This window comes from Chlorocebus sabaeus, chromosome 1 (assembly GCF_047675955.1).
Source record: "Chlorocebus sabaeus isolate Y175 chromosome 1, mChlSab1.0.hap1, whole genome shotgun sequence".
NCBI classification, from domain to species: Eukaryota; Metazoa; Chordata; class Mammalia; order Primates; family Cercopithecidae; genus Chlorocebus; species Chlorocebus sabaeus.
Window position 1 is genome coordinate 57,224,110 of NC_132904.1, and position 244,548 is coordinate 57,468,657.

Genomic DNA, 244,548 nt, shown 5'->3' on the forward strand with positions numbered 1-244,548 from the left:
ATAAAAAAATTACTCATCATACTCAAGATTACTTCAAGATGAGGAAAATATCAACTTGAATGAGAAATAACAACCAGTGGGCACAAACACCAAGATGACAGTGATGCTGGGATTATCTGACCAGGATTTTAAAGCAGGCAACCTGAAAATGCTTCAACAAGCAATCACAAATATGACTGAAATAATTTTTAATAGGAAGTCTCAGCAAAGAGTCAAAACATATAAAAAAGAAGCAAATGGAAATTTAGAACTGAAAAACATATATTCAAAATTTAAAAAATACTCAGTGAATGGGCACAACTGTAGAATAGAGGAGACATAAGAAAGAATCATTAATCTTGTAGATATAACAAACAAAATAAACCATTCTAAGAGTGAGAGAAAACAAATTTAAAAAAGATGAACAGAGGCTCAGGGAACTATGGAACTGCAGATTGAGTATTCCGTATTCAAAATGCTTGCGACCACAAGTGTTTCAGCATTTGGATTTTTTCAGATTTTTAAATATTTGCATCATACTTACCAATGGAGCATCCCTAATCTGAAAATCTGAAATCCAAAATGCTTCAGTGAGCATTTCTTCTGAGTATCATGTCAGCACTGAAAAAGTTTCAGATTTTGTAGTATTTTGGATTTTAGGTTTTTGGATTAGGGATACTCAACCTGTATAATACAGGATCTAACATTTATGTCATCAAAGCAGCAGAAAAAGAGGAGAAAAATGATGAAAGCTGAAGGAATAATGACTTGCAATTTTTCAAATTTGGCAAAGACCCATACATTTAATAAATTTTCAGCAAATTTCCTAAGGAAATCCATGCTTAAATACATCATAATCAAATTTCTAAAAATTAGAAACAAAGAAAAACAATTGAAAGCAGTGAAAAAAAAAATGGCACCTTACCTACAGCAGAAAACCAATTCAAATGACAGCAGATTCCTCACTAGGAACCACGGAGGTCAATATAAAAGTTTTTTATTTGTAAAGGAAAGAAACAGTCAAGTGTGAATTCTCTATCTAGCTAGTATGTTTCAGGAATTACGGGGAAATAAGACATTCTCAGATGAAAGAAAACTAACAGAATTTATCACCAGCTGACCTACCCTAAAAGAATAGCTAAAGAAAGTTCTCAAAACAGAAAACAACTAATCAAAGAAGGAATCTTTACACAGCAGGAAGGAAGAAAATAAAACAAGAGATGTAAACATATAGATAAATACATTTCTCTGCTCCTCTTAAGTTTTCTAAATTGTTTTTTATTGTCATAACAAAAATTATAACACTGTCTGATGTGGTTCTCAATATATGTAGAGATAATTTTTTAAGACAATTCTATTATAAATGGGAAAGGGTAAAGAGACAAAGAAAACATAAAGAGAGAAAAGGCTTCTACTCTCCACACACATTCATATGGTCATGGAACAGATTTTGTCATTGTCAGTAAGTTTAGCAACTTCATCACATCAATTTCAAACACCTCACTCTGAGTATCACCTCCAGGTCCATTCAAAATTTACTTGGTTTCACTGGAAGCACTAATCATTGAAGTAACTACGTTTTCACAGTCCAGTCTCCACCCTCTACTGTGTCTCAACATCCCTTTGAACTTTTTAAAAGAGAGGGAGCTCATCTGCAACTACCTATAGTTTTGAGGTATTTCCAGTATCAAAAGAAGGAGCTCAGTTAATCTGCAACTACTTATAGTGTTTAAGTATATATTTGGATACATACTCAGTAATGAGAATATAAATCATTGTATTATAAAGATACATGCACACATATGTTCATTGCAACACTATTGACAACTGCAGAGACATGGAATCAATATAAATGCCCATCAATGATAGACTGGATAAATAAAATGTGGTATATATACACCATGGAATACTATGCAGCCATAAAAAAGAATGCAGTCTTGTTCTTTGCAGAGACATGGATGGAGCTGGAGGCCATTATTCTTAGTAAACTAACACAGGGACAGAAAACCAAATACTGCATGTTCTCATTAATAAGTAGGAGCTAAATGATAACAACACAAGGACACATAGAGGGGAACAACACACACTGGGGCCTATTAGAGGGTGGAGGATGGATGGTGAGAGGAGGGAGAGGAGCAGGAAAAATAACTAATGGATACTAGGCTTAATACCCGGGTGATGAAATAATCTGTATAACAAACTCCCATAACACAGGTTTACCTATACAACAAACCTGCACATATAGCCCTGAACTTAAAGTAAAAGTAAAAAAAAAAAAAAAACTTTAAAAAAAGAAAATATTCAAAAAGAAAAGAAAAGAAGATTTCAGCCAAAATTTATATAAATAAATTTCAGTTCTGTCACTTACTAAGTGATCTTGGGAAAGTTACATAACCCTCTGAGTCTCATTTTTTCTTATTTTTAAAATTGAGATGCAGTAATAATAATATTTATCTCACATGACCACTATTTTAAATAAAATGATTTATGTTGAAACACCTAGCAATGGATAGCAATGAATGAGTAATCCATAAATAAGAATCTACTTAAAACTGCAACTATTAGCTTCTACTAGTAATGCAAAGGACATTTATATATCAATAATAATGAATGTTGTCTGCCAAAGATAATGACAAACTCCAGGAATCATCTCTGTGCAGCAGGGCTTATCTATGCAGGATTTGGGACCATTTGGAATAAAAGACCAAAAGTACCTCAACACCAGACCTGCACAGGTTTGTCAACATCTTATTGAAAATCCAGTGGGAGAAAATCCAGTAAGATTGAGACAATTAGGTGTGTTTATGTATTCATACAAAATTATGCTGGCCAAGATAATTCATTAAGATTCCAGGGGTTTCATTAATTCTCTTCATTATTTGTATACAGTTATTTTAACTGCATAGATCTAATTAGTTTTGAAACTTGATTTGGGTCAACATAATTATTGTAGGCTATGCTGTACTCATCTGTGCCATCTCTGAGAAGCAGCTATGACTAGGTTCCAGGAACTATTTTTGTTTTTTAGCATTTTCATGTTTTTTTAAATAATTAGTTGCATCTTAGAGAGCTGCATGAAGAGCCTTAATGCTTTTCTCCACATGAAGGTGACCTATGTTTCAATTTAACTTTGGCATACCCCACTTATGTAGATTTTTTTTTCCCGAAATCTTGGACTCTCGAGGTAGAGATCTGGTTATTAAAGATACTTCATCCTTTTTCCACCTTATATTTATCTCTAATCCAGTGCTCTCTTTCCAGATAACCCAAGACTCTCTTCCTTGTTCCTAACTTCCATGTGTTTTTTAATAAGTGATTTTTACCATTTATATTGTTCTAAAATTGCTTTTATAATTCAAGAATATTTCTTAGATAATTCCATGTATGTATTAATATCCTTCAGGCTTTTAATGAAAGCATTTCATTAGTATTTACTTAACTGTACTCCTACCAATGCTTCATTGTACCAGCATTTCTCTCGGATGTGTTCCTGGGTCAAAAGGTTTGCACAAGTTAAGTTCTAATAGATTCTGCCAAATTGTCCTCCAAGAAAATTAGCACAACTTAACTCATAGTGCTTTATGTTAACAATCTATTAGATCAAACGTTTTTCATTACTTATTTGATCTATCTATTTCTGAAACTCTTGCACTATGATTGTACATTTTTCAGTTTCACATACTCCTATCAGATTTTTCTTTAAATATTTCAACACTGTGTTATTACGTATTTAAATGTTTAAGACTGCTATGACTTCCTTGTGAATGACACTTTTTATTTTAATAAAACCTTTAAAAGTAACGTTGCCAATTTACTTCCCACCAGCAATAATCTGAAAGCAATTTATTCATTCCTTAAACTGTTAATAGTATTGAACTTTTTTACAATGAATAACATGATCTATTATAATGTAACTAATTTTGTTCTTTTAAAAAAAGTTTAATGGTTGTCATTGTGCATAATTTAGTTTTCTATTTACCATGCTTTCTTTGTCACTGTTATTTTTGTTGTTTGTTTTGCTATCATTATTTCCTTTAAATTGAATCAATCTTCTTTTTACTACTTTAACCATATGGAATTTATGCATCATATTTCTATTCTTCTAGTAGTCATAATTCTTAAGGTTCTAACACTTTGTTTACATTTTCTACTAGTGTCTATAATTAGTTTATCAATCCTGACTTTAAATTAGTTAAGAATCTTAGCATATCTTTACCTCTCATCCTGTTCTTACCATTGCCCATCTTGCTTGTGAAATCCTCAGGAAATTACTGGCCGGGCGCAGTGGCTCATTCCTGTAATCCCAGCACTTTGGGAGGCCCAGGCGGGTGGATCACCTGAGGTCAGGAGCTTGAGACCAGCCTGGCCAACATGGCAAAACCCCATCTCTAGTGAAAATACAAAAATTAGCCAGGTGTGGTGGCGCATGCCTGTAATCCTAGCTACTCGGGAGGCTGAGGCAGGAGAATCCCTTGAACCTGGGAGGTGGAGGTTGCGGTGAGCCAAGATAGCATCATTAAACTCTAGCCTGGGCAACAACAGTGAAACGCTGTCTCAAAAAAAAAAAAAAAAAAAAAAAAAAAAAAAAAAAAAAAAAAAAAGAAGAAAAAGAAAAAAAAGAAAAGTTGTGATAAATGCTGGATTCATTTTCTTTTTTCTTTTCTTCTATTTATTTATTTGTTTGTTTGTTTGAGACAGGATCTCTGTCACCCAGGCTGGAGTGCAATGGTGGCAGTCTTGAACTCTTGGGCTGAAGTATTCCTCCTGCCTCGGCCTCCTAAAGTGCTGGGATTATAGACATGAGCCACCATACCCAGTGATTATTTTTCTTTATTAATCGTTTCAAAGACTGCTGAATAGTCATTAGTGTTGGTCCCATGCATCTTCCGAAGATGATTAATTTTTCTAGTGTTATTGTGAAGTCATGTAACACATCACAGTCTAAACAGTCCCCATGGGTATCATTCCACTAACTACCAAAGAATTACCCCATATGCTGTTATCTATATTTTACATATGAGGAATACAAGGATCTGATGGCTTGATGGACTTGCCCAAGGCTACACTATTAGTAAGTGTTGCAGTCTTGATTTCAATTTATGGTTTTTAAAAAATTATTGATGCCCTACCCTTTCTATGATGCTATCATGTCATCTAAGCCCTTGTCACTTTTTCTGCGTGCTTTTTATTTTTCTCTGGCAGGTCAGAGGATTTGGTTCAATTTTGTCTTTTTCTTTTTGGCTTCCACCAATCACTAGCTTCAAAATTGACACAAAAGAAAGAAAGAAAGATGCATTTGCTAAATTTATCTTCTCAACTGGCCTCCTTCACCACTTCATAATTGTAAGAGTTACCTTTTTTATTGTCCTAAACTACCTCTTTTTTTCTGGCTGTTCTCACTCATCTACATCTCCTGCTAACTTCCTTTCTCCATCATACCATGAAAATTTTGTCTTCATAAAAACTAGTATCTTGGAGACAAGCTACAGAGGCTGAAGCATAACACATCAAGTTCTCACCAAGAATTTGGGAGCTAATTATAACTCTTCCAAACAGACTCCTGTACAGCTTCCTTTCCCCTATTTTCTACATGCCTGTGTGTGAATGTTTTGCTTTTGCAGACACTGACTCAGACAAATCCCTACACGATTTTCCTTCTATTCCCTCTCATTCCTGGCCAGCTCACTTTTGCCTAAGTTTGTTTCTTTGCTATCTATCTCCTGTGCTTAGTATGTATAGGAACTTCCCCACTCTTCCTTACCCCAGTATTCCTGAAATTCCTGGGTATAACTAAACTTCTTTCTGGAGTACTCTCATTTCTATTCTAAGACTCAAATGGTGAGAAGGGGCAAGTTGCTCCTTCCTTTGCACAATTCACAACATCCCTCAGTTCCAAATCATCTGTTCCCTTTTAAAATTTATTTTAAAAAAATATCCTTATTATGTTTGATTATCCTTGAGGCATTCTCATAATGTTCTTAATTATTTTACACTTCAACTTACCTTGCATTTGCCTTTAGTGTCATCTATTAGTTGCAACAGAGAATATGCAGGTTTTTATAAAGGAGGATTCAGTGATTCCCACTTAGGGATTGGATTAAGTGGGCAGCCTGAGAACATACGGTGTGTCCTGCTCCTGCTCCAAATTTATGATAAGAAGAATGTATTAAATAAATGAACTCATAGCAGTGCTGGAAAGCCTGAAAAAGGAAAGCACTTTTAGTGGTCCCAAATTATGAATATTCCTAGAAAGATGAAAAAGTAGATGGAATTCAATTAAGGAAAGAACCACAACCTCACATCCCCGTTAGGAGAAAACTGCTGAAAAAGTTCTGGAGTAGACCCACTCCAATTTATTCCAAGTAAGAACCAGTTAGTGTTTTCCCCTGGGAGGGAGATGTGAGGGGACATTAGGGCCCATGGAGCAGGGTAATTCCAGGTGGCTGGAAACTTCAGGGAGAATGAGAAGCAGACAGGTCGAGAAACCCAGTTCCTGGGACTGTCTACCAGACAGTATATTCTGTTACTTTCTCTGGGCCCCTGGGGGTGGCTGAGAATATTCCTGGTGGTGAGTGTTTATGGCACTGTTGATCAAAATTGAGGCTGTCAACACAGAAAAAAAATTATGAAGGTTTTTTGAAACTCCAATGTGAAGATTGATCCAGGAAGACACAGCAACAAAGTTGGAGGTGTTCTGAGGTCTGTCAGAAGGTGAAAGGTTTTGATGGAAAAATCTGAAAAAAGAGAGAGGGAATTCCTCATACTGTAGTCATTCTCTTTTCATTGGAGGGTACAATATAGAAGTTATAATCATTAGCTATGGATTATATCACAGGGTTATAGGAACGCATTAAAGTCACAGCTCTGCAATCAGTAAAATACAGAATGTAGAAAATGCTAAAGGACGGAATAACCAATTCTTTCAACAAAAATAATTGCACAAACAAAAAGAGAGAAGAAAGTTATGGCTTTAAGAAAAACAGAAGATATAACAACTAAATGAAACAGGTAGACCTGGGATTTTCTAGGTATAGAATCATATCATCTGTGAAGACAGAGAGTTTTGCTTTCAGGATAAATTTTGATACTAATTTCTCAACTTGGGGATATACAGACAGAGAAAACAATATATTTGAATCCCAAATCCATGTTTGGTGCAGACTTTGGTCCAAAATTCCCAAGAGAGATTTCTTTCCCCTTTAAAAGATGTAATAGTTTCATGTATAAAAAATTGATTTTATACTACCATGCCAAGCAACACTTTAATATAGTCCTCTCTGTTAAGTAACTACAATGTACAGTTATTATAGTTCCTATCCAAACTCTGGGAGGGTTGAATAGCTGGCCTTACAAAAACGTAGTGTCTTAGAACCTGCTGCACCACCTATGAAGAGCAAATATTTTAACAGCAAGGGGGCCACATTTTAGCCCCTTAAGAGATGAAAGTAACAAACTCTTAATGACCAGCTTCATGTGGTGAAGAGTGTGTTGATGTGTATTGACAGTTGTGGTGATGCAAGAGCTTGAAGCAAATATCCTCTCCTGAAATTAAGGAGTAAGCAAGAGCTCATCATATTTCTGTGTGACAATCAATAAAAATGCTCCACTCCCACATTACAGAGGAAAACTCATCATTTTTTCAGTATAGAGTCAAATTTTATTGTCCTATGCTATGTGCCTACTTTAGGCTTGTCAAGTTTGGTGCATCCTAGGCCCACGCTAGGTCTTTCTGCACTTTTGACATTAGCAGTACCAACTTTTAGACAGAATATAGTGAATTTGGGATCAGAAAGGTCATATTCCTAGTCAAGTTGCTCTTAAAAGTGATTGATAAAACACAATAGCAATCTAAAGAGAGCTTGCTGTCAAAGGAAGATTGAGACTTTGTTTAGGGCTTAGACATTGATTGATTACCTCTTGGGGCTATCACCCCATACCAATAGCCAAAATTGCTTGGCATCAGGATAACAGTAGTTGTAGACAAAGCCTCAATAGAGGTTTGAGTTTCGTTTCTTTCCATAAGGCTACAGTCTAGATTAGTGTACCTAAACATGTAGTGCTTACAAATGTTAGGTTTTACAACTTCTCTGTTTTGCATTTATATTATCTGTATGTGTTGTATTTTCATGCTTTTTTTTGTACAAAGACAAAAGTTGCCAAAAGGAAATTAAGAGTTTTTGGGTTGACATTTGTTATTTTTAGTGAGTAACTTATAAAAGTTGACAGAAAAATGTTATATTTCTATGTGGTCATAGATGGCATTGACAATCCTACAAATATTTCTCATACACTGACCATGTGCTCAAAACTCATTGAGGAAAGAGGAGGATGTACAGGTTATCATAGCCACTTTACTCCCTCAAACATCTACCAAGCATAGAAGTAAAGGAGATTTAGTGTTTCCCTTCTATAAATACAAAAATGATAGGGGAATGCAGAGTCGCAAATGCCCCAATGGACAGTATCCTAGATGACTTTCTAATAGCAGGGCTTCCTGAGTGTGACACCCAAGTATCTTTCCACTTCTCTCCTTCACCAACATATGTTTATAATAATCGCATAGTTACATTTGCAAGATAAGATAAATAAAAATATTTTAGAATATTGGCAGGGCATGGTGGCTCACACTTGTAATCCCAGCCCTTTGGGAGGATGAGGCAGGCAGATCCCTTGAGCCCAGGAATTTGAGATCAGCCTGGGCAACATGATGAAACTCCGACTCTAACCAAAAAAAATTATATACATTTGGATGAGTTGTTTGCAAAAAAGTAGGGACGTGTACCCTTGTAAACAAGGACAACTTTGATAGTCAATCCTTTTATAGAAAGTAGTAAGCTCTACAAAGGAGCAAGTAATGTTTGCAAATGCAAACCTTACATGCTAACCACTTTGCTAGCCAGATACACTCTGGAGGAATCAACTAATTGATGTAGGTGTAATAGGATATGTAATATTGTTTGATCAAGACTTTGCTTCTGTGGTTGTTTCTCCACGTCTTGCAAAAGATCTTTGCGAAACACTACATTCAGAAACATCAGATAGACATGCTTGATATACCAAGTCTTGGTTAATGAATAAACTTGTTTTAAATTGGCTTATTGCTGGTCTCCCAAGGCTTCCTATTTTTCTTTGCTGTCATCTCTCTAAAATTTCAGGGGAAAACTGTGAGTCTCAAAATGCTTATAAGCAGGAACAAGCTGATTTTACTACTAGGAATAGTCTTTTTCAAACAAGGTAAATCTGCCACTCTTTTGCTCCCCAAAGGTAAGTTTCAAATGAACTCTATAATTACCTTTGTCTGAACCTTTGATGGCAATGGACATCACAACTCCACTCCATGTTTCTTTGGGAAAATAGGAGAAGCAAATATATTTTGGTTATCTAATTGTTTTTAAACAATTATTTCGGACTTATCTCCTGCAATCAGCATAGGACACAGGGTGAAACATTTATAGAATGCAACTAATGTATCCAATTAAGTGAACAATCCCTGTTTTCTTCACTTAGTTTCCCTAAGTGAACTGAGATTGTTCACTTACTTGGACCCATTACACAATCCCATCTTCATTCATAGAGCAAAGTCTGGAAATCAGCATGGATTTGGAAGCATTTTTAATCTTTTGCAAAATCATCTTGCTGAGAAATATGAAGTATGTTCACTGTAGTATATTGTAAATGGTCTTTTTTTCCCTTTCAACTAACTTAAGCTGAAAACAGTTCTTGGCAGACTTCTCCTTGGTCAGACTTGTGCCAGCCCTGAGAATCAACATGTTTTCTGACTTTAGTGAATTCGGGAAATTGTAAATTTTGTATTTAAAGTATTTATGACTCATTCGACTGAAGCAGTTAGAAAATAAGCTTTTGATCCAATGTCATCCTGGCATTGGGTTCAGGATCAAAACACTTATTGTTACATTCATGCTCTGCCATTATTCAGCTGTGCATCTCCTTGATTCTTAGTTTTCTCATCTGCAATGTGGGGATAACAGTGTTTCATTTATAGGCATAGAGTGGCATTAAACGGGAGAAGCTGTATGAAAGAGCTTTGAATACTTTAACATGTTGATCTAAATAGCTATGCTCTTAAGGATGTGTTCTCAAGAAAAATCATTTGTTTGTCCATCCAGTGTTTCTAAGTGCTTACTTATGCCAAGAATTAAGCTAAACCTTAGAAATGCAGAGGTGAATAAGGCAATTTTTTTTTTTCCCTCGAGTAGTTCATCGTCCGATGATGGAGGCAAATAATTCATTATCACAATTCTGCATGACAAGAACTATAAAAGGGGTGAAGAAAGCGTGCTACAGAACACAGGGGAGAGGCAACCCCACTTTGAGGAAATCAAGGAAGACTTCCTAGTTGAGGTGATCTGCAAGCTTAGGAATAAGAATTACAGAACTTAGGTAGGCAGTGAAGCATGGTGATTATGAGGCAAGGCTAGTTCTAATCCTCCTTCGAAATAGGGAAAAGGATGACCTCCAGGAGGGACAGAAGATGTGCCATCCTTGAGTTACCAGGTGGTGGTAAACATCCTTAATCTAGCCTATCCCTTGGCTGAGGAGTCAGAAAACCCATTGAGGGCAAAGAAATAAAAACAACTTTTTCAGGGATAAAATATTTTACATAAAGAGCAAAGAGGTTTTTCTTCTATTACTTAGCAAACCTCTATCCAAGTACCGACTTGTGAATCAGGACACTTCACTCCACTCTCCTTAAATAACCTGTCGCTTTCCATCCCTCAAAAGAATTAAATCCAATAAAGATTTATTGATATCTGACTGTGTGCTGGGCACCATACACTATAGTCTCAGACTCAGTTTCATGGGTGAAATAGTGAAGATATTACCTCAATCCTAGAAGCTATCTAATCATTTAATGTTTGTTTCATTTTTTTCTCAGCTCCCAGTTGTGGGCGGAGTCTGGTTAAGGTACAGCCTTGGAATTATTTTAACATTTTCAGTCGCATTCTTGGAGGAAGCCAAGTGGAGAAGGGTTCCTATCCCTGGCAAGTGAGTCTCAAGGACTTCTATGCATCAGGAACTGTGCTAGATTTTACGGTTATAGATATTTCTAAGGTTAAGTTTATATCTTTGAGGAGCCTACAGCCTAGTTGGGTTGAAAGACACAGAATAGTCATCATGGCATGTGATGAATGTCATAAGAAAAAGTATTTACTTGAACATAGTAAATCATTTTAGAATCAAGTCAAATATCGCAAATAGGATAAGCAAAAATTAGAATGTATATTGGAGCGGTAGGATAAAGAAGAGGCTTGAAGAAGCTATAGGAGTCAAAGAGTTAGGAGTATGAGAAAAGTGGTAGATCCAAACAATTTTCCTAAGAGGCTTAGAGAAATTGGAGCATGTGTTGAAAGGCTCCCCAGCCCTCACCTTGCCTTTCTTCCAAACCTCTTCAGCTAGACTCTGCTATATCTTATACTCTTTTGTCTTCATTCACAGACACTGTTCATATTGTTAGAGCAACAGGTCTGCATCAACAGTGTTATAAAAATAAGTAAATACATCCCAACACTTCTAACTACTACCTCTGTTGACACAAACTTACAGCCAATCATCTCAAATTAACTACCTCTCATCTAGACCAGGGTTGCCAGCACCACTCTTCTTTCTGAGCAGTAGTGTGTGAACTTTATCTTCTCACAGTTCATGATTCTTGATATTTACAAGTGAGATATCTGAGTCTGGTTTTGAGAATAGGCTTCATCACCATGTTTAGGGGGATCTCAGAGCATGAACTTGCTTTCATTTAAGGTATTTGCATTTTAGGTGTCTCTGAAACAAAGACAGAAGCATATTTGTGGAGGAAGCATAGTCTCGCCACAGTGGGTGATCACGGCGGCTCACTGCGTTGCAAACAGGTAAGAAAGGCCTAGCCCATGGGTGAAGATCAGACCACCATTTCCTCTCCTTTGGAATTATCAGCAATAGCTCTATTAAGACACGGACCTGTGTGATGGGTGACTATTGCTTTAATAGAGGAACATCCTAATTGCATGACACAAATGGGGCTGGGTGACACTGTCAGGTGGCACTTGGTCGATGACACATATTCTTTTCAGAGGCAAAATTCGTTTTTACTTAAAATAACTGGAAGTTAATAATAGTATCCAAATCAGAAAAAAAGAGCATTATAAAGAAGGATTTGCGAGAGTTCTCTTCTAGTTTTCTTAAATTTCAGTGAAAAAATATCTAGTTCATTATGCATCTGAAGAAATGGATAAAAGAAAACAAAGGGGGTCCAGTAAAATAGAAAGTAGGCTCTCTGTCTTCTTTCCCATTGATCCTGCCTCTCTGGGATTCAACCCAACAACTTCCCTTTACCCACTTTCTTGTGTTATCCAAATATCCTATTATTGGCTATGTTCTGGGCATGTACTAGGCTGTAATCAAGATCATGTTCCCATATAGTCATTCTTTCATTTCAAGTCTGCAAACATTTCCTGGATGTTTACTTTGTGCTAGATACCAAAGATACCAAAATGACTAAGACATGATTTCTGCCCCCGGAGACTTGACTTTTCTTTTAAAAAGAGTCAACCAATCATCTCACAGCGATGTGGCAAGTGGTAGGTAAGAGAGACATTATGTGTTAAGTTAGGTACCTAATTTGGTCAAGAGTCAGGGAAGTATACCAAGAGAAAACATGCCTTTTTCAATTTTGTATAGAAGCATCACTTCTGGGAATGAAGGGTCTCAAACGATGGCAGGCTGAAGTCTCTATCTATCTTAATGCATCCCACCAAGTTCCTTTCAGATAACATTAGTTAGTTATAGCACAGTCTGTGCTTTATAATATACACTAAGCATAGGATCTCTGACATTGAAGTAGCATGCTTACTGGGAATCACAAATCATTCTGAAAGGATCTCACTGATATTAGGTCAGGTCAACCTCCCAGGGTACCTGAATAAACTCCCCTATAGCTGTAGAGATCTGAACTACAATGTATGTGCCTCTCTAGATATTTTCAAATAACATTGCAAAGTATTAAATTCATCATATCCTTGGCTCTATATGAACCCACTCTTCACTAGTCCTCTACTGGAAGTTGGAATCTCTGAATTTTTTTCTAACAGTGCTGGAATTATTCTCACTTTCTCTGCTCAGCAGCCTCACACCCCATATTATTTATCCATATCATTTTAAAGAAGCCAGTGTGTCAACCATTGCAACTGTATTCAGAAGCACAATGAAATTCATTCATTTTACTGTTTGCTTTCCACAGAAACATTGTGTCAACTTTGAATGTTACTGCTGGAGAATATGACTTAAGCCAGACAGAGCCGGAAGAGCAAACTCTCACTATTGAAACTGTCATCATACATCCACATTTCTCCACCAAGAAACCAATGGACTATGATATTGCCCTTTTAAAGATGGCTGGAGCCTTCCAATTTGGTAAACATTTGAGGATCGTGTTGAATTGTCTACCCCAAATTCTCTATAACCTCTGTGCCATAGCACATTTTCTGTGGTATATGTTCTGGGTCATGCACTTTGAGACAGGGATTTGGGCTTGGGGGTCCTACCTGAAACTCTTTTTGCTTGTGGTTCTGGAGATAGCATTACATGGAGTCAGGAGAGGGTTTTCTTGATCTGACAAGTAACCCCTGGAGGTGCCAGGCAAAGCTATCACAACTCTTATGAGGTCTTTAGGGGACCACCTGGATACCAACTGGTAAGTGGCTTTATAGTGTCCTCTCCTCCATGAATAAGACAAGCCCTACCTTGCTCTTTTCTTCAGACCATTTTGTGGGACCCATATGTCTTCCAGAGCTGCGGGAGCAATTTGAGGCTGGTTTTACTTGTACAACTGCAGGCTGGGGCCGCTTAACTGAAGGTAAGAACTTGTGTGCCATTCCTCTTAGGCAGAGGTCAGAACTTTCTGATGGGTAATCAGAAAATGGAATTTTTAATCAATTTTTTAAAGACAATTGTGCATACATTTTTAAAGATAGAGAATGCCACATTGTACTTAGAAATTCAAGTCTTTCCAAGTGACACAAACACAAATGATGCATCTTCAACTCAGAAAGGGTGAAAGAGTTCCTGCTGGGGCTTCCATCTCTATGTTTTTCAGATGGCGTCCTCTCACAAGTCTTGCAGGAAGTGAATCTGCCTATTTTGACCTGGGAAGAGTGTGTGGCAGCTCTGTTAACACTAAAGAGGCCCATCAGTGGGAAGACCTTTCTTTGCACAGGCTTTCCTGATGGAGGGAGAGACGCATGTCAGGTGGGTGGGAGCTGCGGGGCTGTCAGGCCCCAGGCAAGGCTTCCCTTGGTTTTGTTTTCTTCTAGTTTTCTTAAATTTCAGTGAAATTTAATTTAATTAGAAAGTATATTGGAGAGGTAGAATAAAGAATAGTCTTGAAGAAGCTATAGGGGTCAAATAGTTAAGAGTACGAGAAAAATGGTAGATCCAAACCATTTCCCTAATAAGGCTGCAGGAAGACTGATCCCACGTAAGGCAGGAATCTGGAAAGAAGGGTTAGGAGTACCAAGGGAGGTTAGGTCAAAATAAAGGGACAGTGGAAACAATCTGTTTTTAGCAGGAAGTGTGATTTAAAAGAAGTCTTCTGCTTTTTCCAAAAGACCAAATAACAGAGATAATGCCAAGAATGAACTCGGGGTTCTCCCATTCCTGAAGGATGGCTGACTCTTTTCTATTTAGAAGTTTCCAGTTTGTGGACGTTGGAAACTTTACACTTTGCCTCCATTCTTCCTACTAACCAAGGCCTGAAGTCAGTCTCATTGCTGGCCAAGACTTCTCTGAGTCTGCAGCGTGAGATAAGAGAAAGAAGAAAGTCTGCTACTTTGATGAAAGCCATCGATGAGGAAAAGGGAGGTGGGATTGTTGGGTTCCAGTGATATTTGAGGATCATATGGGAATTGTGCTGGGATCTTCAGACACAGGACCCTGAGTCTAAATTATTAGAAGTGAAGAAATGACATTGATCCTCCTCCAGCATCGTTGTGAGGAAAAAGTGAGCACTTTGGGGCATAGACACTGACAGTGGTGCTAATAGAGGCTTTTTCCGTCTGCAGGGAGATTCAGGAGGTTCACTCATGTGCCGGAATAAAAAGGGGGCCTGGACTCTGGCTGGTGTGACTTCGTGGGGTTTGGGCTGTGGTCGAGGCTGGAGAAACAATGTGAGGAAAAATGATCAAGGATCCCCTGGGATCTTCACGGACCTTAGTAAAGTGCTTCCCTGGATCCACAAACACATCCAAACTGGTAACTAAGCCATCACACAAGGTTAAGAAGCTGCCATTCTGCTAGGGTCAGAGAGAGCATCATCTGAGTCTTGGCAAATCAGAACACCTGAACAGACAGGCTCTACCTCTGTTCTCAGTGTAGTACACAAGGATTGTGAGATTTACCAAGTCTGAACAAAACAAGAGTAAAACATGGTACGTGGAGCAGCATGCAAATATTCAATGAAAAATGAATCCATCTATCCTAGACTTTCTCAAACTGGCCTTTAATTGAAACTATCTCAGTTGATCATATGCTTTCACCACTTACTTCTCAACAAAATCCAGCAAACTATAACAGATCAGTAGTTATCAACCAGGGGCAATTTTGCCCCCAGGGACAGTATCAGGAGACATTTTTATTGTCACAACTGGCAGGGCTGAGGAGTGGCTCTGGTGTCCAGTGGATAGGGGCCTTGGATGCTGCTAAACATCCTACAAAGTACAGGACAGCCTCCCACAACAAAGAATGATCCCACCCAAAAGGTTAATAGTACCCACATTGAGAATCCCTGGCATAGATCCAGGTATAGTAAGTCTGAGAAAGCCAGGATGTACATGCAGCCGGGCCTCCATATCTGCAGGTTCCACATCAGCAGATTCAACCAACTGTGGATCAAAAATATTTAGAGAAAAATAAAATGATAAAAATAACAATACAATAATAATGACAATATAAATTTTTAAAAGTACAGTATAACAACTACTTACATAGCATTTACATTGTCTTAGGTATCGCAAGTACTCCAGAGACAATTTAGAGTGCTGCATAGGGGAAGACGTGCCTAGGTTATCTGCAAATACTATGCCGTTTAAGGATTTGGGCATCCTCAGATTTTTGGTATCTGCAAGGGTTCTGAAACCAACCCCCCACAAACATTGAGGGACAAGTGTATACCCTTATGATAGACTGACTAGTGAGCTCATTGCAACTTCTTTGCTACCTCCAAATCCAACTTAATTGTTTTCTTATCTGGTGGCTTCCAACCTCAAAAAGGCCTTTATCCTTTTCTAAAGAAGTTAATTTAAATTAAGTTTAGTAAGAATTTGAGTTTGTTTTCAAGTGTATTGTACAGTGGCAGGTATCTGAGCCCTCAAAGTTTTACCTATTTAACCCAGCAACTCTTTTATAGTTATGGACAAATTATTTCCATCTCTAGCCTCTGTTCTTATGTAAAATGACCCCCTTGCTCTGGGAAATCTCCAGTTAATTACTGTTTCTTATTAGCCCACTCAATAAAGAGAATTAAATCATTTTAAAACACCAGAGCCCCTTTCCTACTTTATCCATTTATCCCTTCCCTTCCCTTTCCACAGATTAGATTTTTATTAGTTGCATATTGACTTAAAAATCTCTTCTGTGCCAAGGAGATGCTAACTTCTTGAAGTATTGTTCAGGATACCACAGGCTTTCAATTGCATCTTTCTTTTTCTTTCCCAGGTAATCAGAGAAAGAGCTCCAGAGGTGGGTATTCCTTGCAGGCTGCTCCATCGGGAGCACAAATTAACATGTAGCACTTCTGAATGTCAGTTCCTAAAGTCTTGCTCTCCAAGAGCGCTCCATGCTCAGTAGGTCTAAAACTACCACCTGGAGCACCTACAGCCATTCCCAGCCAGTCCAGGCAAGCCCATGCCCGGCAGAAGCCCCAGTTGCCCTCCCATTTCATTTCTTAGCAATCCAGAGCTCTGTCCCAATTCAGTCAACCTTTGCCAAACACTAGCTTAGAATGAGAGACTCAGGGAAACAGGGCAAGGCAGTGCAGATGTGGTCAGTAAGCTACATGCCTTGCCCTGAAAGTGTCCCTACTTATATAGGGTCTCATCCCCTTTGTTCCGTTGCGATCCTGCAATGAATTCACTCTGTGACTTTGGGTGAGTCTTTTCCTAACTCTGGCCCTTATCCATAAAGAAAATGGTATGGGCCAGATGGTCTCTAAGACATTTTAGTTCAAATCATCAGTGGTTCTTTGAACCTGTGGAAAGATCTACAAAGAGCAATATAGAAAAATAGTACCCTGAGCCGGGTGCGGTGGCTCACGGCTGTAATCCCAGCACTTTGGGAGGCCGAGGCGGGCGGATCACAAGGTCAGGAGATCGAGACCACGGTGAAACCCCGTCTCTACTAAAAATACAAAAAATTAGCCGGGCGCGGTGGCGGGCGCCTGTAGTCCCAGCTACTTGGGAGGCTGAGGCAGGAGAATGGCAGGAACCCGGGAGGCGGAGCTTGCAGTGAGCAGAGATCGCACCACTGCACTCCAGCCTGGGCGACAGAGCGAGACTCCGTTTCAAAAAAAAAAAAAAAAAAGAAAGAAAAGAAAAGAAAAAAAAAAAGAAAAGAAAAATAGTACCCTGAGAGCTCAGAGGAGTGAGAAGCTGCTTTTAGTTGAAAACAAATAAACTCACAGAGGAGCTCTGATACACAGACATCTTTGAAGCTGTACCTTGAAGGAGGAGTAGGATTTTGTCAAGTGGAAATGGAATATGGGTAAAGAAAAATATTCCAGCTCAAGGAATCATCCTTATTAAAGGAAGGATCTTAAGGATGAAGACAAAAAAATATAGAGCATAAATCAGCTAAAGCAACAAAAGCATAGGGCATGTGATGAGGATTTATAAGGGGGAAGAATAGAAACATAACTTGAGATCAAACTATGGAAACTTAAAATGCCAGCCAAAAAAGTTTGGATATGATTGAGTAATAGAAAGCTGATTAATTAGATAAGCAGATTTGAACTATAATAGCATAAGAACAGCATGTAGGGGATGGGTTGTGACAGGACTAATGCATGGACGTATGAAATTCTGCATTAGTTTGAGAGACCACAAATGAAGGCTTGAACCAAGGCAATGTCCACAGAATGAAAAGGAAGGAATAGAAACAAGAAATGAGGATTGGGAGCCAATTAGATGAAAGGTTGTAAGGAAGAAGGAGGAGGAGAAGATAGTATCAAAGTTTTGAGCACTAGAGACTTAAGAAAAGGGTGCACAACAATAATAAAATCAGAAGTGGGGGCAGTTTTGCTGACTCAAGGAATTCTATTTGTAGCATATTGAGTTCTGAGGGAGACATCTAAGAAACCGTCATAAAAAATCAGGTCTGAAGTTCAGAAATGTAGAGATGACATCTGAAATGGAGTGTATGAATGAAACAGGTCCAAGGGATCATAGAGAGAGAGCATATGAGGATGAAGGCTAGAACCTGGGAAATACCTGCACTTATAGAATAAAGCATGAGGTCAGCAAAAGAAGAGTAAAGGGCCAGAGGTGGCTCATGCCTGTAATCACAGCAATCTGGGAGGCCCAGGTGGGAGGATCGCTTGAGTCCAGGAGTTCAAGACCCAGCCTAGGCAACAAAGTGAGACTCCGTCTCACGAATAATTTCTTCAAAAAAATTAGCCGGGTGTGGTGGTGTGAGTCTGTGGTCTCAGCTGCTTGAGAGGCTGAAGCAGGAGGACTGCCTGAGCCTGGGAGGTTGAGGTTGCAGTGAGCTGTGATCGTGCCACTGCACTCCACCCTGGGTGAGAGACTGAGGCCCTGCCTCAAAAAGAAAGAAGAGTTAAGGAAAGAAAACCAATCACAGAATTTCAAGGTTAAGCAGGATCTAAAAGGAATCAAAAAGGCATCATAGAAGCAAAGACAGGAGAAGATTTCATGAAAAACAAAGAGTACATCAAGAAGAACCAGGAGGCTATGGTGTTTGCAGCTTCTAGAGGGAGGGGCTGTTGTGGTTAGCCGGCACAGCTAACCCTGACTCTCCTGGCTTTTCCTCCCAGCCTGGTGCAGTGAGCAGGATGTCACAGTTAGCGGGGCTGAGGGGGAGCTGCACTTCCCAGAAAGCCTCCACCTATATTATGAAAGCAAACAGTGAGTAACCCCCTTTGCACTCCTCCTCCTCACTCCCACCTCCAGTCTGGCTGTGCCCACTAATTGGACTGTGATAGTCATTTTCTGTCTAGAAATAACACCCTCTCCATGATCTGCCTACAGATGGTGTGTCTGGACCCTGCTGGTACCAGAGGAAATGCATGTGTTGCTCAGTTTTTCCCACCTAGATGTTGAGTCTTGTCACCACAATTACTTGTCAATGTATTCTTTAGAAGACAGACCCATCGGTGAGTGGATTTTCACAGTGTCAAATGGAAACTGGTGCCAAGTGGGCTTAATGAGGCCTCGTTATCTTATGTCTGGCACTGAGCCATCTGTAAATGCCACACTTTCTGACTTCAGCTTTGAGACTCAGAATTGGGAGTGGGAAGGAACCAAATCTGAGCCTGGATGATGGCTGCAAGGTCACAGGGCAAATCTGCTTCCCATCAAACCAGGCTTCCTAGGCTCATTTGCCAGACCTGGTGTCCATGAGGAATAAACTCTAGATATAGTCAGGGCCTCTCAGGATCTCCAGACAGGTCACTGCTTTCCTAGCTGTGAAAATGACCTTTCCCTGCCTCATCAAGCTAAGAAGGGAAATACAAATACACAACCATGAGAAGGAGACAGGTTACTTATAAGAAACAGAAATGGAATGGCGTTTCTGTGGTTTCTCAGCTGGAGGTGATGGACACATTTGGCAATGACTGAGAAGCATTTTTCAGTTGTCACAAGTGCAGGAATTGTCACTGGTAGAGGCCAGGAATGCTACCAAATATCCTACAAAAGATGCAGGATAGCAAGAATACAAAGAAGGTTCTGGCTCAAAATGTCAACTGTGACAAGACTGAGAAACTTAGGATTGGACTCCTGAAATATCACGGCAAATTCAGTTCTTCTTAAATCACTGAAGGGGGACTATTTTCTAGATTCTGAACAAAGAATCTTTTTTTCTCACCCTGCAGGAAAATTTTGTGCAGAAAGCCTCCCTTCATCCATTCTTGTTGGCTCTAATTCTCTAAGGCTGAAATTCGTCTCTGATGCCACAGATTATGCAGCTGGGTTTAACCTTACCTATAAAGCTCTTAAACCAAACTACATTCCTGGTAAAACCATTTACTTTTAATTACGTACTATCCCCACCTTCTGTAGAAGCTTAGGCCCCATAGGAATTAGGTGAGAGGCAGGGATGCCTCTCCCAAGGCTCAGCTGGCTCCACATGGGAGAGGGGCACAGGCCAACTAGGGAACAGGGGGCAGTCTCCCCCTCAACCCTGAGTTCACCCTGCTAGCTCATAGTGATTGCCGTCCAAGTGAGTCGAGAGGGCCTGAAGAGTTCTGGAGAATCATGCACTCTCTCTTTTCTTGTTGGCAATGTCTGAAAATGCAATTGGTATGCATCATTTTCAGGAGACAGGAGGGAGAGCAGTGAGAATTCTTCTTTATTTGAATGGTGCCATCTGTTTGGACTTTTTCTTATGTTTCAGATTCAGGTTGCAGTTACTTAACTGTCCTTTTTGAAGAAGGCCTCATACAGAGTCTAAACTATCCTGAAAACTACAGTGACATGGCTAACTGTGACTGGATTTTTCAAGCTCCCAAACATCACCTAATTAAGGTATTGACTTTGGCTGTACTTACTTAGCAATGGTAAATTCACAAAACAGCTAACATAAGCACCATGAGGTCAGAGGTTTTATCTGATTTATTCACTGCTGTATTTGCAGTGCCTAGAACCTGGCACCTGACACACAAAGCTGTCAATAAATACTTGCTGAATGATGGATCCGCCCAGTTTCCCCTGCAACTACACATTTTTCCACTAGATGACACTGTGCTCTTTACTTTTTATTAAAAAAAAAAAAAAAAAAGTGCTGCTTTAATCTTTGCATTGAATTAGCCGGGCACAGTGGCAGGCACCTGTAGTCCCAGCTACTCGGGAGGCTGAGGCAGGAGAATTGCTTGAACCTGGGAGACGGAGGTTGCGGTGAGCCGAGATTGTGCCACTGTACTCCAGCCTGGGCTACAAGAGCGAAACTCTTAAAAAAAAAAAAAAAAAAGAAATCTTTGTGTTGGTGACTTTCTTAGTCTATTCCAGAAACAAGCATTTCTTCCTTATTTATTAAACTGCTCACAAACACATTGTAAGTTATAGATAACAAAAGTCAAGGACAATCAGGCCAAAATCACCAAGCCTTTCAAGCAGAGAGGACAGAGCAAGCCTAGAGGAACCAGTGCAGATCAGGCTCAGGGAATCGCTGGTTTAAGAGGGTCTTAAGATGTCCTGGAGTGGGCGGTGGAAGGCAAGGCGGAAGTCAATGTATGGAGGCCTTTGAACGTCTGGAAATGGAGTTTATTCCACATTTGATTAGCAGTGTTTGTGGTTACTTGTTTGTCCATTAAACACTAATGGATCATCTGCAGAGAGATATCATCAGGGAGGTAGAAGAAAGACTACAGTCAGGGTGAGATTGGAATGAGGCATTTTCTTACAGGTCTTTCTCTTAAAATAATAATTGAAAACAAGACAGTGTAAGATGGAGAGAAAGGAGAGTAGAAAATAAAGGGGAGAGGAGAGAGGGATGATGAGACCCCAGCGTTCTCATGTACTTAAGAGATGGAAAGAGCTCTGAGATGTGGGAGAACCAAATTGGTGTGTTCTTGTGACAGCCTGGGGAATGCAGCCTTTAACTTAAAACACAAACCAAACAAAAAGATGTGATCAATCATTTGGATACCACACTAAGTTAGAACTTAAACAGATGAGAACTGAGGTGTCTAGTCCCCACTACACACCTCCATAAAAAGGGAGAATAATTAGACTGGAAATTGAACAATTGAGATGAGTTTGGATTGGTGGTATCTGAAATATCACGTTAAGTCAGATGTTAATGGCAGAAAGAAGATCACACAGGTTTTATGAATGAATGGGGAAAGATGATATGGAGGCAGTTGGTATAGATTTCTTTCTAAAAGTTCCTCAAACCTAAACAGAGTTGGGACAAAAATTTCAGCAGAATTAAGGAAAATTTGTTAGTGATGGAGGATAAAATTTAGGTTGTGAGCATGTTTCCAGGTGGAGGAAGAAGAGGAAATTTAGTTGAAAATCTGAAAATGCCAGAGCCAGAAGTGATTGAAAAATCTCTCTTCAATAAATAAAGGTTGAGTGTTGTGCATCAGTGAAGTGATGTTCTCATACCCTGCCAGTGGCAGCATCATTTTGCAGAACTCATCTAAGATAGTAATTTGGAAACTGGTGTTACAAGTCATAGCAATATGCTCATCATTTGACTTGGAGAGAAAAGGGCCCCTTCCCAGAAAGTATCCCAGTAAGGGTTTAATAAATGTTTGAATGAATCCTATTTCTGATACATGTCCCCCTCCCCAAGCCTACCTTCACCGTTAGTAATTATTTGCCTCCAGTTTTGTTTTATCCACACAGTCTTTTCTGCATCTCGCTCAGAGTCCGGGTCCCATTGAATCCCCACCAAACTATGTGTTAAAACCGGAACTCCTATTTCATCTGCCCTCTCTCCCAGCACTCTTCACTTCAAATTCAATTGGCTAGTGCTCACTAAACTGCTCCAAGATCACTCTTTATTGTTTCTTTGTTTCTCCTTTACACTGTTCCTTCTGTCTAGATAGTTCTCCCTTTTCCTGACACAAAACAAGTGTCCCATGCAGGGAATTATACAAGAGAAGAAAAAAAGTAAATGCATAAAGATATTCACTGCCAAGTTTTTAAGATAGCAAAAAATGCAGGTGTCAAGGATAGAGATAAATGAAATATTATGCTACCAATAAGCATCACGATTACAGAAACTATGAGAAAAAGTTTGTCATTATTTATTCTTGGTGAACCTAGGTTGATTCCAGGTGATCACCTTTGTTTTCTAGGTCATTACTCATCATAGCCTAATATTCTACTTGAGAATTTTGCTGAGGTTTACATTTAAGCTTAGTATCCAAAATCAACTCTCTCTAACTCATACAAGGATTTCCTTTTTCATGCACATTCATGAGGATTGCTACATTTGACTCTGAGCCCACTTATGCAAATGCTTTCAGTAGCTCAGATGATACTTCGTTTTATATCAGCAATTAGACTCACTCATATCTGTGCCTTATCAGAATTTTGCTGTGAGGCATGGAAATTTAGTGGCAACAGGACAGAGTAGGTGAGAAGAATAGCCAGATATATCCTGCTGGGTAGAAAGACATGGTCTCCAAGGGGCACAACAAATTTTAGTCTTGATTCAGGAGAGCTAGGGGTTCAAGATGAAACATCAGGAACCAGGTGAACAACACTAAGATGTCCAGAGAAGCAGTTTTGTGTATATGCAATTAGTTGAGTTGAGTGTCTAGTTGCTTCCAGGGAAAAAAATCCCCATGCGGTAGCTCTTTTAATCTCTTAGAGTCCTAGGAAGCTAAAATATTTGCATAGTTTCCTGCCCTTTGATTCAGGCCATATCTGGTAGCTATTTCAAAAAGTTAGAGAGCCTGTGATATAGAATCCTTTCGTTGGTAATCTGACCCACTCCTGAATACCCCATTAACTTTCTCATCTAAGGTCTTACTCTAGAACAAGTTGAGCAATTCAAATTTCTCTGCTGAATCAAAGTCAAGTAATTCATTCAGATTGTTTACTCTGCATGTAACTTCGCGTCTTCTCAGCTTTCATTTCAGAGTCTGGAAATAGAAGAAAGTGGAGACTGCACTTCCGACTATGTGACAGTGCACAGTGATGTAGAAAGGAAGAAGGAAATAGGTTTGTGGCCCCTGAGCCTCAGCTCGCTCTGGTTTGCGTTTGGATCCAGTCTTGAGATGGGAACGAAAAGGAGACGGATCAATCTTCCTTCATCTTCCTGCACCACCTCCACCCCTCCCTGTGGTCTCACCATCACTCCTTTGTGTTCTTCATTATGGGGGCAAGAATAGAAAGAGGGAGAATCAAAGAACCACTGAAACAGAAATGTGAAAGGCCCATGAGGAAACTAGGAGTCAGAAGGGGGAAGTTCCATTGAAACAAGTCCTGAGGCTAGAACCAGTTCCCTTAACATCATTGAGTATGGGAGTGTTCGGGAGAGAAAACCAAATTGAAATGTCTTGGTGTTAATTACCTGTTTAAGGAGTGAGCCGCCTTTATTTTGAAAATGAATTGTGAAAAGCGTATTTCTCAACAATTACCTGAAGGACGATTTTCTTTTTTCTTCTCTCCAATGCCATGGATATCTGCTGGGTGCTGGACAATGTCTTGCCTGGGCTGGCCTTCAACAAGCTCGGGTGTGTGGCTATGATGTCCCCACCCCTGTGCTGAGCCCCTCCAGCATCATGCTCATCAGCTTCCAATCGGATGAAAATGGGACCTTCAGGGGCTTTCAGGCTACAGTCTCCTTCATTCCTAAAGCAGGTAAGAAGATACAGTCACCAACTCTTTGGTTCCCAGTTCTAATCCTTGTGATATGAATTAGAGGGCAGTCTTTAGAGCCCAACACGGAGACAGTCAATTCTCACTATCTTCAATAATTACATCCTATCAAGCCACCATGGACACTGAACAAGAGAATACTCAGCCATCGCTCCTAGGAAATGTACAGGGTTAGGTGCCTGCAAGGTACATTTTCATCAGCTGATCAGTACATAAAATTGTTTTATGTGTGTTTCTGTTTAAAGACATCTTATTTAATATATATTGTTGGTTCATTACAATGAATTCATGGCCATTAAATTCATGACCAACAGCACTGTGACTCATGTCTGAACAAAGCTTATCTAACACGTGTGTTTTCTATGTGAGGCACATCACAGACTTTTGCACTTAGGAACACTAGATGGCACTTCAGCACTATGCTTGGGGCCATTTTAAACATTGAGGTCACCAATAAAAAGAACAGACTTGAAAAAAAAAAGTGCTACTAAATAGACCATGAAAAGGACACTTGTTTATAGGATGAGGGCTGAAGCAAAAAGGCAAAACATTGCCTTGTTTTACTTCATCTGGAAACGTGTGTCTAACAACGTGTATTTTTGGTCACTCTTCACAAGCCTATGAATGATCCTGAGAACAACATAAGTATCACTTCTGGAGCTGTAAATAATTTTTAGTGAGTAGGTGAATTCACATATATGGAGTTCACAAAGAATGAGTGACTGTATGTCTGAATCCTGGCCGATCATTACTAGATGTGTAATCTTAAGAAAGAGACATCTAAGACTCATTTATTTCAACCCTACTAAGGGAAAACAATGCATCCCTAATAAGAATGCAGTGAGGATTAAATCAAATAAGATACACTTGGCCACAAGCAAGTGTGCAATACATAACAGAGACAGAAATATGAAGTATCTTCACCAGTTCCAGACCCTGGACATCTGAACTACCTAACCAGCTTCCTTACACATTCTCACACCCATGATTCTTCTTTCCAAACCCCACAAAGTCAGTTTACCTGCTTTCCAAGCTTGTTCATTCTTATCAGTATTAAGCAGCTGCAGATGGCAAAGCCAAGTTATAGTTAAAATGCCCCACTCTTCATTTGAAATACCTACAGAGTCTAGCTGACTGAGGTGCCCCAGAATTCTAACAATAGCGTCATAAATCATTTTCTGATAAATCTTCAACCCTGGCCATCTTTGTGGGAGCTGAGTAATTGTATCATACTTATACCCAATATACCCAGATTTAAATATCTCCATATCAGAGGATGAATCAATGTTTCTGGAGACATGAGATGTGCCAAATGGACAAACCAACGTTTCTGGTAAGCTGTTTTGGGTACCAAGTGATACACACAGAGTATAATCCAGGGTTCAACTGGAGAAGCAAGTGATATAGATTTAATTACATCTTCCTCTAAAATATACTGGAGTCCTAACCTCCAGTACCCCAGAATGTGACCTTATTTAGAGACAGGGTTGTTACAGAGTTAATCAGTTAAAATGAGATTATTAGCCTGGGCCCTAATCCAGTATGACTAGTGTCCTTATTAAAAGGAGAAAATTGGAAGCAGAGAGACAAACACACACAGGGAGAAGATTGTGTAACGATGAAGGTAGAGGTTGGGGCAATACATCATCTACAGGCCAAGGGGCACCATTAACTGCCAGTAAACCACCAGAAGCTAGAGGAGAGGCTTGGAGCAGACTCCTCATCAGAGACCTCAGACAGAGTCAACCCTGCCGACACCTTGATCTTGGACTTCTAGCCTCCAGAATTATGAGACAATAAATTTCTGTTGTTCTAAGCCACCTAGTTTGTGATACTTTGTCATGGCAGCCCTAACAAACTGATACACCAGAATTGGCTTACGCAATTCTGGGGGCTGACTAAGCAGGTAAATCTACAGGCCAGGCGGTCAGAAAGGGAAAATCATAGAAACACTGGAATTCCACAGCATGGGCTGAAGCTGTTCTTCACAGGCAGAATTTCTTCTCTCTTTTGGGGAAGCCTCAGCCCTGCTTTTAGGGCCTTCAAACTAATCAAGTCAGGTTCACCCAGATTATTCAAGATGATCTTCTTTACCTAGAGTCAAATGATTAGGAACTTTACTTACTTCTACAAAATTTCGTTACAGCAACAATTAGATTAGTGTCTGATTTAATAACTGTGAGTTGTCACCTAGCCAAGCTGACATATCAAAAAAGCCATCACATGGAGCTTCATAGGATGTGGTCATTGTCCCTTTTGCTCAAAGCAACACTGGAATATTTCCAGTCACCAGAATACAAGTTTCCATCTCAAGTGAATAATTTAGTGGCAATGACTACTTTCTGTGCCAAATTGTGGTCTCATTCACAAGATCCCACCTCTGAAAAATAGCAAGTATATCACTATGTTCTAGTGCCAATGAGCATCGAGAAGTTCTGAGCTTTCCGTGTTCCTTGTTTGTCCATGACATCCATTGGCATATATGAGTGACATCTTGTTCCATGTGGAAAACACAGTTGTGAGGAGAGCAGGCAGAAGATGAGGTGGGGAAACTTTTATAGTTTTCCATTTTGATACTTTATCAGGAGAAAAGTCAAGCCCTTTATTTTTTATTTTTATTTTTATAAATTTTCTGACACATAGGACACAGAATAATAGAGAGAGTGGAGAATGAAAATTCCTTTTCCCGAGAAGGGATAAAAGCAGCTGGACTCTTTTTGTTCTGGCTTCTTTGACAATGACCTCATAATGGATGGAAGCCCCGGGTAGAAAAATTTTTGTGAAGTGTGGCTGCAGTGATTCCTTCTCTTGGCCACCAGGGGGTACATTCAGCAAAGTCATTGCAAAGCACAATATTTCCAAAGACCAAAAAAGAGAACTATCATAGCAGTAGTACATTTGGGGAGGGTGTGAGAGGTTGAAGATGAATTTAGTGTGTGCCTGTCAATTTACCTGTGGAATATCCAGCTGCAGATGTCCAGGAATTAAGAATCAAGCCTGGGATGGGGTGGTCTGGGAAGGAGCAGATAAAGGTGAGAGTTGCAACCCAAAAGAACCTATTTTTAGAGGAAAAAGAGAAAAGGGAAGACAGAAGAACCAAAGAAAGAGGCTGAAAGGAGCCTGGCATAAGGGGAGGAGGAGAACCAGGACAGACATGGCAGCTGTGGGGAAAGAGATTAGGTTTTGCTGTGGACTGAATGTTTGTACCCCTACCAAATTCATGTGTTGAAGCTTGATCTCCAAAGTGATGATATTTGGAGTGGGTCCTTAGGGAGATAATTAGGTTCTGAGGGTGGAGCCCTCATGGATGGGATTAGTTCTTTTATAAGAAGAGATGCACGAGAGCGTGCTTCCTCTCTTTCTGCTCTCCCCCATGTGAGGATAAAACAAGAAGACAGACATCTTCAAACCAGGAAGGAGGCCCTCGCCAGACATTGGATCTGCCAATACCTTGATCTTGGACTTGGCAGTCTCCAGAACTTTGCGAAATAAATTTCTTGTTTAAACCAACAAGTCAATGGTATATTTGTTACAGCAGCCCAAGCAAAGACAAGGGAGAGAGTCATCAATAATGAAAAATGCTGGACAGAATCTAGTAATATAACAGTGGGAAAAGAGGCCTTTGGATTTGGCCATTGGGATGTTTTAGGTAACCTCAGTGAGTCGGAATTCCACGGTCTGATTGCTAAAGATGGAGAGTGAATAGGAGGTGAGAAAGAGGCTCCCTGGAAGTAGATTTCACTTTCATAAAGAGAGGTCCCCAAGTGTTGTTCTGAGTCTCTGGCCTCTGTTGCCTGAAGCTCTCAGGTTTCAGGAGTCATAGGGTCATAGAGGCAGTTCCGATACACTAGCATAATCCCAGTAACAATTTATTTCTCAGCCTTAGCCTTCAATTTTCTCAAAATTATGTCTTAGGCTTTATTATTATTATTCTTCCCACAGCCATCGCTTCTTACAAATAATGTTTTGGGTAACATCATATTTTTTGACAATTTGCACAGAAATATCACATACCTTTTAAGCCACATGGTGGAATCACCTTTCTTTTCATCTATATGAATAAAATGCCCTAAAATATATCCCCTGAAAATACATTCTTTTTTTTTCGGGGGCGGAGGGGGGATCTTTATGACCTTAACAGAGATTCCTTGCCTTTAAGGTAGAAAGAAGTCTAACAAGCTACAGCAGCTTAAAATCCCCACCTTTGCATCAGAAGCATGCCAGGAGTATGCTTTGTTTCTCTCCAGAAATTCTAAACAGCGTAGCAGATGCGGGCATCGATTCCCGCTGGGTGAGCGCTCGAGCTGCCATCTTTCTGCTCTCCACAGGACACTTGGGGGCTGGGAGTGTCACTTTGTGGTTTGATGAAACAGCCTCTGGGTGGAGCTGCTGTGACAACTTATTTAAAATCTTCAGGATGCTCAGGGACACACTACAGACAATTTTAAGAACCTTCTTCTCAGAATTGAATGGTCTGTTCTAAAAAAAGCTTTCTGTGAATTTTCGGAAATGTTCCACTCTCTGATATGAAGTAAGGGAAAGGGTCCTTCTTTCATAGTTTCAGGATTTTGATTTCCTTTCTTCCTGCAGATACTTTATAGATTGGGATCAGGCTCAGTATAGACAAATTCATTTGTGAGAATGATGGTGCTTCTTTTTCTCTGTTGTTTTTAATAATTTTAAAAATCTATTAAACAACAAATGTCTGTCATTTTTAATAATTTAAAGTATGTAGTACTTGCTTGTTCATCATGAAAGAATGGCAACTAACATACATTAAGTGATAATTACTGTTATGGGTACTCTACAACTCATTTTTAAATCAAAACTTATGTAAAATTAATAATAGCATTAATATATAATTCATTATATGCTAGGCTTCATTCTAAATGTTTCATATGAATTAACTAATAAAATCATCGTATGACCCTAAGAAGAAAGAATCATCGTCATCATCATACCCATTTTAAAGATGGAGAAACCAAGACCTGGAAATGTTCAGTAATAGTCCCCAGCCAGATCATTTGTAAACTGGTGGAGCAGGACTTCATACCTCAGCAACCTTCTACCAGAGTTTGGCACAGTGCTACGCTACCTCTCAGGTGGGCATATTTGGGTAGAAATAGAATTGCCTTAATAACACCCAAGTTCCACTTATTCCTGTGCCAACCTGTCATGAAGGGTCTCAGCTCTTGCAAAATGCCCTTCCAATGTCCTGTAGCCCTCAAGGGGTATCTCACTAGCTGGGTACAAGTATGCTCTCATAGGGCGGTGTGGTTCTTCTCCCTCCCACTCTGTGTCTACCAGGAACAGCATGTCCCTGCTCAGCCTCCAGCCCTCCTGGGGGACCCTGCCACCTGACTTCTCTGTGTGCCCCCACTCTCCTACCAGCTCCTCCACCAAGTCACTGGAAACCCAGCAGTGTCAAGACTCTCATGTTTCTTGTAAAGTGAGAAAGAATGTTTCTCCTCCATGAGAATTTCTTCAGTCCCAGTGTTTAAAGCAGACTTTAATGAAACTATTTTTTCAGTTTTGACTTAAAGACCTCAGTCTGGCTTTCCTTGAGATAAGTCTGGCAAGCTCAAGAGAGGGAGACAAATGCAAGAGGGAGACAAACACAAGAGACAGACACCACGATGTTCTCAGAATTTCCCCCTTAAGATGCTAAGATTTCATTGTCTCCCCAGACTCTCTGTGCCTGGATCACTGTTCCCTCAACCTAAGTTCCTCCTCAGGAAGCTCCTCAGCACTAAACAAATAAACTTTTTGCTGATTCCATCCCACCAGTTCATACATCACTGGATATGTCTGAAATCTGCTTAGACTAAAACCGAGACTGCCCATCACACAAGAGAATCAAATATGTCTTATAAATAGACCATACGCCTCATTTGTTGGGGCTAATTTGTAGTTACACTTAAGAAGCTAGGGACAAGATGAAAAAGAAATGTGCTCTAATATACCTTACCGAAACTGGATTTAAGAACCATTTTATATATATATATATACACACACACACACACACATATATGTGTATATATATTTGAGGGCAGGCAGCTGGCTTCCCAGGCAGAGTGTCCCAAGGTGCTCTTCAGGGTCCAGGTCCTCAGCAATGTTGGCCCAGAAACTCAACCATGTCAAGATGCTCACAAGGACGAGGCTCACAAGAAATGAGTTCCCGACTCAACAAGAGGCTATGCAAACACGAAGTCCGGTATGTGAATGTGTGAGAAGGGCTATTTCTTTCCAGTAAATAGAATATATGTAGCATGAGATCCATACCTCCACTTCTCCTAACTTCTGCTGACAAAGTGTTTTGATGGTCAAGAAAGGTCAGGCATTATCCTCAAGGGCATCTCATCCAGGCATCCAGGTATAGAACAGGTCTGCTGACAAAGGATTCTGCAGTGAGAAAAACAGACAACAGTTTAGTGGGGATGGGGAAGCAGATAATAAGCAAAGAAGTAATATATATATTTTTAAATATTTTGTATATATAAATATACATATATAAGAATGCCAGATGGTAATAAATGATACTGAGAAAAATAAATCAGGAATAGGGGATAGTGAATGCAGGTGGGCAGGGTATTGCAATTGTAAAAAAAATATGGTCAGAGAAGAGCTGATAAAGAGACATCTGAGAAAAGGCCTGAAGGAGTTGAAGGCAAAGGCTATGCAGATAATAGGGGTTAGAGAATTCCAGGCACAAGGAATGAAAGGCAAGTGCGAAAGACCTGAGGTAAGAGCATGCCTGATATATATGAAAGCCAGCCAGGAGGTCAGTTATGTCTGGAGAGTCATGAGCATGGGGATATTAGAGAAGGTAGGTGGGAGGGCAGCTTGTGTAGGATGTTATGGGCTAAGGTAAAATTATTGGCTTTTACTCTAAGTGGAATGGGATGACATCAAATGGAGTAACAGGACCTAAAATCATTTTAACAAGATCACTGTTTCTATTGTATTGAAGTTAGACTGCAGGAGAGGGAAAGGGAGGAAGCAGAGAGATCAGTTAGGAGACTATTGCAATAATCAACGTAAGATACTGAGATCTGAATGCTAATGGTGGAAGTGGTAAGTCAGATTCTGGACATATTTTCAAGAAAAAACCAACAGGATCCCCTGATATATTGGATGTGAGGTGTGAAAGAGAGACATCAAAAGTGACCCTGGGGCTTTTGACCTGATCAACTGGAAGTATGACATAGACCAAGGTATCAGAATTCGGGGTCGGGGCGGGCGGGGGCGATAGAGACCAGGAGTTAGTATTTGATCATGCCAAGTTTGATTCACCTGTTCATTGAAAAGGATATACCAAGTGGGCAGTTGGATATATGAATGTGGAGTTCAGAGGACTGACCCATCCTGGATACGAAAACTTCAAAACTATGAGCATATTGTTGATATTTAAACCCAGGATGCAGGACAAGATCACCAAAGGAGCTGTCTGTGATTTGAGCCCTGGGACACTCCAACATTTCCAGGGGTTGGAAATGAGGAGAATTGACTGAGAATTGACTATTACATTAAATTTAGCAATGTGAGGATATTGGTGATTGCAACATGGGTGGTTTCAAAGGAGTGGTGAGAGTAAAAGCTTTTTTGGAGTAGACTTTAGAGAGAATGTGATGGGAAAAAATAGAGATCACAAGTGTAGACAATTCTTTCAAGGAATCTTGTCATAACTAGGAACGTGGAAGTGTGTTAGCACCTGGATGGGGATACGGAAGTAAAGAGAAGATATTTTGTCATTTAAAACATGGTAGAAATTACAGCACATATGTCTATTAATAAGAATTATCAAATGGAGAGAAGGAACTGATCATAAGGGGCAAAGAGAAAAGAACTGCCGGGGCAATGTTCTTGAGCACTGAGAGGAAAAGAGTGCTAGGACACAAAAGGAGCATGTAGTCAGATGGGAACAGTAACTGGAGGAAATGCAGAGGAAAAATGTATGTTTTCTACATCTCTGTACTTTCTCAATTTTCTTCCACTGGCTCTTAATCAAACTGCAGGCTGTGCAAAGCTGACACCTCAATACCAATGACCCATTCATAGCCCTTCCTCCAAAAGCATCACTTAACATCTCCGGGCCTCAACTTTACCAGCTGAAAATGGGGAGCTTCTTTCAATTTGAAATCAGAAATTTAAATTTGCATGACATTAAAATAAAAATGTTATTTATGCATTTGCTGGCCCACAGGTTGCTGTGGTGTAGGGGAAGAACACTAGGCTGGATTTAGGAACATGGGCTTACGTCCCAGCTTCGCTACTGTCGAGCGATGTGATCTTTGAGAAGGCAGAGAATCTTTCTGAGATTTTTTTTCCTCCAAACTAAATTGTTTGTAAAAAGATTATAACAATTTCAGAAAGATGTTTCATTGTTATGCTTTATAAACTATACAGCTCTATGAAAACGAAGGCTTTAGAACGCCCAGAATGGAGACTTTAGCCCAATTTGTTCTATTTTCACTTGTTTCGCTTTTTAAAACAGAAATTGTCATCACAAACAAAACTCTTCTCTGAAAAGCTCCTGCTTTTGTCCCCATAAAAGAAAAGGAAGCAGAGGCTGGGGCAAATTTGTGAAAAACCAAAGTCCTGGTCATGTTTAAGTAGGAGTCTGGAATGCGTCCCTTCATTTCTCTTTTTTTTTTTTTTGACATTTTCCCCTTCTCCCCGTCATGGAAGCCAGCTTTTCTCCTATTACAAATCTGAAGCTCCCAGGCCCAGTCTTGCTCATGCAGGGGGAATTCTCCACTGGAAACTGCCTCACTTACTCCTGGTTGTCTCCAAGCTGTGAACTCACAAGCAATTCATTCTAGAGGCTCTAAACCAGCCCCTGCCACAATAGATGCTGTTTATAAAGAGTTGAAACAACTGCTGTAAATATTGGTGAAGTAATTGACTAGCATCATTAGCACAGCTCTGTACACATAGCTAGGTATGGAAGGTTCTACAGGAATAGGACCCTGAAAGTGGTTCTGTTGACTCTTCACAACCACACCATTTCTAGCAAATTCTGACCACTCCTGATTCTCAAGACTCTTGCTTGTATGCAGTCTTACCCTATCATGCCCACGTTAGCCCCACAGTGCCAGGAGTGCACAAGGTTTTCCATGGGCACATTTATATTGCATAAGTAATGGTTGAAGATATTCCGGAAAGCAAAATATTGCCATTGCTTTATGCCCGTCTATAGTGCTCCTTAGAGAATTCTGAACAGGTAGCATTAACATGCTTGGCATGTTAAAATCCTTGAAAAGGGAAGCTAATGAAACTCTGATTTAAGAAATATTCTGCATTGGTCAGCATTGAGTGTCTGAGTGGGCTGGGTGCTCCATCAGTGGTCCCTCATGAAGCTCAGCCCAGTCAACTGTACTAGTCTGCTGAGCCTCTTTGTTCAGGATGACATTTTAGCAAAATGCACAAAGGATGGGCCAGCGCCAGGGTGAAGAGGAAGAGATGGAGTGGGTGGGCTGCTTACAAGCTCTGGCAAAGACAATGAGCTGAAGATGTGACTGGGTAGCAGGGGGCACATTGGAAAAGAGGCCCACAATCAAAGCAAACAGAACATCAGAACAGGGGGCTCCTCCCTTGGGGGACTTCTGATCCAAGCCTTAGGAGATTTTTTAATACAGTAAATTCAAGTATAAATAAATAAGCCCTATGAGACAAAAGCAATCATTCATTTATTGTATTAGTTTCCTATTGCTACTGCAACAAATTACTACAAATTTGGTGGCTTAAAGCAACACAAATCTGGTCTATTACAGTTCTGGAAGCAAGAAGTATGAAATAGTTTCACAGGGCTAAAGTCAATGCATCAACAGGGCTGATTCTTTCCAGAGTCTCTGAGGGCAAAATCCATTTCTTTGCCTTTCAGCCTCTAGTGGTTGCCTGTATCCCTTGGCATGTGGCCCCTTCCCCCATCTTCAAAGTTCATTACGCCAATCAATCGCTGCTTCTGTTATGGCACTGCCTTCTCCTCTGACTCTCTTCTCCTGTGTCTCTCTTATAAAGACCCTTGTGATCACATCAGGCCCACCCGGATAATTCAGGAGAGCCTCTCTGTCTCAAGATCTTTAAATTAATCACAGTTTGAGAGTCAGAAAAAAAAAGAAGTGTTTGTCCTGTTCTTTCTCTCAATGATCAACACTTCTGTGACCCTAGATTTGTGGAAACTTTTCCCCACACACCACGTGAGCCATTCTCCAGTAGACACTGGCTGAGAGTCCTCTAATTCAATTCATTTCTGACATCGTCTACTTGGAAGTAGCCTAAGAGACCACACATTGAGTGTTCAGTCCCTAAGACTGCCACCAACCCCAGATGCCAGTCTCAAGGCTGGGCTTCCAGAATTTCTGACTGATTGGCTGTGAAGTGGGGTTCCCATGACTCCCTACTCAAAATAGATTAATTTGTTGGGGTTGCTTATAGAACTCAGGGAATCAAGCTAGTTATGTTGATCATTTTATAATAAAGGATATTCCAAAGAATACAGTTGAACAGCCAGATGGAAAAGATGCACAGGGCAAGGCATATAGGAAGGGTCATGGAGCTCCCATGCCTTCTCCTGGCACACTGTGCTCTAGGGACCTCCACATGTTCAGCTATCCAGAACCTCCCTGAACTCAGCCCTTTGAGGTATTTATGGAAACTTTGTTATGTAGGCATAATTGGTTAAATTATTGACCACGGGTGAGCGATTCATCTTTCAGTCCCTTTCCCCTCCCTGGAGGTTGGAGGGTGGGAGGCTGAAGGTTCCATCCAACCTTCTGTATTAGTCCATTTTCATATTGCTATAAAGAACTGGATAATTTATAAAGGAAAGAGGTTTAATTGACTCACAGTTTTGCATGGCTGGGGAGGCCTCAGGAAACTTACAATCATGTCAGAGGGTGAAGGGGAAGCAAGCATCTTCTTCACAAGGCAGCAGGAGAGAGAGAATGAGGGAAGAACTTCCAAACACCTATGAAACCATCAGATCTGGTGAGAACTCACTCACTATTATGAGAACAGTATGGGGAAACTGCCCCTTAATCCAATCACCTACCTCCCTCTTTCCCTCTACACATGGGGATTATAGTTCAAGATGATGAGATTTGGGTGGGGATACAGAGCCAAACCATATCACCCTCTAAACATGAGGTTGGTTTCCTTGGCAACTAGCACCCATCAGGAGGCTATTCAGGAGCCCCTAACAATCAGTCAACTCATTATCATACAAAAAGATCCATATCACTTGGGAGATTCCAAGGATTTTGGTTGTTGTCCTATGCCAGGAAACTGGGAGGAAGATCAAATATATATTTTACAATATCATGCACAGCTACAAAGTCCCTTTTGTCATAAAGGGTAGCATTCATAGGTTGTGGGCATATCTGGGGTGCCATTATTCAGTCTGCCCCAATTTAGGTTTAACAGCTAGGACCTAAGAAATGGTCATTTATATAGAGAGTAAAATGGAAATAAATTATTTTCAAGATTAAACACCTAATGAAAAGTTCACAGCTGCCTGGAAACTGTTTTGTGAGCAAACATTCATTTAAAGAAATTTTTGCCTTTTATTTTAGATTCAGAGGGTGCATGCACAGGTTTGCTACATGCATATTACTGCACAATGCTGAGGTTTGGGATACAAATGATCGTGTGACCTAGGTAATGAGAATATTAGCCAATAGGTAATTTTTCAGCCCATGCCTCCCTCCCTTCCTCCCCATTCTAGTAGTCCCCAGTGGCTACTGCTCCCATCTTTATGTCCATGTGTACTCAATGCTTAGCTCCCACTTAGAAGTGAGAACATGCGGTATTAAGTTTTCTGTTTCTGTGGTAATTCACTTAGGATAATGGCCTCCAGCTGCACCCACATTGCTGCAAAGAACATGATTTTGTTTTTTTTATGACTATGTAGTACTCCATGGTGTATCTGTACCACATTTTCTTTTTCCAATCCACTATTGATGGGCACCTAAGTTGATTCCATGTCTTTGGTATTCTGAACAGTGCTTTGATGAACATGTAAGTGCATGTGTCTTTTTGGTAGAATGATTTATTTGCCTTTGGGGATATATCCAGTAATGGGATTGCTGAGTCAAATTGTAGTTCTGTTTTTAGTTCTTTGAGAAATCTCCAAACTTTCCACAGTGGCTGAGCTAATTTACATTCCCACCAACAGTGTATAAGTTTTCTTTTTTCTCCACAGCCTCACCAACATCTGTTATTTTTTTACTTTTTAGTAATAGCCATTCTGATTGGTGCAAGATGGTATCTCATTGTGGTTTTTATTTGCCTACCTCTGATGATTAGTGATGGGGAGCACTTTTCCATATGGCAATCACTCATTGACCAATGACTTGGGCAGGACATCGGTTCCCCCAGAGGATACTCAGTAATGAAGGAGGCCTCGCTCCTGCACAGGAAGAGCTGAATCTTTGGGGGTGGAGTCTCACAGATGTTCAAACAGTGACAACAGAGATTCATCTTGTTTTGTTTTTCTTTTCCTTAGCAAATGCATGCTGAGAGCCTACCCTTGCCAGGCCCTATTATAAACCTGGGGATTTAGAGACATGAGACTTGTGCTCATGGTTTATTTCAGGGAATTAGTAGAAAATGAGCCAAAATCCAGGCAGCACATGAGCATGTGAGGGACACATTTACAGTGTTTAGGAGTTAGGAGAAGAGAGGGGAATCACTGCCCTTTCAAGATTACCGGGAGCCCATATAAACGCCTTTTATCCTGCTCCAAGAATGAATAAAGAGAATGTGCTTGCTATCTGCTTCTCTAATAACAAGAGGGAACAGGCAGAGAAAATGAGAAGGAAGAATGAAGGGTAGAAACAGACTACTAAGAAAACCACAGGAAAAGGTGAGGTGCCTCTGGATTTCAAAGCCAAAAGTAAAGGTTTTTGACAGAGTCAAAGGGAGAAAACAATGTTTGTTCATTCATTCACACATGCAATAACTATTGAGCATCTACCAATTGCCAGACACTGTTCTAGGGATATAGCAGTAGCTAAAATAGACAAAGTAACTCCCATCCTCATGAAGCTTACTGATATGGTTTGGCTGTGTCCTCATCCAAATCTCAACTCGTGGTTCCCATAATCTCCATGTATTGTGGGAGGGACCCAGTAGGAGATGGTTGAATCAGGAATCATGGGGGCAATTACCCTTAGGCTGTTCTCGTGATAGTGAGTTCTTACAAGATCTGATGGTTTTATAAGGGGCTTTTCCCCTTTTGCTCAGCACTTCTCCTTCCTGCTGCCATGTGAAGAAGGATGTGTTTGCTTCCCCTTTTGCCATGATTGTAAGTTTCCTGAGGCCGCCCCAGCAAGGCTGAACTGTGAGTCAATGGAAACCTTTTCCCTTTGTAAATTAGCCAGTCTCGGGTATGTCCTTATGGCAGCATGAGAATGGACTAATACACTTACAATCTATGTAACAAATAAGTAAAATATGTTGTATAAGTAAAAAAGTATATGATCTGGTGCTATGTCTTACGGGCATTAAGCAAGGAAGGGAACAGAGTGCGATGGAAAGGATTGTTCCTCTCCTAGGTGAAGAAGTATTTATGGAGCATCTATCATGTGTGCTAAATGCTGTAGGGCAGAGATGAATTCATTCATTTGTTCATTAAATATTCATTGAATGTTGTCTTTGTGACAGTCAGTGTGCCAAACCCTGGGAAAACAAGGTGTCTGCCATAAAGGAACTTCCAGACTATTGTGAAAGTCAGTCATTTAATAATGCACTGTTCAAATGTATAATTACAAACTAAAGTAAAAGCTATGAATAGGACCGGGTGTGGTGGCTCACACCTAAAATTTCAGGACTTTGGGAGGCCAAGGAGGAAAGATCCCTTGAGGCTAGGAGTTCCAGGCTGTACTGTGCAATGACCATGCTTGTGAATAGCCATTGCTCTCCACCCTGGGCAACAAAGCGGGACCCTTATCTCTACAAAAAATACAAAAATCACCCAGGTATATGGCGACAGTCCTTGCTACTCAGAGGCTGAGGCTGGAGGCTAGCTTGAGCTGGGGAGTTCAAGGTTGTAGTGATCTATGATCATGCCATTGTGCTCCAGCCTGGGCAACAGAGTGAGACTTTGTCTCTGAAAAAAGAAAAAGGCTATGAATAGAATAGTTAAAGTAAAAGAAAAATTAAATTTAACAGAGTTTCATTGAGCAAAAAACAAGTTATGAATCAGGCAACCCTAAGAACCAGAATAAGTTCAGAGCAACTCTGGGGCTGCCACATGGTTGCATAATACTTATGGACAGAAACAGGAAAGTGATGTACAGAAAACGTAAGTGAAGTACAGAAACAGCGGGATTGGTTACAGCTTACCATTTGCCTTATTTGAACACAGTCTGAACAGTGGGCTGCCTATAATGGGCTGAAACTCCATGATTGGTACAATAGTCGGTTACAGCTCACTATGTACGAAGAAACTTTTAGGGTGAACCTAAAATATGTAAGGAGGCAGCTTTAAGTTAAACTTAATTTGACAGACAAATTAAGTTACAAACCTTACAAGTTAAATTATGTTAAAACATTAATATGTACATGTACTTAAGTTGGGGGATCACAGAAGCATCTCCAAGGGAGTGATATCTGACCCGAGATCCAAAGAATGTATAAGAATGAAAGACATAAACACTTGTTATAAACTACTGTAACTAAAACAGTGTGGTATTGTGACATGGTTAGGCAACTAAATAACGTAAGAGAAATGGGAGGCCAGAGCTACACTCACACACTTATGAAAACTGACATAGCACAGGGGTAGCAGATCAGTTGCAGGTCAGTGGCCAGGTGTGAGCAATTCAATGAATGTTACTGAAAAAAACACATTAGCCACATGGAAAAATGAAATTGTATCCCTGCCTCACATCCTACACAGAAATCAATTCCAAGTGGTTGAAAAACTTAAATGTGAAAGGAAAATCTTTAAATCTTATTGGGGAAAATACACAATATCTTTAAGGGCTTGGGTAGAAATAGACAAGTCACAAAAATCACTAACTATAAAGGCAAAAAAATTGAAGATTGGTACATTTGGTTACACTGCAATTCAAATTTCTATTCGTTAGACTACACCACAAAAAAAATGGGACAGAAAATAAAGAAAGAAAAAAGGAAGAAGTTACAAATTACGAGAAAACATTTATAACTCATGTAACTGGCAAAGAAGGGATATCTAAAATATATATAAAATACTCCTAAAAATCAGTAAGAAAAAGACAACACAACAGAAAAATGAGCAAAAATCATGAGCAGGCATTTCTTTTTTCTGAAAAGGAAGCTCCATGGGAAATAAATATATTAAAGATGTTCAACCTTATTAGCAGTTATTAGGTAATGCAAATTGGGTTCCTGAGACATCATTTTACACTTATCGCATTGTCAAAAATTAAAATATCTGACAATAATATCCAAGCACCTACGGGTAAATCAAAAGTAAAGGCATTTGATTAAGTCAAAGAGAGAAAATTAAGTTTGTTTATTCATTCACACAGCAAGAATTTTTGAGCCTGTGGTGGTGCGTGTTTTGGAGATAAGGGTTGGTGAAGTGTTACGGGTTTTTGTTTTCACCCCGATTCTTATGTTGAAGCACTAACCCCCAGTACCTAAGGATGTGACCTTATTTGAAGATAGAGCCTTTACATAAGTAATCAAGTTAAAACAAGGTCATTAGGATGGACCCTAATTGAATATGACTGGTGTCCTCATAAAAGGGGAAATTTGGACACAGGGGACACACATAGAGGAATGAAGATGTGGAGATACAGAAGAAGATGCCCCTTCTCCTAGCCCCTCTCCTACAAACCTAGGAGAGGCATGGAACGATCCTTTCCTCCCAGCCCTCAGAAGGAACCTACTCTGCCCACACCTTGATTTTGAACTTCCAGCCCCCAGACCTGTGAGACAATAAATTTTTGTTGTTTAAGCCGCTCAGTCTGTGGCACTTTGTTACAGCAGCCCTAGCGGAGCCAAACAGGCGGGGATCTGCTTCTGGGAGTCTCTGTTTCACACAGGTCCTGAGGCAAGAATTTGCCTTTGCCTGTAATCAAGGGTGAGCGGGCAGCGAAGGCTCCAAAATGCACCGTGAAGACCCTCTAACTGTGCCTACTGTTCTGCTCCCCTCCGATCGGCGCGGGGCCCTCGTCCTCCCTCTCCAACCAGCGAATGAATGAACGCATGAATACATGAGTCTTCAACTCGGCGACGCCCCTGCTTCGGCCCCACCCGGAAAACACCCACCCCGGACCAGGCCCAGAGTAGGTGCCCAAGAGGCATATTGAAAGAATATATTCACGCGTTCTTTGCAGCTGCCTGAATTCTTCCTTCACCAGCATCCCCCTCCGCCCAGTGCCCCAGACGGCCTTCTCCAGCCTTGCCGAGTTTAAGTAAGCTGAGGGGTGCTCAGTGTGGCAGCTCGGAAGGGGCCAGGATGCAGAGAGGCAGCGCAGGAGCGAGGACGCCCCGGCTCAGCGCCCCGCCAGCCTCAGGATCGAGCGCTGCCCAGGGGGCAGGGCTGACCCAGAGCCAGCGGCTCGCGAGTGAGAGCCCCCCGACCACGGCCCTTCTCGGGGAGCGGGCCAGCAGCCAAGGTCCCAGCCTGCGGGGTCCGCCCGAGCCTCTGTCCTCCTGGGCGCGCATGTCCGCGTCTCGGCCGGTTCCCCGTCGGCCAGGCGGAGCTGCAGGGCGGCGCCACGAGTCTGCGGGCCCGCGGGGGGAGCCGCGCACCGGCCCCCGGCCAACCCCAGTTCGACGACATGTTGGGCGTCTCACTCCGGGTGGGTTCCGCGGCGGGGTGTATTTATGGAGTATTTAAGAAATATCCCTGTCGGGACGGCCGGAAGGAAAGAGGCCGGAGGCCGGCTAGAGCCGGTAACGTCAGACTTGCGGCTGGGAGCCAGAGCCGGAGGCGGGGAAGCGGTCGTGGGCGGGACCGCGAAGGGCTGGGAGTTGGGCGGGCCGGCTCGGATTCCGGAAGGCGTGGTGAGGGCTGAGACTCCAGTGCCCGGGCGGGAGGAGAGGGAACTTTCCCTGTCAGGCTTGCGCTGGGAGAGGAGCAGGCCGGCCTTGTGGGGTAGGGACAGATGCGGGGAGGCTGGCCGAGTCTCTGGTAGTTGAGTGCCCAGGCCCCCTTCGCCCTGTCCAGGAGAGTGTTGGGGAGTCCCCAGGCTCTAAGTCACGGGGCACCTCTTAAAGCTACGCACCCTAGTTCTGTCTTTAGGGACTGGGCCCCTTATTCCGGATTGTGTGTTAGGGGTAATGTCCTCCACCTTCACCTCGAGGAAGGGACTTCCAGTGTGTGAACCTTTGGCTGTAGCCAGGAGGGGCCTAGTGACCTGAGCACCCCAGGCCATGTGTGCGGCCCGGTCCAGGGGCCTGAAACATCCTTCCTGTGTGACCTGCAGCTGACCCCTCCCTACCTTCTGGTCCGCTACAGGCTGTCCCAGCCGCCTTCTGTGTCACTACCGCTCTCTTTGCCTATTTCCTTCAGGCAGAGCTCAGCTTCTGTGCCTTTGGTGAGGGGAGGGTGTACTGCGCCTGAGAGCTGCCCTGTCCAGGGCGGGCAAGACCTGAGGTGCTCTGCTTACATTGTGTCTACCAGGACCCGTCCCTGCTCCTGACCATCACCGTCATTGGGGTCACTGTGCTCGTGTTGGTCCTGAAGAGCATGAACTCCAGGAAGAGAGAGCCTATCACCTTACAAGACCCTGAAGCCAAGTACCCGCTGCCCTTGATTGAGAAAGAGGTAATGGGTCAGCCCTGCGGGTGTAAGGCAGTAAGTGGATGATGGCTGGGATGGCAGGGCAGCCAGACAGTCATGTCATGGCCTCCAGTTCACTCCCTGCCGCCCTGTGTGTGTGTGCTGGAATAGCGCCAAACGGATCTCCTTTCCCAGGCATCTCACCTGCCCAACAAGGCTTCTAGAAAGCTGACAGAACCTGCCTATGTTTTGTTTTGTTAGAAAATCAGCCACAACACCCGGAGGTTCCGCTTTGAACTGCCTTCGCCTGACCATGTCTTAGGACTTCCTGTAGGTGAGCTGGGGTTGGGTCATCACCAGGACTGGGGCCTCTGGGGGCTAAGCCCTCCTCTCCGAACAGAAACACAGGTTTCCCACGTCCTGAGGTGTGGAAGATGCCCTCATGCTCCTCCTGAGCCTGTGTGCTCAGGGAGACAGGTGGATGCATGTGGGACAGAAAATTTATTTTCTTCATTATTCCAATTGGGCTGACACAAGAATGGTACCTCAGTGAGCATTGAAAAGAACTGAACCTAGAGCCAAAAGGCCTAAGATCTCATGGAAGGCTCCTTGCTGGGGAACTTTAGGGAAGTCCTTCAATCTCTCTGAGCCCCAGTCTATGAAATGAGATTTCCCAGGCCTGCCTGTCTACCTCACTTGGGTTGTTGTGAAAGTAGAGTGACTGATGGATATGAAAATTCAGAAACTGCAAAGTATTGTGCACCTGGGAGGGATGGGAGGAACCAGTGGTCAGGGGAAAGGCCCAGAATGTGCGGGCAGGCAGGAATGAGTTAGGTGTGCCCTGCCCCCACGGTCACTTAGATTCTCTACAGGGGCCTCAGACCCACATAAGGAGGGGCCAGCCCTAGGAGTCCTAGAGTTGAGTTATCCCATTTCTAATCTGTAACACCATCAGATAGCTGAGTCAGTCTTAGTGCAGTAGAAAACTGCTAGAATCAGGGATTCAGAGAAGCTTTGTATAATCTGCTAGTGCTGCTTGCCTGCCTGGTGGATCCTACTCCATGGCCTATTTGTCTTATATGCACAGGACAAAACCTTGACCTCAACTCCATCAGGGGGTGAGATTACACTCTAGCCAGCTGGCTGGGCCCCTGAGCCTCCTTGCTGCTCCCTCACTCCCTCTCTATGCACCAGAGCTCAGTGTTGTGCGTGCGGTCTCCCAGCTCTCTGCTTGGCCTGTCAGGCCGGTCCTGTTGGCAGGAAGCCTAAAAGAATGAAAAACTTTGAGATACAGAATTTCTTAGAAACTGCCTTGACCCACTATCTCCTCAGCCTTGGCCTAGGCCGTGCAGTTAGTGGGACAAGGTAATGTAGAGGCTTCTGGGAGAGTCTAATATGAAGCCTCAGAGTTCGCTGCTTTGTCCCAGGTCAGTGGAAGTGAAGCCAGTTAGAGATGGGGCCTGAAGGACCAGCCAGGGAGCCCCATTTGCCCTGGGGACAGCCTCGGGCCAGGCCTAGGTGGCTGCATATGAAAGAGCCTTTCCAGGTTTCCAGTTTCAGGTTCTCAGAAGGAAGCTAGGTGTCTCAGGCACTTATTCCTTCTTATCCCTGGTGCCCAGAGGGACCATGACCCGAGTCATTGAGCCTGTTCTGAGCCCAGAGTGTTGGCACCTCAAAGACTTGGCTCATCCCCTTGAATCAGCTTCAGGGACCAGCCCCTCTAGTGCCTACTCTGCCTCCTTTTTTCTCCTCCTGCCACCTCCTCCTCCCTGCACCTTAGGTCTTGGTTTCTATCCATATTTCTGTTCCATCTTCCTTGTCTCTTGACTAATTTCCTGTATGAAGTCCACTCAGTTTCTGAGCGAGTAGAAACTGAGGGAGTAGAAACTGACTACATACAGGAAATTAGTCAAGGTTTAGGGTTAGGGTTAGGGTTACAAAACTTTATCTCTTGATTGCACTCCTGTCCCTGCCACTAATTGCCTTAGTAATTTGAGTCTCACATTTTGGATCCAACAGGTTGTAGCTGTCCAGTGTATCATCTGACAGTGGGATGTAGTCATGATCCATAGGTCTCCGGCCATACCTAGTTTATTGAATTCTACCCAGGAAGGGCAGAGTTACATGGTTTAAAACTTCACTGCTACTCCTCACAGGGCCATAGGCCAGGAAGACCTGATATTGTTGCTTCATTTGCTCCATGGGTACCCAAATCCTAGGACCCTATAGTATCTATTAACCCAGGCCTGCTCTGTGCCTAATACCAGGATACAGATGGAGTAGTTGTAATTTATTCACAGACCCCAGTGATACATCCAGTTTAGGAAGAAATTAGTCTGTGAAGGCCACATATTTTTCTTGAATAGACAAATACTCCTTTCTGTAATTTTTATTTTATTTTATTTTATTTTGAGACAGGGTCTCATTCTGTCGTCCAGGCTGGAATGCAGTGGCACAGTCTCAGCTCACTGCAGCCTCGACCTCCTGGGCTCAGGTGATGCTCCCACCTCAGCCTCCCAAGTAGCTGAGACTACAGGTGTGCACCACCACACCTGGCTAATTTTTTGTATTTTTTTGTAGAGATGGGGTTTCGCCATGTTGCCCAGGCTGGTCTCAAACTCCTGAGCTCAAGCAATCCACCCGCCTCTGGGCTGGGATTACAGGGATGAGCTACCATGTCTGACCCCTTTCTATAATTTTTAATACTCACCCTCCAACTTTAATGATCTTTTCCTGCTCCAAAAAGCAGTTATACTATGATCACAGGTGGGCAGACATATCATCCCTATTTTACAGATGAAGACACCAAAACCCAGAGAGGTGAAGTGACTTGCCTAGGGTAGCACAGCAAGGCAGAGCAGGCCTAGGATCCAGGCATCCCATATTGGGGCTCCTTCCCTGCTCTCTCCTTCCTGCCCCCCTTAACATTCTGCCCCAGTATTTGCTCCCTTCACTGAAGCTCAGTCCTTTATCCCTGGGCCTTATTTAAGCTAAGTATGCTTTGACTCAGTGCTTGATGCCTTTTCTATAGGTAACTATGTCCAGCTCTTGGCGAAAATTGATAATGAATTGGTGGTCAGGGCTTACACGCCTGTCTCCAGTGATGATGACAGAGGCTTTGTGGACTTAATTATAAAGGTAAATAGTGCTCACCATATCTAGCTGCCTCATGCTTTCAAGCCTATTGAAGGTGGTGGGGTGGAGGGGCAGTGCTTTTTATCTGAGGGGACATATGCCCTAGACAGGGCTGTCCAGCAGTGAAGCTACAGTTAACCTTGAGGCAGCTTCATCTTCAGGGACTGCGTACAGCAATTAAGAGAGCAAAACATTTTCTCTGCAAAGCTTCCAGCAGTAAATGCATTTTCTGGTTGTGTGTGGCTGTGGCATCGTGTCTGGGAATGTGAAAGCAGTGCTGCCTTGCTTTTCAGATCTACTTCAAAAATGTACACCCCCAATATCCTGAAGGGGGGAAGATGACTCAGTATTTGGAGAACATGAAAATCGGGGACACCATCTTTTTTCGAGGGCCAAAGGGACGCTTGTTTTACCATGGGCCAGGTACTGGAGGGGTTCATACTGGGCTCCCAGCCGGGAGGAAGATTCCTTCAATGGTTCCATTGTTCTCCTACGCCTCAGATTTGAGTCACATGGGGTTGTCCTTAGTCTTCATTCATTCACACACAATGCATAATGACCACACTTGTTATACATTCACACACCCACTTCATGAGGTTGTAGGCTTTTTTAAGGTAGGGGAATGATTTGGTGTTTCCTCGTCATTGTATCAATGTCTCCAGCACAATGCCTGATCCATAAATGGTGCCTGCTAATACTGAAAAATGGATGGAGGAGTCCATGCTCCTTTGCTTACTCACATAGCCATTATTTACTTACTGGTTCACCTCTGTGAGTGAGAATGCTCTTTGAGTCTCTGTGTTAACTTCAGCTTGCCCCTCTTCTTCCTCAGAACCAAAGGTCCGGCGATTCCCTGAGCAGGCTCAGCCTCTATTCCCACTTTGTGCACTGGGGCGCCAGAACTCGCTGAGGAGACTGCCCTGGCCTGCTTCACCAGCTTAAAATGGTGCAGACAGTCCTTTAGTTGGAGCTGCCTCCTGGGAGTCCTAAGGAATGTCAGTGATCTTTTGCAGTCTCTTAGGCAAGAACTGCAGAGGTCATAAGCATTCCCTGTGTTTCCAGGGAATCTTGGAATCAGACCAGACCAGACGAGTGAGCCTAAAAAAAAACTGGCCCATCACCTGGGAATGATTGCTGGGGGCACAGGTAAGAGGCTTCCAGGGGCTCCATCCGGAGAATGAGCCCTGAGACTATTCTGACTTGGGAGTCATTTGATCCTCGAAGGGACAACATGAGCGATTTCGCCCCCAGCTGTAGAAGGTGGGAATGATGAATCAGTGACAGGTCTTGAAACTGACCCTGTGTGCCCTGCTTCCCCTAACCAACATGGTGGTTGCTCAGGAGCCTTGTGGGGACCTCTCAGGTCAGGCTGGGGGCCAAGCTGGGCAGGCCCACCTGCTGTCCCAGGAGCGCCTGGATCCAGTTCAAGTCTGATTCTCCCCATCCCTTGAAAATGACTGCCTGAAGGAAGAGAACAGTCTTCGAAGGAGACAGACAATGTGCCAGGCACTGTAATAGGCACTCTTAAAGCTATCACATTTACCCGTCATTAATTGTTTGATGAATGAGGACACGGAAGAACTTAGAGTGTTCTTTCCATCTTGCCATATGAAAATGAGAAAGACCTTCTGACTTACTGTTGCATTAGAAAGGAAAACCAAAATGAAGGGCTGTTTCCCACTTTTGAGTTTTGGGGACAGAAGTGAGAAAAGGATAACGGGGGCTGGGGGCAGGTAAGCTTGCTGCAGGTCAGGGACTGTGGGCTTCAGAGACAGGGAGAAAGCTGGCTGCCCACTCACTATGTTCCAGGCATCACACCCATGTTGCAGCTCATTCGCCACATCACCAAGGACCCCAGTGACAGCACCAGGATGTCCCTCATCTTTGCCAACCAGGTCAGTTCCTGCTGAGCTTACAGTGGTAGGATGGAATGTTTGCTGAGCTGGGCTCTTGTTTTCATTTCTCCTCCATCGACTGAGCTCACGCTGCTTGGGTGCCTGTGACTGTGGGAGGGCTTAGTGGGATCAACAGGGCTGCTGGCAGCTGGAGAAGCTGAGTCTAGGCCTGCTTTTTGCATGTATTTAACTCTTTTGTGTCTCCTCAGCCAACCCTAAGCACTAAGCATTCCTTTTTTCCTTAATATGTATTGCCACATTTTTGCTAAGTGCAAAATCGTAGATGTCCTGAGTGGACACTTCAGAAAATACAGAATATAAATACTTATTTTTTAAATCTTTTTTCTATATATGCGATATATTTATAATTTATATATGCATTTTTTTCACTCAGCATTACCACACAGGCATTTTCTTCTCTTTAAACTGCTTTATAAATATTTTCATCATAGTTTTTATCAAGTTGCACTATAATCTAACTTCTATATTCAGGCTGTTTTCAGTTATAAATAATATGGTGATGAATAATTGTGCCTATGCTTGATTACTTTTAGATTATTTTCTAAAACAGAATCCCAGAAGTGGAATGACTGGGATAAGAATCATGAAGGTTCTGTGCAGGTCTTCTGTGCAGTATGTTTGAGCCTGTGACAGGTTATTTTTGGCTTTGGTTCCCTTTCCCCCAAATGAGGCTCCAGACTGTTTTCCTCTCCTTCACATATCCAGTACAGTGCTATCACAGGACTTTCTGAGCCCATTACATTTCTTCCAGAAGATCCTGGGCCTGCACTGAGCTTGTTCCAGTTAGGTTTGCTGTGCTAGAGCTCAGTGTAGATGTAGGAGGCAGGGCTGGAGCTCTGCGTGAAGCCATCCTGGCCAGTGCCTGGCAAAGGTCCTTCTAGCTGGAGGCAGTCACTACAGCTCCATGGGAACCTACATCCTACCACCAACTTCATCCACAAGACAAACGGTTTGATCTTCACGAGCAGCAGCAGAACTCCTGTTTGCCCTGAAAGTTGGCAGCGAGCATTCCAGCTGGAGCGGCAGCAGCTTTGGCCAAGAGTATGCTGACCAGTGTAGTCAGTCCAGGGAACAACAGGATGGCCCTGGAGGGGCTTTTCTAGTGTTGCTTCTTTTCTAGACAGAGGAGGATATATTGGTCAGAAAAGAGCTTGAAGAAATTGCCAGGACTCACCCAGACCAGTTCGACCTGTGGTACACCCTGGACAGGCCTCCTATTGGTACGATATCCAGTGCCGTCACCCACCATGGGTCAGCATCAACCCTTGACCACTTTGAGGACTGGTCTCTGTTTGTTTTGTTTTTGTTTTATAGGAACAGATGTGGGGGTGAAGCCTTGGGCTCTGGCTCCAGGTGGGAAATGAGAGAAATTGAGGGAGAGAGGATTTGGGATAGCCTGCTTTTAAGGGCAATCAAGAGCAGGTGTCTAATACATCAGCAGCACCCCACACACTGCACTGAACATCAAAAGGGACACTGCCCCTGTCCACTCTGAACACCCACCCACTCCACACACCATCACATACACATCTAATATGGGCACTGACCCCTTCACCACTCACGCCTCTGCTTACGGCCACCACACCCCTCACCACCCACCTTGCCCGGACAGCAGTCTTCACATGCTGAGCCCACAGATAGCTGCTGCAGCCCAGGCAGCATCACAGCAACCACTGTGCACAGAGTACCCCACAGGCGCACATCTCACACTGCGTCCAGCTGTACCTGCTTGTCATACAGCTTCGTGGTTGGCAGAGGCCGCTACCCAACTGAGCAATTCTGAGCAGTTCCACTAACACCAGGCCACACCCTGCCGGACAACTCCAGTCGGCTGTATTGATTCACACACCTCGATATACCTCATTGTGTTCTCCTTCCTCATTAATGCTGACAGCTGACAGCAGCAGGGCTTCAGGGTCCCCGCAGTGAGCCTGGGACCTGGGGCGACTGCTGCAGAGGGCTGTTTATTAGTTCTGAGGCTTTTTGCAGGGAGCAGTAGTACAGACTTCTAAGCCTTTGTAGAGCAGCTTGTCACCTCCTCCCTGGTTGAGGGTGGGTATATAGGTGGCCTGGGATCAGGAACTCCACCTGGCATCCCACAGCTTTCTCCTGCGTCTGCTTCATTTCAGGCTGGAAGTACAGCTCAGGCTTTGTTACTGCCGACATGATCAAGGAGCACCTTCCTCCTCCAGGGAAGTCCACGCTCATCCTGGTGTGTGGCCCACCACCCCTGATCCAGACGGCAGCTCACCCTAACCTGGAGAAGCTGGGTTATACCCAGGACATGATTTTCACCTACTAACACCTCCATGTGCTCAGGAAGTTTGCATGTCCCTTTTCATCTGTTTCAGAGTAAGTTCAATTTTACCACATTAAACTGGGATGTTTTCAAAAGTGCCTTGCCAGGTACCCTCACGCAGACACTGGTTCTCCTCTCTTTTGGGTGTGGGCCTAACAAGAAGGGCTTAAGGGGCTGGAGACTGGCTGCTGGAGCCTCCTTGCTTGGAGGCTGGAAAGAGCTCCATTTCAGTATCTTTCTCCATGGTTTTGTGAAATAAACTCAAGTACAAAGCAGATAGCCCATGAAGTGTGGCTCTGTGGGGGACCTGCTAGATAGTCAGAGGCCATGGCCTGGCCTGTGAGTTGGCTTCTGCATACCCATGGGGGTCAGAACTGTCAAGTGTAGGGGCAATTCCCAAAAAACTCCAAGTGGGGTCACATCAACTCTCAAGAATCTCTCCATGGCACTGGGGGTCATGGTAGGAGTGGTTATACACAGAAACTTCTCAACTTTCAAAGTCAGATTCCAGAAGCTGCCTTAAATCCTTTGTAGTATCATGAAACCCAAACGATACGAGTGACCACATGGCCCCTTGCGGTTCATGGCCAGGATGACACAGTGCTGCTCTGTTACCTGTGAGTGGGTAGAGCTGCTTCTGCCCTGCTTCATAGAAGTCTCATAACAAACCAGAGATTCTATAGGGATTTTGTTCTCCAAATTATAGATGAGGAAACTGAGGCCTGGAGACTGTGTTCCCAGGTCATTCAACCAGTGGGTGGCAAAGCTGGCCTTAAACCTAGGCCAGTTTTATTCTAAGTTGTTCCCCTTTTCACAAAAACTGACATAATGGCAGCCACATTGGAACTTGGTATCACTGGACTTGTCACTCAGTGTGCATGTGCGTGAGGGAGAGGGGAGGGGAGAGAGAGAACAGGGCTCTGGGGAGCTCTCTGAAGTACAGCTGTGTCTTACCCTCCAGTGGCCAAACACAGAGATGACCTCACAGAAGGTCTGTGGGGATGGGAGGGAGGGGTGGCCAACCTCACCCATCCACCTGTTCAGTGTCTCCTTGGGGATCCTTCACTGTTTTCAAGGGATACCCCACTCTGGCCACCCCTTCTCTCCAGGACGCACTCCAGGGTCTGGCTTCCAAGGCCTTTCTTGATTTGGCTCCTGCTGACTTTGTCAGATTTTCCTTTCCCTGGGCCCCCAACTCTGACCCCATTCTCTCGCCTAGTGGTTCTTCAGCTAAGGGTGATTTTGCTGCTCAGGGAACAGATAACAAAGTCCAAAGACATGTTGGTTGTCAACTAGAGAAGGGGTGCATCTACCCTTTATTGGCATCTAGAGGGTAGAGACCAAGGATGCTGCTAAACGTCTTAAAACCCACAGGAGAGCCTCCATCACAGAGTATTACGCAGCCCAAAGTGACAGCAGCACAGAGGCCAGGAAACCCTGCTTTAGCCTACCAACTTTTGGCAATTCCTAGGTTGTGCTGCGCCGTTTCAAGTCTGTCTACCTGGAATGCCCTTCCCCTCTGGCATACCTGGGAAAATATGATTCATCTTTCCAAATTCAGGTGTCACCTCTTCCATGGAACCTATTCAGACTCCTTCCCCAAACCCCCATTAAAAATGATAACATGCTCTTTTAGGCTGCAGAAACTAATATTGGAGCATCTGTATCCTTTGGCAAAGTCTTGTTTGAAACTGGTCTGTACTCCACTAGACTGTAAACACCTTCAGGCAGGGACCTTGGCATTCTTGCCTATATCTGTAGCCCTGGCATGGAAGGTACTTAACACACACATGTGAAGGAGTGGGTGGATGGGGAACTTAGGAGCATGGATCTCCTTGGCAATTGGAGGACTGTCTGTACAGGAACCAGCCCAGAGCAGGTGCTCCAACTTTGTGGTGAGGACGGGTATGGTAAGATGACAAGAAACTTCAAGGTGAGCTGTGCTCTGGCTCAAGGGCAGACACGGTACTGTGGGACAGCTGACCTGTAACTGGATCATGCGGGAAGGCTTCCTGAGAGATGGTCCCTTTGCCATGCCTTGGGAGACAGGATTTTGCCTCATGAAGGGGACTAGGAGAAAAATGCATTCCCCAGTGAGGGAAGGGCCTGAGCAGATGCCTGGAGGGAGGAAAGACTAAATATTGGAGAGGAAACGGACATGTCTGGGAAGTTGGTGAGTTGCGGTGGAAACACCGAGCTTGAGGTGCCCAAGGGCCTTCCACTTGGGGGAGCTATTTAATCAGACATTATGCCTGAGCTGCTCCAAGGGCAAGGCCTGGGAGGCTGTGTGTCAGCTTGGGCGGAGGCAAAGGGCAGGGCGTGCATGTGTTGGGGACGCCTCTGCTCCAAGCTGGGAGGTTGCACAGATACCCCTTGCAGATGACGGGAGATAGAGTCAGGCAGGGCTGTGGGAAAGGGGCCTCGTTGCTTTCCCTGCTCACACCCTAAACACCTGCCTTGCCGGGCCACAGTCCTGTGAATGGAAAAGCATGCTCCTGTGAAGCAGCGCCGGAGGGAGCTCCCGGTGATCATTTCACAAAACGCAGTCTCTACAGAACATTCAAAACAGTTTTTCGGAACTTTTTTTCCAGCAGGTTTTATTAACTAACAGCTCTCCTCCTCGGGTGTGAGAGCCTCCAGGATGTCACCAGGAATAGCATGAGCCATCTAGTCTGCGTGCTGATATCTCACTGCCCTCCCACAAAAGTGGTCCGCAGACCATGTATAAAAGTACAAAAGGTATGAAGCCTGCGGTGAAGAGCGCAGCATGGTTGAAGACACGCACGGACCCTGGGGCCACCCTTGGACACCTGTCCCACAGCTCTGCTTCGTGCCTGTCGGCACCCTGTCTGAGACACCCTGCCAGCCCAGACTGGGCTTGCAGAGAGGGCTGTGTGCCAGCTCCCCACAGAAGCAAAGGCTCTGGGCCCCCACACATGCCTCCCTACGCTCTCAGCCATGAAGAAAGTCATCTCCAGTCATCAGAGTCAGGGGCAGGCAGGCGAGAGTCATTCAGCAGCTGGTCCTGGCTCAGCATTGTCTGAAAAGGACACAGCCGAAGGGTCAGTTTAACAGAGTTTTGGTCCAGGCTGCCCTGCAGCAGCTGCATGGGAACTAGAGGGCACTGGGTGAGGGCTGCATCTGACGCAGGTGAACTGTATAGTGTTTATAGTGTCCCAAGAAACCCTGAGTATTGGATCAGAATAAACAATACTATTAAGATAAAAATAAATTGTTCATCTTAGAAATAAATTTTCTATTTTCAGGCCACCGAAGGACTAGATCATAAGGGCAAGTGTGGTCAGATTCCTTTCATGGGTGGGCCGATAAATAAAAACGTTGAATAAAACTGATCCTGTTTGGAGTCAGGGAGACTTCCCTGTTGTGTCCTTGGATACAAGGAGAGTCGTGTGTCCCTGTCCTTGCCCTGTCTTCCCAATGGGCCTTGTTAGACAAGCAAGCAAAGTGCAGTGACAGGGGCCTCGATGGGGACAGACACTACAGCCAACAGGCTGAGTGATGGGATGTCCAAGAACTAAAAGGCCTTGGGAGTTACGGGTCCTCAAAAACAAATCCTGTGCTCTGTGGCTGTGCTCTGTGGCTGGCCTTTTCGTGCCGGCTCTAGTCTGCCTGTAAGCCTGGCAAGGAGGGTATCATTAGCCCTGCTTTACAGATAACTAAGCCAAAGCTCAGGAGAGAATGACACCCCAGGTCACAGAGCTAGTGAAGTCAGAGCAGAGACTTGAGCCTCACTCCAAAACTGCTTTTCAAGGCCAAGCTCCTTCCCCATGATATAGTTTGTCCTTTCGGGCGTGCCAGATGTGCTCACAAGCCTGTCAACACTTTGTGATACCCACAAAGTCAGAGGCACGATAGGAAATGCATTTGTCTCTGGGCAGAGGGTGGAAGTGTCTGCTAGGACAGGATGCAGCTTGGGCTCTAGGCTGATGAGACAGATGATCCAGAGCTGCTGAGCATTTTGGTTTCCTCATCTTTAAGCCCGGGAAGAGGACCTGAGATCTAGTGTGCTTTAGCTGGCTTTGGCTAACAGCCCATGAGCCTCCCCAATGCCCTTAAGGGCTCAAGGTCCAGTAACAGGCCAACAGAGAAGGCCCCTGGGCTGCTTTCTGCCTCGGGGCTGGCTCAGGCTCAGGCTGTGACCCCAGCACTGAGCACCATTCTTTGCTGTTCTCCAGGCCTTGTGCAATACCACACCAAACTCACTGGGCCTCCCTAGCACCAGTCTGACTATGGGGAGAGGGTCAGAGTCCTACCGTAAGGCGGTGAATGTCTTGGGAGAGGAGCCCTATTTGCGTCACGGTACCTTCCGAAGGTGCCATCTGTAAAATGGGCAGCAGCCTGGTCAGCACACATGGAGGCAGCTCGTGATTCACAGAAATGGCATGCAAGTCCTGTCATACTCAAGCCTGGCTTCTCCAGGGCATGCTTCCCTGGAGGGATGGGCAAGGAGGGGGCCGGGCCCTGAGGAGTGACAGGTGGGTGGAGCACAGGCTGCTTCTGTTTCCCGGGGAAAAGCATCAATGTCCCACACTGCATGCATACCTCTCCTGGGGCCCCACTGGGAACTGGCATTCAGGGTACATAGAGGCAGGACACAGGCTTGTCAGAAGCAGCCCTTCTGCACGTATTCAATGTTCCAGCTATTTCCAGGAGCAGAGAGCAGTAGCAATGAAGGCCTTCACGATGCTAAACAGACTCACACTAACCAGGCAACAGAAGCTCAGACACCAATGCCCTGACATAGGTGGGCATCCTTCCTCACTACTCAAGAGCCTCCCTCCTGCCCCTCCTTCTCAGGTAATACTAGTCTCTTCCTTCTTCCCTAAACCTACTTAGACACTGTAGATTTGGAAACATCCTCTGTAAATTTGGAGGGCACCAAGTGTAACCCCTCCCTTGTTTTATAGGTAGGAAAACTGAAGCCCACAAAGGGAACAGGACTTACTTGAGGGTGCAGAGAATCAGTGGCAAAACAGTTCCATGCAGGTTTTGAAAACAGGCACATGCAGAGATCCCTGTACTGTGACATAAGAAGCAAGGGACAAAGCCTGCCCTGACTGGCTCTACAACTCCAATGGCCAGGCGTCAGCCTGAATGAGCACTTCTCATCCAGCGGACCTGGGTACCAGGATCTAACAGCAGCATTGCCAGCCGGCAAGCTTGTCCCGACATCTCTCACCTCCTGGAAGGCAGTGGCCTGTGGCAACAGACCATGCCTGAGGCTGCTGGTAGTTTAAGAAGCGAATCTTAGCATAGCCTCCATCTGGGACAGAATCAGAGTGCCACAATGGAATGGGGTCATCAGGCCGTGCCCAGGCCATCAGATGGCGGTGATGTAGTGTTACTTTTCTGTGATGAGGCCCAGGGGATTGAGGGGAGCCAAACGCTGCCTGGGGGCAAACTAAAGTCTCTTGACCAGGAGCCCAGACTGGCAAGGCACGTCTCTCCCTCAGTCCCAGCCAGACAAGACCCATCTGGAGGAGCCATTATCAGTCAGTCAGTCTCTAAATCAAGGGGACAGATCTCTTTCAGTTCTGCCAGCAGACAGACCAGCCCCCACCATGGTTATGAGCCTGGCTAAGTCAGTAATAGAGAAGCCAGCAAAACACATGAAAGAACAGAGAGTCTTTCCAGCAAGGTGCCCTTCTTATCTCCCCACCATCCCCTTCACTGAGGGGGCTCATGCCACTAAAACCAATCAGCTTTGAGGTCTGCACGACAGATGTGCCGTATGGTCAGGACATGCATGAGACACGAAGCCCCCTCTGCTTCACAGAGGGAAGCAAATTCTGGAGCACTGAGGCCACAGACCTCCTCTGAAGGCTATGGGAGGGGGTTCTGCCTTGTTCTACCCCCTAGTGAATCCTGAGTCTGCACCTGGCTGAGGACCAGGCTCAGTGCCATCGGCTCTTCAGCTCTGCAATTGGTAGGACTCTATTTCCAGCTACCCTCAGCTCTCTTTCCCCAACAAAGTTAAAGATATGTTGCACTGCTTGCTTTCCACATAAATATTGCTTTTATTACAAGAAAGAAGAGACCACCTCTGAAGTAAGGCACAACACAATTCCACTGTCACTGTGGCAGAAGTCCCTGTGGCTCATCCCTTTGATCTCAGCCAAGACTGTGGCCCACGGGCCTAAGGCACTTGAGCTTTTCCCTCAACTGAAGCATAGAGGGTGCCTGAGAGCTGAGCCTCGTGGGAGTCTCCATGGTCTCTGGACCTGCATCGCAGTTCATGTGTTTCCACTGGTGCTGAAGATGAACATCAAGACTTACTAGAAACGTAAAGGTGTCTTTAAGTGTCTTTCCTCCTGAGTCCACCTTTGACAATGGTCCCCAAAGCCTGGCCCCTTAGAGATGCAGCTCCAGATCCTGGCCACCCTCAGAGTTCAAAGAGAGACTGGCCCAGGGGTACACAATTGCTGGAATGTTCTCTGCGAGTCATGCACATGTGCAGGGGTGAGGTGCAGTTATATGGTGACACAGTGTTACTGTGAGCTCTCAGGGTGCACAGAGGGCAGGTGACAAGGGCATCAGCTAATCTGTCCCACCTGGTCCAGCCCATCCAGTTCAGGGGCATCAAGGGGGCTGAGGTCCCGGTAGCCACTGTAGACCCTGTGACTGTCACTGACACCGTCACTAGGCTCCATTGGGCAAATGTAGTCCGTCGATTCATCAAACTTCTTTTTTCTTATGTTTCCAAAGTGTGAAAATCCTAGTTTCCTTGGCTAAAACACAGCAAATGTAAGATTATGAGAAGGCAATCAGGGCAGTGTGCAGGTATGACTGACAATATAATTAAAATTTAAGAGCAGGCCCACAAGGAGAGGAATGACGTAAACTGCTCCTAGAAAGATTCTGAACAAAACAGAGCTCTTGTAAGCAATTTATATGCTGCAGAAAGGCCAACAGGTAAATAATCTTGAACAATAAGAGCTGCCCCTCCAATACTATGCCAGAAACTCATGCCTGGCTGCCCCACCAAAGTGACTTTCTCATTTCCATAGATGAACTGGGAGTTTCTTTAGAATGTACTTGAGGTCTGCACTTGAGGCGAAGCACAGAGAACTTGCCTCAGCACAGCTACTGGCACCCCAACCCTTTCCCATCTGAGCACCTGGCACCATCTAAAGGCATGTAGGATAGCCCCAGGTTGCTCCCTGCCCTAGCGTCACACAGCACTGTTTCTGCTTGACTCCCCCAGACATACTTCCTGTCCTGCTCCCTTGGGGAACGAGGTCTGTGCCTGAGTTATAGCTGGGCATGAAGCCTCAACACTACCAGGGATAGGACCAGCCTGGCCTCGAGAGGTTGCCTGTGGGTCTTTAGTCTGGGAAGAATATGGTTTGAGGATGCTGTGGCTCAGGCAGGTCTAAAGGGCTTTGTGGGATTCTGGGAGCCCCAGTGAGTAGTGTTGGTGCTTGGAAGACCTTGGGACCTCTGGGTATCTGTGTGCTGGCCACATCACAAAACAAGACAAAGGGAACCAGCTTCCAATGGGAACACTTCCTATGTCAGCAGGACAGCTTTGGCCAAGATCCCATGGCATTGCGGCACGCAGGCAGGCCTGACCGAACGAAAGCCAAACTCGGAGCACTTCTGCTCCGCAAGATGAGTCACGGCAGCAATGGGGTAGAGGGTGAGCTCTAAGTCACCTGAGGATAGGTGCTTCCTGAACATATTTTCTAGGTAAAGAAACCTGCACTGTCTTCCTTGGACTCAAAACTGGTGGAGAACTGGCTTAACAAAGACTGGCCTAACAGATCACAAGACCACGGCAGAAGCTGCAAGATCCTCTTGTCCAGGCTGCGCATGCTGCTCTGGCTGCGGGCATCGAGCCAGGTGCTGTGCTGCCTGAGGGCCAGGAGGCAGCCCAGGGCCCACTCAGAAAGGGTCTGCAACTCACCCGGACTTTGGCTGTGGTGGTCAGTGGTGTGTAAGCTGGTGAGGCCATCTTCTCTCGCTTTTCCTGTTCAGCCTCTGGACCAATCAGGGCATTGAACTTGGTGGTCAGGTGGCGCCTGAGGAGCGTCTTTTGTGGGGGGATATTGAGAAGCATAGCCAGGGTGTCCCCAGTGAAGCGCGGCTCCAGGATCTAAGAAGGAACCAGAAACAAACCTGGCCAGGAGCAAATACAAATGGCTCGAGGGGAGGATGCTGAGAGATTGGCCTGTTGGGCTGGGGGCACCTCCAGAGCAGGGGCAGGAGCTCAGTCACTTGTTCTGAGTCCCACTCCTCTCACTGGCTGGCACAGGACCTGACTCTGAGCACACACTAGCACATTTGCTGACTGACCACCTTGTTTTCACAGAGCAGCAGAGAACTGGGACCTCTTTGGTAAGGCTGTCTCTCAGGATCTCCTCTGGATGACATCCGAGTCACCACACTTCCTCATTTCCCCTCTGACTTTGTCACTGACAGATCTGAGTAGTGATAAGGATCATATTGCAGCAAGTGGGAAGCTGCATTTTTATGGCTTTCCCGTCCCTTCCCCAGCCCCACTCAGGGACAGGCAGATCTGCCTTGTAAGCGTTGGTCTTCATGCAGCCCATTGACCTAGAATCCTCAGGTCTCATGCCAAGGAGGTGCTGCCAGAAGGCATCTTGCTTCCATGAGGTATATTAATTCTCAAGGACAAGTTATCAAAATACTTTGTGATGTCAAATTATGCAAGAGCTTCAGATGAAGTACCTATTTTTTTTTGTTAGATTTTATGTCTTGTCCTTAATAAATAAGTTTCTGAATATCCCATTTGCACCAAGGCAAGTGGGCTAGGCCAGAGAGCCACTCACAATGAGGCCTCCATGGACTCCACTCCCTCGAAGATTGGGTGCATACTCTGCCAGGTCCACAGATCGCAACCACTCCATCACTCTGTGGTTGGACCACTGTACAACTTCTGAAGGAGAAAGGTTACTCTGTCAGAGGGAGGAAAGTGAGGAAGTTAGGCTTAATAGGTCCCACCGTGGTCCTCTGTGGAGTCAGCCCCTGTAAGTAGCCCTGCCCCAGATGCATCACAACAATAGAAGACCCTCAAGCTTAGTGACCCACCCCATCTGCCAGACCACCAGCCCCCCCAATTTCCAGGAAACAGAGCTCCCACTGAATCTTGCAAGATCTTCCACACTGAGATATCTGAATCCAGAATTCTGTTGCTCCCTCATTTTCTGGCTAACTTTGAGACAAATAAATGAGGACATTATAGTTATTCTTTCAGTGATTCAATAGAACTTTAAAGATGACTGTCAATTACAATCCAAGTGGTTTATAGATGAAAGATCTCCCTGGCATGGCCAACAATTTTAGGGGAGCGCACCTTAAGATACTTATTCCTAAGTGCTCTCACCTAGCACTGTGGTCTTAAAAATGCACAGCGCTGTGCTTGACATTTACAAGACATTCAAAACATGTTGGTTGAATAAGGAGAAAATAGGAGATAGATGGCAAAGGTAGCAGTCTAGGAAGCTGAGTTAATTTTATATCAAGGTTAGACCTAGTTCCCAGGAACAGAGGAGATAGGATGTGATTGACAATCTTCAGTTTGAGGGTCCACCAAGAACTCCAAAGTTCATGGAACATAATCAGTTATTTCTTCATGACTTGGGGTGCTGTTATTTTCCTATACTGTGTAGCAAGACTGCTCATGGATCCCTTGTACCTGGGCCTGGAAGTCAGTTAATTTTGGATCTACAAGTAGGGATACCTATTCTGAAATGTCTAGCTTCTATGGGCTCCTCTTCCCTCTCCTCTGTCTCTTCTCTTCTACTGTGACACCCATCTTTCCATTTTTTCTTTCTGTCTCCCTCTCCTTTGCACCATATACTCATCTCCATTAATCACTATGATGACTTTACAGCACGTGTCTCCCCAGTGGAGGGTGGGAGCTTAGAGGTCTATGGCTACTGTGAGACACAAAGTACAGGTAACGGGTGTTTGGGGCACCAGGAAGCACAAGCAAACAAAAGAATCCCAGGAACCATGATCCGAAAAACAGTGCTTTTATGATGTCATTCTTGTTTGCTCATGGTCGATGTTTCAGAGGTCCTGGTTCAGGGCTACCTGGAGAGATACTATTGTGGTCTCACCTCATCAGCTGGCCGCCGGTGCAGGCAGTGGGGGTTGAACTTGTTGACATGCAGCACGTGAATGGCACATTTGATGCTGAGATGATGTAGTTGGCTGGTGACTTTTAAGAAGAGTAAATCATTCTGAAAGAGGAAAGTTTGTTTGATAAACCAGAGTTTCCAAAGTGACAAAAGACCTCTGATGTCCCTTACGAGACCAAACATAGACAAGTCAACCACATCTCAGGAAGGTGCACGCGGAGACACCAATAGCTTATCACAGTGGTTTGTAGTCTGCTACTTGGGACCTCTTTTGTGACAAATGATACTATTTCAAGGCCTTAAGAATATATGGAATCAGGTTTAAAATGACCACTATGGGTACATGTGAGCTGAGTGCTCACAGGGACAACTGAAATTGAAAGAAAAAGTCCTCACCACAGTTAGGTATTGCAGCATTCGTCCGTCAACTCTAGATTCATGAAACTGGTCTTTGTACTGGGGTAAGCCAATATCATCAAGCCACCCTACAAATACAAAAACCCCAGATGTGTCAGGATTCATGAGAATCAGAGAATGTAGATGCAAAAAAAAGGGGAGCAAATTATATTTTGAGGTTTGTGTTATTCCCCCAAAAGTTTAGTAATTCCTCTGCCTTTTACAAGGAGACAGCTGTCCTTGAGGTACCCATTTAATAGGGAATTTCTTTCTACCCTTAGTGGCTGCCAGAGACATACTTAATATATATATGCCTGTCCTTACGTGTCACCCAAATGTGGTCTAGCAGTGCAGACTTCTCCTCCTGTTTGGTGTTGATGGCTTTCACTGCTAAAACAAGCTTCTTCCTGTGGAGAGGGTGCTTAATTCCTAGCTCCTGAAATTAAAAGATGAAGACCACATGTGAAATTTTGGCAGGCAATTTGGTCCTCAAAGAAAGCTGTGTGTGGGTGGAGATGCTCTGAGAGTATGGCAGTGGATCTCTGCACCGTGCCCTGGGATGCCAACCTGCAGCTACAGAGGGACTATCACCCTCCTTCATCCATCCTCCTGTGTGTGTGACAGGAGTGGCGGACCCTGCCCTCCCCATGCATTGGTTTGGGAAGAAATGGGCGCCTCCTGTCCCCAAGCTCAGCCCTTACCTTTTCCATGTCCTGAGGGGTGGCTGTCAGTAAAGTGTGGCCAGAAGATACCCACTGCCTGGCAAAGATCACATACTGAGCCAGGCCAAAGTCCTCCAGCCAGGCACACACACGCTCTGTGCTCCACTGGGCAAAGGGGGCATTGGCGTCACTGGGAAGCAGGAAAACAGCATATTCCTGTTAGTGGGAGAGCCTGAGGTTCTGAATCTAATCATGTCTCACAAAACAAAACCAAAAACCTGTTTTTTAACAAACAACTTCCATCATGAGATTCTGTTGAACAAAATTCCACTACAACACACTCATAGGAGGAAGACCCTAGAGTTTTCTTAATAACATAAGATCTGAATTTCAAATCTCAGGCTACTTAGAGAATGGGGCAGCCTGTATGACCCTCCTGAGATCATGTTCACATGTCCTGGGTGCACATACACACATATACATGACACAAGCCCAGAGCTGTGGCCTCATTAGGCGGAATCATCTTTTTAGGAAAATGCTTAGAAAACAAGTTTTCTTAGCATTTAAGAGGGTCAGTTCTCCTAACATAAAAAACAAACAAACAAACAAACAAAACACACACACACACCAAAAACTAAAATCAAAAACTTTCCAATCAACAACAGCTAACACGTTACTTATTAACAAAATGAGGAACATTCACATTAAAGTCAATAAAAGGACAATATGTTTTTTATCAGTGCTAATAACACTGGTCTGAGAGTCGTAGGCAGTATTAGAGATAAATAAGAACAAGAAGTATAGCTATTAGGCAGAAATAAAGCCATTCTTTACAGATGACAGGACTGCCCATTTAGAAAACCCTAGAAAGCTCAGTAAGATGGCCAGTTATGAAATGCACATATAAACATATGTAACATCTATGTTACAATACAAATATCAACAATTTTCTAATACCATCAATGCACAGATACTAATGCTGTTAAAACAATTTAAAAATCCCACTCATAGCAACTAACATTATAAAACGTCTAGGAATTGCCTTAACCAGAGATGTTTGGCCTTGTGTGATTATGTGTGGGGACTGCGGGGGTGGGGAGAGGTATTGACTACAACAGTCAACTGAGCAACATAAAAAAGGACATGAATAAATGAAAAGCTAGATTATGTTCCTAGACAGGATGACTGGGTTTTATAAAGCCATCAGTTCTTAAAGACATCCATTTTTCATTTAAAGTGTGAATATAACAGCACACTAAAAATACCAATAGAGTCATTTTTTTTTAGGGGGGGATTTGACAGAGCAACTTTATGTTCATAAATGAGGATTTATAGAATATTGAAGATTAGATATTCCTTCAAAGACCAGAAAGAGTCCTTCAAAGTAGCCCTAACATACTAGATTAAAACATATTTTTTTAAATGCCTGGTTGAGCTGTTCTTAAAGTGAGGGAATTCCTTAAAGGATAAGCATGACAAGAATGCCCCATTTTAGAACAAATGCTAGAGATGATGTATACCCTGTGGCAGGGACTGATCAATCATAATCTGGAACCTGGGCTTTCATGGGTCCTGAAAATGTTTTACGAGGCCTGGAACTTACAAACTTTCTCTTCAAAAAAAGTATAAAATTTGAATATGTAATTAGAAACAAAGGGAATATTTAGAATTAGAAAACAAGCCACAAAAATTGCAAGTTTTGCAAAACTGAAAAAAATCACAAAATGTAGAAATATTTTATTATATAAAAGCTTGAGATACCTCTGTAGTTTGATTCTTTTTTGAGACAGGGTATTTGTTATTTCAGTGATGGGGTATTTATTTTAGAGACAGGGTTTTAGTAATTAATTATTTTTAGAGATGGGGTCTGGCTCTGCTGCCCAGGCTGGAGTGTATAGTGATGTAATCATAGCTTATTACAGCCTTGAACTCCTGGGCTCAAGCAATCCTCCTGCCTCCTCCCAAGTAGCTGGGACTACAGGTCTGAGCCACTGTATCCAGCTATAGTACTTTTTTACTCTCATATTTTGGGTGGATACTCTTTGACTGCTTCTTTATATGTCCACAACTTTATAATATTTTCTATGACAACAGATGGTTGATTTAGTCTTCTAACATGATCAATATTTATCTTTTATGATAATAGTTAAAAAGTTTTGTCTTCACAATTTATAACTGGTATGGTCATGTACATTTTTAGAATCATTTAAATTTAGAAAGGCCTCTATCAAATGTCTTTTATATGTAAGTTGTAAAACTATAATGCATTCAAGTTTTCTAATGCTATGGCTAATCTTAAACATTCTTTGAATTGACAGTATTCATTTAACTCATGTGTTGTCTATGTCCTTGTGGCAGTACATGAGTTTTATGTTATCTTTGTCACTGTCAGTATATCATGTAAACTCAGCAAGAAATTTCAACCTTTTCCCAGTGGGTTCATATCATTCATCTTATATGAATAACAATCTAGAAGGCTATTCACTTTTTTTGTTTAAAACTTACCTCTTGCTCTTAGCAAATTATGCTTTTGGTATGATCTGGATTTTTTGTTTATAATTTTTTAATGTAAGAAAGTAATTTCTCTCAAATTTCAATGATCATTTTATCACTTTTGTTTTATATTCTATTTGGTTTTTATTTTATTTGTTTCCTTGTTTCTTGGAAGTGGGAAAAACAAACATATCTAAGGGACCTTTCAGTTCTTTTTTAAATTTTTTAACTTTTATTTTTTGCCTAGTCTTTGTGAACCTAACATTTCAGCTCTAAAGGGGAAATAAGTGTTTTTGAGATCATAATTGGAAAACCTCTGTCCTATTGACCTTTTCAAAACCACCTAGAGCTGGGCCTCATCTCCAGTAGTCTTCCCATTTTTTGTTTTGTGAATCCTCTCCTCCCTCCTAAGCCTTGAAGTGTTCACACAGAATCAGACCCAGCTTCTGCACCTCCTCCTCAGCTCCTCTCAGTGCCAGCATCTCCCACCTCAGCCAGGGCACCACTGAACACGCTGGGAAATAATTTGGAGATGACAGAGAAGATGCCCTTCATATATAGCCAAACCATTTGTTTTGTTGACACATTCCAAAACATCTTTTCAAATTGCACTTCAAATGATGTAGCTGAGATTTCTCAAATATGCTCTTCTCATGGTAGGGGGAGAGCACGTGGCACATTTATAATTGTACAGTTCATAAGTGAGTACAGAGCACTGAGCGAATCGGCACAATGGGAAGTAGAAGAAATCCTGGAAGCCATTTGTGCAGTAGGAAAGCTAGTGAATTAAACCCAACTAAACTAAACATGCAGTGACTGCAAACCACAAACACACACATCCCACCCTAAACCCAAACTACATGTATCCTCAGGCTAACTTCCCCTTAACAAGTCCCCCAAAATCCCCACAGCTGCCCTAACACCATCTGTTATAAGGAAAAGCATAGATCAAGGGAAAGTTGCAGTAAAAAGAGTCAGCAGTCTTAAAACTGGTTGTATTTAAAATACCTCTTTTATGCAAAATTGTCAAAACACCTGGCCCTGTTAACACTATGATCAGACTCTCTCCGGACCCTGGAAGGGCTCCATACAAAGGAGGGTCCCTGAAGCTTAAGCATCTTTACATTCATGATGAATCTGACTCACTATGCGTGTAGGAAAAGGAAACAAAAAGGGGTCCAAGGTAGGGGAGCAGTAGGATTGGGGACTTCTCCTAAAGCTGGAATCCTGAAGGGCAATACACTCAGTAGATCAACTCAGGAAAAAAACACTCTGCAAAGATGGGATCCAGCCATGTGGCTCTAGGGCCTGTTTGCCTTAAACATTATACTTTACTGCCTTTTTCTCAAAAACAGTAACTCATAATAAACTCACAAACTAAAATAATTCCTAAATGGATTATTCAAAGTTTTTAAAAATCACAGAAAAAAATTTAAAACAAAATGAAAGAATTCACAAAGTGGATAAACCTAATTCTATATCAACATAAAAATTCCATGTATCAAAAATCAGAAACAAAAGTAAAATTCTGCCACAAACCTAAAAATACTATGTCACAATTATTAGACATGACTTAATATCTTAATAGAGAACAGTTAGAAATCTATAAGAAATACATTAATAATGAACAAAAATGCAGATAATTCACAAAAGAATTAAAATGACAAACATGAAAACTAAATTACCAATAAAAAGGAAATTTGGAGTTTCATAAAAGTAGAAAACTTTGAAAAACAAAAATGTAAATACTTAATGCTGACAAGGATGTGGGTGTAATAGGTGCACTCTGTCCAGCAGTGCTGACTGGAATGTAATTCTGTAAAACTTTACCTAGGAGAAGAAAGCAAATAAAATGTGTTCGTCCATAATCTGAAAGAGAGTGCCTACGCAATGTTATCAATTCTCATATTTTTTAAAAAATCAATGGTTTTATTGAACAAAAAAAGTTTGGGGCTGGAGGCTTTCAGTAACAAAGTACTTTTCCTAAAGAATACTAACAACAACAGTTTTAAAGCTACACCTAAATATTAATATCTAGAAATTATAAATATTACCAGGGGACATTAACATATATCAAATTTCTACTTGAGAGTTATAAAGGCCTTTCTTTTCCACCAGCAAATTCATTTTGCACCGTTACGATAAACAAAGCAATCTCATCAGGACCTCTTCACACTTCTTCCCTTTCTCATCCACTGTTATGGTTAATAAAGCAGAAAGACATTCGAACAAAGCAGCCTTGTGGCTGGAACTGCAGTTTTTTCCTTTGGCAAAGAAAGCTACTGACCCTGGTCATCCCATACCCTAAAGTGACTGTCAGAATACAGAGAGCTCCCTAACCATGCTCTCCTACTCTAGGGACAATGCTGAGGGATCTTAGGAAAGTTTTTATACCCTGACCCAATGATTCCCCTTCTAGAATCAATCCTTCAAGAACTAGCCAGAATTCAAACAAGGATGAATCATTCAAGCTTACTATAGCTTGATTTTTTTTCAGCTCACATAAATCAGAAACAACAGTAATATCTACATTGAGAAAATTGCTAAGTAAATTAGATCATCTAATTACTGAATATACAGGTAAGCTTTCTCTGGCTCACTTTCTAAGGGCTCTAAATTGGTCTCTGACTTACTTAGACTGTGTCCTTAGATTCTCTAGCCTATAAAAGCTAGTGGTCTACACATTCTCATGTTTCTTTTCAAGGTACCTGGAGTCTGGGGATACTCATTCAAAGAATAAATGGATCTGGAAAGGTCCCGTGTCTCATGCACCAGGAGGACCTGGTAAGACTAGAAACCTGTTTGGCAAGCTGGGGAAGTGGAGTATCATATCCATGTGCAAAATAAGCTAAGGCTCCCTTCCACAGGGGATGCAGGTCTGCAAACAATATGATGCATTTAGGGAAATGGCTTTTCTTCCTTAATTGGAATCTAGACTGTATTATTTCTGAGAACGGATATTTGAATTATACGCATCTTAACCAGCAACTACCTGTACTTTCCATTGGTATACGGCAGTCTTGAGGGGACTAAACTGAAGAGAGTTACAGCTTACTTTTTGCCTTTTGGTTGGATATAAAATGTCACATTCAAATCCTGTGGAAGGCCCTCAGGAGTACTGATCTTGGCTGAGTGACTCAGAACTTAGGAGATATTGTGCTGGAGATGATGTTATTGTAGGGACTGCTTGACTGGGGAAGAGAATATGGAAAGGGGTTTCCCCGAAACACAGTAGTAAAGATTCACCTGTGCAGGTTTGAGGGGAGATACTCTTTTTCAGAGCAGAGAGATTAAAGGAAAGTGGGTAAAGCTAGTAACTGGAGGGTTTCCACCAGGGACACCTCTGGAGAAGTTTAACATTTTCTATGCTTTTGTATTAAGGTATGATGGGAAAAGTGACATGAAACTTCCCACTTTGACTCCAGTGCCATCCCTTTGTAACCCCCTTTAGTTAACATCCTACAGTAAAGTTTGGCACAGGATTATGAAAAATAGTGGCAGGTGTGGCCAGCTCCACCAACATCTTTCTGCAGAGTCTTTGTGGAAGGATGGAGCTGACCCAGAGGCAGGTAAGAGACAAGGAAGGCTCACTTTCCCGAATATACTAGAGGCTGTTGACTCTTGAATGGCAGACAGCTCATGTAGTAGCTCACGTAATCCTCACGATAACTTTAATAAAACAATTGTTTTTGACATCTACTTTACAAGTGAGGAAATGGAGGCATAGAGAGAGATACTGTATAAAGCCCACAGCTAGGAAGTGGTTGAGCAGCGATTCCTAGGAATTCCCTGGGATTCTAGAATCTGTGCTCTTCCTGGCTACACCAAGGCTATCCATCTAGTGTGTAAACCCACTGCTGAGAATGGGTTATACGTGTGTAGCACTGTTGAGGTGCTCAGGGAGGCCCAAGGGCCCACCCTTCTACCCTAGCTCCCTACCTCCAGCTGTAGGGAGCTTCTTATCTTTACCTCAGCATACTTGTAAGCATGAGCAACGTCCATGCATGTTGAATGAGCAAGTTGAGAAGCTCTGCACTAAGGATTCCTGGCTTCTATTTCTGGAGGCTTTGGGACAACAAGCACCCTCTCCCCACTCCACCCTGGCTGGGATTTTACACAACTCTTTGTAGATGGACTGGAGGGAACCTTACCTTTTCTGTCCCTTGGAGTCCCTGGTCCTAGAGAGTCTTGGCCCTGCGGTCGCCCGGAGCCCACCTCGTCGAAACTCTGCCATCCCCAGCGTGTCAGTGTTGAAATTTCCTGACTGAGTTCTTCGGATTCTGCATGGAGAAGAATCCATGGAGACTGTCATGGAATAGTTGGAAAGCCTACAGTCACTGTGCCTCCTCTTTTGCAAGGCCATGCAGGCCAGCACAGGGACTCTGGGCAGCATTGTTTCTCAGTACCTTCCCAGAGATCAAGGATCACAACCTATTGCAGCTCCTCCGCCAGACTCAAGCCTCAATTCTAATCCTGCCTCTGGGATTTGGTCACTTGCCATAAAGGTCAAAGCAAAGTTTGATGCCTTGTAGGAGGCCCCAGTTTCTGCCTCATGTCACAAAGTGGATCAGTTGGGTCAGCAAGTACTTGGCTTTCAAAGATTTTTCAAGGATTTCTTAAAACAGATTGACTCCTAAGAAGGGAGAATACAGTCTCATCTGTGTCTGTCCCAAAGCCCATGTAGCTGCAGAGACTATGTTCAGGGTGTGTGGAATGGGTGGGTGCCTAGGATACATGACACGAAAGGCAACTGGATATATTTAATGGGTGCCTTTCATATGTCTCCTTCTCTTGGCCCTGAAAAATATCTAAGATTCTTCTCTTTAAACATGAACACTCTGTTCTGACTGCTGTTTCAATGTCTAATGGACCAGGGGCTTACAGACTCTTTGCCCAACCAAAAAGAAAAATTCAAAGCAATATAATTAGGATCAATAGCACCAACTTACTTTCCCCAGAACTTCTTAATGCCTTTGGGATTCCGTTTACCATCTGGTGTCAGAGGAGACTGAGGACCTGATTCAGTGCCCGATGATGTGGATGAGAGGTCATTGACCACAGCAGTGTCATCCCAGCCACTTTCTGTGTCTCCTGAGATTGGAAGAAGGCAATGAACGTGAATGTAGCCTCTGGAACCCTTCTTCCTCAAGCCTGGGCCCTCCCCTTCAGTGGGAGTCCAGAGAATCTGCCCAATTCTGCCTTCAGGGCAGAAGTCCATACCAAGATCCCAGAGACTAGTGGGGACTCCAGGCTTCCTTGCTGAGAAATTAGTGTGCTCAATATTTCAAATGTAGGTGAGCTAATGTCTTTAATGTTAAGGATTTGGGGTCCAAAGTACTTGTGGATTATTTCAACAAGGAGCTTGTTCTTTTTCCTCAGAGGGAGATGCAGGAATGCAGGCAGTAGTGGAGCCCTGGCTGAGTGTTGGTGAGGGGGAGGGTTAGGGTAGGGAAACAAAGGCATTCTCACTCTCCATCTCACCTGGAATGGGTACAGTACCTAATACGGGGGCACTGACACTCCGGCCACGATCTCCAGCGAACCAAGAAGCAGAGAAGCCACATGAAGAAACAAGAGAGGCCAAAGTCCAGCCCAACAGAGTTACGGGGAAGCAAAGAAATAAACAAAAGAGTGTCATCGAGCAAGAGAGAAAAACTCAAACAGAAAGAGAAATAATCCCATGGAGAAGGATGGGGTGAGTGGTGACTGACATTGAGAGGAGGTTTCATGTGAGGGGACCAAGTGCTCCTAGTGCCCCTTTGTGACAGGCTGAGGTGTCCACACCCAGGGAAAGGAAGGAACAGCAGCAGGGGCTGAATACTCCAGGTCACGGGCAGCTCTTGTGCAGGTGCCTGGGCTCACTCAGCTCACACTAGAACAATCTGAAGCCATAGTGAGTCCAGTTTGAGTGTCACTAGAACTCATTCAAGGGCTTATCTGAAGTTCCTGCAGCCAACGGCAGAGCTGGCCTTCACGAGGCCAATGCATAGGCCAGCTCAGAGAAGAGCTGAGGCTGAGGAGCCTCAGGAAGAACTCTGCCAGGACCAGAATGTTCCCTCCTGGGCCCATTGAATCTTCTGCTGCTGGTGGGGAAAGATGGCTTGTTTTGAATGAAAAGCAGCAAAAGCCTCTGTGGTTTCAGGTCTTACCCACCGAAAGGATACCTGTAGACCGACACCCTTGCCCACTGGCCACTGACTCCATTTGCCTAAGGAAATGCTCCCACTTGGAGTGCATGATACCCTCCTACTGGGAATAGGGAAGCTGCAGAGAAGAAGGTGGAGACAGGAGAGAGAAGATCAGAATGACAGAGGAAGGAAGCGCGAGGGGCAGGAAGGGTAGAAGGGCGTATCTGAGAGGAGGGAAAACAATGCTAGGAAGGACAGGAAGGGGTTCGAGAGGAGGAAGAGAAGAAGAGAGGAAATGAGGGTGAAAAGCTGCAGCTGAAAAGAAGTAGGGGATACACACACCCTGGTTTGCTGAGACTGTAGAATGCTTACCTTAGAAAACAGCTCACCCAGGGGGAGCCTCTAGAGGTGGGACCACCCCAAGGTACAACTTGTTCCAGCCACCCACCCCACCATTCTCCAACTGTGGATTGTGGTGGTAGGTGCAGGGATCTTATACAATCACTGAAAGTTCCAAGGATGCTGCTCAGAGGCCACCAGCACCAGGACTGGACACTCACTCAGCCTCAGCAGGCTGCTCCCCGTGGCGTCAGGCTGGCAGACAGTGGGAGGAGATTTGGCAGCCTCTCCATTGGGCGTGGGTCCTGAAAGCTTCCCAGGTAAAGTGGGATATTTGTGCTCCGCCAAGAAAGGGCTGTCCTATTGCAAGGTGAGAGAAAAAGAGAGATATCGACTTAGCTGTCAGCCTCAGTTAGGAAATCCTTGGATACAGAACAACTCCCTGTTTTCTAAGAGACATTTTTCACATATGGTGACTTGAAGACCCCTCAAAGATTATTTAGCTAGTCTGAGAAAAGGGACCAGAGTTCCAAGGAAGGAAGAAACTTTTCCAAGGCCACACAGTAAGACAGGGACAGAGTCAAGTGCAAATCTGGGGCTGACTGCAACTGCCTCTAATAGGAAGTGGTCTTGCAAAGGGGCCTTTGCTGTCTGGCCTAGTGCTCAGAGACCCAGTGAATTAACAGCCATGAATTACTCTGCAAGCTCTTTGGATATGAAAATTGCCATTCTAATAAAAGCTGCCTAGTGCTTTATCATACATACATACAAATATATGTAAAATAACAATCCTGCAAGAGAGGAAACTGAGCTCAGTCTAGTCTGTTTCTCCCAGATTTGCTTTTCTGTGGTGAGGAGAGAGGTGTTTCTGCTAATTGGGACCCTTACTCAGACCAGGCAAGGGCAGATCTCTGTGAGGGCCTGACCAACTGCACAAATGATATGGATCTTGCCTGAGAGCAGCTATGGTACAGAAGAGGAATTATAGTTTAAATTTGGAGCAAAAGAAGAAAAAGAACATATATTGTGATCATGGCTTCTTTAAAAACATCATGTTAAGGCAAGCATAAAGATACACACACTCTTGGGGGAGGTGACAACAAGAAATGGGCCAGAGGACTACATGTCAACAGAGCTCTTTTGGGAACTTAGGATCATAGTCTGCATGAGGTAGAGCCTCAGTGCAGCCAGCTCCATGCTTGGACCCTGGCCATGGAAAGGTCTGAAAGAAATAAGTTGATTAAATGAGGAAGGAGATAGCACTTATTTGGTAAAGAGGCATATAATGGCCTCTAAATCTGCAAACCCAAGAGAAACACAGTGGAATGTACTGTGAAAGTGAGAATAAAAGAAAAGAGAAATTGAAGCAATGTCACTAAAGGAATCAGCTGTGGATCACCTGATTAGATCCAGAAGAAAAGTAATATGAAAAACAAACAGATTTCAAACTGACAAGTCAGAACAGTAAGGGAAGGCTGCTGTGACTGAGACATCTTCTGAAGTTCCATTTAGCTAAAAGCCAAATATCCAATATATTTCCAATTCAATTTGCTTATAAATGTATGTCCTAGAAATTGTTTGAGATTCAGTTCATTCATTGAACATTGACTATAACTCCCTAAAAATAATTCAGAAAGGAGAGATACAGGAAGAGGAAACTGAATTCTGAAAGAATTCTGGAAGAACTGGCTGGTAGAGGAGAAGTAACTAGAACCTTAAGAGAGGAAGGCCATGAGATTTTCAAGTTTGTGATGACCCATGACATAAAGATTAGACATGATCAGACATGTGGTCAAGACCCACAGTTTCCAAATGGTAGTTCATGTGCTGGCTGCTCTTCATAATTACCTGCAGCACTTGTAAAACAACATGAATTCCCAGATCCCTCCTGTGCCCAGTCCCTGATTCAGTCCCTCTGGAAGCACACCCCAGATGTCTATATTTTTAACAAGCATCTCAGATTAGCTCAGATTATACGAATGCAGTCAAACCCAGGAACCACTGACTGTGAGAAGGTAGTGTTCAAAAATTTTAGAGACCTGAAGGACATGACTCCAAGCTCCCTATTATATAGGACATATGGGAGGGGGGAAGAGCTCTCAAAAACAGGTTTCTGGTTGCATCATCACGTATGCTCCCTCAGGCGGGGCAGAGACAGCCAAGGAGCCAAGTGGGCCACCCGGGGAACTCCCTGAGGAGCTGAGATGCAAAGAGAACACATACCTAACCCAAGGATGGGGTTTAAAAGGCAGCCCAGACCTATAAGAAAGATAGCAAAAAGGAATCAAGGACAATGGAAAGGACTCTCTGAGCTCTGCTCAGGCCAAGAATAAGAGCTGGGGAGAAATGACTCACTGATGTGGAAGGCAGTGCAATGTCAGGACATGACGCAGATGCTCAACTCCAGTTCTGTTTCTCCAGTCTCCAAAAAGAACAATCCTCCTGGCTGTGGGGGAACAGAAGCCCCAGCCAAGGGAGTAGTATAGAACTGATTATCCAGCTGCTTTAAATTAGAACACAAAAGCAGCACTCCAGAATGGAAAGGGCCTAGGCTTAGAGTCAGACCAACTCAGACAAAGCTCTTTCTCTTCCACCTCTCAGGACCTCTGTTTGATCATTTCTAAATGGAGAATAACAATTCCTGCCTCAAGTTTGCCAGGAAATAACATATCCACAGGGCCTAGCACACAGTGGACAGTGGATAAGAAGAAAAACACAGGAAATATCACATACCCAGGGCCTAAAGAAACAGCAATCTAGAAGAGCAGTCCTTAGACCAAGGCAGGCGCTGGTGAGACTACATCTAGAATATCACACTCCAAGTCTGGTCCAGGGCACAACTTGAAGAATACATTGAGAAACTAATGCTGATCCTAAGAAGACTAGGTAGCAGCTTGAAAGGCTTGTGATCCATGCACATGAGAAGGTGATGTTCAGCACAGAGAACAGAGAACTCAGAGAGGGCAAGAGGGACTTAAATTCCAGAGCTGTCAGAAGTAAAGGAGATTGACTTTTTCCATGGGCTAGACACGGAGAGAGAGGATCAGCAGATGCACATTTTAGAGAAGCTCACAGAGGTAGAAAAGAATACAAAGGATGTCTTACAATGAAATGAGCTCTCAGTCACAGAAAGCAAGAGCCAGTTTAAGCAAGGGCCAGATACCAAAGTTAGGAATGCTGCAGAAAGATGGCTGTGGAACGGTTCTGCACCTGTGGAGCAGTTCTGGGGAGGACAGTGGTGTATGTGGGTGAGGGGAGAGGGGTGACCATGTTGAATAACTGAGGTTGTATAAGATTGTGATTATGGTCAAAACCATATAAGAATTAATCTTTTAATCTGGAGCATTTTTTTCCTGTATAAATAGTCCCACATCACTCATATTTCTTGGTAATCAAATTGGCATCTTAAACCTTGAGCCTGTGAGCTGGGCATGTTTCCAAAGGTGGAGGTGGTCACTTACAGGTGTGCTTTAGAAACACCTGCGAATGATCTCTGTGAAGCTGAGGTGGGAGGGGGGACTGCTGAGTGGTTTAACAGCTGTCTCCACAGGAAGCCTTTCAATTCACAAAGGGACCACACCAACCCCAGGTTCAAGGGCCTGTGTTCCAGAGCACCTGGGCAGGGGAGCAGGCAGAAGACTTTTGCTGTACAGTTCAGATGGCCCAAGGAATGGCTGCCCACTTGAAGCACCAACTGCTACAAATATGGAAGTGTAGAGAAGCCCCTTACATAGATGCAAATGTGCAGAAAAGATCTTTCTCTTACACAGATGTGGAGGGGCAGAGATGCCTCATATGACTCACCATATGGATGTGAAAACATAAAATGACCCTCTCAGGCAGAAGTCAGAAAGCAATGAGAAGCTCCATGTTTCATATGGACATGGAGGCAGGGGACAGAGAAGGGAAATGCCACCAGCCTCACAATACATTTTCCATATAATGTTATAAATGGTCGTTGGGTGTGGCTGAAATAATGCTAATGATATGAATCTTCATTTCTTTATGGGCTCAACATTTGTGCACTGGCCTAAAAACTTAATCCTCTTCCACGACAGGCTTCCCTGGAGAAAATCAGTCCTAATGGAATTTTTATAACATGACTTGTTCATCAAAGCGGGACTGAGTGTACACTCGTGTTTTTTTAACCATGACATATCACTCCAGAAAGGATGAGAGCTATCACATTCTTCAGTGTGCTGAGATCGTAGCAATCCCCTTCCCAGTGATTAAATCTAGATTACTTTGTTAAAGATTAATTTCTCTGAGCCTACAAAATGGAGGTGATAATAATAAATCCTGTCCCACAGATAATGGTAGTGAAAGCATATTAAATAGCTGAGTGCACATAAAAATAAAATGGGAGAGAAAAGTTGCTTCTTTCCTCTTGCCCTCTTACTCCTTACAGTTAGCACATTTTAAGGTTATGAAAACTATGACGTGCTAAGTTACAATACTAGCAAACAGTGTAAGCACAAATAGGCGATGGGGCATGAAGTCAATGTACCTTGGGTTCTACCACCGGGAAGGGCTGGTTCCCATCCATACACTATGGAGTAACAAGAGGATTTCGTTTATGTGGAGAAAAAGAGACTTGTGTTATTCACAAACAGCAACAACTCAGGACTACCTGTTTGCTTAAATCTGAAAGGCTTATCCCCTCCCTCCACATCTTCATGTCAAGTAATCATCATCCACGGCAGGAAAGATCCCCGTCCCACTCCATGGACAGATGTCCTGGGCAGCTGCCAGCAACATGACCATGGCAACCAAGAGACACGTGACCACAGGAGCAGAGACATTGAATAAGCCCAGGGCTCCTGCCAACTTCAGCGTTTATGGTTCTCCACTGTATCAACAAGGAGGCTGATGAACATTATTGGAGACCAAGGGATGGTATGCAGCACAGGCTCACTGAAGGGTTTCTATCAGGGCAGGTTCCCTTGGTCTCTAATGACCAAGCTCAAGAGCCTGCTACTATCCCTTGCAGGATGAGGTCCACCCACATGATCAAGGGCTACTCCCATATAAGGAGCCACAAAACCCTCCTCCATAGACTCTTACAACAGCTTACTCTCCAACATCCTGAAGATCCCACATCTTCCCTTGGGATCATCTCCTTTATTCACATTAATTCATCATTAAAAAATCTGTATGATGTCCCCAAGTGCCCCAGGGATATAGGACTAGTAGTCAAGATCTTCCCTGGCTTGATCTGTCTCATGGCTCTGACCTTACCTCGTCCTACTCCCCACCATTTCCCAAAACCTGCTGGTGCCTGGCAGACTCTAACCAAGCTTTGCCAACCTCAACATCTTCTCTCATCAATTCCAGGCAGCATTTCCTGAATTGTCCTTCCTATAAGATGCTTTGGGCCATACCCAGTTGGTTAATTTTCTCAAAATGTTCATGTAATTCCTGGTTCTCCCACAACTTTATAAAATCCTCTACAAGGTAGGGACCAGGACCTGCCTGTATATATCCCAGTACTATGCTAGGCCCAAAAAAGTAACTCAGTCATCTTTAAGGATAGGTTGATGAGCTGACCTTATCCATAGATTCACTTCTCAAGTCTTCTAGACTACAAGAGAGCTTTTTCTGAGCCCTGAAAAAAAACACAAAAGAAAGAAATAGTTATGAGAAGGAGGTACACGTTATCACTCATGCAGACGCCATTTCAAATGCTTAACCAGTGGTCTTGGGCTTAGGTTCAAGGTCATTGAAAAAAAAAATACCCTCTCATAATAGCCTTTACATACAAAATGAGACTGGCCCACCTTGGGGGATAGACTGGATCAATAATGTGTTAGCAAGGGCATGAGGGGGTCACTTAAATCCAAATGAAATGTTCTTGACATTGCACAAAAAGCCAGAATACACTCAATTCTGCTGCACTGAGGTGACAATTGTGTGGTCATAAAAGACCAAGGTCTACAGTGTCAAAAGAGCGGAAAGGCACTGATGCTGGGCTTGTCTGAGTCTAAGAGTAATCCAGGGACCAGGGACCTGGGCCTCCTCAGAGTGCAGATGAACACATTAGCCAGCCATGGCTCTAGAACATCACCTGCTAGGACCCTTCCACACTCTGCTCTGGATCTGCATGACCGTCTAGTCTGCTTAGACTCATTTGGTTCTCTCAGGGTCTATTTTGCAGAGAAGGGCACCAAATGTGTCAAGAGGCAATGCCAACAGTGGTCACAAGAGTAACCTGTGCCAGGTCTCCTTGGCAGTCATATTTCTCAGTTTATACGAATGTCATAATTTAAACAAATATTAGTCTCTTGTAAATCTGGTCAGTCTGAGTTCCTTGGTATTGACCTTCTCTCAGTGAACTCATAAACCACAATTCTTATTCTCCAAAACTAAGAATTGCCTGATCAACTTCTTTAACATTACCATTTTCCTCTGGGCTAAAGGCTCAAGGGAACAACTGCTTTCTGGAAAGTGGACTCAGAGTGCAGGCTCTGGAGACTCAGCACCATTCTGGGGAGTTTCTGTGATGCTTGTGGTCATCTGCCCCAACACCTTAGCTGAAAGGCAGCCTGCTCTTTGTAGTGAAGCCTCCATGTTACCCTTACATGGGGCTCAATTTCAAAATGTTTGCTAAAGTGCAGGCCTAGGGAACTAGATTTAGGTTTATTTTAGAGGGAACAAGAGAGATGGCAGTCAAATGACCTCAGAGGTGAGCCCATTATTAGTTCATTGTTGTGAAGCATCCCTAAAGCAATTAGACCAATTGCTATGAGAAGACATGGCCATCCCTAGAGAGCTTTGATTGCCAAAGGGCTAAATTCGCTCTAAGAGCAGGAAGCAGAGGCTGACAAAAGCAACACACATCACACGATGCTCTCAGCTGAGGAGCTGTTGTAAGACACAGATGAGTTGCAGCCACCTCTCCTCTGACGCTCCAATCCCTGGCCAGCTCCTTTCTCAGTGACAATGATCCACACCCTCAACCTGAAGGATGAGAAGCCCTTCTGTGGCCAAAAGAGGTAGGTTTGGTTTGTAACTGCCCTAACAACAGATGGGCAGGTGCACCTAGGATGCAGTGGCCATGCTTACCATTCATGGCCCTCACCATCCACTTCGGCAGCCCCAAGGCAAGCCTGAGAGCACAGTGGCTGTGGGGAAATGCCCAGGTCTCTTACCTGGCTTCCAGTGATTTCTGTGGCAGTGGAGGTGGCCCCACTGTAGGAGAGCTACATCTCGGAGGCATCTGCATCAGAGACAGAAGAGTCATGGTAGAGGACAGTCTGTTTGGGGACCACCCACCATCTTTCCCCCTTCTTTACATGATTCCTTTTAGGGAGATATTTCCTCCCTGGGTACAGCCATAGTGGATACATCATTATAGATGCCTTGCTCTTTCAAGATGCCAAGGGGGCATGGTAGGCCTATCAGTCCATCTGGGCCAGCTTGCCTCTCCTTCCTGGGCCCTAGAGCTTAGATTATGTTCATATCCCAGCAGTAGAGTCCTGAGACCTGGGTTCTTGGGCTTTTTCTGCTCCTTCCCTTCCTGAGCTTGGTTCTTCAGCTTTTCCTTTCATTCAGCAAGCCACTGCACACTCTTTTAAAAACAATTATTTTTGGCTTAGGTTAGCCAGAGCCAAATTTTGTTGCTTTCAATGAGAGAATCCCATTTGATATGGTCACCCAATAAACATCAGCAACATCTACTCCCTGCCAGGCCCTGTGCCAGGTCTGGAGCTAGCACTCCCCACATCTGGGAGACAGACAAGTAAATTAGGAGAACAGAACAATGTGCAATGCTCTTTTGGCTCCAACACCTGTAACATAATATGGGAATAGTGGGAGAGAGGGGCTCCCTCTCACTGATGGGACGGCTGAGAAAGCTTTGGAGAGGAGAACAGCTGAGCTGAATTTTGAGAAATGAAAACTGGTTAAGGCAAGAAAGGAAAGAACATTATAGGTGGAACGACCACGAGCTAATGATGGTATGAAAGAATACAGTCCCGTGTCTTGGATTGCACCTAGCACAACACTGTGCCTTCAGTAGTGCACCTAGCATCACAGGCGGAGCCACCTTGAGCTAATGGTGGTTATGAAAGAACACAGTCTCCAGTACTGCCTCTTTTCTCTAGATCCTAGCATCCTCTTGGTCTACTATAAGAACAACCCTGGCATTACAGTATAGTTTTAAAAGCCTAGGCTTTGTGGTCAGACCTGGGTTCAAGTCCAGATTCTGCCAGATAGAGTGTTCATCACAGTGACCACACAGAGGTATACAGTAAGACTTGGACACCGCTATTCTGTAATTGCCAGCAATCTGGTGTGCTTGTTCTGAGTCAATAACTGGCTCACTGGATGATGCTTTTGCTCCTTAATTTAAAAGGTTGAACTGAAGCACTAAGATTCTTTTCAGTTTGATAGTCTGAAGTTTCAGGAATCTCTTGGACCCTAGGCTGAAGCCCCTCCTTCACCTGAGGTTTTGTTTATTTGCATCTAGCTTAAGTCTAGAGAGAGTCATACAATAGGACCAGATTTTAAACAAACGAAATAGATGAGAAGGAAAATCTGTGTCCTGGCTATAGGGGCTGAAGGGCATATCTGTCAGGAAGGAATGCAGCATTTCAGAGGCTGCAGTTAATTCCTCTAAATGAGCAAGACATGTTCGTTCATTCAACAAATATTTGTTGAATTCTACTGGGTATCAGGCATTACTGCAGACTTTGGAGAAAGGGCGGTAGATAAATCAAACACTACCTTTGGTCTATGCTTACATTCCAGAGGAAAAAAAAAAGATAAAAATAAGCTAGCAGCCTGATTAAAAGAACTCCTATCCTTGAAAGTTCCAGTATCCACCACGCTGCCTCCAACCAGAGCACAGGCCAGAGCCTCAGCCTCTTGCTCCCCTATCCCCACCACAGCCTGAGGGGCACTTTAGTAAATTTAAGTATTCATCTGCCAAGATATGTACCTGACACCTGTCTGACTAGATCCTCCCTCAAGCTCAGGGCAAGCTTGGAGGAGCTGCTGAAGCCCTACATCATGGATGGAAACACAGTACCTCTTGTTTAAATAATTCTTCAGGGCCCTTATTTGTAGTGTTCCACTTTCTGAAACCTCCCTCCAGTTCTTCTTCATTGATTGAGAGAGTTCTCTCTGAAGGCCCTGCAAGCATTAATGCAGTAAGAGTGAATTGTTGAATTCATACTACGTGAATTGTTTAGAAACTTATAATCGTACCGCAAAATTTTAACATTGTTTCTCCTTCATTAAGAAGGACTAAGAAATATATAAAGGGACAATAAGAGTGTGATTCTGAAGAATCTTCAGGGCATCTGAGCAAGGGCTGGCATCAGGATCATTTCAAGGTCAAAGTTTATTTGCAGAACAGAGGTAAGGTACCCCCTGCCTCCAAACTTCTCACTCCTTAGCTACAGGCAATCAAAGCCCTGAGAGTGGCTTGATCCATGATCTTAAAAAGAGGGCTGTGAGGCCAGGTGCAGTGGCTCACGCCTATTATCTCAGCACTTTGGGAGGCTGAGGCAGGCGGATCACTTGAGGTCAGGAGTTCCAGACTAGCCTGGTCAACATGTTGAAACCCCATCTCCACTAAAAATACAAAAATTACAGGCAGGTGCCTGTAATCCCAGCTACTCAGGAGGCTGAGGCATAAGAATTGCTTAAAGTTGGGAGGCAGAGGTTACAGTGAGCTGAGATTGTGCCACTGCACTCCAACCTGGGTGACAGAGTGACACTCCATCTCAAAAAAAAAAAAAAAAAAGAGGGCTGTGTGTGAGGGCTGGCAGAGACCCTGGTCAGTGACCAGTCAGCCACATCCTGGCAGAGGCTTGGCTTCTTCCCAAGAAGAGGCAGAAGCTCAGCCAGAATCAGAGGTTCCTGAATATCCTTCAAAGCAGCCCTGTGTGTGAAACAGCTGCTTCCTCAGGATCTATGATGGGAGCCCAGGTCAATGGCATGAACAGTGAAGGCAGCCTGGCACATGCACCACTATGCCCATAAGAACCCTGATGCTGCTTGCATGTTGCATTCAGTCTGGGCAGCAAATATAAAACACAGCAGCTCTCTCTGTCCTGTGACTTCCTATAGCAACTCAGGCCCAGCAACTCGAAGAAGGCTCCCAGAAGGCCCTCTGAGTCTGCTGCAGAGCTTTAGATTTTCTAGGAGGTGGATGAGCTCTAATCCTCAATGACAGCACTGAGTTGATTTTTGATCCAGGTTTAATTGCACTTGCTGCCTCTAAGGTGTGTCCTGGGAAGGTGCATAAGAGACCCTCCAAGGATGGGGAATTCACAGGCTTTATATTCTTGGTGATCTGGATAGTCCCTGAAGGCCCTGAGCTGACTTCCATTTGGTAGTATTTCTGGAAATCAACAACTGCTAATTTCTCATCATGCAGAAAAGTCTAAACAGCTCTGTTCTCCAGTAGGGAGTCTTCTCCGAAACAGAAGTGAAACGGCTGCTAGCAGGACTGCCCCTGGATTTAACACAGCTGATGGAATATCTTTCAGAGACAATGAAGGACTGCCCTTGCTCTTACCTTGAGTGACCACCACAATCTCCTTTACCTTCCGGTACTGGTTTAACAGCCCCGTAAGCTCCTCTATCCGACGGTCCTGCCACAGTGTGAGCAGAGATTTAGATTAATGCTACGCTGGCAGCTCAGATGATTTCATTTTGGGACCCACACTATGTTCTGGGCACAAGGAGAAGAAATCCCACGTGGAACCAAAGGAAAAGAGTGTCCAGGCCCCATTCCACAGAGCTGGGATTTCAGTGGTCTGCCTCATAGGCATCTGCAGGCATTCACGACTCTACCTGAAGACTGTGAGTCATCTGAGACACCCTTCACAGGGCTTAAACATTTTCAGAAGCATGAAACTCACTGTCTTCCTACCTTCCTGAAGTGGTCATTGAAATCTGGCTCCTGGTCCTAGTGTTGCCCACTGGAGCGACACAAAAAAAGACTAAAATAAAGCTGTCATATTTATCCCAATATACTCATTTGTTCCCTAGGAGTCTGAGATACCTCATACTGCAGAGTAAATTCCCAGAGAAGATTGTTTCATTCAAGGCAAAGGCCTTGAAAGGAACTTGGGAGACCACACAGGTCGTAGATAAACTTGGGTGTGAAAGCTGGCTGTGCTATTTACTAGTTACCTGACCTTAGGCCAAATTACTTAAGTACTCTGAGTCTGTTTCCTCATCTGTAAAATGAAGGGTTGTGATCCTCAGAGATGATGTTTATACCAGCTAGGTACTCTTTATTTATAGAGGTGGCTATTTATGACTGTGCCAAAATTAGATGCAAAGGATATAAGATGGCAGAGTAAACTGAGGCATGGCATGCTGCCAAGTGTCTCTATGATGGTTCTATTGTCAGATCATGCATATGGGAGATTGGGGGGGCTATTTTGCTAGGAATTCCAGCAAGAGCTATGATATTGGCAGTGATCACAGCAGCAGCAGTATTTTTTTCCCCCCACACCAGCAGGAACAGGCAGGGCTATAATCTGCCTTTAGGAGATTCCATTTAGACAAACTTCCCATTTCTCAAAGCCAAAAACAGGTGGCTGAGGCCAGGTCTCTAGGAGGCATAAGTCATTCTCCTGACATACCCCTGTGTCAACGGCATAATAAGCATGGCCCTGTCCAGAATATCAGAGACCAGCAGGGACCAAACAGAGCCAGGGATGTAAGCATGGAAAAGACAAGGCTACCCAATGACCATCTTACCTTATCTTCATTGGCAAGCAGCAAAGTTTCCATCCCCATTTTCAGACGTTGAATTTCTTGGTCTAAAAGAATTCAGGTATAGAAATAATTATTTATATAAATGCAAACAGCTATCCACACTTGCTATGATGCCTCCCAAGTTCAAATGAAGACTTTCCTGAACATCGCTCTTTTAGTTCTTTAAAGAGGCCAGGATGGTGTCTGCCACAGACTCGTTCTCCTTAAATATTTGCTAGACTATGAAATGAAGGAATCCAGTATGCTGTCTTCTCTTTACAGACATTTATGGGCAAAATCAAAATGCCCATGTACTTGAGGTGACACAGAGGAAGCCAAAAATCTTTCAAAACCAACATCTCCTAAGAATATAGACATTTTTATCCTTTACAACTTGAGTAGGCATGTACCTGGGCTTCTGGCTGGCTTTGAAGAAAATCATACAGTCTGACAAATTGTAGAAAGAGGAGAATTTAACATTAAAAGAATCTACAGTTGAGTGAAGACTGGGAAATAAAAATTATGTAAAAGAGTTGGTACTTGGCTTAATTTGAAATGATATAGTCAAAACTGACTAACAAATGTTTAGATGTATTGGGATATATATATATATGCAAATGCTGGGTTAAGGATAAACAATCTTATTTCATCATAAACCAGAATTTCCCTATGGGCTGAGAAATCTGTCAGTCTGCGGTGGAAAACCCACAGCCTTCTCTCAGTTTGGACCCAACAGGGACTCTGTTGATTCCTTAACTGTTTTGGAGAGCCTAAGGAAGCTGGAAGTCATTTGCCAGATACTCTAGGAACTGGCACATAGCTAGATTGTTCAAAGAAGGATCTATGCCTCTTCCTAAATGGGAATAGGGATGTCTATATCAAAAAAAAGTACAAAAGTCAAGGGAATATATAGGCCTCCCATTTTCTTTTGGGATGCTTGTTACATCTAACAAGAATAGCAACAGTAGATCTATGGACTTTGTGTAAATAGTTGTGGAGATTAATTTTCAGAATAAAGTGGATAATCGCTTGCTCATTATTTAGGCTCTGGGTAGCTAATATCAGCTCTGCAGCTCACTTTGCTGGGGAGGGCAGTAAGCTCCATATGAAGACTGGCAAACCCTGATCCACTGGTCAGAACCTAACTTCGACAGCAAATGACCCAAGGATCAGCTCTAGAAAGTACCCAGTAATGGAGTGGGGTAGGGCCTGGGAGGCTCAGACTGTGGGGAGAGGAGGGGTAGACTGGGAAGGCTGCCTGGCCTAAGTCATGACATGGGGCACTCTCTGTCCAGGCTTAGCATCAGAGATAGTCCAGGGTGTCTTGGTAGAGCCCCGCCTCTACAAGCAGGCCTTGGCAGGTAGGCAACACAGCCAATGACTTGGGCGGACACTGAGAAAAGCTAGGAGAGGGATGAGCATGTTGATAACTAATTTCCTTCTCCAGCCTAAGCCACTGTTGCATGGCTTCCACACCCCAGCTGGGGATCCAAGCTAAGCAGTGCTGAGGCCAGGATGTGACTAGGTAGTGACACCAACCCGTAGGACTATATGATCTTCAGCATTGCTCTGCAGCCTGGTAGTGAGTGGAGAAGTTGAAAGGTGTGTGATCATTTTGTATACATGGCAAGCAGCCATAAAGATTTATGTGTTCATTACAGTAGTTGAGGATTTATCCTCTATTTTTGATCAGCAAGACTTGAACTCCTCAGGGACCATTCACCATCCTTTCACTTATTCAAGAAATATTTCTTAGGGAAATATTTCTACAATGAAATATTTCCACAAGAAATATTTCTACAATGGGCCAAATATTGTGCTGGGCTTTGTGGATATGCTCTTAAACAAGAAACATATAGTCCTTGCCCCAGAGTGGGGATAACACACAATACTGGTAAGTTATAATAAGTGCTAGGCAGGAAAAAGAAAGGATATTGAGTTAGAGAATAATAGGACTGGGGCCACCTATTTGAGTTAGGATGGCCAGGAAAGGTGTTTCTGAGAGGTAAGATTTGAAACCTCAAGAATGAAAAAGAACTGACTTGTTTCTGTAATCTCAGGGCCTTATACAAGCATCAGGCAGATATCCATGAAACGACTGAATAAATTGCTAAAGCCTCCCCTTTGGTGATGATACAGAAGTAAGGCCTTTCAATCAAATGAGAGAGTTAGGTATTTCCTGCATTTTCAGTAAAAGCTCCAGAGGTGGCTGCACAGAACTTCTGTGCATCTGAAAAAAGCCTTCTAGTTAGGGGAGAGTTCCATGGGAATGATTCCACAATAGTGCTGTATTGTAGGGACACACACAAACACACAAACTGGTGCATCCATCCACTTGGCCATGTTTGCACACATATATGCATGTCTATTAGCATGGCTACACACACAAGCATATGCACACTCATTTATAGAAAAACATGCTCACTTATAAGAGTAGGCCCGGGGACCCAGACAACTGCATTTTGTCACAGTCAAGCTAGTCACCTCTCTCTGTGTGGTCACCGTGGAGAGCTGCTGTCCGGGAGAGCTGGCTGTGCAGACGCTCAATTTCTGCATCTTTCAGGGCCACCTGTTCTTGCAGCTGGGCGACTTCAGCCTGGAAAAGCAACAGAGGATCCCTACCAGGTCAGAAGGACTGCTAAATCATGATGAAGTGCCTCTCGTCAGAGTCCAGAGCCCATCAGGCACCAGGGTGCATCAGGAGTTAGAAGAAGAGGTGAGCAGTAGCAGGGGCTCACTGCCGTCTCCACAGGTGGAACTCTGCTGACTGAACTCACTCTTCTAGGCCATCTTGGCCCTCCCCCACAGCTCTGGACATCAATGTGCTTCTTCCCCTGCATCTTCCTACCTGACCAGGTTTTCTCTCCCCTGCCCTGTGAGGACTGAGATTGTGATGAGGAGTTGGGATTCTGTGCAATGGGAGGGCTGTCCTTGGTGCAGAGGAGGATATTCTGGATGTGGTCTTCCTTCTCCTAAGATACTCATGCAATAACATTTAGAGACACCACTGTAACAAGTGCATGCAGCTTTCATCTTTCCAACCCACACAGAAAATACAGCAGAAGCCAAATCACCACTGGTGGAGAAAAGGTAAGCCAAGGGCTCCCTCCTTCAACACGCTCCTACCCTTTGGGCACAGTCACTGCCTCTCTCCAACCTCCAGGCATGTGTGCATGTTCACTCATATATAGATGTACAAACATTCAGGAGTGCTTAATTTACAGACTTTGGCAAAAAAGCATGTATACACAGCTCATAAGTACACACATACATTCATATTTGCACACACACAGGCAGCTGCACTAGATGGTTCCCATGTCGCAATTAAGTAGTGCAGGTTAAATTTCATACACAACACTAGGTGTGGTTGTTCATGCTTTCCCATACTCATTAGGAGATCAGAATTGTATAGGTCCTGTCCCAAGAGGTACCTGGATTTTGGAGTCAAACAAACCTTGATTCTCTTTAGTTGGGTGACCTTGGGCAAGTAAGTTAACCTTTCTGAGTCTCAGCTCACCTATAAAATGGGAAAAACTACACCTACTTCATGGGACTGCAATGAGGCTTAAGATAATGGTTATGAACGACCTAATCCAATATTTAGTATATACTAAGTGCTCAATAAATGCTACTGCTATTTGCTCCTCTCATCCTATTCTTTTCTTTGTGGATAATTGGTTCAATTCTCTCTGCATCAAACCAGGTAAGAAAAGGGATGCACATCGAATGTGGAGTTGGTCAATAAAAGACAGCAAAGGCTTCTCCTCTGGCCACCCCTTCCCCATGTGTTGGCCCTATCATGTCCCACCTTTGGTCCTCAAGGTCATAGTATGAGCTGTTCATTTCCACAAAGGCCCAAGTTAATATTTGAACAACCCCAAGTAATTAAGTGAATACTGGCCCTGTTGGCAACTCTGTTGCTGGACAGGCCTTGTGTTCAGTTTCAGCACAAAGACTGAGCACCCACCCTGATCAGCCCCTGCGCTCACTTGCTTACATCAAATCCTCACAAGAAACCACCTGAGGAAACAGTATCTCTGTAAGTCATCAGGGAGAAAACGGGAGTAATACAAGATTCTGTGTCAGTCACAGAGCTACTCGGTGACCAGGCCAGGATGCAAACCCTGGCCTGCTTGCTCCAGTGTCAGGGCTCCACCCACCACCGCATGTCTGCTTCTGAGTTAACAGGACAGATAAAGGCCACTCTTACCAGGCTTGGGCTCCCTGAGCCCACCTCAAGGGTTTCTGAACCACCTTCCCTAATATCCCCCAAATAGGACAGGGATGACCATATAAAGAGATGACAAGGGGTAGGGTTTCCTTATTCCAAAGTTCATAATGAAGCACTGCCCCTCTACTCACAGAGGCCAAGAGCTGGGTCCTGCTGTGCAACCCGCTTGCTGAGACATGCAGCGATGGAGCAGTTTATCAGAGCTCACTCAGGGCAAAGATGCCCATGGGCTTATGACTCATGGTGGCAATGGCTTCTGAAGATATTAGCTTTGGGACTCTCAACCTCCATTTCTACAAAGGCCAGATGATTCTTGAAAGATATTCCTTTACCTTTTCTTGCACTTCTCCATACCCATTTCTCCCTTTCTTTGTGGACAGGATGGGCACTGGTCTCTGTCAGAAGTCTGGATACCTGATGCTTGTCTGCTGGCCCCACAGTTAGGAATTCAGCAGTGTGTACTGATCAAGACAGAATCTAGCACCTGGCACTATGAGGCTCTTCTTCCTGAGCCCTGCCTCTAGGGGAGGTCCTGTAGGTATATACAATGGACCCTACAGACCAAGTGACTGGGTCCAACCTGCCTTGTGCCAATTTCCACAGAAATAGGTCAGACACTATAGGGGCTCTGTTATCCTTTGAACGATCTCTGTCCCCGCAGTTGGGAAGGCCAAGAACAGTCCAGAGACCTACTTGACTGTGTATGCTACCGCCACTTGACTGTGTATGCTACTGTCTGGGTCCCTGCAGGTGCTGTGCCTCATTAAACCCAGGGACCATGCCCTACTGTCATTGCACTGGGAGATGAATCCCCTTCAGGGACTGAGAGGCCTTAAGCAGAAAAGTGAAAAACTTCCAAAAACAGTGCTGGTTTTCTCTGCAGGGAATCAGGATGATGTTGGAAACAACATGAAGGCACAGGAATGACACAGACCCAGATGTGAATCTCAGCTTGACCACGCTGAGCCTCTGTTTCCTTCCCAGTCAAGTGAGAATAAAAAAACATATACCTCACTAGGTGATTTTATGGATTATATGATCAAATGTGTGCAAATAGCTTGGTACATTCTGGCACATAGGAAGTGCTCCACACCTGGTAGTTATTAAATAACCCTTAGCATCTCAAAGGTCTACATGCCAAGGCAAAGAGCTGGGGTAATTTAAAAAGAAAAGTGTTATTTGGTTTTATGACAGAGGGTGTACAACTTCAAAGGTTTCCCCAAGACAGGGCTTGTTTGAGTGGGGCATTGTGATGGAAGGTTCTGAGCTACTGGACAGTGCCCCTAGAGCTGGTGCCTGTGAAGCATACACATACACAACTACACTCAGATACACACAGGCCAGGACACAGATGGGTCTGATTGCCTAGGCTTGGTACCAAATAGCTGTAAAATCTTGGGAAAGTTAAATCTCTCTGTGCATCCATTTCATTATCTGTAAAATGATTAATCAAATTATTTTACATTTATACACTAGATTACATATTTACATATGTTCAGTGCTTTATTTTGATAACATGAGAAGTCATAAAATTTTAAATAATAGCATGATATAAAATTGCATATAAATTATCAACAATAAAAATTAAGAGACAGAGATAGGGAGACCGTGATGTTTGAATATTTCTTCCTGCCAAATCTCATGTTGAATTGTAATCCCCAGTATTGGAGGTGGGCCCTGGTAGGAGGTGACTGGATCATGAGGGTAGATTTCTCATGAATGGTGGTGCCACCCTCTTGGTGCTGCCCTCACAATTGTGAGTGAGTTCTCACGAGATGAGGTTGTTTAAAAGTTTGTGGCACCTCCTCTCCTCTCTCTCACTTACTCCTGCTTTTGCCTTCTGCCATGACTGAAAACTCCCTAAGGCTTCACTAGAAGCTGAGCAGATGCGACCAGCATGCTTCCTGTAAAACCTGCAGTACCCTGAGCCAATTAAAGCTCTTCTTTATAAATTACCTAGTCTAAGCTATTTACTTGTAGCAATGCAAGAATGGCCTGACACAGAAGAGAATACATGGAAGGAAATATTAGCACTGGTAGTACCTAGGTGGTATGAGTGCTTTTGATTCCTTTAATTTTTTACATTTTGAACATTCTCTATAGTGTGTGTTACTGTTTTTATAATAATTAGCAATTAACTTGCACAAAAAATAAAAATACAAAGTAGAAGTTAAGAAAATTCTAATAAAAACGATCCAGTAATGCCCTTGGGTGGCACCACAGACACAGTAGGGGAAGGCAGGTGTGAGCCTCCCATCTCCCCATACTCCCCAAAGGAAACCTAACTGTAGCCTAATGTAAACTTCCTGAAATTTAAATTACAATTCACCGTTTTAAAATCCAATGTGCAGGCCAAAAAAATTTATGGGCTACAAGTAACCCACTAGTTTTGATCTCTGCACTTTAGTATAGGAAAAGAAGGAAGAAACAAAGTGGGGAGGGAAGAAATTTATTTCACAATAGAATTTATTTTTGGTGTCCTTTAAATTGCAGGCTCCCTAGTTTAAGAGAACCATGATTTGATTGAAGAAATAATTCGAAGCTTATATCATTTTTAGGATTATATTTTGTGCCAAATATATAGCATGCCTATTTTTTGAAAAACTGATTCTAGAAGGGACTACTGAATTTAAAATGATGCATCCAACATCTGCTTTAGGACTCATGACTAACTGCTTGCCACTCACTTGCTCCCCCCACTCCTAGCCGCTTCTTGGTCCAGCTTCAGCCAGGCGTTATGGGGTGCAGGGAGAGGAAGCAGACTGGGTTACTACACTTGAGCAATTCATAATCTCACAGGCTTTCTCCATGAGGATCTTTCCTGGATCAAGTCTGTCTGCTGCACAATCTGGGCACTGTTGTGTGTCCACACTGGAGGGCTGATTTGCATTTTCAAACTTAGGCTACTGGAAACCCCCAAGTTGGAACGCAGACCTTCTCCACAAGGCCCTCGTACTCTCTCAATAAGCATCAGGTGTGCCGTTTACCTTTGTGGCCTTTAGCTTCCATTCATACTGATTCCGTTCATTTTCCAATTCTTCCACTTTGATTTTGAGGTGCCTGAGCTCTTGCAGTAACTCCTAGAGGGATGAGGGAGAAAGACAAAGTTCTGATGGTTAAAAGATGTGCTCTCGATTTACCAACCTGGTTAAGCTCATGCATAGGGGATGCAGCAACCACATCAAGCTCCACATAGCAGCTTTAATCTTTAAACATGTCCCTTGTTTCAGGAAAGCTGTATGGCCGTTAAAAAACAAAGGCCAGCGCATTCCAGACATAAGAAAGTGAAAACTTTCCTTTTAGTTTTAGAACCTGTTCTGCCTGCCCCTTTCTCTGACATCTATGTCCTCTGCGGGGTATGCCAGCATCACACGCATGAGTATAGGCAGGCAGGCGAGGCTTTGGAGTGGGAAGAACAGAGCTGCTGAAATGAGGCAGCTTCTTCCCTGTGATGCAAAGTAGTAGGAAGCAGGCTAATTGGGAGCATCTCTCTGTGCTGGGAGTGAAGGAAGATAGAAGAAGGGGCCTGTGATCCTGGAAGGCCTCATAGAGGAAAAAAATGAAACCCTAAGGGAACAAACGTTAAGGGCCAAATATAGATGCCATAATGGGTGTTCCAGTTCAGAGGAAGATAATGGTTTGAAGAAAGGAGGGAGGGAGAAAGCATCCAGGGAAGAGTAAAGATAGGAGACAGAAAGGGAGATAACTCATGGGGCTGGAGCTGAGGATGGGTGTAGGTACACAGTGGAAGATGAGGCTGGGAAGTTAAGGTGAGGCCCTAAGGTAAAGGCTTGAGGATGAGAATACATATGATGAGTTCTGATGCCATTCTTTGGACAGTAGTGATTCACTGAAGGTTGCTGAGTGGGGAGGTGACACAAACAATTTTCTCTTACATGGAATTCAAGCCCCTATATTCTGACTCCAGGACCCTTGTTTGTGAAACTGCTCCTTCTATAAAGATGACTCCACTAAGCACTGTTATCTTGAACCAAGATTCCCTTAACAGACAATTAGTCCTGCTGACTAGCTCCCATCAGAAGAATTGGCATAAAGATAATTATTTCCATAGGCTTTCTGAACTGCAGTCTCATACAACAAACTTCCTACTTAACATCACATGGATGCTGCACAGGCATCTCCGGACTGTCATGTGCCAAGTGGAATCCTCAACTCCTCTCCTAGTTACTCTCATCTTACTAAATGCCACATCCATCGATCTAACAGCTTATCCAGAAACATAGGATCTATCCTCAGCATCTCCCTCTCCTTCCTCCCCTTTGTATGCAATTCATCCCCAAGTTTTATTAATTCTACTTCCAGGAAAACGACTTGAATGTTGCATTTCTTTCCCACTCAGGCACCACCACTCTGGTCTAGCAATTAGCACTGACAGCCTGGACAGTCAATTCATTGGTTGCTTCTCGGTTGTCTTGCTCCTCTCAAAGCAGTTGACCCTGTGGCATCTGGGGGAGTGATATGATCAAACCATACATTAGATCACGGCACTCCCATGCTTCTCAAAGCTCATAAACTTCAACCCATGACCTGACACCTCCCTGCCTGCCTCTTGGATCACTCTTTCTCCCTAGTTATGCTCTAGCCACATGGATAATTTTCAGTTCCTCTCTCCAATTTAGGTCTTTGCAGGTAACATTCCCTCTGTCTGGAATTTTCTGCCAGGTTAACTCCTGCCCATCCTTCAGGTCTCCCTGAGTAAATCTATCCTGACCTCCATACTATATCAGGCCCCTCTGCTATATTCTCTTGTACTTCCTACATAATATGCAATTAAATATTTATTTGTATGACAGCTAACAGCTAGCTCTCCTCCTAAGCTGTAAACTCCATGAGGCATTTGCTAACCTCTGATTATCCTGCAGTGCCTGGCACATAGTAGGTATGCACAATTTGTCAATGAATGCACACATGAAACTCAAGTCATTATTTAACTGGCCTGGAGGTCTTGGCCTTCTGAGATAATCCACCACGAAGTGACATTGCTTACCCTTGAATTTCGTAGGGTCATTAATTAAGATTGCCTTCTAGCTGAGGTGAGCATTTGCTGATGCCCATTAAAAACAAAACAAAGAAAACTTCCGGCCAGGCATGGTGGTTCACGCCTGTAATCCCAACACTTTGAGAGGCCGAAAAAGGAAACTTCTCAGCTAAGGCTATTGCATCCATGATCTGCATCACTGGATATCAAGGCCTCAGTTACCTGCTTTGACTTGCAGCAGACCCTGAATCATTCTCTGAGAACATTATTGGCCCTGCCTGAGAGGCTCCAATGCCCACAAGTTGGGGGTTCTTCTGCTCAGCCTTGTATCCTAGCCAGGTTACTCAGTCTGTTGGAGAGGGTGTCAGGCCAGCTGATATCAGAATCAGAAGTATGCAGGTTCCTACTGCCTGAGGAGCTGCCACTGTGGGTACACAGCGATCATCCTCTCCAGGCTCTGTGACCTCTGGAACATCCTCTTCCTTCCATGTTACTTGTTGTCCATCACTGACTACCAACATGAGTACACGCACATTTTACCTTCCTTTAAAAGTCTTGCTGGAGTAACCTACTCAACATAGATCATGTGCCAACACACTCTCAAGGCTTCTCTATCCAAATCTACATTTACATCTTGACTTTCCTATTTTCCCCCTGTCCTTTAATGCAGCAGGAAATCTTTCCCACCGAATCCCTCCCCCCAACACCTATGTCTAGATTTTCAACAGGCTCTCTAATTGAGTATGGACCATAGTAACTTCCTACAGAGCCAGGGTACCCTCTGTAGTACTCATGGCTGCTGTGACCTCGGTCTTTTCTTGGGGAGCTTCCAAGTCCTTTTCAACAGTAGGTCTCCTTGGAGGCATAGACTTGTCTCTGCTGAAGCTGCTATCACCTGCCATGAGCAAAGTCACAGAGGACCAGGTCATCCCCATGTGGAAAGCCAAGTCCAGAGTCCCAGTCAGATACAGCCCCGTGTGGCTCAGTGGTTATAAAATCAGCCTGATGTGATGATGTGGGGGGGATTTTTCCTGGAAATTGAGATGACGACTTAATTATTCACAGCACATGAAAACTTGCATTTTATTTTTTCACTGGGGGTAAACATAAACTTGAAAGGATTCTTTTTCATAATACTTTTTTTTCCTTAAAAAAAAAATCATGTGAAACAAAACTTTGTTTAATCTCCCAGCCTGGGAGGAGGAATCAGTATCTGAGTCATATACATGGGAAGGGGAATCATGAGGCTTCCTGTGGCACAAATACCCCATCACTCAGAGCACCTGGTGCACCTCATTCCCAGCCCTTAAGGAGATGAGTGCCACCTGTTTGAGGGTTGGCCTCACCTGCTCAGACCCTGCTCAGTGAGGGTCACTGAGCTCACTTCACATCCCAAGAGGACTGAGTGAGTCCAAGCTCTGCCCAGAGGTAACAACAGATCCATGCCAAGCCACTGCACTCTGTTCTGGTTAGGAGAAACCCCAGCCCCTCCACGAGTGAAATGCCCCACACACGCATGCTCTGATATACTTAAGTGTGGTTCCTACAGGTGACCCCTCCCAACAGGCACAGTCCTGGCCGCAGGACTGGGACTCGGCCACACCGTCACTGGCCGCCACCTCCTCAGGGTGGTCCCTACTGTGTAACAGGCGCTCTTGAATCTGCCTGTGGATGTCCAGCTGCAGCCTACACATCTGCTCCTGCAGCTCACTGATCACATTCAGAACCGACTGTAGGAAGGAAAAGAAAGAAGAGAAAAGCGCTCCAGGTCAGACAGCTCTCAGATGCAGAACTCCTTAAGAGAACAGCACAGAGGTGCATGGGGCAGGGAGGAGGTGGCACCCAGTGGTCACTGTCGACAGCCCTCCACTTTCCTCACCAGAACCAAAAGACATGGCAATTTTCCTCAGGCCTGCCCCATCCAGGTGCCTGTCTGGCAGTTCGAACAAATCCCCAACAGCTCCTTTGTGCCATACTGTTGTGTCAACACCGAGATATGGAGTCTAGAAGAAACCCTTCATCTAAGCAGAAGCAATAGCAGATGTGGGTGCACACCAGGGCACACACACAAACACATCCCCTCTCCACGTATGCATGATACACACACTGACTCCCCTTACCCAAACACCCAGTGTGTCAGCACGTATGCACAGGTGACATATGGCACACAAAACACTTATCCATGACAATATGTACCTAAACTCTGAACTCGGTCAGGCACCAATATGCAATTTCAGTATCTTCATCTTACATTCCTCCATCTTGTCTACAAGATTATCCCAAGCAACGTTTTTGCAACACTTCAGTGAAATGTGGATTTACCTGGTCTACCACAAGACACATTCCTGGCCAAACCAATAAGGCCAATCTAATGTGACTCACTCCTCGAGGACACCAATCCCCACTACTTTGTCTCCTAGCTTCTTGCAAACCATCATAGAGTTGGCCCCAAACTCAATAGACTAAAATTTATTGAATCTATCACACTTTTGCCGTTTTGAAAATCAAGAAGGAAATGGTTCCAGTTTTCTAGAAACATTTGATTTTCCTGATTCCTTAAAGTTAATTTATAGCAAGCACTTTGGGGGACTACTGTCCTAAATTTTTTGTACCTGTCAGAGGCATCCATGGAATCAAGTCCATTTTTTCTTTGTTTTTCTTATTAAGAACATAACTCTGTGTGTGTTTGTGTGTGTGTGTGTGGCTTTGTGTTGTCCTCAGCATTATCCTTTAGTTTGGGATGTCCCCTTCCTGACACTGGTCATGCAGGTGCACTTTTGTCTTTAGCGTATGTCCTTTCTGCCTTTTGTACAAGCCCCTCTGAAAACTACTTCCTTTCAAGAGACCTCTAAGCTCTTCCTTTTTATTGGTATTAACTGTGAGATTGCACAGTCAGAATTATATTTAAGTAGTTCAACATTCTTGGGTCTTCCTCTATTTGATAGTTCCCCATCCATTTTATTTTTAAACTGCCAAGAGTTATGACTGACCCAAGTTTACAGTGCATGTCTGTTTATGCCTAGTTTTTTCCGTGCTCACCCTTGTGAACATTCAAATAACAATGACCACTTTCTCTCAAGGTACCTATCACTTTTACTTCATAAACCAGTGCCTCCTTTTGCTTCAATATTGGAGCTAGAATGGCAGTTTTCCTAGTTTTGTCTTCTACCCTCTGAGTAGAGTGTAAGCAAGTGAGAAAAACAAACAAGTGAACATTCAAATGCTTCAGAATTCAGCTGGGAGACATTTAGGAGCTAACCAAGTAAGTTGCTGCTCCCCTTCCTCCATCACTGCCCCTTGTGTGCATCAGTCTGGAGACCTGCATCAGGAACACATCTGTTTTCCTCCCTCTGCTCAGCGTGTGGTGTACCCAAAACTTCTGGGCTACTCTGCCTTAATTCTCCTGAGCCATGTGTTGTCACTGTTTTATGGTATGTCTGTCCTCAGGCTTGGCATTTCAACTTAGCTTTATAATTTTTTTTCTTTTTTTTTTTTTTGAGACGGAGTCTCGCTCTGTCTCCCAGGCTGGAGTGCAGTGGCGCGATCTCGGCTCACTGCAACCTCCACCTCCCAGGTTCAAGTGATTCTCATGTCTCGCCTCCCAAGAAGCTGGGACTACAGGCGCACAACACCATGCCTGGCTAATTTTCATATGTTTTAGTAGAGACAGGGTTTCACTATGTTGGCCAGACTGGTCTCAAACTCCTGACCTCAAGTGATCCACTCTCCTCGGCCTCCCAAAGTACTGGGGTTACGGGTGTGAGCCACTACACCTGGCCTAGCTTCATAATTCTTTATCTCCAGGGCTGGCCCATCTCCTCTCTTAACAGGTCTGTTTCCCTCCCATAAAGCAGACCCTTTTGTAGCTCTATTCCATTCTGGGTCCCACATCATGATGTCTAGGTGGCATTTATGAGGTTATAATTGCTGTCCTGTGTTGTAACCTCAGCTCACTTTGTTTTTTAATCACACTTTGCCAACCATTAAAGTTCTTCTTTATGGTTCTTTTCTATGTGAAACTACTGGGCACCTCCTGTAATCACAGTTGTTCCCAATTCCATCTTACCTGTTAATCTTGTATATAATTTTACTTAGTTCTTTCTTCTTTTTTCAGGCTCAGTTTAATACTGTCCTGGCACTCTTATGCATTACATTGCTCATGGGAATATAACCTCTATGTTCTAGAGAGGGCAATTTGGAAATATCTGTCAAAATGTCAAGTTCACATACTCCTTGACCCATAAACTCCACATCAATATCTTTACATATATACAAGATTATTCACTGCAGCATTATTTGTAATAGCAGAAACTTGGAAACCACCTTAATGTCCACTGAGAGAGGACTGGTTAAATAAATTAGGCTATAGTTGGATGGTAGAACAATATGCAGACATAGATATGAATGAGGAAGTTTTTAAAAACATACTTGGTGTAAAAAGAACTCCAAGACTGCTAAATTTAAAAGGAAAGGTCTAGAATAGTGAACATCTGTATAAAAATGAGGGGAGGTGTGTGTGTCTGTGTGTATCCACATGAATGTACTTGTCCACACATAGTATAACCCTGGAAGGATACAAACTGATGGCACTGGTTCCTGACTGCTGACTGGAGGACAGGTGTTGAATGAGACCTTTTGCTATATGCCCTTTTGAACTCTTGATTTTTGAATTGTGGGAGTATATTTCCTATATTGATGCAAATGAGTAAAGAAAGAAAATAAAAGCAAGAATAACAAAACTCTCCTCATTAGGCCAGCTCATCTCTGAGCAAACACAATCTTCCCAGATCTTGCTCTGTAGTCCAAGTCCATCATTCTGTTGCCTCAGTTCAGAAATCAGAATCCCTTTCTCCCAAGGTCCTAACCACAAGAAAGAAGAAATGATGGCATCATCACTTGTGCTATAAGATGTTTCCATTTTCTGCAGGAAATCCTAGAGATTCTTTCCTGTTCTCTTCTTGCTCACACGTACCCCTGATCAGTTGGGCTGACTCCCCTTCCTAGCATATCTGGGGTCCCTGCTCCCTTCTTAACAGGCTGTTCTGGTAACTACTCACAGAACCCTCCAGTTACCACAATGGGGTCCAGCTGCAGGTTGCCAGCACCCCCACAGCATGGGGAAGCCAGATTCCTTTCTCAGAGAAGACCCATCTGAGCAACATGCCTATGCAATGCTTTGATCTGTGTCCACACACAGGTTTCCCTTTACCTCTGGATCTCTTTCTTTCATGCTCCATCCCCTTATTGTGGTATTTACTTTCCATGTCAATCATTCTTCCATAGTTCTGCTTTTCAGGAGTACATCTAATTTATCCAATCTTCAGTACCCTCATATGACCCTGAACCATTGCAAAAGGCTGATGAGAAAAGGTAAACAGGAAACCTAGTATTCATCCAAATCTCATTTGGGCCACTACTCACTCCTGAGCAAGGCTGGCCATCAAGGAACCTGTGCCTGTAAGTCCTCAGGTCTTACAGAATGACTGTCAGTAATCATTTCCACAACTTAAACAGCAAGATGCTGGCTTGGGCTATGATCAGAATCAGAGCAGAAGGAGCAGTCTGCAATGCTCTTGCCACCAGCATTCTCTTCTTTTCATTAAAACATAAAACAGAATTTGAGGATAAAGCCTGAGCTAAGCTGAGGAGGTTTATTTCAGATCTGGCTACCTCATACCTAAAGAAAAAAAAAAAAAAAAAAAGAATCCTGCCTGTTCCAAACCACACACAATGAGCCCTTAAGCTAAATACATTCACTGGAAGAAAACAGCCGCAGTACAGTATGGAAAGCAGCATTCCCTTTATTCATCCAATTACAACATCTGATGACCTCAGCTAGCAAAATGTCTCACTCAAAATAAACATCTCCATGCACATGACAATAGTGCAGCTTAAGCAGCACCCTGTGGTTTTAAACCCCTGGTGCTCCAGATACTCACAAATAGAGGTAGAAGTTCTGTGCATACCAGCAAAGATTATGTGCAATTACAAGAATGAGGAATTTGTTTCAGATCATGTGGCTGCTCACTGATTATCACAGGTTTGCACAGCCTGCAGAATTCCTCCACGTGGAAACCTAATATTTGTACTAGCAACTGGGAAGGGCTGTTATCTGGTAGAATTGAGGTCAGACACTCAGGGTCTACGTTGCCTTATGCATGAACAGACCAACGAAAAACAAAAACAAGAAATTCAGATTTAAAAATAATCCTTCAGAAAAGAAAGAAAAAAGCAAACAGTAAGATGACTGTGTTAGTGCTTCTTATCCCAGAAGCGGGAGCTCTCCTTCCTTTCTGATGTCCCTTTAAAAGGACTGCATTATCCCAGCTTGGTGCTAACTCTGCATACCTCCACAGATGGGCTGACTTTCATACTCACACCCCCCACCCCTCATGCACGGATCCCAGAGGTGACTGGTGTAGAACCAGGTATATGACCCAAATTGACCCAATGAGATGCACTCCTAGGGCTTTTGCTGGAACCTTTGAGAAAGCACCTCTTTGACTGCAGAAGTTGCCTGGCTGGTAGGATATCATTCTGGAGCTACCAATGGCTATCTGTGTCACCACTTGGGGAGAGTCTTCTTGAGAACAAGGCTAAAACAGAACCAAGTGATACAACTGAGACTAATTTCTAGTGACACTCTGAGATTACCTGGATCTAGTCATATTGCATTTTTTAAACCCTACACTTTTCAAGTTACGTGACATAGGTCTCTCTCCTCCCTTTTTTTCTTGATTTTGAGTTGAGTGTCTGCCACTTTAAGCCTTCTCACAGAGTTTATGGAATTCTGCCCCCGAAGTCCTAATGTGTGTTCACATACAATCACGCATGTTGAAACATTGGTATAACTTTAAACCAGAAGAAACTTTAAACCAGAAGAAAATTCAGTTACTTCTCCCTGAACATTTAATTCAACTAACACTTCACACAGATTAGCTTTCAGGCTGTGTAAACTTTGCAATATGTAAATAACGTATCTATGTCTACATTTTCATTTCCAACATGCTTAACAATACCATCAGTAAGTGATCAATAAAAGCTAACTATTACTATGCTAAGAGTTCCACATACATTGTCTCATTCACTCCTCAGAATAACCAAAGAAATTGGAAGTATTACTACCTCCATCTTACAGAAGAAGAAACAGGTTTGGGAGGTTAAATTACTTGCCCCAGATCACAAAGCCACTGAGCTCAGTTTAAAGCCAGGAGATCTGATTCATCAGCCTGGACTCTTAATCAATACAAGCTACTGTTCTCAGCTTATTGGGGATATCTTCTTTTGGCAACTGTACTTCTAATTAATGAACATGTTCTCAAAAGCAATGCAAGGAATATGCTCGCACATTAGAAATATTCTAATCACCAGTGTGTTTACTCAGCAAACATGGCAGGTTTCAGTATGCACTAATGCTGGCACTTATCAGAAGGGAACAATATCTGTCTTTGGCCTAAATGTAGGAAGGAGATGAAGACATACCAGGTACTGACAAAATGCCAAATACTATGACAGGTACTTAACTTTCATGATTTTATTTGGACTTTACCACACAGTTATCCATTTTACTGCTAACAATTAGTTAGGTCAGTAAATGAGCAAGGTGTTTCTAAACCTAAAACCTATCTTCTTTCATATCTCTCATTGTTGGTGTGAATACAAGAACTTAAAGGTAGAGGCACAAGAAGACGGTTATCTAAGGTTAAAACAGGCTGCCTGCTCTCAAAGGAGTCTGAGTCTAAAATTCTGTAAACATTTATTTAAAAAAGTCTGGCATGTTCCAGCCAATGGCATACAAAGACTGAAAAACAAAATTAGGAAAACATTCTCTAAGAGAAGGCCTTCACATGGCCGCTCCATAAGACCCATCAGGAGAAAAGAAACACATAACCTGAGGTTCCACTTGGGTCAGGGAAAAGCACGTCAAGAAATGTTTCCAGACTCCTTGGATCTAGTGACAATAGCCTGTTGGGAAGCCAACTTCATTCTGGTACGTTGTCATTTCCTTGGTTCTCACAGAAGACATCTTGTGTCCCTCCATATTTTGTCTTATTCTTCCCCAACTATTGCTTCTCTTTCCATCCTTGTCAGCAGTTTGAGGGCAGATAAAGCCTTAGAGCCAAAACTGGGTGGTTTGGATATTGCTGAAATTTGCAGCCACAGCAAAACCTGATAACTTGGTATTAACAGATCACTGCATCTCTAGTGTATAGATATTTCTGGCACCCAATAGCTTCCAGGCTGGGAGTTGACAAGACAGCCTAAATTCACATTATGACAGCCTTCTCAGGTCTGAGCTTAAGACAGTACAAGTTCATCCTCACCTCTGCTTTTCTCTGCTTCTCCTCCTGCTCTCTCTGCTCCTTCTCCATGCCAACCAGCTTGAGCTTCAGCTCAGACACTTCAGTCATCAGATCAAGCTTCTGGGTCTCAAGAGATGTGCGGCTTAGCAGCTCCTGCAAGCAAAAACAGATCTTGAAATCAGAAACCACCATGGCAATAAGAACAGCTCTGGCTTCATCTACAGCACGTAAGGCAATACCTAAATTGTGTGTTCAACAACACAGAATTGAGACTGGTACATATGAGTCACAGGCCTATTATGGATGGGCCTGGGCTGATGCTGGGCTACTCAGGAATAGCACACCCCCGATACCACCCACTATGCTTTGATAGACAAGGTGAGCTACATTTCTCAAATATGTTTGCCCATAGAGACCATTATTCATTATTTCCATGTAGAGAAAAGCAAATGGATACTTTCAAAGAGCCAAATTTATCAATTTTTTTAAAAGACAAAGCAGCAGGTCCTCTCTATCAAAACAAACAAAAACGCTTAACAATATATTTTTTTCAAAGCCAAAATTTCTAGATCACTTTCTGGGCTCAACCAATGCTCAGCCCAGTCTTCAACATGTTTGAATACAGGACTTCACTGCAATGAACCTAGACAGGAGCTAGAGCACAAAGTAGATGTTCAAAGAGTATTGAATGATTACATATGAATCTTATGTGAGATGGATCTTTCCTGGGCTATTCCAAAATTATAATCTGGCCACTCTGGAATGTAAATAAGATTGTTCTTTCCCAATTGTGAGGACAGACCAGGAAGCTTATTACTAATCTTGCCATCACTAGAACAGTAGCAGACTATAACCAAATAACCCAGGTCTTTGACAACAAACCTGTCACTAATAAAAACACTTAATAAGCATAAACAAGGTAAAAAATAAAGATGATAGACAAGACACTCACTTAGAACTAATATGATTATAAAGGACCTCAAAAATCAGGAGCATTTCCTAAAGTCCAGGGTAACTTATTTTTCCATTGGCAAAGGACAATGTCCTGTAAGGTCCAAAATCCTGGCACATGGTAGACACTGGCTACACAGGTTATGGCAAGAATAGACACAGCAACCAGGAATAGCAATGGGCCAAATGAACAGAAGAATATGCAATATCCTGCCATGGTTTGACCATTTTGTATCATCTTGGGCAACCCAAGCTCAGCACAAGAATGGCAATCTCAACACTCTGACTCAGCCACTACGAGGTCACAGATTTGGAACTGTCCTCAGATCATGAATCAAACCATGCAGGACAGAAATTTTTGACTTGGAATACATGATTCCCCAGGCCAACAGCCTGGGAAACAGCCTACCTGGGAAAGGCAGGCAACAAACTGTTCATCTGCTAGTCTGAGGGGATGGGTATCTATCTAGAAGTCCAGCAACTCAGCATAATAAGCTGCCCAAGCTCTGGGACTAAGGAGGCCAGCTCTTCCTGGGCCAGCCAGACTGGAAGCTGGCTCACAAGGCAGAGGCAGAGCACTGCAGCCAGAGCACAGGCTACTTGGCCACTAGGAGTCAGCCAGATGAGTGTGTCCAATGCACTGGAGAACTGAAATATTTTGAGTGCCTCTTCTGTACCAGAGACTGCTGGAGCTTTTGTATACATCTTCTTAATAAACCCTCCCAGTGAGTTGGCAGGAAATATTATCCCAATTCTACAGATGAGGAAACAGGCCAAGAGAGAGTATGTAAATCTTTTGGCCAAGGACACAAGCCAATCAGCAGCCAAGTTAGTTTTTCTTTCTTTTTTTTTTTTTTTTTTTTGAGATGGAGTTTCACTCTTTTTGCCCAGGCTGGAGTACAATGGCGCGATCTTGGCTTACCACAAGCTCCACCTCCCGGGTTCAAGCGATTCTCCTGTCTCAGCCTCCTGAGTAGCCAGGATTACAGGCGCCCACCACCACAGACAGCTAATTTTGTATTTTTAGTAGAGACTGGCTTTCACCATGTTGGCCAGGCTGGTCTTGAACTCCTGATCTCCAGTAATTCACCCGCCTCAGCCTCCCAAAGTGCTGGGATTATAGGCGTGAACCACCACGCCCGGCCAGCAGATTTAGTTTTCAAACAAAACTCTGTTTGACCCCAGAACTCATTTTAGTCTATTGTATTACACAGTTTCCCAAACAGAGAAAGAAGTCCAAGCATTTTAAGAGACATTTAAAAAAACATGCTAAAATAGGCAATCAACAAACATTCAGTGAGCCCAGGAAATGTCCACTCAAATTGCCAAGATTTCATTGAGCACATACTACCTATCAGGGCCTAGTGCTAAGGCTATGCAGGCCACAAAGGGCCTTAAGCAGTTCTTTCCTGAGTGTGAGGGCACACACAATAAGTTCTCTGAGTCTTGAGTACATGAGTATCTTAAGATGTAATCATCCTCCACACCACCTATTCTCTTCCCCTTCTTTCCTTTCCCTACCTCCCTCTCTTCCTTTATTACCTCATTCTCTAGTTCTCTATCCTTCTGCCTACCCACCTTGTTCCCAAAATGTTTTTAGGCAGTTTGTAAAATAGATATTTTCAAGTTAAAAAATAAATCATAAAAATTAAAGCAGGTAGGAAAATAAGTTAAAGTCAAGAGTTACAGTCAGTAGAAAATCTATGCCATAAACTTCTATAAACAGCTAGAGATAGACTATAATGTACGTGTGAGCCTCCCAGCTGCCAATGCAAAGGGGAAAAGGAACAAGTGCACAGGTCAAGGTCCACAAGAAAATGTCTTTAGACTATTAAGATCTCAGGGAAAAAACATCCTCCATGAGACTTCATTCTTTCATTCAACAAATATGTTTTTAAACACCTACCAGATGCCAGTGCCTAGACACATGACAGTTACTAATAAAACAAAGCCCCTGTTGAGTACTTGAACGTCTTAAGATGATGCTCAGCCTGGGCACAGTGGTTCATGCCTGTAATCCTAGCACTTTGGGAGGCTGAGGTGGGTGGATCATTTGAGCCCCCAAGAGTCTGAAATCTGCCTAGGCAACATAGTGGAACCCTGTCTCTACAAAAAAAAAAAAAAGAAAAGAAAAGAAAAAAAAATTAGCACCCATGGTGGCATGGGCCTGCAGTCCCAGCTACTTGAGAGGCTGAGGTGGGAGGACTGATTGAACCTGGGAGGTTGAGGCTGCAGTGAGCTGTGATCATGCCATAGCACTCCAGCCTAGGCGACACAGTGAGACCCTGTCTCAAAAAAAAAAAAAAAAGGTATTCACGCAGTTTTGTCTTCTGATCAGCATTCAAAATATTGCTTTGACGTGATTTTTAAAAGTTTCACAATATATCTCTTTTGAAAGCTAAGAGTCTACTCTGCTTCCTTCATGGCCAAAATCCCTATTTTAACTACCAGGTTGTGATTGGTCATACCAATGTTTCAGCTGATGAAGACAATATTTTCACTAGTTCCAATAGCCATTCCAATTGGTCATGCCAGTGTTTGAATTAGTCACACTAACATTCCAAATAGACATTCACAATTGGACACACTAACATTTTAATTAGAAACCTGAGGTTGTGGCCGGGCGCGGTGGTTCACGCCTGTAATCCCAGCACTTTGGGAGGCCGAGACGGGCGGATCACAAGGTCAGGAGATCGAGACCATCCTGGCTAACACAGTGAAACCCCGTCTCTACTAAAAATACAAAAAAAACTAGCTGGGTATAGTGGCGGGCGCCTGTAGTCCCAGCTACTCTGGAGGCTGAGGCAGGAAAATGGCGTGAACCTGGGAGGCGGAGCTTACTGAGAGCCGAGATCGTGCCACCGCACTCCAGCCTGGGCGACTGAGCAAGACTCCGTCTCAAAAAAAAAAAAAAAAAAGAAACCTGAGGTTGCTTAATTTCATATAGTTCACTGATAATAGAACATTACTTATTCTCTTCAGCTTATATCTATTAGCATGTGCTTCTACCTTTCATGATCATCTTCCCCTTGTCCCTGTCATAATTACTGTTCTGGTCCCTAAACTCAAAATCAGTCTTCAACAAACTTATCCCAGTCCAGCTCTACTTCCCCATCTCCAGATCCAGCAACGCCCTTAGCCACTATTATGAACTGTGATCTCTGAAATGTGTGTTGTAATAGGAGTTAACTTATCCTACATCCTCAACTGCTTCTTCTATTTCCAACATAAAGTGAATCTTGTGCTTTCAACAATATTACACATTCTTCTCAGTCATTTCAAGTGGAGACCACTCAGCTTCCACCAATCCAACTTACAGAACACTGTGCTCCCTATATTCCAGGACTGCTTCCAACCCACCATTTGGCCCCCCGACCATCCACATCTGTCCTCCTATTGTAAGGCAGTGCTCTTCACTTATACCACATTCTCCCCAAACCGAAGGAACTAACCCGCTTCCTTCAGGCTTTTTTCTTGATCAACAGATTTTCTACCTACTTTAGGTGGATTCCACCTCCTCAATAGCTTCCACATCCTTGTTATTAATTTTTCCATTCAGCATCCACTCTGGCTTCACATTCTTTGACCTCAGCTCCAATAGGCTTTGCTTTCCATTTCGTTCAGCTTCTCAGCAGCACAGTCACAACTTGGATCTCACGTGTATCCAGAATGTGTTTGCTTTGCTTCTAAAATCTTCAGCTCTGAAATTCTCTCTGGCCACAATCTTCTGACCTTTCATCTGTCCCACTTGCTCACTCAACCTCTAAGTTCTTCTGTGGCCACTAGTTACTTAGTAACTCTATTTTCCTGGTTTATCAACTTCCTTGAAGCAACATTGTTCTCCTTATCCACTCTGTACCTTGAGGTGAGTCATTTCAATTGCATTCATACCTACAGCAGAAAATCCTCATGGGATGTCAATCCTGTACCAGGCCTCGTGTGCATTTGTTAGTCTTTTGTCTGTGATTCCACTCTCCACAGCTTAACAATTGCTAGTAAAAGTAACTTGATGCCAGTTGGTTTCCATACAAATTTATGCTATCTAATTATAGCTGATCTTCCAATACTGCCTGGCAAAACTTGTATTTGTCTCTGTCCCATTCCTTTCAGGAACTGTTCCAAGTCTTTTCTGGTCTGCTCAAGCCCTAAACCCCTACCATGTCCCCCTCTTCTCCTCAAATAATCTCTTCTCATATTTGCTGAAAAGATAAAATGCATCTGTTCACTGAATGTAAGTTCTTTTTCAAAGTTTCCTAGCATCATCTTTCATTATCTTAAATCCCTGTCTAGAAACAGTAAGCCCATAGTTCCTTTCCAAGGATAAATTGCCACAATTGCACATTGCTATCTTTTCTACAGGCTTCTTTCACCTTTGAAAACTGTTCCCTAGCTCAGAACACTTCCAGGTGCACATAAAAAGTAACCATCAAAGGATATAATGCTTCCAGAATTTGTTCCTGAATTGCCCCTGACTGACCTTCCCATTTCTGGCTATTTCTCAGCCTCCTGACTCTTCATACATCCCCATACAACTTGATAAACCTTACGGTAACTCCCTGGTCAACCAGCAGCCTTTGGCCCTGTTCTCTGAGTTCTGGTCCTGTTTCTCCCTCCAGCTGGTAACTCAGAATGGCTCCTGCTCACATGGTCCCGGACTCTCCCTCACTTCTGTACTGACTTTGAGCAAGTTCCTACCAAGCTCTGTGCTCCTCTAGGTTAGGGCCATCAATCATCCACCCTGGCAGGCATTTAATCTCTCCCTAACCATCAGCTCCCATTCCTCAGGCTATAAACATGATCAAATTTCTGACATTCTAAAGAAACGTCTGTCTTGACCTTGCCCTCAAAGCTACCACCATCAACTCCCATGTCCTCTTGCTGGACAGATGCATGTGTGTGTGTGTGTGTGTGTGTGTGTGTGTGTATGTGTGTGTGTGTATGGGTGGGTGAGTAGGTGTGTGTGGGGTGTGTATGTGTGTATGGGTGGGTGAGTAGGTATGGGGTGTGTGTGTGTATGTGTGGGTGAGTAGGTATGAGGTGTGTGTGTGTGTGTATGGGTGGGTGAGTAGGTGGGTGGGTGTGGGTGCATGTGGGTGTATGTGTGTCACTCCTCAATAAGATTTCTGCCTGCCTGAACCTGGCTTCTGCCTTCACTAACTAGGGCACAGAAATAATCCTGGAACCAATGTACAAACTTTGAGATGCAGCTTGCATTTCTCATGTCTTAACTGTCTCGCCCTTCATCCATTCAATGTAAGGTACTCCTAGCCACCCCATCTTCCTTGCTTCAGGTTTTCCTGACCTTTCTTTTTTCTTCTCCATCTCCTTTGCTGGCTGCCTTTATTCTGTCTATCCTGTAAGGAAAACATTCTTGGAGCCCTTATTCTTATTCTCAAGACTGGAGTGAACTGTGATCCAGGCTGTCTGGAGCACCCACGTCCTCGCCAGGCAATGCTTGCCTCCTGTTGAAGGCTTCCTGACCTTCAGGGTGGAATTCTGTTGGAGTTATGCAGCTACCGCAGTGTATGAGGAGGAAGTTGAGGGGAGGCAGTGAGCTGAGGATAAGGGGCAAAGGCTTCACAGGCGGCATTCTGCTTCTGCTCTCAATTGTTTGAAGGTTGCCTGTGCAAATGAAGAGGGAGGTGGTCTGGGGGAGGGTGGTTTGTTTTACTCACTGTGATGGACCATGAAACTGGGTAATAAATGTTTAGAAAAAAATCAGTGGACAAAACTGCCACTAACCTTTTCAGAAGGACAAATACTTCTTCTTTCTAAGAGATGAAAGAAAGTTTATATCTCGGAACAACTCATCATTTCCTTTTTCCAAAACTCACGTTCTGACTAAAGCTGAAAAAAAGAATTTGCCTTTCAACCTATTCTCTCCTTAAAGGGCCACATCTTGAAGCAATTACATCTACTTTTAAGTGTGGAATATGACCCAGGGAGTTACTGACCAATGACAGAGGACTGCAGCCAGACTGGCAACCTGAAACCAGAATGAAAGAGGGGGCAATGGAAAGGCATGAAAGGAAAAATAAGTCTCTTTGCCCTTTGAAGTAAAAGGCCCAGGTCTTGCAGGGAAGTCTCTTTCATGAGTAACACTGTGCAGAGAAGAGGTGCTCGTAGTCAACTCGAGTTTGAGTCCAGACTCAGTCCTCAGTAACTCAATCATCTCTCTGAACCTCAGTCTTATCTGTAAAATGGAGTTAAAGTATCTGCTTTGCCCTGTAGTCTGGATACCCAACATCACATCGGATAAGCATGAAGAAATCCATTAGCTCATAAATCCCCAGAGGCAATTTTGGGGAATATTTGAAAAATTCCTGTTTTCTTCACTTCTGAATCAGTGTCTTACCCACCTCAGAGAGATTTGTGTTCCCACCGGAACATGTACACAGCTCTGTTTAATATTCTCTTTGAGATAGAAATACCTGCTTAAAGGCACTCCTGGGAAATTTACCAGGCAGCTACTAGGCCTATGTCTTAGGCCCACGACCTCCTGCTCAGTGTCCTGACTCACAATGCCCAACTGTGTGATAGCTCGTGCTTAATAACACTGGAATAACTTTACTATAACTCTGAGAAGTAAGAGGTGGGCAATACAGAGTCCATATTGTCGTCCTCAATCTCTACTAGTAAGAAAACAGGTGCACCGACTTTCCCAGATCAACAGCAAATAGTGAATCTACAGAAACTCATATCCATGAACTCTTAATCCCCTATATTTGTCACTCCCCAACCTCACCTAAAAGTCAAAAAAATGAAGTTGCCTAAACCCTGAAGCTCTGGCTCAGTAGGGAGGATGGAAATAGAGGCTGGTGTTGTCCAAGATTTCCTAAAAGCAGGATTATGTCCTCACAAGGTTTGCATCCTTACTTCCTCCCCACGGTGCTCCCTTTCCCTGTGTTGTTTTGACACTGAACACTGTTTCTGTTTATATGGATTATATCTGTAAATGGCCAGTCTCTGGAAAATGCTCCATTTGGCCACCAGCTCCATGTAAAACCTCTTATTCACTGAGTAGCATCAGCTTCTTCCCAGAGATCCTCTTCCTCTAGAGAAGGGTGCAGAACCTACTAGACCCCAGTGAGCTCACAGTGGCTACTTTAGAAAATGCCACCACGAGCCTCAAGTATATCACAGACCAGGGAAACCCTCCCCATGATACAGAGATTTTTGTTGCCAGCATAGTTTGAGCCAGTCACGAGAACATCGCTGGTCCGTGCCTGAAACCCTAGGGTACAATTCTGGGCCCTGGCCTCTGATAGCCTCAGTGTGCAGCTGAGCAATGCCTTGATCTGCTTAAGGACCAAAGAGGCAGGGCCCAGTGCTGTGAGTTCTACTTTCAGGCTCAGACAATACCAGACCAGTGAAAACTGACACGGACTGTCCCTCCCTTAAAGATCCTTTTGAGAAATGTCTCTTCATTTTATTTTATTTTTTTTTTTTTTGAGTTTCATTCTTGTTGCCCAGGCTAGAGTGCAATGGCATGATCTTGGCTCACTGCAACCTCCATCTCCTGGGTTCAAGCGATTCTCCTGCCTCAGCCTCCCAAGTAGCTGGGATTACAGGCATGTACCACCACACCTGGCTAATTTTGTATTTTTAGTAGAGACAGGGTTTCACCATGTTGGTCAGGCTGGTCTCGAACTCCTGACCTCAGGTTATCCACCCACCTCGGCCTCCCAAAGTGCTGGGATTACAGGCATGAGCCACAGCGCCTGGCCAAGAAATGTCTCTTCTTAATGGGGAAAGTTTCCTGGGCAATCCAGACATGCTCAGTGAGTCTAAGACCACATGTGACTAGGTGCTTCCACAGGCAGTCCTGAGAGACGCTTGTAGCTGTCTATACAGACAGCTACAAGGTATGTCTATATGCCTATGTTGACAGCTATGATATGCCTGTAGCAGTCCTGAGAGATACTTGTAGCTATCATATTCCCTTCCCATCCTATATCCTGCCATGGGCTGCAAAATAGAAACATTATTTTGCCCTGAAAAGTGTTCATAATCTAGGTGGGCTCATGTGGACCTGCCCCTTTGCTGGCTCTGGTTGGTTCTGGTTTGCCTGTCTAACCCCAAAAGAGGTCTTTTTGTTCTTTCTGGAGGCTAGATGAGTTCATGTGTACGCAAAAATAGATATGAGTTGGGAGATCAGCCTTGAGCAGGGACAGGCTGAGGATGTTGTGGCTGGGGATACAATGAGTACATTGTTCATGAACTGGGTAGGGAACTAACTCTTCACCTCTTGTACTCCTGGAGGGAGGTTGACATTGGTCAAGAGAACACTATGGAGAGAGACAGCTCAACTGGGGTTCTTGGAGCCCCTCTAAGCACAAAGTTTGGGCTATGCTCATTGATTTGGCTTTCCCCAAGTCCCCCTAGAGTTATTCCAGACTGTGGAAGGGGCCAAGTCTAGAGGAGAGGTTGCAGATTAGAGGCCTGCAGGCCAGGCTTGACCTATAGGTATATACTGTATGATTCACACAGCATTTAAAAAAACTTAAATTAGCTGCTAATATTTTAAAAGCAGACGTCTTTAACTCTTTAAATCTGGATTTTGAGTCTTGTGAAAAATGAGAATATCTAGCATTACTGGGCTTAAATGGGCAGTCAACTGGAGTAGAACAGCAGCTGCTGCCTTCAGACAGGATGTCTTCAGCCTGCAGGGTTATCAGGAGCAGCAAACCCAGAGAAAGCACCTTATCTATAGGCAGTCAGAAGGGCGCATGCTGAGACAGTGAAAGGATTTCCTTTAGAGCCTTTGAGCAGCACGCTCGCCTTGGCTCTGGGCAGGAATGGTTTCTGAGGCTGGCAGAAAGAGGCAATTGTTTGTCTCCATTCTCTGCCTCTAGGCCATGAGTCATTCTTGCTCCTACCACCAGAAGCCAAGGGCCCTGCAGCCCAGGATATCTCAGTCAAATCAGGCAAGTGTTTGCCTGTCCCTAGCTCAGAGAATGCATACATAGTCCAGCCAGAGATATTGCATCAGCACTGTGGTGCAAGAATCAAGTGTCTTCACAAACAGCATCAAACAGACGTCAGGAAAGCAACAGCATGTGTGGCCGAACATTCAACTTTGGATTTAGATCTGGGAACTCAAAAGATCTCAAGCTCTGGTGCCACCCAGCCCAGCGAACACATGAGTGGGAGATGAGGCTCAGGTGTGTCCTATGGCTTGAACTCAATTTGTTAAGAAAGGAGCACTGCACACTGCTATCATTTTACCCTTGACAATTTGAGAGAACACAATGAAAGCTTATGAGCAGAAAAATAACTTGGTCAAGCTCAGGAATCTTTGAAACTCAGAAGTGGCTACCATACTCCAAAATATGCCAGGTTAAGACATCTACTTGTATGGCATATGGTACCACATGCCCAATACCAAACCCATAGCACACAAGAAAGAGGATTTAGAATAAACAGAATAAAAAAGGTAACTGAGCTTATGACTTTTTAAAAAGTCTAAAATGGCATCCATGGGATGATGCTTAGAGGAACTAGACAGCCTCTCCCCAAGTGGTACAGGGCATCACAATCAGACTCCTTGTCACAGAGACTCTGACAATGGAGCAGAAACACTGCCATGGAGAGCTATGCAGAGCAGGCACAGCAGCACGGGCAGTCAGATAACTCAGGCACTACAATGCAGCTATTCTCTGACGTCTGATTATGTGGTTACTCTCCCGGCATAACCTTCCTGAAACATCAACCTTCCGACATGTTCCTTTCCATATTCAAATATTCTTGATCTCTTTCTGGATTGTTTACACCATTCCATCATCTTCCTCCCTTATCCTTCTCACCTCAAAACCACACCTTGTGCAGACTTGAAAACACAATCTAGTAGGTTGTTTTCTGCACTCTTTCTGAAAATACTTTCATCATTTGAGATTTTTTTCCATCAGGCTATTTTCTTTCCTGGGTCTTCAAAAGAAAGATTCAATTAAAAAAAAAAAAGCCTCAATTCCTCTTGCTAGTCAGATTTTTAGGGAATATTATGAACAAGAGAAATGGCACACAACCTAAGTAGAAAATCAAATGGAGCCAAGAATGTGGTAATTTATTAATCAGCAATGAAAAGATAACAAACAAAAGTTTCTGAGCCATTGGAACTGGTTTTTATGAAGACATATATATAAAAACACTGACTTACATTTATATAAAGTTATTCAAAAGCACTCAAACTAGCAAACACCAGAATTAAGATGTTTATCATGTAACCAAAGATAAAATGCAAAGCCTGTGTTCACCAGTATGCTGTCAAGAAACAATCTGAGTCTTATGCTGATCATGACAATTAAAAAAAAATGCTAGTGCTTTTGGGGGAAAGATTGTAAGTAGTCCTCTAATTGAATCCACTCATTTTAAGGACCAACCTTTGTTCTTTAAGTAATTGTGAGCACCTTTTATGTGCCAAGTACTCTGCCAGGAGTTATAAGGCATACACACATAAACTTCAGTCATTGTTTAATTTTCAAGATAACTTAAAATGTAAGAATGATTTAAGGAAAATTAAATATTAGATATATTAATACAGTTCATTTAAAAACCTAATTAGCTTCTCAACAAATTCTGAAGAGTTTTGATGCAATAAAAATTCAACACCCCTTCCTAAAAAATTGTAGCTCATTATTTACAATACAGAAAAAGTATTTAAGAATTGAAAAATAGTTAAGTCAATTCTGATACTTTTACTAAGAAAATCTATTATAAGTGATAGTAAAGATGACAATACAGCAAAAATTTTAAATGGGAAAAATTATATGATATTAAGCATACAAAATCAGAGGACTAAATTGCGCATCTCTTGGGACTACAGATTTGGAAAGTACATGTATACACATAACAAGGGCAAAAAGAAAACAAGGAGAAGACATTATTTGAATGGTAGGGAACAGTTTAATATTTTTTCCATTTTGATATCTATTAAATTATATTAAAATGTTATTTATGTAGTAATTTTTATTTAAAAAACTATATAGAGTAGGAAGAGGTGGAGCGGGATGGGAAAGGGGCATAGAATCAGCTGATAATCGACTTTCTAAAACTCCAGATGGCACTCACAGGATGAGGGTGAGGCCCCCAGCTGAGGGCTCCCTCACTGCACCAGGTCTGGGGAAAGTGCTATCTGGGAATCTGTCTAACCAGCTCAGCAGGTTATTCATCTCAGGGCAGCCCTTCCTTTCCCTACCCCCTCTGCCACCCTCAACGTACAGGTTGGTTTCACTTGCTGTATAAACACTATACACTGAGCAGCCAATCCCACCTCCAGGCAGGATAGGAAAGACGACAGCGAGATCTGTAGCCTGGGCACACAAAGGGGCTTCAGCACATGAGCTGCTTCAGAACCCAAGGGCCTTCAGTGCACCCGCCCTTACCTGTTGAAGCATCTCTTCAGCAGCATTGAGTTTCACCTGGTGTCCTTCCAGACACACTTCCAGGTCTCGAATCTTCTCTCCCTGGGCTTCTACTTGGTCTGTGAGGACACTCACCTGTTCCAGGAAATAAAGCAATGGTGGAGGACCAGGGACTTGACATGGTGCAGGAAAGCCTCCCCACCGCAGGCGAGCCGTGAAACCTCACCACTGACTCTTACACACAGGGAACAGTTTTGCTTTTTGCTGAATGGCGGGTGGAGGAAGTGCCCTGAATGAAGGCAGCTCCAGTTAGATTCTTACCTTACCAGGAAATCTCGGCCACTGCTCTGATGACATGGGTCACGTTTACTGCTCTTGACAGACTCAAGAGTAAAACACCCAACAGCCACAGGAGCTGCCTCTGGGCTGGACTCCTGCTCCTTATTCCTTTTCCAGAACAGCCCCAACCTCAAGGCACATCTCAGCTGGCTTGTCAGGACTTCTGCAACCTCATGTGGAAGAGCGTTCCAAACTTCATGGAAACTAACCAATGACCTTACCTCTCTCATAAGGGTGTGAGGACTGCTCACCTATCAGGCGAGTGTTTTGTTGCAATTAAGGAATGTGGGCTGTAAAGGGCATGTATTAGCACTGACAAAACTTGGCTCCAGAAAGGTTTTTGTGCTTCACAGGCCAAAACATGACTCTAAGTCATAAATATAGAGGAGCCACATTACACATACGGTGGCAGGAACAAAGTCATCTTTCTGAAGAATGCTGAGAATCTCTATTGAAAATATTAATTAGTAAAAACTCATTTACAGGAAGTCATTCAAATTATGCCCTAACTATATATTAACAATGGTTTTCATAGCCTTCTCTATTAGCAAACTGCCCCAGGATCCTTTTTCTTTATTAAGAGATGGCTCAAAGCAAGAAGAAAGAGAATGAGTGTCCTCCCCAAAGTGAAGAAATTAACAGTTGATAAACTGAGATCCTTTCGACCTTTTTGGTTAGAGTCATTGCCATTTACATATAGATTATCCGGAATTATTTCCCAGTCTGTAATGGAATAATAGATGGAGCATGAGTTGATGTAATTCATTTATGAGTGTTTAAATAAACTTTCTGAATTATAAAGCGCCTGTTTAAAAAGGAACTAATCTAAATTAATATGCCTACTTTAAGATTTCCATTTTTATTTTCCCAAATGATGAATGAATTATTGAAACATATTCCTGGAGTCGACACATGGTTAACATTCCACTTTTAACCAAAAAATCTGTTTAAAAAAAAAAAAAGGCTCTATCAACTTGGTCCACCTTACACGCAAACCTTTGTGGGTGGGTGTTTATTTATTAATCCCTGTGGCCCAACACTCTCAGCCATCCTGAACTAACTCCACTTTCAAAAGGGCAGGACTCTCGGGGTGGGCTTTGTTCACTGGAATCTAGAGTTTCTGTTTGTGAAGGATGTTTTCTGGTTAATCTTATTATGAGGGTTAAACATTTCTATGGTCTATACCATGTCTTGAGGCCATGTGTTGGTGATACTCAAGGAATTATAGGATCTCTAGCATTCTGTAGCTAATTGTTCAGCTCCAGGGTCCTTCTGAACCTCAAGGCTGATTCTAAGTATTACGAATGAAGGGATGTAGGAAATCCAGACAAAATACATAAAGGTCCTAAAATGTGACCTTCGTTCACTGAAAACAACTATTTTTGAAACCCTAATAGATGTTAGGCATAATTTTAGGTACTGGAGGATACACAAGTTAAAAAAAAAAAAAAAAAGGATGAAAATCCTTTTCTTAAGGAGTTACATTATAACAAAGATATAAGAGATTTTGGTTTTGTTTTTAACTAATCCTAGAAACAAAGTATTTTGTTATGTGTGATTTGCCTTTTTCTACAAGTAGAACCAGGAAAACTTTCTGGGCCAAGGACTCTAAATTAATTCAGTCTGGCTAAGCTGCTGTGTGCATTAAGCAAGAGGCTCTACCCTGCTGAGAATCTGCCTAACCAGCTCCACTGGGCCACTACAGAACAGCAGTGATCACGTAACAGATACTCCTGGAGTCTGCCCATAAGCTCCCAGTAGAGTAGAAACCACTAGGGTCAACTTCTGACTTTACTGGTAAGCAGCTTCCCAATTGTGTTAGGATTATTTAAATGGGGATTATTCAAGAATTTGGAATTTTAGAAAACTATGAATGTGAAAGGCAGCATTATTACACAGGACTTTAAAAAATTAAATTGTAATCCTCTCTAAATAGGAATGTGCTATTTCAATCATGAAGGGTCCTGGTTCAAAAGTTTGCAATGCCATACTGTTTGCTGCCAAATCTTACATTGGATACTCTTTCATTAATCATGTCATTGGGATATCAGTTTCAAATTACATATCCCTCAAATATCTGTGCTACAATGTGCTATTCAATCTGACCCCTGCTACCTCTCTAAAAGGCAGCTTGCACCACACTTTTGGGCACTGACTCCAGGCACAATGGTCCCTTGCTATTCTTCCCACACCCCAAGCACACTCTTGCCTCATTGTGTGGGCTGGACTGACCACCTGCTCTGCCTGGAATGCACTTCTCCAGGTATCTGCATGGCTCCCTGCCCAGCTTCCTCCTGTAAAGGAGATCTTCCTTTTACTACACAATCCTCATCCTGCTTTACTTTTTTCCAGAGTTCTCACCAGTGCCTGAAATAGTTTATGTATTGGCTTATTGTCAATTCACACTCTCCTTTTTCTTTTCTTTCTTTTTTTTTTTTTTTGAGATGGAGGCTCGCTCTATTGCCCAGGCTGGAGTGCAGTGATGCGATGTCAGCTCACTGCAACCTCCACCTCCTGGGTTAAATCAATTCTCCTACCTCAGCCTCCCGAGTAGCTGGGATTACAGGCACCCGCCACCATGCCTGGCTTATTTTTGTATTTTTAGTAAAGACAGGGTTTCATGCTGGTCAGGCTGGTCTCCAACTCCTAACTTCAGGTGATTCACCCGCCTCAGCCTCCCAAAGTGCTGGGATTACAGGCATGAGCTACTGCACCTGGCCCACTCTCTGTCTTTCAAATGGAAGATCCACAAGAACGGGAACTTAGTTTGCTTCCTTCACTGCTGCATCCCAGCATCTAAAACCAGCATCTCACAAGTTGTAGATACTCAATTATTTTATAATGAAGAAATTAATGAAGTGAAGAAAAACACAAAACTTCAAAGTAAAACTGTATATTTGGTATGAGCTCAGTTATTTAGAATAGAGGCAAGAGAAAAAAAAATACACTGGAAAAAAGGCCAAAATGTTAACCTGCTTCTTCAAATTTTTAGAATTTTAAAAGTTTCTAAAATCATTCATTACCCTTATGTTCATAAAATACAATGAAAGAATAAAATATATAAGGTAAAAAGAGATGAAACAAACACATTGCCACCTCACAACCCTAGTGCTCCAAGCTAAAGCCCATAGCCTGGGGTGGGGGCCAGGCCTCCCTCAACCCCTCCCTTCATTCTATCACCAGTCTAACTCATCACCCTTTAAGCTTTTAAGGAGCTGGGATTAGGATACGAGCCTTTATATTTTCCAAATCACCAATTAATATCTGATGCATACCAGACCTTGAATAAATGCTTGCTAAATCAATTTATATTTTCAAGAGTTAACACAGCAAAGTGCTAGACCTGCTTCTTCAACAGCCTTCTTATGAGAATACCTAACTCTATGTCCTACCAAGGCACACAAACTTTCAAAAGCAAAAAAAGCTCCCTTGACTATCCTTCTCCATAAAAGGTTTTAGAGTTCCTCTCTTTCAAGCAAGACAGCGATCAAAGGCTTAGCCCATTACCAGCTCCAGGGGATTTGGCATCAAAGTGATCAGTCTAGATCCAGCGTCGGACAACTTGGACTTGATTCCATTAGCATTCACCCTTAGGCCCATATCACCCACAGCTCTGTTTTATTAGTGGCATGAGGATATATCTCCCCTCCCGCACAAGACTCATGGGCTTCTGGGGGACAGGGCCCATTTTGTTCATTCTTAGCACCTGGAAATCAGCCTGGTCATGGGGCTTCCAGTGTATAGAGGCAAGTGCTTGGTAGTGCATGATAAATGAATGAATGAATTCACAGCCCCCCAAAGCCAAGTCTAGAGTTAAATGTCCCCTCAGTTACTTAATGCTTTATTTCAGGAAAAGTCTTTTCTAAAAACATACGCTTTGGAAGGAGAAAAATTCCAACAGAGAAAATCCCTTGTGCTTCCCTTCCACGTAGGGGAAACTACATAGTAGGAGGTAACAGGATAAGCTGATTCTCACCAAACAGTACCCACCTGCAATATGAGGGACTCCTTATCCCCTTCTAGACGTGCCAAGCGTTCCTGGTAGGTTTCATTACTAGCAGCACTGTGGTGGTTTACCTGGGACTAAAGAGGACAGAAAAAAAAGAATACACTTAAAAGGTTGGAAAAACATCTTACCAACTTCTAAATGAAATAGGGGATGCATGTAATTTGTGAGGATAGTTTCACTGATTATATGTATAAAACCACTCATCAAAACAGGAAACCACAAGATTTCAAAACTACCATGAGGAGAACCAGATCACATGCCACTGAAAGGTATGCCCTGGAAGTTGGCACAACCACCCCCTGGATGACCTCACTCCTGGCCAGGAGGGCCTCTGTGAAACTCTAGGCCCAGCAGTGCTTGACTTGACCAGCTGGGTCTGGGTTAGCCAGAGGCACAGCCTCCAGAGGCATGTCGACAATGAGGGTCTGCTCTTTGAGGAGACTGGAGAGCTGGCACCATTCACCAAGGGACTACATGGGAACAGCTTCTGGATAGATCTTGGTATCTCCTAACTCTCATGCCAGGGTCCCCTGAAGCCAAGGCACACCTTGCTGCATGGAGCCCCATCCTGAATATCACAGTGAGCATGAAGGATGGAGGATGTCAACTACAAGGCCCTTCACTCACACATCCCTTTCCACCCCAATCCCACCCTCTAATAAGAGCTTTGGTAGCCAGGCTAGCAGGTCACATTTCTGCAGTGCTAGAGCTGAGAGAAGCAAGCTAAGACAAACATCTTGAGAAGAACTTAAATAATAGCCAGAGGGATGCCAGAGCAAAAGCACAGGAAATGACAGGTAGCCAGAAACTACAGAAAACAGAGGAAAGGGAGAGGATGTGAAAGGTCAGAGGAGAAGCAGAATCTTACAAATGCCCCGAACAGAGAAAGGAGGTGTCACTTTCTTGTGTGTGTCTGACCTGGTTGTGGGCAGACAGGAGAGAAGGAGCTAATGTCACCAAGCTGGCCCCAACACCTCCTTCCTCCATGCGAATGGAAGACTGAAACCAGACTGGTCTGCAATAGACCACCTAGAGGGTTGGCAGTCTGAAAAAGTAGATCCAGTTGTTAAATGCGGAACTGAGTATCATATAATCTGAGCTGGTCCAGTGAAATCAGTGCTTCAGTATTCACGAGGGAGGTGTCTACCACCCTAGAGGAAAGTCTTAATTGTGCAGAGGCAGATGTGAGAGACCCAGAGTTGGGCCACCTTGTCCTAGGCCATTTCCCCACATTTCAACTTTTAGCATGGGCTCTCCCACCACCATGAGAAAAGGAACCTCCTTCCTCCTCTCATCCCACTCCTTCCCAATGCACTGCATAGGTGAGGGAGGCAACAGAGTCATGCCCAGTCCTAGAACAGAAATGTGGACCAAGCATACTGCATTCAAACCCTGGAGTCTCACTAGTGAAAGATGCATTGCTTGTTTGTTGAAGGTGCAGCCGGAGGACAGGCCCAGGTGCCACTCCCCAGGCCAGCTGTGCCAGGCAGCACCTGCTGCCACACCTCTGTCTTCTGCTCCAGCCCCTCTGGAGCCTATGTCTTGTTCATTGTTATGGAAGCTCTTAAGAACGTTAACAATCACAAATGACTTCTTTGTTAATGGCAGTTTATTGTTGCTAAATTAATATTCCAGTTCTCACATGATCAAATTCTCTGACTAGAATCCAAGAATATATTATAATCTATATTTTCTCAGAACCTGAGAAGGAAAGATAGGAGAATAATTCTTAATAGCAGGTCAACTTCTTTGTCAAAGAATTCATATGATGGTGATTTCCAGTGGACAGAGAATTAAAAAGGACCCAGGTGTCCAAGTGAAGCTCTGCACGTAGAACCCCAGTGCCAAGTCCACATGGACACGGAGCCATTTAGCTCTGGCAGCTGCCCATTCTCTGGCAGGAAATGAAGGACAGAAGACTAAAGGGAAGACTCCTTCCACAGACTCCAGAAGCCACTGTACCAACTATGCCTTATTCAAATGGTGTGCAGTATATTTTTCATTATAATAAAAGGTCTACCCATACAATCACCCAGAGAGGTAACTATTTTTATTAGTTGAGAAAGAGTAAGAAAGTTGAAATCAGAAATTCAGTTAATAAAATGTATGACCCAGATTCTATAACACATGCTAGAAGGGGGATCAAAAATCTAGATCCACGCTAGCAGCCAATGAAAAAAGAGAAGCACAATCAAGTTAACAGTTGTGCAGATCAGTGTGGTAAAATCAAATCAATTGCCTAGGAGAAGTATAATTATTCTGGAGCAAGGGATAAACTTCATGTTTTCATACAGAGATTTTGTGTAATGGGATCAGCAATACCCATGATGACACCCTTAGAGTAAACAGAGCCCAGTAGAACTCATTGGTTTTGTGTGATGTTCTCAGAATAGTTCAGAGGCTAGTGGACAATATGGGCCAAAGATGAAAGCAATTCTATGGAGACTAATATAATATGGTTCAGGCACAGTGCTGTAAATATACAGCAAGCACCTTGTGCTCAGTATGTGCCAGGCACTGTTCAGAGCACTTTGCCATAATGTTTGAGTTTCCTACAAAATGTTTCTATTAATTAAAATATATTTGAAAATCTAGAAGCACTGTTAGAGGACCTAGAACAGTGGTTCCTGATATTTGTCCCTCCTATAACAGATTCAAGGAGCCAACTCCTTTCCTAGCAGTCATACTGGTCCATACAGCAGTGGTGTGCATGGCAGACAGGTCCCTCCCGCTCCCCTAATCACTGTTCTAGAGGAACAGTGCATCTTCCTCTTCTACAGGTCCTTCAAAATCACTGGTCTCCAGCAAGCTTTTTAAAGGTATTAAACAGCAGTGAAAGATAATGTTCCAGACAGAAACGCAAAGTATCACTATCCTTTGCTTTTGATGAAGTCAGAGCCATGTGTTTTCATGATCTATATAGGACTGGGATGTTAAAAAAAACTGCATTCTTCAGAAGGGCATAGGCCAGGATCAAATGCCACCTACGCCTGGAGAAAAACTTGGAAAGCATCTGAGAACAGGGCCAAGAAGAGGATTGTCTTGCTGAATGCTAATACTCATCAGCCAAAGGTAAGGATTTGCCTTTGGGTGAATCTGTATATTCTGTATTCTTATAATGTGGCAACAGGTTCAATCATGTTCTGGTATCATTCTTGCATTATAAAATGACTACATCATCAGGGCATAATAAGCTTTGTGGTTATCAAAATGTGATTCCAATTTATTGAGAAATACATTTTAAAGGACTGAGTTAGGACACACCTCTGTTTTGCTCTACTTTAAAGAGAGCTTGCTTGGTCAACAAGTATACCTGCTTCTTTAATAGTGGAATTGCAAACAGAAGGCTTGGATGGATAGTGGGTCCCTGCATGATTCCAGGTTTGAGGCGTCCCTGAAAAGTCTCGTCCATGTTCCTGATTAGGTAAATCAGTGATAGGGCAGTTGCCCAGCTCTCCATGAATGAAGTCAGGTTGCAAGAACCAAGCCCACATTCCACAGAAAAGAAAGTCCAATCAAATTCTGAAGGATGCCACATGCTAATTTTTTGGGTTTTTTTTTTTTTTTTTTTTTTGGTTGTTCTTTTTGAGATGGAGTCTCATTCTGTCACCAGGCTGGAGTGCAGTGGCGCGATCTAGGCTCACTGCAACCTCTGCCTCCTGGGTTCAAGCGATCCTCCTGCCTCAGCTTCCTGAGGAGCTGGGACTACAGGTGTGCACCACCACACCCGGCTAATTTTTTGTATTTTTAGTAGACATGGGGTTTCACCATGTTGGCCAGGATGGTCTCCATCTCTTGACCTTGTGATCTGCCCACTTCGGCCTCCCAAAGTGCTGGGATTACAGCCATGAGCCACTGTACCTGGCCTACATGCTAATTTTCTATTGTTTCCCACTGTGATATGGCAAGTGACTATAAAGGAGAGTATCATCCACCCCCTGTTCTACTTGTTAAGGATGCTCAACCCACAGATGAATATAAGAAAGAGCTAATTTTTACTCAACCAATGACATTAGCCACTAGGCTAGACCTGCCAATGGTAAGCTCTGTTACATATATTTGATCAAACGTCCTCCCCCTCTGTTTTGATGGTGATTGCTACAAATGTGACAGGGAAAAGTCAATCTTCTCAAATTTTCCATTGTCAGAACTGTTTCTGATACTGTAATTCAGGTTAGTTACCTAAAAATATTGTGAGAATCATGTGATCTGTGTGCCCTATGGAGAATTGTTAACTACAGATATTTCCATATCCTCTTCAATTTTGACTAAAGAATGCCACAGTGAAACATACTACCTCTCTTATATTATGGAACTGAATCAAGACAAGGGCTTCTTGAATGCATATCGTTAAGAACTCAGCACCTTTAGTCAAGATTATTGAAGCCAAACCACCTCTCTGTCTATCAAGCTTTGCTCTCAAGAGGCTGAAAAAAGTTTCGGACACAAGGAATTCATCCTCTAAAACTCAGATCTTGTGGAGGCAAATATAAAACACAGCACGGAGTTGTCATATCAAGGTCTTCCCTAGGCCTTGAGAGTAATATTCCAGAGTGTTTCAGAAACAGTGACAACACACCTCCTTGATTCTTACAGGTTATCCTAGGGTCTGTTTCTATAAGACCCAAACTGCTACCACTGCTGGGCCTGGCAAGCCTAATGTGCAGCTTGAGCAATTAACAGCCTAAGGTGTGGGTATTTTCTAAGCCATCCCTAACTGAGAGGGGCCTCAGGAAGATGTATCAGCTGTGCAGGATATTCTATGGTTGGGATTCTGGAGTTGATCATGATAGTCAATCAGCCTCAGCAGGGAGAGGATAGAAAGAGAACTGCGAGTAGCCAGGAGGGAGAGGACTGGCTGACCAGCAAGATTCCAGCAGGGATAGTCTCCACATAAGGGGCAGTTTGGACCGTACAATGACACTAGCCTAACCTAAACCAGGTCCTGTCCCTGCATCTCCCATCCCTCCCCTTGGTCAGTAAGAAATTTACTCTTGATAAGTTCTTCAGGCACAGAGAGCTGGATACTGGCAGACTCAAGAAATCAAGATTTCTGCACCTTGGAGAACATTGCATTTTAGGGATGAGATTTTCAGGGGATGTGTAAGATCCAAAAAAGAAACTTCATCATGAATTGTGGTGAACCCTAGATCAGCCGAATTTTCCCCTTGTTCTCTTGCTAAGGAAAAGAAACAGAGAAGACTTGTATCAGTCTTGGCAGAGAATTCTTCAGCACCCTGCTTTAATGGAATCTATTGTTTGTGTAGAGTAGGCTGAGATCATCGCTTTTACTGTAATTATGTGGCACAAATGAGGGCTGCCATCTTCTTAGAAAGATCCTCATCTCCCTGCCACTTGATCCAAGCTTGACTTGTTGAAATCCTTCCTCTGAATTTTTAAACTTGGGAACATAGCATGGTAGTGGTGGTGCAATAGTTCTGAGGTTGTCAGTGGCCATGTCCTGCTCCATGGGGAAAAAGCTGGTTTGTAGCAAGAGACAGCTATGAACTCAATGTGCACAGAAAAGCAAACAAAAGCCAAGAAAAAGACTGGAGGCATTCTCATCCCCGGTGCATGCTGTCTAAAAGCAGAGATATATTCCAGCCCTTCCTGTTGGTTCCCTCTTGGCCTGGTTCAAACTGAGTTTCTGTTATTTGCAACCAAAGTTCTGGTTAATGCATTTGTCTCAAAAGGTGATCAACTGACTAAAATTTACTCCTTTGGAAACAGATCTGTAGGAAAGAATTCCTGCTATTTGGATATAGTTCTGAATTGCAAAGGAATTCTGCCATTATTGCTTGATTTACTTCAACTGGTAATTTTTAAGATAGGACTGTCGGTCCTAAGCCAACTATAGTTCAAACCAGGATTATCGTCAGGGGTTAATTGAGATCTACTTTGTGGCATAGGGAGTGTCTGTGTGGGATGTACTAGGATAAAAAGGAAACCCAGTCTCTTTTGTGTGTGGAACAGATGACTTTCTATCCACCACCTGTTTGCTTCCATTCTTATTTCCCATGTAGAGCAAAAAGGTTAAGACAGGGAATAAATACAAGATGCAACAGGCCCATGGGCATCAACCGGGGTTGGTGGAGGTGGGGAGCAGGATGTGGGATATGAAAAAGTAAGTTCAAACAAAACAAGAAATAAACAGGAGCTAAAGTCTAAAAGATATAATCAGAAAATGAATCAGAAAATGAATAAATGAAGGGTAAATAACAGAAATATATCTAACAACTGTTTAAGAAGTTATGTCGAGAGAATTACATGTCAGACACAGCTATACAAATGCCAGGTCTGGGCACTGGGAGGCTGAGAGCTCTGGGTTTCCTGTGCCCCTGATTTGGCCCAGCTGAACTTCAAGTCAGGGGATCCCTGGGGACTTGCTTGTATTGCTTCCATATTCATTTACAGAATTTCTGTTGCATCCTCCTCCGCAAGGGACCACCTTCTCTGCGGAAAGAGGACAAACCAAGAATAATTAGGAGGCTGGGGATGCACCTAACCATGTGTAATCTCAGGTAGGTCACCTCATCTCAGGCTTTCCATCCTTTCAAAAGAAAAAATTATGCTTCATGGAGCAACAGAGAGGGTCAAGTCAGGTCAGTATACCTGAAAATGTGTGGTACTAAAACTACAGAATGTTCTTTATAGTAGGGTGCTCTAAAAATTCCTGTGTGATATAAACAGTTTTTGAATAATCATAGGAATCCTTTTTTTTTTTTTTGAATAATCATAGGAAATGATTTTTAAATTATAATTTAACAAATGAATTTAGCTAACTTATAAATGAATTTAGCTTTGTTTAATCTAAAAGACCAATGTTCAGTTAGAAGCACCAGTTAGAAGGCATCATTTAATGCCTTCTACAAAAATTTTTAATTAATTCACTCTTTTTATGTAAGAGAACAACGGGGGCAATATTTCTGATCAGGATGTCTAAGAAATATCTATAAAGATCTGTACAAACAACCCAAGGAAACAATAACCAAAATACTTTCAGGCTTGAAATGAAAACAAAACAAAACAAAACAAAAAGAAAGCCTCTGTGATAGTGACAACACAGAACCCATCATTAGCTAATAGCCCTGGGATCATGCCTTTGGGCCACAATGCCAAAGATGAGTTCACTTCTCCACTATCCCTGAAAAAGTGCTCACATTTTGGAGTCATATATTCATGGCCACATTTTTTTCTTTTGTACAAGTGTTTTATTGTGTACTGTAAGTATTATGTGCTAGATACATGTTTATAATGAGTATACTGGGAATTTCTGTAGCTAATAATAACCAATCATAAACACATGGGTTTTTATTTCTGTTCCAATCTAGAGGTTAGTTCAAATGCGGGTTAAACATGAACTTTTCAGCCAAGTTAACCCCCAGCAGCCTCCTCAAAGACATCACCCTCTGACTGCAGTGGCTGTTCATATCCATGACAATGCTCTCTCCTGGCCTAGCCCTTCCACTGTAGCTTGGCCACGGGATAGCCATATTAGTCTCTCCATGGAGCTCTAGACAGGGTGTGAGTGCTTGATGCCATGGCTGGGGTCCTGCAGATTTGTGGGCAGCATGACTGTTTTATGGCCTGGCTGGCATTTGCAAGGAGAACACACCCTTCACATGTGCTCTGGTACATCTCAGGGATGCTGGGTGAGGGCATTTCTGTAGCACTCCCCAATTGGCACGACCCAGGAGACTTCCTTCTGGCACTGTACTTCACTGAACTAGGGGAAGGAGTGGGTTCCAGAGTAGTCAAATGGGGCAAGGGGAAGATCACAACAGGGCTGTCATTGGTATACAAGTAAGGAGTGTGGGAAAATCTAAGACAGTCAGTTCCCCAGTGTGACAGCTCTAGCCATCATGTTGGTTTCTGAAGCCAACAGTTGCTTCTCAGGGCTCTTGCCTTGGGATCCTCAAAATGCATCTGCCTTCCTTTTTTTTTGATATCAATAGCTGTCATCTTGGCCAGGTAAAGAGTTACATTTCCTTCAGTGCTTCTAATAAGCTATAAATTCCAGTGCCTTCAGGATCTTGGCCACAGTACATACACTGTCCCAACTGGTCAGAGCATGTTAAATTATATGATGGCTCCTTGCCTGTAAATACGCTGAGATTTTGAATACAGCATGTTGGGTAAGCCTGTAAATACGCTGAGATTTTGAACATAGCACATTGGGTAACCTTGTCCTGGATAAGCCTTAAAATGATTCTGCCTTATTTAGCCATTTAGATGACATGTATTTTTAGCTGAATAAGAAAACAAAAGAAAATGTATAGTGTTTCCATGCTGCCTGGTCAAAAGGATCTTATCAAAATCCAGAAAACCAGTTACAAGTGAACCATAGCTGCCGGGCACAGGGCATCAGGGGAGATATCCAAGTTACTAAGGCTATATCTTAAGCTCAGAAGCACCACTCACATGCAACCCCTTTTAGAAACTTAGAAGACATAAACCTTAAAAGTAAGGGGACCAAAATAAATAAATAAACAAAAATGATTGGATCACAAAAGCTACAGTCAATTCCTGCTACAGGACTCTGGTTACCCAACACCAAGGGATCCCAGCAGTATGAGTGTAGGCAGGTGCTTATAAAAAAGAAAACTTCCCTTAGATTTTTTTATTAAGGAGTTCTAGGGCTTTCTGGCACTTATTATAAATCTGACTATTCCCAGGACCAGTTCTACTTTTTCTAGGTGAAGAATGGTCAAGCCAATCTACCATCTTTGGCACAGTGTTAAAGAAATTTCTTCCAAAAGCAATGTGAATAGAGTGCAATCAGATCCTTTGCTACCAGGAGTCCAACAAGATAAAGTCTATCCTGACCTTGACCCTTATGCCCTCCTCCCCTCAATTATATATAAGGTGAGGTTAAGTATTGCTGATGGGGTTATCATCCAATGATCTAAATGTCCTCTTTTAAGGAAGAACAAAGCAGAGTTCCTAAACAGCAAATAAATAGCTTCTTGGTTGACCAATGTTCACATCATCACACTCCATGCATGTATATATTCAACGACTTGAATAATCTTGAGCACCCACTAGGTATCACTTTCTGTACTAAACAATGATTTAGTTCCTGCCCTTAAAAAGCTCTGTAGTATTACAGGGAATAAGGACAGAAGTTAAAAAGAAATCAACCTTTGCAGCAGGATGTAATAAGTACTATCATAAAGAGTTGTATGCACATGAATGGCAGGGGCATAGAGGAGAGACAAAAATATTTCACCTTCAAAAGAGAGAAGAGGCTTTAAAGTGGAGGCACCATTTGAATGATTGAGTCTGAAGGCTATAAAGGAATTCCCCTAGGAGAATGTGAGAACAGCAGCTTTGCAAATAGCCTTGCCAATACAGATATGCTACCCATGAAGCTATGACAATCACTACCCTTCAGGCATTCTGGTCTTCTGGAACTAACACGGTAAACACAGGACACCTTGAAGATGAACTGGCCGTCAGCTCTCCAACCAAGGGGCTGGCACAAAGCTCCTAACTGATCTTCCTGGAGAGCTAGATTTGTAGAGAAACACATTTGATTTACCAAGATTTTTTTTCCCCCCAAAATTATAACCTTGGCTGAGCTTAGTCACTGCTAAATTCTCTTTATCTGGTGGCTGGACACATAAAAAGCTTATATCACTGGGCTGCAGAAACAGCATTTGTATGTGTGCTGGTATCCTGTAATGAGAGGATGTGAAAGCCAGGAGGAGAGTAAAAAGAGAATACTCTTTGAAGACTGTCCTCACCTTGCCAACTCCAATAGACGCACTGAGTCATTATTACTGGAAACAGCTTCAGAGACAGTGCAGCAGGACTGGGTGCTAGAGTTGGGGTGGAGTGGGCGCAGTGACTCTCTTAGCCCTCCTGGAGGCTTTGGAACCTGGTGTCTCTTCAACTGTCTAGACCTCCCATATGAGCAACCAACAATCATATAGGCATGAAAGATCCAAAGTTGGAGAACACAGAATTAGGCAAGGGCTAAAATGAGGAGCTGCTCCTTGGGTCACAAGAATGCCATTAATCCTATAAGAGTTCCAGATGGAAGTGAATACAAAGGAAAGTGTATGGGGAAGATTGCTTGGGAACTAGAGGCAGCAAGAACAACATTACAGAAGGAATTTAAAAGCTGACTATAGGAACAAAGCTAGTGCTCACTGGCTTCAGGAGTGACCAGGAGGGAGTAGAGATGAACAAGCAGGCTAACAACTCACCAAGAATCTTAATGGTGAAAGGAAGGTAAGTTATAAGGCAGCATGAAGAGGCAAGCACAGGGTCAAAGACAGTTTTGATTTGTTTTTTCCCTGAGAATTGAGAAGCATTTTCCACCAAGGGCAAGAGACAAATAGGCAGGGAGGAGCCAAGAGAAGAAACAATCAGAGGAAGAAGAGGAGATGGAAGAGGACTGGGTCAAGGACAGGATACTGGGATAGCCTTGGCTGAGAGAAGGGACTCTTGGCCCATGAAACAGAAGGATGCTGAAACACAGTTACATTTTGCGGTGAAAGGGAGGGAGGGTAAGAGACTCATCTCAGTTTGGCTGTCTTTTTTTTCTTTCTTGTTTTTTTTTTTTTTTTTTTTTTTTTTTCCTATGACATTGGTAGCGACATCAGTTGAAAGAGGAGTATAAGGTTGGAGACTAATGGAAAAGTGTGAAAGAGCTGCTATGGAGCATGGGACAGAGAAAAGCAGGGATGAGTCAAAGGATCCCTATGTGCTGCTGCCAGCCCACAAAACCAACAATGACTGCGCTGCTCTGCAGTGCCCACAGGTTATTCAGAAAATGACCTTGGTGTGATACCACTTTGTTAAATCCCACTGGGTAAAAGAGACCTCTCTTCAAGGAGCTGGCAGGAGTAACAGGTGCTGGGTGTCAGAGATCGCAGAATTCTAGCTTCTAAATTATACCAGGAAATATGATGTACAGGCACTTTGGGTGTGTTGACTAGAAATAGGAGGTATCATAGGAAATTGAGGACAGCTAGTGCTCTTGGGTGACCATATCCACTGTTGCCTTTCCCATGGGATTGAAAAACCTCTCTTTTCAGAATCAAGGTTGGGTACATGGCTCCTGAGTAACCACAGTTGTCAGTTCTGATCGATGTCATCATCCCCATAACTCTAACACTTAGGAAGTGCTTCCTAAACACTTAACACATATTGAATTGGCTGGGCACGGTGGCTCACGCCTGTAATCCTAGCACTTTGGGAGACCGAGGCGGGCACATCATTTGAGATCAGGAGTTTGAGACCAGCCTGGCCAACATGGCAAAATCCAATCTCCACTAAAAATACAAAAATTAGCTGGGCCTGGTGCCGTATGCCTGTAATCCCAGCTACTCAGGAGGCTGAGGCAGGAGAATCGCTTGAACCCAGGAGGAGGAGGTTGCAGTGAGCCGAGATTGCACCACTGCACTCCAGCCTGGGTGACAAAGCTAGACTGTCTCAAATATATATATATGTGTGTGTGTGTATATATATGTGTGTGTATGTATATATATACATGTGTATATTATATATATAGAATTGTTTATCCATATATTATAGTCAAGGAAATTGAATTCTAAGAGGGTTAAATAAATTGCCCAAGTCTACACAGAGGTGAAATATGAGCCCAAGGAATCTAGATCCAGGATCCATGCTCTTAACTAGCAGGAACAGCCTTCACAGAAGCTCCTGCCTATTTCTGTAACTTTCTCTGCAGTCCAACATGAATGCAAGACAAGTCAGTGTGTGGAGCAAGGATGCCTATGTGTCTGCCTTTGCAGCTCTTCTGGCCCAAGTGGCCAGGCTACTGGATCAACCATTTGAGCACCAGATGACACAGAATAAAGTCTCATATTAGCAGCTTAAGTTCATTCCACTTTCTACTGCAGAACCCAAGCCAATTGCATGGGGGACCTGTAGTGATTCCATTTTCTTTGTGACTTCGAGTTGGAATTTGCTTAAGCACTGAGAGTGCTGGAAGCCAGGAAGCAGTGTGAAGATGCTGACAGTCTGGGATTTCTGTTCCTGGGAAAATGAATTCTTGCTGAAAAAGCAGTGGGTGGGTCCCACAGACCCTGCTCGGAGCTATTTTTAGAGGCGTGTTCATGGTTGTGTGGGTTGGATCCACTGGCCTCAATGTAGGACAGGTGGGAGCTGTTTGTGACTGAGTCCCTCTGGATACTTGTGGCAGGAGACTACCTTATCCCTAGGCTTTGTCTGTTAGAGAATGAACTAGAGCATCAGCCCTGATTAGCCTTCGCTCAGCAACCACAGCCAAGCTGGCCGGATCCAGCAGCCAATGAGGCCTCTGGTCACCTATGATGGCCCAGGTTGCAGCTGCCTCTTCTAGGTTTTCAATATGCTTGGTTTGAGATCTCAGTCTGAGTGTGGGAAGGCGCATAGAGCTGAAGCACTGAATGGCCTGAGAGGCACTGCTAGGAGAGAACCTGGTCCCATCTGTTCCTCTTTCAACTTCTCCCTTCCTGATAATCACCAATAGCAGTTAATAGCAAACATGTTATTGAGTATTTCCTACATGCATGACACTGTACTAACTGTATCGTTTTAGTCCTCATAAAGCCTGTATGTGGTAGGTACTATTATCTCCCTTATTTTACAGTTGAAGAAATCCAGGCTTTTGAGATAATTTACCTTGGATCACACAGCTGGTAAACGTGGCAATGCCAGGATTCTAATCCAGGCCTCACTCCAGACTCCATATTCTTAACTATAATGTTAATATTATACACTATCCCATCCCACAAGGACCCTGGAGCAAGGTTTCTTTTCTGGGCAAGTATTTCCCCTCCAGTTCCTTGCCTCTCTGACCAGAGGTATCTCCCCTTTGCCCTGAGACACTAACTACCACCTTGGACTGCTCAAAGGGAAAGCGTTCCTGCTCTGTGCACCAGGTACCTCTTCTTCCAGAATCTATGCCCTCTGTAAAGGAGAATGAAGATGACAGTGTTTCTACCTTCAAAAACATGAGTTCAGAGAAACCAGCTCTCCACGCCACCTCAGCTGAAGGAAGCACAGGAGAAAGGGTGGGTGAGCTGTGCAGATGGGAAGTGCTGCAGACCTGGGCTACAGGAGGTGGGGAGGGAGGGCCAGCAGAGGTTTCCTGGGAAAAGACAGCCTGGATGGAGTCAGATGAAGTGGAAGAGAGTTAGATAGGAGGTGGTCATCTGGGGTAAAAGCTCAGAAAAGTGAAGAAATACACTTGGGAGCTCATCAGGGTAGATATAAAAGATAAAACTAAAAAGGTAAGTTAAGGTTGGACTGCTAATGGTCTCAAAGGCCAAGCAAGCTGAAGGGCCTGAGATTTTTCTTCTAGACTAAGGGTGAGTCCAGGGGGGCTCATCATCAGGGTCATAGGATGAAATGGAATTTCTTTATTTATTTTTCTCAAAGAAGATTTTAAAAATCTGGCAGTAGTGTTTAGGGTAGAGAATAGGGAAAATACTCTTTCACACTGCCTATGAAATGTCTAACACTTTGAGTTTTGCTTTTGTAAAATGCTCTTTAAAATTCTAAAAGTAGAAGAAAAATATCTGTTCTGCTATGAGTCATCCTGGGGGGTTCTGAAGTCTCCTTACCTAAAGTTTCCCTAAGCAAACTTCTAATTGTCCACAGGAGCCAGAATACCCTGGGTCTTGGGACAAGAAGGGCCTTCTTACGTTGCATCACACGCAAAATTAGTTCCTCCGCACACAGAACTTCTCCTGTAGTAGGCAGAGTTACAGTATCTGCCCCAGGGGCTGGGACAAGGCTCTGACAATCCTAGGCACATGTTGGCTGAAAGGATTTCTTGATTAAAAGTTTCATTTGGAATACAGGGAAAGAAGGACCAAGTGATGGACAGTGCATTTCTTACATATTTCCTGCCAGTATCTCCCCAGTGGGACTTTTAAAAAACGTAAGATGATGCAAACCTTTCCCAAAACGTCTGGTCATCTCAGCATGCTCTCTGGTGACTGTGATGCCCTAGGGGCTGGGCACAGACAGGATTTCTGCTGGGTTCTAAAGCAATCATTTTATACATACTTGGCAGAGAAGATGAATAAAGAGAACTAGACTGGGAGATACAGAACAGGGTTCAAGACCAGGCTGCACCACTAATAGCTATGACACTAATACCATGAGGTTCTTAGCCCATCTTGGGCTTTGTTAAATGAGGGGTTTGTACTAACCGATCTCTTCAAGCCCTACAGCCCTATAATTGTGTTCAGCTGCCTCACTTTTCCCAACATAGCTTACCATATACCACATCACAGCTAGAGTAATTTTCTTAAAATACAAATTGGACCGCCGTAATGTATCCCATGTCACTTCCCTGCTACAAGTCCCCCAGCACACAAACCATGTCGCCTAAAAGCCTTACGGTGGCCTTCGCTGTCCTGCGTGATCCGGCGTCTGCCCACCTCTGCCTGCCATCACTGTGCTCAGCCACACGAGCTCTCCCTCAATCTGGACACTTGGCAGACTCTGTCTTGCTTAAGGACCTTTGTATACATCATCCCCTTTGCCTGGAATGTTTTTCACCCCATTCTTCACCTGACTCATTCTTACTGCTCTTTCAGTTTTCAGCAAAGTATAATTTTCTCAAACTCCCTGACCACTCCCCCCAGTCCGCCACCCCTTGTCCATCAAAACAGCAGTCCCTTGTCTTCTGTTCTTCCTCCAGGCACACTTATTGTTTGTAATCTGAGGTTTATTTCCTGGGACTGTTTCACCTACATCTCCAGCATTAGGTAGAAGATCCACAAGAGATAGTTCCATTTTGCTCACTACCGTACATCCAGTACCCAAACTCAGTAAAGATTTGCTGAAGGAGTGCTGCTGCACTCACACAAAAGCCAGCCAGCCCAGTGTCTGGGAGTCGAGGTCCAGGCATCTGCATGCCCCTTCTGAACTGGATGCTTCCTGGCTCTTCTGTCCTTCTGCAGTTACAATGTCAAATTTCTAACCTGTCAGCTGCTCTTGCCATTCCTGCCTCTGAAAAACATTCAGCCTAAAATCCCTTAGTGTGAAAATCTATTCATACCTATCTTAGCCAATTTAAAAGCAGCCACAAAAGAAGAAACAGCCTTAGGAGTACGATGCTACTCCAGCCCCCAACGTCCATTCATTCCTTGCTCATACCACACACTCAGGTTTGTCCTCTAAAGAAAGGGCATGAACAACTTGCAACATAAACCCTCAGCTTCAGAGCATTCAAAAGAGAACTCCCTGAAAGCTTTCCTCCGGAAATGCAGAAGCTCATTCTGCTGATAGCAGATGTGTGCTCCACTGGATAACATCACAGTGAGAATGAGTTAAACAACTTCCGAACCCAGTACATTTAAAAAGGCAGCAGCTTCCTCCCTACATCCTCAAACTGAAAAGCGGTGGGCACATTTTTCTGGTCACGGTGTCTGGAGCTTCTGACTGTTTAAGTGCCAAAGTTAAAATAACCAACTTTCCTCACTCCATTCTTGCCTTTCTGTACAGAGGCTCATTCACTAGAATGTCAGTGGAGAAACAAAGACAGCTGACTGTTTTCTCCCTGGTGTCTATAATTAGATTCTCGTGAAGAACTTGGCCACAGCAGGGCTTTGCCGGACAATACCTCCCCCTACCACACACATGCACACACCCCCAAAAACACCCTAAAGCGTCTCCCCCTCACTCATCTCCACGGAGACCCAGACAAAGCAGCCAGTCACTTACCCTCTTCAGCCACGAGAAATGCTTGTAAACATCAATGTCCCCATCCATGCTGGGCACCCATGTCAGCAGTTAGATGCCTTGGTGGAAAAAGCCCTTTTTCTGGCTGGAGACCAAGTTCTCTCCTCTTCCTTGCCTCTGCCCCCTCCCCCACTCAAGAACTCCAAGCTGTGTTCAAATTTCCCCACTTCCCTGGCCTGCGTCCTTCAGCCTCTCCCTAGACAGTTTCAGACACACAGCGACTCAGAGCAGAGCGTGCTGCTCCAGTGTCCTCCCCGACCACCTCAACAAACACACACACACACACGCACACACACACGCACCAGGACTGGGATTCAGCGCCCTGAGGAGAAATCAAATGTAACACAAAGGTAGGGGAAAAAGAAGACTTGGACGGGAGTTGTAAACACAACACACAAGCGCACACACACGGGACCGTTTTCAGTGATAATACCAGAGCCTGCCAGAGGGAAACAGTCCTGAAGAAAATTCCTTGTCTGGCTTCCCCCTTCTGGAGTGGCTGGAACTCATTACTGAGAGCCCCGATTTCCTGTCTCTGCTTCACTCTGCATTTACCCAGGGCTCCCAGCTGCTCTCAGTTTATTTGGGACTGGGGAGAAGACTAAAAATAAGTGCTGCTCTTGGAGGAGCTCACTGGTTCCCACACACAGCCTGACCCCCACCCTGAAGCCCACGCCTACCCGTTTTCCAGGCGAGTGACGGGCTGTGCCCCGAGGAAAGCCTGTTGTTTCCAAAAAAGAGCAGATTCAGAAGCAGCTCCAGTCTGGGTTCTTGGGCCTGCTGTGCGATGGGCCCTGCTGTGCGATGGGCCCTGCACAGAGCATTTGCTGTCCTTGGCGCTGGTGGTACCATCCATTAGAGACCAAATGCTGCAAACTCAGGGGAGTCTGGCCCTGGGCTGTTGGACACGAGCCAGGGCTCCCTAGGGGCCACATTCTGGACAGGGGCCAGGGCTGGAGGGTCCTGCCTCTCTGGCTGTCCCCCACTCTGGACTACCTGCTTTACAAACCAAGGAGGTGGAAAGGTTGAGGCTGCTTCACGCGCATTTCCATGAGACTCAGGGAGCAGTGCTGGGTAGACAGGGGCCTTGGAAAGGCTGACGGAGACCTGGAGCTGTGGCTGTTTTCCTCCTCTCAGGGCAGGTCACATGCGGGCTCTCCAGGTGGCCCCTCCAGCACTCCCTAGATGCCAGCCCCTACCTCCTCCTCATATTCCCATCTCCTTTGAGAGCTTCCCGCTAAAAACAGCTTTTCTCCCTTGCCCAGCCCTTAATGTGTGGCCTTTGGCTATTACTGATTATGAAAGTGACCTTCGATGTGGGTGCGGTGGGAATTGTGGTTACATGCAAGGCCCTGAGCTCTGCTGTGGCAAAGGACTTGCAGATGCATATCTTGTGACCGCCCTGGCCTTCCCAGGTCCCTTGGGGGTCACCTCCAGGGTTTCCTGGAACGCCCAGTCTGAAGAGAAGTCCCTATTGGGTGTCAGCATGTCCCTCAGCATGGCTTCAATGTCCACCAGGGCCAGAAGCAGGGCCCAAAAGGGTAGAAACAAAGCCTGGCAGCACAGTCCCCAGCAGGCTGGGCCAGCCCACAGAGATCACAGAGGCAGCAAGGAGGAGGGCTCTAGCCAGCAGCTGGCATGAGGGGAGGAGTAAATTCCTGGAGACACACCCAGACAGAGGCCAGAAAGGAAAAGCAGGCTTTGCTACCCATGCGCTGAGCTCTAGCCCCTTGCTCCTTACCTCTGGCCCAGCTCCACAGCACAGTGTGACCCACCCAGCCCAGGTTCCCTGCCCACGCTATGGCAGGATGTTGCCAAGGAAGAATATCTCTACAGGTACAGGGGTAAGTAGGTTGGTTTATCTCTGTCTAGAAGCCTGAATAAGTCACATGAAGAAATTCATCCAGTCAATACACATTTTCCCCACATCCAAGGCAAATGAAAAACTTCCTGCCTTGGGTTAAGAATTACCACATGGTATGCAATAAAGGTATATCTAGGACTCCAAGGAAGAGGAGGTAGACAAGCTGATTTGGGAGCTCGACAGGGAGAGGTGGTGCAGAGTTCCAGCCTCTACAGGATGGTAGACAATCCCCCACTCTCCTGGGATGAGCACAGTGCTCTCCCTTAGGTTCTGGTATAAGAGAGGAGGAAAGAGAAAGGTGGCCAACATGGCTGCTCTCATCAGCCCTGCTCACTCCCAGCTTACATAGAGCTGTGACTCAGGTGTCCCTCTTCTATCCCCTCCTGAGCACCTGCGTTCCCCTCTACTTCATCACTGACCTTGTCACACCAGACCACCCCTACTGCACCAGACTGTCAGAAGTATGTCTGATTTCCAACTCACTTCTCCTACTTCCATGCCTATAATTCTTAGCACACAGTATGAATTTAAACATTTTTTGGATAAAAGAATAAGGCTCAAATGATAAGACTGGTAAAGTAAGACTAAAATTCTACTTGAAAAAAAGAGACTTGAAGGTCTGTTTCTCCAGGGTAAAGATGTTTGACACAAAGAGGAAAAGACGGGACCCATTTCCTCTGTTATCAATGTGTGATGAACAAAGGTGGGGGATGCAGAGTGGGGGAGAGAAAGGGACAGAAAAGGGAGGAAGGTATGGAAGAATCCAGATAAACTGCAGTTAAATTCTTGACATTTTTATGGCATCCTCAAGTAGCAAGTCTTACCTCAGCATTGTTTTTCCTTAAACACCAAAGTACATTTTACTTATATTGTAATTCAACTCAAAAATCACAAATTAACACCCCAAAAGACCTAGGAGCAGGTTGGCAGGGGGAAAACGGGAGGGGCTGAGTGAAATGGGATGGATTGAGAAGCAAAGGTACCTCCTCACTCACCCCACCCCCAGGGGCAGCTGGGTCCCTGTCGTGGCTCCCTCATCACGCTGGCCTGGCAAGGCAAACCCATGGCTGCACCACTGCCCTAGAAGAGTCCATCCTGTCCAGGGCACCTCACTTGATCTACGGATGGAATTCCAGGGATCAGAAAAGCCTCTAAATATGTTCACCAAATATATACAAAGTACTACTATTTGTATTCACAAATCTTTCTCTGAAAAAGAATTGTCAGATTATCAGAACAGTCCATGACTCCCAAAAGGCTAGAGGCCCAGGTTTTATTTGGCCTAGGTAGTTACTCCCAAAGGTCTAGGCTGTCCTTATTATTGGGAGCTTGGGTGCCTGGGCTTCCTGCTCCCATGACACTGCTCCTGTGAGGTGGTGTCTCAGACTCACTGGACCCATCCCTGAAGACAGAAGTCCTCAGGAAGCACAAAGGGTACACAAATAGGGATCACTACAGTGACCTAACAGCCCCCAGGGCCTTCCTGGAAGTACTTTGCTCACCTACAACCAGACTCATTACTGCCTGCAATATGCAGCAGTCAGCTATGGGAAAAGGGCAGGAGACTGTTAGGCTGAGTGTTCTGGGAGTGAAAACACAGCTAAGAGGCCAGGGTGGTCAGGTTTGCTGGGGAAAGTCACTATAGCTTGCTCCACCCCTGTCCTAAGGTCTAGAAGAGAATCCCAGGATTGTCACCTACCTGGCTGGAATTCCAAGTACTTGAGGGAATGGCTGAAAAAGCAGCTGAAGTCCCCTGATGTGTTACTCCAGCTGCCTACCAGAAGTCAGCAGCATCTTATCAGGCAGAACTGTAAACTGAGAGGAATCTCATGGTCACATGCTGTTCCACTGACCTATCACCTACAGGCATCCTGGGCTCTGCTCAGCCCTGAGCCTTCACCTCTGGGCCATGGGTGGCAGCTGCTAGGACACTCCCTCATAAATCCTCATAAGTCAGATACAAACTTGTGTTCTTCAACAGACATGGTGCACAGTGGGCCCGCTGCTAGTAAGAAGGAGAAGCGGGGGAAGGGAGTGAAGAGCGCAGTGGAGGAAGTCCTGGCCACCGCAGCTCAAGCCTCTACAGAACACAAGCATGGAGAACACACTTCCAAAACAGATCAGGACAAAGATCACCAGAGTTTTCCTGTAAAGGGCTAGATGGTAAATATTTTGGGTTTGGTGGGCCATATAGTCTCTCTCATACTCAACTCTCCCATTTGCAGTGCAAAAGCAGCCACAGCCAACACCAAAACCAGTGTGTGGCTGTGTTCTAGTAAAACTTTATTTATGAAAACCATAATGTGAATTTATGTTATTTTCCCATCTCAAAACATTCTTGTGATTTTTCTGCAGTCTTGAAAAATGTAAAAATTATTCTTAGCTGATGAGGGTAAGAAATATGCAGCAGGCTAACTGTGGGCCATGGTTTGCTAACCCCTGGGTTAAGACAGTGCTTCCCCATCCAGAATGAACTGCCTGGACCCGAGGGGGTTCTAGTAAAAATGCAGATTCTGGTTCAGTAGGTTGGGTATGGGGCCTGCTGTTGTGCACTGCTGACAAGCTCCCAGGTGATGCTTGTACTACTGGTCCCAGGATAACACTTGGAGGAGTAAGAAATTAGGAAACTGCTTTCAAAAGTTCCTCAAGGCCGGGCATGGTGGCTCATACCTGTAATCCCAGCACTTTGGGAGGCCGAGGTGGGCGGATCACCTGAGGTCAGGAGTTCAAGACCAGCCTGGTCAGCATGGTGAAACTGTCTCTACTAAAAATACAAAAATTAGACTGGCATGGGGGTGCACAACTGCAATCCCAGCTAATTGGGAGGCTGAGGCAGGAGAATTGCTTGAACCCGGGAGGTGGAGGTTGCAGTGAGCCAAGATCACATCACTGCATACCAGCCTGGGCAACAAGAGTAAAACTCTGTCTCAAACAAACAAACAAACAAACAAAAAAACCTCCTAATTACTAAACAAACTTGCTTAGAAGCATAAATTCCCTGGAGACCTGCCTGACCACTAGCAGGTATCTGAAAGGGCAGAAGGCTCTTGGTAGTGTGTCTCTGGCAGGTTTTTCTTTTGTGGGTGGAGAGTAAGTGGTTGTCTACATGCTCAGACCTCAAGTTATGCTAACCTGGCAACATTGTCCACCATGGCCCCTGGGCCTGAAGCAGGAAATTTAGTGGGGAAGGATTTATTTGCTCTTTCACCAGTGTTTGCACATTCTTGGTCATTTATAAACATTGGTTCTTAGAGGCTGAAATAGTCTCTTTAGGTCAGGTCTGAAAGGAGCCGGATTGTTAGAATTTAGTAGGGTAAATTTACTTTAGGGGGCAGGGATCAAGATCCAGGAAAATTAAAACTGCTAAATTTGCAGTGGTTGAAGGCCCCCTTGGCTGCTGTGCCAGGAAAAGGGCATTCAAAATCCCCCAGGGGACAGGAAGCTTCTCTAGGGCAGGGCATGACATACACTGTGGGCTAGGAAATGCCCCCAGGAATGGAAAGGGCCATCCTACTAGCACCCCAGCAGAAGGCACTGCAGTCAAGAAATCTGGAGAGGTTTCTTCATATCCACAGGGGAAGGTCAGGTCTATGCTCCTAGGACCAGCCCTGTCTCTTCTCCCCCACCCTAAACAGTGGAGCCCTCCCTTAACTGCCCTTTGTCCACTGTTTCTAAGGAAAATGGCAAAGAATTATCTTTGCCAGCAGACCCAGGTGCAGTTAAGCAGTTTCAATAATGAGAGATGCTTATGTTATCTTTGTCTAAAAGAGAAAAATAAAAAGTTGTTTTCTCATACAAAGCCCACGCTGTACCTCATTCTTTGGGATTTCACTTCCCAGCATTTGTCCCTGACTCCCACCTAGTGGCTTCTTCCAGCACTGCACAGAGACAAAGAACCGCCACTGGAGCCCGGCCCCGGAGCCCCTTGGGAGCTGAGCACAGAAAGAAAGCATGGACACCTACTCCTTTCTCATCTCTCACTCAAGTTCACACCTGTCACAGGGGAGGTAAGAAAACATGCTGGAAACAGGCTCTACTTTTTTTCTTGAAAAATAAGCACCGAATTTTCCCTCCTCTTAAGATTCAGAGGAAAAGGTTTACCTATAAAACTCCTGTAACTTTTCAAAATTAAAATGTTCAACACACATGTATCCTGACTATCTTCTGTTTTCCATTCTGGAGATACAGAAATGAATCACATGGTAAAAAATTCAAGCTCACATTTTATAATTCACAAAACAACTTTTTCTCTCCACCATTTTTTTGCAATTCCTCTGGCTTTTCAATATGGTAAACAGATTTGCTACTTTGGACACAATGAAAGATTGCAAGCTGGATCTGGCAGTAATGTATGGGCTTTGTTTGAGGAGCTTGGAGCTGAAGAAGCTGCCATCTGTGACAAGGTGGTTTGGAGCTGAGAAGGCGGGTGGCTGTGCTCCCCAGCCGGGGTCTGGGTTTCTTTGTTTTTTGGGAAACTAGTTAAAAAGGTAACTGAGGGCACCTGAACTGACTGCTGGGCTGTCAGAGGTGAGCACTTACCCAGCTGGGGCCAGCAGAGGCTGCTCATTCAGGAGGGCAATTCTTCAGGTTTTTCAATATGGCAAACAGATTTGTCTCTCCACTGTTGAGATTTGGGCCTCCGTCAAGCTCTAACATAAGGGCAGCAGTAAACTGAGAGGATCCTAACCTGTCTCCACACTTTGGAACTCAAGAGGTCAAGACTGAGGGAGGCAAAGGCGGTGCTTACAAAGAGACCACTCCATATAGCTCCTAGAACAAACTGCAAAATTGGAATGCTTGGCCAGATCTTGCAGACACTTTCAAACTCAGCTGTCATTTCCAGTAGGGAAACTGAGTCCCAGAGAAGTGAAGAAGAGGCTCATATGAGTAGTAGGGCCAGGGTAGAACCCTGGCCTTTTAACTCCTTCCTACCTTCCATACTCCCTCACCCTGGTTCAATTTGCTTTCACCTACTCAAGCACACTGACCAGGACTCTTGCAACCTTGCAAAGAAAAGCCTGGGTTCCTGCTGGGTTCCATGTACCCCAGTTCCAAACAGGGCCTATAGTATAACCCTTCTATGGGTTCTCTGCCAACCACCCCTCACCCTTGAGCCTGAGCTCTTCCGTGACTTGCCTTCACTTTGCTGCTGGGTTTGCCTACCCCTTCTCTGGCTTCATCTTGAAACTTCACTGAGAATCTCCTTGGCCCATACCCAGTGTGCTAAACAGCAGAACAGACTGGCTGGCAGGTAGGAAATGAAGGGTATACATAACATACTGTTAGAGAAGCACCCATAGCTACTTCATATGGAGACTCTACTGGCTCTGGTATCTTCTGGGTATCACCCAAAGACCTGGGACATGAATCAACACTGTGTACCAGCCTAGGTCTACTCCTCCCAGCTAACTGGCTATTCCCAGCCCTGTAGAGCCCATTTGAATCTGCTGGCTAACCTGTCTAAGGTTTCCACCACCCAACCTAGCTGTAGATCTATGCAGCCAACCACCCAGCCAAGCCAAGCAGGTGCGGAGGGGTAGAGACACCCCTTTCAGACTATGGGAAAGCCCCACTCAAGGCACAGCCAAAATCCTGGAAGTGGTCACAGTTGTACCAGCTCCTTCGTGCCCAGGCCAGGTACCACATGCCAGGGCCACTGATGAGTACATGTCAGTACATGCCAGAGCCACTGATGAGCACTGCTTCCATTTCTGGGCTTCAGGACCACCTGTGGGGTTCTGGGGCTCCTGATCTGAAATAACCACACCCTCCTGAGGGCATCATCCTACATTTCACCATAGTAAACAGAGAAGAAGGAGGATGCCCCTTTCTGGAACCCAGCTCTGTTCCCATCACAACAGAGCTGCCTCAGCCTTCCAGCCAAGGCCTCAGCTTCATCCTCCATGAGCACTGACCCTGAGCTTGGCTCTGTCTTCCAGTTATAAAGGACCACCTTCCCATTTCCTAAGGGTAACACTGCTCTGCTGCACCATAGGCAGGACAGCCTCCCAAATACTTCCTCTGCAGGCCAGGTCCCAGCTCATCTTAGACCCCAAGATACCCTCTATACAAGGTCCTCATTCACCAACTTTCCAGAGGAAATACTGCTCCTAGACCAACGGAATCCAGGCCCTTTGTTCCTTGCCTCACTGAGGCTCCAGAGAGTGTCCCCATTAAGAAAACCTCGCACATGCCCTTCTAGGCCTGGAGCCCACTTCTCCTCATTATACTTACTGTCAAGGGGCAGGATGCTAGTTTAGACCCCAGAGCATGGGAAACTCTCTCACAACCGAGTGCCACTGACTCCTGGGCAGGTCTGCTCCACTTGGCCCTTACAACGAGTCTGCTCTGTTTTATACCCATCTCCAGGCAGAGTCCTGGCCAACAGCACTCCTACTGCTGCCGACTGTGCTGGCCCAGCTGTGCCTCAGCTCTGCCAGGACCCAGCAGAAGAGGAACCAGCCCTGCCACAAAGAAACAGCTGCCCAATAGGAGGCACTAGGACTAGGAGTGTCCTTTCCATGTAAGACATAAAAGAGAGAGCCCAGGACTAATCTGCTATTTGTCCTATTCTAACTATGGACCACTCCTCCACATCTACCCCTGCTTCTCAGCAGTCCATTCTTCTGGTGGACCACAGATGCCCCAGTGCCAGAAGGTCTGCAGTCCCAGATGAGCAGCAGCAGTACAAGACCACATTTTCCGCTACGTAATCCCTCCCCTCTGCTAACAGTTGATTCACTCTGGGGTAGACACCTGATCTAGGGTGTGCATCCATAGCTGTGAATAAATTAAAAGTCTTTAATGCCTATTTCTTTTACACTTAACACTTCTTCATTGATCTGGAGGACTTCGCTCAAAAATAATTAACTGGGTCAATCAGATTCTTTTCCTTAGAAACTTGAGTTTAAAAAGAAAACATATTGAGAAAACATGGAAAGAACTTGTCAGTCAACAAGAGTAAACTCAAACCTAACAGAAGTTTGTGGCAGTCACTCTGAGCTGTCTTCCTGAGGGCCACTCACTTTCCCCCACTCTATCGTCATTCCTTTCTGACAGAGGCCACCTCCCTGTATGGCAGATGGAAGTGCCAATACTTGCTTCCCCAGCCTCCCTTGCAGCTAGGGTATGCACAGGTGAATAAATCCTGGCCACTGCGGCTAAATGGGAAGTCTGCTAGAGGGTTGCAGAGAGTTTCCCTCCTGATTAAAAACAACAACAACAAAAAATACTAAAGAAACGATTCTCTACCTCTGCACGTAGTTGTATAGTTGTGTCTTGTAAGGACATGCTGCCTGCGGTTCTAGTGGCCATCTTGTGACTATTAGGGGATGTGCCTGAGCAAAAACCACCCCTTGAGGATGGCAGGGCAAAAAGATGGGAAGAACCAGTGTCCGTGAGGTCACTCAGAGCCACTTATTTAACCCTGTGACTGTCTGTCTTCTGTATATCTTGTTAGTGGTCTATCTTGTTATTGTTTACATCATTTTACTGGAAAAAGTATCCCAACTGATATAGATGTCACAAGACAGAGTTGGACCATGTCAGGCCAGTGTCATGGCCAAGCAGGAACTCTAGGTGTGTAACAATGCCAGTGTGTCTACAGAGGAGAAGGGAGCAAATATGCAAGGGATGCACAGACATCACGCATGAGAAGGCGCTGGGCAGTGCTGCCTAATCCTTCAAACCGTCTTACTAGTTCCAATTCCAATCCTAATCCACATGGGATTCTAAAAAAATAATTCAACTGAGTCTCCATGGTTGAAAGCAGTGCTTCTTAAACTTTAATGTGCTTATGAGTCACCTGGAGATGGTTCAACAAGTGTGAGATGGGGTCCATATTCTGCATTTTCCATAAGCTACTAGGGGATAAGAAAGCTGCTGAGCCAGAGACCAAAATTTGAGCAGCACTAACTTCTAACTAAAAGTGTCAATCTAAAGCCTGCGATGAGTTTGCTCACCAGTCTGAATTTTATTTCCATACAGATTAAGACCTTGTGTGGAATGTGGATGTGCCGATCGCAAAATGACTTTAGGTCTGCAAGATCTAAAATACAGACAGGCTATCTCTGTCCAGAATAAAAACTTTAACATACAGCTCTTACATCTTGGAATGTTTATATGAACTTCTGACCTCCTAAAAGTACTTGCTTCCCCATTCATATGTTAGTGATGTCCATAATTACTCTAGAAGATTTATGAAAGCAATCACTTTTAGGGAAATCTCTTCAAAGGCAGGCATGCCCTAAACCATTGTAAATAACCCCAAGACAAAACTGCAAATCTGAATGCAAGCTGTTTTCTACCAATGCATCTTGAAAAAAAAACAACCATGTCAACTGCCTTTGGATCAAAAAATATTTTTAATAAATTTCCAAAAACTGTTTTAAAAGTTAGATTCGTTGTTTATACCAAACACTAAAAAATATTGTTGGTGGACTGGAGTTAACCATAAAATAATCAAACCATAAACTTACTAGAGGAAGATACAGGTGAATAGTTATTTGTTCTGAGGTTGGGAAAGGCCTTGCTAGGGCCAAAAGGAAAACAAGAAACCAAAATAGGAAAGACTGATAGAGTGAAGTACAGTTGGTTAAATTTTATGTCTCAAAAAGCTCCCTAAACATTTAAAAACAGAGTGAGGAAAATATATGCTACAAATAAAGCAAACGGCTAATAAAAGTTCATTCAAATAGATAAGAAAAACACTAAAATCCTAATAGAAAACAACAGCACAGAACACGAATAGACTAGAGTGGGAGAAGCGCACCCAAGAGGCTCAAGGTGATTTCTGGGTGTATAGGGAAAAATATTGGAACTATTTTTTAACCTATTCTTTAAAACTCTATTTTGGTGAGCAATGGATACCCTAAATACCCTGACTGACTTGATCACTATGTGTTATAAAACATGTAACTAAATTTCACATGTACCTCACAAATTCATACAAATAAAAAACTTCAAAATTCTGTTTTGTGGTATTTTTATAATTTAGGTATACTAGTGAAATACTGGCTAGGTGCAGTGGCTCATGCTTATAATCCTAGCACTTTTGGGAGGCCAAGGTGGGTGGATTGTTTGAGCCAAGAGTTCAAGACCAACCTGGGCAACATATGGAAACCCCATCTCCACACACACAATTTTTTTTTTTTTTTAATTAGCCAGGTGTGGCGGTGCACTTCTGGGAGCAAGAGTTGGGAAAATTCCCTTGAGCCTGGGAGGTCGAGGCTGCAGTGAGCCATGATCAAGCCACATTGCACTCCAGTTTGGGTGACAGAGCAAGACCCTGTCTCAAAAATAAAATGCTGCATGTGAATATGTATATGGGAAATGCATTCTTTTTCCAGATAGGATAGAATCAAAAGTTTAGAGACCATACAGAGGAATACGAATAAACTAATTTTTAAAAGTTTAGCCTTTTTACCAAACAAAGAAATGCAAAAATAAGAAAACATTTCCTCCTAAGAAATTTGTCACGCTTTTTTTTAAATCAATGAGGTAACCAGTCTTTTGTTTGTGGTAAGAAATAAGGGGTAGTGGGATCTAGCTGAGGGGAGAGACACCAGCCAGGGATTAGAACTCAATAAGCAGTACTTGTAATTCGAGGGTGTATGTGTGTGTGTGTGAAATCTTCAATGTTTGCCCTTCTCTGGCCCTGGATTTCCTCAGGAGAGAGAGACTGTGGACCACAGAAGGGCAGAGGACATAACTTAAGTCCCTTGACTGGGCCCTATACTCCTTGATAAGAAGGGCCACCCTGCAGCGTTGGCTAAAGTGGGATGGAAGAAAAGGCTGGAAGGTGTACAGATGAGTCAACAGCCCCAGTCAGTAGGGGCACTCCATGGGCTGCACCATTACATTCCCCAGTAGTTCCCAATCAGGCCACGGGACTACTCACCAAGCTCTCTTCAAACCACTCCTTTATGTAGGCAGCCGTTGGGCCAGGGATCTGGCTCAGGAGGGCTGCTCTCTCCTGAGGGAGCTCCAGCATCTCCAAGGCCAGCCTCAAGTCCTCGATGAGATGGAGCACCGGGAAAGAGTTCATGTATGAGGCTGGGGAAGCCAGTCCAGGCTCACAAGTACCATCACTAAGATCTGCACCTGTTTTAGTGCCTGCAACAAGAGAGAGGTGGAAACTCAGTAAGAAGGGTGGACACCATGGGCAAGGAACTAGTAAACAGCAAAGGTGGTGAAAAAAAGGTGAAAGGGACAGATAAGAAGCTGGGAGTGAGCTGGGCATGGTGGTGCATGTCTGTAGTCTCAGCTACTTGGGAGGCTGAAGCAGGAGGATCACTTGAGTCCAGGAGTTCCAGGCTACAGTGCACAGTATCAGGCTTGAGAATAGTCACTACTCTCCAGCCTGGGCAACAGAGTGAGTCCCCATTTTTAAATAAAGAAACCTGGAAGGCCACCTCAACCCCAGCTGAATCACTCACAATGTAAACTTTCCAGAAATCATCTTTATCTAATCTTGGGCTGGACAGTGTAAGAAGAGGCATGCAGAGGTGGATGACCATACCCTTTGGGACTGACATATGAAGCTCACACACTTAGACAACTGGGAAAGCACAGCCAGTCCTCACTAGGGACCACAAACTGCTAGTTTAGGCAGTAAGATCTCATTCTTCAGCTTTTAGAATAATTTTTTTCTTTATATTAATGTCATAGATTGCAGTTGGCCATCAGAGATTGCTCTATTCCTGTGTGTGCATTCCACTCCTCTGATAAAGGGATGGATCTTGACCCTGGGCTGGCTTGGTGACTTGCTCTGATCAACAGAATGCAATGGAAGTGACTCTGTACCAGCTCTGGGCCTGGGCCTTAAGAGGTCTAACAGGCTCCACTCTTTCTCTGACCCTAAACCACCATGTAACAAAGCCCAGTTACCCTGCTAGAAAAACAGCCCCACCTTTCTTAGCCCTCCCAGCTGTAGTGCTAGACATGTGAATGAAGCCATCCAGGATCTTCCAGCCCCCAAGAGCCACCCCAGCTGACACCATGTGGAACAGGGAGTAGACACACCTTCAGTGCTACTCAAATCATGAAATTACAAGGAAACGATGGTAGTTTTAAGCCAATATGTTTGGTTTGGCTTATCCCACAGCAATAGATGACAATTACTATATTCATTTTGGTGAGGGTTTAGTGAACTGGAATCTTTCTGGATCTTCCCAGTTGGGAGATCTTTATATTCCGTATATATCTCTATATGCTCTTAAATTTGTATTTATATATATCTCCATACCTTATCTCTTTATTGTGGGCTGTGGAGTCTCTGAGAGAGTCCATGGTCCATGTTACATTTAGCTGAGTTCCCAGCATCATGCACTCTACCCAGTAGACACTGAAAAGGAATCTGACCAAATGCCTGCACATATACCTGAACGAGTATCTGGGGAGAGAGTGCTTCAACGTCCTCAGAGATCTGGTATATTGGGTCAGCTCTTTCTAATTTGATAAGCCCCAAATTCGACTGTTCCACCATTTTCTCTTTTTTTTGAGACAGAGTCTCACTCTGTTGCCCAGGCTGGAGTGCAGTGGCACGATCTCGGCTCACAGCAAGCTCCGCCTCCCAGATTCACACCATTCTCCTGCCTCAGCCTCCCAAGTAGCTGGGACTACAGGTGCCCACCACCACACCCAGCTAATTTTTTGTATTTTTTAGTAGAGACGGGGTTTCACCATGTTAGCCAGGATGGTCTCGATCTCCTGATCTTGTGATCCGCCTGCCTCGGCCTCCCAACGTGCTGGGATTACAGATGTGAGCCACTGAGTCCAGCCTGTTCCACCATTCTTACACCCATTTAACAGCAGCAGCAGCAGCAGCAAAAATCTCCTTTCCATAAGTTCAGGGATATATTTTTCAAATCAAAACTGGGGCAACAGTCTAACAAAGGAAGTCTGTGCTTCTTTCAGCAGTAAACACTTTAGAAATTATGGTTTAGGTGGTGGAATTTCTAGGGCATTTGGATTATTTATAAGGCCAACCGGATGAAAGATTTGAAATTAGGACTCTACTGGAAAATGTGAGCTTGGGGCCACCGCATCCATGGTATGCTGCAGGCCTGACGTCCAATTCCAGGTCCCTTTACTCTTCTCAGAGCCAACCTCCTCCTTGCCAGGCAGTCTTGGGAATGAGAAATCCACACAGATGGAAACAATTACCATTTGATTGCCAGTTTGCTTTCTGAAAATGCATGATACAGGGAATCATGGATCACAATCCACAAACAAGTCAGAGGCTCTGGGGAGCCAGGAAACTGCCCAATTACCCACCACTGTGATGTGTGCTCAGCACTTTCTGGCTCCTACAAATCCAATTAAGAGTGGACTGGGAAGAGCCACAGCCAAATTTCAAGGAAGAAAATGGACAGAAGCAGAGCAAGACCTTCAATCTCCAAATCATTGCTGAGTAATCCCTCTCCATTCTGTATACACGAATTTCAAACACGTAGCCATTCAGTTTCATTTTAAGTATTTCATAAATGTAGGAAGAATGAGTCAGGCTAAAAGGTGGATGGAAGATCTGGGTTTTCATTAACTTTATACCACTGTGTGGCCTTGGAAAAGTCTCTTCCTTTCTCTGGGACCCTCTCTGCCCTAAAGCTTTGGGATTCTTTCCTACTATTCAGAGTGTGTGTGTGTACATGTATGTGAGTACATGTATATCTGTGCCAAGTTTTACAGGCATATGTGTATATATGTATAAAAACTTTAATTTATATTTCTTTGCAACTTATATTTCTTTTATTACTTTATCAAAACCAATAGTCAATAAATACTAGATGAGGGAAGTGAAAAGATAAATATTTTGTCCCTGAGCTAGTGGTAATGACAGTGACAGAAAAGCCTCAGATGACAAACTCCACTTGATTTTAAATTTAATCAGATAAGGTTACAGGGCAGAAAACTAAGGGAAGAAGAAACTTCCAGATGCCACCATTGGGCTTTGGGATGCAAATGACAAAATGATATTGAATAAGCACACAAAAGGAGATACAATTCTAAATTTCCTCTCAGAGGAAGAGTTTGGTAACCAGCTTCCAATAAGCCGTCAGTGACCCATTCCTCTTAATGTTCGTAATTTGTGGATATTATATCACAGTTGCTCCGTGTCACCAGTAGAATATGACAGAAATGATGGAACGTTACTTCCAAGGCTAGATTATAAAAAGCACTGTGACTCCTTCTGCTTTATTATATCAGGCCACTCGCTCTAGGGGAAGGCCGCTGCCATGATATAAGGATATTCAATCATCCCTACGGAAAAGTCCATATGGTGACGAAATATGGCTACCTGTCAGCAGACATCAAAGAACTGAGCCCTTCTACCAATGGCCATATGAGTGAGCCACTGTGGAAGGGATCTTCCGGCCCAGGTGTTCCCAACCCCAGCCACAGACTGGTACCAGTCCATGGCCTGTTAGGAATTGGGCCACACAGCAGGAGGTGAGCAGTGGGCCAATGAGCATTACTACCTGAGCTCCACCTTCTGTCAGATCACTGGTGGCATTAGAGTCTCATAGGTGCGCGAACCCTATTGTGAACTGTGCATGTGAGGGATCTAGGTTGCTCACTCCTTATGAGAATCTAACAAATGCCTGGTGATCTGAGGAGAACAGGTTCATCCTGAAACTTTCCCCCGGCCCTCCAGGTCCATGGAAAAACTGTCTTCGACAAAACCGTTCCCTGGTGCCAAAACGGTTAGGGATTGCTGCTCTAGCCCCAGAGAAGCCTTCAGATGACTATAGCCCCAGCTAATATCTTAACTATAAACCTTTAAAAGACCTAAGCCAGAACCACCCAACTAAACCACTCCTGAATTCCTGGCAGATAGAAACAGATGATAAATGTTTGTTATTGTATGATGCTATGTTTGGGGTAATTTATGTTACACAGTAAAATAACTAACCAATAAAAATAGCTGAGAATATTCTGAGAAGTACAATCAAGAGACACTTGCCATGCACTGCTAAAATATGTTACTAGAATTACTCTCACAGAAAAAAATAAGATCTTTATTCTATACCATACACAAAAATAAAATTTAGACAGACAAGGATTATATGCTTAAAAAACTGAACTAGAAATACAAAGAGAAGATAGATCAAAACTGAGTTAGAGGAAGATTTTATAGGCAAAAGAGCAATTGAGCAAGACATAAAAGAACAATAAATCTGACTACGTAAAATTAACTTCTGGAATATTAAAAACAAAATTAAATTAAAAGACAAATTATAGCCTGAAAAACCTACTTGTAGGCCAGGCATGGTGGCTAATGCCTGTAATCCTAGTATTTTGGGAGGCCGAGGCGGGCAGATCACCTGAGGTCAGGAGTTCGAGACTGGCCTGGCCAACATGGCAAAACCCTGTCTCTACTGAAAAAAAAAAAAATTAGCCAAGCATGGTGGCAGACCCCAGTAATCCCAGCTACTCGGGAGGCTGAGGCAGGAAAATCGCTTGATCCCAGGAGGCAGAGGTTGCAGTGAGCCGAGATGGTGCCATTGCATTCCAGTCTGGGCAACAAGAAGAAAACTCTGTCTCAAAACAAACAAACAAACAAACAAACAAACAAAACCTACTCATATCAATTACAACAAAAGCTCAGTACAGCCTTCATTTAAAAAAAAAAAAAAAAAGAGACCTTATCTATCAATAAAAAAAGTCCTCAATTCACTTCTCACACATAAAACAGGCACAAGGTTCTTATGTGGGTAAATTCTAGAATTAAAAAACAAAAGTAAAAATTAAAAATATGGAAAGAAAATGTTTTTGCATTAGTAAATAGAACATTTAAAAATGATATTCAATTTTCACCTACGTAAATTGTTGAAAATGCAAATGCAATGATAGTTAATGTTGGCAAGCTTATATGCTATTCATAAGGGTACCCTCATACACTGTTACTAGACACAAAGACCAGCCTAATCTTTCTGAAAAGCAATTTGGCAAGATACAGGAAAAATATTCATGGCTTTTGACCTAGCAAGTCCAATTCTAGAAAGTTAACCTAAGGAAATATAACCAGACATGTAGTCAAAGATTAATATATAAGAATCATCTCAGCAGTATCTTAATTTTCAAAAAGTAGGGGAAAAATCCCCCCAAATTGCTGAATGTTTAAATAACTTCTGAAACAAAAAATATGATTCATATAGCTATATAAAAAGCAATTATCTAAAGACTCAATAACATGGGGAAATACTTGCCTTATTCAGTAAAAAAAATCATAAATATATGTATACGGTGTATATATACAGAAAAATACACAAATGTTGACAATATTTTCATTACTTTTATAACAATTTGTTTTAAACTTTAAATTTGTTGAATGTAAGTGAGACATTCAAGTTTGACATTTAGTTTGCACAGGGACTGTAGGTGCTCTTGTTCTCTGAAAGTCCCCACAGGATGTTAGACAATATGGAAGAATTCAGGCCTTTATTTGGTCAGGAAATCAAGTGAGTAAACCCAGACAGGTTTCTTCCTTGTGCTATTGATTAGCTTTCCCTCTCTCCATAATTGCATTAGTGAAAGCGGGGAAAACCTGGTAGTATTTTCATAGAACAATCATTTCAGAAAATCCCAGAGCAGGCTTCTTGGTAAGCTAGCCATGTACTGCTTAACGGGGAGCCTTCTGGAAACAGGACAGACTCAACTGCCAGGAGTCCCCGTTACCCACAATGAACAAACAGAAAAGCTGAAAAAGATAACACCTTTGTTTTATTTTTATTTTTTAAATGTGGAGCCAAGCTTGAAAGACAGTAAAAACCTTGGGTACCAGAAACAGAGTGAACTCAACAGTGAAATTAATTCAAGCTGACTCTACAGTAGCCCAGGGGCAAAATACCCAGCTATAGGGAGGAACCGAGGTTGGGGGCCGGGGTTTTAGTGTCTCCAGTGAAAGCAGTTAAGTTGAAAGTGAGACCCCTATACAAAGAAAGTACTCCGAAGTATTGCCTATTTCATAAAGGTGTCTGAAAAATTTCACCCAACGGCAGGGAAGCTTGCAGTATGCTAAGGGGCCCCCTACATGTTTATAATACCACATACATACACCCTCCCTCACCCCCAGTGAGACATCAAACCTACAGGCCTCTGCATACTACTGGTATAGTGCCAAATTTCTACTATGCACTTACTACTGAAACCCCAAACCAGAAATCAACATACATGCACACAAAATGGTCCAGAATAGTGCAACACCTAAAGCCCAGCATTAGCAAATGCAAAATCTCCCAGGAGGCTCATTTCCACACTCTACACACATTCCCCGCAATTATCCCCTGTAAAAAAAATTACAACCATAGTGGGAAACAAATCAAAATAGAACAAAAACAATAAATAAAGAAAATGTGTACCCTAAAACCTGGGATTAACAGGACAATTTAGAAGGCACAATAAACCACTAATACTGGATATGCCTAAATATAAGGCAAGATTTATCCCCCAAATTTCTCAGAAAAGGGTAATTCAACTTACAGTCAAGCCTAAAGTTTCTCTTTGGGGCATTCTATTTCATTTTGAGCAACGAAGTATTCAGAGTAGCACAAATGTTTTCAACTTTCAATGCTCACTGAAGTCACCTAAGCAGTTTTACAAACTACAGATGCCTGGGCCCTCCTCCAGGGATTCTAATTTAATTGGTCTGAGGTGTGACCTGGGGTAATAAAAGGTTTTCCAGGTGACACTAAAATGATGCTTAAGCTGAAACCATGGCACTAGCAGATCACTTCAATCAAGTCTAGCTTTGATGGTTATAGAGGTCACCTGAGAATTTTTATTTTAAGGAAGAAAACCAAAATTTAATGAAGATGTAGTAATTATTTTTGAGGATAAGACTACATACAATGCAAGTGTTATAGGATTTCATTGAAAGCCTTTTCTTTTCTTTTCTTTGTTTTGAGACAGAGTCTCTCTCTGTCACCCAGGCTGGAGTGCAGTGGCACGATCTCAGCTCACTGCAACCTCCACCTCCCAGTGATTCTCCTGCCTCAGTGTCCTGAGTAGCTGGGACTACAGGCACGCACCACCACGCCTGGCTACTTTTTGTATTTAGTAGAGACAAGGTTTTGCCATATTACCCAGGGTGGTCTCGAACTCCTGACCTTGTAATCTGCCTGCCTCCGCCTCCCAAAGTGCTGGGATAAAGGCGTGAGCCACCACACCCGGCTGAAAGCCTTTTAATGATTGCTTTTGAAAGCACATAGGTATGTATGTGGTAGTGACTGGGGTTGTTCAGGTATTTTGTTCTCCTCTGCTTGCATTCTTAGTAGGCTTACAGTTCTGTCCCTTGAAGTCACTCATGGTCACATAACTTCCTTTGGCCAATAAACAGAAACTATGTGTATCACTGGGAGAAAGTCTAAGAGCCAGTACACAATTCCCCATATCTCTTCCACCTTCCCTGACTCCTGGCAATAGTGGAGACTCAATCAGCCTGTGTTCAAGTGAAGATGATAAGGACCAGAGCCCTTGGCAGATCTCAGAGAACTTGCAATGTGCACAAGAAGTAAACTTTTGTGTTTCAAACTACTGACATTTCAGTAGTTTCTCACTGCAACATAACTTAGCTTATCTTCATTCATGCAAAATACATATGTTGTACAATTAAGACATATAAACAAGATAAACTTGTAAAGTCTAATCTTTTACTATGTAAATGGAGTTATCTGGCATGAGATGAAATAGCTGATGACAGCATCATATGTGAATTTTAAAAGTGTTGTATTTAAAACAACTTCCAAGTAAGGATGGTGTGTTCTAAAACCTTGCCACTTAAAAGTGGGGTCCACATGAGTAGCAATAGCAAAACCTGAGAGTTCATTAGAAATACAGAGTCTCAGATCCCATCCCAGACCTACAAATAGGAATCTGCATCCCCAAATGCTCTACAACTGCTCTAGAATGCTAGGATTATTCAAAAAGAGCTCTTATAATGATAGAAACAAAGATAAGTATAAAAAGCTTGAATAAAATTATTTCATCAGATGTGCCAGTGACAGGAATGGTGGCGGGCACCTGTAATCCCAATTACTCAGGAGGCTGAGAATTGCTTGAACCTAGGAGGTGGAGGTTTCAGTGTGCCAAGATTACGCCACTGTACTCCAGCCTGGGCAACAGAGCAACACTCTGTCTCAAAAAAAAAAGAAAAAACCAAGTGCCAATGAGACAAGAAGTTCATAAATTAACATATCATTTTGAATTACTGAAAGCCTTTTAATTAGTGCTTAAACATATAACTAAACCAATACATGAATATTATGAATAAATATTTTGTCTATTTGGGAATATTTGAGCATATTTCATATGTTTTATGTAATTAAAGGAGAAAAGGAAGAAATAAAAACCTTAAAGAAAATGAAAGCATGATTTTAAAAAATAGGAAAATTTGAAAAAAAAAATACAAACCAAAATAAAGAATGCAGCGAAACAAATTAAAAATTAAATGAACAGGTTAAATAGCAGATGAGAGAATTATTGGAGAGGAAGATAGACCTGAAGAATGCTGCATACAGAGACACAAGTGAAAAATATAAAAGAGTAGCAGCAAGCATGGAATTAAAAAAGAATGACAAGGTCCAACACAATTCTTCAGGAATTCCAGAAGAATACAGAGGATGAAGCAGAGGCAACAAATAAAATGGCTATGAATTTTTCAGAATGGAAAACTTGAGTCCTCTCAGTTTAAAGACACTCACTGAGTCCCAAGAATAATACATCAAAACAAATCCATCGAAGAAACAAGACAATGAAACTGAAGAACACCAAAGATAAACAGGAAGTTTAAAAACAACCAGAGACAGAAGACAGATACAGATTGCCAGGCTTCTCATTAGCAATAAATCCCTGTGACCACAAAATAATACCTATGGATAGCGCCCAACCTGCAAGCCTGTATAAGATAAACTATCATTCAAGATTAGGAACATTTAAGGACATTTTTCAAATGACAACTAATACAATCTATTACTCACAGACTATCAAATTTTAAGGAAGAAAACTATATCATGCAAAAAAAAGCAGCAGGATGAAAGAATCAACTATGATTGGAGAGGTTGTTAAAATTGTTAAACAAAACGCTGCCAATTTAAACAACAATAATTTGGAGAATATAAATAAAAATACTAGAATACTAAACAAAAATAATGTGGAAGATGAGGCAGTGATGGGAATTAAAGCATTCTAAGAGTCAAGTATTATTTATTTTATTTTTATTTTATCTTTTGAGATGGAGTCTGGCTCTGTTGCCCAGGCTGGACTGCAGTGGCGCGATCTCAGCTCACTGCAAGCTCTGCCTCCCGGGTTCATGCCATTCTCCTGCCTCAGCCTCCCAAGTAGCTGGGACTACAGGTGCCTGCCATCACGCCCGTCTAATTTTTCACTGTGTTAGCCAGGATGGTCTCGATTTCCTGACCTCGTGATCCGCCCGCCTCGGCCTCCCAAAGTGCTGGGATTACAGGCGTGAGCCACCGCGCCCAGCCGTCTTATAAAGAAATTGAATCGTAGTTTAAATTTTTTTCCACACAGAAAACACCAGGCCAAATGCTTTTATATGTTAATTCTATCAAACATTAAAGAATAATTCTAATCTAACAAAGTATTTTAGATAAAATATAAAGGCCAACTTGATGCTAACAAATGGAAAGCCTCAGTAAAATGGACACATTTCTAGAAAAACTTAACTTGCCAAGACTCAATTAAGAAAACCCGTCCACACCATTACAAGAAAAAAAATCTTCAAACAAGAATACATGATGCCCATACAGTTTTGCAGCTCAGTTCCTATACCTACAACTATAGCAAATATTTAAGGAACACATAGTTCCAGCCTTATCCACTCTTTCAGAGAATGGAAAACAAGGCACAGTTCCATAAAGGACTGGGAGATGGGGTCTACCAGTGAGGGAAAAATGGAATGAGGGCTGTCAAACAGTGGGTGCCCCAGTAGCAGTTTTGACCTCTTCATATAAAGGGCAGTCTTTAATAGCTCTGCCCCTTAGACACTCCTAAAACCCCCACTCCAACTCTTCTGAACAAAGTCCTAGCAGGGCTCTCCCAACCCGCAATGGGAAACAGCGAGTCTGTTACTGATGACTGCTATATGCTGCTCCACCTCAGAGAAGCCGGGATAAGACCAGTTAAGGACTGTTCAGAGTATGGTCTCAACAGCCTTCAGCACCACAGCTGACTTCATTCATAGGCCGATGTGAAGAATCTTGGTCTTGATCAGAACTTTCTCTGCCCCTGCACAATCTTTTGTTGCTTTCTTTTTACAAACCCAGATGCTAATCAGAGTTGGCAGAATGGCCCCAAATGACAGGGCAACCTCTTTAACTGTCATAAAACAGACTCCTCTTAACTATTTCTCCTCAATGAGTACTGCTTGTACATAACTGCATGAGTAACCTCCTGCACAGCCAAGAGGAATAAGTGGCCCTCTGTGTCCTGACCACGTGGCTCTCTGGTCCCCTGCCAAAAGTGGCCTGACAAAGTAGCCACTGAACCTGTCAGTTCACAAATTAAGCCCCATGCAAAATTAGTGTCTGTGGCAGTTGCTCTGGGCCATCCAGAGGGAAGTAATTAAGCAATATATAGTTCAATTTCAATTGTCAACAGTGTAATTCAATTACAGTGTAATTTGCAAGCAGAATCACAGGGACTAATCAGGAGGAAGACTAGATCAAAGGTTAACATCCTACTGAAAACTATAATAATGATCTTTCATATTGGAACCAAGTCATTATTGACACAGGTCCTAGAGTCTTTAACAGCCACCCTTTCCCAACTTTCTGATATAAAATCCTGAGGTCCAAATCTAGTATAGTCCCACTCTAGTATAGTCTAGTCACCTGGGATTCAGCCATTCAGATTTCAAGAATTCAACTTTACAAGGAGTTTCATTGAATAGTCCTGCTTACAAGGCATTTCTTTTTGCATTTACAAGAACCAATTTCTATCTCTCACACCTCCCAAGTGTTGACCACCTGAGATGAAGGCCATCACACTATGCCTCTGGAGGGGCGTAATTACCACTTGCGCATTAGGATGTCCTCTCAGAGTACTCCTGGTCTGATTGTTTACAGGAGTGATAATCATCCTGCATTGTTTGCACTTTTTTAGTTGATGGGGGAGGAGACGGACATTTTTTTGCACTAAAAGCTTAATTACATAAACACTGGTATCACATGCCCAAAGTGCACTCCTTTTAGAACGAGTTTTGGAAAGTAAACAGTAACCTAGCCTACTGTAATTAATAAGAGGCAATTCCTTGTTACATAGTATATGATTATTAGTGATCACTGAATAAATTACATCCATTTTAGTAGGAATCTGTGTTGTTTTCGTGTAAGTGGCTACTATTTGGGAGGTGCAGGAAGCCCATAAAGGTTTTTTCCATTGAAATACATGGTAAAACATATTCTTTGGGTACTTGAGTACTTTGATGGAAAAGTAGTTGTGTTTTGGCAGTGGTGGTGCCACTACTTGACATCATGCAATCTGAAATTAATCAGAGAATATAAATAAAGAGAGGAAGATTAAAATGTTCACACAAAAATGTCATTTCTGCAGGATCTATGGTATCATGATGTGGTGCCACAGTTTTTCAACTTCTTTAGCTGTGCCACCCTTAAGCAAAGGAACCCTTGTTTGGAAGAAATAACGTAAGAGAGACAAGAAAAAAACCACTTTGGCTTAGGGATTGTGATCAAGAAGAGAAAAGTATCCTTCCCTCTGTTAATTCTTTTCTCCTACAGACAGCCCCATGCATCAACATAAAAACCAGCCCAGGAATAAAAGGAGCCCGGAAGAGACTCAGATGGCCCTGGATTCAAATCTCAGCAGTATGATCTTGGGGGGTAAAAATAACTTAATACTAATATCAATAAAACAAATAACTTGGACCAATTCAGCACTTTCTAGGTGCCTTATTTGCATTAATTCAACCCTCACAATAATATGAGACAGGTACTATTATTACCGCTATTTTATCAATAAGTAAATTGAGGCTCAGAAGAATTAAGCAATTTGTCCAAAGATCCCACAGCCAGCACTAAATGGCTGAGCTGGGATTCAAATCCCTACAATCCAACTCTGTAGTCCACATTAATAACCCCAAAAATTCTTAACCTCTTTGGTCCAATTTGGCTCAGCCATTTTAATGCCATCATAAAAATGAGGAAAAGTGTCCTCAACAATCTTGAGAAAAAGTATCCTGAACAAGGCATTCAAAAGAATGATCATTATTTTTATCAAGAATAGCATAGAAAACATGCCCTCCAGATACTCACTAGTAACCTCAATGTTGAATAATGTGTCAAATAGCTCCTGTCAAATATCTATGCGAGCCAGTTACTACTTCAGGGATGGTTCACGGGACATACAAACTACTAGTTTTCCAATAAATAAATAAATAAATAATTTGTTATTCCAAAAAGAATCAGTGAAACAAAGGTGAAAATAGAGAAAATAAATGAAGTTCAGTATGCAGTCAGATAGAGGATGTATACAGAAACCTATATGTATACCTCCTAACCAGTGAAAAGGAGATCCTAGTCACAAAAGCAAATAAAAAAAATACATCTAGCATATATTAAATGCTTATTAACTAAAATGCCTAAAACCACCAATTAAGGCACTGGAGATACAGTGGCAGAGCCTCTGTCCTTAAGAAACTCACATGCTGATGCAGGAGGCAGACAATAAACAAAGAGGCAAATATGAATGTGATAGGTCAGGAAATAAGTGCTATAAAGAAGTATAAACAAGATACAAGAACAGAGTTATGTGGGAATGCATGATAGACACAGTCAGGGAAGGCCTTCTGATATGGTAACATTTCAGCATAAGCCTAGATCTGGAGGAGGGCATTCCAGGAAAGGGGAGAGCAAGAACATGGTTAAAGTGAGATAAGCCCTGGGAACATAAAAGGGATGCATAAAGGGCTGCAAAAACCAAGTCATACCAAGACCTTGCTGGCCATGGTAAGGGTTTTAAGCTTTATCCTGAGATGGGAAGCCATTGAGGAGTTTTGGAGAGAGGAATGATATGACTTAATTTACATTTTCAGGTTTACTCTGCAGCTCTGTGAAAAAGAGTCTATAAAGGAGCAAGAACAGACACAGAGAGCAATCAGAAGACTATGTATCAATCTTGCAGACCCTGGGCAAATCCAGCAATGGATGCACAAGCCGTATACAGTGAAAACCACAAAACTCAGACGGGTGAAATAAGAGCTTTAATAAATGAGAATGCTACCCCGTCCCCAGAAAAGATTCAACATGATAAATATTATTTTTAGTCCCTCATTAATCTATCAAGAACTAACATTTTATAGTGCTTACTATGTGCCAGGCACTGTTCTAAGCACCTTACGTGTGTTAACACAGGCAACTCTCTAAGATGGGTACTATTACTATTCTCATTTCAAATATGAGGAAACTGAGGCACAGACCATGCAAGTAACTTGTTGTAGAGCTAGGATTTCAAACAAGTAGTCTGGCTACAGGTATTCCTCCCTACCAATCTGCAAAGAACCAATTTGCAAAGAATGCCTTCTCTCTATAAAACTCTCACGCCTGCTCCAGACAGAGAAGCCCCGGAGTCCTTCTAGATGGAACCTTCCAAGATGGAGGACTAAGGAATGGAAGGACAGAGCAGTTTGTACTGGAAGATCAGAAGAATAGGTCTCCTGGGTTTCACACAACCCACACTTAGGGGCCCTCTCTCCACACACATCCCAGATTCTCAATTGCAGATCCCGGGTCAAGGCAAGGCCTTAAGGATCCAGCCACATAATGTCTCTCAGAGACAAAATGAATTTTCCCAGAGGCTCTGTCATTTCAGGAATGCCTGTATGGAGAAATCAGGAAGCAGAAAGAGGTACTGACCCCATACAAGGCTACTTTTCTTTAGAAGTCTGATTCATCGCTCAAAAATTCAATATTGTGAAAGTGTCAGTTCTTCCCAACACGATCTAAGTTAAATGCAATCGCAATCAAAATCCCAGAAAGGTACTTTGTGATTAAAAAAAAAAAAAAAAAAAAAAAAAAAAAACTGACTCTAAATTTCATATGAAGAGGCAAAAGGTAGCCAACATAACATTGAAGAATAAAGTTGGAGGACTGACAGTACCCAACTTCAAGACTTACTATAAAGCTACAGTAATCAACACAGTGTGGTATTGGTGAAAGAAAAAATAAACAAATAAATCCATGAAACAGAATAGAGAGCTCAAAAATAGACCTGAATATGTATCACAAAAATATAATCAAATGGCCTTTGACAAAGCAGCAAAGATAACACATAGAGAAAAGACAGTATTTTCATCCCTCCCTGACAACCATGGAAGAGGTCTGACAGGGGCTCGCTCAGTCTCCCCTTTGCTCTTTGGCTGAAGGCTCTGAAGTGCTGACTGCCTCAGGCATTTTCAGGCAATGATCCTGTGGCTCTTATCCCAATGCACATAAGCTCCCAAGGAACTCGCAGGTCAGTATCTCTAAAATGATTGCTAGGAAATCCACTTTCTTGACTCTTTCTCCTCAGTAAGGCATCAGAGACCCTAATCTAGAACATGACATCTGTATTGGCCAGGGTTCTCTAGAGGGACAGAACTAATAAGAGATATGTATACATAAAGGGGAGTTTATTAAGTAGTATTAACTCACACAATCACAAGGTCCCACAATAGGCCGTCTGCAAATTGAGGAGCAAGGAAGCCAGTCACAGTCCTAAAGCTGAAGAACTTGAAGTCTGATGTTCAGGGACAGGAAGCATCCAGCACAGGAGAAAGATGTAGGCTGGGAGGCTAAGCTAGTCTAGACTTTTCATGTTTTTCTGCCTGCTTTATATTAGCTAGTAGCTTATTAGATGGTGCCTACCCAGATTAAGGGTGGATCTGCCTTCCCCAGCCCACTGACTCAAATGTTAATCTCCTTTGGCAGCACTTTCACAGACACACCCAGGATCAATACTTTGCATCCTTCAATCCAATCAAGTTGACACTCAGTATTAAACATCACGACATCCCAGTTTATGGAGCCTCTGAAAAGCAGGACATTAGTCATGGCTTCCCAAGGGCTCTCTATCCAGTGAGAAATTGAGAAGCAGACAGATGATAGCTAGAATACATCACAGTACCAACAATAACCTGAAGAAGCTGCAAGACACAGGCACACTCTCCCACCACAGGCTCAAACACCAAGAGCCCTCTGTAAGTCAGGTGAAACCCTCCAATGGGAAGGAAAAGCAAATGCCTGAGAAGCGGCAGTGTCAGGTACTCTGTGTACTTCCTGGGATCCAGCCACACTTGGCCCAATACCTTCCTCCATGCTCTCTTCCAGCCACAGCTCAAACAATGAAGAGCAAAGTCCCAAAGAAGCACATCCAATCTACCAATGAGGCTACTGAAGTGTACCAGGTAAAGTCAGAAGATTTGGGACCTTCTGGAAAGATTTCCAACAAAAGGTTTGATCTAATCAATACGGGCTTCTGGTTGCTCCCGTAAAGAAAGGAATCAGCTGGAACAGCTAATGGATAGTACTTTCAAATTAACCACAGCTTTGCTAGATCTTTTCTTAAAAAAAAAAAAAAAAAAGGTCCCCTACTGGCTAATGCAAATATTAAAACCAAACAGTTGATATGGATAAAAAACAATATGGTATAAAGAACATTTGAATCACTAATTGAATCAAAACAAAACTGCCTCCCATCTCTGAAACACACTAGAGACCATCTGAGGAAGCTGACACCTGCGTTAGGTGGCAAAGTCTGCTAGATTTCAAGTTTCAGATCAGCTGTAATAAGCCATGAAAAGCCCTGAAAATTTTACATTAGAATCAGTCTCACTGAACCGCAAACTGCCTCGCAGCCAGAATCCAAACTGAGGCGGTAGATGGTAGGTACATCCACACTGTCTCAGCAGAGACCAGAACGATCACACCAGACATCAGAGAGTGGTATAAGTTCGTATCAAAGAAAAAAAGAGAGTTGATATACACAATAACACTATTGAAAAATAAGTACAACAAGGGACTTTTCTCTATGCCAAAAAAAAAAAAAAAAAAAGTAAAAGGAGAGAAGCAGTTTCTGGAATGTGGAGGATGAGACCTCCGTTGCTGGGGTTCCCTGGGCATACCTGCAATGATCCCGTCCATTTGCTCCAGGGCAGCCTCCAGCGCATGACTAGCATCAGAAGCCATGACTCCTTTTGCCTGCCTGGTCTCCTCCTCTTCTTACTGAAAATTCAAATACAGAACAAAAGAAAAATTACAGAGAGTTCCACGTTACACACACAAGATCACAAAAACCTTTCATTCCATCATCACACAATGTGTTTTCATAAGAATCATAATAGCCGATATGTAGTTTCTGCATCTCCACAGCCTTTCCCCTCCTGGCATGAGTGCTTTTTCCATGAACCTTTAGCACACAATCCCATTCACTTCTGTAATGAAAAACCACCAGGGCTCTCCAGAGTCACCTGTGGCAGCAAGATGGCAATTGTTAACACCTCACCAGGTGTAACAATTGGAGTCCCAGGTTCCAGAAGCTCCAATCCCACTGTTTCACTGAGTCTACTATGCCACTCCACTAAGTGGCGTAGGAGAGCAGCGTACCTAACAGGGATACTGCCAGGGCCAGGGTATACAAGGCAATGCAGTGCAAAGGCAGGGCCTGGGACAGTCCCTGCAGGCATTTAACTGTCTTACATCTGCATTTGCCCTAGGCCTGCAGTGCTTTCCTTGGGTGGGTGTGAGCCAGGCTGAGAGGGCTCAAATGCCATTTCCACTCCTTCAATTGGGAAAGGGTGCACTGCCTAGGAAGGCTACAGGCCACGAGGATGTAGAGAGAGCACTGTCCCAGGAGCACTGTAACTGACCATCTTAGATCCACTCTACCCAGCACCATTCGAGGTTCAGAATCCCATCTTTTCAGGGCAGATGAACACCTGCAAGGATACACAGTCCAGTCCCTCCCATAATGCTGTATCCCCTAGCTATAGCAAAGGGGAACTGCTCAGTGCCTCTCCCCTGTCCCCTGGGCAATTGCTTCCATCTCTAGACAACTCTACCTCAAGGAAGGTCTTTAGTTTAAACTCTCTTCCTGCCGCCTCCTCTCATTTTTCTTGTTCCCCACCCTCTCCCTGGGTAGCAGGGAGGGATTTACAATACCACTTGTAATCTCAAGAGAATTAGCTCATGTCTGTAAACTAGAGGAGTTGCTGTTTGCTCATTCAGCCAATCTACACATGTGCCTAGTGGCCATACACGCTATGGAGAACAGAGGCACAGCTCCCACACTCAAGCATGGTGCAGCACAGGAAACAGGTGGTTCTGAAGCTCTTTGCCAGTTTCTCCTGTGAAGTGGGACATTTAGAGTGAAGACAGGAAAATGGCCACCACCCAGGAGTGGCTTTGGAGATGGTGTGGATAAGCATATCAAGACCAAGGAACCACACTTAACTGCACCAGGAAGTAATAGTTAAAATTCACAGGCTCCAAAGTCAGATAGCTTGAGTTCAGACCCAGCTCTGCTATGTACTATGTGATCTCTGAGCCTCAGTTTCTTCATCTGTAAAATGGGGATAACAGCATCTAATCCATAGATGTCATGATTAAAATTATGTAGAGAGCACTAAGCATATTCCTTTGCACAAAGTGTTCAATATGTTAGCTGTTTTTTGTTTGTTTGTTTGTTTGTTTGAAGTGAGGATATAACATCAGGACATATTTTTGTCAGCTCAGAGGAAACTTTAAACAAAAATAGGTAGGTGCAGGGAGGGAGAACCAGATAAACTCAGGAGGCTGGTTTGTTTGGAGGTGGCAGGCATGGGGAAGGAAGATAAGCAACCATGCTTGTGAAGGGGGAGAGGGCAGGGATTTACAGGTGCTAAGGCCAAGGAAGGTTCAGAAGCAGGCATTCAGCCTCGGGGGTCAAGAACCACTGCACAGTTAGCTTTGAGGGAATGAGAATGGGAGCTCTCAGGGGTGTCGGGGAACTTCAGTGTGTCTTAGGGCCCTGGCAGGAGCCAGAAAAGGCTGCAACAAGGAACAGAGCTGCTCCGAGGTGAGATGAGCAGCCCAGGCTGCTACAGAGTGAACACGGTGTGGAAATCCTGGGGCCTGAATGGAGCTAGCTTCGGACAGGATAAAAGAAGAGGTAGCAGGGAAAAGGGGGGAAGCAGAAGGAGGGAAACAATCTGCAGACTGTCACCTGTTCAGCATAAGGGATATTAGAAGTTTGAAATAATCCCTCCAAATCCTTCCCACTGCTCTTTCAATAAGGGGAAAATTCCAAACTCCTTACTGTGGCCTATGACGCAGGTCTCAGGATCAGGTCAGGCCATGCTCACATTTCTCCCCTCATGGCTCCTCATGCTTCAGCAGCACTGGTCTCCTGTCTGCTCCCAAGTCCTCCAAGACCTTCCCTCCTCTGCAATACACCTGCCATCCCCCTACCCTGAGCTCACTTCCTGGTTCTCTGTACAGCTGATTTATTCTCATCCCTCAGGTCTCAGATCCAAAGTATCAGAAAGGTCTTCCCCACACCACCCTCCCCGGCACCATGTAAAGCAGCCCCTTCAAGGCACAACAAATCCACAGTATCTTGTTCTATGTATTTGTTTCCTTGCTAACTGGCCACCTTCTCACAGAGGCAGAGGGACCCTGTCTGCCTTGTTTACTCCTGGGTTCCCACTGTCTAGCAGATAGATACTTACGAATAAATGGATAGATCCATGCAGCCAGCATTGTACTAGGGCCTAGAAGGATACTGATAAATCAGACCTAGTCTCTGACCCCCATGAACCACACAGTCTAGTGGAGGAGAGGGAAGTATGAACAAATAATTATGACACAGTGCAAGGTGTGTTGATAGAGGCAGGTGTGCAACTTCCCTGGGTCTTGAAGGATGATAGAAGCTTTCTCAGAAGGTGAGGAGGAGAATGCTGTTCCAGGCAGAGAATGTGGTGCACATGAAAGCCAGGGAAGCATGCACAGGCAGGATGTAGTTGGCAAAGGCCAAAGTGGTTGACGAGATTATGCAGCAGCACTCAGCTGCTCAAGATGAGTCAAAGCCTTCCACGGAATTCACATATGCAGTACAAGGGCAATGCATGAGAGGAGCCTGGGAATCACACCCACCACATCAGGGGACTGGATGCCAGTGCCTAACAAATCAAGTGGCTTCAGATGTAAACATGACAGAGTGTCAAATCCAGAGGGCCCAGGCTATGTGCCCCTGCAACAGAAGGGCCATAAAACAAGACCCACGGGCCCTCTGCCCAGCGATGAGTTTGCACTTGGCAAACAGTAAGCTGGGTGGACCCGTGGGAGCTGACCTGAAGTGAAACATGATTCAAGGTGTATCCTATTCACAATGCATGACTAGCATCAGAAGCCATGACTCCTTTGGCCAGCCTATTTTTCTCTTCCTGAAAATTCAAATACAGAACAAGGAAACATTACAGAGAGTTCCACATATGCATACAAGACCACAAAACCGCTTAAATCCATTGTCATACAATGTACTTTCATAAGAATCCTAGGAGCCGATGTGTAGTTTCTGATAACACAGAAGCAACCAAATGGAAGAGATGCACAGGGCAAGGGACTGGGTGGGGTGGGGAATGCATGGAGCTTCCATAGCCTCTCCAGGGCTGCTACCCAGCAGCACTTCCAGGGGTTGACCAACCCCGAAGTTCTCCAAACCCCTTCCTTCATTTAGGGTTTCTTATAGAAGTTCCATTCCATAGACATGATTCATCCAATCAGTCCTTGGGGATCGAACTCAAGCTCCAGCCCCACTCTCCTCCCTGAGGTAGGAGTCAGGAGGATGGGGAGTGGAGCTGAAAGTTCTAACCCTCTGATCACAAGGTTGGTTTCTCTGGTAACCAGCCCATCCTGCAGGAGTCGCCTCATTAGCATAAAGTTGAGTAAGGTTGAAAGGGGCTTATTATGAATAACAAAAGTTGCCCCTTTTCTGTGCTAGGAAACTGGAAGGAGACCAACTATATATATTTTTTATTATAGTAGTCCCCTCTTATCCTTGGGGGATACATTCCAAGACCCCCAGTGAAAGCCTGAAACAGTGGATGGTACCAAGCCCTGTATATAGAATACAATGTTTCCTGTACGTACAGACCTATGATGAACTGTAATTTACAAATTAGGCATGGCACAGTAAGAGATTAACAGTAATTAGTAATAAAATAGAACAATTATAATAATACACTGTAGAAACATTATGCGAATGTGTTTTTTTATTTTGTTTTTGTTTTTTTTGAGACAGGGTCTCACTCTGTCACCCAGGCTACAGTGCAGTGGCACGATCTCGGCTCACTGCAACCTCCACCTTCCAGGCTCAAGCAATTCTCGTGCCTCATCCTCCTAAGTAGCTGGGATTATAGGTGTGCACCACCACACCCAGCTAATTTTTGTATTTTGGGTAGAAGACAGGATTTCACCATGTTGGTCAGGCTGATCTCGAACTCCTGGCCTCAAGTGATCCCCCCACCTCGGCCTCCCAAAGTGCTGGGATTATAGGCTTGAGCCACCATGCCTAGCCCTGTCTCTTTCAAAATACCTTACTGGATGGTACCTTGGGTAACCAAACCCCAGGAAAGCAAAACCATGGGTAAGAGGGGGCTACTTGTATATCATAGTATCACAGGTCTCAGAGGTAAATGTGCTGTCTGATGACATGCAGTGTGTTGTTCAGTGGCTTCCACATCGGTTCCTCCCACAGGGACATGGTATCTCCTAGGGAGCCAGGGCTCATCAGGGATATGGGGCTTAACTGTACCAAGCTCCAGAAGCAACATGCCAGGGAGAAGACAGAGGGAGCCAGAATCCAAGACAAAATCCCAAGTGACATGTGAAAAATCAGGATATCAGCTAAGCAGATGGTGGGAAGTAGATTTTTTTTTTTTTTTTTTTTTTTTAAAAGGAGTCTCACTCTGCCACCCAGGCTAGAGTACAGCAGTGCAATCTCAGCTCACTGCAACCTCCGCCTCCCAGGTTCAAGCAAATTCTCCTGCCTCAGTCTCCCAAATAGCTGGGACTACAGGCACCTGCCATCACGCCCGGCTAATTTTTTTGTATTTTTAGTAGAGACAGGGTTTCACCATGTTAGCCAGGATGGTCTCAATCTCCTGACCTCGTGATCCACCCGCCTTGGCCTCCCAAAGTGCTGGGATTACAGGCATGAACTGGGATGTAGAATTTAAATCATGCTCCCCAGCAATGAGAGGAGAGCTACAGCAGCTAGTCAAGGGCTTTACACAGCACGGACAACAGAGGAATCAACAAGGTGCCATGGGGACTGTACGAGGGGCACCTAACCAGCCCAGGAAAGAAAGGAGCGGACACAGAGAAGGACATTGCTCTTATCACAAACAATACAGTGACAGTTGTTACATGGAACCAAAGCACTTTTCATTCTCTCTGGACACTTAACATAGCTGGCATTTGACCCTAATGAGCAGGCTGGCTTCTGATACTGAGACACTGTCTCATCCCTAGCCATAAAGATAAGGCAGGGTATGTTGTTTAAGAAAAAATGCAGTCTATCCACGATTCATCCTTCCTTCACTCACAGACCTATATGTGTGCTGTCATCTTCCTATCTGGGACAGCGTCTGAGGTTGGGGCTCCTGCTCATTACAGGACTTAACCCTTCTCTTCGCTACCAGTGAGGGAGAAAATGATCTCACACCCCCTTTGCTGTAAATGCAGCAGTGAGGAAGTAATAGCCATGTTTCAGAATGGCAAGGTATATGATATGCCACAGCCACATGAACTGCACCACACAAAGGCCAGTTTGGCACCTGGAAGTTGATTAGGGAGCAAGATCTGTATGTGTTCTAAAATTTAGAAAGTGAGTCACAATTGACCCTCATCATCTGGTATGTTCTGAGGCAAACAGTGATTTATATACTACGTTAACTCCTTTCATGTTTGGCAAAAGAAAATTCTAAGTAGGCAGCATCCACTGATTAAGGTGAGTTTGAAGCAAGTAAACCTTAATTTACCCCACCCACACTGAATTCCATTTCTAAACTTCTTTTCTCTCAATAAAAATGGATAGGGTTGTAACTGACGTTTGGAGCAGGCTAACACAGCTTTGGATGCTGAAATGAACTAGGAACAGATCTGGAAGTCACCGCTATTCCCTGTTCCTCCAGGATATTCTGGGCCTTGGACAAAGTTCGGCTAGAGCCGAGACCTGACTCCTCAGCAGCTGCCACTAGACAGGGGCCAGTATTTCTGCCAGAAGGCAAGGCCTGGGGAAGGAGGCCTCAGCCAAGAACCCCACCACAACCACAGAACCTAACTCCTTTCCTACCTCTCCCTTCCCCAAGTGGCGAACAGATGACAAAGAAGTGTCACCATATCACAAGAAACTGGAGTCTTTTCCCCACAATTTACAGGCTTCCCATAAGCCATAGCTGCTCTTAAACGGTTATTTTAAGAAATACCTTTTGCTATCCCCAGGCTTAAGAGAAAGCCTCTTAAAAGGATATAAGAAACCTCTTTGGTAGAGTGGAGCAAGAAGCCATTTGGAGCGTCCAGAAATAAAAAGGACAAAGACAGATATGAAGGAATTTGATGGCAGCGCTAACAACATCCCATATTAACCAATAACTACTTTCTTTCTAAAGGACAAAGGAGAGAGAGTACAGCTTTTATAGACAGACGAATTAAAACATGGGCTCTGCTGCATAATGGCTGTGAGTCTTTTAACCTCTTTTAGCCTCAATTGTCTCATCTGTAAAATCAGTATAAAATCAATTTCATTGTTATGGGAAAATGTAAATAAGACAGAACTCAGATAAACACTGCAGGCTGAACCTAAACATTTAATTTAACTGCTCATTTAAACAAGAGAGAGATTTATTCTGAAAGACATAAACTCAAAAGGACACAATGTCATAGCCATAAGGGAAATGCTAGGGTACAGTTCTGCAGCAAGCCTGCAAGGTCAGCCTTGGGAGAGACTTCATCAGTAATACGAAATTGACAGAATACCTGGTGCATCTGAACATCTAAACAGACTTATATAATTGGTGAAGACCTTGTTTAATTCAATAAGAACAGATAATGACAACTGGGGGAAAATAATAAAGCAGCGCAACAAGCATTTTTCTAGAGCTACAGATAAAAATACAGGACTAGAAGAATTAAGGAGCTCCATCTGAGGAGGAACAATGGGGTGGGGAGGTGGACAGGTGGCTGTTTTAACAAATTACATACAATTATTTGAGTCTTTAAATTGTGTGGATATATAGTGGTGATGAAAATTAGAAGAAATAAAAAAGATTAAAAGAGATAATACATGTGGCATGCAGGCACAGTGCCAAAATTAAATTAATGCGGCGTCTGTCTCCTCTTCAGTTACCATATATGGGGCAGATAACTGTTAGCTACTTGCTAAGGGTTTACCCAATATTATCTCATGTAATCCCCACACCAGTTAGGAATTATTCTCCCCCGTTACAGATGAGAAAACAGATTAGGCAATTTGCCTGGGGATGCACACCATTTTTCCTCCTGTTCTTCCACTTTCCTGAGACAGAAACCCATTTGGAGGGTTCTAAGGATAGAGTTGACATGATCTGACTTAACCTTTTAAAAGGATTACTCTGGCTGCTGCTTGGAAAATAGACTGCAGGGGATGCAGCAGTGAACACAGGAAACCCGGCAAGAGATGAAGTGACTCAGAGCATAATAAATTAGATGTTCTAATTCCTGATATACCTTGAGGACAAAGCCCGTAAGATTTACTGATAAACTGGACATAGGCATGAGAGAGCAGAGTCAAGCGTGCCCACACGGTTTTTGCCCTGAGTACCTAGAGAATGTGGAGGTCTGCAGAAGCAACAATGTAGGGTGTCCAGGGATGAAATCAGGAGATTGGTTTTGGAAACATTCAACTTAAGATGCCTACAGACACTGAGGAAGTTACGCTAAGTAGCCATTTGGAAATAGGAGTCTGATGTTTACAAAGTCTGGGATGGAGATGTCAAATACATCTTCATAAAGATGTGTTTAAGCAATTGCATGAAGTGACTGAAGAAGTGGTATTAAAACAGAGGAAGCCCCAGGACTCCCTGAAACATTCCACCATGCAGCCACCGGGGAGAAGAGGAATGGACAAAGGAGACAGGAGGAGCAGCCAGAAGTGAGAGTGGCACCCAGAAGCCAACCGAAGGGTTTCTGGATAGAGGGTGCAGTCAGGTGCACCAAATGCTGCTGAATAAGACCAGAGCACTTCTCTCCAAACTCACGCTAGTGGTGATCTCACCTGCTCACACAGCCTCACCTGTCCCTGTATTACCTCACCCTAGATGACTACAATAGCCTCCTAACCGGTTACCCTTCTCCGAGCAGCCCTCCCCATTCACTCTGCACTGAAGATTCACCTATCTCGGTGGTCCTCAAACTCTGCTATTAATCAGAATCACCCTGAGAACTAATCAAGCAAGAAGCCCAACCTCCTGTAAGTAGAGCGCCTGACCTTTATGGCTGATCTAGTCATTCGGGTGATTCTGATTCTGACCAAAGTTGAGGAACTGATGGAATGCAAACACAGCCCTGCACTAGGCACCCTTTTGCTTAGACAGCCTCAGGGGCTGGCCACCAGCCACAACAGTAGAAATCATGGTCTATCATCATATGGACTCAACCTACTTGGTCACAGCTTTAACTTTTACCATACATACCTTTTGGCAGACCTCTGCCCCATCCTAACCAGATGCCTTATCACTAGTGGACTGATCCCAAATGTTAGTTAATTGGCTGTCTGTCTGCACTGCTTTCCAGCTTTTATGCCCATGCCTACTGCTGTCCCCGCTAAATTCCCATCAAGCCAGCTCTTTCAGGTAATTGTACTTAATTCTGGCTACCTAAATGGGATCTCCCTGATTATCTTTTTCATCTGGAAGGAAAGGGATGACAGCAGCTGTGCACGACCATCTCCCTGACAACTGTGCCATGTGTCTGGGTCCCTGTGGGGTCCCCCGTTCTGTAAGCACTGGATAAATGTTTACAGATTTATTGATAAAATAACCAATTCATTGTCCATGGGAAGCTAAAGCCTGGGAGATAGTGGGGACTGGAGTGAGGTTACAGCAGGTTCCCCACAACAGCCCCAAAGTCTTCCTATCCTGAACACCCACCTCCCTCTCTATATTCTCACAATGGGTGGCACCCAAATGCTTCCCATCCCACCTTGGTGATGCCACCATGGTCACCAAGATAAAAACCTGGGAATCAGCCTTGGACCTTCCCTTTTGTTACCCATATCCAACTGGGCACCAGATCTGGTAAAATCTCCTTCCTCACCCTCTTTCAGATCTGTCCCCTCATCTTCACCCACCCTGCCATCATCTATCAGAGTGGCTGCACTGGCTTCTAACCAGTTTCTCTGCCTCCAGCCTCACTGCCCCCCAATACACCTCATCCTCCACACTGCTGCCAGGAGGATGGGTCTATTTCACAAATTTTACCAAGGCTCCCCAGAGTTCACAACGCTTCACCAGCTTTCTATCACCCAGGCAACAAAGGGGTGCCTGGGGACCTGGAGAGGAAGTTAAGGACCCACAAGAGCAGTTAGGAGAGTGGGCTCTGTAGTCAGACCTGCATGTAGATCCAAGTTCTTTGCTTCATGAGCTGTGCCCCTGAGAAGCTCCTTAACATTACTGAACCTCATTTTACCTATTTATAAAATTCAGGTGAAAAGAGACACATTGTGGGATTGTAGAGATTCAAAACTGGGTGGGAGTTCACAACCCCAGCAGTTGTAATTCTCCTGGCTATATCTGGCTCCTGCCCTGAACAACAGCCAAGCTATTGTCTCCAGATTACTTCTGTTTTTGGGGCTTCTTTGGTGTTTTAGCTGAAGTCCTTCGTTCCACCTGCTCGACTCCCACTCCTGTTTTGAGGCCAAATTCCATCATCATTATCTCCAAGAATCCTCTTCCATCCCCCAGATGGAAGTGACTGCTCCTGAATGGGTTTGTCCCCCCTCGCCACTCCCAGGACAGACCTTTCTAGGGCACTTTTGTCTGAGTGGTAAGGCCCTCACAGGCAGGGCCATGTCTCTGACCCCTGAGCTCAGCTCCCATTCTAAAAGGGAGAAAGTGAAAGGAAATAAAGAGGTCACTGGTCTACACTGGCGAGGCTCTCAGCATAGCAGTTGAAGTTGTCCCCACCTTCTGCCGGGGCCACAAGCTGTACCTGTCCTCTACAGATCCTATACCATCCTGAGGTCACCACTCCCACAGGATCAGATCTGACAGTGGAGAGAAGCCGCACACCTGGCCTGCGAAGACAGCTCCTCAGAGCAATGGCAGAGCCCACAGACACTGGCTTTATATCACAATGCTAAATTTCACTCAGGACAGAGGAGCTCAACACAGCAAGACATCCTGTCAGGACAAAGAGGAGCCATAGCAGGACAGAGGGGCCAGGCTGCTGACAGCATTGCTATCAGAGTTGCTGAATGCCTTTAGTGAATGTCAGAGTCTAATAAAAGTGAAGAAGCAGAACTTTGTTTTCTTTTGTCAATGAATAGAAGCTTAAGTAGCCTAAAAGAAGCTGAAGATGAGAAAATAGAAGAATGCCACTGAAGGTGAACAAGCATGCTTAACTGGTCCCCATCTAATCATATTATCAGTAACTCCTAAGAGCAAACATTTGTTTAAGCTTTATAGTGACAAAAATATTTGGCACATACAAGGTTCCTTGTTTCCACCTAAACATCCTAGATCAGGCTGTTCTGATTAGTCAGTTAAGCTCAGGCTGGTGGGGGCTGAGATCTGTCAGAACAGCCGAAATGGGCCCTGAATCTAGACGCAGGCTGGCAGTGCTGGGTGGCGGCAGGGGATGAATGCAATATTTCTTGCTTAGCATCTTTTTCCCGCTATACCAGGTTAGTGAGTTATGTGCGCTGGGCATTCCCAGCCACTCCTTGTCAGGCGAATTCCAGGACATCCTTAAGAACATTTGTGCTGGAGCCTAGTTCTGCTGAACCCACTGGAAGGATTCCTTTTGCTTTCCGGTCCTTCTATTGAAGACACAGCCCAAGTCCTGCTCCACCACCAGCCTCCTTTGGCATAGCCAAAGCCCAGATGCTTCCACTTAAGCATTCCCCAAAAGCTCAAGCCCTTCTCACCAAACCACAGCCCTTTAAGCAAGGCTCCATGATCCCAAACAGCATTTCCAGCAACATATCATAACAGCAGGGCATTCAGTCACAAAGCTGAACACTGTCCTCTGAAGAAGGCAAAGAACAGCACCAGGCACTGAGACCTCACCTCCGGGCACCCCGAGGCCAGACTCCCTCTGAGCCTAGCTGTCCCACAGTCTCAGGAGCGACATCCTCCTTCTACTGGAAATGGCAAGCTTCTTAAGAGAAACGCCACCCTAAAGACATTAGCATGAGACACCATGAGCCCAACCCACAAGGAGGAGCACAGGGTCTAGCCAGGAAACGGGTGTGAGTCTGAGGTTCTGATGGCTCACACCCAGAAGCACATCTGACCTTCTGGGCTTTAGGAACACTGAGAAGCTGATGTCACGTTTCCTTCACTGTGTTTGCTTGATGTTGTTGAATGCTTGCTTCACCCTCCTCTGACTCTTCTCACCTCCTATTTCTGCTCTTGATATTCTGCCTTTGTTTCCCTCTCTCCCCAAGTTGGTCCTTTTCCCAACTCAATCATTGATTAGGGTAAATGGGCCACAACAATCTTGGTGACCAAGGCCATGCCTTAATGCCAGGTCTGTCAAAGAATGGTATGAGGAGACATCAAAGGTCAAACAGTGTAGGTACTCCAACAAGGAGAGGGATTGGGGGTGGGGAGGAAGCGAGGCAGGGTTCTGTGTCTTTGGGAAGAATTGAGATGGAGAGCCAGACAGCATCCAGGGAGCAAAGCATCACCAAACCCCATCAGTCTGCCCTTCAATACTGTAAGACAAGTATATCAGTGCCCTAATGGGGATGGGGCCCACCGTAGCCACTTAGAGAACTTGGGGAGAGGAGGCTCCTTCCCTTCCTTCTGAACTACTCAGAAAGAGTGGGTTTAAGAAGTAAACGTAAATGACAGTCTACCCTTTGAGGCTGAGATGTGAAGAGCCAGGACTAGGAATAAATAACTCACAGGTTCTAAGATTTGGCTGCCTGCCCTGGCCACACAGCCATTCACAATAGATCAAGATGATGGTGAATTACTTCATGTCTGTGCAATATCCACCTGTGTGTAAAAACTACCTGCTCTGGAAGTTCACAGGTTTCCTGTCTCCTTTGAGAAGCTGCTGCCCCTGTGGAAAAAAAAAAGTATCCTCCTTTTTGTTTTCTCATTTAATCTTCAAGGGGGTTCTGTGAGGGATATAGTACAATTATCAGCCCTGTTTTACAAGGATGTAGCTCAGTGGCCAAAGAGCAGGGGAAAAGTGACAGTGAATGAAGCTGACCCAGCTTGAGAAGGGTCTCTCACCTCTCACCCCTATAACATAGCCTGTAGCCATTAGGCAATTACAGCCACCGAGGGAGCCACCTAGAAGCCACCCACTCTTCCCAGCAATAACATAGGAGGAGGAGGCGGGGACCTGAAGGAAGGATCCTTCTCAGTGAGCTCAAGGATCTCTCTGGATTCCCCTCCCCAAGGGTAACCATGCTCTGCCGGCCTGCCCCTCTACCTGCCCACTTCAGGTCCCCACCTATCCCCTCCCTCCCCACACTTCCTTGACTCCACTTCCTTTTTCACCATAGCCCTATTCCGGACAATGTGGAAGCTCTCTCCCTGGCTCTGTTCATCAGAGCGTAGAGTCCTCACCTCTCTCTAGCTGCCTCCCAGCTCACACTGAACCTGCTTCTCAGCTCATTCTGCCTCTCTGGTCACAACTTACCCTCATCCTCCCTCTGCCTGGGGTACCAGGTTCACATGTCTCTTCTTCCTTCTGCTCCCGGGATGCTAAACAACACATACGGCTACATCAGACATTCATGCGCCCGGAATCTCTAATCTCATGTTTCTTCCTGTCAAGACTCCCTCAGCAAACTACCATGCATCTTTCTTTAATGAGAAACAAAACCTCTTGATTTCCCTTCTCTCATGTCTTACCCTCTCTTCATATGCTGTGGAAAAGCTGCTGCTCCTCCCTGTGACCCCTAATCTCCAATCATCACTGAGATCCAACCTCTCAATTATTCCCCCTCCAAACTGAATCTGCACTCTCCCTCTCCTGCTGCTTCCTCTGCTATCCTAGAACATGTCCTTCGACCCTGCACCCGACTGTTGTTATTCCATGTTTCTCCTTCGCCTCAGAGCCCCACTGCCCACCTCCCATGCTCTCTGACACCCCCAGTGGTGGGATGTCACTCATCTGTGTGCACCCGTGCCATGCTCTCATCCAGCCAGCTGCTTGTGTTTCCATTTCCTTAAGAGGCAGTCTAGGGTGGGGTTAAAAGCCCAGGCTGGGGTTGGACTGCCTAGGTGACAGCCCTGATTCCGACACTATATGTCCCAGGGCAAGACATTTAACCTCTGTGCCTCAGCTTTGTCATCTTTAAGATGAGGATAATAATAAAACTGCCTCCCTGACAGGGTGTTTGTGAAGGTTAAATGTTAACAGAGTAAAGCACTTAGACTCGCCATCAGTCAGTGTTGCTCCAGTGCCTTCTTTGGCATCTCATCAGTGCTGATACTCTCCTCCTCTGGCATTTGGGAGAAGCGCTCTCTGGGTCCCTCCTTGAATTATGCAGCCTGCATTCACCTGTCATGCTTCCCCACCCTACTCCCCTCCCCTGTGAGCCACCAGGTCTCTGTGGTCTCCCCCTGCAGGGATGCTCTTCTCCATCTCATCCTTTCCACTCCTACTGCCCAGACTGTGTTCAGGTATTCAGAACTAGGACACTGGAGGACCTCCTCTCACCTGAGTAACACCTGGCCTCTCCCACAGCAGTCCAAATGCATGAGCTGGCATCCAAATTGCAGCTGACCCCAAAATATCCTGGACTCATGATGGTAATTATAATGGCTACCATTTATTAAGCACTCACTTCTATACTGAGCTAAGTTCTTATATTTATCTCATATCTCAATATTTATAACTATTATTATCCAGATTCTACAGATAAGGAAACTGAAGCTTGGAGAGGTTAAGTGACTCGGCCAAATCACACATCCAGGAAGCAGTAAAGATAAGATTTGAATTCAGGCAGTCCAACTCCAAGGTTATGTTCCTAACCACACTTGATGCACTTCCTCACTGAGCCTGACCTGCTCCTGGGTTCCTGATACCCCAGCCGCAAGAGAGCGTTCTTATGCCACTGTGCCTTTTTCATGCTGTTTCCTCAACTAAAGGCCCCTTTCCCAATCTCTGTCCATCAAAACTAATTAATTTTTCAATGCTCAGGCAAGTTTTCTCTGTGACAGCATCCCCACCCCTGCCTGTTCAAATAAATCTTGGCTGAAACATGGGCTCCCAACTCCATTTAGTTTCTGCTTCATGTTGTCACGGGGAAGATCCGATGGGAGGATACTGACTCCCTCTCTTTCCAGGATTTCCTCCCCAGTATCTGATGGTAGAAGTCAAAGAAGGAACTGAGCATGTGCAGCTCAGCCCATTCTCCCCTCTCCCTAGAGCCACCTTGGTGAAGGAAGTGGCCTGTGCCAGAAAGAGCCTATGAGGTCCCATCAGGGCCTGTAGTGATACACCTACAATGGACATGGTGCCTTCTATTTGAGAGCATGGCTCCCCAGCAACCTGCGGATGATGCTGTAATTCACTTTCCCAGGTGGGGTAATGCCAGGAAGGCGGTCTGGGAAAGTAGGCATTTGTGTTGTGGCCATTGCACAATGCCTGCCAGAGTAAATTAAATTGGTGTCTGGCTTACGGACTAGCCTTGTCAGGTTGGTCAGTATGAATTAAGCTCTGGGCAACAAACCCCTCCCAGAGGATGGATAAGGGTGTGTGACCTGTGGTAGTCCTTACCTCCATTCTCTCCCCTGTCCACACCGCACCTGGCCCCACAGCAGACAGAGAGCCTCACGCTCCTGACAGGACCCTGTTGGCAACGTGCCTCCTCAGCCCCAGAACTCACCCTTCAAGGGAAGCTAGCCTCATTTTCCTTCTTACAGCAAAGAACACACAGGCATACACACAATTTACCTTTAGGGAGGAACAAATGGACATGAAGTCATTTCATTGCCTCAACCGGATCATAAACAGATTCAGAGAAATGCTTCAAATGCAACCTCAAATTGAATATTTCCAAAAAACTTCATCTCAAAAATTGCCCCCCTAAAAATAATACAAGCAAGAGGTTGTTAAGCAAATGATAGGTGAGAGCATTCATTTTACTATTTCTATTTCTGTGTACATTTGAATTCTTTCTATAGTAACAGGTTAACACAAGAAACTAAACCACCACCTGGGGATGTGGACTTTTCAGGGCAGGGGGCACAGAATTCTACCTTCCCTTCCAGCAGAACTGAGATTTGAACCTAAGTTCCTGATGACTCATTTGGTGCTCTTTCTACTGTGCCATTCAAACTCCCTGAATAGGTCCTAACATTCCACCAAACTCTCCTTACCTCTCACCTCACCACAGTTTAGAACCTCATCATCTCTCAGCTAGATTGCAAAAGCTGCTTCCTCTGGGCTTTCTACCTCTAGGCAACTCCCCTGCAATCTTTCTTTCTTTCCCTGTGCAGGCAGGACATGTTCCATGGTGCTCATGATATGCTCCTCTGCTCCCAAACATTCCTCGGTTCCCCAGTGCTTTCAGGAGAGAAGCTGCATTTTGCAGCTCTGCCAAAGTCCTCTAATACAGTTAACCTTCCCCGCTACACTCCTCACCACTCTGAATTCCAGCTTCACTGGACCACCTCTTACCCTCAAATACAGAAATACTCCATTTTCTGTACTTCCCCTATGTGGGTGCTTTTCTCCATCTCTACTTTCAAATCCCACCCATGCTACAGCCTTATCCAAATGACCACTGCCAGAAAGCCTTTCCTAACACCATTACCCCATCATCCCTGAAGGCGCTGGATGCCTCAGCTCTGCTCCTGTCATATCCAGTATGCAAAAGCAAGAGGTTGTTAAGCAAATGATAGGTACAAGCCTATCTATAAACAAGCCATTATTTATAAAGATGATAATAATTTGTATTATTTCTCAATGTGTCTGCCTCCCTGTCTAGATTAACTCCTAGGGAGCAAGGAGTATGCTCCATTTACCTTTCTATCCTCAGAGCCCAGCAAAGAACCTGGCACAGGACTTTCAGTAAATGTTTGTTGATACAAAATGTTAAGTGTTTGTGTATCTGAGTGGAAAGTTGAAGGGAGGTTGGGCATGTAACCTTGGCCAGCATTCTGAAATAAGGATTGGGGGCAATCCTTGACAGCCTCTCCCATCGAACTTTCTCCATACCTGGGGCCCTTCCCTCTTATAGCCAGATATTCAGAGGTGAAAGCGTCTCTACCATAACGGGAACTTACGCTTGGGCTTGGCATGAGCAAGAGACATAATTGATGGATGCAATTGTATTCCTGAAGAACCAATGAGAAAAAAGGATGACACTTCTCCTAACAGATGATAAAACCAGGTATTTCTCCCCATTCCATTATTTTAGAATGCTAAGCAACAAGATAAAAAAAAAAAAAAAAACAGATATGAATTGGTAAGTTTTCTCTATTAGCTGCAGCATGCATAACTTTTGCCTATAGCCAACTCCCTCCTACGAGCCTCCCTGGCTGCCTGCTGAGGGATAGGCCCCAGAATTTGGCAGGCTGGAGGTAGACACTAATTGAATTAACCAAAATGTATTCTGTAATTTGAGCCTTCATTTCAACATTTGTTGAACGGTTTAATTTTGATTCAATGCAATGCTTTTCCTCTTGCAATAAAAAAAAATTAAGCCAGTAGAAGACCAAAGAATTTCTTTAAAGACAGGCCTGTGTGCACCATCAACAGCCTGGTCCCTGCCTCCATCAGAGGATAAGAAGGCTTCCCCCAAAGGCCTGGACTGGAGGGTATTAGCAGCTCTGTCTTCACTGGAGTTCCAAGGGCCACACGGGAGCCAGATGAAGTCACTGCACAGAAACTACTACTGCCAGAGAGCCTGACTACAAGTAAACAGCTCGGCCTGGAGCTGAGCTTTTGGACAAGGCCAGTCAGGCTTCCTCCATTAGCTAGCTGGGTCCACCATCCTCTCCTGGTCCCAAGGTTGGTGGGATCAGTAATAAGTACCTCTCCAGCCTTCACCATGACACTGAGCCTTGTTCAATGAAGATTTTGGAAACACCCTGTTATGAGCTGAATTGTACCCACACACTCAAAATTCTTATATTGAAGTCCTAACCCCCGGCACCTGAGAATGTGACTATATTTGGAAATAAGGTCTTGAAAGAGGTAATTACATTCCAATGAGATAATTAGGGTGGGCCCTAATCCAATAGGTGGTGTACTTAAAAGCAGAGCAGATTAGGACACATGGGTACAGAGAAAAGACCATGTGAAGACAAAGGGAGAAGACAGCCATCTAAAAGTCAAGGAGAGGCTGGGCATGGTGGCTCACGCCTATAATCCCAGCACTTTGGGAGGCCGAGGTGAGTGGATCACCTGAGGCCAGGAGTTCAAGACCAGCCTCGCCAACATGGTGAAACCCTATCTCTACTAAAAACACACACACAAAAATTAGTTGAGCGTGGTGGTACATGCCTGTAACCCCAGCTCCTCAGGAGGTTGAGGCAGGAGATTCACTTGCACCCAGGAGGTGGAGGTTGCTGTGAGCCAAGATCGTGCCACTGCGCTCCAGCATGGACAACAGAGTGAGACTCTGTCTCAAAAAATAAATAAATAAATAAATAAATAAATAAAAAATAAATAAAAGTAAAAGAGAGGCCCCAGAAGAAACCAATTCTGCCAACACCCTGATCTTAGACTTCTGGCCTCCATAATTGTGAGAAAATAAATTTCTGTTGTGTAAGCCCCCGAGTCTAGCACCTTGTTATGGCAGCCCAAGCAAACTGATACACACCCCCATTTGATCCTGCACACGCAGCTGGGAAAGTTATGGGAAGAAGGCAGCCTCCTCTCCCAGGCTGTCAGCCTCTATCCTGACCCACTGGTGTTCCCCTTCCCTCTTAATCCAGGGGAGACTTTGCTTCACATCCTCAGACCTTAAACCACATCCAGGTAAGCACAGTTCTCAATATTCCTTTATCTGTATTCTTTGTAAGTCAGCTCTAAGTCGAATCACACCTCTGGACCAAGACCATTTAGTGAGGCCAGTCTTTAGGATGCTACAAAGAGGAAACCCTAAGATCCTGCAGCCTGACCAGATGTCAAGCTGCATTCAAGGACCAAGAGCCCCAGGCCCAGCTCTCTTCAACTCAGTTCAAAAGCTCCAGCATGTGGGGAGGCAGAGGAAGGGTTGGTCCCTAACCTCAGCTTGCCAGTCACAAGATATCTGCCACTTGGATCACTTCCCTCCCCTAAGAATTCAGAAGCCAGAAAGTGGTTTAGGGACTTTCCCAAGAAAAGTGCTCCAGGAATCCCCCACTTGCACAAGTGTTCTGCAGGCCAAAGACTGACCTGCTGGAGAATGACACTGCACTAGGTAGCCCCTTCCCTGCAGGCTCAATTGGTCTTGCTCCTGGAAGTTTGTTAGCTGGACTCCAGGGGAGTGGGAAGGTCTAACAATCTCCTGGGACCTCTCTCCCACCTTTCTCAGCTCTTCCTTTCCATAAAGCAGGGTCTTTATTCCCCTATAGAAGATATCAAAAGAGTTCCTCAGAATGAAAGGAAAAAGTGAAAAGCACAGAGGTCTATGTGACTCAAAAGGGCCACACAAGGGACAGTATAGATGCCAGGTCCCCATATGGGGGGATACTCCCCAGCCCCATGCCTTCTGAGGCTCCTTTTTTCCCAAGTGAGGAGGGGCTTCTTTCCCTGAAGAAAGAGAGGTGCAGCACGCAGCAGAAAGAGCCCAAGCTTTGTCTTAGTCTGTCCAGGCTGCTTTAACAAAATTACCATAAATTGGGTAGGTAGCTCACAAACAATGGAAATGTATTTCTCATAGCTGTGGAGGCTGGGAAGCCCAGGAACAAGGCACCAGCAGAGTCAGTGTCTGGAGCAGGACTGTTTCCTTGTTCACAGATGGTGCCTCCCAGCTATGTCCTCACATGGTGGAAGAAACTAGCTAGTTCTCTGGGGCCTCTTTATAAGGGAACCAATCTCAAGCATGAGGGCTCCACTCTCATGACCTAATCACCTCCCAAGGCCCCACCTCCTAATACCATCACTTTGGGGATTATAATTTCAACATATGAATTTTTAGGAGACATAAACATTCAGACCATAGCAAAGTCAGACAGACTTGGGTTTAAATCCTTGCTCCACTACTTATGAGCTGGATTCGTTTTTTCCCTTAGGTAATATGGACATTAACCTTTCAAGTTACTGTGTAATGGATATAATACCTGCCTCACACAGGGTTAGTCAGAGGGTTAAGAAAGAGGACAGAATAAACTACCCACCTCAGTGCCTGGCCCAGTAAGTATGTAACAATCTGCCTCTCCTCATCAGAGAACAGGTTCCCAACTGCACTATTCCAGAAGATGGCTTTAGCCAAGACCCTTCATCGGGGCCTAAATGTTGGGATCAGGGGAAAAAAACAACCACCACGATGTTGAGTTCCTTTGAGAAGTTGCCAAATCTCTTGCAGGTAGCCCCCAAAGTGGCAGACCCTGGGGTACAGCAGCTCAAACAGCCCACATGCTCCAGGTTTTCTGTATCTCTCTAGTCGTACCTGACAAAACAGAGTAAGGCTAGGGCCACACGGCCTTCCAGAGCTGAAGGTATCCTAGGGATCACATGCCCACTCTTACGGCCCCTCAGTGCCTCCCTCAGCCATTCCACCAGGGTTACAAGGTGACCTGCTTAGGGACAGTGAACAGGCCGAGTTATGAGGCTCAGGGGCCATCCCAGGGGCAGGTACCTGACAGAGAAGACACCGCTGGGGAAATGGATTTGGGAGGCCTCAAACACATAGGCTAAAGCTGAACTGGGCTCTGTGGAGTTAGGGAGGGGAAGGGCCAAGTCTTGACCATGTTCATGGCTGGCTGCCTTCAGCCTTGGCGTAGCAGGTCCCTGGTTCCATGCACTGGCATCCAGAGAGTCCACAGTAATTCTAGAGATGGCCTTGAGAGAAGATGGCTGGTATCCGAAAAAGGCCTTCTGGTTATTCTCAGTGGACACCACACTCTTGGGGGACACCTATAGCCAGACAGGCAATCACCCCAGGAGTTACTGAGGGAAGGTTTCCATATACGATGTGTAACAGTGATGTAATGAGATGCATTTTTCATGCAACTGATAAGATCTGTCTCATTAACTCCATTTCCCATTCAGCTGTCACTTGGTTTATTTAAAATTCTCTTTTAAATATAAATCACAACAAATTTGTGACCCTGGAACAGCCTTTAATGGGTTCTCAAAGTGCTCCTTATTAAGTGGTAGGACAAGGAGGTAGAGCTTCCTCCCACGTCAAGTCTCCTGTTAACTTGAGATCCTGAGTCACTGCAGCCCAGATGCTCCCCCAACTTCTTCCTCTGAATATTTCCTCTGTCTTCTCAGCGGTTACTACTGCCCCCCAGGTGGTCTCAACTTTTCTCTCCAGGCTGATGAAAAGCCTCCCATTAGGAAGTCTGAAGGACCCTGGGTCCACCCTGAGGACAGAAGCAAGGTGTGGCCACCAGGGCTAGATCTGATTTCTGAGCTCCAGGAGGAAGGTCAAACTGGATGGAGAATTGGGCCCTGGGCAGATCTGCTCACCAATAAAGACTGGCTGACTCTACTAGATATACACATAAGAATGAACCCCAACTTGAGCAGGCAGTCCCCACCAACACCCACCTGCTCAGAGCTTGAACATGTTATCTGTGAAAACAATGCTGTCCTTTCATGCAGGTATCCCAGCACCCACTCCACAACCCTGCATGGGCAGGCTCTCAGCAAACGCTTACTGAATTGTATCAGTCCCTCCTCTCAACCCCTGGGTTACTGCCCATGTTTCTCTGACTCTTACCCTCATCCCACCCTTCCAACCCACTTGGAGTACCACTCTTGCTAAATATCTCTTAGGGCTGACACCTTGGTATCCTAAACAGGTAAGGTTGGTTGTAGGTAACTTGTTACTAATGATAGAAGCTTTTTGTATAAATTGGAGAAGATTCAGGCTTATCTTGCCCCATTCTAATATACTTTATTGATGGGATGAGAAAATATTGGAATTTAGCCAGCAATACAGAAATTGCCTGTAGCAGTCTGGGAGTAACAGTTTCTATTATAATGTGAAAACTGCATTTAGGAAGTTAGAGATTAACTTCCTAAATATACATGTGTATGTATACACATATATGTATTGGAACTGAGATATGCTTTGTGACAATCTGGCCATGTCCACCAAGTACCCTCTCAAAGGTTACTGTGGTTTGCCATGTGCCATCTGACCATCTTCCTGCCTCAGTACGGTAAGAACAGGCCTTCACTGTAAATTTAAGACTGGATAATCTGGACTCTAAACATAGTGGCAAGATTAAGTGGAAAGAACAGAGTTTGGGGTCAGGCAGCCTGGACATCAATCTTATTTTGGCCACTCACCAACTAGGGAACCTTGAGATGATCAGATATCTTCTTGGAGCCCATTTCCTCCTCAGTTAAAGTCCTGAAAGGCTGCTTTGAAATTTAAGTGAGCACAGACTCTGTGCTCAATGGCTGATGCATGATGGGTACTTTATAGATGGTAATTTCCAATTCCTGATGCCCTATTTAACCTCATTTACTCCTCAGTTCCAGCCAAATCATGCCTCCAGCTGTTTTCCACAGGTGCCCCTTAATTGGTGTTACTCATGCCTTCCTTTGTGCACTGCTGTTCCCTCTGCCAGCAATTCCCTTCAGCCCCATAGAAAAGCGTGTCTCCAGTCCCTGTCTTTCCTTCAGGACACACCTCAAATGCCACCTCCTCAGCAAGCCAGGCCCCCCAACATCTTTCTCTGAATATTAACTGTATCTTCTCAGCAGTTACTACTATCTGTTTGAGTAAGGGGGTACATTTCTTAAGTTCCATTCAGTCAGGTCAGGGGACATGTCTGTTCATCTTGTGATCCCATCATCACCATTCTCAGCATAGAGGACAGTTCAAACATTATTTAGAGACTGAAATAATAAATACTGTCATAAGCCTACTGATTCCACAGTACTTGAGAAGTACGCTCTACCTCTGCTGCTAAAAGGTAGGTTTCCCCAGATCCAATGGGCCAGTTCTGACCTTGGGGTTCCAGGGCCACTCTTCCTACCATTCTGGCCAGACTCCCTCCTTGCCACCCAGACCAAGACATGCCGCTCAGGCATCCACGTTGCCTAACCACAGCAACTCTCTCCTCCCATACACCACACCCCACCCAAAACCTCAGCCTACTTGAATGAGGTACCCACATCCTTTCCTTGCCTCCCCTCTCAGGGATGGAACCTTGCTCACTCTATGGCCCAAGCTGCAGACAATCAGATTTCCCAGGTAAGGTAGGTATAGAAGGGAGTGATTCAGGAGGACATTCTTGTGACCAGTGTCCTCCTGGGGTCACTCCTTTCTATACCTGCTATGCCCTCTAGGATGCTGTGAACCCAGCTGTTTCACACCACATGCCCTGGTTCTCCAGGTCTCAGGATCGTGTGTTCTCAAAATCTTCAAGGGATGGCAAGTGAGTCTACAACAGCTCTCAGGCCACAGTCAGGTGGCTGGGCCAAGGTAGGCATCAGCAAAGAATATACACAGTCCAGTCACTTCTTGGGATCATAGTCTCATTTTCAGCCCACAAAGACATTTGCTCAGAGCCTTTCCCTTCTCCCAGCCCTTGTTACTAAGTAGGATGTTCAGCCTGTGACTTGGGATAGAGAAGCTTCTGCACAGCTTTAAGGCTGCTCTTTCCCCAGCCTCCCACCCTCGCTCCAGCCTACATCTGCTGCAAGTCATTTCTGCTCAGAAGCCACCAATTATTCCCCACTGCTGACAGGGTAAAGTCCAACTTCTTAGTTTGGTATTCAAGTTCCTTTTGCCTTAGAGTCCCAACTTCTTTCTTTGACTTTTAACAATGGGAATAATCTAGTTAAGCTGGTTTCCTTATGATTTCTTGATCCCACTTCACTCACTTGCACTTCTCTGCCTTTTACTTACTTGACTGACCAGGGATCCCCAGAGAACCTTTTCTTCCCAGCTTCCCAGGATCCCACCCCAGTTGGTTGATCTATAAAGCCTTCCTTTTGCCAAAATCTTACAGCACTTTAATTAGACCTATAACCTTTCAGTACACCCTCCTCCCTGTTATTTCGTAAACTCCTCTCTAGTCAATACTGCTTGAACAATACCCTTTGCAGGTAGACTCCAATATCTGCTTTAAAACAGCTGTTTGGCCATAGAGACAAGCTTGAGTTCTTTAAAATTTCTTACATTATGTCAAAGTAGAATCTGCCCTGTCTTTAGTTTTCTTTGCCATCACTACCATAGGCCTTCATCTCTGCCCTATGAGCAACACAGAACACGCTGCCCCTCTTGCCCACCTGAAAATAACAGTCATTCCGCCATATCTTCCTGACTGTCCTTGGGCCCCTCCAAAGCTTGTAAGACAGGGATACTAGCTTTGCACACTCCAGGTGTGGCCAGTCTCAGCCAATGCAGGAAAAAGATACTCTACCAAGGTCTAAACCCAGGACTTCAATTAATGTAGCCAGGCTAAGCCAACATATTGGGCTTTTCCATATAGATGAATAGGACACTCACAGAATTAATTTTCAGGGCCTAAGGGCAGGACTTTGCACTTAACCCTGCCACGTCTCATCCAGCTGGTTTGGGCTCTGCGCTGTTTGCTTCTTTTGTCCTGTACATGGGTGACCAGGCACCTGAATCCAGGCTGTTTTCTACCTCATCATATACTTCTGCCTCCTGGACTTTCTGCTCACCACCACTATGGCTGCCCTTTCTGTGGCATGCCTGGAAGCCCAGAGCGTGCAACTTCCCACCTGAAATTTCAGGATAAGTCCTCTGGATGATCGAAATATCTCTTGACAAACGATTTCTCTCAGGCTTCCTGAGAAGGGAATAATAGCATTTACTGACTACCTATGATGTGCCAAGCACTGGAGTCAACATTTCATCTCATCTAATTTTCACAGCCACCAAATGAATTGGCCTATTATTGTTCCCATTAAACAGATGAGGAATGTAAACCTCAAAGAGGTTAGGAGACTTGCTCAAAGGAGCAACAGCAAATTTGTGTAGAGTTGAGATTTTAATGGAGGACTGTAACCTTCCACTCTAGAGCTACCAGGGTCCTCAGGAGTTAGGGAGGCCAAGTCCTCATGCTGGAGAAAACCTGCTGCCTGCCATAATAGAATGAGGGGGCGGGGCAGGCAAGAGGAGTCAGTTTCCTCATCTCCAGAAGCAGGACAATAATCCCTGCCAGGGGCATTGTGCCGCACCAGTGAGCAGGCACAGTGAAAACCCAGACAGACACACAAGGCTGTTGTTGTTACCAGGTGAGCACATGCATCCAAGAACCAGATGTCTTGGCTGGTTGGTCACAGGAAAAGCTTATGTAATAAAACTTTTTCATGACATCCAGTCAAGGTCAGATGTCAGAGTCAAGAACTATTCCTCTGCCTTGGTGAAATGTTGAATTAGAAGAATCTGCTATTCCTATCCCAAATCAATTTCCACCCCCTCAGGCCAATCCACTCTCCCACCCCACCCCTTCCCTTTTCTGCCCCCATTGCTCATAGAATTCAGAGTTTTGAACACTGAATTTGAAACCACACATCCCAATGTGCCTGATCCTGATCTTCCCCAGGCCCCATCCAGTTTAGCATTTATGTGCCTCCTTTCACTTTCAGAAGTGTTCAGTTTGGACAATAAATTACATTAAATCTAATACTCTGGAACCTTCAAAAGTGTCTTTACTTCTCTGGCACCTGTTTCCCATAAAATGGGAATAACACTACCCTCACCTCAGGAAACAAGCCATTTGTCAAACCCATCAAAGTTGCAAGTTCTGCTCTATCCTTTACTGTGGAAGAAACTTTCTGTGGGGCCAGTCTACACCTCCACTGCCTCCATGAAGCAGTCCAACATTGAACTAGTTATTCATGCAAAAACGTCTTTGATTTGGAGGGAACATGGACTTGCGTGTTGGGAGAAGGAAACTGTTGACCCTGAAGATAGAGGCTTTCTTGCCTAAGCAGGCAAGAAAGAGGTAACCCATTTTTGGTCTTCCTAAGCTTAAGCGTCTGTGGCTCTACCCACTGTCTGTTCCCCTTGTCCCTATAACAAACCTCTTGATTCCTACACAACTCACACACACACACACATACACACACGTGCACGCACACACACACACACACAGAGTTGTCAACCAAGTAGTTCCTTTTGGCAGAGTTCTCTGAACCTTTCACCAGAAGCAACTTGGAGAAGTTTGCTAAGAAGGCCTCTTGGGATAACCAGTGCAGTCACAGGAGTGGCCCTCCAGGTCAGAGTGAGAGGCCCAGTTGCATGTGATGGCTGCATTTCAACCATGCACACAAGTCACTGTGGAAGTGTAACTTTACCCTGGAGAGCAGGGGCAAGAGTATCCCCACTAAACACGCCTCATTGGCATCCTTAAGCAGGCAGAGAAATCCTGAGATCTGGATCATCTCCTTCCCTATTCCCAGGAGGAAAGAGACATACCCGAAGCAGAGCCACCTAAGAACACCACAGTGGCCATAGGCCAGGCAAGAGGCAATGTAGGATCTAGTCCCCATAGCCTCCCTTGGGCTAACAAATCCCTTCCTGGAGATGCATTAGTGGTTCCTCCACCCCACCTACTTCCTAAGAAATGGGAAGCACAAATCTAAGTCTGTAATCTGTGCAATTTGTGGAGTCCCTGACACTTTACTATGGGTGACCAGGCTCGTGCACATATTTTGGCCTTAATATGAAAAACAGAAACAAAAAACCTTCAGAACAAGATGAGGTATAAACTGGCAAGACCCCACTACAAAGCTCAAAAGAGAAGGGGAGGCTTGACAAGTTTTCCTTCAACATTGGCTCCCAGTATTCTTTGTGCATATGTTTTTATTTGGCAACTAACACATCTCAGACAATAATCCAAATGTTTCACATTCATTAACCCAGCTCTTCCTCAAGAAATAGAAGTGACCACTGTGTCAGCATCCACGGCAAAGACAAGACTCCATCCTGGGAGGCTGGAGGCTGAGGAGCCTGGCTGGGCAGAGAGGTATGGAAGGGAGGGGTGAGGAGGATTGAGGAACTCCAGCCTCAGGGCCACTGAGTCTCCCCACAGCAGTACAGATTCTAGATAAGATCCTCACTCCTCATCCGACAGCTGTAGCCCTCATCCAGCCATCTGAGTCCCTGATCCTGACTCTACGCTGGCCCCTGCTTGGATGAGGTCCTCATGGCTGGCTGCCTTCCCTAGCTAGCTGTTCCCTGCACCCAATCCCCACTCCAACACTATAAGAGGCAACTTTTCATGAACTGGCTGGATGTGTCCCTGAAGTTTGGGTAGAGGAGGTGTTTGGGCCTTGGAATACAACTTTCCATGGAATTGATAAATTGACTGGTGGTTACATTCCCAGAAGAAAATTAATACACATGTGCCCACATTGAGCATAATAAGTATAAGAGCACTGATACCCTAAAAGTACTTCCTACCTCCAATTAGTCCCACATACAGCTAGGTCACAGGGCAAAAAGGAGGCCTCATGAGCCTTCAGGCCCCCATGGCATTGGCAACCAGCAGACATTTCCCATCTGGGTGCTTGACCTGTAAGACTCCAGCCTTAGCTGTTCTGCAGGCTGAATTCACCCCAAACCTGGTCTCATTCCCATTTTTCATTGCCTAATGGAATCTCCGTCTCGACCTTCTGGCAGCTCTCCTCTGTCTATACTCATGTGCTACAGAAAATAGAAGCCCAGGCCATAACGCCAGGAGGCCTGAGTTCTACCACCAATAGCTAAGTGATCTTGGGTAGGTTTCTTTGGGCTTCACCATTCTTTCATGGGTAAACATATAAAGGGCAAGCAAGAAACTACCCGAGACTCCCTTCTGATTCCAAAAGAATCAACTACTTTCATTTCCCTTCCCCCTTCCATGAAGTGCCTCCATGCTTTCATTAACATGCTATTAACAGTTGCCTCATTCTTCTCCCAGCAAACTAACACACAATGTCAGTATCCAGTTTGACTCTTTTCTCTCTCCCTCAAACACAATCAGTCACCAAATCCTCCCAGATTTCTTGGCATGCTCACTCGCCTCTGCTCCCTTCTCTCTATTCCTACTGCCATTGCTTTGATTTAGGTCCTGAGCTACCTCAATGGGTTATTCTAACAGCCTGTGCTCATAAGAAGTTCCTCCCTATCTCTCCAACCTGCCCTTCCCAGCTAGAATCATTCTGAACAGTTTTACCATGTCTTTTCCATACTTGAGTATGGAACCTTCAATGTCATCAAAATAAAATTTAAATTATATAGCTCCAACTTTCAGGGCCTTCCATGATCTCTTCCCAGCCTGAGATTCCATCCTCACCTCTCCCAGTGTCCACCCAACCCCCTGACTCTAGCCATGTGGGCTCACTCTTCACTGGGCCTGTCCTTCCTCCCAGTCTCTCAGTTTCTGCTCCTGTTCCTTCTCTCATCTACCACAGGAAATAACCAGCCCTTTTCCCTCTTTACCGAGGTAAACATTGCAAAGCCAGCCAGCTTAAGGCCCATATCTACCACAGACTTTTCCTGAACATCTGCTAACTGTGCGGCCACACACAACAGCTGATAGAGCCCTAAAGCAGCTCAGAGTTTAGAGGGGTATGGACAGAGACATACACATAAAGTGATGAAACAGCATCGCAGATCTTTATTTGATGTGATATGTATGTAACAGAAGAGTAAAAACGACTTAGGGGCAAGGGGGTTTCAAGAATTTGATCTATATCCTGAAGGATTAATAATCTTGTAGAACAGAGACAAAAGGGCTTTCTGGGAAGATAAAAATAGTGTATGCAAAGGCAGATAGGCACAAACGAATAGAAATTATTCAGCTTCTCAGTTTGGGGAACAGTAGAGATGCAGCTGGAGAGCTAAAGTAGGGCCCACCACTGCAGAGACTTGAATGCCATACAAGGATGGTATATTTTATCCTATCAGAGAGACAGTCCTATACACTTCTGTGTCTAGGCCTCCCATCTATAGGTATGTTAGGGGTCATGATTACTATGCAACATAGAACAGGGTGATTAAAAGCATCATGCACAATGAATGCTCAGCTTTCAGTGTGCATGAATGTGTACATATGAACAGGACAGAGAGAGGAAATGAAAGTAAGAATTACAAGGGAGAACCAAGCCAAGGACCATAAGGCAAACAGAAATCATACATTTGCTGAAGACAAAGCTCAGAGTCAGCAGTCCCCTGGAACTTGAGGCGCTAAGGAGATCTGGACCTAAAGTTAAACAGATTGTTCTAGGACAGCCTCTTTTAGAGGATTATTTACCAGATGAGTGAGAGATAAGAATGAAGCTTGTGAAGATCCACAAAGTCAAACAAGACTTGACTTAAGGGTATATAAAGGATAAAGCCCACCTTCCCCAGAACTACACACAGATTCCATGAAGACAGAGACACATAGGTGCCATCAAGCATTGGAACCAAAGAATGATACTAAGAAACATAAAGTTCAAGAGAAGTGGAGCTCCTCTGAAGAAGAAGGAAGCAGGAAAAATAGTGACTCAGGAATAAACAAAGCTGCCAAAAGTTTCAGCCTAGTTGTGCCCACACCAAATGGGGACTGAATGTCACATCTTGAATGGGGATGAACAGGCTGTAGAATGGAATAAATGTTTAAATACCTTATCAGTTGTGTTTATATTAGTACTTCCTTCTTATATTTTGCATTAGGGTATCCACCAGAGGATTTCAAACAGGACAGCATCATGAACAGATTTGGATTTCAGGGGAAAAAAAAAAAGATCTTAGGGCCAAGTGTAAAACCACTTCTAAACTGAAAGATTCTCCCTGGGATCTGAAAGCTTGAAGAGATAAGTAACTCCTCCCTTCTCAGGCCCAGTCCCAAGGCACAAGGTCTACTTGTGCTAGCAGCCTGTGTCAGCAAGACAGCAGAAGCAGGAAGAGAGCCAGCCGGAAGACACCTACCCTGCCCGGAAGACACATACCCCCTGAAGATCGAGAGGTGGGCCATCTGGGTACCGCCTAGCAGCTACCGCAGACTGAGACACTTCTTGTTTACAGGAGACTATAAAATCCCTACCCCATCCTCATTTAGTGCTGATGCTATTTTAGGCCTCAGCCTGCCTGCACCCAGGCGCTCATTAAAACAGCATGTTGGTCCAAACGCCTGGTGTTATGTGTTGGTGCGCTCTCAGGGTTTGAACCAATACAAGAACCTTTCATCTGGTGCTGAAACCCGGGAAGGGCTCGGGTCTGTGTCCCCCGTGGACCTACCACTCCACGCTGGAAAGCAGGCCACAGGAGCTGGACAAAGGAAGCTCCCCAGCCCCTCTGTGCATGCACGTCGGTCACTGATCTCGCTTACTGGTAAGTTTCGCCGGGAACCCAGTTAACAGGGAAAAATCTGCTCGATCTTTCTTGGTTTCTCTAGTCCGAAAATTCAACGTTGGTCCAAAAAGGCTCCAAAGTGTGCCAGGCACTCGCTGATCATCTGGTCTCAGCGGGACACCTCTAAACCATTTGACCCCGTTCCAGGAATGAAAAAGACGGTGGTGACGATTGCTCCTTTTATTGTCTCCATCCCGCCATCCAGGACCGTCTCCTTTTTCCTTGTTCTCCTGTGCCTACCCTCCGTTATGGGAAACTCCTGGTTCTCCATTCCAAAAAACAGCCCTCTAGGCTGCCTCATAAAAAACCTGCAAACCTTAGGCCTCAGGCAAGATATCCGCCCTAAGTGCCTTGTCTTTTTTTGCAATTCAGTCTGGCCACAGTACAAATTAGGTAACGGTCCAAATGGCAGGCAAATGAAACATTCGACTTTACAGTTTTAACTGATTTAAGCAATTATTGCCAATGACCAGAGAAATAGGGAGAAATTCCTTATGTCCAGACCTTTTTGTACTCAGATCACAACCTGACCTCTGCATTCTTGCTCACCTGTTTAAATCCTTCTCCTCTATTCTCGCCACCCTAATCGCCTTTCTCCTCCCAACCCTACCTCTTTTTCCCCGTTAGATCCAGCAGACTGCTGTCCATCCCTCCCAGACTCTACCTCTCCTCTCAACCATCTTCTTTAACCCCGCAAGCCCTCCTCTTTATCTTCTCAGCTGCACTCTTCTCAGCCGCCATCTTTCCAGTCACCATCTTCTCAGCTGCCATCTTCCCAGCTACCATCTTCCCAGTCAGCAGTACCCACTTCTTTTCCTACACCGTCCTCTCCTGAGGACAACTCTAGCATTATTTTTACTCATTCTCCTTCCTCACTGCCCTCTCCTGAAGCCTGTAAACCCATCCCGCCACCTTATGCCCCTATCTTGTCTTCCACTGCCTATCAAATCAAATCCCCTTCCCCCTTCAAACCCTCAGCAGGAACCACTTCCGGCTTCTTCCTTCTCTCCTGCCCATACTTGCTCGAGCACCATCTTTGGCCCATGCCCCACCCTCACTTCAGCACCAGTGCTAGAGTGCCTCCTTTGGGATGTAGCAGGAGCTGAAGGTATTGTTAGAGTTCATTTTCCCTTCTCCCTCACTGATCTCTCTCAAATTAACAAAAGACTCGGTTCATTTCCAGAAGATCCTACCTCTTATATTAGGGAGTTTCAGTATCTTACCCAGTCTTATGAACTAACTTGGCATGATCTCTACGTTATCTTCTCTTCTACCCTCACCTCAGAAGACCAGGACCGTATCTGGACCCCAGCTTAGGTGTATGCTGATACAGTTCATCACCAAGCTCCTGCCGAGCCTACTGGTGCAGAGGCAGTCCCCAACCAGGCCTCCCACTGGGATTATCAAGACAGGGCCTCTAGATGCTGCCATCGAGACCACATGATTGTGTGTCTCCTTGCAGAACTCAAAAAGGGTACCCATAAAGTGGTGAACTATGAAAAACTTCCAGAAATTACCCAAGGTCCTGACAAAAACCTAGGACTTTTTCTCTCTCGTGTAACTGAAGCCATGAGAAAATATACCAACCTAGACCCAGACAGCCCAGAAGGAACCACTATCTTAAACCTTTGATTCATCTCCCAATCCATTCCCGATATGGCTCAAGCTTCAGAAGCTTGATGACAACGAGACGACAAGCCCTCAAACCCCCACAACGAGACCTTCTTAATTTAGCCTTCAAAGTCTTTAACAATCATGATGAGGAAAGTAAAAGGCAAAAACAGGCAGAGTTTCAAATGCCTGCCTCCACCATCAGGGGCCCTGCAGGCCCATGGCGCCACAGCTCCACACAGAAGCTTCCTAGCAATCCACCTCCACCTGGCGCCTGTTTCAAGTGCGGCAATGAAGGCCACTGGTCCAGACAATGCCCAAACCCAGGTAAACCCACTAGGCTGTGTCCCCTCTGCAGAGGACCCCACTGGAAGTCGGACCATGAGCAGCCCCTGCAAGGACCACCCCCATCCCTTCCCGAGCAGGCCAAAACCGCCTACTCAGATCTCGTCCGCCTTGACAGTGAAGACTGACGGTGCCCTGGAACGGACGCCCCGGCAACTACCATTGCTTCATCTGAGCCAAGGGTAACCCTGATGGTGGCAGGTAGGCCAGTATGTTTTTTAATTGATACCTGGGCGACCTACTCTGCTTTACCTAATTTTTCAGGACCCACCCAGTCCTCTCACGTCTCTGTTGTGGGAATTGATGGACCAGTCTCCAAACCCCGAGCCAACCCTCCACTTTTCTGCTCCCTGCACACCTTTTCCTTCACTCACTCTTTCTTAGTCCTGCCCTCATGCCCAACTCTGCTCATAGGCAGAAACATCCTTTCAAAACTCCACACTACTCTCCACTTCCACGTTCCCCATAGTACCCAACACATCAGCCCAGACCCCTCTGAGGCTTCTAATTTTCTTCTACTCCTACAACCTCCCACTCTAAAACCTGCAACCTTTCCTTATCCCCCATCTGTAGTTAACCCCGCTGTTAGGGATACTTCCACACCCTCAGTCGCAAAACACCACACCCCTGTCTAAAGACCCCACACTATTGAAGTCAATCCGTGCCTCCTAGGCACCACCTCCCAAAAAGCTGAACTCATCACCCTCACTCAAGCTCTCACTCTAGCAGCCGGACAACAGTTCTGTAATTTTGGAGGATTTAAAACCCTTGTAGGGACAGTAATCTTCATCACTGGGTTCCTCCTTTTCCTCCCCTGTGTTATCTCACTAATAATAAAAGCCACTAAAACTCTTGTTGAAACTACAGTTAGCCACCGGACAATTCAGATTATGCTCCTGCTACAGTGACACGATGGATACCAACCCGTCTCTCAAGAATACCCTAAAAATTAAGTTTTTCTTTTTCCAAGGAGCCCATGCCACCCCTATGTCACACCTGAAGTAGTTATTGAGAAGGTCACTCCTTATCCCTTTTTACTATAACCAAATAGACAGGAATGAAAGATTCTCCCCGGGGTCTGAAAGCTTGAAGAGATGAGTAACTCCTTCCTTCTCAGGCCCAGTCCCAAGGCGCAAGGCCACTTGCGCCAGCAGCGTGCGTCAGCAACATAGCAGAAGTAGGAAGAGAGCCAGCCAGAAGACACCTACCCTTGCCAGAAGACATGTACCCCATGAAGATTAAGAGGGAGGCCATCTGGGTACCACGTAGCAGTTACATCAGACTGAGACACTTCTTGTTTACAGGAGACTATAAAACCCCTGCTCCGTCCTCATTTGGTGCTGATGCCATTTTAGGCCTCAGCTCACCTGAACCCAGGCGCTCATTAAAACAGCATGTTGCTCCATACCGCCTCGTGTTGTCTGTTGGCGTGCTCTCTGGGTTTGGACTGATACAAGAACCTTTCATAAACTTTACCTTAAGTATTACAGTCTAAAAGCCATACCATTCCTCAGGCCCAAAGCTGAATCTTCCCAGCATTGTTTCTCCCTCCTCACTTGTCATTCCATCTAATCAGTCCCATTCCCTAGTCCTCCATCCTACAGATTCTATCTCTCCAAAGTCTCTCTACCTGTCCCCTCCTCACCACTCTCTCAGGCCCAAAATAATGCCTCATCCCTTCCACCCTGAATCAGCCTCCCAGTTTCCTATCCAGCCTCACCGCCCCCACTGTCTTTTTCCCTTGGACTTTGCTTCCCACCACACTGCCAGAACTTTGCCGTTGCAGCAGTGGCCTTAGGATTTGTCAACAGAATCACCTGGGGGAACTTGGTAAAAACATCCCAGAGTACTTAATCTGGACATTTTACAAAACTCCCCAGGCAATTATGAGGCAGTTTGCAAACTGCTACTCTAAATTCTTGCTATACATAGGGAAGTGATCAGCAAGCTCCTGGGAATCTGTTAGAAACGCAGAATGTCAGGTCCCACCCCTGACCTATGGAATTGTAATTTGCATTTGAACAAGATGCCTGCATGATTCTCAAACTTGTTAAAGTTTGAGAAGCTCTGCTCTACAGTGTTGTCACATCATGCACTCCACAAATATTTACTGGATTTTTCTCTGTATCAGGCTAGGAATTGGGAGGGTTAAGGATCAAGGTCTTTGACTTTGAGAAGTTCACAGAACCATCAGTCAGTCCCCTGCTGTGCCTTCAGACCAAGTCCAGACTTCTGCACTGGACAGCTGGCACCATTTTCCAGCCTTATCACCAGCCTTACTGTCTAGCACTCAACATAAGAGCCAAGCTGGACCACTGACCACTTCTCATGGTGAGTCCATGCCTGCCTGCCCACACAGTTGTCACAGCCCAGGCCACACTCTACCCTTTTCCGCCTTGAAAAACCCAGGAGGGATCCTTTGAGGTCCATCACATCACCCTTTCTTAAAATTATCCCAGATTTCCCACTCAGATGAAAGACAGGAATTCCCATAACTTTGTTCCTACCGTCTTCATGTCATTGATCTCATTCCACTTAATCTTAAAGTCAAAGCGCATCTCCTTTAGCTACCCAGTAAAGAAGGCATCATGATGGTAAGCAGCTTGTCTCTCCAGTAGCAATAAGCTAACAACTGTCACATCACCAAATCTTAAAATAGTATTACTAATAATTGAAATACGTTAAATAAAACACGGATATATGCAATCAGTGAAAACCTCATCAATCATCTCCATCTCCCACTTCAATGTTATTTAGATATTAATTTAAGCAAAGTGCAAATGGGTTGCCTCTCTTAAGCCAAAGAGAGAAATAAATTCTAAATTAGATAACACTTAGAGTTTTCCATACACCTATAATAATGAAAGACTGAATATGCTGAAGATGAATTATGTCTAAAGCCCACTACTTTTCTGTAGTTGACCATTTAACTTCACATAATACACTATAAAATTTGAAAAAAACTTCAGATTTGTATTATAATCAATTAAGGAGGGGTTGAGAAAGGAGAGAGATGAAAAGAAAGACAGAATAGAGATGAAGAGAAAGACAGGAAGTAGACCAAAATATAGAAAAAGGAGACGGATCTATACCAATTATCCGGTTGCTCTAAAAGTAAAAATATAATTAGATTCGTTTTTTAAGAAGATTAAACACTGGCAAAAATGCCTGTCTTAATCCTACCCAAATGCTGGAAGTTCTGTTCTCTAGTTATATAATCTTATTTTCATCCGAGGAAAATCTGCGGGTCTTAAGTCTGATGTGATGAGGTGAAGAGGAGCCCACTTTTATTTTTATTTTTATTTTATTTTTTTTTATTATTATACTTTGAGTTCTAGGAGCCCACTTTTAAATAGGACCGTCCCCATCCTGCAATCTACGGGGAGGCAGTGGTTTTAGATTTTGAAAAGCGTGCTGTATTTTTGCACTTACACTACAGAACTGGCTTTAGCCGAGGCGCTGCATCTAGACACACGCTGTGTCCAACAGAGAATTGCCTGGGCTGGACAGACCTAAAGCTTCTGCAACCTCCTTAGGCTCCCTAGTCCACGCAGCTGCTCCCCGGGCTGAGCAGGGCTGAGACGCGCCGCACAGAACTCAGGGACCCCACCTCCCTGCGCATCTCCAGGGCCACGCTGGCACCTGCAGGAGTGCGGACTGTCCGCTGATCCCAGGCAGGGTGGGGTGGAGATTCGCAGCCAACCCACAGGAGTTCTGCCCTCCTCCCAGGCTTCTGGCCAGTGGAGTTGCAGAAGGGTCCCCGTCCTCGAGCCTGGGACACGCTCCGGGGCTCACGGAGACACTGACCCACACGCCCCCGTGGTTCGTAGCTCTGGGGGCGCTCCACTCCCCAGGCAATGCTCCCGACGGGGATCCCAACCCCGACCGCGCGGCGAGCCCGGGGTGTGGGGAAAGCCCACTGACCTGGGTGCGGGGCCGCGGCTCCTCTCCAGGCGGCTCAGGTGTGCGGGCCGCTCCCGTGTCCCTCCCACCTTCAAACATGAGAGCCCAGAACCGAGCGACTAGCCACTGGCCCACCTACCAACTGCCGGACCAAGGGCCCGACCAACCAGCGGACCGACCGCAGCGGCCGGGGCCGGCGCCCACGTGACGGGGCGGGGACCTGAGGGAGGCTCTTCCCGGAGCGCCGCGCCCCAACCCCGGGACCTGCCACGGGGACCACCCTCTCGGGCACCCGCTCCCTCTCGGGCACCGAGGAAGCCTGCTGGGACCCGTCCGCCAGAGTTCCTGTTCCCCGGGGACAGGCCTGGTCAGCCCCGCCCCTTCGAACCTGCCTAGTCCCCACCCTCTGGGCCGCGAGTCCCGGCATCAGCCCCGAGTCTCTCGGCGGACCGCGCCCCCTCCCGGGAGCCCCGCCCCGCCCCGCCCCACCCCGCCCCGCCCGCCGCACCTCCTCCTCCGCACAGCTCCGGTTGCTGGGAGGCCCGGGTGGGTCCCCAGCGCTCTGGCTGCCAGTATCCTGGGCTTCTCCAGCCCTTCAGCGCCGTTCTCCGGTCACAGGGAATGAAAGCGAGGAAGAAGGAAACTGCGTCGAGAATTGCGAAGGGAGAAAGCATAGAAAACCCACATTAGAGGCACACCCAGAGCAGCAACCCTTCGAAGCATCCCGACTTCCTCAGGCCGCATGGGATCCCAGCAAAACTGAGGTGGTCTCTGAGCCGTCCTCCCTAAGCAGGTCGGAAAGCCCCGAATCACCCCAGGTCCCGCCGCGCTCTACTCGCGACCTGGGGTGGTGGAGGTCCCTCTAGTGGTTGGCACCAAACAAAAGTTCTGTCTTGCGAAGAGCCGAGGTCAGGAAACATTTCCCTGTGCCCAGCACCAAGGATCTGGGACCTTAGGTCCAAGAAAAGCGTTGGCAATGTCTGACCACAGGAATGGGTTCTCGAACTGGGGAGGACTGAACGCTGGAGACCTGGTGCAACCCCTACCTCCAGTGTGTGGCCTGAACCCGTTTTGGTTGTACTGCTAGGCTGTGGCCCTGCCCAGGCCTCCAAGGACTGGCTGCTGTTAAGCTGTTTAAAATCCCTGTAGGCCTCAGATGGCAGCGACACCAGGGACTCTGGCATAGTCCCCAGCTCTGGCAGGAGTCACCACAGCTCTGGCCTTTAGTTCTCTACAGGCTGGAGTGTCAACAAACTCCACAGGATACAACTTTTTCGAACCAAATTTACCCTCGCGGTCTGAAATGACCAGTGGGCCCAGGAGACTTTTACATGTGAACAGAACCTAAGCCACCCTGGCAAATATGAGACGTGTGGTCACTGCAGGAACCTGGCCAGCAGCAGACCAAAGCACAGCCAGCAGGGGAAGGCTGGGGCCCGCAAGAGTTGTGTTACAACAGGACACCCTTCAGTTCTCTTTCACTTCCTTAAAATAGCAGCAGAGAAGCTTTTGTAGACCGAGGCTGCCACAGTTCACAAGAGTTCGTGGCTGTTTCCAAACCCCACACTTTATTACCCTAGTGGACTCACTCCCTTATCTCAGCCCCCAGAAACTGCTAGCCTGTTCTTAAAACGATATAATTACCTTTTTAAATGTTCTAAGTCACCGGCTCTGGAGCTTCTTTGCACTTTGGAACCACATTGCGGGAAGGGACTTTAAAAATACTGATGTCTCGATTCATCCCCAGAGGTTCTGATTTAATGGTCTTGGGGGTATGGCCATGGCATGAGGACTCTTAAAACTCCGCAGGTGATTCTTATGTGCAACAAAGTTTAAGAATCACTGATGTAGGTCATGTTGATGTCAGTCTTCACTTAAATCCAACAAGACCCCAGAGCTAAAAAGTTCACCTGAAAGAAACCCCATTCCCAGGCCTGCATACTGACCTGCCCTGGCTCACAAGAAGCAAAGTGGTCCCTTAACAGGGGCTTCCTGGAGAAAATGTCTTGACCTAAAAGAGTGATTCGAGCTGCAGGGATTTAAGGTAGCTACCAAGGTGAGTTGTTAGGGGCAGATGTGCCCCGCAGAGCTGTCAATCAAATCATATCCCAGATGGAAACTAGAAAGTACATTTCAGGCAACCTCTCCTCTGTGCCTCCAAAGGAACTATGGTTGCAGGACTCACTCCTATTGATAAATATACCCCATTATCCTCTGTGAGGCAGCCTACATTGCTTATATCTGTGAAATAGGTGGGTAATAGGGCAGGTAATATCACATTTATTTTATTCATACCTGTCTCATTCCACAAAGGATTTGGGCTCTCTGTACCATTCTGTTAGAACTGTGGGTAATTACACTGTATCCATGGGTTGAGTAATTCCCTTTTGCCAAAGATCTACTCAAATGCTATGGAAAAAAAACATTTTCTCTTCACTGCCTATGGTCCCAGCCTGGGCTTGGCAAAGACAGGAAAACAGCTGCAAGCACACAAAGCAAACTTTCTCATGTGACCAACCTGGAAAGAGAGAGGCCTCAGCACGTGACACAGACTGGCACCACAGCCTGCACTTGTGACTTGAACTTAGCTGAATTGGACAAACACATGGGAAACACTGAGGAAGCCCCTGTCAAGAGGCATGCTGCCCTCGGTGCCACAGGGCATGCCTGCTGTGGCAGAGTCGCTTGCCTGCTGTATGACTTCTGTCCAGATTCCAGAATATTTATTAAGGGCCTCAGTGTGTTGGAAATCATTCACTGTAAACCTAACACAAGCAGCACTCCCAGAAAGCTTTTATGCTTAGGGTATGTGGGCAAATATAACCTGATGGGGTTATTTGCTCAGTGTCACTTTTATTGAATTTAAAGCAAAAAGAGAGAAACAGAGGACAGCAAGACAAGGGGAGGCTAGAGTTGGGGGTCCTCACTCTTAGACTGGTTTTCTGGAGGAATTATTGTTTGAAAGGCCTATTGAAAGGTCTTGCACAGACATGAAAACTGGCTAAAGGGGCAGACTGTTATTTTTAGGCTGAAATGATGAACACATTGACTATAAGAGTAGGTGAACAAACATACATATTTGATGTTTCCTTGGGCGATGGAAAGACCGGAATTTGTATTTTCTAGCTGTATCTTTCACTTTGTAATTGTGTTACTCACCTAAACTCTAGAATGACAGCTGTAAAGTCTTGTGCATGTTTCACAAGGGTGAAATGAGAATTAAATGATGTGCAAACACTCTACACCTGGAAAGTGGTATTCAAATGTTAACATTTTCACTTTATTATTATACCTGCCTAGCTTAGTGGAAGGACAGGGCTAGGGGAAATAGAGGTTAGACCTCAATAAGATATAGTACTTTAAGCCAGGTGTGGTGGCACATGCCTGTAATCCCAGGTACTTAGGAGGCTGAGGCAGGAGGATCTCTTGAGCTCTGGAGTTTGAGACCAGCCTGGGCAACATAGTGAGACCTTGTCTCAAAAAAAAAAGAAAGAAAGAAAGAAAGAAATATTAATAGTACTTTAGTTGGGCAGTGAAAATAGGAGAATATCAATAGACACTTGAAAAAGAGGGAAGAGCTTCAGCAAAGGCCAGGGGAGAGAAAAGCCAGTGGTGAATATTAGGGGCTGGTATATAACTCTAATTGTGGGAGGGAAGAGGGCAGAGTTACAGTAAATGCTGGGGGGGAGTAAAAGAAAAGGCTTGAAGTAAGCTGTATCAGAATGTGGTCAGCCTTGAGAACCAGGAGGTTTGGGGGAGTAATGGACATTGTTGAAACTTTTCTAATGATATGCTCTTGCTCTCGTCTAAGCTCTTGGAAGATACCTAAGGCAGTGACATCTGGGTAAGGATGCATATGTATTTCCACTTCTACACACTCTTCCTGTGTGTAATTAGAGGGATACTATATTGTGAAGGGGCTGTAGCCTCACTGTCCTGTAGAACAGCTGCCAAAACCACAGTGCTCTTTCTCCCAGCTGTAATGCATTACTTCAGAGGCAGCTTTCTCTTTGTCTGGAGCTTGTAAAGGATTTGGTTTCCTTCATTCCAGGCATAGAGCTGCTTATCTCTGGGGTTGTAATGGATCATGGAGTGACTTCTTGGTCTCTTGGGGAAGAACAAGTTGGGCAAGTCCTCCTCACTGATAGTGCCCAGTGGATCATAGACGCAGGTGATGCGATGAGGGCCCTGGCCCCCAGTACGGTAGACCACATAGAGAACCCCACACAAGAGGAATGAGGCTTCAGCATCCTGGTTTCTGCATGGGGTATCCCATGAATGCTCCACTCCCAGTGTGCCCGGCTCAATCTTTGTGAGAACCAAATGGCTATGAGTGCCTGGCCCGGAGTGGATGGCCCAGAGCCCATGCTCATCCACAGCCAGGTCAATGTAAGTTGAAGGGGAGTGCTGGTAAACCAATGCTCGGCCTACCCCTCCTGGGAGCAGCATTCGATCTTCCACAGTCCTCTTCTGCAGGTTATATTTGATTATCTCATTAGAAGTCGCTTGGTTGTGAAAAAATAGAAAACCTTTGTAGATCACTTGGCCTGTTCCCTGCCAGGAAAGTGTTAGGATTTGTTTCCGGGGAGCTGGCTTGGTGTTATCCTCCATGAATGCCCGTATGTTTGCAAATTCCCAAACAGTGTTGTTTCTGGATCCAATTAACAAGTACACCTTTGGAGAGTTATAGACAGCATCTTTCATCCAAGAGCCATGTGTGTCCATCATCTTCTTCACTATTTTCAGAGACTTTATGCTCATCAGCATGTTGTCACAGCCTGGCCAAACAGGAGAAAAAGGAGAGATTACTTTATAAACATGAGCTGTCTGCTTTCTAGAAGGCTCACTGTGCTTGGTAAATCTTGTTTCCTTTCAGGTTTAATACTGGTAGGGAATATTTTCAGTTCTACTGTGACATGACAGTCCTTAGAAGAAGGGTTTCCCTTGGAAAATCCTAGAGTGAAAATGCAACATAGGCATGCATTTTGTTTCCTTAATAAAAAGGGCATTTAAATCCCAGCAAGAAGCTAAGCCCATTCTTTCACCTCCTTATTTTCACAGATTGTTTTTTCCTTAGTGTCTATAATAGTTATTGTATATAGATCAACCACAATTCATTGTATGACTCAATGAATGAAAGAATAAATAAATGGTCTCTGTTAAGGGACTTGCTATCCAGTTCTAAGAGTCAGCATTTTATTCACTTCAGGATATTAACAGCTATTTGCTGTTTCACAGACCGTGTTCACTGTCTAGAGCACTTGGGATTGACACAGTGAGAATAACTTAGGTGTGAAGACACTAATTCAATTCCATTTACCATGATTTTATTGTACTGTGTACTTAGGTTACAATGTTTCCAGAATGGTTCTAAGTATGGAGGATAAAAAATACAATATCAACCCTACACCTCGAGGAGATTATCTCCTAGTGAAGGATTCTGACCCTTAACATGACTACAACATTATAAGAGCTCTATTTATTTATTCATGAATGTATGAATGAATGCATATAGTTAGCAGACACCGGATACCTACAAGGAGCAAGATAATGAGCGAGGTATTATGAGCTGGGGTTATGAGCATAAATTGGGCATGGTTCTTTCTATTAAGTCCAGGACTAATTAGAATATAGGGAGTAAAGTGGAATTTTAAGAATAGAGAAAGGAAATGTCATTTGATGCAGGGAAGAATCTGTATTTGATTTGGTTCTTGAAGGATAAATGGAGTTGAATATTCAGAGAGGAGTGGAGAAGCATTCCAGACAGCAAACAAAACCACTTTCAGGAAAGTACTCTAAGATTAGGTAAAGAAGTGTAGAGTTTAGACCAATACAAGCTAATGTTTGATGTTGCTTCAAACTAGATATATAAAGCAAAGTACAGTTAACCCTCGAACATGAGTTTTAACTGTGCAGATCTCATTAAAATGTGGATTCTCTCCTGTCTCTGCCAGCCCTGAGACAGCAAAGCCAACCCCTTCTTTTCTTCCTTCTCAGCCTACTCAGTGTGAAGAGGATGATGAAGATAAAGACCTTTATGATGATCCACTTCCACTTAATGAACAGTAAATCTATTTTCTTTCCTTATGATTTTCTTAATGACATTTTCTTTTCTCTAGCTTACTTTATTTTTAGAATAAAGTCGCAGTGCTCTTTCTCCCAGCTATAACGCATTACTTCAGAGGCAGCTTTCTCTTTGTCTGGATTTGTAAATAAGAAAGGACCAGGTTAACATTCACAATATGTGTTAATCGACGTTTACCTTATCAGTCAGTCTTCTGGTCAACAGCAGACTATCCGTAGTTAAGTTTTGGAGGAGTTAAAAGTTATACATAGGCTGGACATGGTGGCTCACACCTGTAATATCCCAGCACTTTGAGAGGCTGAGATGGGCAGATCACAAGGTCAGGAGATTGAGACCATCCTGGCCAACAGGGTGAAACCCTGTCTCTATAAAAATTAGCTGGGTGTGGTAGTGTGGTAGTCCCAGCCACTTGGGAAGCTGAGGCAGGAGAATCGCTTGAACCCAGGAGGTGGAGGTTGCGGTGAGTCAAGATCATGCCACTGCACTCCAGCCTGGCAACAGAGCGAGACTCTATCTCAAAAAAAAAAAAAAAAAAAAAAAAAAAATGTTGCACATAAATTTTCAACACACAAGGGTCAGCACCCCTAGCAACCACATTATCCAAGGGTCAATTATAGTAGATTGAAGCCATCTCTATGCCTGGAACCTTAAGGGCCAGGCTAAGGAATTTGGATTTTATTCCATAGATGGAGAGATACTGAAGTTTTTGAGCAGGAGTGAAATAAAGGCTGTCAAGACTGTTCCACAAGGTTAAGCTAGAAGTCCTGTGTATGATGGACATTTGGAGTGAGACCAAAATCAGGGAAATCAATTAGTAGATTATTTCTTTAATCCAAATGGGATGATAAATGATCTAAACTGGAAGAAAGGAGAAAAGTGAAGTAAAATGAAGGAGTTAGTTTTCTAGCTCCGCAGTGCCACTTCAGGCTACTATTCTTCCCACCTACAGCAAAATCTCTTCCTTTTTAGTATTCATGCTTTGTGTCTCATGCTGTCAACTCCTCCCAGTCTAAATCATTGGCAATTCTCCAGGACACTACCCTATATGCATGGAGCATGTCCACCTCTTCAATTCCATGGAAACTTACTTTTAAACCACATTAGCATCCTTCTCCAGGGTTATACTCTGAATCTCCCGTTCCCAACAACTATTCCGTATCTGAAATCGAAAACCCCAGTATCCCACTCACCATGGTTATTCTTCCATTCCTCACTCCTTTGCTCATGCCTTCCAGTCCCTCGGCCTCTACTTTCTCCCAGGTCATCAGCCCTCTCTTGACCTTGCTTTCTTTCCTATACAGCCTAAACCACTGTAATAGCTCTCTCACTGGCATTCTCACCCATCAACCCCTAGTTATGCCACAATATCCACCCAACAAAAGTCCCTGGCCCAGAATGAGTTCAAACATCTGCCTTGTCCTGGAGTTGAGTGTTGATGGAGGAGAAAAATCTCACAGTGATGTATATTGGTGCCACTAGACATAAGGGGTCTCCAGTGTCAACTGAGCCCCAAATACCATACTGGTCTTCATGGTTAGCCCACCATCTTCACATAATACTAATATCTTCCCTACCCTGCCCCACCCGTCCTGCCCTGGCCAGTCCCTTCACCAACAGCAGATTAATTCCTTTGAAAAAACAAATACCATTAGACATGAACTCTTTTCACTTCCTGTCTCCTCACTTATAAACTTTTCTTTAGTTGTTCCCCTGTTGCTACCCTCACACACATCTTAGAAGAAACTGTGTCATTTCTCCTGTCCAAGACTAATACATTCACTTGTACTGTGATCTCATCTTTTCCTGGCTTCTTCTAGACTTCCTTGATGAATTATCCCTCTTCTGTTATCTTTAATTTCTCCTTCATTACTAGATTCTTAGCCTTAGCTTATAAGCATCTAGCCTACATTAAAACAACAACAATTCACCTTCAGCTAGGCACCTTTTTCTAGTTGCTTCATTATCTCTTTCCATCATTTTATAGCCAGCTTCTCCTACAGAATAGGCTCTGTATCTACATCTTCACCTCCCATTCTTTTACTTCGCTATAACTCCATAGAAATTATTCTTTATAATGTTACCAGGAACCTCATAACTGAAAACTCAAATAGATATTTTATGTCCATATTTTACTTGATCTTCCTGGAGCATGGTCAGCTCTTCCTCCTTGAAGATTGATGTGAATCAGGATAAGATCAGCTCTACTGGTCATTTCAAGAAAAGTCGGTCATCAGTTCTAATTTTGGACTTTTTTTTGGAGACAGCTTTTTACTCTATTAAACAGGCTAGAGTTCAGTGGCATGATCTTGGCTCACTGTAGCCTCAACTTCCTGAGCTCAAGCAATCCCCCAACCTCCTCCTCCTGAGTAGCTGGTACTAAAGATGCATACCAACAGGCCCAGCTAATTTTGTTTATTTTTTGCAGCAATGAGGTCTACTATGTTGCCCAGGCTAGTCTCAAACTCTAGGACTCAAGTGGTCCTCCTGCCTTGGCCTCCCAAAGTGCTAGGATTACAGGCATGAGATACCACTCCCAGCCAATTGTGGACTCTTGTTGAGACTGCCTTATCAGGCCATCTGTTGTGAGGTGAGCAATGTCATGGAAGCAGGGAGTGGTGGTCTTGCTAGGAGCATGAGGAAACTTGCAGGTCTACCGCAAATCCTGCTGAAGTTTCTATTATGGGTAGGAAAGAGTAGTCTTAATAAGAGCATAGGAATCCTGGGCCTCCCTCATTGACTTCTGGGTGTGAGGTGGTGGAATGATAGTTAGATAGAGCCTTTAAAGGACAACTGAGCACTCTGAGGAGCTCCTTCAAATCCTTTGAAAGGTTTTGGTATAAGAAGCTGGATGTGGACCGTACACCGTGGCTCACACCTATAAGCCCAGCACTTTGGAAGGCCAAGACAGATAAATCACTTGATCTCAGGGGTTCAAGACCAGCCTGGGCAACAGAATGAGACCCCATTCCTACAAAAAAATACAATAATTAGCCGAGTGTAGTGGTGTACACCTGTAGTCACAGCTACTCAGGAGGCTGAAGTAGGAGGGTCATGTGAGCTCAGGGGGTAGAGGTTGTAGTGAGCTGAGATCACGCCACTGCATTCCAGCCTGAGTGAGAGAGCCAGACCCTGTTTCAAAAAAAAAAAAAAAAAAAAAAAGAGTTGGATGTGTCAGCAGGTTGTCATTTTCTTAATCAGTGCTTGGGTTCTTAAAGTCCACTGAAGGTCAACTGGAGTCAGAGGACAAGAAACAGAATGAAGGAAAGAAGACTGGACAGGAGGAAGAGAGATGCACAGTGAGATGGGTCCCAGAGGTTCAGAGGTAAGCAAGCATGTTAGCAAACTGCTTGTTATATGCCAGCTGTGGGCAGCAGTCCTATCACGTTTTCCATATGTCTATCACACTTTCTCATCTCCCTGCAAGCCTCCATCATACCCTTGCATGGAGATCTTCCCACTTACTCCATGAGAAAGTAGAAGCAATCCTAGGAGAACTGCACCATCTCCTGCCTGGACTACTGTGGCAGCAGTCTCCTATATGGTGTTCATGCCTCCATCCTTGCCTCCCATAGTCCAATTCCCACAGCAGCCAAAGGCATGCTTTTAAAATGTAAGTCACTTCATGTCCTATGTCTGCTTGAAACCCTCCATTGGCTTCTCATTTCACTCAGAGTGAAATGGATAAAGCTTGGGTCTTTACCTCCAAAGCCACATATAAGCTGTTCTCCTATTGCTTCTCTCTCTGTTCTTCCACTCCTTGTCCCCTACAACTTCTCCACCTTGTTCATTTTTTTCTACCACACTGACTTCTGCTATTTCTCAGATTGTACCAAACACACTCCTGCCTCAGGAACTTGGCACTTTTTGTTACCTCTGCTTGGAAACAAATATCTACATGGCTTCTTCCCTTGCTGCCTTTAGGCCTGTTCCAAATGGTCCTTGATCATTTAGACCTTTTCCCATCACCCTATAAAAAAGGCAACCCTCTTCTCCAGCTCTCCAGGGACTCCTTTACCCTAGATCATTTTTCTCCATAGTGCTTATTTTGTCTGACATATTATACATTTGTCATTACCATATTATTGCTTGATTCCCCTCAATAAACTGTAAATACCATGAGAGTATAAGCTTTGTCTTATCTGTTTCATTCACTACTGTATCTCTTGTTCTTAGAATAGCATCTGGCATATAGTAGTTCTGTATTTTCTGAATGAATAATGGATTTTCAACAACCAAATCCATCAACAAACTGCTCCTGACCCTACATTCTCTGCCGTCCTTCTTGTGTCCTTTACTTTTGCAGTGGATCTCTTACCCTTTCACCTACTCAAGAACTTATCACCTGAAATTATCTCCCCTTTCCTACCTTAGTAGTCTCTTCCTCCCTATTGGATCATTCAGTAAATCATCCATCCTGGAAAAACCTACTAGCATGGCCCCATTTCTCTATTCCACTTTATATTAAAACTCCTTGAAAGAGGCGTTTCCTTACTTCCAATGATCCTCTAAGCCATTCTAATCAGACTTCAGTTCTCCACTGGTCTAAACTCTGCTGAATCAGTTTCTGTCTGATTTTTCTGAATCAGTTTCTGTCAAGGTCACCAACAGCCTCCATGTTGGCAAATCCAAGGGTCAATCCACAGGATTCATCCTTATCAACTTTACAGCCGAATTTGATTATTTGGTCAATACTTTCCCTCGAAACTCTTTCTCTTCCTGATTCTGGGATATCCCCCTCATGTTTGTCCTCCCATCTTTCTGGATTGTTTTTTATTGGTGTCCATTGCCAGTTTCTCCTCATCTTCCTCTTTTAAATACTCTATCCTCAGGCCTCCTCTTTTCTTTGTCTACAATCACTTTCTAAGTCATTCCATTCTATCTCTGAGACCATGGAAGTTCTAAATAATGATGACTACCAACTTTGTATCTTCAGCCCCTGTCTGGATATCTACTTAGTCCCAAACCTATTTATCTACCTGCTTATTCAATGTCCCTACTTGGATATCTTCAAACTTAACCTGTCCAAAGCAGAACTCTTACTTTTATCCTCCAAACTCTCTTTCTCCCTACTTTTTCCATTTCAGGCAAGATCCATAAACCAAGTTTCTTACTTAGAAATCCTTGATTTCTTTCCTTCTATTCTCCAACACCAGCAAATCCTGATAGTATAACTTCTCTTTAAATTATAATGTTACATAAGGCCAGGAGCGGTGGCTCACGCCTATAATCCTAGCACTTTGGGAGGCCAAATTGGGCAGATCACCTGAGGTCAGGAGTTCAAGACCAGCCTGGCCAACATGGCAAAACCCCATCTCTACTTAAAATACAAAAATTAGCCAGGCATGGTGGTGCATTCCTGTAATCACAGTTATTTGGGAGGCTAAGGCAGGATAATTGCTTGAATCTGGGAGGCAGACGTTGCAGTAAGCCGAGATCGTGCCACTGCACTCCATCCTGGAGACAAAGTGAGACTCCGCCAAGAAAAAAAAAAAGAAAAAGAAAAATTATAATGTTACATGAAAATACTCAAATATACATCTCACTTTCAACCTACTACCTCTTTTTTCCCTGGAATCCGTTCATCATCACTTTTTGCCTAGACCACTACAATAGTCTCTACTTTGTCTCCCTGATTTTATTCTTACTTACCTACAGTTAGTATGTTCTCCATAAAGCGGTATGAGTGATCTGTTTGAAAACATAAATTATGTGACTGGCCTGGCTAAACCCTTTCTATCATATTTAAAATAAAATCCTAAACCCTTGCCTAAGGAATCTACATAACGTGGCCCCTGCCTTTCTCTGTGACTTTCCCTGATACCTTTCTCCCCTTGCTCATTGTGTTGTGATTACATTGGTTGTCTTCCATCCTGCCAGGATGTCAAGTGTGTTTCTGCCTCAGGGCTCCTGCACTTGCAATTTTCTGCCTAGAGTGCTCTTTTTCTTAATCTTCCCACAGTTAGCTCCTATTTAGCCTTCAAGTCTCATTTTCAATATTATGTCTTTAGGAGGCTTCCTGTGACCACGCTATGTAAATATGTCCACCCAAAAATTGTCTACTCTAGCTCTTTTCTTATTTCCTTGAGATTGCTTATCATATTCTTAATTATTTCATCTGTTTTATTTACTAGCTCATTGTCCTTCTCTCCTGCTCCTAGGCTTCTAGTCTCTACTCCTTCATCTTCATGGATAGTGTCGTGTCCCAGTGCCTAACTCAGCGAGTTGGGGGTTCGTAAATATCTGTTGAGTGAATTTAAAAATAGTCTCATTTAAGCAGATATTATTCTAAAGTCTAAATATGACTGCACTTCCAGAGTTCTGACTGCAGGCCCATCTTAAGTAAATAATAATTTGTAAAGTACTTTAAAGCTTTTAAGATACTTTCAAACCCATTATTCCATTAAAAAATCTGACCTAAGGTTTTCATGAAGGGAATACATGGCAGAAGTGGGGGTGGGAGCAACCCTAGCTGGGAAGAGCTGAGTCTCAGGAAGTCAGTCCTTTCAGTGGTCATGACATCACTGGCTGTTCTCAGGGACACAGTGGCCTTGCCTGGCTCACACTGTGGCCACAGCCAGACTTGGAGGCAAGCTGTAGAAGTCTCTCAGCCATCAGCTGCCCCCATGCTCCCCTGCTGACATGGTTCATCAGCCTGAGGGGTTGCTTTCTTGTGGCCTCCGGGTCAACATTGTCCTGGGTCAGCCCGGGTTATAGGAAGCCAAAGCCCTGGGGAGTGTGGAGAAGTCTGGGACAACAGGGAACCTTATGCATTGCAGGAGCAGCTAACAGAAGGACCCCCTGACACACTGAGCTACTGGGGTCCATAGGCTGCAGTGCAGAAGGATGGGGAATGATCTGCCCTGTTTGCTAGGGCCACCCCTCCACCTGAGCCCGAAAGAGCTTTCTTCAGTTTCCCAAGCCTAACCTGTCTCCTGTGAAGCCTCTGCTCTTCCCTGATTCTATGCTGATTACAGAGGATGAGTAAGGGTTTAAGCCTGTGAGTGACCATAGAGGACTTTTATGGGGTAAGAGGGAAGGTCTATTGGCTGTGAGAAAAGGCCAGAAGCTATTCCTATTAAGGAACAAGCACAAGGGCTAGAGAAGTTAATAAATATCCAACAAATATATCTGACATATAGTATGCTTGGTACTGTGGTAGGCACTTTACATTAACTAATATAATTCTTTTTTTTTAAGTTTTTAAACATTTTTTATTTGATTATTTTAGAGATAGGATCTTTCTACGTTCACCAGGCTGGTCTCAAACTCCTGGCCTCAACCAATCCTCCTGGCCTTGGCCTCCCAAAGTGCTGGTATTACAGATGGTACTACATGCCCAGCCCTATATAATTATTATTTTTTAACTTTTTAAAATTTCTATTTTTAATTGACAAATAATTATATATATTGGTGGGGGATACTATGATGTTTTAATATAACTTTAAAAAGTAGAACTCACAGTTCTTACAATAAGCTTAAGTGGTAGATGTTTCAATACTCATTTTCCAAATGAGAAAACATTAAGGCCTGTATAAATTACCTGGAAAGGTCACACAGCCGTAAAGGGGGATGTGGTCCTCTGAGCTCAGTCCGAGCTGGGAGGCAGCCAGTCAGGACCCCTCCAGCCAGCCCCAAGGGCACAGTGATGTGTATGTATGCATGTGGAGGGAAAGGATGAATAGCATCTGGGTGTGCAGAAAGGTGGATGAGCGCAATGGGCTCTCTGGGACCTAGTCACAGACTAGGGGCCTTGACTAGGAAGCCCCCAGCCTTCCCATCCTTCTTGCCTGAAGAAAAGCCAACAGGCTTACAGCCCAGCTACGGAGGGACTGTGTCTAAGAGCAAGGTCTAGTAATGTCTCTCCCATAATAAAATGTTCATTTAAAATACAGTAGAAATGACTGGGCACAGTGGTTCATGCCTGTAATCCCAGCACTTTGAGAGGTTGAGGTGGGAGGATCCCTTGAGTCCAGGAGTTCAAGGCCAATGTGGGCAACATAGTGAGACCTCACTCCACAAAACATACAAAAATTAGTTGGGCTTGGTGGCACACTCCTGTAGTCCCAGCTACGTGGGAGGCTGAGGTTGGGAGGACCACTTGAGCCTGGGAGGTTGAGGCTGTAGTAAGCTGAGAGTGCATCGTTGTATTCTAGCCTGGGCAACAGAGGGAGACCCTGTCTCCAAACAAACAAACAACAACAACAAAACAAAACAAAATAATGAATCAGTCAATAAAATAAAATACAGCAGAAACCAACACAAACTGCTTATTTTACCCTCTTCTTTTCTAATGCAGAACCCTTGGAGAAGTAACACAAGAGTGGATATATGGTTTTGGTCAGGGAAACATAGTTCTGGGAGAAAAAAAAAACAATTCCCCCCATGTTCCTTCTGCTTCTCCTATTCCTTCCTTTGTAGATGAAACCCAGCATTTGGAGTCAGAGATGTGAGTGGTCTGAACTCAGCCTTTGGCTCTGTGTGTCTCCCCAAAAGTCCCTTTGTCAACCCAACCTTGTTTTTCCCAGCTGTAAAACAAGAGGTTTAGGTTGGATGCTCTCTATATGTAGTTTTCAGTGCTGATACTCTGTAGGTTTTATCAATTCCTTTTCTTTTGGAATTTGAGGATAATATATTTACAGTGTTCAAGTGAAAGGGTAAGTTAAAACTCCCTGCTGTGCTTCTCTTGAGAAGTGATAATTAGCAGGAAGAAAAGGTTGGGGAAGGATGGGAAATAAATTTGAAACCTTTGGGTCCAGCCAAGATGCAAATTTTTTTTAACAGAGACAATGACATGCAGGGTTTCCCTGGCAAACCAGAGAATGAGAATCTGGGTTTCCCCCTCAGGCAGAATTGCAGACAAGCAATTAGGATAGAATTTGGCACAAGGCCTCACAGTAAATTCATACACAAGTATTACTTATTTGAATCTTTTCATATAACTTGTAAATTCATACACAAATATCACTTACTTTAATCTTTTGAATACTTTTCCCCTGATTTAATAGCAACACTCTCCATATCTGGTGAGACGTATTACTTTATGTGGGAGTCACTCAGTCTGAGTTAAGGATCAGAAACACTGGTCTGGCTGCTGGTGGAGAATGGCTTGGGGATGGGGAAGGACAGAGGGATACCAGGTAATGAGTTTGTAAGTATGATCCAGATGAGAACTATCCAAATAGTGACGGATAGAAGTAGTTAGAAAAAGGAGAGATCAGGTCTTAATAACTGATTCAATTGAGGAAACCTGTTGATACCAAATCAGACTCAAAAATGGAGTGATAGGGTACATGAGATAGCAGCAGAGAAGGAAAAACAGGTTGGCTTGGGAAGAGTGACGAATTCATTAAAGAGAAGAGAATTCTCTTTTTTTTTTTTTTTTTTTTTGAGATGGAGTCTCGGTCTGTAGCCCAGGCTGGAGTGCAGTGGCCGGATCTCGGCTCACTGTAAGCTCCGCCTCCCGGGTTTACGCCATTCTCCTGCCTCAGCCTCCCGAGTAGCTGGGACTACAGGCGCCCGCCACCTCGCCCGGCTAGTTTTTTGTATTTTTTAGTAGAGACAGGGTTTCACTGTGTTAGCCAGGATGGTCTCGATCTCCTGACCTCGTGATCCGCCCGTCTCGGCCTCCGAAAGTGCTGGGATTACAGGCTTGAGCCACCGCGCCCGGCCCGAGAATTCTCTTAAAACCCTGAGTATTTTGACTGCTTCCTGAAATGCTGTTATAAAACTTGACTTTTTCAACCATCTAGATTGTATTCATGTTCATAAACATTTGTCAATACTAATCAGCTGATAGGTAGGATGTAGGCACTGAGATGACAAAGATGATGGCTTTCAGACTTGTAGTCAGATATAAAATATCTATAAAATTGTCAGCATGGACTTATTCTAAAAATTAGGGGTATTTCATGATTTTGCCCATGGAATAAGTTTCAGATATCTCAGCATAGCATGCAGAGTGCTTAATCAACTTCCTCTCTTGTCACTTCCTCATCACGCTAGTCACTAGTCACCAAACCTGCCATGGCTTCCCACAAGTTTTAGACTTTGCTCAGACTTCTCCTTAGCTCTCCTTTGCTAACTTGGGATACGCCTGCTCATTTATTCAAAACAAAATCCTCTGCTCCTGCAGAGCAGTTAGGTCATTCTCATCTGCCGAAAGCATTCTGTGCAACCCCTTCTAGGGCAGTTATTGTGCTGAACTAGAATTGATTATTCACTTTGTTTCCTTGCAAGCACTTTAGACTCTATTTATCCTAAGTGCCTGGGACACAATATATATCTCCCTCAGTAGTCAATTTACTGCTTACTCTCCAAACTCAGAAGCCAATGAGATTCAGATTATGCAGAGTTTGTCAGTTTCCAAACTTGCTATCCCAATTCATACTATGCCAGCCTAGAAATCAAATAGATTAGCAGGTGATATTTCGCTGAGTGCTTCAGTGGATGGGTAGTAGGAAAATAGGTACTGTGTAAAATTCAGTGAGCCATGGGGCAATTTGGCATTGCAGAAGGGCTGTGAACCCAGGGTTAGGGCTTAAACAGGGACTGGCATACAGTAAGTGCTTTATATGTTGGTTTTAGTGAATCACACAGAATCCTTTATTAAATCCATATCATAGGTTTTTCTAGCTTTCCAGCACTAAATTCAGAGTATTCCATGGCACCCTGTCCTGAACCCTAACAGCTTTATTGATAATAGCAATAAATTATGAAAAAGAAACAGACTTGACACATGGCTTTTCACATGCATAGATATATGTTGCCCAAAAACATCAAGTTGAGAACTTCAATGGAGAATGTGGAAGCTGCGAAGATGTGTGAGGTATGAGTGTGAGTCCAGCCTGGCTCCACCATGGGGTCCCTACAGTTGGAGTCCAACACAGGCAACATAGACAACTTCCTTACAATGCCTCCTTCTGGAAGAGGCCAAGTCTCCATAACCCCTTTCCTTAGTTTATTTTCCTCTATAGTACTTATTATATTCTGTCTACATATTATACATTTATCTGCTAACATATTTATTGTTTGGCCTCCCTCAAAAGAATGTCAGCTCTAAAAAATGAAAGAAAAATAAAGCAGGGGCTTTGTCTTATCTGTTTTTCTTTTCACAGATGCATGTCTTATCCTGGAATAGCATCTGGTACATATTATTACAATTTCTCCATTTTAATTATGAATATGGTAAATGGTCAATAGTTATAACCAGCCTCAACAAAAACTATTTGGAGGCCTGAATAATTTTTATGACCGTAAAGAGTTTCTGAACCTGAAAGTTTAAGAACTGTCCTAATGGTTGAACTAGGACAGTTCTTAAACTTTCAGGTTCAGAAACCCTTTACGGTCATAAAAATTATTCAGTGTTCTCACTCATAGGTGGGAACTGAACAATGAGATCACTTGGACTCGGGAAGGGGAACATCACACACCGGGGCCTATCATGGGGAGGGGGGAGGGGGGAGGGATTGCATTGGGAGTTATACCTGATGTAAATGACGAGTTGATGGGTGCAGCACACCAACATGGCACAAGTATACATATGTAACAAACCTGCACGTTATGCACATGTACCCTACAACTTAAAGTATAATAATAATAAATAAATTAAAAAAAAAAAAAAAAAAAAAGAACTGTCCTAAAGCATCCAGGCTCGTCAACACTCACATAAAGCATGAAAATGGGCCATCCTCTGGGGAATTTATTTTTTTGAGACAGGGTCTTTCTCTGTCACCCAGGCTGGAGTGCAGTTGCATGATCAAGGTTCACTGCAGCCTAGACCTCCCAGCTACATTGTAGCTGGGAATACAGGCATATGCCACTATGCCTGGATAATTTTTTTATGTTTTATAGAGATGGTGTCTGGCTTTGTTGCCTAGGCTGCTCTGGGGAATTTCTGATCAGTTTCCACTTTCCACCAATTATCTGACTGCAACAACATTGTAACCATTCCAAGGTTATAATTATGAACTTCTTGTTTTTATTTATTTCTCATTTAAAGACTGAGCTGATTTTTGCAGTGTGTGTGTGTGTTTCCTGTAATATTCCAAATTGAAAAGGGTGGAAATGCTCTCAATTTCTAGCTGTGGCAGTGCCATTCACCTGTGTATAGTTAGAAGACACAAAGTCATTTTGTTGTTTCCCCATGGATTCTTCCTGTGAAGTACATCTCATTTCATCCTATTCTTTTTATCCTTTCTCAACATGTGATGGTCTAGGGCCTGCTTCCTGAACCTGAACTTTGCAGCCGCCTTCTCGCTGGGTCTTTGGTGATACTTCTTCAAAACTGCTAATCATACCAATGCCTGACTCATTGCTTTCATGTAGATGTTTGCATATTTAAAAATCAGGCTTGATTGCTGCCCATTTCCATGAGCATTGAGATGAAAAGCCTTATATGGGTATAACTAGAGGTCATAGTAGATGGGTGAGCTTCAGAGCCATACTTGGAACACCAAAGTGTTAAAGTGACCAGGCTAAGTTCCTAGGGACCTTGTGTGCTTCTGCTTTCTCTCTTAGATATCTGCCTCCGTCATGAGGTCGGGCAGGTTAGCGTCATACAGGAGCAGAGGCCACACAGAGGGCAGCTCAGTCACCCCAGCTGAGGCCATCCTCACCCAGCTGTTCCTAGGCAATGTGCCACTGACTGCAGGTGCACAAGCGAGCCTACCCAGCCACCCTATAGACCCCTGAGAAATGATAAACGATTGTTGTCTGAACCCACTAAGTTTGGGTGTGGTTTGCTATGTAGCATTATCGTGGCAGCAGATAACTGATACAGGGTGGGGTGGAGATTGTGAGTAGACACAGAGGCAGAGATGGATCTAGTGTGTCTGGGGTGGTGCATACTCCTGAATGTGGCAGGAATGTGGGGAGAGGAGATGGGCTCTGTGGAACTCTCTAAACCACAGTTTCTTCATCTGAAAAGGAGCTATAATAGTATCGACCTAGCAGGGTTGTTGTGGTCATCAGACAAGACATCAGATTTAAGGGCTGAATGCTATCTCTGGCAAATAGTTTCCTCCACTTTCGAATAAACGATTCTTTCAGGTCAGAAAAGATTGATCCCCTTCTCTGTTCTACGCATAATGATAGACTTAGGGAACACAGCATAAATGACTCAGGCATGCATGAGGTATAGTTTACGTTTTCAGAATAGCAGGTGAGATGGACAGAGCACCAGACAGATAGGGATAGGCAGCAGCGGCACAAGATGCTGAGGGATGCTCCAAGTTGCCATGTTCAATTGTTGGCTTCTTATCCACTTTTATGATAAAAGTAAGCACAACACATATAGTGGATACCATGGTCACAGTTTTTATTTAACTTGTAAATATTACTTTCATACTTAAACCAAAGAGAGCCAGGCTGGCAGGGGTCAGGTTGTAAAGGACTTTCTTTATATGTTATTTTGTGGGGGTTGCTTTACCCTGCAGGTTTTGGTTGCCATTGAAGGGGATAAAGCAGTGATGTGGTAACTCTGGCAAGATTACTCTGTGGCAATATAGGATAAGCCCTAGAACAGGGAGAAATGGGAGGCAGGAAGGTCAGCGAGGAGGCTTTCATAGGAATCAAGACTAGAGATGGTGAGAGAGCAGTGCAGGTGGAAAGAGTACACTTGAGAGAGATTCACAAGGAAAAATCTACTGGATATGGTGACCAGTCAGACGAGGGCCAAAGGGAAGATTTCTAGCCCAGGAAAGTGTGTGTGTGTGACTATTCTGTTAACTGAGCAAAAAGTGGGGAAAGCATGGGAATTTTATTGTTTAAAAGTCAATGAAGAAATGGCAGGGAACTAAAAAACAAGAGGGTAGGGAAAGAAAATTGGACCTTCTTGGCCAGAGTTTAAGAATCTAAAACCAGTCTGTTTGTAAGTAGGAACCATCATCCAATAGTGACCAGGAAAACTAACATGGTCTTCATACTGTGACCCATGATAAGATCAGAAACAGCTAGAACTTCTGAGTCTAGGCACCTACTCTCACAACAGAAGGCTCCTACCTCATGTGCCTCCCTAGCAGGCCTGGAGATGGCTTCACTGGGTTCAGCCTGTCTCTTCTGTGTCCCCTCAGCCTCCCCTACTGCCATTCTGCTCTGCACCTTGTGGCCAGAATGAACCTCCTCTGAGCCCCGATACTCCCATTCTTATCACTACTCTGCAGACAGCACAATGGAAGAGGTGAGTGTGTGCAGGACCCAGCCTGTCTGGGTCGAATTGCAGCTCTGCCATCTATTAGTTGTGTGACCTTGGACAAATGACTTATCCTCTCAGTGTCTTTGTTTCCTCATCTATAAAATGGGAGATAATATACAGTACCTATCTCACAGGGTTATCGTGAGTATTGCATGACATAGTCCAGTGAGATATGTAAAATGCTTAAGGATTATGTAGTACATAATACACATTCAGCAATATTAATTGCCGTTGTTCACATTATTCTGATTCCCTACAGCTTGCAAGTGTCAACTAGTTTAGCACAAAGGAGCTTAGCTCATGTCTGGTCCTTTCATCGCCTCTACAACTTCCTCCTTCACCTGAGCTCCATTGAACAACTTGCTCCACAAACACACTGAGCCCAATTATGCTTGTGCTGCACCATGCTGTTTCATTTTCTTGAAATGCCCTTTACTTGATTCTCCACTTAATTAGCTTTTTTCCATGATTAAAACTCAGCTTGAGGGCTACTTTCAAGATTCCGTAATCCCCCCATCTACATGGCAACCCTGACCATATCTACTTGATGCCTGTCCCCTGTGCTTTTGTGACATCCTTTGCATCCCTCCATCAGAGCCATTATCACTCTCAATTTGTCTAGACAGCTTCTCCCCTTGGCCGTAAGCTTTTTGAGGACAAGAATGTTATCCTATCCAACATTCCATCTCTAATGCCTGGCACAATGCCAACATATTTCTAGAATTCAGTTGGACATTTGTTGAATAAATAAAACAACTAAGTTATAGCGAGAATGAGTGGATGTTCAGGGCACCTGGAGCCACAAGCTAACCCTCTGTGAGAATCTGTAGTGATGGGATTGGAGGTATTCTCATAGACCACAGGCCTTTCAGATGGATAAACAAAAGAAGTGCTATGTACGTAGGTCTTTCTGAACCCAGCACAGTGATCCATGGGCGTGGCCTCTCCAAGGGAAAGCACAGGATAAGCTGTACTCTACACATACCTCCAATGTTGCTGTCCCCGTGAATGCAGAAATAGCTGGGTGCATGCAGGCACATGTACACGCACATGCACACACACACACGCACCTGTACTTACACTTGCATTTATACTTTCAATCCCTTCTTTTGTGGTAAACACATCTGTTGCAAATTAGTTATACTTCTTTTCATATTTTGTTCTGCTCATGACAAACTAATGGACTTTGAGAGTTGGCTAACAGATACATTTTATTTGGTTAATAGCGGGGATTTTTGTTTAGTTGTTTTGCTTTTAATGGTTTTGAATATGGGTCATGCACACTTATAAAACCTGGATAGATCCCGGAGGCTTTAAATATGTTGCAACAGACTTTCTTATTTGAAACGTGATCTAGCAAAAGATATGACTTATTTAATTCAGCAGGGTGAAAATTACTTGAAAATTACTTTTCATGCACCCTTGCAATAAAAAGAACTGGATGACAATAGGAAATAAAATAAAATCTGCCATAATGGCTTATTTTGACTGCCTTGAGAATTTTTTTTCACAGACTATTTACAAGTTAAAAAGAGGTTAATACTTTTATGCACACAAGAATGCAGCCTGTGGAATCTTCCAAAGAGTATCAGTTGGATAAATTCTTAATCTGGGTGTCTGAGGCAATGATTCTTTGTCATAAGTTATAAAGTGCCATGCAAAATTTTATTTTCATAATAGTTATAGTTTCAAAGACTTGGAATAATTTTTAAAAATAAGTTAGACTTAGTGTTATAGTCAAATAGTGTTCACTTCTTTGCATCCTAAATTGTGTATGTGTGTAAATGAGAGAAGAAGAGAGAGAGGGAAGAGTGGGAAAGTGGGAGAGAGAGAAGATTCTAAGATTGTACCTACCCCCAAAATGTCCCTGAGTTGAAGCCCTCATGTGAATGTCATTTGGGGATAATCTCTAAATAAAGGTTGAAGATTTGAGAACAGCTTTCTAGGGAATGGCTTAATTATAGAGCCATTTTATCTTATTATTCTCAGTACTTGGCCCTTAGTAGTTGCCTGAATAATATTCCTAAAATAAGTGAGAACCGTTGAAATTAGTACTAGAATTTCCTGGAAGTCTCCTGAGATATAAGGGTAAATTTTCCAAGAAAGTTGCATCATCTATTCTGTAGGGGTTTACAAACTCTCTAAGACAACGCATACATATGAATGAAACCCTCTGAACTGACCTCTGGCAATGCCTTCCTAGCCCATAATCCCACGGTTTTTGCCCACAGAAGGGTGCTAACTTGAGTCTTCAGGATTTTAGGGGAAGGTCTGTAACTGGCACAGTCTCTATAGGCCAAGGTTGGAAGACAGGAAGATCAGAGTCTTCCAGGAAGAAGGCAGGTACAGGTAATTAGTAGCACCAGCTGAGCCTATCAGACTAAAGCATTGTGATACGCAGAATTCTTAAACAGTCCCCAGGATTTTTACCCCCTGGTGTATATGCCCAGTGTAATTCCCTTCCCTTGAGTATGGGCAGGACTTGTGCGTGTATGACAGGACAGCACTCTGTGATTGCATTACATTGTAAGACAAAGGTGAAGGAATTTTGCATATAAAAATAAGGTTGCAAATCAGTTGATTTTGAAGTTATCAATAGGAAATTATGGGTGGGCTGGCTGAATCACATAAAAGCCCTTAAAAAAGGGACTAGGCGCTTCCTAAAGAGAAGCACTCTCCATCTACTTGAAGGAGCAATAGATGTGTTGTGTAGTGCCTACGGCAAGGAGAGGCTGTAGGAGCTGAGGATTCCAGCCCTACAAGTAGGAGCTGAGGGTTCCAGCCCTACAAGTACCAGCAGAGGACCCAGCTAAGCCATGCATGGACTCCTGACCCACATAAACTCTGAGGTAGTAAACATGTATTGTTTTAAGATGCTAAACCTATGGTAATTCGTTATACAGCATGAGAACTGATATAGGCATAGTTACTAAAAGAAATGGTAAAAAAGCAGGAGTGTGCATAATATATACAATACAAAACAGTACCTAACAGGGGAATAAATGACCTTCCAAAGTCTACTCATAGATAGAGAACCTCTAAAAATAATAAGCTGGAAGGGCAATAATCACACAGTTGTGCTTGTTTCTAGGTTTGTCTTTCCCTAAACTAAGCTCTGCAGGGACCTCTGCCATCATTATTTCTTCTATAAACAATTTCTGTGGCCTTCTCCATGGGAGGGCATGACCTAGACTCTGTGAATGCAGAAAAGAAGATGTCAGTATCTTTGTGGAATGACTGAGGAGTCAAACACATACAGACTTGTATGGTCGGGTATGTGAGATGCTCCCTGAGAGGAATGAATGAAGTGCTCCAGGAGTACTGTAGGCCAATCTGCCTGGCAGCCCCCTCACCTCTATCCTCACCCTCATAGGTCTTCACAAAGAATTCACAGCATTTTTGAGTCACAAAGGATTGTTAGGAAAAATATATGTAAATATATATTAATCATATACATTTTAATATATACATATATACACACATACATAAATCTATGTATATGTATATTTAAACTGCATTTGGGTAAGTTATGGGAGAAGGAGCTGGAGATCAACTTGCATCACTTTGTAAAGGGCCTTTCTTATGTAAAAGAAAGCTAGGAGATTTGAATGGATTTTTTTGTTGTTGATAATTGATGGTAAATGACAAAAATATGTTCCTCACAGAGGAGAATTATGATCTATTTTGTGTTGTGGAAAGTCTACATGACAGCAGGCAGACTGTGGGAGGCAAGAGAAATGGTAAGGAAGCTAGAGCAGGATGCAGACGTGTCCTACTTGGTCCTCCATCCCTCCTGTGCAGCACAGGGCCCATACAGTAGTGGGAGGCAAGATGTATTGGCTGATTTACAAACCAACACAGCATCAAATGTGAGCTCCAGAGGCAACAGACAGGGATGCAGCAATCTCTGATGGGTTCAGAAATGTTTTCATATACCACAGAGCTAGGAGAGGGGATATTTCAGAAGTACAGTACCTGAGGGGCAGAGGATGGGGGTTGAAAAAGCAAGTCCAGTCTCAGGACCTCCACTGAGCTCTAACTGGAATGGGAAGGGGTAATCTCAACACCTGGTAGGCTGAGTGTGTCCAGGGACCAGGGGCAGCTCAGGAATACAATTCAGCACAACTATTCAGACTTAGGGTCCTGCCTGACCCTCCAGTGTGAAAGTTCAGACACATTCTAGATCAGGCCACATTAGCACCCAGTCCTCTCCATGAGCATTCTAGGAAGCCCCTGTTCATCTCGGTTGGCCCATTTCCTTCCCTCACTCTGTGCTTACCCCCAGCTTCTCCCTCTTTGAGGATGATTCATCTCAGGACAACGTCAGGGCCAAAAAGGATTGCTCACTTGACCTATTGCTTCATATTATAGGCAAGGCACCCTCCTCTCTTTCTTCTGACTCAGAGATAAGATGTTTTTTGGGTTTTTTATTTTTATTTTTTATTTTTGCCCCCAAAGCTTGACTAAGCCCTCTGCCTGTGTTGACAATCCCTACATCCATTCATTTATTTGTTTTAATTGTTTAATTACTCACTGAAAACTATTTATTGAATAGACCGCATTCTAGGCACTGGAGACACAGCATTGAACATGAAACTGGGGTTCCAAGTTCTCATAGAGCTGACATTACAGGTAGGGAGGTAGGAAATAAGCTGTGAGCCAATAAATGAACTAAACAGTTTCAAAATTATAAATGGTCTAAAAAAATCATACAGTAATAAGTGCTCCCAAACTTCTTTTGAGTTTTCCATTTCAATATATTTCATACCAACCATTCAATGACCTAAGCCCAAAACCTGGGAAACATCCTAGACTCATCTCTCTCACTCATCCTTTACTTTTAAGTAGCAGTCAGAAAGCCATGTGGATTCTAACTCTCAATGGCTCTCAAATCCACCTGTTCTCTGTCCCATGACACTTAATGCCAACACTCTCACTTGTTGCCCAAATTATTGCAGCATTCCCTGACTGGTCTCCTCTCTCTAGTTTTACCCTCTTCCTTCTTATCATGCCCTTGTTTAATATTGCTCAATAGTTCTCTGTAGTTTCTCCAGTGAGCTTCAACTTCCTTCATCTAGCATGCAAGGTCTCTCATTAACTGGGTCCTGCTGAGCTCTTCAAACTAGTTTTCCTACTGTCACCTCTCTAAAAAGCTTTCACTCAGCCATATTTGCGGGTCTACATGTCAAGGTGCTACAGTACCCTCATGCCTTTGGTATATTGTGCCCTGACTTGAAGTACCCTCTTCTCATTCTTTTCTAACTTCTTTGTTCAAAACTCAGACCAAGTGTCACCTCATTTAGGAAGACTCTTTTCCTTATGGTGATCATGAAGTTCTTAGAAAGATTACATTGAGAAGGTACGTGAAACTTTTAGTACAATGATGGCACTCAGCTTATATGTCATTTCCCTGATGGACGTTCTTGAATTGGAACAGATGTAATTAGCATGTAAATAAAATCTTCCTATTTGTAATGAAAACATCTCAGAATACAAACCCTGAGGTGGGAGATTTGTCTCCCTCATTGTTTTAATGAAATAGACTCATGCACAGAAAATTTTTCTTTGTCATTTGTGTGTTTATTGCCTGATACTGTTTATTATACTTTGAGCTGCTACACATTATTCTTAATGGCCTGGAAGTGATTCTGATGGATCACAAGATTAGACCACATCCCATGCCTATCACCATCTCAGACAGCACACACAGTAGTAATTCACTGCAGTTCCCAGCCCTGAGGGTTGGCTGTTGCCATTTCCAATTTAAGACTGTTTCTTGGTACGTTTGCAGATGCTATCTACACCCTGGGTACTGGATGTAGAATCCACCAAACTGCCACTTTCCCTGAAAAAATCTGGGACCACACATCTCCACCAAACCAAGGTTTATCAGAAGGTGGTCTCCTTGGGCTGACCTTTGGCACTTTAGTCTTGACCTTCTATGGAGTCTTTAGGCACTCTGTGAAAGAAAGAGTGGCTTTCTGAGAATGGATTTCCCTTTGGACACCTGTTCTCTTTATAGCTTTCTCTCTCAGCAATGCACACAAAAGCACACCTCCAGCTCTTTCATTACTCTACGATGCTCCCTGACTGCTCTGAGTCTGTGTGTTTCTGAGCATGATAGTCCCTAGAAGGGCTAGGAAAAGAGGTAGTTTTCTTACTTGCATTCAGCAGAGTCCGGATCTTTTTCTCTTCTTCAGCTTCTTGGAGCAACGTTTCTGCCAGTGTCTTGTCCTCTGATTCTATGCACTCGTCAGCTTCTCGAAGGTATTGTATGTAGTCAATCTCCCGTTGGGCACGTTCAACTCTCAGTGCCAAGTTACCCACTGCACTCTTGTACTCACTTGTGTAGGTCTGACATCTTCCCAGCATGACAGATATATTTTTTGAGAACTCTTGGAATTCTTGAATGTATGCCCTTGTTGCTTGGGTACATTTTTCCAGCCCTTGCTTCAGTCAGAAAATAAATTTGCAAATTATTGCTTGTTATTTAAATTACCCAAATAATATAAATAGCTATCATTTATAGAAAAGGATTAGAAAATTATACATAATCGAATAGGGGAAAAATTGAAATCACCCCTAATTCCTAAATTTAAAGGTACTATTGATACTTTAGTATATCAGTTTTTAAAAGTTTTCCCGAGCATTTAGTCATACATATGTAAACATATTTTTAAAATATGATTTTACTATATGTTTTGTATCATCTTTTTCACCTGTAGATATATTGTGAACATACTTAGATACCAAGTAATGTATACCTATACCATAACTTTAATGAGCACATTCCATTGAGTTGATATCCCGTTATTTATTCTTACTCTTTTTGATGTATATTTACATAGTTTTTAATTTTTTGTCATTCAATCAATGCTGAGAAAAAACTTTGTATTTACATCTTCATCAGATTATTTTAAGGGAAAAAAAAGCTTTGTATTTACATCTTCATCAGATTATTTTAAGACAGATTTCCAGAATATCCATCCCTAGCACTTGGCACAGGGCCAAGCACATAATAATACTCAATAAATATTTGCTGAACAAAAGAACAAATGAATGGGAATGGGATTGCTTCGTCAAAGAGAACGTCGACTTAAAGCTCATTTGCCATAGTTTATCAAAATGCTGTCCACAAATGTAAAAATGTATGCTCCAAACAGCAATATGTAAGGCTGTTTATTTTGAAGGGAGAAAGACAGAAAGACCCAAAATACTTCCCTAAATTCCTACCCTCTTTTTTCCTACCCTTCTGACACTGGCTTCTCAGGCTGGGAATGCTATCACTGTGTTGTTAAGTGTCTGCGCTGGCCAACAGTGACTGCCACATGCGACTTAGCTTCACCTCAGGTCAGGACTGGGGTGGGAAGATCTTGTCTTTTTCAAATCCACATTCATAACTATAAAAGGATTAGTCTGTACTTTATACCCTTGACAAGTTCTTAAGGTATTGAAAGACAATTTGCAGGGATTTGGCTGGCTTTACTCCCAAGGCAAGTCGGTGCTAAATGCAGAGGGATCCTGGGTGAGCATCATTCTGGCACTTCTAAGGAGGTGAGGCTCAGGAGGGAGCAAGTGAAGAAGCACAAGAGGCTGCTCGTCTGGGAACACTTCAGCCACTGCCTCCAGGCCTCAGCCTGTTGGCTAGACGCCCTTAGGAAATGTGTTCGGCCTGCTGTGTGGAATTACTTTACCCTGACTGTAACTAGAAGAACACGTAATTTGGACATGAAGATTTTTCAGGAAAATGTAGAAAATAATTATTAGCAATAAGAGTGTCTTTGAAAGAAGATAAATGATTTATCAGTTTAGCTTGTACAAAAGCAAGTCATTAAGTATGAATAGTCAGTGCCAGGGTGTGGCAAAGGCTAGGGTGGAGGATTACATTTGTCCCTGGGAGCCTGTCCAGGCCGCCAAAATGTTGGGTTTTGCACATTTTAATGAGGTGGCAGCCCGAATGCTTTCTTTCTGTTTAACTTGGCCAAAATCTGCTCATTTCTAAATCTAAATCCAGTTCAGCAAAAGAAACTAAGACTTCTCAATACATCAATATCATGACTTTTTACAGTGACCTAATGGTTTATCATAAAAGACAAAAAGAAAAGCTGAAATTCATTATCAGCCTGAAACACTAAACATGAAGAAAAAGTGACCAACATTTTTAAGTTTCATATTTTAAAAAATGAACTATGGTGAATAATAACATTTCAGATACATACCATTATGCCAGGCAGTATTTTAGCTATGGATTAAATCTTCAGAATAGCCTTACAACATAAATTCTACTATTATCTCCATTTTACAGACGAGACAAACTGCCAAATCAGAGCACACAGTGCAACTATGCTCAAGGTCTGGGAGTGGCACACTGGACACTGGAGTTGGGCTCTAAACAGCTAGATTATGAGCATTTTGAAGTGTAACTTTGGCAATGTGTCATTTGCTATCTGGGAAAAATACAACCCAGTAGATAGAGAAACATGGGTAAAATAAGGTATTTCCAGGAGGCCTGTTCCTTGTCCAAGGTGTACAGATGCCACCTACCTCCAAGACTCGAAAGCGCTGGTAGATGTAATGCACCATTGCTGGGTCCTGGGCACACTGCGGCGGGGGCAGAAAAGCTGCAAGGAACAGAACGAGCAATGCAGAAGCTCCTCGAAGGGCCACCATCATCCTGCAAAACACCAAGCAGGGTAATCTCTTACGCTGTGGCTCTCCTCAAAGAAGTCTCGAGGGTTCCAGTGGTGGTCTCCTGCTTTCTATCCACTGCTGTGGCAAATCCTCTAAAAACAGCGTTTTGCACAGCAGAGAGCAAAGTCCGCTTGTTATTCCACCCGATGCATGGGCTCAGTTTGCCAGCTAGTGATCAAGTCCAACTGTTGGTATGTTGGTCCCTGAGGACTTGCAGACTGGCTTGTGGCAGAGAGCTCCCTGGGTCCAGCAACTGTTGCCCTCACCCTTGACACATGTGGACCTTCCCCAGGCTAGTGGTTGCACGCTGCTTCCAGGCTTAATTGTGTGTGCGTTGGGGTGGGGGGTGAAGATGGCTTCCCCCCCATTCCCTCGCCCTAGCTATTTCGTTTTTACTTTTGCTTTCCTCCTCCCTAGTGAATTCTGCAGTCCAATCACAGGCCTTCCCCAACACAAACCACCCCCAACTTTTCAAAGTTGGAATCTCAGTTTAGCTTCTGGCAGAAATTCCCAGGATCCTTTTCCCAGAAGTCCTGTTGGGAGACCCCACCCCTCATCCAGACTCCCTTCACATTCCTGCAGCTCTTAAAGGCACAGCCAGGAAAAATAAACATGGATTTACCACTCTCTCTGAACAGCCAGTGCACAGGGCTGTATCACCCCTTGGGCAGAAAGGTACAATGGGCTACAGGCCCGGCCACCCAGGCTGACAGCTGAAACATCTCAGGATGGAGCTAAGAAGAATTTGATTAAGAGGAATAACAACAGTCGTTGATACAGTGATGCTTCCAAAGTCAAGCCATCAACAAAATTAATTCCTTACAAAATTCCTTTGTAAGGAAATCCTTGAGTTTTCTCAATCATTAGAGGCAGAATTCCCTTTATGTAGCTGCAGGCCAGAAATATGTAGGACTAAACTCCTGCAGGCCCTGGTCCAATTGAAGATAAATTATAGCCCTAGGACAAGGTAGTAAAATCTTTGATTTTGTCTGCAGTCCAGCCTTCTTCTTATCTCAACCTGTCTTTCCATGGGAAAGGCCAGGACACCTTTCTCAATCACCTGCCAAAATGAGAAAGGTTGGGGCATCTATGGGATGTGAAAAGAATGCTCTCCAGGAGTCAGAAGGCCTGTATTTCCATTTGGTTCTCACAAGAGACACTAATAGATACTTTTATCAAAACATCTCATGTACCCCATAAACACCTACTATGTATCCACAAAACTTTTTTAAAAAGAGACACTAATAGACTGAGAATTTTCCACTGGTGGTCCTTAAACTTCCTTATCCCCAGTAATATTTCTCCCCACCCTTCTTCCATATGGCCACAGCTCCTAACTATTCCTCCTCACTCTCTTGGTAAAATCCCAAACAGTAGTTCCTCATCCTTAGAAACAATTCCTCATATTTCTGAGAACCATCTTTGCACTATTCCCTAAACCAGTTGAACTTCAGCTGACCCTGCCTCCTAAATCCTTATTAAAAAATCTGCCTGGCTCACGCTCCTTCTCCAAGTGAGAATATTCTCTTTGAAATTACTCATGCCCACCATTTTTGAATAAAGTCTTAGAGTAAAGGTGCTCTAGTTGATTTACTTCCACAAATGCCTCAAGTCCTAACTTTGAGACTGTGAACTAAGATGGATAAGGTCCAGTGGAGGAAAATTCTGATTGTATCATAATTAACTTTTGGGTGGTGGTGGTGTGGGTAATTCTTTCCTGGGTTTTCTAGAGCATGCTTATATTACTTTTTCAATGAAATACACATGCCATACTTACGGTGTCTAAAGAATTACAGGAGAGTCTGTGAGGGGGAAATGCAGTGGGAAGCCTTGGTTGCAGCAGAAGTCCCTGGGGTGCTTTCAGGGCTGCTGTTGCTCTTCTCTCTGTGGAGTGGGCTCCAAAGAGCTTGCTCAGGCCTGGCAGGCACCATCTCTGCCCACCAGTGATTCAGGCCCAGTACCACCTTCTCTGCGGTCACCACCTTCTTCAGAGGGACACTCGTGGCCTCTCAGTTCTGACTGCCCACACCTAGTCTTAACTGGAGAGCTTCATTTACTCTTTGTAATCCCAAACAGGGACCGGAAATCTCACAGCTGGAACCCATAACCCATTAGGATTGATGACCCATGGTTCAGAACCAGAGTGGAAACTCTCATATTCTTGTGACCAGAGGTTTCATAAAGAAAAACCAAACTCACATTGGAGGCACACCCAACTTTGACTCACGGTGGCCTACTGAAGCCATCTTTATTAGAACAGTCCCTCCTCAATGGGTGCTGGGTGGGTAAGGGTGAGAAAGATGGCCTGCTGCACCTAAACCTGCGGTTGGATGAAATCAGTTAGCTCCACTATCTTCATTACACTTAACCTCCGGCCTTGACTATTGCTGTCACTAACCGGGACAGTGGACAAGCACAGTGACTTCTCTTTTCTCCTCTGCAAGTGTCTGATCCGTCTGCTTTTCTACCCCAGTATCCTGAGAGGGGAAATAGGCTCCTTAATATCCATCACTATTTCCTCTGTGTGGCTGGATCCAGGTGATTGGTCCTTAATCTATAAGCCAGGCCTGAGCTGACTGTTTTCTCTACATGAGAAAGAGCTGGGTATATCAATGCTCTCAGCCCAGTTAGCCCCCTGAAGCTGATCACATCCAGATCTCCAGTTCCTTTTGGAAATTGTTGCTGTCTTCATCCCTCTTGGCTCCATTTGCTGCTGTGCCTCCACATTAACTGACCTTCTGATATCTAGAGCCTTCTCTGCTTCCAGTACCCCCTCACTTTGCTGAGAGATGCTAGTCAACTCCAGCAAAGTCTGGAGGAGACTTTGCCTTTTTGAGGTTGCAAAACCCAACTCAAAAGAATTACTTCTGGGATATTAGAATTCATCGTTTAGATTTGAACAGGATGCCTCCTTTTTCTCTGTTTTTTTTTTTTTTCTCTTTGCCTCTACTTTTCCCTTTATCTTTTATTTGTCATGTCTCCCCTGCTCCTCCCTTCCTGATAGCTGTTTGCTTTAAGTCATCTTCAAATCTTCCAACCTTTTACTAAGTTAATTGCATTGTTTCCTGCATGAGTGATTGGAACAGCCTCTAATTCCCTATCTTCATCTCCTTAGATAAAGTGTTGGCTGATTTTATGCCAAAATGAAAGCTTTTTACAATATAACCTCAACAAACCTTTCTTCCTTCAACTATTGGCATCTACCACATTCATCCCCTACAACAGCCACATCTAATTGTCCCCAAACTACCCATTAAATTTAACATGTGGTATCTTTCCTTATGCAGTTTCGTCAGCCTAAAAGGTCTCTCCCTTTTGTAACCAGTGAATTCTTCAAGTCCTCCTGCCATGTTTTTGACCCCATTCCAGGATACAATTAGGGTGGACTTTCCAATCTGACTGGTGCCCTTATACAAAGAGGAAATTTGGACCAGGGATGTAGGTGCACAGAGAAAAGCCCATATGAGGACACAGCAAGAATGTGGCCATCTGCTAGCCAAGGAGAGAGGCCACATAAGAAACAAAACATGCCCACACCTTGATCTGGGACTTCTGACTTTCAGAACCATGAGAAAGTAAATTTCTGTTGTTTAAGCTTCTAGTATTTTGTTATGGCGGCCCAAGCATACTGGTACATATTATATCCTAGTGTGTTCCAGGTACTGGACTATGCACTGGGGATACAACAATGGACACAATAGACATATTTCTTACACCCTTAGAAGATGTAGTCTAGGCTGGGCATGGTGGCTCATGCCTGTAATCCCAGCACTTTGGGAGGCCGAGGCAGGTGGATCATGAAGTCAAGAGATCGAGACCATTCTGGCCAACATGGTGAAACCCCGTCTCTACTAAAAATACAAAAATTAGCTGGGCGTGGTGGCACGCACCTATAGTCCCAGCTACTCGGGAGGCTGAAGCAGGAGAATGGCTTGAACCTGGGAGGTGGACATTGCCCTGAGCCAAGATTGTGCCACTGCATTCCAACCTGGCAATAGAGCAAGACTCTGTCTCAAAAAAAAAAAAAAAAAAAAAAAAGTAGTCTAGCAGGGGAAGTAGCACATGGATACATAAATAGAATGCATTATAATTTGTCTAAGCATTGATGAGGTAGTACTAAATGTCATGACAACATAAAGACAGCACCTGAGCTTTATGAATCAGGAGGACTTCCTAAAGGAGGTGACATCTTAGCTGAGACTTGAAGGTAAATAGGAAAAAGGTAGGAAATGCTCTAGGGAAAAGAAATAGCTTGTGCAAAAACCCATACAGCAGAGAGAGCTCAGTGGACTTGAGGAACTGATAAAAGTTCCATATGAACTTTCTATGTCTGAATAATGTTTCTGGGAGAGTATTGTAGGTCGGACTCTCCAGGAAACAGTCTGAGACCAATTTACATGCATGATGTTTCTTCAGGTGTGCTGTCTGGAACACCTGTGGGGAGTGAAGGATGCATGACCGGGCAAAGAGAGAAGTTAAACTGCCATGCAGTTACAACACAGGCCTCAACTGATCCCATGAGGGGCTCTGGAGATAGGAGGGCCCATCAGCTATGTCCCAAACTGAGGCAAGGAGACCAGACCTTGGCACTCCCGCATCAAGCAGTCATTGGATGAAAGCTGTGCCCAAGGAGGAAAAGTAGATAATCTTGAGTGAGGTGCTTTTCTTTGGATGAGGGGAATGCCTGGAAAGGGACTCAGCTGTGAGTTGTTAATAGCAACACTTGCACAGCTGGGAAATGAATGTCCTCCTAAAAAGTAAATTTCAGCGATGCACCACAGTGTCTGCTTCAGTAGGTTAAGCAAAAGCCAGACCTTGTCAAGTTTGTAGGACATGCCAAGCATTTTAGGTGTTGTGGTAAGAACAATGAGACAGCAATTAGAGTTTCAAGAGAATAACACATAAATAGATGTGTGTTTACAGAGGTCTCTCTTGAGGCCAGGTGAAGGACAAATTGGAGGGCAAGACTAAATTCAAGGTGGGAGACGGATTAGGAGGCTGTGAGAATGATCTGAAAAGAGAATGATAAGAGCCAGAACTAGAGTTGTGTGAGTGGAGAGAGATCTAACTGGTTGCCTTTGAGAAATATTTAGAATGTAGAATTGCTAGAGCTTGGTTAGTGATTGAGAGGAAAGAGAGGGAGTCAGGTTGATGGCCAGATCCTGCGTTGTTTACAACAGGCTCCCTTCTAACCCCTTCAAGTCTAGCGTCTGTGTTGTAGCCAGAGTGAGGGAGCCAGTATGCAAACCTCATTGTGTAAGTTCCCTGCTTAGAAGCCTTGATTATTTGCCAATTCCTTCCCAAGAACATGTAGACTTCTCAGGCTCAGGGAAGTCTGCAGGTACATCTAAGCTAAGATCTACAACGTGAGTAACCAGTAGGCCAAGGAGGCAGTATGTGTTACATTCCTTATGGAGGGAGACACACACAGACAGCCCTTTAAAGGTTGCTCTGAGGCAGAGGCAGGAGGATTGATTGAGCCCAGGAGTTTGGTATCATCCTGAGCAACAAAGTGAGACCCCATCACTACGAAAAATCAAAAAATTAGCCAGGCATGGTGGCATGAGCCTGTGGTCCCAGCTACTTTGGGAAGCTGAGGTAGGAGGATTGCTTGAGCTGGGAAGGTAGAGGCTACAGTGGGCTGTGTTCATACCACTGCACTCCAGCCTGGGAGACAGAGTGAGACCCTGTCTCAAAAAAAAAAAATAATAATAATAATAATAATCTCTGAGCCACGAGGCTCCCTGTAAGCGTTGAACATTGAGCATTGCCTCTTACAGATCCAATCTCTGCTGCCTACTTCTTCTTCTTTCTTTCTTTCTTTCTTTCTTTCTTTTTTTTTTTTTTTGGTCATGTATCTCCTACTTAGTTTTGGAGCACTATTTGATCACCCTTGCCTAGACTAACACCTGAACCAACGGTACGTTTCTTCTTAGCCTGGGCTTTTGTCTGCCTCCAGAACTGGTCCTTTATATAATTCTTCCTACCCTGACTTTGCAACCAGGTTGTATCACCTGATGTCCTCTTTGAAAGACACCTGCAAGTTTGCATGGATGCACGTAAGTACCTCAACTCTATTATTGGGGCCCACTTAATAGATTTTAGTACAAATCATATATTTTTGAGGGGCTCAATTGTCTCTAACCCTTAGCAAACTGGAGACATGTGAGGTGATTTCTCTAGTTCAGCCTATCCCACATACCTGTGAAGACAACGCTCTTGGTAATGTTATATTTACAAACCATGCAATACTGTAGATGTGTCATCTCATTTCTCTATGAGACATTCCTTGTAAATAAATTTTCAGAAAACATGGGATTCCTTTCACCTTGGGAAAATGTCAAAACATTTTTTACACTTGATCTTAGCCAAAAGGTTGAAAAGCGATGCCAAAAATTTTTTTAACTTTAAATATTTTAATGGAAATCTTCCCAAATGTGTTTCAAACTTACTTACTTTTCCAAAGTCATTTGTTAATGTCATAAGATGACCATATAGATATCAGCTATTGTATCATGTATAGGGACCTTTCAGAGGTTATTAAGTATATAGAAATGTCTGCCTTGGTACTTTCTGGCTAAGGAAAAATAGGGATTTTGAGTTCCTGTGTCTGTTGTTATATTTTCTGTCTCCTTTTCCCTGTCTCTGTCCAATCTTTGTAAATAAAAGAAGCTAATTCTCATACTGAGATTCTGAGCAGGTGAAATAGCCCTGTTTGGCATTAGGTTTAGACTTATGCTTCAGAAATCATTTGAGGTTGCCCCCTATTTTGCTCACTCAGGTGCTCTCTGTCTCTCTCCTGGGATCATAACCTGTTTCCATGACTTGCCCTGGCTCTCCCGTGTAGCAAGATCTAGAACTGGATTTGGGTTTGTTATTCTGCTTCACTTCAGCCCCTTCCAGATCATGGCCCCTGGACTCTCTCCTCCAAGTTCATGGGTCTCAGCAGTGAGTATGGGATACACCATCCCATGACTCCAGTAGAGACCTGTGGGACCCACTGGAATAGGCAGGGGTGGATGTTTGATTATACCCTCTCTTGAAAGTCTCTATCAAATTTCTCAGAGCTAAAGGAGGAATTACGTACCCAGCGCAAAGAAACTAAAAATCTTGAAAAAAAAGTGGAAGAATTGATGGCTAGAGTAATTAATGCAGAGAAGCTCACAAACGAAATGAAAGAGACGAAAACCATGGCACGAGAAATACGTGACAAATGCACAAGCTTCAGTAACCGTCTCGATCAACTGGAAGAAAGAATGTCAGCGATGGAGGATCAAATGAATGAAATGAAGCAAGAAGAGAAACCAAAAGAAAAAAGAAGAAAAAGAAATGAACAAAGCCTGCAAGAAGTATGGGATTATGTAAAAAGACCAAATCTACGTCTGATTGGGGTGCCTGAAAGTGACGGGGAAAATGGAACCGAGTTGGAAAACACTCTTCAGGATATCATCCAGGAGAACTTCCCCAACCTAGTAGGGCAGGCCAACATTCAAATCCAGGAAATACAGAGAACGCCACAAAGATACTCCTTGAGAAGAGCAACTCCAAGACACATAATTGCCAGATTCACCAAAGTTGAAATGAAGGAAAAAATCTTAAGGGCAGCCAGAGAGAAAGGTCGGGTTACCCACAAAGGGAAGCCCATCAGACTAACAGCAGATCTCTCGGCAGAAACTCTTCAAGCCAGAAGAGAGTGGGGGCCAATATTCAACATTCTTAAAGAAAAGAATTTTAAACCCAGAATTTTATATCCAGCCAAACTAAGTTTCATAAGTGAAGGAGAAATAAAATCCTTTACAGATAAGCAAATGCTTAGAGATTTTGTCACCACTAGGCCTGCCTTACAAGAGACCCTGAAGGAAGCACTAAACATGGAAAGGAACAACCGGTACCAGCCATTGCAAAAACATGCCAAAATGTAAAGACCATCAAGGCTAGGAAGAAACTGCATCAACTAACGAGCAAGATAACCAGTTAATATCATAATGGCAGGATCAAGTTCACACATAACAATCTTAACCTTAAATGTAAATGGACTAAATGCTCCAATTAAAAGACACAGACTGGCAAACTGGATAAAGAGTCAAGACCCATCAGTCTGCTGTATTCAGGAGACCCATCTCACACGCAGAGACATACATAGGCTCAAAATAAAGGGATGGAGGAAGATTTACCAAGCAAATGGAGAACACAAAAAAGCGGGGGTTGCAATGCTAGTCTCTGATAAAACAGACTTTAAACCATCAAAGATCAAAAGAGACAAAGAAGGCCATTACATAATGGTAAAGGGATCAATTCAACAGGAAGAGCTAACTATCCTAAATATATATGCACCCAATACAGGAGCACCCAGATTCATAAAGCAAGTCCTTAGAGACTTACAAAGAGACTTAGACTCCCATACAATAATAATGGGAGACTTCAACACTCCACTGTCAACATTAGACAGATCAACGAGACAGAAAGTTAACAAGGATATCCAGGAATTGAACTCATCTCTGCAGCAAGCAGACCTAATAGACATCTATAGAACTCTCCACCCCAAATCAACAGAATATACATTCTTCTCAGCACCACATCGTACTTACTCCAAAATTGACCACGTAATTGGAAGTAAAGCACTCCCCAGCAAATGTACAAGAACAGAAATTATAACAAACTGTCTCTCAGACCACAGTGCAATCAAATTAGAACTCAGGACTAAGAAACTCAATCAAAACCACTCAACTACATGGAAACTGAACAACCTGCTCCTGAATGACTACTGGGTACATAACGAAATGAAGGCAGAAATAAAGATGTTCTTTGAAACCAATGAGAACAAAGATACAACATACCAGAATCTCTGGGACACATTTAAAGCAGTGTGTAGAGGGAAATTTATAGCACTAAATGCCCACAAAAGAAAGCAGGAAAGATCTAAAATTGACACTCTAACATCGCAATTAAAAGAACTAGAGAAGCAAGAGCAAACACATTCGAAAGCTAGCAGAAGGCAAGAAATAACTAAGATCAGAGCAGAACTGAAGGAGATAGAGACACAAAAAACCCTCCAAAAAATCAATGAATCCAGGAGTTGGTTTTTTGAAAAGATCAACAAAATTGACAGACCACTAGCAAGACTAATAAAGAAGAAAAGAGAGAAGAATCAAATCGACGCAATTAAAAATGATAAAGGGGATATCACCACCGACCCCACAGAAATACAAACTACCATCAGAGAATACTATAAACACCTCTACGCAAATAAACTGGAAAATCTAGAAGAAATGGATAATTTCCTGGACACTTACACTCTTCCAAGACTAAACCAGGAAGAAGTTGAATCCCTGAATAGACCAATAGTAGGCTCTGAAATTGAGGCAATAATTAATAGCCTACCAACCAAAAAAAGTCCAGGACCAGATGGATTCACAGCTGAATTCTACCAGAGGTACAAGGAGGAGCTGGTACCATTCCTTCTGAAACTATTCCAATCAATAGAAAAAGAGGGAATCCTCCCTAACTCATTTTATGAGGCCAACATCATCCTGATACCAAAGCCTGGCAGAGACACAACAAAAAAAGAGAATTTTAGACCAATATCCCTGATGAACATCGATGCAAAAATCCTCAATAAAATACTGGCAAACCGGATTCAGCAGCACATCAAAAAGCTTATCCACCATGATCAAGTGGGCTTCATCCCTGGGATGCAAGGCTGGTTCAACATTCGCAAATCAATAAACATAATCCAGCATATAAACAGAACCAAAGACAAGAACCACATCATTATCTCAATAGATGCAGAAAAGGCTTTTGACAAAATTCAACAGCCCTTCATGCTAAAAACGCTCAATAAATTCGGTATTGATGGAACGTACCTCAAAATAATAAGAGCTATCTATGACAAACCCACAGCCAATATCATACTGAATGGGCAAAAACTGGAAAAATTCCCTTTGAAAACTGGCACAAGACAGGGATGCCCTCTCTCACCACTCCTATTCAACATAGTGTTGGAAGTTCTGGCTAGGGCAATCAGGCAAGAGAAAGAAATCAAGGGGATTCAGTTAGGAAAAGAAGAAGTCAAATTGTCCCTGTTTGCAGACGACATGATTGTATATTTAGAAAACCCCATTGTCTCAGCCCAAAATCTCCTTAAGCTGATCAGCAACTTCAGCAAAGTCTCAGGATACAAAATTAATGTGCAAAAATCACAAGCATTCTTATACACCAGTGACAGTCAAACAGAGAGCCAAATCAGGAATGAACTTCCATTCACAATTGCTTCAAAGAGAATAAAATACCTAGGAATCCAACTTACAAGGGATGTAAAGGACCTCTTCAAGGAGAACTACAAACCACTGCTCAGTGAAATAAAAGAGGACACAAACAAATGGAAGAACATACCATGCTCATGGATAGGAAGAATCAATATCGTGAAAATGGCCATACTGCCCAAGGTAATTTATAGATTCAATGCCATCCCCATCAAGCTACCAATGAGCTTCTTCACAGAATTGGAAAAAACTGCTTTAAAGTTCATATGGAACCAAAAAAGAGCCCGCATCTCCAAGACAATCCTAAGTCAAAAGAACAAAGCTGGAGGCATCACGCTACCTGACTTCAAACTATACTACAAGGCTACAGTAACCAAAACAGCATGGTACTGGTACCAAAACAGAGATATAGACCAATGGAACAGAACAGAGTCCTCAGAAATAATACCACACATCTACAGCCATCTGATCTTTGACAAACCTGAGAGAAACAAGAAATGGGGAAAGGATTCCCTATTTAATAAATGGTGCTGGGAAAACTGGCTAGCCATAAGTAGAAAGCTGAAACTGGATCCTTTCCTTACTCCTTATACGAAAATTAATTCAAGATGGATTAGAGACTTAAATGTTAGACCTAATACCATAAAAATCCTAGAGGAAAACCTAGGTAGTACCATTCAGGACATAGGCATGGGCAAAGCTTTCATGTCTAAAACACCAAAAGCAACGGCAGCAAAAGCCAAAATTGACAAATGGGATCTCATCAAACTAAAGAGCTTCTGCACAGCAAAAGAAACTACCATCAGAGTGAACAGGCAACCTACAGAATGGGAGAAAATTTTTGCAATCTACTCATCTGACAAAGGGCTAATATCCAGAACCTACAAAGAACTCAAACAAATTTACAAGAAAAAAACAAACAACCCCATCCAAAAGTGGGCAAAGGATATGAACAGACATTTCTCAAAAGAAGACATTCATACAGCCAACAGACACATGAAAAAATGCTCATCATCACTGGCCATCAGAGAAATGCAAATCAAAACCACAATGAGATACCATCTCACACCAGTTAGAATGGCGATCATTCAAAAGTCAGGAAACAACAGGTGCTGGAGAGGATGTGGAGAAATAGGAACACTTTTACACTGTTGGTGGGATTGTAAACTAGTTCAACCATTATGGAAAACAGTATGGCGATTCCTCAAGGATCTAGAACTAGATGTACCATATGACCCAGCCATCCCATTACTGGGTATATACCCAAAGGATTATAAATTATGCTGCTATAAGGACACATGCACACGTATGTTTATTGCAGCACTATTCACAATAGCAAAGACTTGGAATCAACCCAAATGTCCATCAGTGACAGATTGGATTAAGAAAATGTGGCACATATACACCATGGAATACTATGCAGCCATAAAAAAGGATGAGTTTGTGTCCTTTGTAGGGACATGGATGCAGCTGGAAACCATCATTCTTAGCAAACTATCACAAGAACAGAAAACCAAACACTGCATGTTCTCACTCGTAGGTGGGAACTGAACAATGAGATCACTTGGACTCTGGAAGGGGAACATCACACACCGGGGCCTATCATGGGGAGGGGGGAGGGGGGAGGGATTGCATTGGGAGTTATACCTGATGTAAATGACGAGTTGATGGGTGCAGCACACCAACATGGCACAAGTATACATATGTAGCAAACCTGCACGTTGTGCACATGTACCCTACAACTTGAAGTTTAATAATAATAAAAAAAAAAAAAAAAGAAAGTCTCTATTCTTTTCATCTCTGGGTTCTGCCCACCACTTTCTGTAGCTCGCTATAGGCTCTGTCGTGCATTTACATCCAAGGGAAGAACAGAAGTTTGACAGAGAAGGTTGGAAAGGACTTTTCAGGGTTTGAGGATCATCTTGTTTCTTCTTAGTCTGTAAAGAGTGTTTTTTTTTTCCCGAATATAAAAATTGTATTATAATCCGCATGAAATTCAAGAGGCCCTTCCACAAGTTAAGGAGGAAATCATCTCCTTTCCACCTTCCCCCATACCACAGAGACAGTAAAAGATAACCTAAACCCTCCAGACTCCGTGGCAACTGTCCACGGAGACCTCGGCAAGGACCATCATACCTCCCAAGTGCAGACCACTTGGGGTAAGGGAGTGGGCACTGAATGAAGAAGGGCTGGCCTCAAATACCAAATTAATTGTTACAAATTTCAGAGTTAGTATCTGTCAGTCTGTATGAAAATCGGAGCTAGAGTCCTTAGGAGTCTGGTTTTATTGAAGGTAAAGAATAAGAATGGTTTTAATAAGTGTGCCAACTTATGGCTACATGTCTTTATTGACTTCTTGAGCCAATGTGCTATGAAAATTAGAAGACATGGCTCTGCCTTTCAAGAATGTACAATTACTAGAACACACACACACTCAGAAAATAGTGTAAAAGAATCCAGTTGTGAGGTCACAAGAGTGAGAGATGCTGAGTGGGCATGAAAGAGTGTTCTTTCTTAAGTACTGTAATGTTCCCTCAGATATATTCATTTTCTTATTGTCTACTCTTGTCTTTTCAAATCTTTGGATTATATAAAAGAGAAAGATGTGAGAGTGGAGTTATAGGGAGCAATCTGTGGAATTTCATGACTAAATTCTGCTTCAGGTTAGAATAAAAAGAATAGATATATTGAAGAAGGAGTTTAAATTAGACATTAAGAATAGTTTTCTGACTGAGAAGTTTTGGGCAAGAGGATGTTTAAGCAAGTGCATATTTTTCTAGTGTATTTGGGAATCATTTAAAAATCTTCAATTAATTGTGTTAAGGAGTCAGGAGAGAGCCCCCTAGAAGGCCCCATAAAACCAGGGGCTGCCAACATTTTTTACATTGTTTACATTGATTGTCAAAAATGACAGTCATATGTAAATACTTGTGATATCTCCAATTATTGTCAGATATACATTTAGTTACCTTCTATCTCCACACACAATTTTCTGTGTCATCAACTTAATCTGTCCAGACTACTATAATGAAATACCATAGACTGGGTGGCTTAAACAACAGTTTATTTCTCAGTTCTGGAGGCTGGGAAGACCAAGATGAAGGCGCTGGAAGATTTGGTGAGGACCTTTGTCCTGGCTTTCAGATGGCAGACTTCTGACTATATTCTCACATGGTGGAGAGAGAGGGGGTTCTAGTCTCTTCTGCTTCCTATGATTTGACATAAATGAGAAGTTCCCCAAAATACCACCTTTTCCCCCATTCCCTCCTCCTCCTTCTTCTTCCTTCTCCTCTTCTTCTCCTTCCTCCTCCTCCTCTTCTTCCCCCTTCCTCCTCCTCCTTATTCTCCTTCCCTTCCTCCTCCGTCTCCTTCACCTCCTTCTTCTTCTTTCTCCTTCTTCGCTGTGGAGCCTCACTATGCTGCCCAGGCTTGAATGCAGTGGTTCCTCCTAAGTGCTGTTATAGCACACTGTAGCCTTGGACTCCTGGGCTCAAGCAATCCTCCCACCTCAACCTCCAGGAGTAGCCAGGACAACAGGCATCTGCTACTGCACCTAGCTATTCACTTCTTCTTACCCTTTTTGCTCACTTTTGGCCTCGGTCTACTCAGAGCACAGTCTAGTCTTCTCAGTTCTGAACATTCTCCCTCAACTCCCTGTGCTTTACTGGAAATGCCTTGTGGTCTGAAATATCTCAGTGATTGACCGTGGTGCATTCTCTGCCTGAAGTGAAGAACCTGGTCCTGTCTTCCCACAGCCCCCAGGATGGGACAGCTGCCTGCCCCACATGCACTTGGTGGAATGGCCTCACTCTGCTCTTTAAAATAAAAACCATGTGTGCCGGGGTCCCTAGAATGCTCACACCTCTCATTGTGATCATTCTGGTTTGGCTTTTGAAGTCACTTGGGAAGTTTCCCATGAACTTATTCTCCCTGGAGGCTAAGTATCTGGTCCTAACTGGCACTAGCCAAATGCAGGGTATGCCAGGTGTGGCTGGGTAGACTCAGGTGGCCTACTCTGAGTCTCTGTTTCTTCAGCACCTGGTAACCATATCTCTGCCAAGAGCTTCTGAAATCTTGTTTACACCCACACATCTTGTGGAGTCCCTGGGAGTGGATAGTGGGAAGGTTACAGGGAAGGGGACTGATTACTGAGAGCTGCTGATGGGGGTGGGATGTGGATTAGTGAATCTGGAGGTATGGAAGGTGTGGTTGCAGCTGGAGAAGGCATGCTGGCAAGGATATGATGTCATGTTGCTTGATGGTCACCTGCACAGTGCTTCTTCCCTGCAGGTGAAGGGAAGTACACCCTAGGGCCAGGGTTGGCTGGCATGGGTGGGAAGGCTGAGTCTTATTTGGGCTATGTGTCTCCCCAGGATCTTGGTCTCTGCTGCACAGGTTCCCAAGTTAGGTCTCTGGGGTTCTATAAACATTTTTTTTTTTTTTTTTTTTTTTTTTTTTCTGGTGGGAATGGAACACCAGGACATAAAGCTGAGGAGTTACCTGCTGTTCCCAGAGAGTTCCTCCTTGGGTGAATTTTGTTCAGTGTCCTAGATCCAATATTGGGTCAATGTTTGTGCAAACTATTGGTTTCAGAGCCTTTAGTTACTAAAGGCCAGAGGCTTTTCAGATAGTCATCTGACTATGGCCAATGTACTAGTCCTTTTCCTTTTTAGACGTGAATGAGAACATATTCCATCTAGAAAAAGTACTGCCCACAAACCCTCTCCCTTCTCGCCTCCTCACCCAATAAGTCTGATTTATATTCTTGCTAAATGGATAATGGAATGGGTAGTTTGATTTTCAAAGACATACGCTGATATACAAGCATGATGGTTCTTGCAGTCAATAGAGCATCAGGCCCTGGAAATCCACATCTCAGTCCGGTGCACACACAGGCCTGGTGGGTGGACAGCACTGGCTTGTGTGAGCCATGCAGTGTGGAGAAGGAAGGTTCTTGCTTTTGATGCTCCAGAACCTCTGTCTTGATGTTCTCAGAAGCACAGAGTGGCATGAACTGGGGACAGATGTATGAGTTTCCTAGGATGAAGATTTCTATCACTGCCCTAGGTGAGGGATCACAGACTGGTTCTTAAAGAAGGAGGCTAGGGCAGGAGGGGCCCAGCATCCTCCCTGTGGGTCCCAGTTTCCTGCCCCAGATGTGAACCAACCACACAGATTGCCTTTCTGTCTTTTCTTCATCTAATACCTGCTTCTCTGTGCACAAACTCCCCATCCAGAAGGCTCACCTTTCTGCTGCCCTCCTCTCACCCATCTGGCTTACTTGTAAGACTGTGATGAACTCTTTAGGGTATATTGAAAGAACTTATTTTGGTATTTAACTCAAAATGGAATTCCTGTGTTTAGAGGGCCAGTTGTGGTTTTATAATCCATGCTAGACATCACTGGTCATTACAAGGGCTTTCAGGACAATCTCAAAGTCAAATTCCTTTCCATTTATTAAAAATGAAAGCCCATTGAATAGGAAACTGAGAAACAATGGAAGGGGTAAAGAGACAGCTGATGTCGGGGGAAATCACCAAAACCTCCCCTTCAGAGTTAGCCTGTGCTTGGATTTCCAGCAGTGTTGTCTAGGATTGCATAGGCCCTACCCCAGGTGTCTGGTTTCCTCAGTGCTGGGCAGAGAAGGAGTTTCCTAGATTCACAGACACACAGACACCAGAGGTGGAAGAGCATAGAACATAGTAGGCCAACTCTTCCTCATGTGAGAAGAAACTGTGATCAGCAGGGGTGGTTTCAGCCTCAGCAGCAGGAGCAGAGCTCTGGGACCCAGCCCCAGCTCATGGCTCTGCCCACCACACTGTGATCCATCTTGGTCTTTCCCAGTGTTCCTCAGGCTGGCAATCAGTTGCAAACACTGCAGGTGAAGGACAACTTTTCAATAGAAATGGAAGCCTTATCAAACATTAATGCTGTAGTCTTGGACACAATCCTTTTTTGACCCACATATGATGAGCCTGGAAAGGTGGGGTCACCTCTACTGATACTTTCCTGGCTACACACTGGGTTATGGAGGTGAGTGTCATTCATCCTCATATTGGATAAAATGATGGAGGAGCTGACATGACTGAGGGTCATAGGTATCAAAGGAGACAGGTGGCTTCTCAGAAGACTAAGCTACTGTGTTAGGTGGGCAGGTACCTTATCTCTGGCATTCCCATGCAGCAATTTCTGTAAGAGCCAGAGAGCTTCTTTCTATAAAGGGATACACAAAGTCAAGTCTCCCAGCTGTGATAGGATCATGGTCCCCTCAGCCACTTTCTTGTGCCTGGGAAGGACATGAAGCCCTGCACCAGCCTCTTTGCAGCTCTTCCTGCACAATAATTGCATTTGTGCTTGTGTGTGTATGTGTGTACAGTGGCCTAGAAATGCTAAGCACCATTATGTAAAAACCAGTGATGGGCTGGGCCAAGGCAGGAAGTTCTAGGCCGGGGTTTCCCATGATCATGTTGTGTCTGAGTCTTTGGGGATTGCTAAAGTCTTCTTAAGCCCAGAAGGGTGGGAGCCAAGTATAGTCACAGGTGCAGTGCTGTTTAGCCCTCAGATATGGCCGTGACCTGGCTGCACCAGGGGCTGAGAAATGTCTGGCAGGATCCCTGACAGCAGGGAGTGTCTAGGAAGGTGAGACCTGGAAATCACAGGATTGATCAATGGCAGAGCAGGTCCCAGCCCCATCTCAGAAAAAGGCTGTCTCCAACCTGCACTGTGCTTGGTGGTAACTGGGTGGAGTTCCCTTTGTACTTTCTAGGAGCCAGCTGGTCTCCATCACTATGTCCAACTACCAGAATAGGGCAAATATTTTAGGATTAGAATCCAAAGAAGTGAGATCATGCACTAGAATAGTTTCAAGTAGTGAGTAAAAGTTTAATCTTCCTTCCCAGTCATTAACCCCTGTAAAATTACAGCTTCAAGATTGAAATCTACCTTTCCCAAACTAGTGATTTTTCCTTGTTCCCTGGAGTCAAAGAAGGTCATAAGTTGAAGGTAGGTAGGGGAATCTTTCCTTATTTATATAAACACCTCTACAAAGACCTTCCCTCTTTATATAAACATCAGAAGACTTGAAGACCATGCTGGGGTCTTTTTTTTCAAAGCCAGAAAAGGCCCACTGAGGGGCAATTGGTCCCACTGAGGCTTCACACATGGAAGTGGTCCTTTAGTGGGGAGAATTGGTACCAGCGGAGAAGGGTACTGCTATAAAGATAACCTAAAAATGTGAAAGCAACTTTGGAACTGGGTAACAGGCAAAGGTTGGAACAATTTGGAGGGCTCAGAAGAAGACAGGAAGATGTGGGAAAGTTTGGAACTTCCTAGAGATTGGTTGAATGGTTTTGACTAAAATGCTGATAGTGATGTGGACAATGAAGTCCAGGCTGAGGTGGTCTCAGGTGGAGATGAGGAACTTATGGGAACTGGAGTCAAGGTCACTCATGCTATGCTTTAGCAAAGAGACTGGCACCATTTTGCCTCTGCCCTAGAGATCTGTGGAACTTTGAACCTGAGAGGGATAATTTAGGATATCTGATTAAAGAAATTTCTAAGCAGTGAAGCATTCAAGAGTTGACCTGTATTTTTCTGAAGGCATACTGTCATACATGTTCACAAAGAGATAATTTGAAATTGGAACTTATGTTTAAAAGGGAAGCAGAGCACAAAGGTTTGGAAAATTTGCAGCCTGATCATGTGGAAGAAAAGAAAAACCAGTGTTCTGGGGAGAGGTTCAAACTGGTTATAGAAATTTGCATAATGAGAAGCAGAGGAAGTTAATAGCCAAGTCAATGGAGAAAATATCTCCAGGGCATGTCAGAGATCCTAGTGACAATCCCTTCCATCATAGGCCAGGAGGCCTAGGAGGAAAAAATGGTTTTGTGGGCTGGGCCCAGGGCCCCTGCTGTTCTGTGCAGCCTTGGAATATGGCACCCTGTGTCCCAGGCACAGCAGCTCCAGCCCTGGCTAAAAAGGGGCCAAGGTACAGCTCGGACCATTGCTTCAGAAGACGCAAGCCCCAAGCCTTGGTGGCTTCCACATGGTGTTGGGACAGCGGGTGTGCAGAAGACAAGAGTTGAGTCTTGGGAATCTCTGCCTGGATTTCAGAGGATGTATAGAAATGCCTGGATGTCCAGGCAGAAGTCTGCGGCAGAGGTGAAGCCCTCATGGAGAACTTCTGCAAGGGCAACGCAGAAGAGAAATGTGGGGTTGGAGCCCCCACACAGAGTCCCACTGGGGCACTGACTAGTGGAGCTGTGAGAGGAGGGCTACCTTCCTCCAGACCTCAGAAAGGCAGATCCACCAACAGCTTGCACCAAATCCCTGGAAAAGCTGCAGGTACTCAATGTCAATCCGTGAAAGCAGCCACAGGGGCTGTATCCTGCAAAGTCATGGAGGCAGAGCTGCCCAAGGCCGTGGGAGCCCATCCCTTGCATCAGCATGCCCTGGATATGAGACATGGAGTCAAAGATTTTGGAGCTTTAAGATTTAATGACTGCCTGGCCAGATTTTGGACTTGCATGGCCTTTGTTTTGGTTAATTCCTCCCATTTGGAATGGAAACTTTTACCCAATACCTGTACCCCACCATATCTTGGAAGTAACTAACTTGCTTTTGATTTTACAGGCTCATAGGCAGAAGGGACTTGCCTTGTCTCAGATGAGACTTTAACTTGAAATTTTGGGTTAATGCTGGAATGAGTTAAGACTTTGGGGAACTGTTGGAAAGGCATGATTGGTTTTGAAATGTGAAAAGGACATGAGATTTGGAAGTGGCCAGGAGTGGAATGATAGGGTTGACTCTGTGTCCCCACCCAAATCTCATCTGGAATTGTAATCCCCGTGTGTCAAGGGAGGGACCTGGTGGGAGGTGATTGGATCATGAGGGCAGTTTCCCCATGCTGTTTTCATGATATTGAGGGAGTTCTCATGAAATCGGATTGTTTGATAAGTGCCTGGCATTTTCCCTGTGTGCCCTCTCTCTCCTGCTGCCATGTGAAGAAGCTGCTTACTTCTCCTTCACCTTCTTCCATGATTTTAAGTTTCCTGAGGCCTCCCCAGTCATATGGAACTGTGAGTCAATTAAACCTCTTTTCTTTATAAATTACCCACTCTCAGGTAGTTCTTTGTAGCAGCATGAAAACAGAATAATACAGAAGGCAACCACCAGTAGCTACTTTTACATGGCTGGGAAAATGGACATAATGCAGCCAGTCTGCCAAATGTCAGTATCTGATCTACAGATATAAGAAGCATTTAAATAACTTACTAAAGTTTGTGGATTTTATGAGACTCTTTAAAGACATAGATATACCCCTTGTATTTCCTTTGAGTCCATTGTTCACATTTTTTGAAATTATATCATTCTTTTTCTGAAAATTTCAAGATTAATGAACTTTAAAACATAGAAAAAAGATAGAGATATTGCATTTGGTTGGCTTTAGGTGACGTTTCTCTCCACTGCCCTGTACATACATACACAGTGGGTGTCCCTGCTCTTATCCTGTTTGGTGACATGGATACATCCTCCTTGACTTTGTTGTTTCTTTTTTCAGGGGAAGGGTGAAGAGGGCAGGAAAGACATCTTTCAGAGTCAGGAGACAACAAAACTGTAGCAGTTGTTGCCAAAATGGGATTATCTTGACCCAGGAGCCCCAGAGGTTTTGTCTAAGCTGCTAAGTGTACTGCTACAGGTAGGACTGTCTCATCTGTCTAGGTGGTCACTGTGAAAGGACTTGCAGGCATTAACAGAACCAGCAAGAACCCAGGGACCCACTGTAGCAAGTCAGGCCTGACCAGCTGCCCTTCATACATAAATGCCACTGCCTCCTCAACATGGATGTCAAGTGTGGAAGACACTGGAAGTCAAAGTTTAAATGGTTTTACTGTTAATTTTATGTAAGCAAATACAATTCCTTCAAAATCAGCAGTGATGTTCAAGATAATGTGAGACTTAACTTTGTAAAAGTAAATATTTTTACTTAACTTTGTAAAAGTAAAACCAATATTTATTTTGGAAAAATATTTACTTTGGTTGAAATACTTTTAACCCCTAGAGTTCTAATTCAGAAAAATATCATATTGCTGCTTTTTTCTTTATTGTGATGGCCAAAACACTTCCTTTCCCCTGGGGGCTTGCTATTGGGCTGCCTGGGTCTTAGTCTCAATAAAACACTTTGTATTCACCCTTTCCATCCAGAAAACAAAACTGGAATACACTGACCATAATATTGGGCCATAATGCAGATTCACTGCTTGTTTAAGAATGCCCATGAGCCTTGTTGGCACCAGCAGGCCCAATGAGCCTCAGCAGAGTTCCAGTCTGAGTTGTGGACACAGGCAGGAAAAGCGCATTTGTTTCTGTTTTCAACATGTACAATTTGTGGCAATGCTTTTCTTTATTGAGCTCTTATCTTGCTTGTAACATCTAGTATGCTGTTAAGGTAAGGATTGTTTGAAAGCTTTGTTTTAGATAGAAACATTTAAATTTAGTTCTAAAACTCTTTGAGGAGAAAAT

The 244,548-nt window shown here is 43.9% G+C and overlaps 4 protein-coding genes and 1 pseudogene across 13 annotated transcripts; 3 read left to right on the forward strand and 2 right to left on the reverse strand.

The window, feature by feature from the left end:
• Positions 1-9,155: 9,155 nt before the first annotated feature.
• OVCH2 (ovochymase 2) lies at positions 9,156-25,847 on the forward strand. Its single transcript, XM_008007981.3, has 15 exons — positions 9,156-9,243; positions 10,877-10,986; positions 11,764-11,855; positions 13,223-13,395; positions 13,742-13,837; positions 14,078-14,229; positions 15,042-15,231; positions 16,693-16,716; positions 19,025-19,115; positions 19,239-19,363; positions 20,084-20,224; positions 20,605-20,735; positions 23,792-23,885; positions 24,396-24,527; positions 25,765-25,847. Exons 1-15 carry the CDS (start codon positions 9,156-9,158, stop codon positions 25,845-25,847), a joined length of 1,722 nt encoding a protein of 573 aa, XP_008006172.3.
• A 14,613-nt stretch (positions 25,848-40,460) lies between these two features.
• CYB5R2 (cytochrome b5 reductase 2) lies at positions 40,461-49,892 on the forward strand. 5 transcript variants are annotated; one of them, XM_008007929.3, is made up of 9 exons: positions 40,461-41,344; positions 42,169-42,312; positions 42,529-42,601; positions 45,299-45,405; positions 45,696-45,825; positions 46,465-46,548; positions 47,212-47,297; positions 48,439-48,538; positions 49,448-49,892. In XM_008007929.3, the coding sequence occupies exons 1-9, from the start codon at positions 41,324-41,326 to the stop codon at positions 49,618-49,620; spliced, it is 918 nt and encodes a 305-aa protein (XP_008006120.1). In that variant the 5' UTR covers positions 40,461-41,323; the 3' UTR covers positions 49,621-49,892. The 5 variants fall into 5 exon arrangements, with proteins under 5 accessions (XP_008006120.1, XP_037855700.2, XP_008006115.3 ...); XM_037999772.2 differs by having other exon boundaries at positions 41,338-41,438; positions 48,443-48,538; positions 49,448-49,601; XM_008007924.3 differs by lacking the exon at positions 40,461-41,344 and adding an exon at positions 41,345-41,438.
• Positions 49,893-52,492: 2,600 nt separating this feature from the next.
• PPFIBP2 (PPFIA binding protein 2) lies at positions 52,493-195,172 on the reverse strand. 6 transcript variants are annotated; one of them, XM_008008017.3, is made up of 26 exons: positions 194,820-195,172; positions 159,385-159,484; positions 143,146-143,360; positions 115,654-115,746; positions 111,346-111,459; positions 99,035-99,166; positions 88,699-88,791; positions 83,965-84,076; positions 81,484-81,545; positions 80,288-80,363; positions 78,791-78,894; positions 76,911-76,978; positions 75,310-75,367; positions 74,270-74,311; positions 69,984-70,122; positions 68,245-68,386; positions 67,447-67,575; positions 60,842-60,992; positions 60,465-60,576; positions 60,141-60,229; positions 59,724-59,846; positions 58,431-58,556; positions 57,545-57,733; positions 56,190-56,366; positions 53,892-53,957; positions 52,493-52,657 (listed from the first exon to the last, which is right to left on the reverse strand). In XM_008008017.3, the coding sequence occupies exons 2-26, from the start codon at positions 159,446-159,448 to the stop codon at positions 52,586-52,588; spliced, it is 2,748 nt and encodes a 915-aa protein (XP_008006208.1). In that variant the 5' UTR covers positions 159,449-159,484; positions 194,820-195,172; the 3' UTR covers positions 52,493-52,585. The 6 variants fall into 6 exon arrangements, with proteins under 6 accessions (XP_008006208.1, XP_037855697.1, XP_037855698.1 ...); XM_037999769.2 differs by lacking the exon at positions 53,892-53,957 and having other exon boundaries at positions 194,820-195,171; XM_037999770.2 differs by lacking the exons at positions 143,146-143,360; positions 159,385-159,484; positions 194,820-195,172 and adding an exon at positions 131,366-131,995.
• LOC140712215 (transcription factor NF-E4-like) lies at positions 188,390-193,598 on the forward strand (annotated as a pseudogene).
• A 2,040-nt stretch (positions 195,173-197,212) lies between the features above and the next one.
• On the reverse strand, positions 197,213-224,292 carry OLFML1 (olfactomedin like 1). The gene is made up of 3 exons (XM_008008117.3): positions 223,619-224,292; positions 221,236-221,524; positions 197,213-199,576 (listed from the first exon to the last, which is right to left on the reverse strand). Exons 1-3 carry the CDS (start codon positions 223,745-223,747, stop codon positions 198,786-198,788), a joined length of 1,209 nt encoding a protein of 402 aa, XP_008006308.3. The 5' UTR covers positions 223,748-224,292; the 3' UTR covers positions 197,213-198,785.
• Between the last annotated feature and the right edge of the window lie 20,256 nt (positions 224,293-244,548).

Excerpts from the sequence above, each read along its gene's own strand:
- OVCH2 (XM_008007981.3), top strand. The coding sequence starts at position 9,156 with ATGCTTATAAGCAGGAACAAGCTGATTTTACTACTAGGAATAGTCTTT. Across the intron at positions 19,364-20,083 it reads TTTAGAAGACAGACCCATCG|GAAAATTTTGTGCAGAAAGC; the intron begins GTGAGTGGATTT and ends CTCACCCTGCAG. Across the intron at positions 23,886-24,395 it reads AGAAAGGAAGAAGGAAATAG|CTCGGGTGTGTGGCTATGAT; the intron begins GTTTGTGGCCCC and ends GCCTTCAACAAG.
- CYB5R2 (XM_008007924.3), top strand. The coding sequence starts at position 41,370 with ATGGAGTATTTAAGAAATATCCCTGTCGGGACGGCCGGAAGGAAAGAG. Across the intron at positions 42,313-42,528 it reads TGCCCTTGATTGAGAAAGAG|AAAATCAGCCACAACACCCG; the intron begins GTAATGGGTCAG and ends TTGTTTTGTTAG. Across the intron at positions 47,298-48,438 it reads CCCTCATCTTTGCCAACCAG|ACAGAGGAGGATATATTGGT; the intron begins GTCAGTTCCTGC and ends CTTCTTTTCTAG.
- PPFIBP2 (XM_008008017.3), bottom strand. The coding sequence starts at position 159,448 with ATGGCTTCTGATGCTAGTCATGCGCTGGAGGCTGCCCTGGAGCAAATG. Across the intron at positions 80,364-81,483 it reads TGCTTGCCAATGAAGATAAG|GACCGTCGGATAGAGGAGCT; the intron begins GTAAGATGGTCA and ends ACACTGTGGCAG. Across the intron at positions 74,312-75,309 it reads GAAGTGAATCTATGGATAAG|TGTATGGATGGGAACCAGCC; the intron begins GTCAGCTCATCA and ends GTTACTCCATAG.
- OLFML1 (XM_008008117.3), bottom strand. The coding sequence starts at position 223,747 with ATGATGGTGGCCCTTCGAGGAGCTTCTGCATTGCTCGTTCTGTTCCTT. Across the intron at positions 221,525-223,618 it reads AGCGCTTTCGAGTCTTGGAG|CAAGGGCTGGAAAAATGTAC; the intron begins GTAGGTGGCATC and ends TTCTGACTGAAG. Across the intron at positions 199,577-221,235 it reads CCGGACTCTGCTGAATGCAA|GCTGTGACAACATGCTGATG; the intron begins GTAAGAAAACTA and ends CTGTTTGGCCAG.